The sequence below is a fragment of the Patella vulgata genome, chromosome 7 (genome assembly GCF_932274485.2).
Source record: "Patella vulgata chromosome 7, xgPatVulg1.2, whole genome shotgun sequence".
Classification (NCBI taxonomy): domain Eukaryota; kingdom Metazoa; phylum Mollusca; class Gastropoda; family Patellidae; genus Patella; species Patella vulgata.
In genome coordinates, this window is record NC_065885.2 from 27,805,285 (window position 1) to 28,093,642 (window position 288,358).

Here is a 288,358-nt window from a genome sequence, read left to right on the forward strand (position 1 = left end):
AGGAATGATAATTATAATACGCATGCCAAATCGGCTGTACTCTAAAATTACCAAAATTGTTTTTTGATACTAATTACCGAAAAACTCTAAATACCGAAAAATCACTAAACCCCTAAAAAACAGTCACACATGAAAATGGTGGACACTCTAGGTGGGTAATGAGTCACGGTAGGCCACTCTAGGTCGGTAATTGATCACGCTAGGTCACGCATACGAATTATTGGGCACTGTAGTGGGTCATGGGTCAAGCTAGGCCACTTATAAAAATGGTAGCGCACTCTGGGTGGGTCATGAGTTAAGTTTCTTTCGGACGGCCATTTTTCCCCTTTACACCATTCAGCGCGGCATTTTCTTTGTGAACTAGTAATAAATCATCCCATTGCATGCTTGTAGCATTCTTGGATGGCTTTTGATCTTTTAGTTTTTGGAGTTCAGCATTCAATCGATCGTCGATATGCCACGTAAGAAACTAAAGAAGAAAAGGATAGGAAAGTCGGAGAAGCCTAAAAGTTCATCAAATACGTTCTTATCTCCTGCTGGTAATCGGCCATGCCCTAAATGCAGAAAAAGACTTTACAAGGGGTCAGTCGAGGACCAAAAACACGTATTGCTCAAGTGACAGCCGAAGAAATAGTCCTAGGTATCCATGGAATATATCATCCAGACAAATGTGTGGTGAAAGGTTCAATATGCAGCTATTTTAAAACGAGCTACGCATTACCCACCTAGAATGACCACCATTTTTATGCATGCCCTAGAGTTACCCACACTTTTTATGCGTGGCCTAGACTGACCCATGACTCGTCTAATAATTTTTATGCGAGACAGAGTTACCCACAATTTTTATGCGTGGCTTAGCCTGACGCATGACCCAACTATAGTGTCCCACCAGTCTTATGCGGGATCTAGCGTGATCCATGACTAATCTAGAGTGTCTCACTATATTTATGCGTGGCCCAGCGTAACCCATTACCCACCTAGAGTTAATAACATTTTTTTTTATATGTGGCCTAGCCTGACCCATCTAGAGTTCCTACACTTTGTATGCGTGGTCTAGTCTGACCCATGAGCCACCCATAGTGCAACACAAATTTATGCATCACATCATTTTATTATACCGCCATAAGTGTCTGGAACGATTTACCGAATGATATTAATTCTTTAGATTCACTTTACAGCTTTAAAGCTGCAGCCAAGAAGTATTTATTGTTAATACAATGTTAATCTGTGATACTACAAGCTTGATAATCTACTATTAATAAAATTGGTTGATGTATAACATGTAGACATAAATATATTTTATTATTTGTGATACAATGCTGTGATGGCATGTTTATTAAATTTTGCCTCCCAATGATAACCTGACGCGACCTTGGCAACTTTGAACCCCATTGGAAATAGCAACGGATGTTATTATATACGTCAGGCTTTATGGGCTATCCTAAGTAAAGGTCTCTTCATGACACCATACCTATCATATTTCTCTATGCTTGTCTCATTTGGCATCCCACTTTACAATGTAGCACATAGTTATTATTTTCATATACATATCTGTATTTATTGTTGTCACTTTCCCAGTCGTGCAATGCGACACTAGTTCTTATTATTCTGTTGTCAAACGATTCGGACGACAAAATTTACCAGGCCCATGTTACTTAGTTTCGTCATCTGACCATCAAGAACTTGTCTAAAACTCTCAAATTCTGGATTGGGTAGTACATGTATATCCACATCAGTTTTATTTGCAATCCGTAAATGTGAAACTATCCCCATAACTAAATACGGAATTCGGTGGATAATATTCATCATTTTATTTCAATCTAGACATCCAAAAAATAAGACCTTATATACTCATATCTTTCAGCGCCCACGGTCGGGATTTTTCGCTCACTATCGTTTTTATTATTCTGCCACACTGACCAACGGTTCAAGTTCACACCTCACTGACTGTCACCCGAAATTGAAAAGCGTTTATTATATTTGTATCTGAAATATCCGAGTACATTAAATCCTTGTTAAATATTTTCTGCATAAATTCTGCACTTTACCTTTAAATAATTCTTGGTCAGAATCCACGTTGTCTTTTTCAACCATATTTTCTACAAACTGACTTGCGCGGATCAGTTCGTCGTCCGAATCGTTTGACAACATTGCACACAAAATGAATGCCAGTTTGTGAACACGTGGTTACTAAAATGTAATGCACGTGTAACTTAACAACTTGTTTTCTTAATTTTGTCATATCATTCGCAGGACCGATATGGGCTAAACCATTGTATTATAGGTGAAATCGATTAGGATAGATTTATCATTGGTGTCTGTGTGTAAGACAAATATTACTCTGATACCCTCGGTCGATATGTGAATTAACCCACGACCTCCGGCCTTGGATTATTTCACATTTCAACCCTCGGTTAGGGTAATATTTATCTCGTCCACAATCTGCGTACAAGGAGTGGATATTTTGTCAGGCAGTTTCGTTTCAACTTTCCCGAAATTCGAACTCAATCTTCATTATTGTGGAACGGTGATATATATACTGAGCGCCATGGAAAACGCATCACTTAGTTTTTCGTATAACAAAATGATCCTGTAAACATATCTTATTTATTTTGCTTCTTATTGTGAACAATATTCAAATGGGAACACATCAATAACAACACATTTGTACACTTATGGATGTTTAATCTGTAATCAACGGTACAAAGTCAGAGGGGTCAAAACCAAAAGTACGACACAGATGTCAGTAGCGCGTGTGTCCTCCACGGGCTCTTACGCACGCTGTGCAGCGACGTCGCATGGGATTTACCAATGTTTGAAAGAAGGCCTGGGGCAAATTGTTCCATTCTTGGACAAGAGCAGCTTCTAAAGCAGCAATGGTGTGCATCTGTGGTCTCCGATACAGACGGCGTCCAATCTCATCCCAGACATGTTCTATCGGTGCCATGTCCGGAGACATGGCTGGCTAGTCCAAGACATTGATGTTGTTAGCAGCCAGGTAGTCCATACTAAAACGGGCGGTATGCGGACGTGCATTATTCTGTTGGAAGTGCTGAAGTTGTGGGTGCGCTCGAAACATCGGAACAACACTGGTTGGAAGACATCATCACGGTAGGCTACAGCATTAACGCGACCCCTGCAAATGTGTAGGGCGGTTCGGTGATTAAATGTGAAGCCTCCCCACACCATTACACTTCCCCTACCCCATCGATTCGTTTCGAAGACGCAGCAGTCTGCATGACGTTCCCCAAGACGTCACCACACACGTTGACGGCCATCAGCGTGATACAGATGAAAGCGACTCTCATCACTGAAGAGCACACTTTGCCAGTCTACTTTTCTCCATGTCTGGTGTCCTTGAGCCCATATCAAACGCCGCTGACGGTGATGATCCCTGATATAGCTCCAACATAAGTGCGTCGTGCACGGAGTGCTACTTCTCTTAGACGAGGTCTTACGGTGTTGACACTTACTGGACCTTGTCTTCCGACGACTGCTGCACCTGTTTGAGTCGCTGGGCGGAATCTGTCACGCAGATGAGTGACCCGGATGTAGCGGTCTTGAGCCTGGGTTGTAACGCGTTGTGGACCAGGACGTTGACGGTCAAGTGTTGATCCAGTAACTCGAACACGTTCTACAAACCTTACAATAGTGGACTGATGGCAATTGAAGTGTCTGGCAATAGCACGTGTAGACATGCCAGCCCTAGACATTCCCATGGCTTCATTCCGTTGATTTTCATTAAGTCTCGGCATCTCTAGCTCGATTCCTTTACACGTCCAACCAAAAATTACGACAGATTGACGTTTCGCAGTTCATGTACTGCACATTAAGTTGAAAACATGCTTTTAAAGTGCTCACACACAATGCTGCACGTGAATATTGGGGTTTTCATGTGCATCTCGTGCATTTTTTTAATTTTGCACACGGACCGATATTTTTTGCGTTTGGGAGCATTGTGTGAAACAATAGTTCATAGTATTGCATATTATTATACATACAAAACCACCTAGTAATAAAATATTTGGGAAAAAAAGTGATGCATTTTCCATGGCGCTCAGATAAACGATTTTAAAATCTGATACAAAATGTGTCCTCTAGATGATCCACGAGCTAAAAATGTGATTTTTGTACAATCAGGGGCCATCATCAGTTATGGTCTGATATGTGCAAATATCCAAAGGAACTGAGATCTATGAGATATACACATATATTTTCAGTTTCATCAGAATCGTACAAAAATTGTGACTTCTAGCGGGTCCACAACCTTGGTATTATATACTTTTACACAATTTGCGTTCAAGGAGCGGCCGTTTTAACGGTCAGTTACGGTCCGATTTGTTTTACGAAATTCGAACTCAATCGTCATCAGGATGTAACGATGATATATGTAAACGATATTTAAAATCGGATAAATTTCTGCGCGAATATCGAAAGGGACCAAGATCGTTGGGTTATAAACGTATGTTTCATGTTCCATCAAAATCTGACATCTAGAGTGTCCACAAGTTAAACGGGTTCCCGCGGTCCTTGAAAATCCTTAAATTTAAAATTTCATTTTCAAGGTCTTGAATATCCTTGAATTTCGCGGAAATAGGAAAATATCCTTGAATTTCAGTTGAGATCCTTAATTTTGTTTCAAATGTCTTCAATTCCTTTTAAATATGAGATTATAACGATAGTTGGTAATTTAAATTGTAACTTTAGGCTAAAAAATGTCCTTGAAAATCCTTGAATTTGACGTATATTTATCCTTGAATATCCTTGAAAAAATGTTTGACGAAGCCGCGGGAACCCTGTTAAAAACGTGATTTTCGTACACTCAGTGGCCATAATCCATAAAGTTACAATCCAATACATACCAATATCGAAAGGAACCGAGATTTTTGGGAGATAAACCTTGATTTCAAGCTTCGTCAAAATCGGATAAAAATTGCAACCTGTAGAGTGTCCACAAAGAAATTGTAGACATGGTAATGCACGGACTTTTTCTATTTTTTTTTTTTTTCATTTTCTCTTATCTAGTGAAAGTCAATTATTTTTTTTAATTTTTTTTTTTTGGGTGGGGGGGGGGGAATTGTCAGATATCCTCCCAGTCTCATATAACAACTTTTGGTCGCCGAAGGAATTACAAGTGAGCAGAAATTCACCCGTGTATCTGGTATCACTCGTTACGTCAGTCAGTTATATGGAAGGATAACTCGTGTTTTTGTCGCTTCCGTTTCTTCAAATCTTCATTACGCATTATATTTGGAACGTGTTTAACCAGTTCTATCAAATATGTGATAATGACTGACACTAATATTGTCCTTTAACTAATGTATTATTAAGTGATAGCCAGTTACTCCCCCTCCCCACCATCGCTAGGGATGGAAGCTATTTTGCTTTACTGGACTTTGTGTGGAAAATATTTGGGGTATTGAGAGGAAGAATGCCTCGGTATGCAATCCCCCCCCCCCCACACACCCACCAACCTCCATCCGCTACACATATGTCTTTGTGAAAGCGAATGAGGCTGCAGTTCTTTTTAAGACAAAGCTCGAGTGGGCGTATTCCCAAGCTTTGCGTGGTTATCATTCGTTGTGTATTCAAAATATATCGCATTTAGTGTAAATAGGTACATAAAATAGTATTTTGTATTACTACGTCCGATCGGAACAATTCAGGTGTAAAGATCAAATTGACTTTGTGTTAAACTTAATAAACTTACTTTTTGCATTGAACGTCGTTCGTTGGTGACAATGGGTCTACGCTCGCTCAATCAATAAGTTGCTGGCTCATTAACCAGAACGCCCTGGATTCTTTCCTGGCTGTCTCATTTAAACACGAGTTACCGTATTTGATCCCGATATTGGCCGAGAAAGTTAGAGCACTGGCTCCCTTTGTCAGGATGGGGGGGGGGACTTGAAATGGAACGGCGTCTTATCGCACCGCTTTGCGTATGCCTGTCTTTGACAACAGAAAAGTAGGATATTAAAGCCTAATGCATTTCGATCTTGGTGTCGATATTTTCCAGTGTAATTTCACCTTGTCAGTGATACAGGAGGGGGACCTGTAAAGGAACACCGTCTATGTGTGTGGTTTTTATGTCTACAGTATGGAGTGCACGTAAAAGAACCCCTAACAGCTGTCATTCAATGAAGAGTAGGCGAAAAGCATTAGTCAGATTGCTCCTGAAAATCAGGATGTTAAATCACATTTCAGTTTGATGTGTTTTACAATCCAATCGACTCGTTGTCAGTTAAAGGACAACATTGGTGCCAGGCATTATCACATATGTGATAGAACTGCTTAAACACGTTCCAAATATAATTTTAACACAGAGATTATTGCTACGAAGACCAAAAGTTGTTATATGAGACTGTAAGGGAATATCTGACAATTCAATAAAGTAATTGAATGTCATAAGATAAGAGAATTGTCAGATATCCTCTCACAGTCTCACACAACAACTTTTGGTCTTCGAAGGAATTATTAGTGAGCAGAAATTCGCCCATGTATCTGTTATCACTCGTCAGTTATTTTGAAGGATAACCCGTGTTTTCCTTTTGCCTTCGTTACTTCCGATTGTTGAAACCTTTATTACGCATCTATCGTAGCAATGATCTATGTGTTAAAATTATATGTGATAATGACTGACACAAATATTGCCCTTTAACATCGCATGAGACATCACCCGCAAAGCTATACTGGACATGTGCTGAGATGACACAAATTGACCTTTTCGGTATAGAATAAAGTTAAAACAGACGTAGATAACAAATTATTATGGAATTACTGGTATGTGTCACCGCTTTTCTTTTTTCTTTTTTTTTTCATTGGCATTTTCTCGAATAGTATTAAATTGATTGAAATGATTACTTTCTTAGAGAGCTGAAGAACTGCTCATTTCAATGATGTACGCCGCTTTATATGACGTGAGAGAATTATGATTAACAGGAAGTTTAAAAAGAAAACAAACTAACACCCATAGCCTTAGTCGTCTGGTCCCTATTGAGATTAATATCTGGGCGATATTTTGAAATAACACGGAAGTATGAGAAATATCAAATCCGGATCATCCGCTCATTTAAATTAATAAATATCAACACTTTAAACCTTACCATGTAAACAAGTCTAAGTCTAGAATAAGATGTAATGTATGTTTGTTTGATCTGTGTTTTTTTTGTGCGTGTATAGACATTTTCCCTCCATCTGAGCAAATATTAGTCGCGTTTACATCCATATCGACGATCATGAGGCATTAATCAATAGTATACCAATAGTAAGCTCCGAATCTACCAAACAAATTTTAACCCATTAACGTGTTAAAGTTAATATACTCAATGTAAAACAAGCTACCGGTAGAAATAAACATCAGTAATTCCCACTCGAAGAAAAGACACCACATAGGCTTGGTTTGAGAGAGGCCATATTATAGTCCTTACTGGTTAAAACTAACATCAAATGTGTTTTTGCGTGATATATATCGTGATCGATAAACCCATATTTATACGCTACCACTGTAAAATTATTTGATATAAATGAACGTCGCACTTTTATATATTTAACAAAGATAAATAAAATTAGGACACACTTAGCCTATTTTGTTTGATTAAAAACAAAGTTATTATTAGGTGCCCTCTGACGCTCTTTATTATATAGTTTCAGAAATCCAATTTGTCTATCTAAACATCAACTCGTAATTTAAAAACTGTCCTGTAAACAATGTTAGGTTATTTTACTAAATACCGTGAATATCTAACGTTGTATAAAATCATAAAAATCATCAATGTGCACCAATATATTAAAACAAAATCGAGCGTTGCCTGTTATCATTAAAGATACATTATGGGAGATAAGATAAAGAGATGGCAGTTCTCGCTATAATAGTTAAAAACTAGATAGTGTAAAGGTAATTTGCTGAAAATTTCAGTCTAATTGATCCACTATGAGCCGAGAAAGAAGCGGGTGAAATTTTTGCATAGTCTCAGTCATCATTACTAAAATCATTAATATAAACAGCATAGTCTCGATTATCCACTTTTTCTGATTTAATTATCAACGGCAGTTAGCGGCATACAGGAATCTAATCCAGCCAACATCGAAGGCTAGCCTTGACATCGAGAGTTTATTATGGTCTGGATAAGTTAATTAATGTCTAATTGATAATTTAGATAACATTTCAGGCCTAAAGAAAGACTTGTAATAAGCAGATGTTGCTATTGCATAATGCATGTTTAACTGTACATTAAATTGCTAAAGGTCCATTAGTATTTATTTATGTAATCCATACTTCAGAGTGAATAGGTTTCAAAAATTGTACCTTAAATTTTAATTATAAGGTAAATGTTTAGCCCGCATTTTAGGGTATTGAATGTCTATAACTGTCGATTGCCATGTTCTGGTTTCTCTTAAATGCCTTTAAGCTGGAAATCCTTTGGTCAGAGTCTCATCGCCATTAAATGGACATCTCAGTTCCACTCGATTGGCATGCAAAAGAAGAAATATTTTTCTTATGTTGTATGGAAGGGTATCGCTGCCAATATATAATGCTCTGCGACAATGTCGTTTCCATTGATTATATGGAAAAAGTACAATGTACAAAGTCCTATAATGATAAAGTCAAAATACCTCTAATGCGCTGATTCTCAACCAGTATGCAGCGGTACACAGGTGTACCGCGAGATCTTCCTAAGTGTGCCGCGAAATTTTGAACGGCACACTAAGAAAAAGCGAAAAACCACGAGGTCCCAATTGAATATTCACTGGTGTCTACTGATAAGTTCATAGCTGTATGTTTAATTAGTTTGAGTTATTCTATGTGTCTATGACTAGTCTCTGTCTACGGTTGTATTCCGTCTGAATTCAAATATTTTTCATATACATTTAGCCAGGTGTGTGCCGCTATTTTTTCATGTGTTCCAAGGTGTACCGTTGGCAAAAAAAGGTTGAGAACCACTGATCTAATGCAAGAGTTAAATGTAAAACGTCAAAATGTTAAGTGTTAAATGACAAATTATGTTTTGTGTGAAAATGCTTTTTTTTATGTGTCTACATTTTACATTTGTCTCATTACATTTACATTTGCGCTCTGCCACATCCCATTTGTCCTTCACGCTTTCTATCATCACAGTATTTCATCACTGTTTGGTGTTTCTGTATTTACCCAACTTATATGTTATAATACTATAGTGGCTGTTTACACCTGAATTTTGAATTTATTGATCCATGGTATTATATTTTAATAACAATTATATTCTAGTGATGCAGACAATTTCAGGTAGCTTCATGGAACCTTGGCATGTCACATCTCTATTAATTATTATACATTAGATATATCTGCCTAATGTGTATTTAATTTGTAATATTTCTCATTACATTCTATATGCTGGTTATCATAAACAACCATACACTAAATCGATTGTTTATTAATGATAACTGAATATTTGGAATATTTATCACTCAGTTCAACATCAGATGCCAGTTTTGATTAGGCGTATTTTCTATGTTATGTTCAGCAAACCGATCATTATTTTAATAGATTTAATCTAGTATATGTGCATAATGTTTATATGCATAATGTTCATGTGACATTTATATAGGTAAACAATACCATTTGTATAAATAGACTGTGACTTCTTTATATATTACTAAGGATATTATAGCACACCTTTGCCACCAGATTGTGTAACAGATTGGTTGTGAAGGGAGTTCTTCTAAAATTTGGAACGTAGGACTCACACATGGCCTACTAGAACTAGAATTGGCCACACTACCATGCTGCCGTTCCACGGACAAGTTAGTGCTATGAGGCTATTAGAATCACACCGGCTATAATTCTGCATAACCTAAAATACCAAATTTCCAATAAAGAGCCCCCCCCCCAAAAAAAAAACCCCGATAACGCACTCGAAACTAACGTAAATTGCTTTGAAAAGCGCCAAAGAGCCATGGCTACCCGTGATCCATTGCTATTTTGGGTGGATATTAAAGCGCGAATTTCTAATTTTCTAAGAAAGTCAAAACACTATTATTTCTATGTCTTTTGCTCAATAGGTTATCAAATCACTATTATACGATCATGGGCATTATTTCCCACCCTTAAAAATCTATGACACAGGAAATAACAACACAATTACCTCCCCTGTTTTGCTATTGACAACATGGGGCAGCCATTTTCCAATGATATTTTTGCCAATTTCTCAGCTGGCAATAGCGAATTATAGGATTAACAGGAATATTCTTTAACAAGGTAGGACTGTTTATGGATACCATCTATTTTAAGGCTTTATTTTAATATATTTTAAAAATATAACTTGAAAATTTGCAATTGCAACTTTAAGTTTCATTTGGCGTTGTTGTATTGTAAAATTTGTTTTCAAGAAGCTAAAATCGAACACATCCAATAGACCAAGGTTTTCGTAGCTACTACATAGCAAGGAGGGCAACAAGATAAATTTCTCCACACCCCGTTTTAAATTATGATAAGACAGCGCTTCTTAATCAATATAAATAATATTTATATGGTTTCAGACGACTTATTTGTTCTTGAATTTGATTATCTCGCATATGTGAATATCAATGTAATAGACTCTGGGCATAATACTTAGCCTCAGCTGATTGTGATTTTTGAAAGCAATTTTCCATTGTACACGCTTATTCGAAATCGAACTTAATCCTAAGGAGGTCATTCTTTCATTGATGGCAATTCAATGCCTCATGAAATATGTACCTTAAAATGAACCCATCAATTACAAATCTCAGGAATTTTTCTGTATTCTTGGCTACGAAATATAAGGAGTTGCCCTTACGTCTGATGTATGCATCTAAGGAACCGATGTATCATCCTATTAGTGTTTTGTTGCGCTTGTGATGGATCTGTGGAACAAACCCATTTACTGCCGACTACGATAAAGTTATTGTTTTGTCTTTTTAGTGACAGTACCTCTTTCAGATTGTTTAAAGAAATATCCATTTACCCGAAGCAACCACTATCTTTCTGTCGTTTGGAAAAAGTTATTATATTTCTTATTAAAATTGTATGAATATTGTTTTACTGGAGACAAACTAAAGTTAGCTTAAACTTGTCATCGAATCCTCTTTTAGTACTGTAAAAATGTTTTTATATTATTTGAAAGAAATTGGGTTTGTTAAGTAAAACACCAAATACACACAGTGCTATTTACGTGCATGAAATAAACTTCTCATGAAATCTGACATCATATAGGCTTTATACATGTATATACCTAATGAGAATCAAACGGACAAGCTCATACTTGATGCGTTATCTGGAAAATATTTGCCTCGCAAATAGTATCTTCTCATGAGAAAATTGGCGGTAAAACACTTTATCCCAGCGACTTTTTCAAAAAATGCGAGCGAAAAGAAAACTTTTGTTCCTAAAGATACATTATGGGAGATTAGATAAAGAGCTGGCAGTTCTCACTATAATAGTTAAAAACTAGATAATGTTAAAGGAATTTTCTGAAAATTTCAGTTAAATTGATCCACTCTGAACCGAGATTTTAACGATTGAATTTTCGACCTAACCTCGATCATCATTACTAATGTCGGTACGATAAAAACATAGTCTCGATTATCCATTTCATGATTAAATCATGAATGGAAGGCGAACATAAAATCGGAACCTAATCCAATAAACATCGCAGGCTAGCGATGACATCGAGAGTTGATTATGGTCTAGATAAGTTAATTAATGTCTAATTAATAATTTAGATAACATTTGAGGCCTAAAGAAAGACCTGCAATAGGCAGATTTAGCTCTTGCATAATGTATGTTAATTAAGGGTGTTTTTGTTTTCACAATAGAGAGCCAAGCTTGCTCTTAAGCTAACATAACATAAACAGCGTCTCTAAATCGTTTATATTACATTTATTATTTATTTGACTCCAACCGAAAGCGTTTTTAAAATCTTTTGTTCATGTTCTTGCCTTGTATTTGTTCATGTTTAGCAAAGTGTTTCGGAAATATGTCTCTAAAATGTAGATTTAATCGAGTTTATCATGTACGCTTTTTATTTTGGTCTATTTATGTTCAATAGTATTCTGCAAGGCGTTAAAAGAGTATTTCATTTTTGGTCGCCAATGTATATCAACCCACCTTTTCATCATTGTCTCTTCATTGATGCTGCCTGGCATTTCCTTTGATTATCGATAACTATTGTACGTGTAGTGTTGTTAGACAACTGTATACGGTTGAAATTAGTTCTAGGGTAATCATTGGTCGATCGGTTGCCATACGGAAGAAGTAGTCAGTTGACTCTCGTGGTCTCCTGGCTTTCATCAGCAAGGATTTATAAGTTCCAATCGTTCAGATTTTGTATCACTGTGGAAACTCTTGGATCACTCGTGTCGTATACGCCAAAGGTAAGTCTTTATATTGTTCGCGATAAAATCTGTTTGTACCCCTTTGTATTCATGGACGTCTGTTTTTGCACTTAGCTAAAACTTTCATTGTTAATCTACAAAATAATTCTTTGACAATTATTATAAACTCGTTGTTGTCTATTGATGACGTTTGTTTAAAGTCTTGTTACTATATACATTTTGCTCATCATTCTTAAGTGTATTTGAGAGCTCAAAACAAAATTAGATGTGTTCTCTATATAGTTATATTCAGGCGAGTGATTTGCACAAAGAGATCACTAGAATATTATTCTGATCATTATTTTCGCTGTTAGCACAACTCAATACATTATCGTATCTTTATCTTAAACACTACATATTATAGGGGATTGTATATTGTAACTAACTAGAGACATCTTTACAAATAGCAGAGCAATAGGACGTTAAGCCCATTTCAATTCATTTGATTACAAATACTTCTAATACATTAGATGTTCTATTCTAACAAACTACTCGAACAATCTATACCATATAAAACATGTATATAATGTAACAAACTTACTTGCTTCCAGACGGCATTTATGAAAATAAACTTTTGTAATATTATCAGTCATTATGGTGGTTGTGAAGTAAACATACAATATTAATTTGTATTCAGCGATGTTGTCTTTATTCCTATAAAAGCAACCATTACGCGCAATGAACAGTCTTCGATCGCAGCGATCATATGAAACAAAGCAATAACATTTATCTGATGATTGTGCTAAAATTGCTCTATTATTATAAATATCTCTCGATACTAAAAGATGTATTGCACATGTGGCCATTATTGTCCATTTAACCATTTCCTACTTTCGAATTACTACGGACTAAAATCGAATTACCTCACATTAGGGAATTGTAAATTTTGTCTACGATTCATCCATAACCATGAGGTCCGGGGGTGAGGGAAAAAGCGTCTATTCGTTTACAATTGACAGCATATTAAAGTTCCTGGCAGTGGGAGATCGACACGCCATTGACCCGTCATCGTTAGCCCTCTTGGTACAGATAAATACGACGTCCAGCTCTATTTTTCAAATAAATGTCAAGACAATTAAAGCAAACTGTTTGCAGTATGCTATTATATTTCACAACCTGGTACTTTAAAATTTCAATGGAAACACCTACAGGACAGCAATTTGCAATTGGTAAATGTGTAGGAAAAGATACATGTATGTATATTCTCGTAACCACTGAGTTCCGTGCTTCTAATATGGTATGAAACATTTACTTATGGTTGAAAAAGGATGATTATATACCCCGGTCGTACATGATTTATATTCGTCATTATTTCTGTCCATTGCTTACAGTCAAAACAAGGTGTATGTAAAATACACCATGATGAAACATGTTTTGCGAAAAATTTTCTTTGTAATAACGATAGAGAAATAAAAGACGACAATCAACTGGACTGAAAAGTTCTTTCCGTATCGATAACGAATCATATCATGGCGATGGAATGTCTTTTCTGATTCGACAAGATATGACTGTGCCGAATATTTCCTTTGATAACAATACTGACTTGATAGAACGTAACGTTCAGGGTGTTGCGTTTTCAGATGAAAGTTTGTTCCCCATATGAAGAGGAAATTAAGGCATGCGCGGGGGGGGGGCGGTTTCTGGGTATTAATCTCTAATTGTTTTATCGTTTCCAACAAAGACAGTTCAACTACTAAGAAATCTCTTGCTAACCGGGACCTACCATAGAGATTATCGTTAATATGAAATTTATCCGAGCCATTCCTTATACAACACAAAAAGGGACAGTCTGATTTTGTTTTTAATAGTTCAAAATTTCGTTTAACTTGTCTTTACTACACTAGGATCTGGAAGAGTTGTTATATTACCGGCGTTTTGGTTGAAGTGAGGGATAAGCCAATGAAACAGTCTGTTACGGCGACTTCTTGGCGTGCCATGCATCGAACTGTGGGTAAACCACTAGAAACGCCAACGCTGATTGATTAATCAATGTCTCACGTCATAGGTCAAAAGACGCTCGTACGACCCCTGACACGACCATCGAGTACAACTTTTTTCAGATCTTTATGTAGTGTTGGCCATCGAAAGTATAAAAAAAACGAAACGAAGTATAGATCTGTATTTTAATCAGATTGAAATAAGGAGTGACAGCTAGCAAGGTGACAGCTAGCAAGAACGTATCTTGTATTTCTGGATATTCTGCTTCTGGTCGATTGGTTACTAGATTAGTAGCTTGTATTCTGGAATATTTGGAGATCAACTGAGGGACAGCATATTGCCAACAGAATCGTATGTTTATCTTCCATAATATTAATAACCCTGATTTCAGATCTTCAAAATGTGCAGTAAGAGATGATTTTAATAGCAAAACATTACACCAAGTGCATGACACGATTTAAATTACGATTAAACTGATAAATAATCACACGCAATGTTGATGTTTAACGGGTCAACGTTTTTGATTAAAAAATGGGGTGTCCATTGAAATTTCTCACATGGATATCCGCCAGTATAATTTTTGCATCGTGCATTGTAATGAATGACATGGTTTTTTTTATTAATGGGAATAATAGTGCATGAAGTATAATTTATCGCCCGATAAATATATATTACATGTCTACACTCTCCCATTTTATAAACAACAAGCCAGCAATGCGGCTGATGTCCCACGCCGAAATCCCCAAAATAAATAGATGACACATATTAATTAATTGCACATAGATCTTTTTCAAAAGTATCCAGTAATCAAACTGATCATCAACTATACACCAACTTTGGTTACTCTCTAGCAGGTAAATGTGAACATTCTAGTTCAATTAGAAGGAGCGTTAATGTGTTCCAAACTCTCCAGCAATCAAATTGTATACCGCTCTGCTTACCCTGAGCAGAAAATTTCATTATCGATCTTAGTCATGGTATGGATGTAATGAAACTATACACCCGGTTTCATCACTCTGACTTAATTAGAACTAAAGTTATCATGTCCCAAAGCATCAACCAATCAAATTGCTTATGTCTGCTTACCCTAAGCCAAAAATGCTCTTCTTCGAACTCCATCAAGGCATTTACCTATAAACACCTACACCAAGTTTGAACATTGTAGCTCAATTAGAAGGAGAGTTATTATGTCCAAAAAAGTGGGACGGGCGGACAGGCAGACAGACCCATTTTAATAGTCCCCTGCTTTCTTCGAAAGGCGGGGAACGAAAAAGTATATGTTTCATAGACACTCGATGGAAACAGATTTTTTCCTCTTAGTTGGCAATGCAAGATGATATGTATGTTTTGTGGGAGTTACGTATCTAACTAAGGATGTCATTGTATTGCTTCAGGATCGTGAAAAAAAAATCCACTGTTTATTTCTATTTGGATACTGACGGGACCTTTCATAAATCAAATATTATTAACAGTTAGTGAACTTACTTAATAGCAGGCGTTAATAAGGCTTAATAAATATCATTGAGTCAACTAGCGGGGTTTCTATTCCCCGGTTGTACGTGACAAGGAGTAGGGTCGCCTGTCCAACCTGGTGGGTTTTCTCCGGATCATGCGAATTATTGAAATACAATTGAACCATGTGTTATTCCCGAAATGACCTAGCTTGTGTCGAGTGGACGTTAAACCTCATCTCTCTCTCTCTCTCTCTCTCTCTCTCTCTCTCTCTCTTAATACATATTAGGCAGGCAATGAGAGGATTGTGGCAAGTTTAGTAGCACAGGTTATTGGAAAAACTCATGTTGGGGTTTAAATATTCACAGTACACCATTTTCTAGTTATAGAGGTTTTACAGTTAATATGGCACGGTATAAAATATCATTTATGATGGATATAAATTGGATTTGCGGAGATAGAAGATATCTAAATGATTGACACTTGTAAATTACTTCTATTTTTATTTGTTAAGTAATGGTTTATGTTGGTTATTGATTATATAATCGAAATGTCCCTTCCACAGTCCAATCACAATTATGTCTTTAAGGGCTGCTGTTTAATGTTATAGCTGTCCCTGTTAAAACATAATTTAAGTCACAATGTAGGCAGTATAATATAATACTTAACATATATTTAATAACACATACTACTGGCCATTCAATATTACTAGAGATAACACGTCTCCTGGGGCCATGGTGGCTAAGTGGGTAAGACGCTGACTCGCTAGCCTGGAGGTCGCGGGGGTCCCGTGTACACATTGAAGTGCACGTGAAGATCCCTTGGCAGTTGGAATTCGATATAAGAGTAGGCCGCAGCGCCGCTGCTCGGGCAAAATTCCCCTCACAGCACACTGTTTGGCGTATGCCCGTCTTCATTAGCCCAGTTAAAACCCCATTTCATTATCCCACGCCGAACGAAGTGAGGGAGAAATATTGAAATGGGGTCCGTCCTTCCGTCCAGATTTTGTTTCCGGAGCATATCTTATAAACCGTTCAATATATTTTTATGAAACTTTGTACAACTTCAACCTAGTACAGTTATTATAGTTGTGCCTGTTACTATTTAAGAATTTCTTGGATTGGCGTGCACGTAAAAGATCCCTTGGCATTTGGAATTCGATATAAGAGTAGGCCGTAGCGCCGCTGCCCGGGCAAAATTTCCCTCATAGCACACTGTATGGCGTATGCCCGTCTTCATTCGCCCAGGTTAGGAGCAGAACAGTAGGAAGTTAAACCCCATTTCATTTCATTTCATTTCAATGCCTTGACGAGCTACTGTGATCAGTGTATGAATCTTCTGACTAGTCCCATTGATATTCCATGTCTTGGAATATGAAATTAATCTGATATATTTTTATATTGATTACCAATAACAGGATGTTGATGACTAGTTATCTTGTTTCAGTTCAGTTATAGTCTCTTTTAAATATTTAGCTGTATTGTTGATCGGTGTCATGGCTGACATTTAGTGATTGTGACAAAATAATATTATCCGAAATCATATAAATTATACGATACGGGTTTTCTTTTTCTATTTCCCGATCACTCCGTTTCTACTACCAAATGAATGTCTTGCATACGATAAAAAATCCATAGAAACTTTACGAGTCCATCGTTATATTGCATGAGGAGCCTTTTTCAAAAAACGGAAACTACTCACGGTCTTCGATCTAGCACTGTTTATAAATAAAAAGTCAAATTATGAAAATAGGTCAACTCCAAACAGCTTATTTCGAAAGGATAAGATGTATTTATAAGTAAGTATTTGATCATTTATGTCTCATTATGAAAAGTCATCTGAAACCTGTTAAGTGCGGTATAAAGTTGGTAATATATATACATGCACCTCACTTCAAAGAAAACCTGAGCAGTGTCTCTCGAGGTGTTCACATTCATTGGCATGAATAGGTTATCCTACCGGACCACAGTATCAGCAGAGGCTATAACGAGTTTATAAATATATCAGTGGACGAACATGTTGCATTCGGGAGAGTTGTTTTGAATTGTTGTTACCATTGTGATAATTAAACAAGTAGTATCATGATTACTCTGAGGTAGAATAAGACAATAGCTCATTGAGTAGGAAGTCTCAGGGTTGACCCCGGCCCCAACACCAGCGATGACGAATGGAGGGACCGGAAAGTGAAAGCGTATTGTCATCTGGATGGAACGTAAAACCGAAGTTCCTTGTACAAATTGGCGTGCACGTAATCGCAACCTTGGCGAATGATATTCGGACAAACTTTATCACGACCAGTTGGTGCAGAAAGGCAAATTGTGAAACCCCTTTTGTGATAAAACGAATGTTAATATGTTAATTAAAGTCCGGTAAAATCTGAAATACGGAACACAAGACGAAATTTCTGGGACATGACTGCTTTCATTATAGTATCTGACAAGCAATTATAGTCGAATCGCATATATGTATATTCGTTTGGGGCCTATAATTGTGCCATCGTGACTCAAATAGATTTAAACACGAAAAGCAATGATAATTTGCATCCAAATGTTTCGACGACGCCAAGGTTGAAACAAACCAATAATTTGATTAACTTTCAGTGATCTATCCACGACAAAGACTAATAATACAGTAGATTGACAAAAGTTGACCAAGTTGATACATATAATTCAATTCCTTTCAAAGCCAGTATATGGTCTTCCATTTCTGTTTGGATATGTTTTAATTGGGGATCAATTAAAATCGTTCAATAAGCAGTTGGACTTAGAAATGTATTAATGTTTCGACACATATTTGTGTATCATTGACACACATTTGCGTGACATTTCTTATAAAAATTAATAATTAATATAAATATGTTATAGATTTTTCACTTGCAAACTATAAGTTAAATTTGAAACCCCTGTATTATCTGTTAAGATAATGAATTGTATTTATATATAGAGTGAAAGGGGGTTTAGCGTCGACACAAACTAGCCCATTTCGAGACTAACACACATGGTTCAATTTTATTTCAATAATTCGTTTGCGCGTAGGGGTCTTTAGTAGTGGGAGGAAACCGGAGGAGAAAACCCACGAGGTTGGACAGGCGACGCTACTCCTTGTCACGTACAACCGGGGAATCGAAACCACGCCAGTTGACTCAATGACAGACCTAATGATAGAACGAGCACGCGCCTATATATATATTCACAAAACAATAAGTATATACATTACATATTTCAATTTGTTCAAACATTAAATACATTTTATAATTAGTCCAGACTATAATAATAACATACATACATCCTGGCAAAAAATTACTTATATAGATACATCCAGGCAAAGAATATATTACAATAATAAAAGCAAGTATTTTTGGTTATTTATGTATTGTTTAATGGTCAAGAGCGAGACATTAAGTAATATATTGTAACAACATGAAGGCCGTACTATTAGCAAGTTGCATGTACGATTATTTGAAATAATGGTATGCCAACATCAAAGGGTGACGTCACATCTGTATTTTAAATTGTTATAGTGTACAATAGTAAAAAAGTAATAAAACATATTATGTACAATTAAAAACATTGCCCGGATTTATACACTAACTTTCATCCCCTAAATTGTATAAAGATTCTCATAATTGTTAGATTTATAGCCAAATTTCATAACAGTTACTGATCTACTGACAGTCATTTTATCTCTTTAATTCTATAAATGTATATTATATTCGTCAAGTTATTCCCAGAAGACCTAGGCTGTTTAATACTTAACAATCTTGTATAATCCATTGCCATGGTAATCTATCATGTAAACATTGTCATGTATACGTATGGCTTATGTATAATTTTGCATATGATGCGATCTGTATTAGCAAGAAGAAGTGATTATTTTGTATGTATTTATATACATCGTGAAACGCAAGCCAGTATTGCGTATTAATGTTTTGCCTCCGGCATATCGACCAAAGAAATTTAATATTTCCATTTAGTTTAAAACATGGGACCAAAGAAGAAAGGCCCAAAGAGTAAGTTGCCTGCTCGTTCAGACAGGGAACAGAGGATCACCTATATGGTGACAGTCATACATGCTAGACAATCTCCCCAAGTATATCGTGCAGGTTTTATGCAGAGATTGCACGCCACACACAATGATAGTAGAGACTTTTGGCTAGCGGATTTTTCCCATCCGTATCCCGTATCCGTATCGTATGCGTGATACGTTGCGTCAATGTAGTTTTAGAGTTTTGGCAGATTTTAGCAATTTTTGGTTTCACTAATGTATCATTTCAGAAAGTTTAGCCCGTAGATCAACCAGTATGCAGACAGGCGGGAAAAATATGAAAGTTCCGAGAAAAACCCATCAAAAACAATGATTAAATTCCAGTCGTTATCACTGTTAAAATCACATCAAATATACACCTTCGTGTTCTTGGATACACATAGATTCATAAAAACGCTATGATGCAACATTTTAGCGTATAAAAGTAGCAAAAAGACGGTAAAAAGACGACAGTGTTATACGGACCATTTCCGTATGAAAGCCGTTCCATACGTGCTGCCGTATCCGTGTGCCGTATCACGTATGAGAAATACACAGACATTGATGACGTCACACCCAAAATCCATACGGATACGCGATACGGACCAGGAAATTACGCTTGCCAAAAGTCTCTAGTAACTCAGGAGTACTTGTGTAGTAGGTCTAATGCACATCACCCGTACAAAGACCGTGCGTCCGACGCTGTCTTACTGTCGTCGCAAAGACCCTACTAGCCTTGCTCCTGACTGCGTATTTCTACGGTGCGGAACACACGCAATGGTTAGCGTGCGCGCGCTGTATCATAAAGTCTGTCATTGAGTCGACTGGCGTGGTTTCGAATCCCCGGTTGTACGTGGCAAGGAGTAGGGTCGCCTGTCCAACCTCGTGGGTTTTCTCCGGGTCCTCCGGTTTCCTCCCACTGCTAAAGACCCCTACGCGCAAGCGAATTATGTAAATAAAATTAAACCATATGTTAGTCCCGAAATGACCTAGTTTGTGTCGAGTGGACGTTAAACCCCATTTCTCTCTCTCTCATCTCCAGTGGACTATAAAATCATGCAGAGAATATCATTATGGCAAAATCCATGGTTTCGATGGATAAACGTTATAATTTGCTGAGAATCCGAGTTGAGGGGATTCATATCCCATGAATTCAATACCCACAAAATGTAAATTTAAAAAATTAGTGTGATAGATATATCAATTTTATAAGATTTCCAGTATCAGCTGAGAAAATATGTGCGTGTGTGTGTGTGAAATGTTTGCTTTGGTTATGTCTATTTACGACATTTGTGTAATGAACATTATTCATAGATCTTAGATAACAATTGAATATATTCTTATCAATTTAGCTTTCCAAGTCATAATATTATTGACTTTTCATAAATCTTTACAAACATAATGCGAAGTTTATGTGTTAATTTAGTCGAATCAAACAAGGTTTATTCAATTAAGTTAATATAGGAAATACCAGGATGTAAATGATTTTATAAAAAAAAGTAAAGAAAATATTGATAATCAATTGTCAAATACCCCAGTGCATAAAATTAATTAGTTCAAGATGGTTGCGTGCATGTAATAATACACGCAGTTTTTATTTTGAAATATCTCAAATATTTATTCAAACGTAACCACTTTTGGATAATATGATGGGTTTGATCCAATGTAAGCTGTAGTTCTTTCTTTGTGGTATTACGCTCTTTGTCAATTTTTGTATGAAATCATTTAAATGTTGGATATGGGGTGTAGAATATGCATAGTTATAACATATCTGTCCTTGTCGGTTACTTTTTCCAATATCTCGCGCGCTATTGCCAAAAACAAAACGCATTTGTCGGCGATTAGAAGAACCCCATTGTGGAACTAATATAAAAGTATTATTGTTAAAGTACAGCAGCATTTTCGTCTGTCCTTTATCGAATTCCAAATTTCTTGGCAACTAGTTACACCGTACAAGCAGCAGTAGGCTGAACTAGCCCGAGATTCATATATTGATGATATTAAGAAATAACTGTGTAGTGTCCACAAAATTTATGAAAAAAGTTACCAAAAAACATAGCAGACGAATACCCCAAAACATGAGATGTATGATGTTTAAGAAAATCTGACTATTCCATGCCTCATGCATTTAAAGTACCATCAATGAAGTATCACAAGGTTATTATATTATGGCAAAATATTTAAAAATAACACTTGTGTCAATAGTTAAGCAAACTGTAATCGTAGCATGGAAAACAACGCTTGTGAAATTCTGACGCAACCCTTTTTATTGATTTTTAGACTAAATACACCCTGCTAGTGTTGACCCCCCCCCCCACTAAATTTGAGTTGTTTAACAGTATATTATGTTACTATTATTGAATTTCGCCTCATCGTAAGGTAAAATGTTATAACAAACACTAAATATATTGAAAATTAGATTACAGATGCTGGACTTTGGTTGACCTTGTATCTTTAGAGAAGGGTATGTGAATATATACTATTGTAGCTAGTAAAACAGGATAAGTCATTGATTAAGCTACACTTAAAGACAGAAAAGCAAGATTTAATCTAAATTGATGAAATTACTGTCGGCCATGATGCGATGATTCTATGATATGAGTCACCCTTAACTCAGCAGTGTCAGACTCTGTTCCTAAAAACCTTCAAATCTCTTGGCTATTCATTCCCAATTTGTCTGGTTTGACGCTCGTTTTGCTAAATTTCTGTTATGTTTATGTTATCATATTGGTCCATATATCTATAACAACGTTTATATACCATTATATCTTGGCTGACCTACTATTATATTGCTTCTGTGTCAATTACGTCTCCTCTCAGCCTCCTAAAATACTCGAAGAGCCATCAAGACCCAAACAACACATTTGTGCTTGCTCTAATTAACATTATAGAAGATCATATGACCCCATGAGAGTATCTCCTCAATCTTGACGGCTTCGAAGATTGTTATTGTGGCTAAGCTATTTAATTAAAATACTGGCTTTTCATATTCCAAATTAGTAACCGGGGCATATTACGCTGTACTGAACCATAACCAGCACCGGGGTTCAGCTATGGCATAATTTTAAGAAACAATTAGTAGAATTTCTCAGACACTCTAAAACAGATATTGTTGGTCTCATCAGCTGTTCGTCCCTAGGCGTGGTTTTCTGTGAACATCCGGGCCTTTTCTTATCCGAATAGACACCGGATTTCTTAAAATTCACGATCGCATTATACTTCATACGACTCGCTATTTATCTTTCTGAATACCCTCCCTTCTGTAAAATTACTACTTGGACCCCGTTAACTCCCCGTAGAAAGGCTCTTTTCCCGTGTTGAGGGTTATTTCAGAAAAACAAAAATCACAATAATATCACGTTTATGGACCTGTGGTCAACTGTAAAAGTGTCTAACACTTGACTGATGAAATACAATTGCTGAGACAATCATTAATTTTTCGAATGCAATCACGGTAGCGAGAGAAAATATACATAAAAACACAAGTCTCACGGGGTGTCTTAAACGTTTGTCCATGACTGTAAAGCAATAACTTTCCATTAAATGGAATATGTTAAAGCTAAACGTCTTCCTGTTGGAGCCATCCTGTTATTATTCATGTTTGAAGTCAACTAAACATAAAGAATCTTTTTTGTAAACATAAAGAATCTTTTTGTAATCTTCCCATCTCTCGAATTGTAGGTATACACAGACAAAATAGAATCGCAACTTCCGAATGATTATGCGCGCAAGATAAATTTATTAGATAAATATATATATGAAAATGTTAAACATACATTATGTATGGGCTAAATTTGCCTATTGCAAGTATTTATTTAGGCTTCAGATGTTATAGAAAATTTTAATTAGACCTTTTTTTACACGATAAGCTCAAAATCAACTCTGAAGACACACGGATGCCTTGGATACAGTTTGGATTTAAACAGTCGTTCATTTAAAATTAAATCAATAAATGGCGGACCATTCTTACTCTGTGTCATAGACGATGCATACACAATTGATGCCTATTTCTAGTTCAAACTTCCAATAGTGACAATTCCGTTAAGAACAAAGTAATTTGACTGAAATTTTCAACAATTTCTTTTTTATCATCTATCTTGCGAATTATTATTGCAAGAATGGCCAACTCTTTATAAAACTCTGAACTACTGTATCTTTGATGTATTCCGTCCTCGATACATACTAGTCGAAGCTGCTAGAGGAGCACGTAACCCACATATGCTCCCAAGGAAAGCATGAATCCCTGGCGTCATGGGAAACAGTCATTACTTTGAGGAACGTTTAAAGTGACAATAACACTCTTGCTGGCTTGACAGCTCCAGAAAATAAAAAAATAGCCTTATTCTAAGTACTAGATGTGTTAGTGTCTTACCTGTTGTGTAAATTATCCATTAAATCCTATTTTACTTGTCCAGAGGGTTCAAATCATTTAGTTGAATTTATCCAATTTTTTAAATTAGGTGTGTTAAGATGAAATTTGTATCATCAATTAATTGGAATATTGTAAAATAGTACAATTTGTTGACCAAAATACAGATTGGGGTATATTATTCTGTTACAACAAGAGTGGTATTGAGCTTTTAAAATAGCTGCATTTCACAGTGTCATCTCCATATCTCAATTTATTGGCATGGGGAATGCTAGGATGTAAATGAAACATGTTGCATAACATATGAATATAGCACAAAAACATTAACACCCTAACGCCGTAAAGGACCGTCAATGTTTTGGCAGACCCCGCAGTATGTCTGCAAGACAAGATGCAGCACTATTGAGACTCGTGCGACGTCCCCCTATTGCGCCCACCACTTTCCTGAAACGGCCTAATTTAAAAGACCTTTATTGTCACGTGAACATTAAGTTGTGCGATTATCATTTTTCCGAGCACCTCACCACGTCTCAATGTGCCCCTTTCTCTTGTTCATGACGGATGATGGGCACGGGTATAGCGACATAGAAACATTGTATCCTAGACCAGGTTCGATTGGGCGGGGCTGGCTATATCATGATATGGGATTAGCTAATATGAGGTAATATCAGTGGCCAAGGGTACCAAGTGAGATTGTGGGCCATGTTGTAGTTCCCCACTTTGACAATCAACCGCTCCTTTAGGGTTGACAATGCTGGACCACACCGTGTGCGTACGGTTGTTGAATAATATTGAGTATCTGGGAATTTTTGGGTGTACAACCCGTAATGGGGGGATTACCAATATAGAATTTTGACGGTATGGATCATGCACTACATCAGAACTGGAACAGAGTAACGCAGACTCCATGTCTCATTCAGTCAATGATGAGGGGTGATCCAGGCTGGCGGAGGGTTTACCAAATATTGACGTTCTCCGCCGATTTGTCAGTTTTATGGACATCTTGAATATGAATTGAGTTGAACCGTTGAAGTTCCTATTGACCTGTGCCAGTCATATTTGTTTGTTTGGGCTTTGTTTTACCCATTGTTGTGGTTCTATTTTTATAGTTCGACATGATTTACATTAAATTCGCTAAACTGCAGTTTATGTCTTTCTGTGCTGGTTCGGTGTAAAACGTAAAAGAGCTAACATATCTGACCAAACACTAGAGCTACATTAACAGGGGTGTTTTCGCTATTTTTTTCTCGCTATGTTTTTAAACGTATCGAGACCAACACGTGTATTTGAAAATAAACTAATACGCTATATAGTTAACCGACATACAATGTATTCTTCAACCCACGTAGCTGTATTAAGTTGCTAGTGATTGTTATCCAGAAAGTTGTGTCTGTATTATTTCAATCCACGTGATAAAATGTATAATTAAAACAGAAATGAAATCCATTTTCTATTTCCTTAATATTACATTGAATTGTTTGAGTGAATATTTGTAATCTGCCTAAACTGTCAAACAAAAAAGTCTTAAAATAAACTAATACCCAACATGGCTAATTGTGTAATCTTTAATCAACCATACAAACTTTATTGAAACAGAAATGGAGATTTAGTGATAAGGATAACTAACCAGGAACTGTATTTTGTAGATTTGGTAGATTAATATGTACGTTTGTGATCATTGCAGTACTAATCCTGGTATTAATCGTTGTTGATGTCTGGGAAAAGAAGCTTATTTGTATCAAATATGTTAAGAAAGGTTTTATACTGATCTAATATATTTTAATATTTGCTTCAAGATAATCGATATTAAAGAAGAAAATATTCCCTTAACAATGATTTTTGTCCCCCGCCTTTCGAAGTTGACTAATAAAATGAGTCTGTCTGTCAAACTTTTTGGGACACAATATCTGCCCTAATTAAGTTAGAATGTTCAAACTTGGTGTACGTGTTTATTAGGCGAATGCCTTGATAGAGATGGGTTTCGATGATAGGCATTTTCTGCTCAGGGTAAACAGAGATAACTTTATTTCTAATTAAGTGCGAGTATAGTTTCATTACATCATTCCTTGATTAAGTTAAATAATGAGCGAGTTCTGCTCAGGTAACCGAGTAATTAGCAATTTGATAGGTCGAGACTTTGAAGCTGGACAACTTTGAGTGGTAGTGGTAAAACTTCGTGTATAGTTTCATTACATCAATACCTTAACAAAGTTCGATGCTGAGCATTTTCTGCTTGGGCAAAGTAGAGACTTCAATTCGATTGGTCGAGACTTTGGAACACACTAACTCGTTTCTAAATGGGGTTGGGGTAGGTGAATGCATTGACAGAGTTCGACCATGCGCATTTTCCACTAAGGATAAGCTGAGATAAGAAATTTGATTGAATGAGACTCGGGAACACGATAACTATGGTTCTAATTGGGTATATATTCATTATATCAGTACTTTGACTAAGTTCGATGATGGGGGTGGGGGAAGATGGCTGTATGGTTAGCGTGTGCGCGCTGCATCATAAGGTCATTAAGTTTAAAATTATCGTGCCGTAATCATGTCAAAGAGGAAATTACATATGACCACTGATTTATAAAAAATGCGTGATCGAACCATAAACAATCGGGACTAAATATATATTTAATCCCATTAAAGCCCCCAACCCCCATTTAGAGTGACATAAATACTCTATATTTTATAAGAAATGGTCATTAAAATAACAAATGTTTGTCAATTTCAACAAATCTCAGTAGAGATATATTTTTTTATGAAACTGTTGGGTTCTACAGATAATCAGTTTTACTGTACGAGCACTCTAGAGGTATTCCAATTTTCAAACCAATTGTTGCCGTGTCGTGGTATGGTAATAATATGAACCAACCTAATCAACCCATTAACCAGTTCTGATTAAATGAGGCACAGAGTACCCAATTCATTTGGAGTACAGGACTGTAATGACGATTTTCTTTTGGATATATTCGTGACAGTGTCTTACTCTTTGTCTGGCAGTAGCCCGTCTTTCGTTCTTGGTATCTCCCAAAGGAAAACATTATGCCATTTGGATTTGGAGCTCTTTATTATTACTTAGAGAATATGGTTTGCACTCAAGGTTCACGTTAGTTGCAGATTAACTATGAATTGATTCATTGATGGCAAGGATCACTGGGGAGTAAAGAGTATATCACCCCATTATTCAGTTGTCATTTTGTATTATTATATAGGAAATATCATTAAGAAAAGCAAGCATTCGGTTAATATTTATGAAGAAAGCCATGTCCTCTACCGGCGGATACAAATTTTACAATGCCTACATTTAAAGAGGCTGATACGGTGAGTACATTGATGTAAATCCGTTATTTACAGCCTTGCCCAAATCTACAATCAAATACCTCAAACTGCAACCTAAATAATTGTGCAAAACGGAATTTTCATTGATTCGATCAACTTTGCCCTTGGCTATCTAAATTTGATCGAAAAACTGTAAATAATAAATAAATAAATAAAACATAAGGTACTTTTAAAGAAAAAGTATGTACATTAACAACCAAATTAACGCAGCGTAGATTTATAAAACACACTTTGGCTATCGCGACTGATCTTTTTTTATCTGACAACGCATTTTTATATTACAATGTATGCAATAATTCAAACAGCAGATCTGCCCATTCATTTTTTAAGTTAAAATAGTTTAAGATACAATTTACGGGTCGTAAACTTCCACATTTTCAAAGCGTTCAGCAATAAACGTTGGTGCTTTGCTCCGTGTAGGCTAGTGCTGGTCTATTTTATAATTAAATGGGTCAATGAATACAAAAGTTTATAAATTTATAGGCCTGAACCATTAAATCAGCAACGAAAAGAACGGGCAAAGTTAAAAGTACGTTGAATTTTTCGGAATTAGGTTTAATTGTGTTATTAAGAGTATATTTTAATAAATGAAGGCAGATAAATAAATAGACGTCTTCTTTATTTTTAGCACATTTCATTTCTTCGTTTCGTTGTAAATTTTCCCCTAGTTCTAATTTTTACAGCGGTATAAAAAGCGAATCCCGGTCATCAAGTCGCATAGTATCCCCATTTTTTGGCGTCCGCAGTTGGTACTTTTTGGGGAATCAAAAACACCGTAAATGGGCCATTAGATGATAGGGTAGATTGGTGTAAATAGGTTGCACGCCTCTAACAAAATGTAGAGACGGGATAATCGAATCCATAATTCGAAAGTTTTTTGTTTTGTGGTAGGACACATCGAAAAATAGTCTCATCCTCACCCTTAGACCATTAAAATAATGTTTCACAGAAGACGTTAACACCAGAAATAACGGTGGTAGAGGTTGATTGGACCCTTCATAAAATTCTAGCTACATACTGCGCGGATAAAACTGGGTTAGAAGCTGAATTTTGGTTTCACATCTGGAATACTGTTTATTAGATACTGAGGGGATATTTAATGATCCGAATAATACAAACGGCCAGGGCCGTGGATGTACCTTAAGCAGTAGCAAAATTGGTTGCTCGAAAAAGCCTGAAGTCTATAGTAAATAATCGCTTCTTATGATTATTTATTTATGAAACACAATTTCCCAGACTGAACTCGTATCACATGAAGTGTTATTCCTGTAACAAGACCGGGAAACGACTAGCGGTTTAACCATTAATTTGTATCAAAAGTAAATATATCGTGAATAATATATCGTGGCAAGTTGAAATGGTCATTGCCAATGTCTTAATACTATCACTGGAGAAAATTACCCATCTGATAAATTGAAACTTTATTACTGAGTTCTGGACCACGGAACAGGATTTCTAGGTTAACGTCGTATTAATGGCAATAACTAGCATTATCTGAATAATCATACGAATCTCCAAAGCTTCTAATAGAGATAGATGTTGGGATATTTTGCTTTCGATTTCCACATTCTGGTATTATTTTTAATACGTGAAAATAGATTCATGCTGACTAGATTGATAATAGTACTGGACAATATGAGAGATTTCTTGTGGACATGGTGTTTTTTTAGCAGTGGGTGGGATAAAAGATAGGCGATATTAGTCCTTGGCGATATTAGTCCTTGTTTCACACAAGCCTGGTATCGAAATCACGACTCTTAATTAAATTGCAGATGTTATGATCTACGTTAATCGCGTAACACGATCAAATAGTTGAACATTCTGCAATATTTATGCAAGGGTATTGCCAGTTACATCATCAGTGCACGATCAATTTTTCCGTACAATATTGACGTGTAAGAGAAAGAAATTATTTCCGCTGTACTTGCAACTAAATTAACAGCTTCCGTACTGGAAATCTATCTACAGTGCGTGGTGTACATCATTTAAAATGTACTGATGAAACAACTATTTACATTTTAATATGTAACCATTTGTATTACAACAGAGACTTGTTTAGCATATCGCGCTGGGTGGATGCGAAGGTTGACGTCCATACTCATTCATATTAGGCGTTGTTTTTTGATTAAGTGAGAACTATGTCCAAACCGATATTCCAATAGGTGCGGTTTGATATATACACATCATAGCTGGCTGTAAATAATTGACCGCCATTGTCTTTTGGTTCCCTTCATACATTGGATGAAACTAAGGAAATTACCAATATCAGTAGCTATTCCGTTCAAGCATAAATATTTCAAGTATCCCCGCTGTTGGCAAAATGTTTTAGTTGCAGTGAAGCAGAAAATGATCTTTTATTATTTCCTGAACGAAAGTATTATACTTAATGAAAAGGGTAATAATATCGGTAATAAATACTATGGAGTTCTCTGAACATTAGTTTCACCATCAAAGGCACTTTTTGAACGATAGTTTCCGAATGGACCCACCAGTTAGATCTAAAGTTAGGCTTGGGTTATGCTGTCCCTCTGCAAATTTCCCCAATTCTTATATATTTAGTTATATATTTTCAAAAATCAAGCTGTTAGATATTAGAAATAAAGTTGTTTTAGGAAAGAAAACTAGGTTTTCCTACCGGACCACAGTATCAGCAGAGGCTATAACGAGTTTATAAATATATCAGTGGACGAACATGTTGCATTCGGGAGAGTTGTTTTGAATTGTTGTTACCATTGTGATAATTAAACAAGTAGTATCATGATTACTCTGAGGTAGAATAAGACAATAGCTCATTGAGTAGGAAGTCTCAGGGTTGACCCCGGCCCCAACACCAGCGATGACGAATGGAGGGACCGGAAAGTGAAAGCGTATTGTCATCTGGATGGAACGTAAAACCGAAGTTCCTTGTACAAATTGGCGTGCACGTAATCGCAACCTTGGCGAATGATATTCGGACAAACTTTATCACGACCAGTTGGTGCAGAAAGGCAAATTGTGAAACCCCTTTTGTGATAAAACGAATGTTAATATGTTAATTAAAGTCCGGTAAAATCTGAAATACGGAACACAAGACGAAATTTCTGGGACATGACTGCTTTCATTATAGTATCTGACAAGCAATTATAGTCGAATCGCATATATGTATATTCGTTTGGGGCCTATAATTGTGCCATCGTGACTCAAATAGATTTAAACACGAAAAGCAATGATAATTTGCATCCAAATGTTTCGACGACGCCAAGGTTGAAACAAACCAATAATTTGATTAACTTTCAGTGATCTATCCACGACAAAGACTAATAATACAGTAGATTGACAAAAGTTGACCAAGTTGATACATATAATTCAATTCCTTTCAAAGCCAGTATATGGTCTTCCATTTCTGTTTGGATATGTTTTAATTGGGGATCAATTAAAATCGTTCAATAAGCAGTTGGACTTAGAAATGTATTAATGTTTCGACACATATTTGTGTATCATTGACACACATTTGCGTGACATTTCTTATAAAAGAAGAGTGCTTTGGTTATTTAGCACAAGTAATGTGTACATTCAACTCTAATTTGTGTAAAACTTGCGAAATATTCCATGTGAATAAAATAATAATTTAAAAAGTTTAACTTATTTCTTAATTTGACATAATTAATATAAATATGTTATAGATTTTTCACTTGCAAACTATAAGTTAAATTTGAAACCCCTGTATTATCTGTTAAGATAATGAATTGTATTTATATATAGAGTGAAAGGGGGTTTAGCGTCGACACAAACTAGCCCATTTCGAGACTAACACACATGGTTCAATTTTATTTCAATAATTCGTTTGCGCGTAGGGGTCTTTAGTAGTGGGAGGAAACCGGAGGAGAAAACCCACGAGGTTGGACAGGCGACGCTACTCCTTGTCACGTACAACCGGGGAATCGAAACCACGCCAGTTGACTCAATGACAGACCTAATGATAGAACGAGCACGCGCCTATATATATATTCACAAAACAATAAGTATATACATTACATATTTCAATTTGTTCAAACATTAAATACATTTTATAATTAGTCCAGACTATAATAATAACATACATACATCCTGGCAAAAAATTACTTATATAGATACATCCAGGCAAAGAATATATTACAATAATAAAAGCAAGTATTTTTGGTTATTTATGTATTGTTTAATGGTCAAGAGCGAGACATTAAGTAATATATTGTAACAACATGAAGGCCGTACTATTAGCAAGTTGCATGTACGATTATTTGAAATAATGGTATGCCAACATCAAAGGGTGACGTCACATCTGTATTAAAAATGTGATATAGTGTACAATAGTAAAAAAGTAAAATAAAACATATTATGTACAATTAAAAACATTGCCCGGATTTATACACTAACTTTCATCCCCTAAATTGTATAAAGATTCTCATAATTGTTAGATTTATAGCCAAATTTCATAACAGTTACTGATCTACTGACAGTCATTTTATCTCTTTAATTCTATAAATGTATATTATATTCGTCAAGTTATTCCCAGAAGACCTAGGCTGTTTAATACTTAACAATCTTGTATAATCCATTGCCATGGTAATCTATCATGTAAACATTGTCATGTATACGTATGGCTTATGTATAATTTTGCATATGATGCGATCTGTATTAGCAAGAAGAAGTGATTATTTTGTATGTATTTATATACATCGTGAAACGCAAGCCAGTATTGCGTATTAATGTTTTGCCTCCGGCATATCGACCAAAGAAATTTAATATTTCCATTTAGTTTAAAACATGGGACCAAAGAAGAAAGGCCCAAAGAGTAAGTTGCCTGCTCGTTCAGACAGGGAACAGAGGATCACCTATATGGTGACAGTCATACATGCTAGACAATCTCCCCAAGTATATCGTGCAGGTTTTATGCAGAGATTGCACGCCACACACAATGATAGTAGAGACTTTTGGCTAGCGGATTTTTCCCATCCGTATCCCGTATCCGTATCGTATGCGTGATACGTTGCGTCAATGTAGTTTTAGAGTTTTGGCAGATTTTAGCAATTTTTGGTTTCACTAATGTATCATTTCAGAAAGTTTAGCCCGTAGATCAACCAGTATGCAGACAGGCGGGAAAAATATGAAAGTTCCGAGAAAAACCCATCAAAAACAATGATTAAATTCCAGTCGTTATCACTGTTAAAATCACATCAAATATACACCTTCGTGTTCTTGGATACACATAGATTCATAAAAACGCTATGATGCAACATTTTAGCGTATAAAAGTAGCAAAAAGACGGTAAAAAGACGACAGTGTTATACGGACCATTTCCGTATGAAAGCCGTTCCATACGTGCTGCCGTATCCGTGTGCCGTATCACGTATGAGAAATACACAGACATTGATGACGTCACACCCAAAATCCATACGGATACGCGATACGGACCAGGAAATTACGCTTGCCAAAAGTCTCTAGTAACTCAGGAGTACTTGTGTAGTAGGTCTAATGCACATCACCCGTACAAAGACCGTGCGTCCGACGCTGTCTTACTGTCGTCGCAAAGACCCTACTAGCCTTGCTCCTGACTGCGTATTTCTACGGTGCGGAACACACGCAATGGTTAGCGTGCGCGCGCTGTATCATAAAGTCTGTCATTGAGTCGACTGGCGTGGTTTCGAATCCCCGGTTGTACGTGGCAAGGAGTAGGGTCGCCTGTCCAACCTCGTGGGTTTTCTCCGGGTCCTCCGGTTTCCTCCCACTGCTAAAGACCCCTACGCGCAAGCGAATTATGTAAATAAAATTAAACCATATGTTAGTCCCGAAATGACCTAGTTTGTGTCGAGTGGACGTTAAACCCCATTTCTCTCTCTCTCATCTCCAGTGGACTATAAAATCATGCAGAGAATATCATTATGGCAAAATCCATGGTTTCGATGGATAAACGTTATAATTTGCTGAGAATCCGAGTTGAGGGGATTCATATCCCATGAATTCAATACCCACAAAATGTAAATTTAAAAAATTAGTGTGATAGATATATCAATTTTATAAGATTTCCAGTATCAGCTGAGAAAATATGTGCGTGTGTGTGTGTGAAATGTTTGCTTTGGTTATGTCTATTTACGACATTTGTGTAATGAACATTATTCATAGATCTTAGATAACAATTGAATATATTCTTATCAATTTAGCTTTCCAAGTCATAATATTATTGACTTTTCATAAATCTTTACAAACATAATGCGAAGTTTATGTGTTAATTTAGTCGAATCAAACAAGGTTTATTCAATTAAGTTAATATAGGAAATACCAGGATGTAAATGATTTTATAAAAAAAAGTAAAGAAAATATTGATAATCAATTGTCAAATACCCCAGTGCATAAAATTAATTAGTTCAAGATGGTTGCGTGCATGTAATAATACACGCAGTTTTTATTTTGAAATATCTCAAATATTTATTCAAACGTAACCACTTTTGGATAATATGATGGGTTTGATCCAATGTAAGCTGTAGTTCTTTCTTTGTGGTATTATGCTCTTTGTCAATTTTTGTATGAAATCATTTAAATGTTGGATATGGGGTGTAGAATATGCATAGTTATAACATATCTGTCCTTGTCGGTTACTTTTTCCAATATCTCGCGCGCTATTGCCAAAAACAAAACGCATTTGTCGGCGATTAGAAGAACCCCATTGTGGAACTAATATAAAAGTATTATTGTTAAAGTACAGCAGCATTTTCGTCTGTCCTTTATCGAATTCCAAATTTCTTGGCAACTAGTTACACCGTACAAGCAGCAGTAGGCTGAACTAGCCCGAGATTCATATATTGATGATATTAAGAAATAACTGTGTAGTGTCCACAAAATTTATGAAAAAAGTTACCAAAAAACATAGCAGACGAATACCCCAAAACATGAGATGTATGATGTTTAAGAAAATCTGACTATTCCATGCCTCATGCATTTAAAGTACCATCAATGAAGTATCACAAGGTTATTATATTATGGCAAAATATTTAAAAATAACACTTGTGTCAATAGTTAAGCAAACTGTAATCGTAGCATGGAAAACAACGCTTGTGAAATTCTGACGCAACCCTTTTTATTGATTTTTAGACTAAATACACCCTGCTAGTGTTGACCCCCCCCCCCCCACTAAATTTGAGTTGTTTAACAGTATATTATGTTACTATTATTGAATTTCGCCTCATCGTAAGGTAAAATGTTATAACAAACACTAAATATATTGAAAATTAGATTACAGATGCTGGACTTTGGTTGACCTTGTATCTTTAGAGAAGGGTATGTGAATATATACTATTGTAGCTAGTAAAACAGGATAAGTCATTGATTAAGCTACACTTAAAGACAGAAAAGCAAGATTTAATCTAAATTGATGAAATTACTGTCGGCCATGATGCGATGATTCTATGATATGAGTCACCCTTAACTCAGCAGTGTCAGACTCTGTTCCTAAAAACCTTCAAATCTCTTGGCTATTCATTCCCAATTTGTCTGGTTTGACGCTCGTTTTGCTAAATTTCTGTTATGTTTATGTTATCATATTGGTCCATATATCTATAACAACGTTTATATACCATTATATCTTGGCTGACCTACTATTATATTGCTTCTGTGTCAATTACGTCTCCTCTCAGCCTCCTAAAATACTCGAAGAGCCATCAAGACCCAAACAACACATTTGTGCTTGCTCTAATTAACATTATAGAAGATCATATGACCCCATGAGAGTATCTCCTCAATCTTGACGGCTTCGAAGATTGTTATTGTGGCTAAGCTATTTAATTAAAATACTGGCTTTTCATATTCCAAATTAGTAACCGGGGCTACATACCAGAAGTTATCTACCACTCATATTACGCTGTACTGAACCATAACCAGCACCGGGGTTCAGCTATGGCATAATTTTAAGAAACAATTAGTAGAATTTCTCAGACACTCTAAAACAGATATTGTTGGTCTCATCAGCTGTTCGTCCCTAGGCGTGGTTTTCTGTGAACATCCGGGCCTTTTCTTATCCGAATAGACACCGGATTTCTTAAAATTCACGATCGCATTATACTTCATACGACTCGCTATTTATCTTTCTGAATACCCTCCCTTCTGTAAAATTACTACTTGGACCCCGTTAACTCCCCGTAGAAAGGCTCTTTTCCCGTGTTGAGGGTTATTTCAGAAAAACAAAAATCACAATAATATCACGTTTATGGACCTGTGGTCAACTGTAAAAGTGTCTAACACTTGACTGATGAAATACAATTGCTGAGACAATCATTAATTTTTCGAATGCAATCACGGTAGCGAGAGAAAATATACATAAAAACACAAGTCTCACGGGGTGTCTTAAACGTTTGTCCATGACTGTAAAGCAATAACTTTCCATTAAATGGAATATGTTAAAGCTAAACGTCTTCCTGTTGGAGCCATCCTGTTATTATTCATGTTTGAAGTCAACTAAACATAAAGAATCTTTTTTGTAAACATAAAGAATCTTTTTTGTAAACATAAAGAATCTATTTGTAATCTTCCAATCTCTCGAATTGTACGTATACACAGAGAAAATAGAATCGCAACTTCCGAATGATTATGCGCGCAAGATAAATTTATTAGATAAATATATATATGAAAATGTTAAACATACATTATGTAAGGGCTAAATTTGCCTATTGCAAGTATTTATTTAGGCTTCAGATGTTATAGAAAATATTAATTAGACCTTTATTTACACGATAAGCTCAAAATCAACTCTGAAGACACACGGATGCCTTGGATACAGTTTGGATTTAAACAGTCGTTCATTTAAAATTAAATCAATAAATGGCGGACCAAGCTAACGTTTACCGTTAGTCGCTGATGTCACTACCGGAAACTGGTGATGAAAGGCCTGCCAAGCGAGGTTACCATAGCCATTGAGCATGTTACTTGATAATCGAGAATATGTGGGTGGAGTTATCGTCTGTCAATCAAACGATCGCCAATTCTTACTCTGTGTCATAGACGATGCATACACAATTGATGCCTATTTCTAGTTCAAACTTCCAACAGTGACAATTCCGTTAAGAACAAAGTAATTTGACTGAAATTTTCAACAATTTCTTTTTTATCATCTATCTTGCGAATTATTATTGCAAGAATGGCCAACTCTTTATAAAACTCTGAACTACTGTATCTTTGATGTATTCCGTCCTCGATACATACTAGTCGAAGCTGCTAAAGGGGCACGTAACCCACATACGCTCCCAAGGAAAGCATGAATCCCTGGCGTCATGGGAAACAGTCATTACATTGAGGAACGTTTAAAGTGACAATAACACTCTTGCTGGCTTGACAGCTCCAGAAAATAAAAAAAATAGCCTTATTCTAAGCACTAGATGTGTTAGTGTCTTACCTGTTGTGTAAATTATCCATTAAATCCTATTTTACTTGTCCAGAGGGTTCAAAAATATTTTTAAATCCAAGTCACATTTGAAAAGCTTACGTCAGGCTTTTCAAATCATTTAGTGGAATTTTTCCAATTTTTTAAATTAGGTGTGTTAAGATGAAATTTGTATCATCAATTAATTTGAATATTGTAAAATAGTACAAACAATTTGTTGACCAGAATACAGATTGGGGTAAATTATTCTGTTACAACAAGAGTGGTATTGAGCTTTTAAAATAGCTGCATTTCACAGTGTCATCTCCATATCTCAATAGCATGGGGAATGCTAGGATGTAAATGAGACATGTTGCATAACATATGAATATAGCACAAAAACATTAACAACCTAACGCCGTAAAGGATCGTCAATGTTTTGGCAGACCCCGCAGTATGTCTGCAAGACAAGATGCAGCACTATTGAGATTCGTGCGACGTCCCCCTATTGCGCCCACCACTTTCCTGAAACGGCCTAATTTAAAAGACCTTTATTGTCACGTGAACATTAAGTTGTGCGATTATCATTTTTCCGAGCACCTCACCACGTCTCAATGTGCCCCTTTCTCTTGTTCATGACGGATGATGGGCACGGGTATAGCGACATAGAAACATTGTATCCTAGACCAGGTTCGATTGGGCGGGGTTGGCGATATCATGATATGGGATTAGCTAATATGAGGTAATATCAGTGGCCAAGGGTACCAAGTGAGATTGTGGGCCATGTTGTAGTTCCCCACTTTGACAATCAACCGCTCCTTTAGGGTTGACAATGCTGGACCACACCGTGTGCGTACGGTTGTTGAATAATATTGAGTATCTGGGAATTCTTGGGTGTACAACCCGTAATGGGGGAATTACCAATATAGAATTTTGACGGTATGGATCATGCACTACATCAGAACTGGAACAGAGTAACGCAGACTCCATGTCTCATTCAGTCAATGATGAGGGGTGATCCAGGCTGGCGGAGGGTTTACCAAATATTGACGTTCTCCGCCGATTTGTCAGTTTTATGGACATCTTGAATATGAATTGAGTTGAACCGTTGAAGTTCCTATTGACCTGTGCCAGTCATATTTGTTTGTTTGGGCTTTGTTTTACCCATTGTTGTGGTTCTATTTTTATAGTTCGACATGATTTACATTAAATTCGCTAAACTGCAGTTTATGTCTTTCTGTGCTGGTTCGGTGTAAAACGTAAAAGAGCTAACATATCTGACCAAACACTAGAGCTACATTAACAGGGGTGTTTTCGCTATTTTTTTCTCGCTATGTTTCTAAACGTATCGAGACCAACACGTGTATTTGAAAATAAACTAATACGCTATATAGTTAACCGACATACAATGTATTCTTCAACCCACGTAGCTGTATTAAGTTGCTAGTGATTGTTATCCAGAAAGTTGTGTCTGTATTATTTCAATCCACGTGATAAAATGTATAATTAAAACAGAAATGAAATCCATTTTCTATTTCCTTAATATTACATTGAATTGTTTGAGTGAATGTTTGTAATCTGCCTAAACTGTCAAACAAAAAAGTCTTAAAATAAACTAATACCCAACATGGCTAATTGTGTAATCTTTAATCAACCATACAAACTTTATTGAAACAGAAATGGAGATTTAGTGATAAGGATAACTAACCAGGAACTGTATTTTGTAGATTTGGTAGATTAATATGTACGTTTGTGATCATTGCAGTACTAATCCTGGTATTAATCGTTGTTGATGTCTGGGAAAAGAAGCTTATTTGTATCAAATATGTTAAGAAAGGTTTTATACTGATCTAATATATTTTAATATTTGCTTCAAGATAATCGATATTAAAGAAGAAAATATTCCCTTAACAATGATTTTTGTCCCCCGCCTTTCGAAGTTGACTAATAAAATGAGTCTGTCTGTCAAACTTTTTGGGACACAATATCTGCCCTAATTAAGTTAGAATGTTCAAACTTGGTGTACGTGTTTATTAGGCGAATGCCTTGATAGAGATGGGGTTCGATGATAGGCATTTTTTCTGCTCAGGGTAAACAGAGATAACTTTATTTCTAATTAAGTGCGAGTATAGTTTCATTACATCATTCCTTGATTAAGTTAAATAATGAGCGAGTTCTGCTCAGGTAACCGAGTAATAAGCAATTTGATAGGTCGAGACTTTGAAGCTGGACAACTTTGAGTGGTAGTGGTAAAACTTCGTGTATAGTTTCATTACATCAATACCTTAACAAAGTTCGATGCTGAGCATTTTCTGCTTGGGCAAAGTAGAGACTTCAATTCGATTGGTCGAGACTTTGGAACACACTAACTCGTTTCTAAATGGGGTTGGGGTAGGTGAATGCATTGACAGAGTTCGACCATGCGCATTTTCCACTAAGGATAAGCTGAGATAAGAAATTTGATTGAATGAGACTCGGGAACACGATAACTATGGTTCTAATTGGGTATATATTCATAATATCAGTACTTTGACTAAGTTCGATGATGGGGGTGGGGGAAGATGGCTGTATGGTTAGCGTGTGCGCGCTGCATCATAAGGTCATTAAGTTTAAAATTATCGTGCCGTAATCATGTCAAAGAGGAAATTACATATGACCACTGATTTATAAAAAATGCGTGATCGAATCATAAACAATCGGGACTAAATATATATTTAATCCCATTGAAGCCCCAACCCCCATTTAGAGTGACATAAATACTCTATATTTTATAAGAAATGGTCATTAAAATAACAAATGTTTGTCAATTTCAACAAATCTCAGTAGAGATATATTTTTTTATGAAACTGTTGGGTTCTACAGATAATCAGTTTTACTGTACGAGCACTCTAGAGGTATTCCAATTTTCAAACCAATTGTTGCCGTGTCGTGGTATGGTAATAATATGAACCAACCTAATCAACCCATTAACCAGTTCTGATTAAATGAGGCACAGAGTACCCAATTCATTTGGAGTACAGGACTGTAATGACGATTTTCTTTTGGATATATTCGTGACAGTGTCTTACTCTTTGTCTGGCAGTAGCCCGTCTTTCGTTCTTGGTATCTCCCAAAGGAAAACATTATGCCATTTGGATTTGGAGCTCTTTATTATTACTTAGAGAATATGGTTTGCACTCAAGGTTCACGTTAGTTGCAGATTAACTATGAATTGATTCATTGATGGCAAGGATCACTGGGGAGTAAAGAGTATATCACCCCATTATTCAGTTGTCATTTTGTATTATTATATAGGAAATATCATTAAGAAAAGCAAGCATTCGGTTAATATTTATGAAGAAAGCCATGTCCTCTACCGGCGGATACAAATTTTACAATGCCTACATTTAAAGAGGCTGATACAGTGAGTACATTGATGTAAATCCGTTATTTACAGCCTTGCCCAAATCTACAATCAAATACCTCAAACTGCAACCTAAATAATTGTGCAAAACGGAATTTTCATTGATTCGATCAACTTTGCCCTTGGCTATCTAAATTTGATCGAAAAACTGTAAATAATAAATAAATAAATAAAACATAAGGTACTTTTAAAGAAAAAGTATGTACATTAACAACCAAATTAACGCAGCGTAGATTTATAAAACACACTTTGGCTATCGCGACTGATCTTTTTTTATCTGACAACGCATTTTTATATTACAATGTATGCAATAATTCAAACAGCAGATCTGCCCATTCATTTTTTAAGTTAAAATAGTTTAAGATACAATTTACGGGTCGTAAACTTCCACATTTTCAAAGCGTTCAGCAATAAACGTTGGTGCTTTGCTCCGTGTAGGCTAGTGCTGGTCTATTTTATAATTAAATGGGTCAATGAATACAAAAGTTTATATATTTATAGGCCTGAACCATTAAATCAGCAACGAAAAGAACGGGCAAAGTTCAAAGTACGTTGAATTTTTCGGAATTAGGTTTAATTGTGTTATTAAGAGTATATTTTAATAAATGAAGGCAGATAAATAAATAGACGTCTTCTTTATTTTTAGCACATTTCATTTCTTCGTTTCGTTGTAAATTTTCCCCTAGTTCTAATTTTTACAGCGGTATAAAAAGCGAATCCCGGTCATCAAGTCGCATAGTATCCCCATTTTTTGGCGTCCGCAGTTGGTACTTTTTGGGGAATCAAAAACACCGTAAATGGGCCATTAGATGATAGGGTAGATTGGTGTAAATAGGTTGCACGCCTCTAACAAAATGTAGAGACGGGATAATCGAATCCATAATTCGAAAGTTTTTTGTTTTGTGGTAGGACACATCGAAAAATAGTCTCATCCTCACCCTTAGACCATTAAAATAATGTTTCACAGAAGACGTTAACACCAGAAATAACGGTGGTAGAGGTTGATTGGACCCTTCATAAAATTCTAGCTACATACTGCGCGGATAAAACTGGGTTAGAAGCTGAATTTTGGTTTCACATCTGGAATACTGTTTATTAGATACCGAGGGGATATTTAATGATCCGAATATAAACAAACGGCCAGGGCCGTGGATGTACCTTAAGCAGTAGCAAAATTGGTTGCTCGAAAAAGCCTGAAGTCTATAGTAAATAATCGCTTCTTATGATTATTTATTTATGAAACACAATTTCCCAGACTGAACTCGTATCACATGAAGTGTTATTCCTGTAACAAGACCGGGAAACGACTAGCGGTTTAACCATTAATTTGTATCAAAAGTAAATATATCGTGAATAATATATCGTGGCAAGTTGAAATGGTCATTGCCAATGTCTTAATACTATCACTGGAGAAAATTACCCATCTGATAAATTGAAACTTTATTACTGAGTTCTGGACCACGGAACAGGATTTCTAGGTTAACGTCGTATTAATGGCAATAACTAGCATTATCTGAATAATCATACGAATCTCCAAAGCTTCTAATAGAGATAGATGTTGGGATATTTTGCTTTCGATTTCCACATTCTGGTATTATTTTTAATACGTGAAAATAGATTCATCTGACTAGATTGATAATAGTACTGGACAATATGAGAGATTTCTTGTGGACATGGTGTTTTTTTAGCAGTGGGTGGGATAAAAGATAGGCGATATTAGTCCTTGGCGATATTAGTCCTTGTTTCACACAAGCCTGGTATCGAAATCACGACTCTTAATTAAATTGCAGATGTTATGATCTACGTTAATCGCTTAACACGATCAAATAGTTGAACATTCTGCAATATTTATGCAAGGGTATTGCCAGTTACATCATCAGTGCACGATCAATTTTTCCGTACAATATTGACGTGTAAGAGAAAGAAATTATTTCCGCTGTACTTGCAACTAAATTAACAGCTTCCGTACTGGAAATCTATCTAAAGTGCGTGGTGTACATCATTTAAAATGTACTGATGAAACAACTATTTACATTTTAATATGTAACCATTTGTATTACAACAGAGACTTGTTTAGCATATCGCGCTGGGTGGATGCGAAGGTTGACGTCCATACTCATTCATATTAGGCGTTGTTTTTTGATTAAGTGAGAACTATGTCCAAACCGATATTCCAATAGGTGCGGTTTGATATATACACATCATAGCTGGCTGTAAATAATTGACCGCCATTGTCTTTTGGTTCCCTTCATACATTGGATGAAACTAAGGAAATTACCAATATCAGTAGCTATTCCGTTCAAGCATAAATATTTCAAGTATCCCCGCTGTTGGCAAATTGTTTTAGTTGCAGTGAAGCAGAAAATGATCTTTTATTATTTCCTGAACGAAAGTATTATACTTAATGAAAAGGGTAATAATATCGGTAATAAATACTATGGAGTTCTCTGAACATTAGTTTCACCATCAAAGGCACTTTTTGAACGATAGTTTCCGAATGGACCCACCAGTTAGATCTAAAGTTAGGCTTGGGTTATGCTGTCCCTCTACAAATTTCCCCAATTCTTATATATTTAGTTATATATTTTCAAAAATCAAGCTGTTAGATATTAGAAATAAAGTTGTTTTAGGAAAGAAAACTAGGTTTTTGCGAGTACTTTCCGCTTTATTAAGCTTCTTCAGACCTTGCTGTAATTTCAAACATGAAACTTTACATGACAATGGAAGACATTTGGTATGTTTCTCTGTTGGTATTTAGAAGCGATAGTATTATATTTTACTGAACAACCATCTTCTCTTGTACGAAATAGTTCCGCCGAATATTGGGCTATACTATATACCGGAAAACACCTCAAAACTACCCGAGAGCCCCAAATTTATTCTTTTTTTCTTCAGAAACAAAAATACTAGAATACCAGAAGCACCACCCAAAGAAGACCATCATCGCCACCAACACCAAAAACAGTTAAATTACCTTTGTATCTAAACCTAATGTATTGTTTGTATTTTAATAAAACTAGGAAATATCACGAACTAATTTTTCATCACCCTAGGTCAGTGCTTATGTGGAGACTTAACCTTTCCCCCAAATTCTTAAACCTAACCCTAACCCACCGCTGGTCCTCTGGAAAACACCGGAAAAACCTAACCCTAGCCCTAACAATAACCCTAACTCTCCGCAAATAGAAGACCAGACTCTTTGTTACCTAATTAGGGTGTTTTCCGGAATTTAGTGTATTTTCCGGTATTTAGTGTGTTTTCGGTGTTTTCCAGTATTCAGTATAACATGGTGTTTTCCGGTAGTTTTCCGGTATATAGTATTGCCGCCGAATATTCTTATGGTGAATATGGGATCATGTCCAGAATCCAAGATGAAACTTTGACATGACAACAGAAGACATTCGCTATGTTTCTCTGGTCCGATCAAGTTTTTCGTTTTGTATTTATTGTCCTAGAATTTGTTTGAGCTTTAGAAGCGATAGTACTATGTTTTATTGAACAACCATCTACTTTTGAAGCAAATAGTTTCGCCGTATCTTATGATGAAGAAGGCAAAGTGAATACGGGTATACGTTCAGAATCCAACGTTATTTCTCAGATTTGTTTTGATGCACAATTTCTAGTAGCTACTCGCGGTCTCATTCCCTGTGATGGGGTTATCTAACGCGTACGCTTTAGGTCTTAAGATATGTCACAGATGAAGGTGCTGTGGGTCTATTTCTCGCTTGCACCTGACAAGAGTGTGGTCACCTGTCATTCTTTGTCCTGCATGGTGCAAAGTTGACAGTCTTCACTTATGACTTTTACAAATGAACATTCTGTTATTTTATATGAATAATATTTACTAGTCCGGTAATGTCATTAGTAATTAAGACTTACTCAGTTAAGTGTTGTATTAAAAAGGGCTGAAGACCGTGATTGGGTTTTCAGTAGTGATATGTATTAGAAATAATCACATTTTTACCCAAGAAGTGACAAATTTTACAGCTACCTAACTCATATTCTAATAAATGACAACCCTATAATTCACTGACCATTTTCAGCACATTACTGAACACTAGTTTCAGTAATTTACCATGTATTAGTTTTTATTAGTGACGAGAGAGATAAAGGGGTGGCTCGACAGTCGACATCCCCATGACAGAAACTAGGTCTTTCGGGACTATTATTTCAATTGTTAAATCAAAGCAGGGGTTAACTCCATTAGGTTCCTGTCCATGGCAAATATATCAAGCCATCAGAATATACTATAAAAATAAAATAAAACCAAGTACAACTACAATCTGCGTCTAAACCTTAAAAGCTTTTATCTATAAATTTATAGATAGAGACTGGGAGGATTAAAGTAGCTAAGTTTCTAACTCAATATCATCAAAATTCTTCGACATTGAAAACACGAATTACTTGTCAATTTAAATCAAAATTAATGTTGTGATCTTACGGGGAAACGATGGGCTCCTGATATCCAATATTTAAGACAAAATAAACATTTTACAGATCACCAAATATTCCTACGCCGTCACCCACGAAACAAGGGCCAAAGCTATTTTTAGTCTTCCTCTCCCTTTTCCTTTATCCCCCTTTTGCATGGCGATTTTTGTTGACTTTTTGGTGTAGAATTGAGGAAAAGGGTTTGAAAATACATTTTCTGCCAGGTTTTGGTGAATATTCATAATTTTGATGCGGAAGGATACAAGAGTTGAGAGGTTGGTTACGTTGAAATGTAGGGCCTGAAATTGCATGTTTACTTGTCTCTACTTCCAGCTTGTGTATCTCAAGTTTTTCATGAAGAACCTCATACGTGCTTTTGGGCAAGTGGTTGCCACATGTTGCTCCATCTGTGGTAGAAAGCGTTCTACCCAACGAAAATTTGGGAAAAAGTTAGAGCCGGTCTAAGATACGAGAATTAACATTGGAGTCAATGGGGAAATCTTTAGTGATCTGTGTCCAAACGGTCACGTCATATCTTATCTAAAAAGCATGCGCAATTGACTGGAATAACCAGACGCTCGAAATTGTCAGTCGGTTGAAACTCATGCCGTATTTCGCTGGACGTAACTGATTTGAAATTAAAGAGTCAAAAGGGAAACAATTGAATGTAAATCAGTTTATATACAATCAGATTACATTATTATATGCGTTGCGACCAGTTTGGTTCAATTTCTAGGTCCCAAATATTAGCGATTTAGCTCCTTTAAACTTAACATATATCAGGGGATATAAGCTCATTCACTCATCTCGTTAGTTACATCAAGAACAATATGTCAATGATTTAATATTCTTGATACACAAACCGTATAGCACATGATAAATTACTCCATTCTACCCGCATTCTTATATACGATACGCTTTTTGTTAAAAAAGTGGATCAACTTAATCCATATGAGAAAATATCCATTACTGGTTAATGACCCAAGCCGATCATGGTGATACGATAAGTTATCATTATATGTACTTGGGGAATTACACTTTTTGTTTATAATCCTATAAACGTTCGGACGAAACCGAAAGAAATCTGTATAGCATCCAGTTAAATCTTAATATTAAATAAAAATCTATTGATATTTGCACTGGTGTCTTTATCAAGCCAGGGTGCGTCTACTGTTATCGTTAGATTTAATAATAGCTGCTTTCCTACGAATGTATTGATTTGACTTTAATCGCGTGTAATAAAAATAATATTAATAGCCCCAATGTTTTGTCTGTGATGCAAAGTTGAAAGTTTTTCTAAGGATTCTAAAATCAGACATTTTATGTGTTGGGCATCACAAACACGGAAAACGTAAGAACTAAACTGATTGCGCTGGCGATGTTTTCGATATTTCGTCCAAATTGTCTGATTCTTTCTCTTAGGCCAGTAGCTGACATCGAATATCTTGCCAACTTTGCTCCATCAAAAAACAGTTTAACATTTTAGTGAAAGAATGTTTATAGCAATCTCATTCCAATAATCACTGAGGGTGGTGGTGGCTGAATGGTTAAAAATGTGCGCGTTCGATTGAGTGGCGTAGTTTTGATTCCAAGCGTGTACGTGACAAGGAGTCCAACCTCATGAATTTTACGGTTTCCCCCCCCAGCTATGTTGTCCATTGCCAGTCCCTCTGTCTACACCACTGACAAGGGGGGGGGGGCATGTCGGAAAATACAGATGAACTTTCTAGACCAACACCGGGATCGAATAAAGGACCTCAAGGTTTGTGAGCCAAAAAAACCCGGTTATGAAATGAGGTTCAGCATCCTCCTTTTCTGCACCATCTGGGGTAATGAGGACAGGTATACGCAAGATTATATTATGCTATAAGGTACTTTTGCTGAACAGCAGCGCTATGGCCTAATCTTATTTTAAATTCTGTCAAAGGGTTCTTTTACGTGAAAGACAAAGTGAACACATGTTTTCAGGCCTGTCCGAATATAAGACACGGTTTCAGGCCAGGTCCCTCCATCTTGCGCCACTTAAAAGAGGAACAACGCTGGGAAATCCTGAGGTACTTTCTTGGCCAACATTTGGGTAGGATCCAACCGAGAACTCCCTGGTTAGTGGGCCAGCACCTTACTAATTGAACCACCATGGCTCCTGTACCAACCAGGCTGATGAAGAGAGACATACGTATGGAAGCCGATGGGTACTCTTTAGCTCCTTTTAGCAAGTGGCCAGTCTCGTTCAATTGTGGGTTCAGCGCAAAGGCAGAAAATAATCAGTTTCGTTCATATTTTACTCTTCAGACTGACTGAACGCACGTTGTATGGCTTTATTTATCTTAAAATGTTTCCATATATAGAAATAGAAAAAAAAGTGCATGTGTAGTAAATAATAAACCACGTTTTATCGTTTGTTTAGATGTCAACAATTGGCTAATTAAAGACACGTGACCAGTACCCGTGTCCAAATATGGTTTAAAGAGTAAGCTTCCAAAGTAAAATAATTCGCCAACTGTGAGCGCTAAATAAAAATAATGCGGGGTTAGAACTATCGATAATTTTATTCAGAATACATATTTTTATTCTCCAAAGCAAAGTTCTTTTACACTTCCTGATGCTGGAGCAAAATGTTTTCTTTTTCTGATAACATTATTAAATATGGTGTGAGCTACTGGCCTATGTAGCTCTTTTATGTCTAGGTTTAGAAAAATGTCAGAGAAATTCATGTACAGCAGTATGCTCCACATGTCCCCTATACATATACACCCAGCAAATAATGTAGCATTAAAAATAGAATGTTAAAAGAGTCTGAAAAATGGCGCTGCCTGCAATACATTATTGAATATTTAATGGTAATAAATGGGAATATTAAGGTAAAGCGTGTCATCCACATGAATATGGTGGCATACTTTTCATGTAGCAGTCTAAATACGCCATCGAATATATTATGGTCCAGTCGTCGAACTAATGTCGCACAACTCATTAACCATTGATAGCAATTTTAGTCGTGAAAATCTGCAATTAACGGGTCTACTTCGGTGATATTTTACAGATGGTTCTCTATCAGAGAGTTTTACACATTCACTCTACGTTATTTTACTTCTATTTTGGATCCACTATAGGTAAAATAAATTTTATAATGAAACTGTAAGAGCAATAGGGTTGTATATCTATATTTTCATGCGTTAACACTATAATGTTATATGGAACTAGCTAAGAGATAAACCAAATGATACGCGACACGTTTACTTCTCATCCAAAACTACATATGTTTTATGCACAATTGTATCGGCTTATTTACAGCATGCTGACCAATTTCGAATAATAAAAGACCGCCAAATCTTCACCACAGCATATCATAATCCTGATATTCTTTGCAGTGGGTAGCACTGACTTCAGTGTTTTCACGTTTCATAGTCTCAAGATGTATTTCAGTATCACACAAGATCTTTCTAGCATTAATTTCTCTTAAATTTCTTTCTTTCTCTTCAATTCGCTCAACTCTCAAACTCTCTCTTTCAATATTTTCTCTCTGTCTCTCATTCTCAACAAACGTTCGTAAAGCCTCCCCATCATAACCCATCTCCTTACCAGCCTTAAGTAATTTAGTTAAATCCATTTTGATATCTCAACTACAAATAAACCAACTGAACTAAAACTAGACAATGAACTATCCAAGTATCCAATAAAACTTAAATCAATCCAATTACCAAATCATAAGCTAGCAAAAGTGATAACAAACTTTTTAAATAATATAAACGTACGAGCTTATTCATAAAATACAAAATAATAATATTACGATCTATAAAACATTACAATAAAATGTTTAGGTACTAATATATTGATGGATGCATCCGAATATTTATTAATGTTAACCAATAAGTACAAAGTAGTCAAATCCTGGCAAGCTCGCCAGATGTCACAAAATTGGACCTTTGGTTCTTTTTGGGGCGGATTGACAGTCATGTACTTATAGTTCACATTAACAAAACACAGTATAATTTAAATATCTTTATATAACTACAATATATGTCAATACAATTATAATATGTATATATATATATATACTATTCAAAAAAAGTAGGGGATATTTGATTTTTAAGTGTTATTAAAGTCACCTAATGAAACTGACGAAGAAACAAATGACAAAATGAAATGAAGTTCACATTCATCGATTTATTCCAAATGATCGTTAGACTAAGTAAGGCACAGACTGACCATTATAAGGGTAAAATGATAACAGGGGTCAAACAGCAAAGTTACCACAGCATCACAACCAAGTCAGTAACGGGTAAATCCTCCTCTGTTTGCCAAACAAGCATTGATCCGACGTGGCATACTCCTAATGAGACGTCTAAGGTCATTTTGGTCCAGATTGTCCCATTCCTGTTGCAACGCAGCAGCAAGTTCTTGGACATTGGCAGGACGTTGTTGACGTTGACGTAACCTCTGTCCAAGCATGTCCCAGACATGCTCGATGGGGGAGAGGTCGGGACTCAGTGCTGGCCAAGGTAATGTGGTGATGTTCTGTTGTTGGAGGTAACCTGTAACGATCCTGGCCCTGTGACATCTTGCGTTGTCATCCTGGAAGATGAAACGGCGGCCATGACGTCGTGCGAACGGCACAACATGGACTGCCAAGATGTTGTCCCGGTAGTACTGGCCTGTAACACGCCCTGCAACAACATGTAAAGCCGTTCTTCCAGCAACAGTGATGCCTCCCCACACCATAACAGAACCACCCCCAAATCGATCATGTCTCATGACGTTAACGTCTTGGAAGCGCTCGTTTCGACGACGCCACACCCTCCTACGTCTGTCCAAAAAATCAACAGTGAACCTTGACTCATCTGAAAACATCACATTGCTCCAGCGTCGATTATCCCAGTGTTGACGATTCCTACACCAACGACGTCTTGCCTGAATGTGATGATCTCTCAAACAAGGGATCACGCGAGGACGTCGGGCGCGAAGGTGACCCCTATGCAGTCGATTCCGAATCGTCTGGCCACTCACTCTCACACCAGTGTCTGTTTGAAGACGAGCGCTGATCTGATTTGCTGTGATGACACGATTTCTCAAGGCCAAGGTACGGATAAATCGATCCTGGGCTTGAGTTGTCGCCCTTGGTCGACCTGAGCGTGGTCTGTCCTGTACAGATTGTGTATCACGGTATCTGGACCATAGCCTGCTTATGACAGACTGAGAAACATTCATCGTCCGCGCCACAACCGCCTGTGTTGTGCCGATCTGTAGCATGCCAAGGGCACGTAACCTTTCATTTTGGGTAAGCCGACGCATATCAAAATTTGTTTTCTGGTCACTAAAACAATTAAACTGATGTTTCCACCCTGGAATTCAATGCCACAATGACTGTAACATTCAAAGTCAGAGTCGTGCAAATCTTGGGTTGGACCCCCATGATGATCCCAAGCATCACCTGCATTCCACGCGGTAGCTATTGGTGCGTTTGGGCGTCACATGTAACTGGAAATGTTTCTTCTGTTAGGTTCTATAGTGACTTTTTTCGTAGTCATTTGCATATTTTAGTATTATGCCCCCAAAATCAAATATCCCTTACTTTTTTTGAATAGTATATATATTTATGTAATTATTCTCTAATAATATCACCGTCTCCACCGATTCAAAAGACCACTAATCACGTTTATATGTTGATGAGATGACGATTTGACGGTACACGCGCACACAGCAGTCACCAACTATTTGACTCTCCAAGTCACATTTAAAAAGATGATTAAGATGATTAAGATGATAAGGTTGATGAGTTATTCATTCGTGTATATCTTTTAATTACCATAAAATAACTAACTGGAACAATAACGACCAGACTAACAATATAGATAACACTATCCGTAGCACATTAACATTATCAGAATCAGAATCACAATCACAATCAGGTCACCTATAAAACATAACACAATGTTTAACAAATAATCAAATTATTTCTATTCATCCACGATTATCAACATTACAAAAATCAAACAATACTTACAAGTAAATGTACTAATTATTGCTCATAATCACACAGATTACCATTATAACGACACACAGTCAAAACCAACGAGACACACAGTCTAACACCCATTTAGTTGAAATATAATTACGAACGATTCATGAATGATATGATCAATGAATATGTGTGGTTCTCCCAAAACCCATTATTAGAGTGACAATATAAATTCATATCTCACACCACGTATACTACAGTTTCACTCACAACCAATCAAATCACGACAACAAAACAGGCAGTTCACATGCATTCAATGCAATCATATCTGCAACCAGACATGTGGATTACTCAACCTTGGCAAATAATAACTATCATACATCTTACAAATAACAATAAAATCAACTGTTTATAATCAAACTTTATTACCACAATCTGAAAACATGTTCACCAGTTGTCATAAACTGTAATAAACAACAATAACATATATACTATATTTATTAATGTACAAATACTTGTGACCTTGAAACATTCAGCAATACCAGCGTGAATATATATGTATTATTCAGTACATCCACGACAAACCACATTGTAAACTATCATTATCTAATAAAGATATTGTCATACGTGACATTGAAACATTCAGCAATACCAGCGTGAATATACATGTATTATTCAGTACATCCACGACAAACCACATTGTAAACTATCATTATCTAATAAAGATATTGTCATACGTGACAACCACTGCATGTTTCTAATCCCAAAATCCCTATAAATTAGAAATAATAGCACTAAGTGGAAGAGCACAAACTAACTAGACCTCTCTGTATCAAATATACAACGTCATCTAATAGATGTTTTACGTCGAATTTTCAGTGATGACGGCTATAGCCCAGACACGTTATTTGTTATTCGATTTTGAAAAAAAACCATGATGATCTCGAAATATTGTGAATCAAATAATTCCATACAATAAGATCATGTAACAAATGACAGCTAATCATTTCTGTTAATATATTTTCTTCTATACTGTGTATACAGAAAATGTTACCGTTTTCTAAAGTCAATTAAGATTCGTGCTGCAGTCGGAAATTTATGTAATGAAGCCCAAAATGTGTGGGCCATGGGATGTGAATTGTATCATTTAGGCGACAAATTGTAGGTGACATGTTAAAACTGAGTGGATTTCTATAGATATAGCTGGCAGTTAATAGGCTTGGTTGTGATAGATACGTATCGGTAATGAACAATTAAATGTAGATGTTAAGTCACGCAATGAGGATCCATTATGTGGAATAACACCCTAAAGAGTTTTAAAGTGATGATGATGCTTTCTAATCTACATAAAGTCAATTATAAAAGAGAGTAACACTAGATAATAAATTCATTACATACCAGTAAATGTGGAAGGTTTGAACTAATATCCGGGTATCAGCAAAAGAATTGGTAATTAAACAGGCATTATATAAGAGCTAAATCTGCCTATTGCAGATCTTTCTTTGGGCCTTGAATGTTGTATAAATTATTAATTAGACATTAACATGACAAGACTATAATCGGATCGCTCGATTTTAATTAATTAGAACGGTTCGGTTATTTAATGATTTAATTTAAAAGAACCAGTACGGTGGTTACGATCAATGCACACGTCTTATTAAAACTACGACCATTGATAACTTCGCTCAAAATAAAGTAATTTGAATGAAATTTGCAATATGTTCATTTTGCATTATCTGTGTTTGAAATAGTATAGCAAGAACGGCTAGCTCATTATCTAAATCTTATATGATGCTCTTTTAAGTAAAAATATAAACTTGTGTTGACTAATAAATTGAATATGATCAACTTGTAAGCACACAGTTAGATTGACAAACATGCTCTAATAGCTGCCAACAAATCCCTCATTTATTCACGTTAGAAGTCACAAACAGATTGTAACGGTCCTGCAAACATATCAGAGAAATGCACAGAGGAATCCATCAACTTAAATATCCATTAGATTTATCTAGACTTCCAAGGTAACTTGTTTCTTTTTGGATAGGTGTCGGCTCTGAAGGGTACTTCAAGCCAGTGACAGTCAGCCACAGGTACCGATCGTCGAGTTAAAAATACAGCTGACCAGATACCGTCCGTCGCCTGATCACTAGTTTATTCGGCCAGAGAAGAAAGTGTCAAACGAACGGACTTGCGTACCTCACGGAAGTAGCGAGTCTTTTCGGAGGGTACTGGATATCTCCAAGAACATTTTGAAAAATAGACTGCCGGAAATGCTCTGTGACAGTATTCTGCCGCCGATTGTCGAGATAAATAGAGCTGATCAGATACCGTCTGTCGCCTGATCCCTAGTTTATCCGACCCCAAAAGAGGAAAGTGTCAAACGAACGGACTTGCGAACCTGTTGTCGATGCAGGTTCATTCTTGTCTTTAGCACACTTACAGTTTTTCCAATTTACAGTCTATTACAGCCAGAACAATCACAGTTATGACATAACTGGTTTTACAGTTCATGGATTGCTTAATATGAAAAAGTTTGTTATCGGTGATCTGGATTGAGGAGCCCTTAATTATTTTACAGGTCTTATAATTTATTTCTCCACATTCACTTACCACCGGTGTATCTGGTATATTACACAGAATCTTCACTAAAAGCTAACGATATGATTCTACGAAAAAATCAAAACTTTATTGGTGCACATACAAACATGCTTCACACTGAAAAAGATGATTACTTGTGTAAATTTCAACCTTCCCCTATCTATTTTTATGGATTGCCAAGCATATTCCAGAAGCTGTTAAAATTACAAATAGCGAAGTTGTTAACATTCACAATCCGCGTGATTTATCCTTTAGGCCAGTTGTAGGAGGGACCAACTAGTAGTACTCAACGCTTAAGCAATTTCGAATTTTGTCTAATGGTTTGGATTGTTCGTACTTGATTTTATTTTATTAACATCATACTAAAACCATTTTTCACCAAAGTCAAAAGCTTCCTTCGCGATGAAATAGATTTTCTTCGTCATCTACCGGAAGAGGTTGAACCAGGAGGCACGCTAATAAGCTTCGACGTGGTTAGCCTCTACAACACAATAGATAAAAGTCTTGGATTGAAATGGGGTTTAATTGGGCTAATGGAGACGGGGGGATTGAAAGGGATTGGATACTGGATTGATACGTATCTTCAGTTACTATCGGAACGCTTTGCCAAATCATTTATCCTGCAAGCTTTGGACTTAGTTGAGTCTAATTTTTTTTATTTCGACAATAATTATTATTCACAAATTAAAGGTGTGGCCATGGGTACTAAAGTTGGCCCTACCTATTCAACTTTAACTTTAGGATATTTATAAGAGATTTGCTGTGAGAGGTTTGCTATTGAGTATGATAGGGAATTCATTGACATGATATAAAGATTGTGGTTTCGTTTCTCGGATGACTGCGTAACAATGCTTAAAGTATTGAATGAATTGGACATTAATATCAAATTCACTATAGAGCTTAGCCCAGCATCATTAAAGGAGCTAAATCGCTAATATTTTGGACCTAGAAATCGACACAAATGGGTCACAACGCATATAGCAGTGTAATATGATTGTAAAAACTGGTTTGCATTGAATCGTTTTTCTGTTTTTACTCCTAATTTCAACTCAGTTATGTTCGAAAAAATACGCCAGAAGTCTCAATCGAATGGCAATCTCTGGCGCCTGGTTATTCCAATCTAGTATTTATTGCACATGCTCTCCAGATAAGAATATGACGTCACCGTTTGACATGACTTGTGGAATATGTCTAGCCTCGTTCTTCGAGCCGTGTTAAAAATGGCGCTGAAACGCATTACGGTACACGATGCGTGTATCATGGTAAAATGTTGATTACAATTGACAAATAATTCTTGATTTCAATGTCGAAAACTCTGGATGATACGGAGTTAGAGACTTAGCTCCTTTAAACTTTTTGGACGTAACCATTAATCTGTGACCAAAGAGAGTGATTGAAACGGATCTGTATTACAAACTAAACGATGCTCCCCAATATCTAAACTTTCACTCAAGTCATCCTTCTCATACCAAACGGAACATTCCATATAATTTAGCAAGAAGAGTACCATTGTTTCGAACCCGGTTGTCAAAGTCAAACGACCAGAGGAATTAAAACATTTTTAGTAAAACAAGAATATCGTCTAAGTCTCATAGAAGATGCAACGATTCGAGCCTTAAGATCAGACAAAATTAAGATTAACACACACAGCATGCGAAAATCTAAATCTTGCTTTAGTCACAACATTTAACTCCTCACAAGAAGATGAGAAGTCTTTGATAAATAACAATTTACACATATTTAGAATATCGATGTTATGTCTAAATGTTTGTCTAAAACAAAGATGATTAACAGTCTTAAGCAGCTACGAAATCTATCCAAATTATTAACCTCTTCAAAATTTGATGGTAGTCAGGTCGCTCTGCAACTGCAAAGTTATTCTGACAAAACATGGAATATTTATGAGAGTTATTTCACAATTACTAAAGTATTTTATGATCATTGGTTAAATTTTTATTGATCTGATAGCGTTACATTGCGATGCAATTGTGAGCTTAAACTTGAATCAAGGGAAGAAGTGTTTTATGGCATGCCAGTACCGCCAATCAAGCTGTACTGCCACTCTATTCGTCTACCGGGGGATCACATGGCTAAGTGGGTAAGACGCTCGCTCGTTAGCCTGGAGGTCGGGTGTTCGATCCCAGCATTGGCCGAGAAAGTTCATCTAGATTGTCCGGCCTGATTTCCCCTTGTCAGTGATGCAGGACGAAGGGCCTGACAATGACAGCTGTCTAGTGGTTCGGATGGGACGAAAAACCGAGGTCCCGTGTATATTGGCGTGCACGTAAAAGATCCCTTGGCAGTTGGAATTCGATATAAGAGTAGGCCGTAGCCCGGGCAAAATTTCCCTCATAGCACACTGTATGGCGTATGCCCGTCTTCATTGGCCCAGTTTAGGAGCAGAACAGTAGGACGTTAAACCCCATTTCATTTCATTTCTATTGGTCTGTCCGGAGAATAACGTATCGTAACGTGATTTGAGTGGTTATATAAATTACATCCAATTCCGATATCAAACTTTGAAAAACTATGTTATTTCAGTCTAAAGAAGTCGTCGAAGTAACGGTTTATAAGAGCTTCTTTCGCTTACATGCATAAGCAAAAATTGGCCGTGGCACTGCAAGAGGAGTGGGTCAGATTGCCCCAAATCATGATTTGACGGTTGATTAGGAGCATGCCACGACGAATTGCTGAATGCCTGAGTATTGATGGAGCAATTACTCATTATTAAGACAAAAACCAAAAACGTCAATTTTCACTTTTGACGGTGTATCTCTTTGAGAGTGAAATGGGGCCGTCAGATAAGCCGCCCATATGAACTGTTTATGTTCATGTGTAGGCAATTGGCCTGTTATTAACATACATTGGTTACCTCTAATAAAAACAGCAGTGCATTTCCGCAGTTTTGTATTGTTTCTGAATATCTCCTACTTTTTTTGAAGAGTATAGTTTCGCCAGCCTCTTGGTAGATTTGTTAGATGTGCGAAGTATACATGGTTCTAACAAATATTTTAACACAAAGACAAAATGAAACTCATATGGGAACTGATCGTTTAATGGGTGAACACACTAAACTATATATCCGGAAAAAATGTTTTAATGTACATTCCTCCATAGGGCCATCAAATGGTAAGGATACCTAAGCAATATATTTTACCAAAAACATACCACTCTTAGATACTTTAATTGAGGCACCTTTAGATTAACTATTATTTGTAACCTAGCCACCATTATATTAATTATTGCAATTTATAAGAAGGCGCATAAAATAATATGGGCTAATTAGTTATTTTAAGTATAATTGGATTTTTCCAAACCATTACAAATATCCCTCTTTCAGATAAAACATAAGTTTAGAGGACCAAAAATAGATGACCCAGCCATGCTCGAGGTAACATAAATCTAATAAACTAAGTGGCTATACATATTATGTAAATAAAATGTGTAGGTTCACACTTTATAACAGATAGTCACATAATCTGGAAATATCACCACATATATTGCGATACTTATAAATTGACAAGATCAGATTATTCGCGTCAACATTTACAAACGCACACTACTGAAATTCAGAAACCGGCACAAAATTCGCGAAATACTTCTAAATAATTCACTTCGTTAAGGGTAATATGAAATGTCCAATGGTAAGGTCAGCTCTTAGAGACTATGTGGTGGGTCTTTATCATATAGAAATAAAAACACAAATTAATCGTCTCTTAATGTTGTAATGTAATCGTCATACTTCAAACGAAACGAAACTATTGTTAATGTATTAAGGAAAGGCGATCGAATATGATAAAACGTTTGGATTTTCTAATCTATATTTGATCTTCAGGCATTAAGTAACTGTGATGCCTAATGTAAACTGGGAAGTGAGGGGGTAACTTTATGATGACACATTACAAACACACGATACCGTTTTTTTAAATAGAATATGTTGTTGCAGACACGCCTGTTGATAGCATTATAAACCAAAGCAGACTTATAAATACTTCTATTTCAAACAGATTTATCTCGCATGAAATCTAATACACACAGGAAAACATATTGATTTTCCAATTTGCTGAACATCATTGGGCTAGACCTGTTTTCTTTGTTTAATTTGTTTTATACACCAACATTTTCATGTGGACGTATATTCTAGTCGCCATTGTCCGTCCGTTCACATTTTGTTTGTGGACACTCTGTAGGTCACAATTTTTTTTTCCAATTTTGACTAAAATTGAAATATAGCTTTATATCCCAAGGATCTTGGTTCCGGTTGATATTGGCAGATATGGGACCGTAACTTCATTAACCAAGACGCCTGGTTGTACGAAAAACCATGTTTTTAATTTGTAAACCCTCTAGAGGTCACAATTTTCATCAGATTCTGAAGACAATTGCCTTTACACGTATGTTTATAACCCAAAGATCTCGGTTCCTGTCCATATTGGCACATATCGGAGCGTGACTATCTGGATTATGGTCCCTGATTTAAAAATCGCGTTTGAGCCTGTATAACCCTCTAGAGGTCATAATTTGTATCCGATTGTAAAAACCGTTCATACATATCACCATTACACCCTACTGACGATTAATTGAAAATCAGACCGAAACTGGCCTACACAATATCCCCTTTCGTACGCAAAAAGTGTTAAAGTATGTGATACCAATGTTGTGGACCCCTAGAGGTCACCGTTTTTATCCGATTTTGATGAAATGTAAAATATGTTTATTTCCCAAAGCTATCGGTTCCTTGCGATATTCGCGTATATCGTGATTTTAGCATATGGACCCTCGGGTCACAAACGTTCAATAAGAAGAAAACATTTGACGTGTTCAATAAAAAGAACAGAAAATCAAATCGATGTGACCATAGTGTTATATCCCTTTGTAATGAAATTTTGTGAAATGAAACAGGGGCAACACGTTAGTACGGTTACTGTTAGTCACCTTTGGATGATGTGGCGTGTCAAACAGAACCAGTAATGGGCTCTAATAAAAGTTATCTATGGAGATATCATTTTACTTGAAATATTGTTAACATTGATTATTGCCGCTCTTAGCTAAAGTTAAGTTCAGCTGGTGATAAACTCTGTAGTGAAACACGTCTATTGTTCAGGCCTCTGTCACTGAATCATTTTACTTTGGAGATACTGTTTCTTTGAATATGATCATGAACATATCTTCATTTTGCTGATGGTTTTGTATGTTCGTTATCTGTCAACGTTACGTGGTCACATCTAACATATGGTCCTCATACATTCTGTAAGGTGGGCTGCTGGTGAGTTCATGTTTCCAATAATATATCCATGTTTGTATAAGTCAAGAACCGAAGATAAAGGACTTAGTAAAAATGAAAAATGTAACTGCATTGTCTTAAGTCTGAAATTACACAGACGCAAGAAATCCATCATATAATCGCTTTGTTCAGTTTGAAATATTATTTGTTTGCGATATACAGTTTGATAAACTTAAATAAACGATCTACACAAAAACAAAGGAAATAAAAGATTCTTTTCTCCGATCTGCAGACTGATAAACGTCTCATGTTAAAGACCTAGTCATTATTCAGTGTCCATAAATAATCACAAGAGTTGCATTTAGATGACGTTGAACCTATGTTTACCATTCATAATCATCTGTATTTTAGTTATAAGCCTTGACTGCTGTAACATTGCATGATTAAATGTGTATATGAATCTTGAATCTTGTCTGTGATTGTGCAAATGCTTTATAAATCAAATCGCGTAGGGAATAAATAATTATTATAGTAAGTACCCGGTATTGCCAAAACTCTGGTCAGTGAATCTTTTGCGATTTGAAATAACGGCATTAATGTGAATGCTGGAGTATGCCTAAGAATTTTTGAATGAGAGACAAAAATAGTTTTGAAAGATAATCAGAATAAATACGAATATTTTAATACCAGTTTCATATAACATATTTTAGATCTTAAATAATATAGTGTTTCTGGAATCCATTTTAGTATAATTTTATTATGTAATGTTACCAATAACAAGCTTTTCCCATGCAAGAGATGAACAGATAACTAAAAAGCAATTTTCGTAAACTAAGGGACAATAATCCAGGACGTTAAAAGTCCAACATGCGTCAATAGCAAAAGGAACCGAAATCTTTGGGGTATAAACATATACTTTAAGTTGGATCAAAATCGGATAAAAATTGTGACTTCTTCATATCAAGTTTCATAAAACCGGATAAAAATTGTGACCTCTATTGGGTCCACAACCTTGGTATCGCATGCTTTTACATTATTTGCCTAAAGGGGAGTGTCCATTTTGACCGGAGGTGTCGGTCCGATTTTCACGAAAATTGAACTCCCGATATTCCCTGTGTATTGCACGTATTTAAACGATAAGTTCAAGGTCTGTTCTTTACCTCTTCAGGGCATGTCAATATTTTTTTTTAAAATGCGACACGGCTTTTTTATTAGCCAAACCTGTGATCATATATCTTTTGGGTAAGCATGACAAATTGTCTTTAAACGTACAGTAGGGTCAGACATTGATGATTTCGGAACAATATTGATGTAACCTGAACGACACGAATTAGACAGGACCAACATGTAATGTTTTTCCAGTCCATCGATTCATTGTTGGACAATGACCCGAATACCACCTGAACTCTCATGATATAGACTCGTTCTTACAAATAAATATATTGTAGTTTGATGGGTTGGGGTTAAAATAAAATTTACCTCATATTTTGTTGCAAACGACGCTTGGAAGGAAAGTTTACGACCCTACACTTATTTTGAGGGTGTGTGGCGGACAGCGTGGCCTTCTTGCGCGTATGACATTTCGGACGTTCTTTTACCTGTATCAATATTGGGGAAATGACATCCTTTCAATCGTCTTGCCAACAATTTTGGCTGTTCAATTTGTTCTGTGTATATGCGACTTGAAACATTTATTTTGTATAAGCCAATCATTTGTAACCTTAGTATATATAATATGCAATAAGAGAAAAGACTTAACAATTAATTCAAGGCAAATACGACAATAGCCAAGCTGGTAATCCGACAGCCAAATCCAAATTCAAGCCTTGACATGGAAATATAGTCTACCTAAGACTTTTTGATTGATTATATATCTTCAATGAGTACATTCAGATTTCGGATGATGCCACCCTGGCACCCTTGGCGAAATTTAAATATTCAAGATGGCCGCTTGGGTATTCCTCCTAAGGTGACGGCTAATTCCGCTAGGGGGCCAAATTCCAAATGGTGATTTTTTTTGGCGGGAAACTTAAAGTTTTCTAAAAAAAAAAAGGTGCGTAAGATTTTGAAGTATAAGTTTTCGGTGTCAGTTACTTCAGATATAAATATAAAAACATGCTCCGACTAAAATTTATTCCAGGCTGAGCTCATATTCAATATGGCGTGGCGACCATATTTGGCGGGGCATTTCGATGTTAGTAATGTTATACTATAGATTTTCGGGGTCGTTGAATTCATATCTGAACAGCTGAATGTCCTGTGATCGAAATAAACGACAATATGGCTCTCAAAGCCGGCATTATAGCTAAGTTTAGGAGACCAAGGAAAAATATAGTAATTTAAAAACATTTGTATCAAGAACAATCAATCCGAGAATGTTGTTCCCGTTGTATTCTTATAAGAACCCAACTTAACATATTTGTCGCTGGAATGCTCGCAATCGGTATGAATCTTGACTTACAGTTATTAGATCACTCATACGCACTGGTAAAGCTGGAGTTTCGTATGACGCTGGCAAACATTTTCCATAGCTTATTCCCCTCCGTTTTCTAGTAGAGAAGGTGACGCGGACGGGTGTCATAGTGGATCATAATGTATGCTTGGCAATTCGCTCTTCGTAGCATTTGTTGGTATAGCCCTGTAATTTGTGGTAAACAGCAAAACCTCTTAGTTTTATGTAGAACTCCATTTAGAAGCTCAGAAAACTGCCAAGGTATCACTCTTCTGGTCATTGTACACATGTATATTGCATCATTGGATGTCCGTGGTCACATGGTACTATTCATACATTTTGAATTGAATGTTGAGTCTTAAATGATAACAAAAATAGCCAGAAACACTCACCCGACCCAGAATGAACGTGTAGCTGTACTATTATATCAGAAGTAAGCAGAAGTTAACTTTTAGAAACATTTGCTTTCAACTATGGTCCAATGGTGGATTTTGTTTGGCTGTGAAGCTTTTGTGTTCTTATAAGAATACAAAGAGTAAAGTGTCTTCGAGGTAGTTTAACGCGTGCTCTTACTATTTTCTACCGTGGTTTCCCAAACTTAGCTATTTTGTCGAATTTGGGCACCATATATTGGCGTTTCATTCAGTCATGCCACATTTCGCCAGTCAGATATGAAATCGACAAACACATTTAAACTATCACATTACTAACATCGTTGTCTCGCCAAATATTGATCTCAACCTGGAATATCTTTTGGTCGGAACATGTTTTATGTTTATATCCGAAGTAATTGACACCTATATTTCAATATATTAATTACACACCTTTTTAGGGAACTTTAATAGTTTCCCGCCAAAATGACCCCCCATTTTGAATTTGGCCTCCTAGTGGAATTAGTCGTCATTTTTAGGTGGAATACCCAAGCTTGTTGGATTCAGTGTGTCAACTTCCTATAGAAACCACCTTCAACCCGATGAGCGAGAGAATTTGTCACGAATTTTACGCCAATAATTAACCAGAAAATACCCCAGGACTGCTATCATGAATAATCAAACTTCCCAAAGGGTGCCAACATCCGGATTCTGAATCTACACATATCGAGGATATATAATCCACTGCAAACCTATATTTCAATATATTACACACCTTTTTAGGGAACTGTATGAGTTTCCCGCCAAAATGAGCCACCATTTTGAATTTGACCTCCTAGTGGAATTAGCCGTCACCTTTAGGAGGAATACCCAAGCTCGTTGGAATCCGCAGGTCGATTTCTTATACAACCCATCTTCAAACCGAGGTCCGAGAGAATCTGTGACGAATTTTATCCCACTATATAACCAGAAAGTGCCTCATGGCGGCCATCTTGAATAATTCAATCTCCCCAAGGGTGCCGGGGTAGCATCATCCGGATTCTGAATCTACACATATTTAATATATATATATAATCCACCTAAAACCTATATTTCAATATATAACACATCTTTTAAGGGAACTTTATTAGTTTCCAACCAAAATGAGTCACTTTTAGAAGGAATATACAAGCTCAATGGATTCAGCGGGTCGAATTCTTTTAGATAGAAACCACTTTCAAGCCGAAGTCGGAGAGAATCTGTCACAAATTTTACCCCACTAAATAATTAGAAAATACCCCATGGCGTCCATCTTGAATATTTAAATTTCCCCAAGGGTGCCATCATCCGGGTCCTTAACCTACATATAATGAACATATATAATCCATCAAAAAACATTAGGTGGGCTATATTTCCAGGTTCGTCGACCTGCTACCGGATTATGGTGTCTTCCGACTTAATTCAAAACTTAATTGATGACGCACATTATTTGTACAATTTTTTAAGCATCGAGCAATCAAATTACTTACAACCTTTCCTATTGAACAATGAAATCAAACTATACTTGTGCTTAGCCTAAATAGAAAATGCTGACTATCGAATTGAAATCAATACGCATGCAACACATGGTCGGAATTATTTTAATAAATAATATACACGACAAATCTACGTACAAGACAAAATAATATACAGACATCACAACCAACAAACGTACACATGAGATCAAGTGAATGGATCCGGGGGTTGGCTGTACATTCCCGGGTCTATAGCGATACAGACTTCACTCAAAGTGACAAACGAACTAACACTAAGGAAATAGTAAATTTGATTGTGATATTAAACTCTATATTTAGCCTTTATTCTGGCAAGGTGTGGTTTTAATATTCACTAAATTAATTCTCAACTTCTTCACCTCCATCGGTCCGCAGATGACTTTACTCCCTCATCCTATTTCTATTTCTTTCTCTATTGTTGATGTTTCACCTTTCTCTAATCATCTTCATTTGCACAACCGATATCTACTGTTTGACCCATCTCTACTGTTCCATCCATATAACCTGCCCCCCCCCCCCCGCTACTGCACCACATATCTTTACTGTTTCGTCTACCTATATTGTGCTAACCTTTTTTTTTATCTGATTTTGAATAATGCACGACCTTCCTGTATGTTCCACCCATTTCTACTGTAAACCCAGTATACTATTCCACCATCAATCACTTGTTGCTTTATCTCACTCCACCCGAACACTTTGCCTTAATTTAGCCTCTATTTAGAAGTTTGGTTTGGTATACCCCTATTAAAGAGCACTTTTCGCATAACTGCTTCCCACAAAGCACGGTTAACAGTAAAATTAGTAATTTCCGCTTGAGTGTCACAACAGCAGGACACACCGTTATTTGAAGAGTTGGTTTAACTGACAGTTTCGTAATTGTATAATGGTCACTGTTTTACAAGAAAATAATTAACTAGTACGAAAATGATATAAAAGAATGCCATAGAAAAGAGAATAAAATCGTGTGAGCAAATATAACTCTCCCTGATTTATATATTATTGGTTATGTTTATGGTCTTATTTATATTTCTTAGTATTCTTGAGTGTTGCGTAATTTTCACCCTCCATTTCCGAGAATAGCGTAAATTAAGTGAGATAAAGATAACCCAACCTTTGTCTGACTTTGTTTTCAATTGGGGTCGAGCTTTCTTAATTTTAAAATTTATGTTTTTGAATAGACCATCGAGAACTGTAGGGATATTTGGCTGTGGTACTGCTTCAAACAATCTAGATCTGACTTAGGCTGTTTTGGCATGGCACCACTAATTATTTAAATACTGTACAGAATGTGTTAATCTTTAGCTACAAAATATATATTTTCAGGAATAGTATACGTTAAAGGTATATTTAAGGGTCATATTCTTTATTGGTTCACAGTCAGACGCTCGCCGCAAGGAAAGTGATTAATTAGAATAATTGACATATTCTCATCGGAATTATTAAATTGTTTTCAAGAATAGGGCACCTCGTTATCCCGTCTGTCTTTCGTCTCACAACGCACATGATATTAAAGTAGCTAAGTCTCTAACTCAATACCATCAAAAATATTCGACATTGAAAACACGAATTATTTGTCAATTCAAATCAACATTGGTCCCGTTATCTTAAAGGGAAAAGATGGGCTTCTGATATCCAATATCCAATATGCAAGACAAAATAAACATTTTACCATTGGTACACGAATCGTGTACCATAATGCCTTTCAACGCAATTTGGAACAAGGGACTCGAAGAACGCGATTATACATATTCCACAAGTCATGTAAAATGGTGACGCTATATTCTTATCTGGAAAGCATGCGAAAAAAATATCATCGGTGTAGACTGGAATAACCAGACGCTAATGATTGTCATTCAGTTGAGACTTCTGGCGTATTTCGCCGAACATAACTGATTAGAAATTACAGTAAAAACAGAAACGATTGAATGTAAATCAGTTTATATACATTCATTTACATTATTATATGCTTTGCGACCCATTTGTGTCAATTTTTAGGTCCCAAATATTGGCGATTTAGCTCCTTTAAACTTTAATATGTATAGTCTGATTGGGTTTGTTACACAATTCCCATCCGTCGGCTTTTCGAGTAGAAATCGGGGAATAAGCTTTATTTTTAAGGTTTTGATGTTTAATGACAAAAAACCTATGTTGACATTTAGGTCTTCATAGTACGGGAGGTCATTATTTAAGGGTAGCCATTTTGGGATAATATTCCAACTCATTTTTTTTATTTTTACCTTATTTATAATGTTATTGACATATCAACTGTGATTTGGCAATGTATTAATATTGACAGAGGTCGTGACAATATTTCAGATTTGTTCGATCACTTCATTAAGCTATTTCTAAGATGGCGGCCATTTTTGGCGGGAAAATCGGACGATGTGCTTATTTCGATAAAGTAGTAGTGTTTGGTGCCAATAAATATGTTTTCAGGGGCACAGATTCAATTTCTGCCAGTTACATCTGTGTAAAATGATCAAATGTAGGCCTATTTTGCATATTTCCAAGATGGCGGCCATTTTTTGGCGGGAAAATGGGACGATGTGTTGATATCGATTAAGTGGTCGTTTTTGATGTCAATATATATCTTTTCAGGGGCACAGATTCCATTTCTCCCAGTTACAACTATGTATATGATCACATGTTCATCTATCTTGCATATTTCCAAGATGGCGGCCATTTTTGGCGGGAAAATTGGACGATGTGTTGATATTGATTAAGCGGTCGTCTTTGGTGTCAATATATATCTTGTCAGGGGCACAGATTCCATTTCTCCCAGTTACAACTATGTAAAATGATCACATGTTCATTTATTTTATATATTTTCAAGATGGTGGCCATTATTGACAGGAAAATGGGACGGTGTTCTGATATTGATTAACTAGTCGTCTTTTGTGTAAATATATCTGTTTTCGGGTCGCAGATTCCATTTCTGCCGTTTACAACTGAGTAATATGATAATATGTTCACATATTTAGCATATTTCTAATATGGCTACCATTTGTGGCTGGATGTGTTGATTTTGAAACGGTTTCTGAATCCAATTCTGCTATGTATAAGCTATAGCATGTTCGTGGAAGCCATTGCCGTGTTTTACCCATTAGGTATGTTATCCAACGATCAAAAGTTCTCGTCCGAGTTGACCACTGAGCTAATACCGATTTTCCAGGAAAAAAGTGCATTTCGATCAGTCTGATTGTATGACTTGGTGGCGCCATCGAGACTTTCAGTTTATGTTGTCTGTCAGTTATAGACACAAAATTAACAATGGTTAAAAATGTGAGACTTACAACTTTTAAAAAGGTAATTAATAAATTAAAAAGTAGAACAGAAATGTATTATATTAAATATAAAGCGGTGTACAAAGAAATAAAAACAAGAACTGCGAATGAAATAGTAACACTTGCTATATAAAAAAAAACTTCGTGGCATAGATTATATATCAACTGACCAAAAGCTTTGGTGTGGTCGTGGCACGAGCATGATGAGCGCGTGTCAATGTGGCGCAAGCCCCACGCTGCCGTTACGCTCTCTTAATGCCACTATACCTAGTGAATAGCCCTTTCTTTCCTAGGAAAAGCGATATCAGCTCAGTGGTCATCTCGGATCAGTAATTTTCATCGTTAGAAGGATATACCAAATGTTTCCGACAGTAATGGGCTACAAGCTAACAGCCTACGTAGCAGAATTGGACGCAGAAACGTAAATAACAAAATGAAATGAAATGGGGTTTAACGTCCTACTGTTCTGCTCCAATACTGGGCTAATGAAGACGGGCATACGCCATACAGTGTGCTATGAGGGAAATTTTGCACGGACAGCGGCACTATCGCCTACTCTTATATCGAATTCCAACTGCCAACCGATCTTTTACGTGCATTCCAATATTTACACGGGACCTCGATTTTTCGTCTCATCCGAAGGACTAAACAGCTGTCCTTGTCAGGCCCTCCGTCCTGCATCACTGACAAGAGGAAACCACGTCGGAAAATCGGGATGAATTTTCTCGGCCAATGCAGGGATCGAACAACCGACCCCCAGGCTAGCGAGCCAGCGCCTTAACAACCTAGACACCGTGGCTCCCTTTAACAAGTAAATATATGATAATAATACGTTTAGAAAACTTTCTGTCGACTTGATGCTAAATTGATCATTGATCATTTTACGCACTTGTATATATGGCAGAAATCGAATCTGCGCCACCGAAAACATATGTATTGACACTAAAGACAACTACTTAAACAAAATCAGCAAATCGTCTGATTTTTCCGACACAAGTGGCAGCAATATTGGCAATATACTAAATATATGAACATGTGATCATTTTACAAAGTTGTAAATGTCAGAAATGACTTCTGCACCCCCGTAAACATATATATTGACACCAAACACTACTACTTAATCAAAATCTGGACATGTCCCAATTCCCGCCAAAAATGACTGCCATCTTGAAAATATGCTAAGTATGTGACCATGTGATCAATTTACAAGGTTGTAAATGTCAGAATTGGATCTACGACCCCGAAAACATATATATTGACACTAAACAATACTACTTAAGTTGGAATATTATCGAAAATGGCTACCCTCAGATAATGGCCTCCCATACCATAAAAAACTACCCAGAAAAAATGTCAACATTGTTTATTTGTCATTAAACATCGAAACCTTGAACCTTCATTTACCCAAAATTGTTATTTGATTAAACTGCATTTGTGTATTATTGTCTACCCATATCAGTTAATGTACTTTAATGGTTATTTCTGTAATTATATGGTATTAAATGTAATCTGACTTTTGTTGTTGGTCAGATCAACAAAACCTGTGGTACCCTCAATGTTAAAGGGTGATCAATAGCAAACATAAAAGACAAATACCTATAATTGTAGTTTCAGGTGTTTCAAAAGGCGTAAGCCCAATTACTTGCACATAATACCCGCCACCACTATAATACTAGACACGCTAACAGTGAGGCTGATGTCCCCCGCCGAAATCCTCAAATAAATAGATGACACATATTAATTAATCGCACATCTATTTTTTTCAAAAGTATCAAGCAATCAAACTGATTATCAACTATATACTAAGTTTCATCACTCTCTATCAGATAGAATCAAAGTTATCTTGTCCCAAAGCATCGACCAAGGAAATTGCTTATCTCTGCTTAGCTTTAGCTCGATATGTTAATCATTGAACTCAGTCAAGACGAACATCTACATCAAGTTTAAACATACTACCTCAATTAGAAGCAGAGTTGTTATGTTCCAAAGTTTTAACCAATCAAAATGCTTATTGCTCCTTAGCCTAAGCAGAAAATTCTCATCGTCGAACTTAGTCAAGGTGTCGATGTAATGAAACTATACACCAAGTTTCATCACTCTCACTTAATTAGAACTAAAGTTATTGTGTCCCAAAGCATCAACCAATCAAATTGCTTATCTCTGCTTACCCTAAGCATAAAATGCTAATCTTCGCACTCCATCAAGGCATTGACCTCATAAACACCTACACCAAGTTTGTACATCCTAGCTCAATTAGATGGAGAGTTATCGTGTTCCAAAGTCTCAGCCAATCACATCTATTTTTTTCAAAAGTATCAAGCAATCAAACTGATTATCAACTATATACTAAGTTTCATCACTCTCTATCAGATAGAATCAAAGTTATCTTGTCCCAAAGCATCGACCAAGGAAATTGCTTATCTCTGCTTAGCTTTAGCTCGATATGTTAATCATTGAACTCAGTCAAGACGAACATCTACATCAAGTTTAAACATACTACCTCAATTAGAAGCAGAGTTGTTATGTTCCAAAGGTTTAACCAATCAAAATGCTTATTCCTCCTTAGCCTAAGCAGAAAATTCTCATCATCGAACTTAGTCAAGGTGTCGATGTAATGAAACTATACACCAAGTTTCATCACTCTCACTTAATTAGAACTAAAGTTATTGTGTCCCAAAGTAGCAACCAATCAAATTGCTTATCTCTGCTTACCCTAAGCATAAAATGCTAATCTTCGCACTCCATCAAGGCATTGACCTCATAAACACCTACACCAAGTTTGTACATCCTAGCTCAATTAGATGGAGAGTTATCGTGTTCCAAAGTCTCAGCCAATCAAATTGCTTATCGCTCTGCTTACCCTGAGCAGAAAATGCTCATCATCATACTTAGTCAAGGTATTGATGTAACGAAACTATACACCAAGTTTGATCACTGTCACTTAATTGGAACTAAAGTTATCGTGTCTCAAAGTATCAACCAATCAAATTGTTTATCTCTACTTACTCTAAGCAGAAAATGCTCATCTTCACACTCCATCAAGGCATTGAGTTATGTAATTGTAAACTTATTCACCATATGCCTTCATTAAATTTTCTTCGCTTTAATCTTGTAAGACAAGTTTTATAAGGTATTTAAAGGACTGGAACTGGATAATCTTCTTACTCCAGAAAATCAACGTCTATTGTGAGTTGGCATATGCCTTCTTAATCTACTTCCGGTATTCATCAGGTGAACAATGTTATATTCGTCCTGGTTCATTTGTGCAACAACACTATACGCGGTTTTATATTCAATAAATAACTATGTGGACACAATCATCGCAGTTTCGCTTGATTCGATATAAGCAAATGTATTGCGTAATGAACACTCAGACACCATAGTGCTTTTATTTCCAGTTTGTATTACATTCCATAACAACAACAGCCTCTAATATTTAAAAAAAAACGGAAACGGGCTAATTTTGTTTTGTGCCGAGACGGCTTGATTCCGTCAGATTTCCTATGTTTTAATGACATTGAGAGCTAATGCCGACAGGAACCATAAATCATGTAATTACTAATTAGCACGGTGTCATGTTTTCACAAAATCACGGAATAGAGGTACAGCGGAAATGAAACTGGTTATTTCGTTGATATTGATTTCTTTTTTTATACCGGACCTTATATTTTTCCTAATTTTGAACAATGGACAAGCGATCCACCCTCCACTGAATCATGAACCGGTTCTATATAATTCCAATAATTATATGGGGACACCACTGGCACTATGTCGCTATACTATGGAGAAAACTGGCAGCGCGGAATGGTAGATCTGGCACGGCCAGTGAAGCTGTAGGTTCTTTGAATACACCTTGAGTGACCTCAAATTAAATGAATTCAATATCAATTTTATGTGTCGTATTTCTTGAGATGTTAATTGAGTGGTTTCTTTCTGTTTTCAGGGTACATAGTTATTACTGAAGAAGGCTATTGAAGGTAAGCGGATATTAAAATTGCTATTTCTGCCTGAAACGGAATTTAATTATTATTGTTTTAAACAATATTTTATTCATGGATATGCAAAAGAAATAAGTGAGTACACAAAAAAACAATACAATGAATACTTATAGACCGGAGGCTCAGTGCATGTCCTTCAGACCCAATTGGGGGGTATGAGGTCATTTGCATTCAAAGTGAATTAGCAGCCATTTTTGTATCACGAAAACATGCTGAAAATGATCGAAATTAAACAACCTTTCAATAAAAATGTAAACATTGCGTGTACCAGAAGTTAAGAAGCAATGTAAAAGAAATGAGGTCATTTGCACTGAAAGTAAATGAGCTGCCATTCTTGTATCATAAAAACATGCTGAAATGATCGAAAATAATCAACCTTTCATTAAAAATGTAAACAATTCGTGCACCAGAGGGTAAGGAGCAATGTAAAAGAAAATGATCGGTATCTTGAAAAGAATGACCGCAATCACCTCGGAGCTGTCCGAAATATGCCTTGAAATTTTATGCCCATTTGATTGTAATATTTGATTTTTACGTTTGCCAATTTATAATGAGGACGTATATTGCCATCGCCCTTGTCTCTGTGTGTGTGTATATGGGTAAGTGTGTGTGTGGTTCGTCAACAGGCCGCAATTCTTAACTGATCATCTTGAAACTTTACATACTTATTCCCTATACCTAAAGGATGATTCCAATTGTCTTTGGTGCACGCCCAATTCTTGTGTTTATCGTATACGGGCCGCAATTCTGAATGGATCAGCTTGAAACTTTACTTATGTATTCCTTATAGCCTAAGGGTGGCCACTATTGATTTTAATGCACGTCCCGACCCCCAGGGACAGAACCACGCCCAATTTATGTGTTTAGCGCCCTATCCTGGAACTTGGTATACTTATTTCTTGCACCCTAAGGACGGCAACTATTGATTTTGGTGCATGTCCCCCCCCCACCCTTGGGGTATGTCACACCCACATTTTGTTAATATTTTGTCTGTAAACGATATATAGGCTGCAATTATTGACAGATTTGGATCCAGTTCGGAATGATCCATCATAGGGTTGTATCTATTTATATTGATTCATGTCCAACCCCCAGGGATAGAGTCACACCCAATATTTGTGGGGGGGGGGGGTTGTCTTCAGATTGAATCATCTTGGAACTTGGCATATTTATTCCTGTAAGAATAGCAACTATTTATTTTAGTACATGTCCCGAGCCCCAGGGGTTTGGTACCATACCCACTTTTTTCTGTAAATACTCAACAGGTTGCTATAATTAACAGATATTGTTCAAATTGAGCATCAGTCATTTCAAAACAGGGTAGTACCTATTTATATTGTTCCAAATCCAACCCCCAGGGGCAGAGCCAGGCCCAATTTTTGCATTTATCATTTACAGGCTGCAATTCTGAATTGATCATCTTGGAACTTTGCATATTTATTCCTTATACCGTAAAGACGGCAACTATTTATTTGGGTGCATGCCCCGAACCAATGGGGCGGTGTCACACCCTCTTTTTTGTTAATACTTAGTCTCTAAATTTGGCAAAACATACCCAACGTCTAGCCTTCTTAGCCCCTTTGTCATATTCCAGCTATTTCATATTTCATGGAATGAGGTTTCGCCTTACACCGAGACAACCTGACCTGCTGCATGCAATGTATATTCATAACTCTTTAATATGGGCCTATCTTGTCTTTGCTAGGCCCTCCGCCATGCATCACTTACAAGGGAATGCCACGATGTAAAATATCGGGGAACTTTTTTTTGCGTTAGCAATTTTAAAAGGAGTTATTTACAATACATACCCAAGTGAAAGATTACAAACAAATTTGGTATTATTTTACTTGGATGGTGATTATTAGATTTGTTCAAATAAAATGTTGCTTGGTATGGAGCGGAATTTACCCCATAATTCTAACTTCTAACCTTGTAATGCGTATGCTAATAAGCTTACTATGCATGTAACTGTTAGGAATATTGCACTCTTAGCGAATGTGACTATGTTATTTGTGTTACAGTGGCTGGACGTCCACTTCCGTTATTTAGACGTTGAGATCCAAATCCAAATTTTGGGCGTATTGCTTTGTCGGTTGTGTGCTGTCTGCTCACTTCGTTTCTGTGTACTGCTTGCGCCACCATCATTGTTGTTTGACAACTGAACTTTAAGTTTAATCACATTTTGTTGATTTATGCTGTAACCTCTTTTGTTTTCTTCCGATTAAAGTTTTATTCACGAAACACTAAGACTTTTTCAACAGGTTATGGGCCTAGCAAGCAAAATAAACTGAGGTGAAATTAACAAAATTGGACTGATTGAATAAACTTAGAAAATGGCTGCTGAATTAAAATCTGTCGGGATAGTTCCACTGAATGGCAAAAATTATCCAACGTGGAAAATACAATAACGTATGGCACTGATGAGAGATCGAAACTGGAACCTTGTGAATGGTGATGAAGTTGAACCAAGTCAATCTGATCAACAAAAATACACCAATTTTATCGCCAAAAGAGATAAGGCCTTGGCAACGATTGTATTATCTGTGGATCCATGCCTGTTATATCTACTCGGGGAACCAGAAGATCCAGTTATTGTCTGGCAGAAGCTTGCTGATCAGTTTCAAAAGAAAACTTGGGCCAATGAATTGGCTTTGTACTCCTTACGATTGAAAGGCGGAGATTCAGTACAGGAACATGTTAAGGCGATGATTGAAATTTTTGATGGCCTGGCAGCGGCTGGTGATCCTGTAAAAGAGGAAGATCGAGTTGTACATCTCCTCGCTAGTCTACCAGACTCATATGATATGCTTGTAACAGCTCTAGAGGCTAATGCTGATGTACCAAAAATGGACATTGTGACAGAGCGTTTATTACACGAAGGAAGCAAGCTGAAGGATCGTGCTGAAAATGGGAAAGAAGCTGATACAAAGGCTTTGGCAGGCAAACATCGAAGTAAAGGTCGGGGTCCGAGATGTCATCATTGCGGTCGTTTTGGTCATATAAGACGAAACTGTAAAGACCTGATAAGCAAGAATGACACACCTTCCTACCATAAAGAAAGTGCACAAAAGCACAAAGCGAATAAAGCTCGAGTGAAACAAAGAGACAAAAATAGTTCTGATAGTAGTAGTGGGAGTGCTGCAGGAATAGTAGTCAGTCACGCGTTATCTGCAATCTCAGTAGATGACAAGGATAGCTGGATCGTGGATTCTGGTGCAACCTGCCACATGAGTAATGACAGGAACCTATTTGTCAAATTTTGTACCTTGAAACAGCCGATAGAAATCGCTTGGGAGATGGATACACGGTAGAATCAACTGGACAAGGAACGGTCAAATTAATGGTCACAACTGAAAATGACAAGCAGCAGAAAGTCAAGCTTCGTGATGTACTTTATGTACCAAAGTTGGCGTATAATTTACTGAGTGTATCTAAAGCAACAAAATCAGGAAATGCATTTGAATTTAACGACGCCGGATGTCAAATTAGAGATGTAAACCGGAAGTTAATTGCTACTGCAAGAAGAATAGAAAGTTTATACTATTTGAATTGTTGCGAGAATCGTCAGAAGATGAATGGTGCGACCGAGAAACCAACACAAGAGACCAAAGAAGACATTTGGCATAGACGTTACGGTCATCTTGGTACACAAAACCTGAAAAAGTTGGCTATAGATAACATGGTACATGGTTTTGATTTTAATCCATCAGAAGACACAAGATTTTGTACGTCTTGTGTTGAAGGTAAACTGCATCGTTGTAAATTTCCAGACGATGGAGGGAAACGATCTGATGAGCCACTTGGTTTGATACATAGTGACGTCTGTGGTAAAATGGGAACGAAGTCCCTGGGTGGAGGTGAATATTTCCTCACTTTGATTGATGATAAAACGAGATATGTATGGGTGTATATTCTCAAACATAAAGATGAAGTGTTCCAGAAGTTTGTAGAATGGAAGGCTTTGGTAGAAAAATCTACTGGTAGAGAATTGAAATGCCTACGCTCAGAAAATGGAGGAGAATACATATCTACTGAATTTCAACAATACATGAAGAATGAAGGTATACGACAAGAGTTTACTATACCAAAGACGCCACAACAAAATGGTGTAGCTGAGAGAATGAATAGAACTCTAGTAGAAATAACGAGGTCAATGTTAGTTGACGCAAGGCTACCACATAAATTTTGGGCGGAAGCACTGTCAACATCTGTTTATCTTAGAAACAGAAGTCCAACAAAAGCTGTAAAGGATATGACACCTTATGAAGCCTGGTTTGATGAGAAACCTGATGTCCATCATTTACGTATATTTGGAAGTACAGCATATTCACATGTGCCCAAAGATGAAAGGAAGAAATTGGACTCAAAAGCTCGAAAATGTATATTCCTTGGTTATGGAGCAGCAACCAAAGGTTACAGGCTGTATAACCCTGAGCGTCAAAGAGTTTTTCACAGCCGTGATGTAAAATTTAATTAAACGAATATACATGGTTTGATAGAAACTGAAGAAACCAGTATAAAACATGAGGCTACAGGAAATAGTCAAAGCCTCATTGAGTTTGATTATACAATTAATTTAGATCAAACTGAAGACGTACCGGTATTAAATCAACAACCAAGAAGATCAACCAGAGAGACCAAACAACCCCAGTTATATGGTGAATGGGTAACTCTGGCTAAATCTGAGTTGATAGAGCCTAAAACATTAACTGAAGCATTATCACTTCCACATAAGCCAAATGGGAAGAAGCAATGGAAAAGGAGTTAAAATCGCTGCATGAAAATGTCTGGGATCTGGTTCAACTACCAAAAGACAGAAAAGCTATAGGTAGTAAATGGGTTTATAAAATTAAAACCGACGCGGATGGTTCAATAGAACGTTACAAGGCTCGATTAGTAGCGCAAGGCTATTCTCAGAATTTTGGTCTGGACTACGATGAAACAGTCTGTCCTGTTGTAAGATTTGAATCTATTAGAACTGTAATGGCGTTGACTGTCCAATATGTTACAACTGCTTTCTTAAATGGTGAACTGCAGGAGGAGGTTTATATGAAACAGCCTGTAGGTTTTGCTATTGAAGGGAAAGAACATTAGTTTGTAAATTAAATAGAAGTATTTATGGCTTAAAACAATCTTCAAGATGCTGGAATACAGTATTAGATGACAAGTTAAAGAAAATGGGATTTACTCAAACTACTGGAGATCCTTGTATTTATACAGCCACAATTGGTGAAATGTTTATAATAACAGTATATGTCGATGATATACTTTTAGCTTGTAGAAATTTCACCAGAATTCAAGAAATCAAGAAGCTATTTGGTCGTGAATTCGAAGTGAATAATATGGGAGAATTACATCATTTCCTTGGTGTAAAAATTATTCAGAATCCAGAAAAATGTCAAATCTGGATTGGTCAACCAACATATATAGCCAATATTATAGAGAAATTCGGAATGGAGAATTCGAAACCGATGAGAACACCAGTTGATGTTAGTATAAAATTGCGAAAAGCTGAAGAAGAAGATGAGATGACAGATCCTTCTCAATATCAGTCTGCAGTAGGTAGTTTACTTTACTTATCTACCAGAACAAGACCCGATATTGCTTATATCGTAAGCACTGTAGCTAAATTTTGTTCTGAACCTACCACACAACATTGGACTGCAGTAAAACGTATATTAAGATATCTAAATGGTACAAGAGAATTAGGTCTGTTGTATAGCAAGACTGAAACAAACCAAATGGAAGGATATTCTGATGCTGATTGGGCTGGAGATTTAGATGACAGAAAATCTACATCTGGCTACACATTTCAAATGAGTGGAGCAACAATTAATTGGAGAAGTAAGAAGCAAACTTGTGTTGCGTTATCAACAGCAGAAGCTGAATATATGGCTTTATCGAGCACAGCACAAGAAGCCATTTGGATAAGACAACTATTCACAGAGTTGAGACACAAGCCTGTAAAAGCAACTCTGATACACGAAGATAATCAATCAACCATTTGTATGTCCAAGAACCCCCAATTTCATGGAAGATCGAAACACATCGACATAAAGTAACATTTTGTTCGTGAGCAAGTATCCAATGGAATTATTGAATTGAAATACTGTAAAACTGAAGACATGATTGCAGATATGTTTACTAAAGGACTGAACTTTATTCAATTTTGTAAACTTCGAAATATGGCCGGAATTTTGCCTGTGAATTGACAATTCGCTTGCGATTGGGGAGGAGTGTTAGAAATATTGCACTCTTAGCGAATGTGACTAGGTTATTTGTGTTACAGTTATTTAGACGTTGAGATCCAAGTCCAAGTTTTGGGCGTATTGCTTTGTCGGTTGTGTGCTGTCTGTTCACTTCGTTTCTGTGTACTGCTTGCGCCACCATCATTGTTGTTTGACAACTGAACTTTAAGTTTAATCACATTTTGTTCATTTATGCTGTAACCTCTTTTGTTTTCTTCCGATTAAAGTTTTATTCACGAAACACTAAGACTTTTTGAACAGTAACTCGCTATTTACACCTGTAAAAATGCTAACTTGTATGACTTGTTTCTTAAATATTGCAGTTAGAATATGTGTTTTGTTCTATTTCCATTATTACTTTTAATTTATTGAAGTCAATTCTGGTACGTGCACGTTTTGACATTTCACAAATCAACCACCAAATAATAGTAAACAGCGCCATCTGACACCATAATGAGTGTTAGAATTATTCTTATTCGTATTATGGTAACAGATGGCGCTGTTTTAAACGGTATTTTACAATGACTCGTCCCTAAATTCCGTCTTCATTAGCCCAGTTCGGAGCAAAACAGTAGGAACGGAAATGCGACTCATTTACGGTAAATAGGTGATGGTCAGGGTCGAATTTATTTACAAAATGTCTTCCGAAGATGACATCGTGTTGCAGATGAAGAATCTTGTGTAAGAAATATTATTAAGTTTGGCCACACGAATAGAATCTGGGAATGCTACCACTTTTTCATTTAGGTTGGAAATGGGGTCACGCTTTACCTAATTTTGTAGTTGTCGACGTAAATGACTGTTTAAATTCTTTTGAAGTAGCATTTGAGGCACTTTCAATCGGGGAAATCGAAGATGACGACAGGACCGGTAGGCCTACTTGACCTGAAACATCTAGAGGAAGATATGGACGACCGTCATATGTTATACCACAAGAAATGCGTAAATTATTTTTTTTAAATAATTTTAAAATAAAGCACATGGCCTCATTTCTAAATGTCAGTGTAAACACAGTCAGCTGAAGACTGAGGGAATTTGATTTAAATATCGCGAGTACATACAGTCCTATTACTGACGAGGAACTACTTGAAACTGGCAAATGACTTACCTTGTGTTGGCTATCTATGTATGCCAAGTTTGTTGATGAATGAACGTCACCTTGTTCAAGAACGACGAGTACGAACTGCTTCACAGAGAGCCGATCCTCAAGGTGTATTATCTCGACGCCTTTTCATCTCTACTCGTCGAATTCGCCGGAGAACTTACCATGTAAGTGAGCCTCAAGCATTGTGGCACATTGACGGAAATCATAAACTCATCAGGTACGTTACCTTTACCAGTAGCCTTCATGTATACTCACCTATACATTTCCAAATAAATGAATTTACCGTACTTAAAAGTTTAAAGATGCATTATAAGCTTTTACACCCACTTTTAAATGTGGTTAAATACTGCCATCACCACCGTCCATCGGAGCCATAATTTATTGTGAACAGTCTACAGACTACACTTACTTTATCATCTGATTCGATATATGTTGTTTAGATTAGTGAGATGAAGAAGCCTATTAAATTTCAATAATTTCCGTTAATTTCTTCTAGATAAAATGTATTTGAATTACTGAAAGGAATAAGCCTATCAATGGATATTTCTTCTCCGCAATTAATGCACTCCTCCTTTAAACCATCAACAATTATCTAGAATAACAACCAAATATCATTTCTTCATTTTTGAATCAGAATTTGAATCCTCTCAAATCGGGAAAATCAATTCCTGGATCTGCATTAGCAATAAAATGCAATATCAATTCTTTATAATGTTTTAAACCTCTTGTACATTTTTCACCAAATGTGGATAGAAAAGAATGACCAATCAGATGTCGACAGAGGATTATTTAACAACATAAGATGGTTGCATGATTGTACTGGCATTTTAGATGGTCAATATCCATTTCGATATCAGGATAATATTTGGACCCATATACTTTGTAATGAAACTAAAGTATACTTTTTATAACACATGACATAATTATATGGAATACAAGTTTCTTGAAGGGTTTATTTCAGCGATGTTTCTACGAGGGTTCTCTCATCTTTATCGAAACGTCGCTGATAAAAACCCTTCAAGTAACTTGTATTCCATGTAATTGTGTCATGTTAGGGTGACCCTGCAGTGAAAACATTCCCTACAGAAAGTTGGACCCAACACGGCGAATGTGCACGCTTCAGTGGCTTGTCTCGAAGTGATTACTGGCTAACCACGCAGTATGTGATACTCAGCGCTAGAGTCTATGAGACTATAAATAGCCATCACACGTGCAATTCTTTACGCATCTATCAACCATTACCCTTCAAGTAACTTGTATTCCATATAATTGTGTCATGTTAGGGTGACCCGTGCAGTGAAAATTTTCCCTACAGAAACGGCGATTGTGCACGAGTAATTACCAATGAAGTAATTATCAGAAAACATTAGAATTTGTTTCGATTGTTTGTCTCATGAACTTAAACAATTATTAACTTTAGCATCTAGAGCGGCCACGAGATTTTCAGTGATCAAGGACCTTATTCTGGCAGTAATTATCGGAAATCGGTGAAAATCAATAGGATTCTTTATCTCATGACCATAAACACTGTGTATAAGTTTAAAGTCGATCAAATTGTGGATGAGGATTGACGGGTAGACAACAATATATGACGACATTTCAATGTGGGGGTATAAATGTCTCTCTTACTTAAGAACAGCCATGTAGGAGACAAAATCTATGCGACCAATACTGTAATGGCTCCTTTCTGCTGTTGTTGCGATGAAAAGTTGAAGATTTGGTCACCCGATAGGGAGCAAATATTCTCTTTATATTTTCTCTAATGGATGTTTTTGCCGTAGGGGTTTATCTTCAGCAGCTTGGCGGGGTGCCTCTGCTGCTTTTTTCCTGTGAGTCACTCATCTGAAATCATACACAAGACATTAAAATAAAGTTAGGCCTCCATGTAAGCATGAAGCAAAAATACAATATCAATGTCATTATTCAGTGGCAGTTTCTGGCATTAGTTTTGATTCCTCGCCGAGAGGAAATATCAAATGTTTTTGAGTGACAATATTTATTTCCAGAACAGCCAGAGGTTAGGAACAAGTCGCGGGACTCGGGTTCCCATCTCTGACAATCGCAAACAAAATATATTACTCACCAACAACGTCTACAAGCAATCTGACAGCACAATATTATCCGGTAAGAAATAAATTCGACCCTGACCTTCATCTATTTACCGTAAATGAGTCGCATTTCCGTTCCTAATTTAGGGAATTATCGAAAATCGGTGAAAATCAATAGGATTCTTTATCTCATGACCATAAACACTGTGTATAAGTTTAAAGTCGATCAAATTGTGGATGAGGATTGACGGGTAGACAACAATATATTTAGGGAAGAGTCATTGTAAAATACCGTTCAAAACAGCGCCATCTGTTACCATAATACGAGTAAGAATAAATTCTAACGCTCATGGTACCAGATGGCGCTGTTTACTATTATTTGGTGGTTGATTTGTGAAATGTCAAAATGTTCACGTACCAGAACTAACTACAATAAATTAAAAGTAATAATGGAAATAGAACAAAACAAACATTCTAACTGCAATATTTAAGAAATAAGTCATACAATTTAGCATTTTTACATGTGTAAATAGCGAATTTAACATGTAAGTAAGAAGGTACATGCATAGAAGTAAGCATATTAGCATACGCATTATAGGGTTAGATTTTAGAATTATGGGAAAAATTCCGCTCCTGTAAGAGTCGTTTCGGGACATGTTAAACGGCCAAATTGGCGGCCTAGACCTATCAAGTATACAATATCCACAGCATTTTGTAGTGATTTTAGCTTTAAGGTACTTGTGTTAATGTGTATAACTAACCAACAGTGAGGCTGATGTCCCCCGCCGAACTCCCAAATATTAATTAATTGCATATTTATCTTTCTCAAAAGTATCGAGCAATCAAACTGACTATCAACTATGCAAAAAGTTTCAGCACTCTCTATCAGATAAAATCAAAGTTATCTTGTCCCAAAGCATCGAACAGTGAAATTGCTTAGATCCGCTTAGCTTTAGAGGGAATGTTAATTATGGAACTCGGTCAAGATATTCAACTAAGTTTAAACATTTTACCTCAATTAAAAGCAGAGTTTTTATGTTCCAAAGTCTTGACCAATCAAATTGCTTATCGCTACTTAACCTATGCAGAAAATTCTCATCATCGAACTTAGTCAAGTTTAATGATATAATGAATCTATACTCGGAGTTTCGTCGCTGTCACTTAATAATAACCAACGTTATCGTACCCCAAAGCCGCCAATCAAATTGCTTATCTCTGCTAACCGTAAGCAGACAATATTCATTATCGAACTCCATCAAGAAATCCACCTAATGAACGCCTACACCAAGTTTGAACATACTACATCAATTAGAAGGAGAGTTATTGTGTTCAAAAGTCTCGACCAATCAAATTGCTTATCGCTCAGCAGAAAATGTTCATTATCGACCTTAGTCAAGGTATTGATGTGATGAAACTATACACCAAGTTTCATCACTCGCACTTAATTAGAACTAAAGTTATCGTGTCCCAAAGCATCAACCAGCCCCCGGATCCATTCACTTTATTTTAATTGTGCGTTTGTTTGTGAGTTCTGAGTAATATGTCGTGTCCGTATAATTGTTTTTGTGTAAATTATGTGTGATGCAGCCCCCCCCCCCCCCTGCACTTACTATTATCCCTGCTTACCCTAAGCAGAAAATGCCCATCTTCGAACTACATCCAGGCATTCACCTAATAAACACCAAGTGTGAACATTCTAGCTCAATTAGAAGGATAGTTATTGTGTTCCAAAGTCTCGACCAATCAAATTGCTTATCGCTCTTATTACCCCGAGCAGAACATGCTCATTATTGAACTTAGTCAAGGTATTGATGTAATGAAACTATACACCCAGTTTCATCACCTAATTAGAATTTCTAAAGTTATCGTGTCCCATAGTATCAGCCAATAAAATGGCTTATCCCTTCTTACCTTAAGCAGAAAATACTCATCTCCGAAATTCATCAAGGTAATAACTTAATGAACACCTACACATTGTTTGAACATTATAGCTCAATTTGGAGAGTTTCTGTGTCCCAAAAAGTGTGACGGGCAGCCCCATTTTAATATTCCCCTGCTTTCTTTGAAAGGTGAGGGATAAGTAGAGTTGTTAAATCCGAATAACGGGCAAATGTAGACATTTTGATTACCTAATTTACCCCCCAATGGACCAGTAAGCATACCTACGCATAATTGTTAGCTTTTATGGTCAGGTTTGTAAATCTCAGACCTGAGATTGTTCATTATTGTATGATATAAGATAATTCGTGTAGGATTCTGATTCCAGAGGTCTGGTAAAAATTTAATGTGTTCACGATATTAGACCCATCGTCTCAGTATGGTTCCTTTTTGCAGAGCCACCAACGGACAAACGCCTATAATATTAGAAGGATCGCAAAGGAACATGTTTATTAAAAAAAAATGATATCATACGAGATGACCCTAATAGTACATAGTTATCCATAGTGCTAGTATATTCCAAGATGTATTTTTAATATTCTCGTGGATTACTTCAATTGTTCATTGTGCTGGAAGGAAGCATATTTCAATTAAATACACCTGGCGGCACTGCACGGATCCTTAAGGGAGCGAATTATAATACTACTAACTCACTAACCCTAACAAGGAAATGTCACCAGTGACAATAAATTCTCTTAAATAACTTTTTGTTAACTATGTTTTAGCTTGACAAAAAAGGCTGTTTTAACAAAGGTTATCAAAGCAACATTATAGTTTTGATGTGTCCTTTAATAACCTGTTAAACATTACATAATATTCTTAAAGCTTCAATAGGCCTACTGATGTTTTGTGTTTCATGATCGGTTCTCAAACAATTTCTATTCATTAACTTCAGAAATAAAATAAAACCTGGCCGGCAGCTTTGCGATTTGCGTTACACAAAGTTATCATGATTCATAACCTCTATTTGTACCTTTATTTATCCGTATTAGAATTCAGGTTACTTCCGGTATGATTTGGAAGAACGGTGGAAACTGGCACTGGGAATACGTCAGATAATCTGCCTTATGGCCGGCACGCTAGTTATTATCCGGAGCGTACCGGGTAACTAACTACTGAGCGCCAGATAAAAAGTTTTAAATCTGGGACCGAAGGTCGCGGAATGCTGAAAATCAAACTCACCTGTGATTGTTGTGTAATAACAATATGTGAACGTTAATCAAAATCGAGTAATCACTGTGACTTCTAGAGGATGTAACGTGATGTAGGTGATTCTCGTACAATGAGGGGAAATAATCCATAAGGTTATACGACCCTATATAAGTGAGATCTTTGGGATATAAACATATTATTTTAAATTTCATTAATGCCCCCGTCAGAGGTTAAATCGCAGGGCCTTGGCGTTTTGGTTTTTCTGTGAGTGACGACAGACGTTCTGAATTTCCCTATAGAAGACTATTGCAACTGAGCACTGCATCCCGTTATTTTGACTAACTGCAGGCCCGGGTCCAGGATTTTGTCGAGGGGGGGGGGGCATACATTGGAGCAAAGGGTAATCATCAGAGTGCCGCATGCATTAGTGGTTTGGTGTAGTCCCCAGAGTCTTCGTCGCGGCCTCATTAAACAGAAACTAAAATCTGGGAATCCCATTGCTAGCTGCAGGTGCTGGTCTGAACAGTGACGACCAGTCACACTGGGGCTGAGGGTGGGGGGGGGGACGGCCCTGTGTGACCCTCGTTTTTCAATTGTTGCACAAAGAATGTAATCTAAGAATACCGTATTACCCTATGGCTAGGGTAAACTTACTGGAATTAATAGTTTTTTTCTCTGATACATTTTCGCCGATGAAGCGTGAACATCAATTAAAGATACTTTATGGGAGATTAGATAAAGAGCTAGCATTTCTCGCTAAAATAGTTAAAAACTAGATAATGTAAAGAGATTGAATTTTGGAACAAGCCCCGAACATCGTTAAAAAAGTCGGCACGATAAAAAAAACACAGTCTCCAATACCCTTTTTTTAATTTAATCATCAATGAGCGTTGAGCAGCAGATCGGGTTCTAATCCAGTAAATATCGCAGGCTAGCGATGACATCGAGAGTTGATTATAGTCTGGATAAGTTAATTAATGTCTAATTAATAATTTAGATAACATTTCAGGCCTAAAGAAAACCTGCAATTGGCATAATTTATGTTGAAATGAAGCGAAAAGTGCCTATTTGTCATTGATCGTCGCTAGAAATGGTAGAATGTTCTGAACCATCATCGTCACCGCTGTTGCTCGCATTTCTAATTGGCTCGTACAGGGAAGAATTACATCGGAGCGAAATTAATGTCTGACAAGCTGTCACTTTCTGCTGATCGACGCCACGCGAGTGTCTCGCCTCTTACGTCATGTCACGTGATTTAGCTTCAGCTCATTAATTGTCGGGTGTTTCCGTAATTGCGGAAATCCGAAAGTGTTCTTTTAACGTTATTTGTTACTAAAACGTTTTATAAAAAATTAAAAAAAATAATTGTGAAATGCGTTACACAATGAACTAAGTAAATGATAAAATTAAACTTTTACTATAGCATTCTCCTTTAATGATATGATAATGATATATATTTTCTAACCCGTGTGAATGGTTAGCACGTGCTCGCTGTATCATAAGGCCCGTCAGCACGTGACTAGGAGTGGGGTCGCCTGTCCAACCTCGTGGGTTTTCTCCGGGTCCTCCGGTTTCCTCCCACTGCTAAAGACCTCTACGCGCAAGCGAATTATTGAAATAAAATTAAACCGTATGTTAGTCCCGAATTAACCTAGGTGGACGTTACTATATTCGACATGAAACTGCATTATACAGGTCATTTTGCCAACATTGAAAGTGTTTAGTTATGTATATCTGTCGGCAGGAACAAAGCTGAGAGCTAAACGTTTAGTCAATAAAGTCGTGTTATTGCTAAACGTAGTGAAATGTTGTCTATAAGAGATTGATGCGCATGTATATATAAATATATATATATCGAACGGCAAAAGAAACCTTGTATATTCTTATTCACAAAATTAATCTATTTATGCTGCCTTTGGTTCCAATGAGGTATTTTCACGATGCTAAGACTTCCAGGACAATAACGGGATCAACCATTTGCCTATTAGAACGATTTAGCAGTCACTAATGAATATAATGTCATTTTAATTTTTTTAAGCAACTCTGCTGCATGGCGTCAGGATATAATTTGAAGTCCCCAAAGAATGAATGGGAATCATGTTTAGACGTCCACTGTGCCTTAACTTCCGTCATCGAAAAAACTTTTCTAACAACACCAAAAACTGGCATTGGTCCCTGTGCTGCCAATTGTATTATATAGTATATATCCCAATCTAATCATATTTCTTTTCGTTTTTTATAGTTCAAAATTTCGTTCTATTTGTCTGTACTACACTAGGATCTGGAACAGTTGTTATATAACCTGCTTTCTGGATGTTGAGTGGGGTTAGCCAATGAAACCATCTACTACGGCGACTTCTTGGCGTGCGATGCACGGAACTGTGGCTAAACCACTAGAAAGTGAAAGCTGATTGATTAATCAATGTCTGACGTCATAGGGTCAAAAGCCGTTCGTACGACCTCTGACGCGACCTTTTACTATAACCGGTCAGATCTTTATGTAGTGTAGACCATCGAAAGTATAAAAAACGAAACGAAATATAGATCTGTATTTTAATCAGATTGTATTATATCCAAACTTTATTAACAAATAAAGCGGCGTTTCTTTTGCACTCCTGTAAATATTGAATTTCCGCCATATCTACAAAGCCACCAGTTATCATGACCGCAACTATTAGCATTTCTTTGTACCAGGTGGGAAGATCTACAAACGCAACTATATGGATTACACCTAATTACAGAATCTTGTTTCTCGGAAATACCGAAGGAAAAAGTGTTGACAGATTACTGATGAGGAAATTGTTATCTAAGAGTCTCAGGCTGTATTAATGCCGATATTGTTTACCCGTTTATTCCCGGCATACATCAATAATATAATATTACATGTGTTTACATTGTCCAGTTAATTGCATTAGGGTGTTATTCAGTTATACCAGTTTCGTATTTACTTGATTATGTCTCAGTTTCGTAGCGGAATATTGTACTTCCTAAGTTTAGGTGTCAGGTTAGTGAATGTAGACATCGAACAAAATATGAAAAATGAATAATTAAAATTAGGTTTAATGTCGGGTCTTTTCTGACGAAGAGAGGTATACGTCATACAGTGTGCTATGTTACGAGCATTTGATTCAACACTGATGTTGTATAGTTTTGTGTTGGGGGGATACTACCACTGGTTTGCTTTATTTTATGCTGGGGGGGGGGGGCATGTTTAATAATATCACTGGTTTGCTTTATTTTATGTTAAGTCCCAACAGGTCAAGTTAATGATTTTTAAATTCTTGTTTTATATTTCTGTGCATCGAAAAGGGGACTAAGGTCTGTTTCTACTATCATGACGGCGACTTCAACCGGTCAATTGAGACTAAGATCTTATTTATCTTTTGAAACCAATACATAATCAATAGTAGCAAATCTGGTTTAACATAATCATTTATAGCAAAGATGGACGACTAACCGCTTATATAAATACCATTTGTATTCATTCTGATGTATAGCTTTTAAGTCACCTTTACTAAATCCAATAAAAGCATATTGACAAGAAAAAACCGTCCATCCTCTGTGTTCTGCTTTCTCAAGAAACAAGCAATGTTTTATCAGTAGGTTGGTTATACAAGATGTAATGTATTTATTCAAGAACCCGCGTCTTTTAAAAGAAAAGCTATTTACAGCGACTCAAAACTAGTTGGGGTCTTGAACCATATCCATTTAATCTAATATTAAAACACGGATTACTTGATAATTGGGCTATGTTTTAATTTGCAACAAGAATGCATGAAAGGGTATTCGAAAATAAAAATACAGGGTTTCTAATGAAATAAAATAGTATCTTTGGGATAAGTTATATAATATTGTAAGTATAAATCCCCCCTTTAGGAACTCCTTTGTATCATACTAACCATCGCCATTGTACTGACCGAGCAAATATATTCATTGTTTTTGCAAAGATTCTATAACAGGATCGGGTTTCTTTGAAAACGTGACGCGTCTGACCGCAGAAACACATCCGCTGCTAATAATTCCTATCATATTTTTTTACCAGACACAGGATTATCTTCACAATCGCGGAAATATAATGTGTATTCATGGGCTGATCTAGAAGACTCAAGTCAGTACCGCTTGTTTAAAAATACGGACGTACTGTCTAATTTTTGTTCTCAGTTTGGGTTAATTGATAGGGTTTTGGTTTGACCTACATGTAGTAATAAAAAGTGCAGCCATATCGACAGACTAGATCTGCCGATGTTAATTAGATCAAAACAGCTTCTTATTGGATGTTATAATTTAAAATATAAAAACTCGTTAACGCATCCAAAAAGATGTTAGCGGAACTGGTGTAACCACAGATTATACCATTCCCGGACAATTTGATGGCGTAAAGATAAATATTACCAGATGAAACCACCGACTGATTAACGTTCAAGCGTCACAAAAGCCGCATAATAAAATTATCCGTTTAAGTATATAGAAATAAATGTTTCTGGCAATTCGGTCATTACCCATATACTAGATATGACGTTAAATTGGCATGTTTTTGTCCCGGAGGGCAAATATTACCAGATGAAACCGCCGACTGATTTACGTTCAAGCGCCACCAAGGCGGCATAATAAGATTATCCGTTTAAGGATCTATAAATGAATGTTTCAGGCAATTCGAGCATTCATATACTATATATGGCGTTAAAATGGCATGCTTTTGTCCTGGAGGACAGTCTCGTTGCTTTAAACGAATCATCTGCTTCCTGGGATAGCATCCGCGAAAGGCTAACTACTTAACACGGTACGACCTCTTTAACGAGTTCACTCAAGCAATCCCCAATAAACTTATTTTCTTACAATGACGTAACAGCTCAAGTAAGGTTTAATTAAATTTTACAGGTTTTTTTTTCTTTAAAGATCACACTGTACATAGGTTGAGTTTAATTAAAAGCAAAATCGGTATACTGTTAGTATAATAAATCACCCTCAGTATCTGCGTCTTTCCGTCAACATTCATCCATAATGGAAGTTGGGAATATGTTTGGATTACCCAAACATCCAGTTTTCCAAATATGGGCAACCAACAGCTCTGACACTATAGCAGGGCGACTATCTGTCAATGAACAACTATCACAGGCTAATACAGATTAATCAGCGCTGTACAGTTCATAAGGGAATTGGAGAGACAACACATACACATTCTTCTCGCAGTGGCTGTAGGATTGTCGGATTCTAACACAGGTACATGAATCTTCGAATCCTCCTGGGGGATATCGAATCTTTGGATGGCAGAAATTCACAAGGAAATAACATAAAATTTCAGTTATGCGTTAAATAGGCATTATGCAAGAGCTAAATCTGCCCTGTACAGGTCTTTCTTTAGGTCTCAAATGTTATATAAATGTTATATAATCAAGTCTCGATGTCATTGGATAGGTCCGATGTTAAGTAGATTAGAACGGTTCAGCCATTTAATGATTAAATCTAAAATTGGCGAAGCGAGGCTAAGCTTCGAACAACCAGTATGGTGGTTACAATCAACGCACACATCTTCGCTCTGAATGAAATTTTCAATATATCCATTTTGCATTATCTATTTTTGAACTATTATAGCAAGAACGGCCAGCTTTGTATTTAAAGCTTACATAATGTATCTTTAAATCAAGTGTGGAATATTAAACTGTTGATTACAGATAGAGAATTTGTATTTTATGCAAATGCTCTTGCCCTGATAGGCATGCATATAGTATTGATTATATATGTTCTTATAACTTGTATGGTGTGCCGTTTGAGAGTATAGCTCACATTTATCAGCAGGGTATCATAAAAGAGCTTCTTATTATTGCACAGAACTAGGATGACAATTTTAAACAGTCTTACACACAGAATTAACCCATTCTATATTTGAGTATAGAGCATGGGGAAGTTGGCTTGCAATTGTGTGTTGATATTTTATTAGTTATTTTTAATACCCAAACCATGGGACAACAGGTTAAAGTTGTCTATGACCTTGAAAGCTGATGTATTGTAAGTAAGAAAATCGGAGAACATTTAGAAAGCTGTGTCATGTTCCTTTACAGTAGTCCATTTAACAACAAATAAATCTGAAGTAATAGCGATCCAAGAAATTACCAGGATTGGCTGAAAAGTTCTAAGCCTAAAAGAATAGATCAATTGGGTTAAAACAAGCATTTGCCACCAACATGTACAATGATTGATTGAATGAATCATACACATGCGTACTGCAATTGTAGTGTTATTATTGTCTTCGTACCTGATCATCTTATGAACCTACCCATTGGAATCAGAAGAAATAGACAAAAATAGCTATAGTGCAGTCATGAAGTACCTGCAACTTAAAGGACCGGCCCCAACACAGATACATGTAGCATTGAGGCACAGTGTGTGTGTGTGTGTGGGGGGGGGGACATCAAATGGGTACAAAACCAGACCCAACTTTTCTACAGTATTTTTCTGCGTAGAATACGATGCCGAGTGGTTAGCAGTCCGCCGTTGGGGCGTTTTCGAAATATTCGGTGTCAAAGGTCAAATGAGGTCATTTACACTGAAAGTGACATACGCAACCATTCTTGTATCATGGAAACATGCTGAAATTGATCGAAACTAATCACTCTTTGTGCCCCCCGGAGGTCAAAAGGTCAAGTTTTCCGTTTTTTACCCTATGAAGATTTAACGCAATACACATCAGCATAAAATATAAAAACTAAAAGTTGTTCTAATTAATAATATGAACATTTAAATTTATCTTTAGGGGGTTTTAGCACCGTACGTTTACTTTGGAATGTGGAAAAAGATCTTGCACAACAGGGCCAAAAGACTCCCGAAACCCGTTTCAAAACTACGTAAAACCTTTCAAACCGAAATCTCTCCGATTGCTATCCATAATAAAACTAGTTGTCCGAAAACACAATTGAATGCTTCCTATTATTAAATAGAACAGGTTCGCTTTAGTTTTACGCTGACATTTATTACAAAGAACAAAGGTGAATTTAGCAAGTTTACATTTTTATTGAAAGAGTGATTAGCTTCGGTCATTTTCAGCATGTTTTCATGATAAAAGAATGGCTGCGCATTCACTTTCAGTGTAAATGACCTCATTTGAACTTTGACCCCGAATATCTCTAAATCGGCGGACTGATTACCACTCAGCAATGTATTCTACGCAACATTTTACCATAGAAAAGTTGGGTCTGGCTTTGTGCCCATTTGATAGAGCCCCGTACTGAACCTTCGGTCTAATGTCGACATGTTCTTCAATTTAGGTGACGATGTCTCCCCCCCCCCCCTCTCCAGTTCCACAGTAAAGTGGGCTGCGGAATGTTGCAGTGAGATCCTTTAGGATGACCGGCGTCCATTCAAGACAAAATTGCCCGGGTGCATGTTATGGTGATGTCTGATCGACGACTGACCACTCGACATATTACCAGTGTTGTAGGCACAGTATCGTCAATTGAGTTAGGAATGACAAAATTTTCTGCAAGACGGGTGGCAAAGCTCTTGACTGCGGATCAGAAACGTATCAGATTCCTAAAGTCTCATGAAAATCTGCGCCATGGATGAGACCTGCCCCCAAAAAAGGGAACTAGCCGGTCGGCATTTTCCATGTTAGCTGTAAACGACTTTTTTTTAGGGTGGCTGAAGAAAATGTCTTCTTGACTGGCATCCAAGCTTTGCAACAACGTTGTCAATATCGTGTACACCTCGAAGGGGACAATGTAAAAAAGCAAATGGAAACCATCGAATTTGTACATGTCTTTCACAGATATACTTAAAACTTTTCAGCCAGCCCTCGTAAATTGCATTCTTTGAATGTCAGAGCAGACGGCTATTTCTCATTCTCGTTACAGATCGGCCGAAACAATACCCTTCTAAACACGTTTTGTACGATAGATTGATATCGACAAGAGAATGGACGTGCACAGATAGCTGAAACTGAAATGGATTCGTGCGCAATGTAACTTATAACTCAAAGATTTTAAAATAATTAAGTGATTTGCTCTTAAGATAATAAGATCTAAATTCATCGAAACATTTTCAGGTCATGAACAAGTCAATACCTTTTTGTTTCCGGTAAAGAGAACATTAATTATAACAAGCTAAGACGTCGGCGAAACGTAGCTCTATTGAATAATCGAAAACATTGTTGTATCCAGGATGGAATAATTTTGATATTATTTTAGGATTTATTTAGGTTCGTGATTGAGACCAATTCAGTGATTTAAAATATACATTTTAATTGGTCAACTTTAGTCAATATGAAAGGAAAAATATATAAGATCAAATAGACAATGTGACCACGTTATTTCTGATCTTATTAAATTATAAAGATTGGGTCCAAGTTACTTCTATGTGATTTATTAAACATAGATAATTCAACAAATATTTACAAGAAAGAGAGAGAGAGAGAGAGAGAGAGAGAGAGATCCGGGCCGTTCTAAATCATAACTCACTCTGAATTTGATACTTCTACAAAATATATAATAGACAATTATGACACACCGACAATTAAACTACAGAATATTGCTTCTAAGTTAAATTCTAAAACAATAGTTCGTTTGTAGTTAGTTTGGTCAGTGACCAGGTGTTAATCCCTCCATTGCTGGACTTCAATGGATAGACTAAATTATATCTGACGTAATAGCTATTAGCTGGATTAATAAGTCGCTCCTTTAAGTTTGGGCAAAACGGGTCTGTAGTCTAGGGGATGTTGACATTGTATTATACGTTATATTTATAGGCCGAGGTGTTAACCCTGTTAACGAATGAAGCATACTATAAATGAGTATTGTAACATGGATTGGAATTCTCCCTTTGTTCTTTTCGTTGAATAAGCAGATTCTTTTCCCTCTAGTAGATTGGGTGGAGCTTAACCGTGCAATAACTAGACATGTTCAATGTTATTGCACACTTTTGCTGGTTAACACTAGTTTTAGTAGAAATCATATAGAGAAGTGGGTAGATTTTCTGTGCAATAAAAATAAGCATGTTGTGCAGTTGTCAATGTTACAAGTCATTTATAACACGCTTCATTCGTTAACAGGTTTGAAGTCTCGGCCTTCGGCCTCTGGTTAAACCTGTTAACTCACGAAAGCAGAGTGAAAGCCGTGCTATAAATATAACGTAGCATTGACACCTGCTCAACATGCTCGTTGTTATTGCACAGAAAACCCACCCTACTTCTCTGTATGATTTTTACTAAAACTAGCGAAAACTAGTAAAAGTGTGCAATAACATTAAAAATGTCTAGTTATTGCACGGTTAAGCTTCAGCTAGTCTGGTAGAGGGAAAACAATCTGCTTATTCAACGTAAAAAATAATGGTAAATTTACCGTTCATGTTAACAAAAAGTTTTACTCTACATGGTTTTTTTTAAAGACAATATGTCACGCATGCCCGTGTCTGTTTAATTCAACACGTATCTTATCATAGAAATAATTAGGTAAATAAACCAAGATTTAAAATACATTAATATTGTCAAAGATACGTTTACCAAAATGGGAAATGTAACATAGATTGTTAATACATGGAACTCACATGACTTATGTCGGGCATAACAACAAATCGGGAATATTAATCTAAACCTAGCAAAAAATGCATAATCAGTCACGTTTCGTGGATTTTACGCCAGAAAATTGCGTTAGCCGTGACCCTGATTCCAATATTTTATGACTGGCTCTCATATGAATCATATTATATATTTTAGTGAATGAAACATACACCTAATAACCTTTAACTAGGCTAATTAAATATGCACAGGTGGCATTTGTAACTGGATTCTGACTAGAATATATATTAATATTGCAATAGGAAAATGAAATAGGATACTTGTAACAAAGATGTTTTTCAAGTAGATTTCGATCATTCACATTGCAATAGCCAAATTAAACAATCCAACAGTGAAGTGAGGCTGATGCCCCCCCCCCCCCCGCCGCAATCCCAAAATAAATAGATCACAAACATTAATTAACTGCACATGTATCTCTTTGAAAAGTGTCGAGCAATTAAAGTGATTATCGATACTTAATCTAAGCAGAAAATGGTCACGATCGAACTCATTCAAGTTTATTAAGTATCTGGTAGTGAAGCTGTACACTAGGTTTCATCACTCTACAGAAGTTAGAATAAATATTATCCTGATCCTTTAGCTTTAGCGGAAAATGCTAATCATTGAATTCAGCCAAGACTTCACCCAATGAACATCTGCACCAAGTTTAAACATTCTACCTCAATTAAACGCAGAAAACGTAAAAAGAGCTCATCACCAAGCTATATTGTGTGGCGTTCACTGGAAGATCGGAATCCACCGGAACTTGATCTGGAACAGTATTGATGGGAAAAGGATACCAAATTGCTCTGGAGTCTGCCATGTGGCTCATCAGATGTGGATGCAAGAGTGACAGCTCATGTGGTACTTAAGCGTGTAGCAGCATTAGGGATGACTTAGAATATATACAGTTTTGTTTCGCTTGTGCTGTCACAGGTTGCACCCAGAAACACGACTACAGGATTAAACTGGATATTACCTAGTTTTGTGGAAGTTATGTTCCTGTTTTGCGGGTAGAATTTGTTTTAAATTTTCAACAATCAGCTTGTGTTTCCCTTTTTAGGACCTACCCATGTGGCCCTGGAGCCTCTGATAACATCCTATATTCAGATGATAACATCCTATATTCAGAAATATATAATTTGTCTCCAGATATAGTTTGTTTTGGTGAAATAATGGCCCTCGACGGCCGCTAACGAATTAAAAGGTCATATTGTCTTGCATTTTAGATATTACATGTACCATCATCTAATCACCCCACAACATAATGAACGATTTTAGTGTTAGACACCAAAATTATCATCCTAGAATAAATACTATGGGAGCTATAGGGTATTATTTGATGTGGGGGCCGTCTTGGACGCCATCTTGAATTTTTCAAAACGCTCAAGGGTGACCGAGGTTCACCTGGCAGATTCCGAAAGAGGACACCCTAGGCTACTAAAATCAATCATAAAAAAAACTTTGTATACAATTTCCAGGTTCACTTAAAAATATTGTGTTTGACGAACGGACTACTAAGTTTCACCACCCTCACGCAATTAGAATCAAAGACATCAAAATCAGAGGTCTCGACCAATCTAATTGCTTATCACCCTGATTACCGTGAGCAAAAAATGCTCATTATCGAACTTATGTAATGAAACTATACACTCTCACTTGATTACAACCAAAGTTATCGTGTCCCAAAGCATCAACCAATCAAATTGCTTATCTCTGCGTAGCCTACACAAATAATGCTCATCTTCGAACTCCATCAAGGCATTCACCTAATAAACACCTATACCAAGTATGAACATTGTAGCTCAGTTAGAAGGAGAGTTTTCGTGTCACAAAAAAGTGTTATGGACTTAATGAATCAATTTTCCACGCCAAGCAGTTATCTAAAGCCATTTGTATTCTCTGGCATAATAAGTAAAAATGAATAAAATTTAAAAGTCAAATATAACTAACCCCCGGGACCATCCATGGGAGAGACACGTGTTCAAATTAAGTGCCCTTGATGATTGTGATTTTTTTTATCGACCAATCAAAAAAAAACCCGTTAAATACAATAAAGTTTGCGAAGGTAAGTAACTCTCATCTGGTTGTAACAAACAAGCCGTCATATTGTTGTGAACCTAAAGCCATTTGGCTAAAACTAGTTTGTAAACTGTTTTGATTGGTTCGTTAAATCAAGCTACGATCAAGGGCAAATAATTTGAATACGTGAATACCCCATGGATAAATCCAGGGTACAGTGGTGTAGAACGAAATGAGACCACTGGGGTACAGAGGACGCCATCTTGATTTCACAAGTTTACGCCGACTGACCTTTGACAAATCCAACATGGCGACGTTTAGTGGCAATTCATTTATTACATAATTCGACAAAACACTCAAAGTAAAGGGAATGTATTGACGTCTGTGCGCAAATAGAGTACAGTAAGCGCTTCTCTTTTGTATATAAACAAGGGCATCTTTTAAATACTAGTTTACTAAAAATGCCGACCTTGTCAATGAATGTCCATTTTCTAGACTGTCTTCTCATTAAAAGCAGACAGAACAACATTTACTTGTCTTCTACAGTTCAGTCTTGGTGGATTTACATTGTCAACGAGATCTTCGACTGTTTGCGACCGATGGCTAGACATCTAGAAACATATTCGACAATTCAACTTTTCTGTTTTTTGATTGGCAAATGTGTCTTTCTTCAGTATCACAATTTTATGACAGTAGCACTCATAACTTATATAACTTAAAATGGGAGTTTTTGCTCTGAGCCAAGAGAAAAAGTAACATTGTATTAAAAGACTCGATACTAAAATAATAATTCCACTTTGACAACTTCAGAATAAAGTGTCAAAATTGGTATTAATTGTTACTTTAATATCTGGAAAATAAAACCATGCCATGTTAAACACTAAATGAAATTAAATATCAAAGGTTTTTGTTTATTTTAATGTGGTGGGAGAGAGCGTGTCTTGCCAATTCATCGTAATTTACGGATTAGCGTCTGTTTATGTCAAAGATTGTAACGTGATCAACTTTAAACCACAGTATATCTTAAAATAGTCGCATTTGGATAACGTCTTACGGCCCTATTGGACTTTTAGCTTCTCAGAAATTCTCACTAAGCCGGAAAGTCGTGTCGTGAACTCGTTTCTTTAACCATTGTGTGATTAAATTTCAAACTCCATACACGTTCTCCCTGGGCTTGTTTTGCCTTTTTTTTTACAAATACTTTAGAATATAATAGTGTCTCCCCAATTTATGGCGATTCACGGAAGTGCAGCTTAGCATGAATGGTGCCCGCGGGAAGCTCTGCAGAAAGCAAGGGCGGCATGATTAATCGTTTGTATCATTACACGTGGGGGGAGGAGGTGGATACTGAGTAGCGACCTGATATTGTGGTAATATTTTCTTAAGGATAAAGATACAAAACCACCCAGTAATACATAAATTAAGAGAATCCACGTATTATGGTAGTGTAGCCATCCAAACTCCATCATATTAGGGCCTCGTCACGCCCCTTTTGATCCTTCTATACCGAAGTGATTGCATTATCTTACAAATTGTATGTTTAATAAGCTGCAGAATATTTCATTTCTCGAAGTACAGCTAATTACATGATTAATCATTAAATAAATTCATCTAAATATCCCAACACAAACGCTTCAAACTAAAGTAAATTGGCAGCTGCGACTTGTTGGTAAAGTGGATCCGGACAGGATTTGTAGTCTGGCTGTAAAACCCTACTTTATCTGTGTTAAAGGAAACCACTAGTTCTCTTCTTTATTGAATCCACCTACCTACCCCGATGTATTTCCTGTACAGCGACATTACTGTACGTGATTTACTAGGCGTGTTGATACGACTGTAATGTCTAGTTAATGAGCAATTTGAAGACATCAATGGATATGCAGTGAGATTTTCTGTCTCGATTATCTTATTGCTACTGCCATACTGATTTTTATACGTCCACATCCATGATGTGGGGGCATATTGCCTTCCCCTACAAAGCACAATTCTTAATGGATTGTCTTGAAACTTTGCATACCTATTTCTTATACCCTAAGAGTGATCCCTATTGTTTTTGGTGCATGCCCGACCCCTAGGCACAGAGCCACCCGCATTTCTTAACGTATCATCTTGAAACTTTGCATACTTATTCTTTATGTCATGAGGAACACCCCCTTGCTTGCATTTGTTTGTTTGTCGTCTACAGGCCGTATTTCTTAACGCATCATCTTTAAACTTTGCATACTTATTCTTTAAGCCATAAGGAACACCCCTATGGTTTGTGGTGTATGCCCAACCCCCAGGGTCAGAGCCACGCCCAATTTCTTTCTGTGTCCATGTGTTGCCTACAGACCGCAATTCTTAATCGATTGTCTTGAAAACTTTTCATACTTATTCCTTATACCCTAAGGATGATCCCTATTGTTTTGGTGAATGCCTGACCCCCAGGGGCAGAGCCACACCCATGTTTTCTTTGCGTAAATATTCCTTATAGCCTAAAGACGGCAACTATTTATTTTGGTGCATGTCCCGACCCCCAGGGTCAGAGCTACGCCCAATTTGTATGTTTATCGTATACAGGCCGCAATTCTGAATGGATCTGCTTGAATTTTGGTGCATGTCCCAACCCCCCAGGAACAGAGCCACGCCCAGTTTATGTGCTTAGCACCCGAAAGCCACAATTCTGAATAGATTATCTTGGATCTTTGTATACTTATTCCTTATACCCTAATGACGGACACTATTCCCCCCCTCCACCAAAAAAACCCCAAACTTTGGGCGGTGCCACACCCACTTTTTGTTAATAATTTGTCTGTAAGTGATATATAGGCTGGAATTATTAACAGATTTGAATCCAATTCGGAATGATTCACCATAGGGTTGTACCTATTTCTATTGGTCCATGTCTAACCCCCTGGGGCAGAGCCGCGCCAAATTTTTGTGTTTTTTGGTCTACAGGAATTCAAAATCAAGTATCTTGGAACTTGGCATATTTATTCCTGTAAGGATAGCAACTATTTATTTTTGTACATGTCCTGCCCCCAAGGGGTGTGGTACCACACCCACTTGTTGTCTGTAAATACTCTACAGGTTGTTATAATGAGCAGATTTTGTTCAAATTTAGCACATTAATCATTTCAATACCAGGGTGGTACCTGTTTATATTGTTCCAAATCCAACCCCCAGGGACAGGGCCACATCCAGTTTTTTGTATTTATCATCTACATGCTTCAATTCTGATGGATCATCTTAGAATTTTGCATATTTATTCCTTATACCGTAAAGACAGCAACTATTTATTTTGGTGCATGTCCCGATACCCTGGGACGGTTTCACACCCACTTTTTTTGTTAATGTATAGTCTGTAAATATTGCAAAAGAAACCCAACGCCTAGCCTTCTTTGCCGCTTGTCATATTTCAGTCATTCCATATTCCATTCTCTTCATTTTAAAAAGTACCATATCAATCAAACCAGGAATGTGGACGTATATTGCACCGTTAACGATGCTCTTGTTATAACTTCGTAGGGTGGTGCCACAATCCGGACAAAAAATCCCGCATAGCACAATGTATGTTACTTGTTCGTCTCCATTAGCCCGGTCGATTCAGAACTGTAGGGCGTTAAAAAAAACTCCTTTTCATTTCAGTTCAATTTAGACAATGTATAATCTGGACAGGCTCTTCAGACACGGGCTATTTTCACAAAAACGTACAAATAACGGGAAAAAACGGTTTACCCAATATATGATATAAAAGTTTCGCAACCATCAACAAAACTTATATATTGTACATCAGCATGGAAGTCCCTCCTTTGGGAACATATTTTAACAAGGTCAAAATGTCCGTTTCGTTAGGTGGTAAAACTTCTCATTTTCAACTTTAAACTTGAAAATCTGCTTTTAAACTTGAAAGGTCAGTAAAAAGTACAGTGCTTTTCAATAAGCCACCCAATAGAGCTGAATAAAATGTTCCGTTAGATATTTAAAGAAGAAATAGAAATCAGCTATATCATATATATTGTTTATCAAAATTTTGAGAACAATTTGTCTTTTCCGATAATGCTTTGTTAGCGAGTTAACCATATGCCCCATTATCAAGTATGTCACTAGGTGTTACTATTAAATCAAAGACAGGGTTATGGCCCAGCAGGAAAATCCCACATAATAGAAAGAAACAGTTTATAGAAAGGAAAATCCAAACAATTATGTTGGCTGCACATGGTTGTCGCACAAATTGTATGTCTCTTCTGTTGGTCTGTTCCAAGACAGAAAATCAGGCAATAAGGTTGTCAAAGCATTATGTTAATATCATGCATGTTTATGCAATGTGAATGAGTTCAGACAGTCAATTAATGTCTTTTCTGTTATAAAGACTTCTTGCATTGAGATCCGTTATCGCTTTTTATACGCCCACATTTTCATGTGGACGTACATGTATACTATTCAAAAAAAGTAGGGGATATTTGATTTTGGGGGCATAATACTAAAATATGCAAATGACTACGAAAAAAGTCACTATAGAACCTAACAGAAGAAACATTTCCAGTTACATGTAACGCCCAAACGCACCAATAGCTACCGCATGGAATGCAGGTGATGCTTGGGATCATCATGGGGGTCCAACCCAAGATTTGCACGCTTCTGACTTTGAATGTTACAGTCATTGTGGCATTGAATTCCAGGGTGGAAACATCAGTTTAATTGTTTTAGTGACCAGAAAACAAATTTTGATATGCGTCGGCTTACCCAAAATGAAAGGTTACATGCCCTTGGCATGCTACAGATCGGCACAACACAGGCGGTTGTGGCGCGGACGATGAATGTTTCTCAGTCTGTCATAAGCAGGCTATGGTCAAGATACCGTGATACAAAATCTGTACAGGACAGACCACGCTCAGGTCGACCAAGGGCAACAACTCAAGCCCAGGATCGATTTATCCGTACCTTGGCCTTGAGAAATCGTGTCATCACAGCAAATCAGATCAGCGCTCGTCTTCAAACAGACACTGGTGTGAGAGTGAGTGGCCAGACGATTCGGAATCGACTGCATAGGGGTCACCTTCGCGCCCGACGTCCTCGCGTGATCCCTTGTTTGAGAGATCATCACATTCAGGCAAGACGTCGTTGGTGTAGGGATCGTCAACACTGGGATAATCGACGCTGGAGCAATGTGATGTTTTCAGATGAGTCAAGGTTCACTGTTGATTTTTTGGACAGATGTAGGAGGGTGTGGCGTCGTCGAAACGAGCGCTTCCAAGACGTTAACGTCATGAGACATGATCGATTTGGGGGTGGTTCTGTTATGGTGTGGGGAGGCATCACTGTTGCTGGAAGAACGGCTTTACATGTTGTTGCAGGGCGTGTTACAGGCCAGTACTACCGGGACAACATCTTGGCAGTCCATGTTGTGCCGTTCGCACGACGTCATGGCCGCCGTTTCATCTTCCAGGATGACAACGCAAGGTGTCACAGGGCCAGGATCGTTACAGGTTACCTCCAACAACAGAACATCACCTTGGCCAGCACTGAGTCCCGACCTCTCCCCCATCGAGCATGTCTGGGACATGCTTGGACAGAGGTTACGTCAACGTCAACAACGTCCTGCCAATGTCCAAGAACTTGCTGCTGCGTTGCAACAGGAATGGGACAATCTGGACCAAAATGACCTTAGACGTCTCATTAGGAGTATGCCACGTCGGATCAATGCTTGTTTGGCAAACAGAGGAGGATTTACCCGTTACTGACTTGGTTGTGATGCTGTGGTAACTTTGCTGTTTGACCCCGGGTATCATTTTACCCTTATAATGGTCAGTCTGTTCCTTACTTAGTCTAACGATCATTTGGAATAAATCGATGAATGTGAACTTCATTTCATTTTGTCATTTGTTTCTTCGTCAGTTTCATTAGGTGACTTTAATAACACTTAAAAATCAAATATCCCCTACTTTTTTTGAATAGTATATATTGTCGTCGCCCCTGTCCGTTTACAATTGTTTGTGAACAGTCTACAGGTCACAATTTTATCCGATTTCAATGAAACTTGAAATATAGGTTTATCACCCTAAGATCTCGGTTCCTTTCGAGTTTGGCATGTATCGAACTGTAACTTCATGGATTATGGCCCCTAATTGTACGAAAAATCACGTTTTTAGCTTGTGAACACTGTAGAGGTCACAATTTTTATCCGATTTAGTTTAAACTTGAAATGTATGATTATTACCCAAAGATCTCGGTTCCATTCGATATTCGCGCATATCGGAACCTAACTTCCTGAATTATGGCCCCTAATTGTACGAAAAACCGAGGTCTTTGGGTTATAAACTTACATTTCAAGTTTCAACAAAATCGGATAAAAATTGTGACTTCTATAGGGTCCACAACCTTGATATACCATATTTTTACGCTATTTGAGAACGAAGGGCGGCCATTTTGTCTGTCAGTTTTGGGCCGATTTTCACGAAATTCAAACTCAGTCGTCCTTAGGGTGTAACGGTGATATAATAATATGTATTTTTTAAATCGGATAAATATTATGACCTCTATAGGGCCCACAAGCTAAAAACGCGATATTTCGTACAATCAGGAGTCATAATTCAGGAAGTTACATTCCGATATGCGCGAATATCGACAGGAACCGGGATCCTTGGGTTATAAACTTACATTTCAAGTTTCAACAAAATCGTATAAAAATTGTGACCTCTATAGGGTCCACAACCTTGATATACCATATTTTTACGCTATTTGAGAACGAGGTGCGGCCATTTTGTCTGTCAGTTTTGGGTCGATTTTCACGAAATTCAAACTCAGTCGTCCTTAGGGTGTAACGGTGATATAATAAAACGTTTTTGTTTTTAAATCGGATAAAAATTATGACCTCTATAGGGTACACAAGCTGAAAACGCGATTTTTCGTACAATCAGGGGCCATAATTCAGGCAGTTACGGTCCGATATGCGCGAATATCGAAAGAACCAAGATCTTTGGGTTATAAACGTACATTTCAAGTTTCAACAAAATCGGATAAAAATTATGACCTCTATAGGGTCCACAGCCTTGATATACCATATTTTTACGCTATTTGAGAACGAAGGGCGGCCATTTTGTCTGTCAGTTTTGGGCCCATTTTCACGAAATTCGGACTCAGCTGTCCTTAAGGTGTAACGGTGATATAATAATACGAGGTCATACTTTTTATCCGATTTAAAAAACCGTATTATTATATCACCGTTAAACCCTAAGGACGGCTGAGTTCGAATTTCGTGATAACCGGCCCAAAACTGACAGACAAAATGGCCGCACCTCGTTCTCAAATAGCGTAAAAATATGGTATATCAAGGTTGTGGACTCTATAGAGGTCACAATTTTTATCCGATTTTGTTGAAACTTGAAATATAAGTTTATAACCCACAGATCGTGGTTCCTTTTGATATTCGCGCATATCGGACCGTAACTTCCTGAATTATGGCCCCTAATTGTACGAAAAATCTCATTTTTAGCTTGTGGGCCCTATAGAGGTCATAATTTTTATCCGATTTAAAAAACCGTATTTTTAAATCACCGTTACACTGTAAGGATGGTTGAGTTCGAATTTCGTGAAAATCGGCCGAAAACTGACAGACAAAATGGCCGCCCTTCGTTCTCAAATAGCGTAAAAATATGGTATATCAAGGCTGTGGACCCTATAGAGGTCATAATTTTTATCCGATTATGGCCCCCGATTGTACGAAAAATCGCGTTTTCAGCTTGTGGACCCTATAGAGGTCATAATTTTTATCCGATTTAAAAACAAAAACGTTTTATTATATCACCGTTACACCCTAAGGACGACTGAGTTTGAATTTCGTGAAAATCGACCCAAAACTGACAGACAAAATGGCCGCACCTCGTTCTCAAATAGCGTAAAAATATGGTATATCAAGGTTGTGGACTGTCTGTCAGTTTTGGGCCGGTTATCACGAAATTCGAACTCAGCCGTCCTTACGGTTTAACGGTGATATAATAATACGGTTTTTTAAATCGGATAAAAAGTATGACCTCGTATTATTATATCACCGTTACACCGTAAGGACAGCTGAGTCCGAATTTCGTGAAAATGGGCCCAAAACTGACAGACAAAATGGCCGCACCTCGTTCTCAAATAGCGTAAAAATATGGTATATCAAGGCTGTGGACCCTATAGAGGTCATAATTTTTATCCGATTTTGTTGAAACTTGAAATGTACGTTTATGACCCAAAGATCTCGGTTCCTTTCGATATTCGCACATATCGGACCGTAACTTCCTGAATTATGGCCCCTGATTGTACGAAAAATCACTTTCTTTTTAACTTGTTCTCTATCCATCTCTCGAAAATGTGGGCGTATCTTGCCTGGCAGGCGCTGGTTTATTCTTTCTAATGGTAGGCAAACATTTAATTAGAGAACTGGAGTCAAATTAATAACTTTGAATTTTTGTCTTTTCCATTATGTATTTTACTGTTTAAATAGTAATAACTGAAAAGACATTCTTTCAAGTTTCATTTTGTTACATTTTCGTTATTTTAAAGAGTCCTGCATACCTACTGCATATATTTTCTCCAGAGGTATATACCTAAAGAATACAGCGAAAATTTTCCTAAAAATTCATAATCACTTTTCAAAATTTGCCTTTACCGTCATGTGTACGTTTTTGTGAAATAGCCCACACACGTTAGCGGGGGGGATACAATAAATGTTAAAAATACATTCGCACGAAAGTATTTATGGGCTAGTTATTTCCAATAAAGGTATGACAAATAATTTGCTATAAATGGAAAGAAAGTAGTAACGCCCAATCTTCCTAAAAAAAAATACCAGGTTCCCGGCCCATGATGCAAGCACTGGGCAAATATGTCGGTATCACTAACTGGCAACCCGACGGCTTTTTGTCTGTCAACTTGACTTATGGGGCGCTGCTTGTGATCTTGATGGAATGATTAGGTGGTTTTGGAAAATTGAGGGGCTTAAATGTACAAAAGACTGCAAGTAAACGACTAAAAAAAAAGATAATCCAAGAATTTACTTAGGCTTCAATATGTATGACAATTGGACAGTAACTAATGACACATACATTCTAAAAATGGGTCCTCCTTCAATCAAGTTACATGGCAAACATCGCTAAGGTGAAGGCATCTTTAAGTCTCAAAATAAGCGTACAGATGTATCGACGGCATGTTAAATCATATTCGCGTTTAATATTTTGCAAACCTAAAGCAGTGTTTTTTATTTATAACATCTAATGTTTAGAGCAAACTATACCTTATAACAGTAAATGATATTTTAAATTGCCCATGATTTTGTTTTTTTTTCTTATGCGTGAATGGAGTTAACTGATATTGCCAATATTCCACTATAAATCATAATGGATATTGAATCCTTTGTGCAATGCCGTTGTTTTAAATTCTCATTACCATCGGTTCGATGAAACAGATGTCGATAGCAACAATATCAACATAATTTGGTCAGCTTATGTACTTTGTTATTCATATGTATCTGAATTAAACATAGTATCGAATAATATTTACTAATGAAACGCCAATATTGACTACCTTTATACAAGCCTACTAAAGAGGGTTAATCAATATTAAGCTACTTGACTCAAATAGAAATTACACTCATCTCTTAAGCACCAAGGCAATTTTCTTCTAAAGATCATTTTGATGAGTGCTAAGAAAAGTTCTTAAGGTCCACACTATATGAGATTATGGATTTCTCTTCTGTTGTAACAGGATGATTTTCTTTTAATAAAAACAGAAAATAGAAGTTAATGTCAGTGTTATTGTTAAAGCGTTTTTTGTGCTTGTGGTAATAAGAATCAGAAATGGAAGCCAAGTCAGTATGGTATGATCGGGGACATTGAATAGTAATTATGGTTGTGCTCGCATTTTCATTTATAGGTCCCCTAGCTTTATCATTCATCTACAGTTGTGTAAGCTATCACATTACTAAGAGCTAAAACCAGCAATAGAAAAAGTTGTCTCATTTATCGGGGAAGCTGTACAACATAGAGATATTCAAACACATATATCTAATCGCAGCAGCACATGTTATGATACACAAAGCGATCTAACGGAATATGTAACTAATCGCCATTTATGCTTAACTTGAAGTAAGATTGATTTTAGCCCCCCCCCCCCCAAAAAAAAACCTCGTTTGCATCGGGACCATGAAGTGTGATAGATCAGCAAATTTAATGTGTCTGTTCAGCTGCAATATTTACTAAAGTACCTGCTAGTTCTTGACCGTCTCTGTTCGAAATAAACACTCTCGTCAAAATAAACAGTTATGTTTGAACTGTTGATCAATGAAAATATTTATGTACGTATTATTTCTTTTAAAAAATGAATGGCTGCTAATTGATTCAATAAAGACAGTCGTGGTGTCCCATGAGCTACATCAGTTATCTCCATATTGACATAACTGTTCAAATACGGGTTTATTGTCTAATAGTGTGCCTATTTAACGTGTTTGTATTTTAATCCCAGGAATAGCCAAACTGTAAATAGAACAAATCATTACCCAAAGAGCTGTTTTAAAATTGAAATGTAAAACGTATATCATATGAGAGATAGAAACCCATATATTTTTACCGCTTTCTAATCACTTTTTGAAGTTAGTATAGCTTGTTTAGCCGATTGAAAGGAATAGCTCAGTTATGAAATATATGCCACACAGGGTCAAGATTGGTAATATCTCCATTCTGACAGACTTCAATGTTAAAACCATTTCAAGGTACCCGAGAAGACAACAAAGGTCTAGTCGTTCGACTGGGACGGCAAACAAAGATGCGCACGTGTACACATTGATGTCGATGTAAAATAAAAAGGATTGCTTACGTTAATCATATTAAGGGTCCTTTCGATTGTCTATTTTTTAGGCATTATTCATTCCTTAAAGGAGCTAAATCTCTATTCTTTGGCACCTAGAAAGTGACACAAATGGGTCGCAGCGCATATATATTAATGTAATATGAATGTATATAAACTGTTTTACATTCAATGGTTTCTGTTTGTAATGTAATTTCTAATCAATTATGTTTGGCGAAATACGCGACGAATCCAAATTGAATAGCAGTCTTTGGCGTCTGGTTATTCCAGTCTACATCGGTAGTATGCTCTTCAGTGGGATATGTTAAGCCTCGTTCACCAAGTCGCTTCATTACAAATGACACTCGGGAGTAATTTCGTACGCTATCCATGTGCCAATTTTTAAATTTTCACTTTGTCTTAAATATTGGATATCAGAAGCCCATCTTTTCACGGTAAGATAACAATCAATGTTGATTTAAATTTACCAACAAGTCGTGTTCGCAATGTCGAAGACATACTGTGGGTGATAGTGAGTTGCAGACTTGCCTCCTTAAAGCAATTTTCAAATATGTTTAAATTATGAAGAAGAGTAAGGTGTGCACCTTTCGTACTAAATCTTATTAGTAAAACCTTTCGGTGGGCGTACGACATCTAGCTGAAAAGTTCTAAGCCTATCTGAAAGACCTGTACAAAGTCGATGGTTTCCGTTTATTTTTCTACATTGCCCCCATTTGAGGTGTACACAGTTATGTCAACGATCATGCAAGACTTGGATGCCGGTCAGAAAGAAATTTTCTTTAGCCACACACAACAAAGTGGTTCACAGTTGGCATGACGACCGGCTAGTTTCTTTTTCATTTATGGAAATGAGTCTCATTAGTGGTTACACATCTGGCCAAATATTATCAGGATCTGCTTCAAAAGAGCACCGGTTCTCACGGGACGTCATAAATTTGACACGTTTCTTATCAGCAGTCAAGAGCTTTGGTACCCACCTTGCAAAACCATTTGTCATTCCTAACACGTTGGCGATAATATACCCAACACATCTAAGAGAGATACCCACACCACTGACAATATGCCGAGTGATCAATCGTCGGCCAGCCATTACCAAGACATGTTTTATGTATTGGTTGCTGACAATGGCCTTTACTGTGGAAAAGGAAAGGACACCATCCCCTAAAGTGGAGACCATGTCTGCATGTATCGGTGTTGGTCCTTTCAGTTGCAGGTACCTGATGATTGCACTATAGCCAGTTTACCGCCAGGCCATCTGGAATCATTACTGTTAGATTTCCACCTGCTGCTTCCGTATTTACTGCTGAGTTACAGGCTATTTTTCAGGCATTGGAGTTCATTCAATCTTCTTCATTGTCAAAACATGTTATATTTACTGATTCTTTGTCCTCTTTACGGGCAATAAACAACAAACAGCATGTACATCCATTAGTATCAGACATTTATCGTCTGCTAATATCACACGAGTTCATCAGCAAGGACATTGTCCTTTGCTGGCTCCCCAGTCATGTTGATATTAAAGGGAATGATCAAGCAGACTTAGCTGCTGTCAAGTCTGCTTTAGATCTTCCCATATCAGAATTTTTATTACCATTTTCCGATTTTAAATCTTCAATCAATCTTTTTATTTATGGCCGCTGGCAACAGTCTTGAAATCATGAAGACACAAACAAACTTCATCACATGCCCAACTCCTATAGAACTAACAGGAGAGATGAAGTTGTTTTGTGTCGCTCTCGCATTGGTCATACTTTTTTAACTCATAGTTTCATTTTAAAGCGATTGCCTTAACCAGAATGTGAACACTGTCATGTTCCTTTGACAGTTATGCACATTTTGATTGAGTGCAAGCATTTCAAGGATATTAGATCGAATTTTTACCGTTGTCAGTCATTACATCACATGTTTTCCCAACCGGGTTTATATGGTAAAGCGTTAGACTTTTTAAAAGAGAAAGGATTTTACCATAAATTTTAATTGTATATCATTCCATTTTTGTATTTAATGTTTATATGCATTAAAGTTGTATTTTATTTTTAATTTTATTAACTGTGATATTGTTTTTATTTATGCATATGTTTTTCTGTGATATAATTTAGCCTGTCTCGTAATATTCACCATATGTTTGGCGCCATAAAACCACATTTCATTTCATTTCCAGTTTTGTCCATTTCTGGTGATTTCAATGAGTAGGTTCACAAAATGGTCTGGTACAAAGACAACAATAACACTACAATTACAGTACGTATGTCTCTGGTCCATTCAAAGATTGCACTTATTGGACAGTTTGTTTCAACCCAAGTGATGTATTCTTTTCATGCTTAGAACCAACCCTTGTATATCTTTTACCTGGCAAACATTTTAGTCTGAGAGAGATTCGGATTATTTTCAGAATAATTGGCACAAGATACATAATTGATATCTTACTCTAGAGGTAATTGGAAATTTAATTTGAGAAACCAGAGAAGCAAAGTCAGCAAATAAAATGTTGAAATGTGAACGTAGAACGAAATGAACGTACCGGGCCTCGCACAACAAATAGAAAAAAAACAAGACACACTCCCAGTTGTATTTAAGATAAACAAGGGATTGCCATGCCAGATACGCCCACATTTTCCAAAAGATGGAAAGAGAACTAGCTAAAAGGGACCATAATGGTATAGTCCGACATGCGACAATATCAAAGGGAACCGAGGTCTTTGGGATATACACATATATCTTAAGTTTCATCAACATCGGATAAACATTAGGACCTCTAGAGGGTACACATGCTAAACACTTGAATTTTGGTGCTATCAGGGGCCATAATCCATGTAGTTACTGACCGACATGTAAAGAAATGTAGGAGTATAAAAATTGTTCTGGATTTATGAACAGCAATATTATAATATCCATTCTACTTTTACCTATCGCAAAACACTATTAACAAGCCAACAGTGGGGTTGATGCCCCCCGCCTAATCCTAAAATATATAGATGATACATACTGATTCATTGAACACTTATCTTTTTCAAGGGTATTGAGTGATCAAACTGATTATCTATACTTAGTCTAAGCATAAAATGTTTACGATCAAAGTTAGTCAAGGTTTTGAAGTACGTGGTAGTGAAATTATACACTAACTTTCATCACTCTCCATCAGTTAGAATCAAAGTTATCTTGTCCCAAATCACCGACCAATGAAACTGCTGCTTAGCTCTGCTAAGTTTTAGTGGGGAATGTTAATCATTGAACCCAGTCACCAAATGAACATCTACATCACGTTTAGACATTCTGTCTCAATTAAAAGCATACTTGTTATGTTCCAAACTCTTAACCAATCAAATTGCTTATCGCTACTTAAACTAAAGAGAAATTAATCATTATCCAAGGTATCGATGTAATGAAACTAAACTCCAAGTTTCGTGACTCTCAAATAATTAGAACGAAAGGTGTCTTGTCCCAAAGCATAAACCAGTTATTGTGTTTAACAATCTCCATCAATCATATTGCTTATCGCTCTGCGTACCCTAAGCAGGAAATGTTCATTATCGAACTTACTCGGGGTATTGATGGAATGGAACCATACACCAAGTTTCATCACACTGACTTAATTAAAACTAAAATTATTGTGTCCAAAAAACATCAACCAATCAAATGGCTTATCTCTGCTTACCCTAAGCAAAAATGCTGATCTTCAAACTCCATAATACACGCCTACACCAAGTTTGTGTGTCCCAAAACGAGTAACAAGGCAGACGGACAGACGCATTTTAACAGTCCCCTGATTTCTTCGAAATAAGTTACAGAAAACTAATTAGTATATTGGGTTATTGGAGTTAAATGTAATAACGATTATACTTACATTGATGCGGGCGAATATTTGCAAATAAATAACATATTGATAAAATAGGGATAAAACTACTTGACTTTCATTGAAACTTTCACATCAGCTGAAGCAAAACAATAACTTGAGGGCGGTGGAGAACGTTTTTAGGTGCAACTCCTTCAGATGTCGTTTTAAGTTGATGGAGTTTTCCACATAACGTTCTAATGTTTACTAGAAGGTAAGCCACAACAAAGGCGTTTAATTGCTTTTAAGTACCCCTTCACACAAAACTGTACGGATGATAAAACATCTCACCACTTTAACTTACCCGTACAACCGTGGTGGGTCAAGTGATTTTTTCTTCAGAAATTTGATCATCAATGAAATCAAATTTTTGTGACGAACGATACAAAGACAATCCTAAAGTAATACCTTTTAATTATGCACTATTAATCCTAACAATGCGTAAACATACATTATGCAAGAGATAAATCTGCCTTTTGCAGGTCTTTCTTTAGGCCTGAAGTGTTATCTACATTATTAATCCAGATCATAATAAACTCTCGATGGCTTGCGATATTTACTGGATTGGAATCTAATCTGCTGCTCAACGGTCATTCATGATCAAATAATAAAAAATGGATAATGTTTTTATCATATCGACTTTAGAAATGATGATCGAGGCTGTGAGGCTAGGCCTAAAATTCAATCGCTAAATTTTCGGTTTAGAGTGGTACAATTTGACTGAAATTTTCAGCCAATTCCCTTTACATTATCTAGTTTTTAACTATTATAGTAAGAAATGCCAGCTCTTTATCTAATCTCCCATAATGTATCTTTAAATTTCAAATGATCAGCATAAAGCAACCGTCATGTCGGGAGTATTGGGAAGATAAACAGATTCATACAATATAAATATGTGGGTAGGTGTTGGGTATCCATTTAAATTTTTCGTCTAGAACTTGACCTACAACGGAAACTTGGTGGGCGAAAGTCAGTAACGTTTAAATTATAAGCAGTCGATCATTGATGAAATGTCTCTTTGATTGACTGAAAATGGATCAGTCGATCCCTATAATCCATGTCTAGTCGAATATTCTTAGCTCAGAATAATCTTATTCAGATAGTGCCTGTCTTTACATCATCGCAATAATACAGTATCTCGGTACACGTCGGAAAATTTTGTCATAACTAATCAGCATTTCACCTTCTATGGTAAAACCTGTACCACTGCTTACTAATAATATTTCTTTTCATTCATGCACCCTTTAAATTTCGTATGGTATAGAGTTAAATAACCATTTCAACCAGTAATATAACCACGTACACATAAAATAATACCTTTCTCAGGGAACAATTAAAAGAACCCCTTTGTTTATTTTTATTGGGAACAGTTTAGCATAAGACGTAATTATTTATTAAATTAAACTCAGAAATTTATCAAGCGGCATAGTGCATTAATAGTAAGATAATTACTAATTAAGACTAAAGATTATACACTGATCCCTTCATCTCCAGGCGTAGCAGTGAGTTAAGGGATGTATTCACGGGGTGTTCTCATCCAGCTCAAAATATTGAGGGGTTTTAGGGCTGGGGGATTATGGTCTGTAGCTGAAATGTGTTCACCTAATTAGATATGGATTAACCGTTTAATAAGTGTCATGTGAACTGTGTTTAATGAGTAATTTTTTACAAAGTAATGAATCAATTTGGTTCAATTAAAACCCATTTAAGGGAGTGTCATCTTCAGTTGATATGTCAAAATGGCAAATGTAAATGTTCAGGTGCGGTTCTTACCAACATCTAATGGTGGTCGTATATTAATGCATGCTGGTTTCGAATACACCAAAAAGAACGGCTACAAAGATACCATCTACTGGCGATGTAAGCAACACACACAAGGTTGTCCAGCAACTTTAAATACCAAGAATGACCTCCCGTTCAAGTTTGGAAGACTACACAATCATCAATCTAACCACCATGCACCAGACATTATGTCTTTTCTTCAAAGAGTTAGGAAACGATGCAGAGAGGAAGTGACACCAATCCCGTCTTTGTACAATGAAGAACTCGCAGGTAAGATACTTTCGCATATCTGCTTATTTAAAATGTACAATCCAGTACAGAAAATAGATTAATAATAATAATAATTTCTTATATAGCGCATTACAAGTCAACATATAAAATGGCACAATATCTCAATAATTGACATCTCAAAAATTATTACAATAGATTTGCTATTCTTATTTGACATTTACAATAGTTTATTTTTATTTTTATAGGTTTGCGCAACGATGAGTGGACAGATGACTCTCGTGAGCTGATCCAGAAGATCCCCCCTCTGTATTCCACGCAGGCATCTCTCTACCGTGAACGACAGAAGCTCCTGTTTGCACTTCCTGTCAGACGTGAAGATATCAACCTGGAAGGACCTTGGCGTCAGACTACTTCGGGGGAGAACTTTGTTCTCAAGGAAGTTGGCCAAAACGACAAGATCATCATATTTGTCACAAGCGACAACATGCGACATCTGAGTGCTGCTGAAACTTGGTACTGCAATGGTACCTTTCACGCAGCACCGTCCCTATTCTATCAACTCTACTCTGTCCATGCGATGGTCGATGGTGTTATGTTCCCGTTAGTATACGCTCTGCTTCCTGATAAAAAAGAGTCAACTTACAACAAACTTTTCACTGTTTTACGCGAGGAACTCTTGCCCTATAGTGTGCCATCGTTTGTGTTTATGGACTTTGAAACTGCAGCAATAAACAGTGTGGAATCTTTTTTCCCAACAACAGTAGTTAAGGGCTGCTACTTTCACTACAGCCAGTGTCTGTGGCGTAAAGTCCAATCTATTGGCCTTCAAAATCAGTACCAGTCTGATCCAGATGTGCATCGCTTTGTAAGAAAAGCAGCATCCCTACCACTTGTTCCAGTTGAATCAGTGGATGATGTCTGGTTTGGGTCATTAGAATTTGGACCAAGCCACTTGGACTCTGTGCGAAGATTTGCCGATTATGTGACCGAGCAGTGGGTAGAAGGTTTACCACGCCAATGCTGGAACCACTACAACAACGACGGCCCCAGAACAACAAACCACGTAGAGGGTTGGCACAGCAAATTAAATAAGCTTGTTGGCCATCCCCAGCTGGGTGAGAATGAACCGTATTCACTGGGCGGCGCAGTTACAGACCATGACCAAGTTAATCCTCCGGATGAGGGCACATAACCCCTTTGAACTTCTTGTTATATTATAACAAATTATTACCCCATTGTTTTATTTTAACCCATTAAAACGGATTTCGCCTGAAGGTGCAGATATCAAGACACCTTTATCAGGAGTTCATTTGCTTTTATGCGTTCCGGTTATTTATTAGAAATATTGTATGTTAGTGTGTTTTTTAATCAGGTAGCACGGCATTTCACGGATTAGCATGATCAGTCAGTTGTAACAAGATTTAGTAAGACAATTTTAGAATTTCGAACAGATATGAAATATAGTAGCCTCTACTTTGCTAACAAGAAAATTTTAATATTAATTAATAGACATGAATAGGCTTCTTCCGTTCAATGAATTAAACAATACTTACTTACAGATTTAAAAAATCAGATCATAATATTAAAGCCTCTGAGATGCTAATAACATTTTTAAGAGAGTGGAATACCCGTGAAAAATATGATTTAAATTCGTTAAAAACTAATAGAATACACAACCAATATATGAGTTTCAAAAAATCTTATTTAAGGAACTTTAACACCTTGTGTTTTTAGTTTCTTATATGTGGACATTATATCATTATTTTCACCGTCGTAAAAGGGTCTTGTCGAACGTTGCAGTCATACCAGCACTGTATCCTTAAATTAAATGTTGTTTTATATAAATAACACTGACCACTGTCACAACCATAATAGTTACTCTGTTTATTACTATTTTTTGTATGACATTTATATCCTTCGATAATATTAGTAGTCAGTCATTATAGCATTTGTTAGTTAATAAATGTAATTTACTTACGATTGTAATATAACAACAATTAGTACCTTATTTAATGTCTAATTCGAGTCTTAATAGCCAATTTACAACCGGTCCTTGCCTCATGGGAAATTAAATTTAATTCCTATATAAATGCATTACCTATTAAGGCAAAATTCCGACGGGATCTGCATATTTATCTAAGATTTATCATAATAAAAAGTTATTTTCCTCGTGCTTGTCACACACATAATACATGATTATGAGACAGAAGGATTAGGTCGGCAAGGTTGATTAAATTGCGCAGAGATAGCGGTTAAATATTTGACATTTTATGCACAGTTCCTGGTAGATCCAGACTTATTCTGTCGTAAATTAAATTCTGCAAAGGAAGAAATAAAAAAAGATAATATTTAAACAAGTTTCACCGAGAGAAGTTCTTTGTTCAAGCAATCGAACGTTTTGTCAACTGCGTGGCACTTAACTTCTATGTTCTGTTTTCATTAAAATCTAATTCAAGCTGGCTTTAGTATCTTAATTATAAAGACAATATGGTAGAAAATAATAATCAAAACTAAAATAGTATTATATGTCTATATAGAAATACTGGGACCAGACATTACAACAGGGCACAGACACCACGCTGCGTTTGGATGACTATATAAATGTCTAGCGCTACAAAATCTGAATCAACATTTTCGTATTTAGATCAGTCAACAGCCGTTAAAGAATGACTTGGTTCTTATTCAACAATATAATTAATATTTCCAACCTAAATTGCTAAAAATTTGGATCATATTAACCTTTTGAAAATAAACAAATTGAGCCACTCTTCTGTCTCGTGTATATTATTTACTAATCCAAAACCTTTTATTTCTGCTGCCAGACTAAATGGTTCAGGGAAGCGGAAAGTGTGAATTTTTTGTAGGGATATTTCAAAGTAACTATCGCGATAATAGTCATTTTAGCAGAAAATTCCACGAAGCGGAATTATCAAGATATGAGGAAAATTGTATAAGCAAAAACGCTTCCTAGCAATCTTGTCATTTGACACCAAATCTCAGGTGACATGGTGGTGAAATCAGTAATTACTGAATAGCAAACTTCCTTTTATGAAAGATCAACCCGACTCATAAACGCTATTTTTTTTAATGTCAAGTGGAATTTTAATGATAGTCCATGTACAGCAAACGTGACTCGGCCTTTAATATATTCGCGGTTATCAATTACGTACTGCCCCAATGGATCTGGTTTGGCAGTTTCCTTAGTATTACTGGCTTAAAGCAATAGTACATGTTATTGTTTTAGTGTATACTAGCGTGGAGTGTCTTCTAATAAGAGAACTAACATGGCAATTGGTGGTATGTGTCAAAACACAAACAGTACGTGAATTCATTCCGTACAATCTAGTTCCCACATTAGATAAAATATATATTGTGGGTCACAGTCGGTACACCGTTTAACCGACCCTTAGTAATGGAAAAATAGATCCGACTTTGTTTTGCTGAATTTGGCTTGATAATGGCAAAAGAATCACTTGAAACGTAGCATGTGATTTATTTTAAACAGTACAGGTATTCAGCGATTCTGTTGTTGTCGCCACACTTACATATTTGCATTGAACTTCAGTTTATCAATAACCCGCACTCCATATCAGGGAACATCAACGAATATTGTTGCCCCTGTTCAATTAAGCCTGAAGTGATCGACAATTGTTATCTTTTTGTTCAGCTAAACCGAAACATCTATTTGAATGAATATCAAATATTGTTTCATGAAGTCTTGTGTGTGTATATGTTGTGTTGTTATTTGAAGAACCTGAGTTGATGAACATTGAGGAGAAGATTACACCCTTGTACCTAATTAACTCGATTATATAATAACAGCTGATCCGAATAAGATAAACATTCACAGAATATAAAAAACTATGTTAAGTCGTTCTTGATTCATGATTATGAATCCTGAATGATGTAGATTGGGATATTTGTCACATAAGAAGGTTATTAGAGTCTGGAACATGGGAATCATCCTGTAACATATTAATTATGTGCCTTTGTCTGCGTTCTTAATGACATTCTGATCCTTCTTAATCCAGACTCTTTTAGCCTTACACGGACTTCAGCGCTTCGGTCGCATACTTATACACTCAATAAGGTAGCTAATACCAGATGTCTGAGCTTCATAAATGAATTCCAAGTATCTACAATCTCGAAAAAAAATCGGATTTTATTAGACATTGTTAACCCACTTGATTCGTTCAATGTACGCTTTACATAATAACAAGATGTGGATAATTAAAAGAGTCGGGAATAAAGCAGAAATGAAAAATAGAATTACAAACGATGAAGCATCGCATACTACTCGAATGTCAAAGCGGTACCACCATAAAACTTCCCAGTATATTAATTAATGGAGTCGTCATAGCAAAACATTTTTCAAGGGATTTAAAGTCGAGTGCCCTGAATCCGCCTGTTAGGGGGTTTATGGGAAGGGTGTGGGGGCTCTACCTGCGGTGTACTAGAGATGTCTGAAAAAACCCAATGTCATTTGGTGCATTCTCGCAACAAAATTACACGCTTAAGGCTAGTGCTCAGCCCCCTCCCCCCCTCCCTATAACCAGAGATCGTAAAAGATAATAGAGGACCAAGGCTGTAACGTTATTATTCAAGCGTATGAATAATCCAGAGAATCTTGATCTAACACTTGTAATACACTAAACTTATTGAATAAATATAAACTTCCAGTTTCCATATGGGTAAAATTGCGTTAAGTTAATAATGGTGTGTAAAATACAGACTTTTCACGTCATCGTCATGTAGTATTTGTTGTAAGGTCCATTTAAATCGGAGACATGCCACTAAATGTTATGTAAAATAGACACCTTCTCATAATATCACCACAGATTTTCTTTACAGCGTTACTAAATCCATTTTATTTCGTTGTTAAATTTACAAAATAAGCGGGAATGAAGAACTCCCGATCATCAAGTAATATTTTCCTTATTTTTCGGCACTCCGCTTCTGACTTTTCGCGTGAATCAAAGACACCTTGAAGAACCCTGTGGAAATTCATTAGCGTTGCTGCTTGTCACCGCAATTTTGTATTTAAAAGCCTGTCAAACACATTGCAGCTGTTTCTCATTTCGTTTTTCGAAATGCTCGTGTTCAGCCAAATCGAAATTGCGTGTCACTAATAGCAGTATGTTTGCCATTCATTGAAGGTTTGTAAACGTATTACATCAGAACGAATTGGGGATTCTCTTTGCAACTTTCTTGGTTTGGTGAAATTCTGTAAAAGCTTCAAACTGTTCTTGATAAAGTTCAAACTACTACTACAAATTAGTATTTTTGGTGACAGGTACGCATTTAATATCATAACTAGCCGTTTCGATTGGACCATTCATTCCCACTATTCTCTTATCTGGAGTGAATTTGAAGCAACAAACTAGAAGCAGTTCAGTATTCGCTTTTGTTGAAGAGTTTGTCATTCCGATAGAAGATACTATATTTAATTAAAGACCTTACAATATTTTACGACAAATTCCAAGTAACTAAAATATTCAAACGTAATTCATTTAGGCTATTCCTTTTCTAAACTTCATGTGTAAGGTAATAAGAAATATTCCTGTACAATAGACGGCATGGAACCAGCAAATCAAAGGCTGTCAGAAATGGTTAAATATCAAAATATCTTAAATCAGAGCACAAAATACTACCACTTAAGAAAAAGAAATAAACTTGATTAAGTATTTGAATAGCTATGTTAATTAAAATATTTTCATGTAATAGAATCATGTAATTCGAGATTTACGAATAATGACAAAATAAAGGTCTTCAAAATTCACGAATAATAAAGATATTGGTGTGAAAGTTAGGGTTACTGTCACTTTGATATTCCTGAGTTATATTCATAGCGCATTGTGTCAAACCAGTAATCCATACTGAGATAAAAAAAAAAGTAATATATTTTTATTCCCTTGAGTTGCTTAGAAGTTCTAGGAAATATTTGTTGGGATTGTAAATACATCCCAATGATGTGATTTCCAATGTATTTTAATTAATGCGAAGTTCACTTATTCTCTTGGACCTACTATAGTCATAAATCTATTTTAAAATTTACTTGATATTTATGTTGATGTAATTGGCTTTCAGGTAATAACAATGAGCCCTCTCGTGTATATATTTTGAACTGTTTCCGATGGTTTTTAGAATACGCTGACTGTCTCTGGTGTAAGTACCCGACGTAGCATCTCAGTAAATGCAACAATATTAATGTTAATTTACTACAGCGTTGCAGTCCAAGTTAAAGGTCCCCAAGAAATATCTTTCCTTCTAATCCAGTTAGTAAAATTAAAGTTCTAACGGATAATGTCTAGAAGTAGCACCAGGGTATAACAGTTCAAGATAATTCGATTAGCAACACCACTGAAATAAATTTAAGGCATTTCCTCCGACTAAATGCGAACTGAAACGAGGTATTCTCTTCGTCTCGACACAATAATGTGCCATGTGACACCTGCTCAACCAAAGATACAAGTGACATAATGTAGGTAATATAGCAAGGCAACGCGAGAATCCCCCATATCCTGTCTGACAACCACAGAAAATTAATTGTTTACTAATTCAAATACCAAAATAATAGAATATTATTAGATGCATTATTGGCATGAAGTTGCGATTCAGTCAGTGAGAATATATTTTAGGACTGTATTGTGGCATTGTTGTCTATGGGTCAGTCAATATAACTTTGGAATAGATAACCTCTTTGCACGGTTTAATTGTATAAATGAACACAGGACACAATTAACTCCTATATTTGGTTAACCCTGCAATAGTCCTTCCCTCCCCCCTTTTGCATGACGATTTTTGTTGAACTGTTTTGGTAGAATCGAAGGAAAGGGTATAGATTCACATTAACTGCAATGTGTTGGTGAATGTTCGTCATTTTGTGGCGGGCAGAAAACAGAGCAGACATATGCACGGTTACAAGTATGGTACTACTAGCGTATCTCAAGAGTTCCATGGTGACCCGTGTACATGCTTTTGATCTAGACATTGCCGCATGTTGCATTGCTGGTAAAAAGCGTTCAACTACTTCAAACAAACGAAAAGAGACGAGAATTATCATTCGACTCAATCGGGAAATTATTGGTGTACTTTGGCCAAATGTTATGACACCGTGTTATTGTTGATCTGCATTTACCAAGTAGAAGTCTAAGACCATCTAATGATTACCTTTCGTTAAATCTCTTTAAAGTGAAACGTGTATCATACGGCCACATATCTTTTCGTACACAAGCTCCAAAACTATGCAATAAAAGCTTTCTTTTTCTATTCACCCAATATAGTCAAAGTACAGCTATTTCAAGGAAACCCAGGTTATTTTACATGCCTCCACCTGATATTCGTTTAATTCTTATTATGCTGTTTTTTATGTGTCCATCTTCCTTATTTTTATTAATTTTAGATATTGTGTTACCATTTATTTGTACGTGGCTAGACCCCAAGCGCTTTGTGGATAAAAGCGCAATAATAAAAGTGACGGGTATCTTTAATGTTTAACGATATCATGTTCGGAACTGAAATGTGTTTTAACGTTTTAAATTTCTGCACTAATCGCCCGAAGTATAGACGGACATGCGCCGTGCATTGTGCTATCAGGATAATGTTTCCCTGCCAGTGGTGCCACGAACTAGTCTTATTTATGTTTCCAAACGACGGGGTATCTTTAAAATGCTGGCAATGGTATGCACGGGTTGTCCCATATGAAGATCTAGACACTTTTCCACATCATATCCTCCGTCCAACACCGGTGGCAAGACAAAACCAGACAGGAAAATCATGGAAAATACCGTGCTGATCCATAAAAGTACTTGACATCTTTTTTTTTCATCGGTTAATAACTACTTATATGACTTTTTTCATGTCAGAATAACATATTACTGACGTGCATTATTGCTTGGACCAGATCGATTTACACTTATTCTTTTTCTCATTAAGCGTATGTTTATATATAAAATAGTATTACAGAATTGTTGTGTATAGCCTGTAATATGTGTTCATACAAATAGTAAAGGTACTTATTAATTTAATAGGAGAATGACAGTTTCCTACAGTAATTGGTAATTTCCAAGACCTTGAATTTGATTGATGAAAGCAGAAGGCGTGTTCGATGATCTGGTCATTGACTGCTAATAGTACTATAAGCATGCAAATCCGTTAACTTTACACATACACAGCCATCGATTTCTTCAGATCAGCTTCACGCCTTTTTGTAAGAGCATTTTACACTTAGTTGGCTTTGTATTATTACAAAAGCTGGTATGTGGGTAGCTCTTGGTTTGCTACCGTTTGATAATTTAACAAACTGCTACTGAATACTTCAGCCTAAAGAAAAGGACTCGTGAGAATTCTGTTTTGCGGGTGATATGATTGCACTAGCAAGCGCAGCATCTTTCTTCTGATTTCCAGTATCTAACAGTTTGGAAAGCATTCATGTGTAGGTGTCTTGAAGGACATGAGCGTTTGACAATTATATGACAAAGTTCCCGTGGACATCTACTTATAAGGTGCAATTTATGACCGAAGTTGCTCGGCATCACTGGATCATAAACTTTGTGATAGACATAATTGTATTGTCTGTAAACCTTGTATTATCTGGCGTATATTATTTATTCGGGTATTACTCAGGTATTGCCTTATGTATGTTATTGTTTATTCCACAAGTGTGTCTTTGGATAAAATTCACAAATTGATTCAATATCGTTTTTTTTACTGGAATTCTAAATTTTGATACCTAATCGAATAAATGTACATTAAATTAAAACTGACAATTCAGTTCACTTTCATTGATTATTTTTATGTCTTCTGTTATTTCAACAAAGTAGAAGAACGCTGCCAATCTTTTAAATATACAAATTTGTTAGATTGGGTTGCGAAAGTATGAGTATGCGACATATACTTTTCGAATAAATTAATGTCATACTTTTAGTTTTAATATTAAAGTTTGTTTCTGAGACTTGAAATAAAATATACAAATTTGTTAGATTGGGTTACGAAAGTATAAGTATGCGACACATACTTTTCGAATAAATTAATGTCATACTTTTAGTTTTAATATTAAAGTTTGTTTCTGAGACTTTTGAAATAAAACGCGTATTTAAGTACACGTTCGTTTCTCTGTTCATAGAGCGGCTTCACTAAATGTGCAGTATTCCTCGCTCATATGGACTAGATTAATCATGTATTTTTTTGCTTTGTGATGGCTTGGTCTAAAGAATGGCGTGGTGTTAATACTAATGTCAATCACTGTATGGCATGTATAATTTTAGGATTTCCACTTAGTTGAGTTTAATCACTGAGAATTTGAGAAAAACTTGTTATACTAAATGTGATAATGACTATAACTTTAGATATTCTTCTTTTAATAGGTGTCGATAATGTATAACGTATTCTCAGATTTCACCGATTTCCATTTCCTTCTCTAAACTTTCAACAACAATCGATTCGAACAACATTTATGCAAGTGGAGGGAAATTGTTCATGCATATTAAAAGCTCATTTTACTTACAAAATCAAATTATTATTTATCTAAGCATTCATAATATTGATAGTTGTTAACAAAGAAAGCGTATATGTCGTCTTGGGTTTTAGATCTTGACAGGGCATTGGGTAAATTAGATGGTCGATTTTACTTTCACCAGGTATGTTAACAGAAATATATATCTTAATATTATACTAATACAGAATGTACGAATCATTTCAGATTGTATTGCGGGGTATTGCCAAGAGATTCAACTAGTTTCGAGATTTCTGGATTCAAATGCTGTTTGTAAAGGTAAGGAGCCGATATTAAAAGCTCATTTTACTTACAAAATCAAATTATTATTTATCTAAGCATTCATAATATTGATAGTTGTTAACAAAGAAAGCGTATATGTCGTCTTGGGTTTTAGATCTTGACAGGGCATTGGGTAAATTAGATGGTCGATTTTACTTTCACCAGGTATGTTAACAGAAATATATATCTTAATATTATACTAATACAGAATGTACGAATCATTTCAGATTGTATTGCGGGGTATTGCCAAGAGATTCAACTAGTTTCGAGATTTCTGGATTCAAATGCTGTTTGTAAAGGTAAGGAGCCGATATGATTTTATTTTTGATAACACGCCTGTTTATTTATTGCCTGTCTGTCCGGTACACAAATAGAGTGCCCTACACAGCTAGAGGTTGAAATTACTTCGGTGAATGTTCAACCTCACCGCACGTAACTTTATCTATGCATCTATCAAATAATGTTGTTCAGTAGAATTTATAACTCTGAAGATCGCGCTGTAGGAAAAAATAGAATACGAGTAATAATTTTCTTCGTTGAAGTAAGTCTCGCTACCAATCCGCTGTACGTGCTTCTACAAGCAGTCTACAGGGAGTATTTTAGTAAACCCATGCGTGAGATTTACGCGACACTTGGCGTCCTTTCATCACCGTAGAAGATCGCATACTGGCCGTTGAGACTTTTGGTCCTGCACATCAAAATTTTTCACCCGGTTTCTTGCACCTGCAGCGGGCTATACCAAATCCTACGAACCGTGCGTGTCAAAACACGTACGGCGGGTTGTGAGCTAAGCTTTACAGCACTCCTGATATTTTTGGTTGGCATTTGGTTCTCTAGCAGTCTGTAATGCTTCGTATGTAAGTATCGATAACCCAGGTCTGTCAATGAGCCGGTGAATGGTGAGCGGACTGGTACGCAGCTTAAGCCTAGGGGTAATCGACGGGGAAGTTTTAGTAAATGCGTGTGCTCGGCACCGTAGAAGATCACAGACTGGCCGTAGAGACTTTTGCTCCTGCGCAAGCACATTCTACGGGTCTTCCGAAAAATCACGAACGCAAGCAGTACGTACGCGGTCCTTACTCCTGTTGTACGCCTGCATCAGGTCAGGAGCAGTAAGACAACGTCAGACAAACGGTCTTTGTACGGGTGACGTGCATTAGATCTACTACAAACGTAGTCATGACTTATTATCATTGCGGCCCGCAATTCAGAAGTACATCTGACTTACTACCACTGTGTGTGGCGTACAATCAGTGCACAAAACCTATACGATGTACTTGGAAGATTGTCGAGCATGTATGACTTCAGAAGAACAAATACAGCTGTCACCATACCGACACGACCAGGGCCCATTTAAAAGTTTTATTGGCCGTGAAAACTTCCAGAATTTGACTTTGGATAACACGATATCACGCTTACACTTGTATAACCAAAATAGAACAGAATTAACGTATTTATATTTATAATCGTGTCAGTATCATTAACAGTCCAAATAAACATTCAAAGTCGATCTAAAGACAAACGAACCTTCACTGTCACCCGCAACCGTTCTGCTATGTAATTTTCGTGCTTTAGGTGGTGGTGGTGGGAATACGTCAACAATGCAAATCAAAAGTGGTCAATGATCATAATGGTAGTTAAATTTCCCCAGATTTCAAAGCACGGATTTCAGATTTTCAAAGCGCGGATTTTTTATCCAGAGGCACGTTCGTGCCTGTAGGCAAGTTAAAACGGGCCTGGCCGGACACGACTAAGGTTGTCGAACTGTTACAGGCATCTAATAGAAGCGGAGGAAAGGCACGAGGTCATAATGCCCCTGCTAATACAGCATGTTGACGTCATTTCTGTCAGTATCACAATCTATTCTAAGAGCAAGAGAGGGAGTCGAGAGGAGATTCTGTGGCGTACATGCGGATAACTCCTGATATTTTGCAGAGTTCTTGCTGCGTGTGACACCCCGCATTTTCAAGGGTCCTAGAAGCCGTCGTCCACTTCAGCCCTGACTGTTTTTACCGGAGGTGTGTCGTGCTATATACGGGAAATACAGAGATGAACTATCAAACATTCATTAGACATAATTATGACTCGAAGTAGCAGCTAAGTTATTCCACACGCTGAAACTATTTCTTATAGAGACTTTTGGCAAGCGGAAGTTTTCCCATCCGTATCACGTATCGTATCCGTGTTACGTTGCGTCAATATAGTTTTAGAGTTTTGGCAGATTTTCGCGTCGCGTCCGTATGCGCCGATGAGCTGAGCTTAATTGTATTACAGCATGATGGCAGATATCTACCAAGATCACCATCAGTACTAGTCAAGTGTCTAGTCTACAATTTCCCGGAGGGAGTGAAGTCGCTGGACAGTCACTGAGCGCTGAGAAAAAAAATAATCTTCGACTTAGACTCGACAGCAATTTTTGGTTTCACTAATGTATCATTTCAGAAAGTTTATATCCCTTTACCATAATAGAATAAAATCATTTACAGATTTGCAAGGTCCCGCCTCCCTAAATTTAGCACATAGATCAATCAGCATGCAGACAGACAGGAAAAGTATGAAAATTCCGCGAAAAACCCATAAAAATTAATGATCAAATTCCAGTCTTTAACATGGTTAAAATCACATCAAATATACACCTTCGTGTTCTAGTAAACACCTAGATTCATAAAAAAAAAGTAGTACGTAACATTTCAGTGTCTAAAAGTAGCAAAAAAGACGACAATGTTGTAATACGGAACTTTTCCGTATGAACGCTGTTCGATACGTGCTGCCGTATCCATGTGCCGTATCACGTATGGGAAATACACACACGTTGATGATGTCACACGCAAAATCCATACGGATATGCGATAACGACCAGTAATTTACCCTTGCCAAAAGTCTCTAATTTAAGTAAACCTGTGCCTGAGACTTACGCTTCACTTGCGAGTGTTCGGCACCGTTGAAGATCGCAGACCGGCCGTAGAGACTTTTTGTCCTGCACATACAAAATTTTCACCCGGTTTCTTGCAGCTTGTATACGACCTACAACGCCCTCTCACCCGTGCATTTCAAAACACCTACGACGGGTTGTGAGCTAGGGTAAATATCGATGTATTTGGTTTTAGGTCTATTATCCCACCCCCACCCCCACGTGGGACTATTAAAATGGGTTCGTCTGTCTGTCTATCCATCACATTTTTTGGGACTCAATAACTCTTCTTCTAATTGAGCTAGAATGTTCAAACTTGGTGTAGTTGTTTATTAGGTCGATGCCTTGATGGGGTTCGAAGATGAGCAGTTTCTGCTGAGGGTAAGCAGAGCGATGAGCAATTTGATTGGTCGAGACACAATAGCTCTCCTTCTAATTGAGGTAGAATGGTCGAACTTGGTGTAGGCGTTCATTAGGTGAATGCCTTGATGGAGTTAGATGATGAACATTGACTGCTTACGGTAAGCATAGATAAGTAATTTGATTGGTTGATGCTTTTGGATGCGATAACTTTGTTATATTTATCTAAGAGCTATGAAACTCCGAGTGTAGATTAATTATATCATTAAAATGACTAAGTTCGTTGATGACAATTATCTGCTTAGCCCAGTGGTTCTCAACCTATTTTTGCCAACGGCACACCTTGGAACACTTGAAAAAATAGCGGCACAGCTGGCTAAATAATAGTCAGACGTCATACAACGGTAGACAGAGACTAGTCACAGACATATATAATAACTCAAACTAAATGCAGAAAAACACAGCTATGAACTTATCAGTAGACACCAATGAATACTCAATTGTTTTTTCACATTTTCTTAGTGTGCCGTTCAAAATTTCGCGGCACACTAAGGAAGATCTCGTCTCACACCTGTGTGCCGAGGCACACTTGTTGAAAATCACTGGCATGGGCTAAGGAGCGATAAGCAATTTAATTGGTGAAGACTTTGTAACATAACAACTTTGCTTTTAATTGAGGTAAAATGTTTATTTAAACTTGATGTAGATGTTCATTGGGTGAATGCCTTGACCGAGTTCAATGATTAACATTTCCCGCTAAAGCTAAGCAGAGCTAAGCAATTTCTTTGACTTCCGTTAAAGCTAAGCAGAGCTATTGATTCTATCTGATAGAGAGTGATGAAACTTAGTGTATAGTTTTGAAAAAGATAAACATGCAATTAATTAATATGTCATCTATTTATTTCGGGACTTAGGCGGGGGGGGGGGGGCATCAGCCTCACTGGCTGCTTGTTAATAATTGTTGGGCCCTCTTGACACATGACGTAACAAATCAACACAATACACCCGTTCGGTAATTAGATGTTGATCCCCTTTTTTGTCTGTTCTACAAAATGTCTTCTGACTTATTTCGCAACAATGCCATACGAGAAATGTTAAGGGACCACAGTATTAAACCTAAATGTTGTTTTTTTAAAACTGTCAATGATTGCATACGTCACCTGGATAACAACCATTACATTTACGCACCTCAGAGGTATTTAAAGTTTCGTGCATTAACCAGTCATATTGCTAATTAATAAGAAAGGGATTCATTTGGGAACACAGTCATGTAATACGACACGTATTTCTGGTATCTCGGTAATAGTAATTTAAAAGGGGGGAAAGGGTCGTGCGGTGGAGTGGTCTAATTGAAAATTGATACCCTGAAACACCCAATAACAAAATTTAAAGGCATCATAGTAATATAACAAGCGCAGAATCTCTGAATCCGAATGGGTCGCTCTCAAGTCGTGACTGTGGCAAACACTGCTTCTGCTACAGCTAAAACCTGGGACTTAAGGTAACCCTCTGAAATTTATTTGGCAATTATATCGAAACAATAAAACGACTTCATATTGATCAGTAATTCCGGGTTCTAGGAATGTAGAAATGTGGGTCTTTACATTTGATTATCTTTAAAGTATTTAACACTTCGATGCTATAATGTGATAACATTAAATCACATAGAATTATGTATGTATGCCAGGTAGCAGTGCGTATCAATTATGGTTGGAAGTTTTGTGTCTGGTATAAAGATTATTATAAGAAGATTATGTTCTTCACTTTATGACCTTTGAAATGTACAGATCTTTTCTAGATTTATATCCGTTGTTATCCTGCGAGCCAAAAGAATTTTACTGTTTTCCCGAGTTATAGCCTTTGACTTTATATCATCTTTATGGGTGTCCAATAATTATAATTACAAATTTCCATCTTTTAAAATATAAATTCGTTGTTGTCAATGGTGATAAGTTATTCATCAAATTTCAAGCGTTTGTCAATAATACCTCCTGCGTTATTGCCCTTGATTACAGTAGAAGCTGGAGGTTTTAGACTTTCGCATGCACTGTTTAGAGAAGTTTGATAAGAAGAAAAAAACTTACCCTCCACCAAAATGTTTTTGTAAATACTATTGATTATTTTACGGTTTGTGAAAATTATTTGTAGAGCGATGACTGCTAGGTGATAGCATTAGTCTCCCAGCTAGCATGTAAAGTAGTCGTTTTATGGTCCATTCACGTCACAATATCGTCCAAAGTGATGATTCCCATGTCCCACCGTATTTACGCCTAGATCACTAATTGTGGACTATTAAAATATTCCAGGAATTATTTCACTCGTCGGAACTGGTATTAATCCACTGGGCCATCGCTTTGTTTTATCGAAAACATTATAGTTTCACCAGATACTTTGACCCATATACCACATAAAAGCTGTTGATTGGCCCGTGTTTTTATTTCCTGTCAACCTATCGCTGTTCCGAATTCATGAACGTCGAAACCAAAATAAGGTTTATTACTTGATTACAAATTTCTACACAGAACGCATGACTTACTAACGTCATTGGCATGAGTTTTATTTTAAGGTTTACGTGACTGGACATGTGATTTAGTTAATATTTCTGATACTGGGTTGCAGTCTGATCAAAACTGTCGTTTGCACTTGCAAGACAGGAAAACAGATAACTGGTGGCATAGGAAAACATAATGATAAGGATGTTTAACGGAGGATGAAACTATAACTATTTTACTCCTATGAAATGAATTGCGAATGACAATTGTTGTGGTTAACATGATTATATGTATTCCATTTTTATACGTCCGTCTACAAATTGTTTGTGGACTACACGTCAACTTCAAGTATAGGTTTATCTCCCAAAGGTCTCGGCTCCTTTAGAAATTGGCATGGATCGGACCGTAACTTCATGGATTATGACCCCTTATTGTACGAAAAATGACGTTTTTAGCTTGTGGGTACTCTAGAGATCACAATTTTTATCCGATTTTGATGAAACTTGAAATAACTCAAAGATCTCTGTTCCTTTCAACATTCACACATTTCTTGGATTATGGCCCCTGATTTTACTAAAAAACGGGTTTTAGCTTTTGGACCCTCTGAGGTCACCATTTTTATCTGATTGTATTAACGTTCGAAAATATCACCGTGACGCTGTGCACTGTTTAGAGAAGTTTGATAAGAAAAAAAAACTTACCCCCCACCCCAACAATATTGATTATTTTACGGTTTGTGAAAATTATATGCAGAGCGATGACTGCCTGGGATTACAGCTATCTTGTAAAGTAGTCATTTTATGGTCCATCCACGTCATGCTGCTATCACAATATATACTATTCAAAAAAAGTAGGGGATATTTGATTTTTAAGTGTTATTAAAGTCACCTAATGAAACTGACGAAGAAACAAATGACAAAATGAAATGAAGTTCACATTCATCGATTTAGTCCAAATGATCGTTAGACTAAGTAAGGCACAGACTGACCATTATAAGGGTAAAATGATACCCGGGGTCAAACAGCAAAGTTACCACAGCATCACAACCAAGTCAGTAACGGGTAAATCCTCCTCTGTTTGCCAAACAAGCATTGATCCGACGTGGCATACTCCTAATGAGACGTCTAAGGTCATTTTAGTCCAGATTGTCCCATTCCTGTTGCAACGCAGCAGCAAGTTCTTGGACATTGGCAGGAAGTTGTTGACGTTGACGTAACCTCTGTCCAAGCATGTCCCAGACATGCTCGATGGGGGAGAGGTCGGGACTCAGTGCTGGCCAAGGTAATGTGGTGATGTTCTGTTGTTGGAGGTAACCTGTAACGATCCTGGCCCTGTGACATCTTGCGTTGTCATCTTGGAGGATGAAACGGCGGCCATGACGTCGTGCGAACGGCACAACATGGACTGCCAAGATGTTGTCCCGGTAGTACTGGCCTGTAACACGCCCTGCAACAACATGTAAAGCCGTTCTTCCAGCAACAGTGATGCCTCCCCACACCATAACAGAACCACCCCCAAATCGATCATGTCTGATGACGTTAACGTCTTGGAAGCGCTCGTTTCGACGACGCCACACCCTCCTACGTCTGTCCAAAAAATCAACAGTGAACCTTGACTCATCTGAAAACATCACATTGCTCCAGCGTCGATTATCCCAGTGTTGACGATCCCTACACCAACGACGTCTTGCCTGAATGTGATGATCTCTCAAACAAGGGATCACGCGAGGACGTCGGGCGCGAAGGTGACCCCTATGCAGTCGATTCCGAATCGTCTGGCCACTCACTCTCACACCAGTGTCTGTTTGAAGACGAGCGCTGATCTGATTTGCTGTGATGACACGATTTCTCAAGGCCAAGGTACGGATAAATCGATCCTGGGCTTGAGTTGTCGCCCTTGGTCGACCTGAGCGTGGTCTGTCCTGTGTTGTGCCGATCTGTAGCATGCCAAGGGCACGTAACCTTTCATTTTGGGTAAGCCGACGCATATCAAAATTTGTTTTCTGGTCACTAAAACAATTAAACTGATGTTTCCACCCTGGAATTCAATGCCACAATGACTGTAACATACAAAGTCAGAGTAGTGCAAATCTTGGGTTGGACCCCCATGATGATCCCAAGCATCACCTGCATTCCATGCGGTAGCTATTGGTGCGTTTGGGCGTCACATGTAACTGGAAATGTTTCTTCTGTTAGGTTCTATAGTGACTTTTTTCGTAGTCATTTGCATATTTTAGTATTATGCCCCCAAAATCATATATCCCCTACTTTTTTTGAATAGTATATCAAAGTGATGATTCCCATATCCTACCGTATTGTCCCTTAGATCACTAATTGTTGACTATTAAAATATTATTTCACTCCTTGGAACTGGTATTGGTCCACATGGCCTTCGCTTTGTTTTATCGAAAAAAAAATGTTCACCAGACACGTTGACACATAATATACCACATTAAAGCTGTTGATTGGCCTGTGTTTTATTGCCTGTCAATCTATCGCTGTTCCGAATTCATGAACTTCGAAACCAAAATAAGGTTTATCACTTGATTACAAATTACACTGAACGCATGGCTTACTATTGCATTTTTATACGCCCACTATAGTGACGCTAGAGTTCAAATTTCCTGAAAATCGGACAGAAACATCCCGACAAAATGGGCCGCTCCAGGTACGCAAATAGTGTAAAAGTATGTAATACCAAAGTTGTGGACCCTCTAGAGGTTACAATGTTTTTTCTTATCAAACTTGAAATATATGCTTATAACTCAAAGATCTTGGTTCCTGTCGATGTTCGCTCATATCTTCATGGATTATGGCAATTGATTGTTCCAAAAAATCGCATTTTAAGCTTGTGGAACCTCTAGAGGTCACAATTTTTTTATCCGATCTACAAAACCGTTCAAATATACCACATATACCCGACAAAGTGACAACTCCTAGTACGCAAATAGTGTACAAGTATGTAATACCAAGGTTGTTGGCCCTTTAGCGGTAACAATTTTTATCCAATTTTGATGAAACTTAAAATATATGTTTATATCCCAAAGGTCTCAGTTCCTGTCGATATTCACGCGTGTCAGACCGAAACTTCCTTGATTATGGCACCTGATTGTACGAAAAATCTCTTTTCGGTTTAGCTTCTTCTCTGTCCATCTCTTGCCAAATATGGGCGTATCTTGCATGGCAACCGCTGCATGTATTCAGTATCGTGATACCTCGTTAAATGATGATAACTTTCTTGTTTTCCTTATGTCGGGACGGTGGGTGCGACGTATTTAAATTAAATATACCTCCCTCCCTTCCCCAGTTTGGATAAATGAGACATATCCATCAATATACCAGCGATATTTTCCAGTTTGTCACTTTTGAAAGGTTTCTTATTGCATCTAGACTTTAACGCTAACCTAATCCCCTTTTGTAAATGTAATAGGATAATTTATTGCTTATTAATCATTATCCAGCGAGTATATTTGCTAATCCGGAAAGTATTTATTTATTTCATACTTCGTATTTTTATCAAATACAAATATTGGGTAAAGCAATGCAGGATTTACTTAATCTGAATTAAGTGGGTTTGTGGTGTTTTTGTTTTCGAAAATTTCATCTTAGATTCCCTTATCTTCCTATGTGGTACTGCATTCCATGAGATTTTTGATAGAGTGGGTTTTGTTTTCAAAAATTCTTCTTAGCTCTCCGGGTGGTACTACATTCCAAAATCTTATGAAATGTGGTACCATTCAGGGAGATAAGGACGTCTTATAAGCCATTTTGGAAAAAGGTTTTAAAAAATTATAAGACAGATATCGTGTGGAACTCTTGAGGTGAAAAACACCGCAGATATAAAATCTTATAGAATATACCTTCCTCGCATCTTACAAGATGATAGGATAAACCATTCCAGCAAAAAAAGAGAACTTTTCCAAACCTTACCATGTCTTAGCATTGGTAAGCAAATAATCGCAGGTTTAGTATTAATGATCAAATACCTGTAAGGTAAATATTAATCAGAAAATACTCGTAAGATAATTAAAATAATTATATCATTATCTATTGACGATTTTAGTTATGTACTGATGTAGTCTGGAAACCTTGATTCACCCACACTCGCCAAAATCATGAATTAAATGAATGTCAAACATGTATTTTGTTTTTATATTTAAAAAATAAATCGACTAAATTCTCGTGTTTTATTCAAAATTATTTAGGTGAATGTCGGTGTTCTCGTAGCATACAAGAAATAATCGGTGATTTAAGTGCTTGGAATGATATTAAATACGGTTTATTGTAAGTCATTACATTAAGTAGGTCAATTTCATTCACTGTTTTAACTTGAGGATAATTTAATGGATCAATAAACAACGTAGGTTTTACGATAACAAATCTCATCTCTAAAATGGGGCTGTTGTTAACTTTGTTGACTTTCCGTAAGGATACATTCTGCCTTAGATTGATTTTTTACACATGAATTTGTGTTTTAAGGAATAGACATTCATTGCTATAGGGTATGTAGCAATATGTTTCCATGGGGTTTCTTTTATCCAGAGGCAAGTGCTGCAACAATCAACAAAGGTTTAAATCGCATAGTTAAACCACCATTATTATGAACCATTTACAAATCCAAGAACATAACAACATAGTATTAATCTTTCAACATCATTGTAAATGGAATAAACACACATATATATGTATATATATCATAGTAAAGTATCAAAACTAGTAAATTGCCTTCGCACTCTTTAACATATCGATTGAATACACAATATACTATTCTTTTATTTTTCCACATTTTGATATGCTGATATCATCTGGGATGGGTGCAGCGATTACTTAGCAAACAAACTAGAATCCCTACAATTAGATGCACTACGCCTTACTCTATGGGTGCAGCGATTACTTAGCAAACAAACTAGAATCCCTACAATTAGATGCACTACGCCTTACTCTATGGAGAGACTGGGTTTGTTTTACTCTCGGAATGTCCACGACGTCATAAATTAAAATTGATGTATAAAATAATTAACAATCTCGCACCATTATATCTCCCTGGCCTGTTAAAACCTTCCACTACTCCTAGTAATTATACCCTTAGAAACAAAGATAGAAGTAAATCATGTGCAGAACCAAAATTTTCTCCAAGTCTGTCATCCCTTCGGCTACCCAATAGATTTATCAAAAATATTTAAATCTCCATAAAATAATTCTTAAGTCATTTTCAGCCCTGCACACCGTACAATCATCGTATATCCTCGCCTCCCCCAGAGGGGTTTTGAGATTTGGAGGCATTACATGACTGTACAACCACTAAGAATAAATTTCTACATCTATATATATATATATTTGTCTGTCTGTCCGGGGTTGGCGGCTACACTAGGTCTGCCCCGAGTCTGAAATTTGGGGTATTGGCGTAGCTCGGACCGGGGAGTAACATAGGCCAGGTGGCGTTAGTCTACCACTTCCGGTTTCGGAGTTATGACCCCCGAGCGAAGCCGGTCTGTTCGGGGTTGGCGGCTACACTAGGTCTGCCCCGAGTCTGAAATTTGGGGTATAGGGTAGCTCGGACCGGGGAGTAACATAGGCCAGGTGGCGTTAGTCTACCACTTCCGGTTTCGGAGTTATGACCCCGAGCGAAGCCGGGTATCCTGCTAGTATTAAAATATTTATAAAAATGTCTCTGTATTATCCATTACATTTATATGTAACCACTATGTTCTGTATTTATGTAATTATATATTTATACTGTGTACATGTATTTAAATCAGAGGGAGGGGTTACACATAGGCATAGTCTGTTCCCTAATCCGAATTCAGATATCTACTGAATAAAAATATTTATATAACATACTCCTTCTTGGTGGTATTAACAAAACTTTGATATGAAACTGTAATCAACCGTATGGCCATTTTCATAACAATGTTCAATTAGTTGTCTCTGAATGATCACGGGTGGTTAAGGCTTGTCTAGTTATCTTTCTCCCTCTTTTCTCTCAGATTATTTGTCTGCGTTTATTTACCTTTATATCAATGAAAATTTTTGATTTTCTTTTTGTTGCAAAACTTTGAAACGAGTTGATTGAATGTTAGTATATTATCCGGGTTACATATTAAGTTCGTGTGATTCCGTTATTTTCTTTGTTTACCCGAATTGGTGCTCTTCATTTCCGGAATTATTTAGCTTAAACGTTAAACTATTGATTGGAAGTTGACACACCGATGTATATAGCAGAATAACAAATCTAGTTTTGACCGTGGCCCTAACAATTATGTTACCCGCGGAATGTTTTAGGATTATAATTTGAGAAATGGCATTTGATAGAATTTATTCATCCTATACATATTTGGATTATATAAAGAACATAATGTATTCACAGTATCAACCTCCTAATGTCTTGTCCGCAAATTTGTCTTATCGGTTTGGTTTTGTGTGTAGTGTGGTTCTCCTGCACTTACTAGAAGCATGCATTGCAAAATTTGTTGGGGACAAATATTGCTCCGGCAGCAATACTATCAGAAAGCTTATTAGCATCGTACTGGGTGAAGGTACATTTTGGTTACTGTTATGGCGGAGATTTTACATGTCCCGAAACTGTGCATGTTGCATATAAAGATACATTCCCACAAAATTATTTATCGGCTGGTTATTTCCAATAAAAGGAGAGGGGTTCACTTCTCCGCGGGTGCACTAGTCCGCTGCTATGAAAAATACTATAAATATGGGTATGAAAAACAGCAGTTACGGTGGCGGATTGGTATCATGTCGTGATGTCGCCCTTCATAAGGCGACAACCCGACATCTTAACCCGACACCACGACAATACGACATTTTTACCCGGCACCACGACATTAAAAATGTAATCTCGCGTAAAAATGTCGTATTGTCTTGTTAAAATGTCGGGTTGTCGGCCATCCTCCTCTCAATATGCAGTTTGATTATGTACACTGATCCTGGTGTTGGTCGAGTAAGTTCCCAGGGATTTTGCAGCAAGGTTTCTCCCTTTCAGTAGTGCAGGACGAAGGGCCTGGCGAAGAACAGTGTCTAGTTGTTTAGATGGGACAAAACCACAAGTCCTTGTGTACACATTTGCGTGCACATAAAAGAACCATTCATAGTTGGAATTTGATGGAGAAATGCCACTGTCCCTAGAAAATTTCCTTCATAGCACTATCTTCAATAGTCCGATTGGCGCAGAAAAGTAGGAAAATGAAATGAAATGAAATGGAGTTTAACGTCCTAATGTGCTACCCCGGGTGTGCTAATGAAGACGGGCATGCGCTATACAGTGTACTATGAAGGAAACTTTTCCCATATAGCAGCGCTACCAGCCTACTCTTATATTGAGTGCAATCAATTCTTGGGGAAATGGTTACACACCACTGTCAGTGTGGGTGCTATGCGTATATACATACCATTGTCAGGGTTGGTGCATTACATTGCATTGTCGGTCCGGGTTGGGTGATTTATTGTTAGTGTAGGTGCGTTCGTATTATTGTCACCTTCGTTACGGGTGTGCGTTTACATGTGATCATCAATCGTAAAAGTGGCGGACTAGTGTATCCGTGGACTAGTGAGCATTCTCTAATAAAAGTATGGCATTTTTGGTATGTATGGAAAGTAGAGAGACCAATATTAGCAAAAGAATACTAGATTGCCTGAAAAACACCCATGGAGCGCGCACAGGACAAAAATGAGGTGGTGTCACTAATTGTCAGCTCGGCGACGAGGTCTGTCTGCTCGAGTGACGTCAAAGATTGCACGCGTAGATTGTCTGGCCTCTTCTTGTTAGGGAGCGCTTAATGGATGTTGATAAACTTGATAGTGAGCGGACGTGGAAACGATGAGAGACTTACACATACAGATTCTGTGACTAAACTCCACGGTTATACTGGAAAAAGTGAAACCGAGGGAAGAAATTCGATGTAAAAAAAAGATCGGGATTTGTATTCCATGGAGAATTTTGTCCCGAGAGTTATCTCACATTATGAAACGTCACTTTAAAGGCGTTCGGGTTATAATAACCTCAGACCGGGTCATTATGTAGAATATAGACGCTGTATGCTGTTATAACCTATGAAGATCTCAGGAATTTGTCGATATAGGTTTATAGGGGTGAAGATTTGCATCTATCCGTGCAATTATTCTAAATGTAATGAAACTTAGGCAAGCATGGACTGGGATTTGGGTTATGAAGACCCACGTCCAAGTATCAACGGAAAATAGTTCATGAAATAAGTTAAAAACCATAATATACATTTTAGATCTCCGTCTTTGACAATCAATAGTGGATATAAGTGGTATATTTCTGATAGCGAAATGGGTGGCCGAATGGTTATCGCGTGCGCATTTGATCGTAAGGTCTGCCATTTAGTCAAGTGGCGTGGTTTGGATTCTCCGCTGGGATGTGACAAGAAGTAGGGTCGCCTGTCCAACCTCGTGGCGCTAGCGACTTATTGAAATAAAATTGAACCATGTGTTATTCCCGAAACAACGGTTGCTAAGTGGGTAAGACGCGGGCTCGCTAGCCTGAAGGTCGGGTCTTCGATCCTCCTTACATTAGCCGAGAAAGTTCATTTTCCGGCCTGGTTCCCCCTTGTCAGTGATGCAGGGCGGTGGGCCTGACAAGGACAGCTGTCTAGTTGTTCGGATGGGACGAAAAACCGAGATCCAGTGTACACATTGGCGTACACGTAAAAGATCCCTTGATAGTTGGAATTCGATATGAGTAAGCCGTAGTGCCGCTGTCCGGGCAAAATTTCAATCGTATAACACTGTATCGCTTATGCACGTCATCATTCAACCTGTGCAGGACTCAATTGGTTAATTAAATGTCAGGTAGTACATTGCCAAGAAATGTCCGTAGATTGTGATCCTTATATATTTCTTCTTGGTTTAGTCTAGCGTTGATATTGTAGCGGCGTATAACGCGTTCTTCGAGAATTTGCGGAAGTAAAAATATCTTTAAACGCAAAATTCTCAATAGATCATCACATTATGCATGGAAATAGGTTAATCTGTAGTGAAGAGTGGACCACTCAAATAGTTACGGAATAATTTGTCTACATTTTCCAAGTGACGTTTAATCACGTGTGTGTTCTAATTATTGCTTGGTGGCCATTTTCGTAGCCGTTAGATTTGACCAAATCATGAGTTTATGATGTAAGGTTTGACCTTTATTGCAATAAGAATTAGTTTAATGTTTGTTAAGCTATGTGCATTAGAATCTGCGGTTAGTTTAACTGACCAGAAACGTTTTTGTTATTAAATGATTAGAAAATTTGCGCAGAGGAAGTGAAGTGAATGAATATTTTCGCCACGATATTTTGAGAAATAGACTGTCGGAAATGGTCGTCGAGATAAATAGATCTGACCAGATACTGCCTGGCGTCAGATCACTAGGGATGTGTCAAACGAACGGAGTGGGTAAATCAAATGAATATTCTTGCCGCGTTGAACCCACACTCAAACACTTTAAGGATCGTAAGAGCACTTCTCAAGTTTACGTGTTGTTGTTTATAGTAGGTTCAGAGTAGTATGAGTTCGGTAAGAAATCACTCGGACAAAAAAACCTTGAGGATCGTAAGAAGCACTTCTCAAGTTTACGTGTTTTTGTTTATAGTAGATTTACAGCAGCGTGGGTGCGGTAAGATATCACTTGGACATGCAAGTTTATGACTGAGTGGGAATGTGGATTGAATCACCGTAGAAGGTATTGGTTACCGAAACATATAAATATTTTTATTTTTTTTATTTTTGTAAATTTATTGTGGCATTTAATTCTTGAGACTAAGCTAAAATTGTGAGATTGGTTGTCTAACAATTGTTCCTTCAATATTTTTTTTCTTTATTTATTAAAAAAAATCCAATTATTTTCTGTGCTTGTTACCAGAAATTATTTATAAACTATTGCAATAATGAATTCTTTTGACCCGGAAAAAGGAAATACGACCCGAATTGCTAAAGGTAAAAGACGAGTGGTGCCCCGAACAGTTAATTACTTTGCTCTGCTATAGTTCTAAAAATAGAGAACAAAATACACTTTCCGGCATGTTCAATCTATAAATCAATTTCCGTTTTTATTTTCTGATTTTATGTTGTGCAGCTTGATCAGTTTACATCTGTAGTTAAAGCTGACCTTTTCTACTAATGTTAATTTTTATTTTTCGATTAAAACGACCTGCTCGCGTCTGTCTCTTCTTAGAATGGAGGAAACTTTATTTTCATCGCATTTGTTATTGTATGATAAAATGGTCAAAATGGTATATTTCATTGGATTTGTTTTTAGGGATGATAACCTGTCTTTGAAAATTTTACGTCCATAGATCAAGCCAGTGCTGGGATTTGACCGACCGAATTTGTGTTTGACTGTCGTCACAGAAAAGTGAAACTGAAATAAGTAAACAAGCCGACTTCCATTGGAACTTGCTCCATCACAAATCAAACTGACAAATTTGATAACCCATACCAAAACTTATGTTGACCTAAAGCAATGAGATGTAGCACACGAAGTTTTTTTGTTAATAATTTGGTGCTGCTAAAGTTCCCGGTGGTACTGTTCATATTGATCGTAAATCGTTTCTGATATTGTTCATCCTTAAGATTAAATAATTAAACTATGTAAGTGTCTATAAATACCGCCAATAACTTTTGGTGCTCGAACACAATTACGAGGTACAGGTTCCGAAAAAATCCACATATAACAATTTCTCTAAAATATATTTACAGTTATTGAGGCAAAAAAGAAGTGTTTGAATATTCCATAATTGAAAGTGTCGCCGATTATTCATGTAAGAGTAAACATCAGAAATTAATAGGGCCTAAATGATCCCAAAGGTCACATTAACTTATTCAGCAGAGTTCCCACGAGTACCTGCAAAATATTGACGTGACTGTCATTTGGGTTTACAAACATTTTTTCCCAAAAAAATCCCGCTGTATGTTGAATGACGGGGCGGTATGTCGTTGCATGTTGATGAGCAACGCAAAAACAAATCGTTAGAACAGCAACAACACAAAGAGCTTTCAGTTTTGTTCAATTTTATTTTTATCAAGTGATTTAACCTAATCGAATGGAACATGTAAAGACCTCGAATAAATGTACGGATATAAAAGGCTTAATGACACTCTGGAGTGAAAGTTCCTCTCCCTGCCCTAAATCCATTACCAAAACCCTGGTTATAGTTGTTATCTTTGCCAGATAATTGGATTTACATTATATTATATAACACAACTGCATCATTATTTCTAGAAGCTTACAGCAAAATTGAACACGAAATGATTTTCGCTATCAGATTAGATGAAACTTGATTTAATTCTTCCTGAATTGTCAAACTAACCATCAAGAGAGCAAGTGGGCTTAATCACCCATCAATGTTTGAGTACTATCGATACATTAATTATTTATTGGGATATCTCATTTGATTGAGGATACACAACCATAGCTACATAACTGATTAATGTCTACATTTTACCCTTTAACGTGCCCCACTCTCCACTCATGGAACTAAATAAGCTTCACGCAATCAACCATCAAGGGTTGGGACACATCTGTTTTAAGTTGTTCATTTACAGAGCCTGGAAGCCCATACAACTTCCATGTGAACATCTCGAGTTTAAAAGAAAAATTGGCGGCCGACAAGTATGGCATAAACTCAGCGGACTGAAGAGAAAAAAAACGATAAGACCATAAACTGACAATGTAAAAAAAAAACATGAACATTTGCCCAAGTGGGTAGGGTTGTTATATGATTACGCAGTAACATTTAGATTTACAAGCCTACTGTTGAATAATAAATGCGATTTCTAAATATGTGAATTGTTTAGCACTTTAAATGTTAATTTAAATAAAAGGGTATAATACAAAATGTCAGTTTTGTCGTTTGTCATAACAATATACAGTTGTTTTTTGATATTGCCTTAGTGTTGACACCTTGAAAATATTAGATATTGCACTTGGAATACTGGCTTTAACACTTTTTAGACAAATTCTTAAAAGGTTTTGTTGTTGAAATAATGCTTTTGTTTTGTTAAAAGCTATTGTCCTTTTTTGTGGGGTGGGGTTAGTGGTGGTCTGTATTGTTTTGTGTCCATCTGGTTTTCTGAAACGTTAAACGATACATGGTCTCTTCTGGTGGCGTTCCTTTTTTATAACGATGTTCGGTTTAATAACCTTATTTTTGGCATAGTGATCTTGAGGTTCATGCCTAATATGGGGTTATTATCCTGAGGACTGTTCATCTACAACAGGAATAGCATCTGGTAAGATCTTGTTTCTAAGTTAAGATGTTAGATAATGTGCATAAATAGCCCCAATTTGTGTAATAATTCCGTCACATTTCCTTCGATTATTGAGGATTTTTGAATGTGCGGAACGGAAAAGTGACTAACACCTAAAAGCCTTTTGAATATATACATCGATCACTTTGATTTATTTTTTAAAATGAAATTGCTAGTATTACATCTTTGGTCTATGGGATATAAAGGCCAACACAATAGCGGCCACACTTCTCAGACTACCCCCATGTCTCATAAGCGCTAACTCTGTATATTACAGCTATATATTTAGGCCTCAAATGTTATATAACTTATTAATTAGACATTTATTCACATGGCATGACCATAATCAACTTTCAAGACCATCGGATGATCGCGATTTTCAATGGATTGCAACACGATCGCCATTAATAATTTAATTTAAAAATGCATAATTGAGACTTTGTTTATTATCATAACAATGGTGCTTGGGTATTGAGAGTTCGGGAGTGTATTGTGCAAAGCTTGATAACTTCGCTCAGAAGCGGGTAATTTGATTGAAATCTTACATATATTTATTTACATTTCTTTATTTTTGAACTACTATAGCAAGAACATCCATCACACCAAACAAATTCAAATAAGTTCGAAAAAGCGCCCTACCCCGTCCTAGAAAACCGTAAAACTGGTCGTAATCGGGGTAGAATGTGTAAAAAAAATATATATTACGATCTTAGTTCGTTCATAAACAATCCTCGATACGTTCATCTCGTCTGTACCTCGTCTTTAGTTCATATCAATTTTAGATCGGGTAAATTTGTCATTTCCAAGTTCGTCCGTAGTAAGAGTAAACTCGTTTGTAACTAGTTCTAGCTCGTTCCAAATACGTCCTCAGCCGGCCGTTCAGGGGGCAGTTCAGCACGTCCTCATCTCGTTCTTAGTGCATTCGAATGCGCTCCTATTGTGTGTGCAATCCCTGCCTGACTCAAGGGCTATAAAAAAAACAGCGCGTTCTAGCCATTCTTCTCCATCCCGTTCAACGCTTCAAGCTGTACAGATCAAGACATTCAAATATAGTTTCATCATGCCTCCAAAGAGAAGTGCCAGAAGCCCTGACCGTGGTAAAACAGCCACCAGTACTGTCCGAAGATCCACAAGCCCCAGCTCCTCTGAATGCCAACCAGATCAGGCCCAATATGCCAAGCGTCCCGCTGGACACTGGATCTTCACACTCTGCAATGACAACCTTTTCCAGAAAGTAGTGAGAACTAGTTTGGTGTGATGGGGGCTTTATCGTAATCTTACATAATGCATCTTTAACATGATAGGGATCTACTAGTCTTGTATTCGATAATGATGTTATTTCTGGGCCTTATTCAATTGTTTATGTAAATCTATGCACAATATGTTTTCATGCAGATATAACTTGATATTATTCATATCATGAGATACATTCAGTTTTGTTTAAAATGATTAAAACATATACCAAGAAGTTCTTGCTGCTGCGTAGCGCTGACCCTAGACGTATATTTAGTGATTCAACAACTTTAATTGTGTATGGAAAAGTCTAATTTGGTTAACCTACTCCTCTACAACTATCTAAATTTCCATGGCACTTAAATACATTCTCTAAAGTTCACGCTATTCCATGCCAACTATAAAATGATTGAATTGACTGATAGTGTGCGTGTATCTCTGATACTTGGAGATGTTCATAAGAAAAGATTCCTTTCACTTCACAGAAAACTGACATTTCTACGGTACCTATTTTTGCCGAGAACGCTTGGGGCCATAAATATTCGCTTTGATCCGGTTCTAAATATTGTGCAGGCGTCCATCGCTAGTTACTTGAAAGTAAACCATTATTCAGTTGAGCTATGAGCTTCCTTGATGAAATCGTCAACTTACTGTTGTGAGTAGCGTTAATCTTTTATGTGAGGGGTGTTTTTTTAGTGGTTTAATTATATCCTTGTTCTGCAAGGAACTCCTTTGAAAATTACTAAAATGGAATTTCTGCCTTAAAGTATATTAACAATGGCATAAAGAAAAGTGGGATTTGTGCAGTTTCCAATGAGTGCCAGGTATAACCAGGTGGATATTATGGGTTGCAGAGTTCTGTAAGAGAATGGAATCAAATATGTTGGATATGGCATTCTATGCGGGAGGTGGGTTGGGGTAAGTTAACGTGTTATGTGTATTAATTCACATGCCGTCATACTTCCCAAATGCACGCGGAACTGGATTTGAAGTCCATCTGAACAACTAAATGTTGTTCCTTGCCATACCCTCATCCCTGCACCACTTGCAACGGAAAGCCACACATACAAATTATCGGCCAACACCTGGATCGAACCCGGAGTATTCCATTTACAGCCTGGCTCCAAGAAGCTAAACCGTTTTGATGTATGTGACATTGCTCTTAAAGATTCATTATGCCGGATTTAGATAAAGAGCTGGCCGCCCTTGCTCAAATAGTTTAAAAATAGATAATGAAGAATGAATATATTGAATATATTATTCAAATTATTTTATTCTGAGCGATGTTGGGTGAAGTTTGGACAAGACAGTCTCGATTGCCAATTGCCATTACAACGATAATAAACAAAGTCTCGATTGCCCATTAATTATTTAATGACGTTAGGGCTATAATCTATTAAATATCTCGGTCATCCAGTGTTTTAGAGAATTTATTTTACCGGCTGACTATGCGAATAAATGTCCAATTAATAATTTGAAGCCAAAAAGCAAAGGCCTGAAATGGGCAGATTTAGCTTTTACTAAACACATCTATTAATTTCGATTGGTGACAGGACAAGATTATTTACCGATTTTTGTACGCCAACATTTTCATGTGGACATATTATGCCATCGCCCCTGTCCGTCCGCCCACCCACAATTTGTTTGTGGGCACTCTACAGGTACTAAAAATCACTTTTTTAGCTTGTGGATACTCTAGAGGTCACAATTTTCATCTGACGTCACGTAGTAACCAAGACGGCCGCTTTTAAATTTTCCCTTTAAAATTATGATTGTTTACCTGCATTATACCAGATATTTCTTCGTTTTATGGATTAATCGATGACGTATGTGATCCTGATGTGAAACTCCTTTTTCAATATTGTTTACCTGATGTGACAGTAGCTATCTGACTTTTGAATACTTAAGGACTTTATATATATAGTCCTTGTTCCTGACAAAATGGTGGACTAAAGTCTAACATTGAAAATGCGTCTGAACTTAACAGTTGAAAGTCACTTTTCGTGACGATATCACAATCTCCAAAACAGGCGGTGGAACCAGGTTACATTTTGCGTCTGGACATTACCTTGAGATTAGACGTACCGGTAGTCTTGAATTTTTCTAAATATCATCGAAGCACTTAACTAAGAAAGTTGATGTTAAATCTCAATTTGAATCTTCTATAATCCGAGTGAACTCCTCTAAGGAAAACGTCGATTGTAGATACACTATAAATATTTTTCACACAACAGCCAACGCTCTTGTGAACGGCGTAAATGAAAACATATTTCTGTCTGATCATTTACCTGATGTGCTGAAGAACATGAACTTAGACGCAGCTGCTTCTCTCTACGACAATTTTGAAGATACACTTCAAAATAAAGTTACGATTGATCGACCTCGCAACGACTAGTCACCTGCAATTAAATATACCTATCAAGTATCTAGTCTCACACAGGTAGCACCTGAAAACGTTTCTTCTTCGCTTGTAACAGAACATACACCAGGTACATCACGATATACAACACCTATCAGTACTGCAAAAGCAACATTGACTACAAAGTTATGTTTATCTTCATCTTCAGGCTTGTGTAACAAATCAGTAACAAAATCAGCTGTCAGCAAGTCTGTTACTGGAAGCTCCAAATAACACAGCACTTGTAGTAACCCCCCAGTCATTAAACCAAAAACTCCCCAATCTAGTACAAAGGTTGATGAACTTCAGGATATCATCTCACGTCTAAAACTCAAACTTGAATCAGCCTTATGTGAATTGACTAAATCTATGGCAGAAAAAGAACAACTTAAGACCGAGATTACGACATTAAACTGAGGAAAATAATGATAAATTTTCGGCCACAATTCACAGACTTGCTGTTGCACTTAAATCTAAAATTAGTTTACTGTATGATAATAACACAGTGTCTCAACATAACATGGAATTAAAGTCAAAATGGAATGAAATTGCGGATAATAAGCCACCCATTATCTTATAAGCACGTTATGGAAGAAATAAATTATTTGAAACAAAACGAAATATACTCATAGGATCATCTTTAACTCAAAAATTGCAACGCAACCAAATAGATTAGACATACTTGTATTAGAACCATGCGTGTGGCAAGATTATCGATACTATTAATTTACTCAAAAGATGCCCCGCTTCTGTACTTGTAGAAAATATAGCTTTTCCTATCGACTCTAATCATATATCAAGATATTATTGTGATAATGATTGTATTGAGCAGTATACTGAACTCATAGAATTGTCCGAAATATGTTTCCTAATGACTTTATTTCTTTCCTGGAATTGCTACTAAACAATAATTTAGGCAAGGTGATGATATCGTCCATCTTAACAACATTGGGTCAGCTAAGTTAGCTTCTGTTGTCAAATCTGTATTGCAAATTAATTTTTTTTTTACATACTATACCACCTTACAATTACAACTAAGGGATGATACAAGGAATAATTTATCGTTCTCATACCGGCGTTTTCAACTTCCACCACAGAATTATCAGCATATGAGATTTTCACCGAAAGATTAGATCAACTTACGACTTAAACAAAATATGATTCAAAGAGTAAAGTATGATCGTTCTCATACCCACGTTTACACTTTCTCCACCAAATCACCAAGATATGCGATTTCCACCCCCAATTGCTGTTTTTTAAGCTACCATCGGATTATTCATTTCAGTTCCAACATAAACCGTCAAACTATTCGAGGAAACCAATTTAAAAACATCGTTCCTGGACTCTTTGTATATGACAAGATTGATCAGTGCTTTTACAGTTCAACTTGTAAGAACGATATTACTAACTTATTGTATCGTACGATTTCACGCACTGCATATATACAGTGCTATATTCTGATTCTTTGTATTTCATTTGGTTGTGCAGGTAGCAATTATTTTATTATTTTTAAGTGAGAGTTTTCGCAGCTTACACACTCACTATATATATATATATACATTATATATATTTGAAATAAATGTAATGAAATGAAATGGGGTTTAACGTCCTACTGTTCTGCTCCTATACTGGGCTAATGAAGACGGGCATACGCCATACAGTGTGCTATGCAGCACTATCGCCTACTCTTATATCGAATTCCAACTGCCAACGGATCTTTTACGTGCATTCCAGTGTATACACGGGACCTCGGTTTTTCGTCTCATCCGAAGGACTAGTCAGCTTTCCTTGTCAGGCCCTCCGTTCTGCACCACTGACAAGGGGAAACCACGTCGGAAAATAGATATATTTGACCATTGTTTAACTGATTGTCATTTTGTAACATAACAGTGGAACTCAAATTACTTCTTGAAAACTTTGATATTTTTGGTTTCACTGAAACACATTGATCAGACTCTGTAAATGATGGTTCTGTTTATAGTTTTCATGGTTTCCATTCAAGATATAATACTTTGACTATTAAAGTTCGTAATGAACCATTTGAAGTCGTCTCTTCGGTAAAATAAAATATTGGGTGGGTATTTATCCCAATCATAATCTAACTTGGAAAGATCATATCGAATGTATTCTAAAATATTAAGCCAGAAACTATTTCAACTCCATCAAATTAAAGAATATCTTCCAGCTCCATTCCTAATCTTTTTCTATAATGCCCACTTCCGACTACATATAGATTATTGTTCCTCAATATGGGACCACTGTGACGCTAAATCTCTTTGCTGTCTTTCTCGACAGCAAATAATGGCCTTAAGATTAATTTTAGATGTAAAACATACTGCCGACGTTTACCCTCGACTAGACAAATTGAAAATTCTTACAATAGTAAATCGACATCTCTAATCAATGTATGTATTTGGCTTGAGAATAATAAGTTTATTGTCAAACTCCTTATGGTGATCTTAACAATAAACTTATTATTCTCAAGCCAAATATTAATATAGTTTAAAGCAGTATACGGTTTAAAGGACCCAAACTATGGAATTCGTTGCCGCCCTCTTTAAAACCTTTAAATAACTTGAATCTTTTCAGGAAAAAACTTCTTCTTTACCTTAAATCTACTCCATATTAAGCATGTACATATTGTATATTTGTTAATACATGTTATATCTATGTATTCAAAGTTTATGTTTTATGAACTCGCATATATACTGTATTTAATCTTTTTAAATGAGTTTGTATATTTCCCCCTCTATTGTAAATTATTGTGGTGTGTTATTTAATGTATCAGTCTTTATCTTTAGTATTATAGCCTAATCTTCAATTCTTCTTAAATAAAGCCATTATTATTAGTAGTATTAAACCTGAAATGCATGATTATAACCTATAGATCTTGGCTCCTTTAATATTTGCGCATATCGGATTGTAACTTGTCCTGAATTATGGCCCTTGATTGTACGAAAAATCGCGTTTTTAGATTGTGGTCCCTCTATAATATATCACCCGATATAACAAAACGTTCGAATATACCATCATTACACCGCAATGTTCGGATGGAATAAAAACGAGGTCCCATTTCACATAGGCGTGCACGTAAAAGAACCAATGACAGTTGGAATTCGAAATATTAGTAGGCCGTAGCACCGCTACCTGGGAAAATTATCCCTCGTGGAACACTGCATAGTGTATGCTGCCCGTCTTCATTATCCCGGTCGGTACAGAACAGTAAGAGGTTAATATTTATTGATTTGTGATGAACACAGTTGGAATGACTAAGGCAGCCGCGTAGTGTGTGTGTGTGTGTGTGTGTGTGTGTGATGATATATATATATATATATATATAAATAGAGAGAGAGAGAGAGGGAGAGAGAGATGTCCACTCAACACAAACTATGCCTTTTTGGGACTAACAATTTATTACGCCCCCCCCCCCCCCCGACTCACTTTAGTTATATGAATTCGGTAAGGCGAAGTAAATAAATTAAAAATACTGTTGGTTGAAACATGTAGCATATTTAATCAGTAACTTCAAACTCAGCAGTAGTTACAGGAAACTTTTAATCCACCATTAACTTCATCACAAATTCTTCATCACAAAACGTTTCGTGTAATTATCGTCTTCGTCGGCAATATCCATGGTAATATCAGGATACGGCTCTATAGATTGATTACTGTTTCTTGAGCAAGGGATGTATAAAACTGGTGATGTACAGGTTGAATGTATTTCAGAAGCTTTTGTATATCTTGGTATTTTTACTTCATTCGTCCTATGGGCCTAGGATAAGCTTGGGGTGGACTAAACCCTATTAAAGTCGATAACGCGTTTGTATTTCGACGATTTTGAAGTAAATCAACTTCTTCAAATGGTGAATCTGACAAATCATACTTATAATGCATGATAGCATCTCCTTTTAAGAATCTCATCCATTTTATTTTAAGCCATGATACCTTATTACTAGCTTCATTTTTCTTTCGGTTTACCAACATTTTATTTCCAAGCACCTTGAACTTCTCTTTTCTCCTCTAAATCTTGAAATGGTTTCTTTTTGTTTGTTACTCTTACTGAATCCATCCATTCTTTGGGTGTATAAATGTATGTTCTCTTTTTAGCTTTTCGTGATATTGAGCCGAAATATGTGCCATTGGGCAAGAATGGATGACCAGATTCCATAAATTTCATGTCAATCTCTTTAATATTTGGCAAACTATGACTGCGTATAGCATGTCAGAGGCAAAGAGAAAATTTCTGTTTTGTCCCCCACATGTGTCACTGTAAGTACTGACTTTATTAATTTCCAGCGGAAAAGACGAAATGTGATCGATTATACATAATGCTATCTCAGTATACCCTCTCTTTCCCTCACTCACACCCATGCCACATGTTCATTAATCCAACATCAGTAGGGTAGTGATGTATACCCACATCTGCCGAAGATAGAAGATAAAATACTTCGTTTGTGGGCAGATGTGGATTTGGGAGTTTTCTCTGCAGGGCAAAAGTAAATACATGAAGGTTCTTTTCTGGGATTGGGCGTTTGGTGTCTATATCAAGCCGACCGCGCCTTGTTTGGCTCTTTCTTTGTGATTGTGGAGAAGTAATTCAGTCTCCCTAAGCTCATTAGCATCAGCGAGATTTTCTGTCCTTACTTTACATGTTTTGCATGTGTCCTTTTGTGGATGATAAAAATGGAGATTGGATTGGTTTTTAAATATTCTGTAATATATTGCTAGTGACACGGCTTTCTTACCATTCCCTACACATGACCTTTCATACAAATCATACATAGTGGAACATTCGGCTCTGGATGCAGACAATATCGATTCGAATCCTTCTGGCCATAGTGTGAGCAATATTTGGGAAAGGAGTTAATATTTGTCTTTGGGTCATCACCTGATTTGTAGAAGTTTTGTTACTTGGGGTTTTCTTCCCTCGTTGATCTGGTGTTACTGTCTATACATTATTGGCAACCTTAGTTCTTAATGCATAATCCAGTCAATTGTTGGATATACCAAATACTGACAAAAATACGTTCTTACAAACATGCACCCTTCTGTCACCTAAATCCATATAAAATAATCTAGTGTTCTGCCTGTGGGAAGAAGCCGGATCCAAGCATTTCCTAGTCTTAACAGGGGTGACATTGATTGGTGATATTATTTTCTGTGTTTGGAGATTCCAGTCATCTGTTTCATAGACTGCTCTGTGTGTCTTACGCCTTTCGTCTTCTGTAACTTGATCATTACATTTCATAAACTGAGGTTTGCAGATCACATGTTTATAATCTTTTCTTTTAACAAGAATACCCTTTCTCTTTTTATATTCTAATCCACAGAGTTTCTTTTTACTTTTTGTTGGCTTCGTATCCAATTAGACTCACTACACTTTCTTTTTCTTGGATTATTTTGCACAAGGCTGGTAGATGATCCAACATCAGACTTTGATTTGTTAGGACAGAAATCATCAGAATATTCGTCAGCATCTGGAATTTCAAATGGAAGATTAAAACTTACATTATTTTCAAAATTTATTTACACGTGGGTAAGTAATCCAAATAACTTCATAATCGTATGACCTTCAGGAAAATGATCTTTACAAAATGCATTGGGACCACTTAAATTGTAAAATAAACAATGCTATAATATTTATTTCACCTTCTCTGGATTATATTCACTGCCACTGGAGCAAACATCTTCGGAACTATCTGTCTAATAATATTTCTTTAAGCACAATCTCTGTGGATAATTCTGCCTCAAGGCCATATTGTAAAGGGGAGGCTACTCTAAAGACACGAAGCCTTGTACTTGGAAAACTGATCCAAGTCACTTTAGATCAATTTTGCAATTTCAAACACAGATATTGTGAATGGCCTAAGTATACATGGATTAATCGTCCAGAAAATCATAATAGGATTTCGCTTCTGAAAATGTTTCGATCAGAAAATGTCAGTTTAAATATTAACACAGGACGTAGATCTTTTGACAAGATAAAATCTATATCGGGGAAAACGCGCCTGGGGGACTAACTCAATGGGGACTTCGATCACTTGCCTTTCCAACCCTCCAATTTGTATTCAGTTTAAAAAAAATCGTTTAAATATATCACCTCAATGTACGTGTATGTTGAGTTTGAATTTCGTAAAAAAACTGACCCAAACTGCTGGACAAAATGGCCGCTCCTTGTACGCAAATAGTGTAAAGTATGTAATACCATAGTAAAGTAGACACTCTATAAGTCACAGTTTTCATCCGATTTTGATGAAACCATCTATGACAAGGTTTGGGGGCATTTGTGTGGAACTTTTCACCACAAAAGTTCCACAAGATATTGGGTTTCTGAAAATGAATACATTCCACAAGACTTTCGACTTAAAATAATATGCATAGATTGTTTTGGGTATGTTGTGTTTTTCACCACAAGAGTTCCACAAGATATTGGACTTAGAAAAAAAATCCTTTTTTTTCAAAAAATTCTTCTCGGGCCTCCCTATGTGCCTGTGTGGTACCAAATTCCTCAAGATTTTCTACCCAATACTTATAGACCCATTTCTGTTTTACCCACAATATCAAAATTCGAAGAACACATTGGTTCTCAAATTACAGAATATTTTGAAAAATACAATTATTTTATGAATTTCAGTCTAGTTTTAGAAAAAAGCATTCACGCTCAACAGCCTTATTGAGATATGAGAATTACAGACATATCTGCTTGAAAGAAATAGATTCATTAATATGACCGGAGGTGATCTTATAGACCATAGGTTAATCCTCCAAAAAAGTAAAATTATACAAAATTGGTACTATCTGGGATTTAGAAAGCAACGAGTAGTCTTAGGGGCATGTCATTCAGCTGTTACTGATCCGCCTTCATGTTTATCTTCAATCACCGTTGTCCTCTGGATGTATGTTTATTTGCCATTTTTTCCCTTGTTTATTTGAATTCCTCCTTTATAAACTTATATAATAGAAATATATATGCACTTTGTAAATATGTGTAAATTTTGTTACTCTGTAGTTGCTAGTAGGAGGGACATGTTGTAAATTAGAACTCATGCACTAAATATGTTACATCAAAAAATAAAAACATTTTTTTTCCTAAGTCCAATATCTTGTGGAACTCTTGTGGTGGAAAACACCACAGGCCCAAAACACTCTATCAAAATTATTCTATGTCGAAAATGTGGTACCACACAGGCATATAGGGAGGTCTTAGAAGAATTTTTGGAAAAAGTTGATTTTTTTTTCTAAGTCCAATATCTTGTGGGACTCTTGTGGTAAAAAACACCACAAACCCAAAACACTGTATCAAAATTATTCTAAGGCGAAAATATTGTGGAATGTGGTACCACACAGGCATATAGGGAGGTCTGAGAAGCATCTTTTTTTCTAAGTCCAATATCTTGTGGAACTCCTGTGGTGAAAAACACCACAGACCACAAACACTGTATCAAAATTATTCTAAGTCGAAAATCTTGTGGAATGTGGTACCACACAGGCACATAGGGGGGAACTCTTGTGGTGGAAAACACGACAGAATAATATTTTGTAGAATATATTTCCCCCACATTTTACAAGATGATAGGATAAACTATTATTGTTTCAGCGAAATAAAAAGAAAATGTTTCATGAATTTTTCATTGTCCACTTTTCCAAACGCCCCCAAACCTTACCATGTCTAGATGAAATATGATTATAATCCAAATATCTTGGCCCCTGTCGATATTTGCGTATATCGGACAGTAACTTGCTGGATTATGGCACCTGATTGTACGAAAAATCACGTTTTTAGCATTTGGACCCTCTTGAGGTCACAATTCTTATCCAACGTTATAAAAAAAAACGTTTAAATGTTACACACTAATGACAGTTGAGTTTGAATTTCGTGAAAATCGGACCGAAACTGACTGATGAAATGGACTAGACGCTCCCTGTACTCAAATAGTGTAAAATTATTGTAATACCAGGGTTGTGGACCATCTAGATCCGATTTTGATGAAACTTAAAATATATCTTTATATCCCAAATATTGCGAATTTCAGACCATAACTTCCTGGATTATGGCCTCTGATTGTACGAAAAATCGCTTTTTCAGCTTGTTCTCTATCCATCTCTATCCATATCTTGCTGCCAACCGCTGGTAGTTAAGTAAATTCATTTTGGCGAGTCAATAAGTTATTCCAATTCGGGACCAACTGTTCATTTTGTCATTCTGGCTAGTAGCCTGATTTCGGTATATATGGAACTAATCTGACCTCGATGAGATAAAATCAGTGTTTCAAACAAGGTAATGCATTAAATGTGTTGGGCTTATCACTTTGAAGGTTTACTGTGAAATTTCCTGGAATTTCCATGTTATACCTATAATTATACATACTACTATATTAGCTGTAGTTGTACAGATTAACAAGCACTATAATCTTATGTTGGAATTGATGGAATATACCTAAACCTTAGTCACACAGGCATATGTATAATTAGTTTGTGATATCCATGATAGAAACGCCATCTAATGACTACCATAAACAACGTTCTTAAATTGGTTGTTTTTCTTGATCGAATCATAGACAGTGGAGATTCTTGATTGTTATAGATCATTCTAAATATAACAGACTTGCCATAACTAAGTGAGTAACACGCTGGCTCGCTTTCCAGAGGGTCTCGGATTCGCTTCCGGCGTGGGTTTCCTTTCTCGGTGGCGCAGGACGGAGAGTCTGGCAACGAACAGTGTCTAGTCATTCGGACGGCACGCTGTCTCGACAAAATTACCCTAATAGCACACTGCATTGCGCATGCCCTTCGTTATTTGGCCAGACGGTGCAGAAAAGTAGAACGTTAAACCGCATTTCATTACTATATTATATACCAATTGTCTTTCTGGGTTATTCCACAGAAACTCAATTAACTGCGAAAAAAACCTGCCAGAACAATTCGTGCATGTATTTTTCTGTTATAGTTATGACACAATCTACATCAGTGGGAGGGACGGGGATGTCATTACAGCATTTATCTTGCGCATGTTGAGATGCGACGTTTAATTGATGTTCATGTATGTCAGTCAAAAATGACGAATTTCTCCCTGTGAAAATAATTACCGTATACGAAGGTTAAATCATACAAATCCCCATCACTTGCCGGTCCCTTTCATGACTATTCCATCTTTTGTTCGGAGAGTTCACCACCCACGTGAAACGGTGCAGGATAACTATTAGGTGGGTTTGTATATAATGCGCTTTACTCTAAGGTTGACGTTAGACATTGGACATAATATCAAATCGAAATCAAGAGAAAAAAAACACGTTATGTACAAAATGACATTAAGGTAATGCCATTAAAATTAGATTAAATTCTCGTTTCCTTTAATGTTTTTAAAATATTTACACGATATTGTAATCTAAATCAACCATCTATCATAAAGACGTTCTTTCTGGTACAGTTCTTCATTTATTTTCACAATACATAGTTCGGTACATCCAATTTAGACAATTTATAGCCAAAATGGTACCCGGGCATTAAATGTCAGATCTTAATGTAGTATACGATATGAAACAAAACGTAATTAATTAACATCGAGCTTTAATTTGACTGGCATTAAGGGGATATACAGATAACACCTGTGTAAATTTCGTAATTCACCGACCAGGTGCATTTAGAGCTGAATATGTAATCTAGATTAAGAAGTAATGACTTGTGTAAATTGTCAATACACCCGGATCTCACATTTGACATAGTATTTTATCCTTATGACACAAGGAAGTGACTTCTGTTATTAATACAGATTCAAATTAAAGTCCCTGGACGTCCTGTGGGGGATTGTGTTTATAGACTGTGTGGAAGTTTAAATCTCTTAAAGAAGTATCGGTACAAAAGGGTTCAATTTCGTCCATTATTTACAACGATATGAGGAATTCAACAGTTGTCGATATTTGCCATCCACTGCAAAGAGTTTTTGTGGCAAAATATTGCTTACAGTGCCTGGCAATGTGTGCATATAAAACAGGATCAATAAACTGCACCCTGACCTCCCACCCCACCTCAAATTTCCTAACACGACCAAGTAGCTAACAAAACATAGATCCCCTCATAATTAGAACCAGAGCAATAACAAATATCTTGGCCGATATTACAATTTTTATCAAATAATCCAAATTCAATTTTATAACTATGAAGGTTTAGGTGTAAATTATATTACAATCTGATTGGTGTTCTATCTCAATTAACAGCGGAACTGAATAATTTATAATAAATAAACGTCGTTACACTGTTAACCTATTTTTCTTGATGTAGTTTTTGACGACTGTAATTGAGAGTAAGTTGATTGTGTGATATAAGCTAGTTATTTTAAACTAAAGCGATAATCCACATTACATACTGTGTTGATTTGTTTTGTTGATTTTATTTGTGTTTGCTTTGTTTTGTTTCTGGGGGATTGGATGGCCCAATGGTTAGCTGGGTGTATTCCCACGAAGGCGCAGTTACAGAGCGTGACCAAAATTAATCCTTCCCACGAAATCGCAGATATCGACTTGTCGGCTTTCGTTTGAAGAGAGGCATGTTGCTATTAGGACCCAATTAACAGTGTTAAAGATTTTATGAATTTATGTTCACTCTGAACCAACAACACTCTGGAAGGATGACATGCAAGAATCAAGAAGCTAGTTGGAAAAGCCCATCCGAATGTTTTTGAAATGATCACATAAATTTTACAAGTACAAAATATTAATGAGATTAGAATCGTTCAGTCGTTCACCAAGGAAGATATATAAATATGCTCAAATCCAAAGCCAGCTCCAGAAATTAAAAGGAAGACATGATGAAGAGGAATTGACTCTAGTCGAGTATTTAGACAGGGTGTCTTATTTGGCGAAATTACATTAATTTTTGTTATAGTGTAGTTATGTTTTTATTTCTTATGCCAAAAATGATGCTAAAATGATGGTTAATTAGTTACATTGGGGATTGTAAAAGTGTAAATTCTTATCATAACAATCTATAACACCATTGTTACGATTTTAATCCATTTTAATCCCAAGGAGCTGGATTTCCACGAAGTCGTTTAATCCGTTACGGTCAATAACTGCGCCTTCGTGGGGAAAAACCGTTAGCTGGTGCGCGTTGTATCATAACGTCTGTCATTGAGTCATCTGGCGTGGTTTCGATTCCCCGGTGAACGTGATAAAAGTAGAGTCGCTTTTCCAACCGCATGGGTTTTCTCCGGGTCCTCCAGTTTCCTCCCACTGGTAAAGACCCCTACGCGCAAGCGAATTATTGAAATAAAATTAAACCATATGTTAGTTCAGAAATGAACTAGTTTGTGTCGAGTAGACGTTAAACCCCATCTCTCTATCCCTCTTATATGATGACTGGCCTTTAAGGTCACGCCCAGTATAGTTCTGCGTGTGACCAACTTTTTTATGTACCCATTTAAAGATACATTATGGGAGATTCGATAACGAGTTGGCAGTTCTCAATATAATAGTTAAAAACTAGATAATGTAAAGGCAATTTGCAGAATATTTTATTCAAATTGATCCACTATGAACCGAGAACTAAGCGATTGAAATTTCCGCCTAGCCTCAATCATCATTACTGACGTCAGTGCGATAAACAGCATAGTCTCGATTATCCATTTAATCGTGAAATCGTGAAGGAAAGTTATGCAGTAAATCGACTCATAATCCACTAAAGATCGCAGGGTAGCGATGCCATCTAGAGTTGATTATGGTCTGGATAGGTTAATTAATGTCTAATTAATAATTTAGATAACATTTCAGGCCTAAAGAAAGACCTACAATAGACAGATTTAGCTCTTGCATAATATATGTTTAACTAGAAAATAATTTTGTATCCAGATATTTTTTAAACACCGTTATTTTCCCAAAATTGTTTTAATATTTAATTTGCAGAAGAAACATTAATATTGTAAAAGTACTCTTGTTGGTTATTATCTTGAAATATAAGAGAAATCCAATATTGTCGTTTCTTAGTAATTCATAAAGTGAACATGGTTGTTGTTGTTGTTTATTAAAGATTTAACGTCCAATACAATAAATATGATATTATGGCCAGGTTAATTTCATTAAATTAGTTACATCTAAAGGGTTGAAAAATTGATAAAAACACAAAAATATAAAAGTTCTTGTAAATCAAAAAGACATCATTAAAAAAAAACAATAAAAAAAAAATCACTTATAAAATCGCTGTCGTGAAAAGAGATGGCGGGTCATCTTCTCTCTTTGTCATAATAAAAACAAATCAAAACAGGCGGGAAAAAGAATCCGCTTACTTGATTTAGAAAAGCGAGATGCTCGCAGTAAAAAACATATAGGCTACACCCCATCATAAGCGCAAAGTTATCGTTTCCGGTAAAACTGTTGATCTGAATCAAGCGTGTCACACTCAAATCTTGACTGCGAAAACCCGATTCGGAATAATTGTTCCGAGTTGAATTCGGAAAAATATACGGATTCGTTAATTCAGATTCTGTTCGGTTTTTATCGAATTGAGTGTGCTGCCAAAGTCCGGAATAAGGCTTCATTCTGAATTCAATTCAGATTAAACCACTAGTGTGAACACAGCTTGAGAGTTATAGACATTAAATTCGGATTTTTCTTGCGTATGACTCTACCCAAATAAAAGTAACCTGAAAGGAAAAAGAAGAGCCAGCAACAACACAGAACAACTCAATTAAAACAAATCAAATGGTGAATTAGCGAAATTATTTATATCTTCCAAAAGTCCCGGCAACTATGAACATGTCACGTGTTTGATTGAACCCATTCTTTTATTATTGGAAGACCATTTACGAAAGACTCTCATTTCTTAATACGAATTCTAATTGACCAGATTTAGACTCGCTTGGTTTAATATGTCAAGTAACGACAACCTGAGTAAGGCTCTCGTTTAATCCTAGTGTATTGTTTTAAAAGTTTAAACCGTCACCATTAATCTTACTTAATTGCGTCTAGATAAACAATCAATAAAGGACTCTCTATTAATGCTCTTCAGTATATCTATACAATTACATAACATGGCTTAAAATCTATTGACACCGATCATAGTTAAGGTTGATTTATGCTTTTTACTGCATTATACCCTCGCCGTCTTTAATAAGCATATATACATTTAAAATAAACTATATAATCTATAAAATATACATTCTTTAAAATACGTAATAATTAAATATCTAAATTAAAATATGTGTGCAAATTCTATTCAATATGCACACTGTTACAATACTGAGAGCTAATTAACTTGCCTCGATGTCATCCCTATCAGTGATATTTGCGACCGAGCGAATATTTACTGCTGATCAATTTGTTATTGGGTAGGAAGTCGCTTTTGAATAAAAGAGGTAATCATGGGAAGTTGGCCATTAATTGGTATTTTTAAAAGATACGGAAAACGGAAATAAAATGTGTTCAGAATGTTTTCCTTTAGATAATACTAAAACCAATGCCATCATTACTGGAAGCAGAACAAAAAGCAGCCGGGAAGAATTGCGTAGTGTGTTGTCTTATTTGATACAATCAAACACGATAAAAAATGTACAGACATTATATGTTTCCTTTGACTGACAAAGTCTATTTTGCTTCATAGTATAAAATGCCGCATATTCAGCTAATCTTAAACTGTAAGTACTAAACTCAAATCAATATTTATTTGAGAAATGTTCAGGAATGTGAACTAAGGTATTGTCTTAACCTATTACCTTAATTGTGGACACGAGTTTTCCTATGTCGTTTGTTATCCTATGTCCGGTTTCCTGCATCGGAACTTTGCTTGTCGCGCATCTTTATAGTCACGTGAAAATCGGGCTGGCGTCTGGGTCTCTTCGAGCCATGTCTAGCCATATCCAGTTCTGTGGGATAAAGGGTGTGCGAGGACAGTGAGGTAACAATTCCATTTTCAACATATTGCTTGGCCCAAAAGGATGATGACCCCACACGAGTCTAAGAAAGCTGCATCCTTTCTTGCATACGTACTGCAATATCTACCGGAAGTTTGAAGGTTCTTTACTTTACGCCATTAGTCTGTCAATTTGTCGCAATAATTGACTAATGGATGATGGATGGTGACCCAATTAATGTCATACAATCTGATATTCGGGCGTTTCTCATGTCAATACCACGACACATATGTTCATATATTGGTTGAGTCCAGGTCCCCACTATGAGATACAGTGAGCACAGCGATTTTGAAACTGTCCATAATGCAATGGTTTTTGGGTTTTTTTTTTCAAAACCATAATTTGCTGAAAAAAAAGAGTCTGGTCGGCTAACCTTGTGTGACAAAACGCTCCACGATGAACCCCAAATGTTATTGACCATATACAATAGAGGATATAACTGACCACTATATATATACACGCATTTGTTGTGTTTTAATTACAGGCTCGATACATCCTACATGTTACTGGCAATGCCGTTTCTTACATGGAATTTATACCGGTCAGTTAATTCCGTATGATAACGTGATATAAAAGAACTCCATATATAATGATGATCTAGTGTGTTGAGATCCAGTTCCTTATAATATGTTATGAGTCCACTTTCCAGCTGGTTGGAAGGTATATACCAACGGGTTTTCTGACAGTTAAAGGGACTTGAGCTGAGACGAGCTTACGGGCTAACCGGTGTTCAATCGGTGTTTTCGCAGAGAGATGGAATGTTGGTTTTAAAGTAGTGTACCGTGTTTATATTCCTGTTCATGTTCCTGTTGTATTTATCTTCCTGATTCCTATTCTGTTCCCGATGTAATATAGGCTCAATACCACTCTTGTTGTAACTGAGTAATATGTCCCAATCTTTTTTATGGTCAACAAATTGCACTATTTTACAATATTCCAATTAATTGATGGTACAAATTTCATCTTAACACACCTAATTTAAAAAATTGGAAAAATTCAACTAAATGATTTGAAAAGCCTAATGTAAACCTTTTCAAATGTGACTTGGATTTAAAAATATTTTTGAACCCTCTGGACAAGTAAAATAGGATTTAATGGATAATTTACACAACAGGTAGGACACTAACACATCTAGTACTTAGAATAAGGCTATTTTTTTTCTGGAGCTGTCAAGCCAGCAAGAGTGTTATTGTCCCTTTAAATTATATCTTTAGTAACTGATATTTTGTTGAAAGTACTTAATAAGTCTTTTTCGCTGTTTTCGCGTGAGCTCAATGAGAATGGCGTAAAGTCATCAGGCGATCTAAACATATCCAATGCTCATTGATGTCAATTCTTATCTTATTCTTATTAATGATTGATTAACGGTGTAGACTAAGTCAGTCTATTTGCTTTTCTGGAGTGTATACATTAGCTGCCCGACTTCTAATGCTTCCAACAATGAAAGGCGGCGTAAGATTGGACTTAACAATGACATGGTTATTTGTTTATGTTCCTTGTTAAATACTCATAGATTCCATTATTTCCTCAATCAAGTGTATGCATACTTATATCTTACCGTCCGTCTTCATTAGCCCAGTCGGAGCAGAACAGTAGGACATTAAACTTCATTTCATTTTATTCATATCTTACCAATTGTCTGCGAGAGTACAAATTCCTTCCCGCTGACAACTTTACGTTGGCTGCAAATTTTCATGTCTGGATAAATGTACATAGACCATGGCGACTGAAATTAAAATTAGTCCAGTTGGGTAGTGAAGCGTTACAGAAGTAGATCAGTCCTTATTCAACAGCCTGGAGGCCGGGTGTTCGATCCCTGCATTAACCGAAAAAGTTCATCCAGATTTTCCGCTGTGGTTCCCGCTTGTCTGTAATGCAGGACGGAGGGTCTGACAAGGACATCTGTCTAGTCGTTCGGATGGGACGAAAAACCAAGGTCCCGTGTACACATTGGCGTGCATGTAAAAGATCCCCTGACAGTTGGGATTCGATATAAGAGAAGGCCGTAGTGGCGCTGTCCGGGCAAAATTTGCCTCATAGCACACTGTATGGCGTATGCCCAGTTAAACATACCCCGTGAATAAAATATTGCTTAAACAAATATTCAACATATACTCTTTCATAAGGTGCTAAAACTTTCGATTTCACTTTCAGAATTTCAAAATGTTATATCCGCCCCTTTCCCAAAAAAATCTGTAATTACTGCTGTCTTTGTTTTAGTCGACCAGTAATGCGACAGACTATATTATGCCATATTTTTCTTCGGTTGTGTTATGGAAGGACTGGTACGCTTTTGAATTGGAATGTCGACATGTCTCATAATTTACTATAAAAAAACGTTAACCGCTAAATGTTTTGTGAATACAGATAATTATTTAAAATGAGCAATGAAAAACTGTAATATAAGCAGGGACTTTTGGGGACCCTAAAATGCTTGCCAGCATCAAGTACATGCTTAATTCAGCGTAGGTTAACATTTTGAAATTCGATTGAACAATCTCCCTCAATTTTTTTGAATAAAATACATAGGATGATAAATTAACAATTAGCGATTTAAAAAAAAAACACACTTTCATGCCGATGTTCCTACTATTCGTATAAAGGAACAATACCATGCAAAATCTATTAAAGTATTAAAGCTATACAGCTTGAAAATGTTGGATGACGATCTCATCAAGCTTTACAGACTTTGTACTTGTGGTAGGGTGACCCACCATAAATAAATATCTCCATATATCTCGACAATTTCGCCACAATATTTATATATATGCCAAGCCTCAAATCAGTTTCACACAATTATAGTCACTAAATAAACGATCATGTTGTACTTAATAAGCTATGACCATTAATCATCTATAAATAATAGACTGAAAACTGGTTCCATGTGTCGTCCATAACATCCAGACACTCTTGAGTAAAAAATAGGTTACGTGCCCTTGTTTTGAAATTAGTCTCTCTTAACCAGTCTATCGACCATTCAAGGGCTGATTGACAGGTCGGGATAATCAAGACTACTTTTTTACGAAACATAACAGAAAGCTAGAACAAGAAATTGAATTTAGAAATGAGCACGTTAGCTAGCTCAACAATTGTTTTAAGATGCTTGTAAAAGTAAAATGAAACTACTGCTAGTATCATGTTCCTGTCTAACCCGAGTGCTTCAGAGATATTATTTGTACTAAACCAAAAGATGCTGCTCTGAACGGTACAGTTAATGATAAAGCGATTTAAAAAATGAAACGAACGTAATTTCTAAATCTGCTGTAATAACCAAGAAGCTTAATTTTACTGCTATTCAAAATCGTCAACAATAATTTTTTTACGGCTGTAATAGTTGATAGATTTGTAGAGAATTGCACGTGCCATGGCTATTTATAGTATCATACTGTCAGAAAGTTGGCCTCGACACGGCGAATGTGCACGCTTCAGTGGTAGTCTCGAACTATCAGCGGTTGACTGTATTTCTGTAGGTGCATGGGCCACCCTACTTGTGGGTTTTTAGCAGTGTAAGTTACACTGCTAAAAACCCACAAACTGTAAGAAAACTTGACGACCCGGAGAAAACCCACCAGGTTAGGAATGCGACCCAACTCCTTGTCACATACAAGTTTGGGATCGAAACCACACCACTTGACTCAATGACAGATGCTGTGATCTCAACCTCACGAGTTCAGTCAATTCGGACACCAAACCCCTCAAGAGACGTTATGAAAGAAACACAATTTGTGTTTTCTTCTTAGCCAGACATTACGTTCTACCATTAGTCATTGTATACTACTACTTCCACCCCTAACGACTGAAAGCTACAAGTGGAAATTAAACAGGCTGCTTCTCATTACGTTTATCCTTCAGACTAACCAAAGCACCATGAAATACGGGAGTAATAATTTACTCACTTCATCTTATAAATCTGACGAAGAAAGAATGAAATCTTTTTCTGGCGACATTTTTAGTATCCTGTAAAGTAAACAGCGTCTGTATTAAGGGAAATTTTACGACGCTGACCTTTGCGTTCTTTTGGATATAAAGGGATTTAATTTAAGGTCGTATTGTTATGACCAGCCCATTCAGCCATTCTTATTTCAGTTTATCTGGAGACGACGATAAGAAATAGTCTGGGTTCTTTTCGCACATTGGGGATCAATTCACTGTAATTGGTACTATACAATATACATATGCCGCTACACCGATACCATATTCACCCACCGGCTAATATGAAAAGTACAAAACGTAGACTATGCCAATTTTGTAAAGTTCACGTACCATTTGTAGGCCACGGAATTTACAGAAATATCATCATAATCATAATAAATTGTTAAAGGTGAAAATAGCAACATAGAAACATAGACAGGTTGTGACATTAAAATCGTTGCTTAGGTTGCTATAAAAGAGCCCATACACCGCGGGCTTCAAGATGATGAAAGCCAAATATCTCAAATTAAACCGTATTCACTCGGAACATTTGCAGCGAACTGATTATAGAGTGGTTGACGTTCAGAAAATAACATGTTGTTTACAGAATCCGAATTCACCGAAAATTAATATGTCTCTTTTGAAACTCGTTAGAAACAAATAAAATAACGAACACAACAGTAATATACGGACCTAAACAGAGCATGGCGTCATCGACGATATCTTGGAATTATGATGCAATATCAAAAAAAAAACCGAACAAGGATGCCAAGTTTCAGGTTGATAGTACTTGAATGTGCAGTGCAAAGCCGTGGGCTTTTATTCGAAGAGCATCGCAACTAACACGAACAACAAGATGACTAGTGCTTGGAGAACGGTTCCTGCTGGTTAAAAAATTTAAGTTCTGCATTTAATTTTTTAGGGATTTCAGCAATCTATCAGAATCCGTTTATCTTGTTCAAGAGCCAGAGCTGATTGTATTGCTATATGCTATTGAAAAATGTTTCTTAATTCGGTTTTAACAAAACAACATATCGAGAGGATTCAAAATATTAAAAGCAACGGAATTATTAACAACATACTTTCATCCATAAATAATGTCTAGCTCACTCAGAATTTTGTTCTTTTTATCATCATTCGCCATCAGTATGGCCTACATTGTATTTCCTTTTCCTGTTCGACAACATTGAAAGAGTGGACAAAAATGCCTTTCATGGCATTAGGGAACACTAGAAATTGTTGATCAGATAATAAAAGTTATTTCACGGTCTGGCATGGAGATATACTATAGAACATAAACTTACAGTGACAAAGAAGATGTTGCATTTATGTTCCTGGAGGTTATAACATGTTGAAGGGCACCCTCGAGTATACAATCTTGGCAGATTTATTGCAGAAATAGAGAATAGTGTGGGCGAATCACTGCCTTTTAACTTTGAAAGTTACAACTTATTAGGTCTTCTAAATGTTTTGGAAACGAAATTCTTCAGTAATAAGACTTGAAACTATTCAATATGGAAACCCGCTCGATTTTAGAATGACTGACCTGTCAATATGGATAAATATATATTATTAATATCAAACTGAATTAGTTCTATTGAAGACAGTTAATGAATGTTAATCGGGGCTACGTTTCTACAGGGCTTCTCTTCTCGACTTCCAGAGCGAGGGAGAAATGGGGTTTAACGTCCACTCAACACAATCTAAGTCATTTCTGGACTAACATTTGGTTCAATTTTATTTCAATTATTCGCTTGCGCGTAGGTGTCTTTAGCAGTGAGAGAAAATCGGAGGACCCAGAGAAAATCCACGAGTTTAAGCAGTCGAACCTACTCGTTGTCAAGTGTGGGATCGAATTGACTCAATGACAGACCTTGTGGTATACAGACCACCCGTTAGACAATTCGGCCATCCAACGCTTCGCGATATTAGGCATAATTCTTATAAAGTAATACAGAAAGAAATATATATAGTCATAATATTAGTGAAACAATTTAACCACAAAATCATGGAACGTAAATGCCAACAAAATTAGAGATTACGACTCGGATAAAACTACATACAATAAACTCCATTAAAGAGTAATGTTTGTCTTTTTGTTATCGGGGGTCGCGTGGCCGAATGGTATAAAGCATGTGCTGTACATCACAATTAAGGTCTGTCATTGGGTCAAGTGGCGTACATGGGTTTGATTCCTCACTCGTACGTGACACGGAGGCATGATATTGGTGACACAATTTAACCACAAAACCATGGAACGTAAATGTTAACAGAATAAGAGATTACGACTCGGATAAAACTACATACATGTACAATAAACTCCATTAATGAATAATGTTAGTCTTTTTGTTATCGAGGGGTCGCGTGGCCGATATCATAATTAAGGACTGTCATTGGGTCAAGTGACGTACATGGGTTTAATTCCTCACTCGTACGTGACAAGGAGTAGGATCGCCTGTCCAACCTCGTGCGTTTTCGCTGGGGGTGCCTACGCGCAAACGATTGATTGAAATAAAATTGAACCAAATGTCCTAGTTTGTGCCGAGTGGACTTTAAACCCCATCTCTCCCTCCCTCCCGCGCCCGCTCTCTGTTATCAATTGTCCATCGTAACCGGTTCCTAAATGCCCGAGTGGACTAATATAAAGCTACTAGCGATAGACTAAAGTCCATTCATCGTCAAAATATTGTCGAACGGTTAAGATTTCTTTTCATTGAAACCCAATTTTATTCAACTTAGCTAGTGTGAATCGTGTCTGCGTAGGTTTCAATGGTGAGACTTCCCAAAAACCAGTCGTGTTCAACTAGTGCACGTAATATGAGACTAATGTACGCCAGGGCAAGTCTACCGATTCTATCATACATAATACTACTTCTAATTTGGCACACGTTTGCATTATTTTACAATTAATCCAATAAATGCACTTACAAGATGCATTATGTAAAAGCTAAATCTGCATATTGCAGGTCTTTCTTTTGGACTCAAATGCTATATAAATGCACATCACAGGCCCATAATCAACTCTCAAGCCATCAGATGTTTGTGATTTTGAACGGAGTGACATCAGTGTGTGTACGATCATTCCCCAAAGTTTCAGTTATCTTGGTTGCTTTGTATAAATGTTATGTTCTTTCCAAAATATACTCCACGGCCTTGGAGGCAAACTTGCATAAGTTACGCAAAATTGTCAATTACTCGAACACATTTCTCTCTTGGGATTTCTCTGAATTTTGCTGTGATTGCTGCCTTCAATTCACCAATCGTTTGAGAGTTGTTCTGGTACACATTATGCTTGAGATAATCAGGGAAATCCCAAAAGAGGAATGTGTTTGAGAAATTGACAATATTGCGCGACGTATGCAAGTTTACCTCCAACGCCGCGGATGCCATTTTGGAAAAAAACATGACTTTTATGCAAAGCCACCAAGATAACCGAAACTTTGGTGAATAAAAATTTTATAGGTTCTGGTTTGTTTTTGTTTTTTTTTTTGTTTTTTTTTTTTGGGGGGGGGGGGGTGTCACCCTGTACATGAATATATGTACATTCTGTGAATTTCATACGCTTTGGGTAATAAAACAAGAACAGACGAGAGGCGTGGTTCCGTTCACTTCAAAACCCAATGTAGAACTCTTTTATAGTTTGCAGTAATCGTGATCATATGTAATTAATTTAATGACACATAACAGAAATTTAATTCACCAAGATAAAACAAAATATCTATTTAGAGTTAGCTATTTTATATAATAAACATTATCAATTTAAAAAATATCTTCTACGTGACATCACTAAAGGTCTTCAATGCTTACATGTGAGTTTTATTTTTTTCTAATTATCTGACAATTTAGAATTTGAGTTGTACAACTTTTCTTCGTCATCGTCTTTAATTTTGCAGAAACTGCCAACACAGTCTCTTTTAAATTCAATTTATTTCTTACTTTGATAGTTTATCCTGGTTAGAATCGTAAATGTGATATTTCAATTTCGTGTGTGTTCGATTAAGTATTAAACAGTATATCATCAGACCGTAGGCGGCCGCTTTTAAGTTGTCCATTTCCTTCCATTCGTCAATTACATAAAGTTTATATATTCTTCAGTACATAATTATAAGGTTAAGATTCTGAGAACTAGAAATACATTCCAGTCTATAGATTTAATGTGCGATACTTGCACAACTTTGATTGGGTCTGTTTGCAACACAAATCACTTCAATTACTGCTTTGTAATTTTGGCAAAACAAATCATGTTGATTAATTGATTCGGATGAGTATAATTTCCTATCATGACTCTCCAAAAAATGTTGAAGGTGTCTCTGATCGGAGGGTTAAAGTTAAATTCAAGTTGTGTCTTTTCCTTTAACATTTTATAATGAGCCACGGTAGCTCTCTAATCTGGAGGTCCTGTGTTCGATCCCTGTGATGACCGAGAAAGTTCATCAGGATTTCTGGCGTGCCCGCCCCTTGTTAGAGGTACAGGACGGAGGGCATGGCAAGGGACAACGTATAGTCGTCCGGATGGGTCGAAAAACCGAGGTCTCGTGTACATAGCGCCACTGTCAGGGCAAAATTTCCGACATAGCACACTGTATGGCATATGCCCATCTACATTAGCCCACTCGGAGCAGAACAGTAGGACGATAGGCCCCATTTCATTTCATTTTGCTCGGAGTCTAAAATTTTACTTACAAATATACCGATACGTAATCAATATATCTGATAAACGACAAGTTTTAATAAATGCACCCATAGTATTGTAGTACATTAATTTAACAAAGTCTTACCTGTGTATTCTTATTCTGTCGTAATAAAATCGTGATAAGGATTCAACGCATGAAGAAGAAGAAACGATTTGCAAGTAAATAAAAACTTGCTCTACATATGTAGGCTCGTATCATACTCATTCATATATATAAAGAAGTTATCTATACATATATAACATCATATTCTTTAAACGTTATGTACCAGTTAAATCCAATAGAAATCGATTCTGTTGGTATTATAACTATTGTAAACATGGGATATTTTCTCAACAACAAGTCTGTATTAAAAATACATTAAATGTGATTTGATGAATAGCTGGCAGTTCTCACTATAATAGTTAAAAGCTAAATAATGTAAAGGCAATTATCATGAATAGAAGTCGAACAGCAAATCGGAACCTAATCCAATAAACATCGCAGGCTAGCGATGACATCCAGAGTTGATTATGATCTGGATAAGTTAATTAATGTCTAATTAATAATTTAGATAACATTTCAGATCTAAGGAAAGATCTGCAATGGGCAGATTTAGCTCTAGCATAATGTATGTTTAATATCTATTACATAAAGAAAACGATCTAATACCGTCCATAATTCATAACTATGTATAAGACAATAAAAACCTCGAGGGATAATTCCGTTCTCAAATTAACTCGATCTATGGATTTCACCTGATAATTTATGTATTATTAATACACAAAAGATACCCGTTATTATCATCATCATCATTAATATTATTATCGATTAAACATTATTTCTAAGTTCTTTAAAACACATAATACCCCCGTAATGTTGCTGGTTTTGTTAAAACAGAAATGACTTTAAGCTAGATTAGAAAGAAATAGTGTGAAGTAGGTTGTTCAGTAGATTGGTCCAGATTGGTACCTTGGCGCGGCATCTGCTGAAGCGCCCGAATGCCCCTTCGTGTCGAAAGGGGCATTGGTTAAAATAGACATTTATTAGATATTTTTCATTTTATGATCGTAAACCTATTCAAGTTTTAACAGGTAATCAATGTAACTCCTTTAATTTCTGCGAAATGTGGTTGTCTCTTGCTGGAATTCTTGTTACCCAACAAGCTCCATTAATTGGTCAACTTGAAGTTGGTGTAATCAATATTCAGCAGCACAAATTGGCATAATCTAGTTGAAGAATAACAATGACTAATAGTTGCGCATGACTCGAATGGTATGCATATAAAATTTGCTAACTATGCTACATGGAATGGTCCATTATGTATCCTAGGTTTTTGGCTCTGCTTTTTGTTTTTAATATTGTTGTTTTCAATGAAAGTGACTGCGTGTAAGAACTCCCTTTTAATTGTGATGATGATGTTATGAAATGAACTACAATTGAGTCTATCATCCTACTGATTTGCTCCTACTGGACTAATGAAGACGGACGTACACTTTACAGTGTGTAACGAGGAAATTTTGCACGGACAGCGGCGCTTCGGCCTACTCTTAGTTCGAATTCCAACTGTCAATGGTTTTTTTTTACATGCACGCCAATGTGTACACAATATCTCGGGTTTCCTCCAATAGGAACAACTATACCTGCATCACTGACAAGGGGGGCAACGTTGGAAAAATCCGATGAACGTTTTACTCACTGAGCCACCGCGACACCAATGATGATGTTATTACTGGACATTTATTTTATCGTCATTTAATTTTAATTTTTTGTGGACATCAAGATCCTAACTTCTGTTGAACATAATATTTTAAGTTTATTAAGCGAATTGGATATTTTTTAAAATTTAATTGTCCGATAAAATTTTATTCCTTGTGGCGATGCTGTAGTGATCCCAAATCTACTTTCTAGTCTATCGCATAGAATGATATGGCCAATGGTATAAAATGGTGTTCAAAAGTCAATTAGTAGCACATGGGCGCCAATACTCATTGAATTGTCATCCTAACGTAATTCCATTGGTAACACTTGTGTTATTTCGGGAATGAAATTATTTGGGGCCCACAAGCAAAGGAGTTCGATTTGGGATTGGACTACGGATGTTATTCACAATATAGGTTTTCTAGGTATTAGACATTAAACATTTGGAATCAAGTTTTAGTGTTATCAAGATTTCGCTTACAGAGGTATATCTATTTGTGCGTATTTGAATCTAGATTCTTTCCAAATCCAAGTCCATTCTAAATCATTCGTTTTAAAATCAGAATCCAAAAACATACGGATCTATCGGATTCATAATCGCAGTCATTCATAAATCAACAGCAAAGCACCACATTCATCCGTGAAGTGAAAACAGGATTCGAATTGGTTCGTCATTGTTATCAGTTAGGCAATCTGATAACATTTTCATGTGATTCTAAAATATAATCTTCAATCATTTGTAACTGACAATTGCCTAGATCATCATAACTTAAAGTTATCATATTATATCATCTATTTTTACAGAGGAAATAACCAACAGAATGGGGCCCCGTCTGAGCAGTTTTATGTCTCTATTCCCCCGGCACCCAATTATATAAAACTAATTGGGATCGTTAAAAGCACCTGAAATCGTGGAGTAAGCCTATTCTGGAATAAACGATCGATGATCCCGGAGTAATTGCTTGCCCCTACATCCCTTTCTGCGATTTTCCTCCCACAAAAACCAAATATTCGGTGAAGACAGGAAATTATGTTGATTAAAAATATAACAATTTATGAAATTGAAAGGTGGATATATGTATGTCCATAATTTAACATAGGCATTCAAATGTCTAGACATCCTGGCCTCACATTATAAACGATAAAAAGATAAAAGAATATATAGCGGAAATACTATAATACAGAAAGATTATTCCTATAGATCAGTAATCACCCCGACTGAGTAATTTCATATCTTTCAAACATATTAAATATTTGATTATATGGTTAGCGATAAATCGTCCCAAACAGAGATTTTATTTGTACCAGAGTAGCCGTGTTCAAGATTCAATAATAGGTTGTCCAAATTCTTTAGGTTTGTGCACACTTTATAGTTTGATTAATTGCCACGTCACGGCACAGTTTACCTACAGTAAGGTCACAAAGGCAAATATCACCACTTAATTAAAAGTACAATATTCCAGACAAATACAGATTTTCAGATCATATAAAATCACCACCAGTCTTTCTAAAAAGCAAACGTTCAAACATTATTAAAACCTATAATCGTAACGTAAAATAATACCAGTGTAAAGTTCTTTAGACTTCCCGACGCTATCTTTATTGTAACTGAATGCTTAAATAATTATCCATTTCTGTTCATGAAACGGCGAGCTCACCGTGGTATCATGCCTTGTATTTGGGTGGTTTTAATCGACTAATTAACTATCAATAAACACGTTGCGGCCTTTGCTTGGGTTTTTTTTCGGGTTTATATTGAAATTTAGAGCTTCATTAACCCTTAGTTGCTTGAACACCTAGTTATATCGATATGCAGTACCACAATGAGTAAAACCAGGGCTATAGAAAGAACTTTTGGTCAACTGCGGACATGGCGCTATTTTGTCACCTGCCCTATCTGTAAGTTTAATAGATCAACATTAGAACAAAATATGAAATAACGATTGTCGGTTAACACGAAAGTTCTGTATAATATATAGTGAGCCAGAGATGGGAGCTGTGTAAAAATCTGTAATTGAATAACACCAAGACTATGTTTTGCAGTCATAATGTTATAAATTTTGATAGTAGAGCCTGGTGAACACATGAAGGTTTTGTTAATGGGGTTCTGATATGTTCTTTGCTTTGTATATTGTCTCATTTAAGGTCCGCTGATATATATTGATATTTTTCACTAGAATGACAGAATTAGAATATTGCCTTGAAACGAAAACAATAACAATTAACATTTACTTCATAAGGTAGATAGAGATCAAATGTCTTCATGAAGTAGGTGATTGCCATTTGTCTTTTTCGGAATATATTAAATTTTCCACAAAATATCATCGGTAGACAATACCGGATTCGATTCAATTGGATTGTTAAAAAAAATAAGCGCCGATCTAAAGATGCCAATTTATTATGTCGTTGAAAACAGTGAACAACATAAGACAATGTTTTTGAACGATATTCATTTTAAAGATATAACAATAGTGTAGTTTTCAGGGGTTTCAAGTGACAAGAGAGACGATTAACATTTGTGGCTAATTTCAATATTAATTTTAATGCAATTATTTTAACGTTTTTAAATATATAGACCGTTTGCAGGTCTTTGTCACTGGACCTCATAATGGCGTCATTGGTGCTCTAACCGTACAAACGACATATTATCTGTACTAACAATACTGGAAGAAAAAGCTTGGTTGCAACAAATCTATCATAATTTAAAACTTAGCCTATTGTGGCAAATGTTTTATCGGCATGGCGATAGACAGCCACTAAGCTGCTATCGACATGTAAGTCTTCGGCTCATTTGTTGTGTATGGCGGTTACGAAAGTAAATATGTGTCAAATATGTGTATTTTTGTAGGCTAAGGCCAACCAGGGCAATGACAGCAGGGAAGACTATTCACAGATAACGCCCGCAAGACTCCAACTCATGTCATATCAACAATAGCTGTCAATGGCGTACGTAACACTATACTGGTGGGCCTATCTTTATTGATCTTCTAAACTGTTTATCGTAACCCCGTGGTGCTAGCAGTCATAACTCATATAGTAAAGCAAGCCATGATCTTCTGAATTGTTTATTTTTACCCCGTGCGACTAGCACCATAGGCCCTACAAGGTTTAGACGCCACTTGTGTTCTCTTCTTTTCTTGTTGGGTTCAGTACGTGTGTGACCACAGACAGCCGTCCATAACTGCAATCACGGGGTTGTTCTAAACGGAGATGAACTTGTTACCACAAATTATGTGCCGTTATATGGTCCCGAGCGAGTCATCAAGTAATATATTGCTTCTGCACGAGGACGTTAGTCCGGGTGCTGGTTCAATTTATATTACGCAAAGTCTTGCTCGAGGCCCTTGTCAATGAAATCGTCAAGCAAGTCCAACATTTCATCAAGTATAAAATAATGTACCATTGGCACGTTGCCCTAACATTATTTGAAATAATGGTACGCAGTCGACTCTCATTCCAACATTTGTTGTAGACACAGTTGGATGCGCACACTGGGGTTGCTAAGCCGAATCGCTAATAAGCAAACAGAACCCCACTGAAAAAAAAACATCAGACATATCTATAATACACGGTATACGGTATCAGTTTGCCGTGAATATGCGTGAGATCTGGGGTGTCCATAGCCATTTATTCAATAACGGCTGTTTGTCTCCATACTTTTAAATTTACAGAGTTTCGGAAACTGAAACAAAGTAATTTAATAGCATAAATTTTTTAAGAATTCTTTAACAATGGCATCACGTAAATCACACAAAGAACTCATTTTTCATTCTTTCACATTCGATTGTTGCATGGCATAAAAATTCGCATATCGTGACTTGGTGACATCAATTTTCCTTTGAACACTGTAGAAATGTAAAAAGGTAACCTTTACGTGATCTGATTTAAATTTCTTTTCGAAAAGTAGCAATTTTTTAGCGTCTTTAGGTCACTGTGTCTAAAATTAAAAACAAACCATGAACGGAATCAAAGTAATCCGCTTAATTTTCTTACTTTATTCAATAAGCTATACATTTTGTTTTTGGGTTGCTTAATAATAATAATTATTATCCTTTGAACACTGTAGAAATGTAATAAGGTAACCTTTACGTGATCTGATTTAAATTTCTTTTCGAAAAGTAGCAATTTTTTAGCGTCTTAAGGTCACTGTGTCTAAAATTAAAAACAAACCATGAACGGAATCAAAGTAATCCGCTTAATTTTCTTACTTTATTCAATAAGCTATATATAAAAGTCTTACTGTGCATGCACATAATATAAATATTGTCCTGATCTTACAAAGGAATGTAAATGTTTTCAAAAAATTATTTTTATATATGCTTACAATTTCTTACATATCTTTCCAAATTTATTTTTGGGTCATAAACGTCGAAATCTATTTATTACCATTTCAAGTAACATAGAGTGGTACTAAAACTCAACAAAGGGGACTATGTAACATTGGGTACTAAAAGGGAATAAGTAATTCAGATAGCTAAAGTTTTTACTAAAGTGACTATATAACTAACGCTGGTTACTAAAACTCTTAACAAAGCACACAGGCAGCTACTGAAAGTCTGAAAAACTGTAGTAAGTAATACAGCTGGTAGCTACTATAAGTCTGACAAAAGGTAGTATCACGGCTGGTAACTACTCAAAATCTGACAAAAGAACTAACACTGGGTACTAAAACTCTGACAACAAGTAAGACAGGTAGTTTCGAAAACTCTGACAATGGGTAGTCAATAACACGGATGGGTCCTAAAATTCAGAAAATAGTAGTTAGTAATACAGGCAGATACTAAAACTCAGACACGGCAGTAAGTAACTCCAATATCATGTACTTAAACGGTCGTCAGATTTTAATAATTTGTCGCTTTCAAGTAGTTTTATTTTTAAAGTAAACTTCCAGATTATTGATATATTTGCTTTTGAACATAGTTTTTTTTTACATAAAATTATTCACCCTTTATTGTCATTTACTTCCTGATGACAGTGAAAAAGTAAATTGTAACAACATTCAATTTTCGTGACAAAATTAAGAACAAAATAATAAAAATTGAAAAAAAAAACTGCAATTTTTCCATAAATCGAAGAATAAGCAATACATTGCATTTTCCATTGTTTATTTTTTTTCCCCAAACAGTTGCGTTTGTCACTCGCTTCCTTAGATAGACCATGGCTGTTTAGACGATCAGTTTATAGTCTATGATTAAAATGTCCAAAAGGCCGGTCGTACTACAACACATAGTTACTTCGGATAAACTTAAAAATATATTATAGGAGATTAGATAAAGAGCTGGCAGTTCTCATTATAATAGTTAAAAACTAGATGATGTAATTTCAGTCAAATTACTTCACTATAAGCCGAGATAATCGGACAGATAAGATGGCCTTGAGAGTTGATATGGTATTTTCATGTTAATAAAATGTTTAAAGAAAGTCACGCAAAAGGCAGATTTACCTCTTGTATAATGCATGTTTAACTAATCCGGGGTATTTCAACTAGCTGCTAATCACGCTGATAAATAGCAGTCGACGTGACGTGACCACATATAAACTGAACCACTTTTGTATATTTGTCACAGTAGTACATAAATACAATGGAAGTACCCTTTTAGTATATAAAACTAATAACTGCAGCTGAACTGACAGCAAATGGCAATGGAAATACAACTTAATCGTCTTCGGGAGATTAACGATATAGACATGCCTCTATTTTAAAACGCTGCCTCCTTCGGTTGCTTGAATCTAAACTCAATTGTACAGTGATGATGTACAATCCAATCATTTTACCGAAATCTAATTGTACGGCATGAACAGGCAAATGAGGACCACAAACTGATAGCAAATCCCACGCAAAAACCATGTACCACCTCTTTATTCAGTTGTCTTGCATAGATGCTTCAATGGTTGGGCTTTTAGGGCTTTTTTCTTTTGCTTGCACATGAACTGACTGCTGCAAATCGTTTCCTGCCTTCATATAACCCCGTTTTTAAATTGATGTAATTATCACTGCGACTCTATTCAAATTTAAACATCTAAGAGAAGTTATTCGGCACCAAAGGGTTTATTTTAAGTTGCTAATCGGCGCGATGACATTTCTTTTTCTGACTTGCACTTTTTTTTCTTGTTCAAAGTAACAGTCGTGGTTCTTGTTTAGACCTGCAGCAATGGCTCACAAAAAGGGTATATGTCCTAATTATCTCAAATCACACTCCCATTGAGCTTCGACGTCGGAATTTGTTCAAATCAATCTCATTTATTCCCTTATACATTGTTCCGATTTGAACAATCAATTCTGGCTATTATCCATAGGGCATTCTAATTTTCAGCGGTGTAACAACATATGTTGGATCAAAGGAAAAACTGGAGATATGCTAAGGGTTTGTTTTACTCTATAACCTAATTAAATTTGCCCCTAAGAAAAGGAGACAATGGATTTTTTAAAAAGTACATAAGGGAAATCAGTTTAGATTATTTTCTATTTTTAAATATCCACATTAAAGACATATTCATTCCACAGCCGTAAACCTAAATACATAAACATCGATTGGAAAATATGTTGCCAAAATCAGTATTGGTCTTTTACAAGCTATATAACATATCCCTAATTATTTAGTACTTTTGTAAAGCAATAAATGAATGGGCGGTGTCATAACCGTACAATATGTGATTTCAGCTTGCTGATTATCGATTACAGAAACACTAGTTGACAAGATGTATTTAATAAATTATTTAATCCATTTTACCATTGTTAACAGTTTTCTAAAGCATGGACCACCATGGATGACACAAACTCGCGGTACGCCACTGAATGTGTTTAAATACTCATAACGAAAGGGGTGTGGGCATTTAGAAAGTTAGCCTAATTTGAAGTTTGAAACAGTATCGGAGAATTCGGTTTCTCTCGGTGGAGTAGAATATCTTGTTAACTTACAAGTTTCATTTTGTTAAGTGTAGCGATGTGCATCTTATTTAAAAATAATGACAAAATTCACCATGTGTTGGAGACAATACAAAATCTGACACCTGCTTACATTCACCAGACCGTTTACTATAATTTGTTCAACGTTCTACTGCGTATAATCTAGGGATATTTTCATGATATGCAAGGCAGTAACACAGAGGAGACAAACGCATTGAAAAAAAAAAATCAATTCCTTCTCTACATTTCAGTCAATTGTGAAAGGTCAACATTATTAACTGTGTCTGTATTCGCTAAATATGCTTTATAGAGTAAATGAAGATATAGTTTTAAATATTGATCATGCCGTTTGGACTAGTCAAATAAAGTCATTTCCTTTAACAGACAATAACACTCGACACTAAATCACTCACTTTTCTAATACTTATGGTCAATAAATGCATTCACATTACGAAAGCGATAATTGGGTTTTGAATAAAAAAAGAAGAGAAACTGGATTACTCTAAGATAGCAGATATATAATTTTTTACTGACATTTCTTTGAGACTGTTTCCTAATTAGCGATGTAGAAGATGTTTTAAAGTGGTTTTGTTTAGAATGAATCGCGCACCCTGGTCCCAATATAGTTTTTAAAAGATCTTGTCTCAAGATAACTATACCAACATCATGATAATCAGGTTTATATGATTCGAAAAGTGTGGGATCATTAAACGGAATGGTTAATTTGTATTTCTTTACACATTTGCGTATATGATAGAGAATTGACATACAAACATCTTTGTCATTGAAGATTCATTATGTAAGATTTTGAAAAGAGCTGGCCGTTCTTGCTATAATAGTGTAAAAATAAATAATAAAATATGAATATTTTGAACACTTCAGTCAAATAACTTTATTCTAAGCAAAAATATTAATATTTTTATGTTCTTCGTTCTGATGAGATATATGTCAAGAACCATCGCCACGATAACAATTAACGAAGATAGTCATACATTGTATAATCCATTCAATACCTCAACAACCCGATGTCCCGGAGAGTTGATATAATTAATATATAATAATATAAATAACATTTGAAGCCAGAAAAAAGACTCACAATAGGCATATTTAGCTCTTGCATAAAGATTCTCTGAAATTATTTTGTTAAAGGAGCTAAATCGCTAATATTTTGGGCCTAGAAATTGGCACAAATGAGTCGCAACACATATAATAATGTAATATGAATTTATATAAACTGTTTTACATTCAATTGTGTCCGTTTTACTGTGAATTGTCATCAGTTATGTTCGGCAAAATACGCCAGAAGTCTCAACCGCAAGTCAGTTTCTAGCGTATGGTTATTCCAGTCAACACCGATATTATTTATTGCTCATGCTCTCCAAACAAGAATATGATATCACCGTTTGACATGACTTATGGAATATGTCTAGCCTCATTCGTTGATCAACTCGTTACACAGGGCGCTGAAACGCATCATGGTACACGATTCGTGTACCAATGGTAAAATGTTTATTTTGTCTTAAATATTGGATATCAGAAGCCCATCTTTTCCAGGTAAGTTCACAACACCAATGCTGATTTAAATTGCAAAAAAAAAATCGTGTTTTCAATGTCGAAGATTTTGGATGATATTGAGTTACGGACTTAGCTACTTTAATATTAGTAGTTGTATTGCATGCGTGTAAAAAGGCATGTTTTGTCGATTTCAGAAATTCTCAAATTTCTTCCACCATTAACAGCATCTATTTTGTAAATTTCACTTGAATTACTTGGATTGGCATATTTGATTTCATTTGGTAATTTTTACTACCGCTTGGATGATCATCATCTAGACAATAGATTAAATTAGAATAGCTTAGGTGCGGGGTAATCATGTTACGTAATGGTAGTGTGTAAATTTGTTTCTATCGATTTTATTGTCGAAAACGGATATAAACTTAAGTAGCATTCACTTCTCCGGTTACTTATTGTTAACGTATTAGTTCCATCCCCTCTTCTTCCCCCCATCCACGCTCTCTACTTCTATTCTCAGTCGCCAAAATGAAGAACGCGAGAAAACGTTAGAAGATGAGGCTCAACTCTTCAAAGGTAACTATAATAAAAAAAAAGTGAATGAAATGCAAAAATGTTCGAAAAACAGCATTTATTTTTTAAAATGAGACAAAATAAGGAAATGGCTGAGGTATATCTTCATTAACCTAGTATTGGAGACCCCTTTTATCCCTCGTAAAATTAAGGAAAACCCAAGACTGAACGAATCCGAGAACCAAACAAAACGCAGAAACGAAGTTAACATACTAAGAATGCAATTTATAGACTCCCTGTTTGAAGTTTCTGCTAAACAACAGAAATCTTTAATAAAGCAGAGACTGAACTACTGGCACAAACCGAAGGACACAAAGATCAAGAAATAGTGGACCATCTGAAAAATATGTGGAACAAAGAAATGTGTGCTGAGGAAAATAAATCACACGCAATATGGAAAAAGAAGAAGGAATTCTTGACGAATTTACCTACGGGTGCTGAAGAAATGGAGGACACCCACGCCGAGGCGAATGTTTGTCACAACACAGAGACACCTAATTCATCCAACACAGCTCTACCCAGAGACACCTGGCATACGGTCAAGAATAGCATGCGAAAACTAGGAACTAAACCCAAAGAACACCCAAGGCGCAACATAATAGATATAAAAGAGCGAATGTGCGGAACAAAGATGCGAGAAACGTGACAAATGTGTCTAGAACTAAAAAACGGCGGTCTGGACACACTAATCTAACGCAAGGTCGGTTTTTATCGGAAAGGCCAATCCCAACAACAACGACCAACGTGACAAAACCAATCCCACCGACCTCCACTACACTACAACAAGAAAACTCAGCGTCGCTCCCACAACGAGACCACAATATTCAATCGCGAGAAACAGTACACCCGAAGATAATAAATATACCATCCGCAGTATAATATGATCACAAGATAAACCTCCAAAGAAAGGCCCAAAATTCACACCGACGCCTAGAGCCAATATACAGGAATTAGAGTGTGAATAAACGCTTTCTGTAGGAAGCTACGACTAAAGGAATGTTTCGGTGAAACGGATGAAACTGCACCAGTGGATATTGTGAGGAACAAAAGTCACTTCAAGCCCAGGCGGGTCAAAGACGTGACGCTGGACAATTTCATCGACTATTTAACCAAGTTGTCACTTCCTACAAACCGCAACGCAAAATCAAATGTGTCAACGGAGGAACAATGTGCTATAAATTCTTTGAAGTCTAACGACACAGTCATTATTAAAGAAAGTGATAAAGGAGGTGCCATCGTTATTATGGATGCGAAATATAATGAGAGAAATGTCCTTAAAATACTTGACGACAAACGGGTGTATACAACCATAGATTCGAACCATGGTAAAAAAAAACAATGGGATTAATAAACGGCTTAATCTAAGATCACGGAAACGAACTGACGGACAACGAACAAGATTATCTACGGAAATTCGAGTATAAATCAAGACAATGTTATGGTCTTCCAAAAATCCATAAATCCAAGATGATCAAGGAGTACATTAAACATCAAAATGCCGAATTATCTGTGTTCTTCAGCCAGACGATCTCACATTTAGACCAATAATTGTCGGTCCATGCTGCCCTACTAATAGACTATAAAATCTTATATTGTTAACTTAAGCCGTGCGTGCCAAATGTAAAATCTATTATTCGGGATGACATAGATTCTGTAAATACATTACCCCAAAATCTAAATGATGGCGACTTTTTCGTAACCATGGATGTTTGTAACATGTATGGTTATATTTACCATGACCTATGCTTTCAGGCCGTAGAATATTGTCTGGATAAACATCCTGAATGCAGTAATAAGAGAATTTCAAAAAACGTTATCCTCAAAGCCAAACGTATCATCGCTATAACGATGGGTAGCAAGGCGGCACAACAATTAAGTAATTTAACAATGGGATTTTTTGAGGAAAAATTATACTCAATTAATTGTATAAATTAAACATGGCGTGGATTACAGATTATATTTGTCCAACCTCGTGGGTTTTCTCCGGGTCCTCCGGTTTCCTCCCACTGCTAAAGACCCCTACGCGCAAGCGAATTATTGAAATAAAATTGAACAATGTGTTAGATCCGAAATGACCTAGTTTGTGTCGAGTGGACGTTGAGAATTTGATATTTAGATCTAAATCATTCATTATTTGTTGCAAATCCGCAATGTTGCCAATTCGTTCATCCGCAATGTTGCCAATGCTGTTTGTCACAAATATGCCTTAAGCAGGGGGAATTTGTGTCTGCTGTTGTTATCTCAAATTGCAGTTCATGGTTTGCTCCGGCAAGATACAGTTAGACAAGCAATAGTTTATAGGGTGGGGAATAATTTGAAATTATTTTCCCTAATCACATCCATATGATCATTCTCAAACACAAATGGAACATAATGATGAAATCGGCGGAATACATCTACAAAAATAGCTATCTTACCGCTGGCATTCCATTGCATCTTAAGCCTAGCTCACAACCCGCCGTATGTGTTTTGACACGCACGGGTCCTAGAGTGTGGCAGCTCTCAGACCAGCCACAAGAAACTGGATGTAATTTTGTATGTGCAGGACCAAACGTCTTTACGGTCGGTCTGCGATCGTCTACGGTGCAGAACATACGCAAGTCACGCACGGGTTTACTAATTTTTCCTCCGTAGACTGCCCATAGTAACAAGTACTGCGGGGATGTGACCTAGGCTTCAAGTAACCACTAGTGAACCGGTCTTGAACAAATGAAATGAAATGGGGTTTAACGTCCTACTATTCTGCTCCTATGCTGGGCTAATGAAGACGGGCATACGCCATACAGTGTGCTATGAGGGAAATTTTGCCCGGACACCGGCACTATCGCCTACTCTTATATCGAATTCCATCTGCCAAGGGATCTTTTACGTGCATTCCAATGTATACACGGGACGTCGGTTTTTCGTTTCATCCGAAGGACTAGACAGCTGTCCTTGTCAGGCCCTCCGTCCTGCATCACTGACAAGGGGGAACCACGCCGGAAAATCTGGATGAACTTTCTCGGCCAATGCAGGGATCGAACACCCGACCTCCAGGCTAGCGAGCCAGCGTCTTACCCACTTAGCCACGTGATCCCCCGGTCTTGAAAGTACAAAGCCTGTTTCTACTAGGGGGGTTGGATGGCTGAATGGTTAGCGTGCGCGCGCTGTATCATAAAGTCTGTCATTGAGTCGACTGGCGTGGTATCGAATCCCCGGTTGTACGTGGCAAGGAGTAGGGTCGCCTGTCCAACCTCGTGGGTTTTCTCCGGGTCCTCCGGTTTCCTCCCACTGCTAAAGACCCCTACGCGCAAGCGAATTATGTAAATAAAATTAAACCAAATGTTAGTCCCGAAATGACCTAGTTTGTGTCGAGTGGACGTTAAACCCCATTTCTCTCTCTCTCTCTCTCTCTGTTTCTACTATAAATCGGTGTGCCAGGCAATGTGGTAATACCCCCGGAACACAGAATGTTTGTTCGCTTTCAGATTTTAATAAACTGTGATATGTTCAAGCTAGCTATAGGTAGGGGTCGTGGACGAGACAGTGTGTGCTTAATTTCTAGAACAGTTGATACCATTTCTCAGCTACTGTCTGTTCCAAGTGATACCACGACACGAAAATTGCTTGCCATTTAAACTGCTAAAACATAATGACATATCTGGAATAGTCAGAGAGGGCCGGGGGCGTTGGTTTGGCTTTGAGTCGTTTCGGTCTACTTGGATATTAAGGAAGTTGTTTCGGCCCTTTAGGATATATCTTTAATTTTTACGGGATCCAAGACCACAGTTGTTTGTCCAACTGATTTGAATATTTAATAGTCCCTGAGGGCTGCAGCGTTTTGATATTGATCGCGGGTTACAGTTATTCGTTTGCTTTAGACTCTGCCTTTGGTACATTCCTTGGCATCTCGCGTAATTTTCATCTCGAAATAATAAATTGTAGATAACAATAATCATGTATTCAAGGGATTATATTGTCTAGGATTCGCAGTTTTGTCTTTTCTGACTTAATATCTGAAACAAATCTTGTGTGCCTAAATCACAAAAATGATATTCATTACCGTTATGCGAGACTGTTGTCCAATAAATATTCTGTGGGGAACAATTTGGTAGCAATGTAATACTATGAAAATCTATGATCCAATGAACTGTGAGTAATATTAAAACACCGGCATTTATTTTGCAAAAAAGGGTTTAGAAACAGCTCAGAAAATTATAGAAAACTATAACTGCGATGTTGTCATGGCGGGTTTCGCCAGAGCCGTTATACTTAAACTGACATCAATTAACATATTTCCATACGAGCATGATACACGTGTTAACAATTTACGAGAAATGGTCATTATAAAAGCATGTTGACGTGCGGAACCCTTACAAAGTGACCGATGCGAAATAGGCCATTTCTTGGCAATGGTTAAAGTAAGAAATTTATTATGTGCTTGAAGGAAATATTACTTAACGGAAATTAGTAAACAGTATTAAAGGGTATCAATAACACCTCTTTAGAAAAAAAAATGTTTTCTTTAAAGGCTGAAAATATACTGTTTTGGGGGTTTTGTTTTCAAAATCACTTTAAATGTGTTGGTCAAAACAACATAAAAAAGTATTTTTGGACAATTGCATCAAGTTATAAACTATCTTTTGATATCTATATGTTCGCATTGATATGTGCTTTTCGATGGGTGGAATTAAAGATTTAAAATTTAAATATAAAGGAACGGGTGCATTTGAAATAAAAGTTTGTTTAATAAAGGTTAAAAGTACAAGTTCGTGCAAATGAAGTCATTTCTAATGACAAGAAGGTTACAATAATGAACAGTCGCAGTAGGCATCAAATGGTGCAAATGTTATCAAATTAGAACAATTTTATTCTTTTGAAATGTGACTCCCACAAAATTGCCTATTTCTCGGAAATGGCAAATATTCAAAATGATTCATGGATTATTGGTTGATCTTATATATCAACCCTACGTGTATATAAATGTTTAGAATTACACATGTATATTAAATAGTAACATTTGCGAGAAAAAGGAGTACGAAAATCGGTTCCCGTCTCATTTACGAGGACTATCCAGATACATATAAGCTAAATTGAGATAAAATAATATTGTGTATCAATAATTATTATAGCTAGTTTCATTGTGTATACTATGTCGTTGATTCTGTGTCAATGAGATAATTATTATTTAGTATATACGCTGCAAACTGTATCACCAAATGAAGCAAATTTAGATAAAATATATTTCTAATATACTCTGTAAAACTAATAAAGTGTTCATAAAAATGTCACATTTCCAGACCTTGCTCTCAAAACCCGAGTGGAAACAGCTTCACAGTGTGAAACCCTAATAAGTATTACTGCCGCAAAACAAACTCCCGAATTTTCCCTCACTAAATATTTCTAACCGAATGTACCCGATTTGGAGATACCTGTCTACCCTTTACGCGAAATGCAAGTCTCCCATATTACGCAGATGCACTCGTAACATTTATGCTCTGAGAATGAAACAATGTCGAAATATGTGAAATTTACAAGAGAATAGTGGATTTTATCAAACCTCTAGGCGCCAAGGCTCGACGAAGAGAGCAACGGGATGACACTTTCAGGTATGTCATCAAGTTTTGGCCGTTTAAATTAAAAACTGAAGACATGGCGAGGAATTTTAGAGTCGGGGTATCTCCTGGAACAGACATTAATGTGTTTTATTGTACTTTTGTATATATTATTCCTGATAAGAAGACATGTATCCATGATTAACTTTAACGTTCATGGTACAGAATAATACAAATACTTTAAACAACCTACGAGTAGACAAAAAATATTCGCCGAGTCTATTTATAATAAGAATATTGATCAAAGCTATCGACCTAATCACGAGTCTTTTTATAATAACCCGAGTTCTTTTTTTCTTTTTAAATTAACACAGCGTTTTCTTTATTACAACTCGTGAGACTTTCATGTAGCATGCATATCCTTTTCCTCATAAGCAAACACTTTTTTGTCTAGAGAAAGATATTGTATGAAGGACATATCACACAAATCTCCAATATTTTCACCCCTTCCTTCATATTCTGTCATTTTATTGTGAACTTGTTGGCCTCCCACAGGCTTGTCAATCAACAGGAAACCACAGATTTCAATCAGCTTTTGTAAAATTTGGTATCAAGTATTTAAGTGCCAGTTCTGTAAAAATCTAGAACTGTACATGCTAACTGCTCAAACAAACAAAAAATTGTGGGAAAACAATCACGACATTTTATAGGAAATGTGACATCTGTTTTCGTAGATGTATTTTTGCCATTATATTAAAAGATAATTCCCAGATTTCTTTCATTGAAGAAAGCTCGTTATATTTTAATAGAAGCCTTTATTCTAGTACGCAGCAACTACATGTGTATGAGGTTCCGCGCCATGTTTTCGATAACATGCCCACGTCTAGTTCCGAGATCGGGTTAGAGACGTGCTTCGTGGCGAGCTATCACCTTGTGCCTGGATAAGTTTGGTTGGTGTGACACTTGTTCAAATGGTGTGGTTCTATCAAAATTTCGTTTACTTCTTAACAACTTCGACCGTTTGGCTTTAATTTAGTGTGTTTGCTGTTTACCAATTATCTATTAGGTCCGGTGTGTATAGTGCGTCCCCGTGAACTATAGAAACAAAGAGTAAATAGATGTCATTCACATTTCACATTACGTGGAACTTTCGTGTGTTCGTCTTCTTAACTTAATGCGGTTATCAGAAGGTACTTAAACCAGATGAAGCTATATATCAATGACCTAGATTAGTTTTTAATGATCACTACGCAGTTGGAAATGTGACGAAAATCTTATTTATTCGGAAAGGTAAAACGCTATATTTTGTCCAAATGACAGCTGACATTTTCATTTGACATTCGTTGAGTATCGTTCAATGTTGTCTCATTTCCGGCGTTCAACTACAATTTCAGGAAACTTTATGTTTTTGCCGTTTTCCCAGCATCAGAATTTACTTCCGCCGCGGACCCTCCAGTGTAAGAGAACAATGTATACAAAGATGCCAATTCGAAAGTGAGGATTATTTACTTTTAAAGGAGGACTTACAGTTTATCATGACAGTTAACGTATTGATCTAGTTCATGACACTACCCCGTTTAAAAATAAAGACAATATAGAAACATTATTTACGGTACAGGATGCGTTTGGGTAGGTCTATAAATATATTTGTCAAATACCGGGTTTCATATATACATACTGAATTCATTGTAGTCATTACAATATCTAGTAATATAGTATTTGGTATGGATGCAATCACTGTGTCTATTACATTACAACCTTTCTACAATATTTAAATATATGTGTACAATCAATGTACATGTAATTAATTAATGAGTTGTGCAGTCAGGTGACTAATTATATCTAATTAGTGTAAGGGTATAAATAAGTAGGCTGGCTGCTGTTGTTGGATTATTCCTATGATTATGAATATTTTCAAACGATAGAATTAAAGTTGCATTATGTAAAGAAGTGACAGTTCCGCTATAATAGTTTACACATATATAATGAATGGGGGATATATTGATATTTTTAGTGAAATGACTATATTCATTTTTAAATTAAATTTCAATCCCTTAAAATTATTGACCATCCGATGATCTACAGGGTTGATTATGGGTTTGCCATGTGATTAAATGTCTAATTGATAAAATATATAACATTTTATACTAAAAGAAAACAAAATCAAATACCAACACTAGATAATCGCCCGGCTTGGATTCAATTTGGATTTAAACTAGGCCCATCAGGTTTCTCCGCTACCAGGCAAGGGTTGGGGGGTGAATGGATAGCGCGTGTGCGCTGTATCATAAGGTATGTCATTGAGTCAACTGGTGTGGTTTCGATTCCCCTGTTGTACATGACAAGGTGTAGGGTCGCATGTCCAACCTCGTCGGTTTTCTCCGGGTCCCCTGTTTCCTCCCCCTGCTAAAGACTCATACGCGCAAGCGAATCATTGAACCATGTAAGTCTGTCATTCAAAATAATTTTTGATCCAATTGTGTGATCCGTAATGCAGTAAGAGATAGTCTTACACAGATGCATGTAAGAAATATGCCCTAGATAAATCTACAACTCAAAATTATCAAGGTCAGTGCGTTTTGTGGTGAGCACGTGGTAATACGTGTGAGATGTGAGCTACTGGCATGATTTCTCTACGGCCAATTCATCTCTTTATTTATCTTCAACCAAGTAAGGAATGTCGATAAAATAAGCTATTTAAATGGTGAAAAGGGAATCTTTCATTAATACATAATTATTATAAGCCCTACTAATATTTCATTTCTAAGTACAGTATGTAATTTTTTGTGTGCACCTTGCTGACAAAGTGGAATAGACACGTGAAATCGCGATATCCTACCATAAATTGAAGCCTGATAATTTGCAAAGTTTTCGTGCCTTATCAAAAATGACCGACAGTGGCACCCATCTGGCCGTGTTCCAATTTCAAAGAATCATACATTGGCATTGCATGCAGGTACATTTACAATCGATGACGTTTTCATAACCTAATTCTCAAACGAAATCGCAAAAGGAGACGACAACCATATATAAGATTTCAGCAATGTGGTTGTGTAAAAATAATACTTGATTCGTTTTTAATTGCCTTTCTTATTGTAAGTCTATAAATAATAATTTTAAAAAATCATTCATATTATGACATGTATTGGTGAGTTAAATGCTTTTTCCAGGCGACTCTTAAACAAAATGTATACGTAATGTCAGCAGAATTTAAACGTAAAATTTAACTGAACCTTGATAATTACCATAAATGAAATGAATTGGAATGGAGTTTAACGTCCTACTGTTTTGCTCCTAAACTGGGCTAATGAAGACGGGCACACGCCATACAGCGTGCTATGAGGGAAATTTTGCCCGGGCAGCGGCACTATCGCCTACTCTTGTATCGAATTCCAACTGCCAGGGGATCTTTTACGTGCATTCCAATATATACATGGGACCTCGGTTTTTCGTCTCATACGAAGGACTAGACATCTGTCCTTGTCAGGCCCTCCGTCCTGCATCACTGACAAGGGGAAACCACGCCGAAAATCTGGATGAACTTTCTCGGCCAATGCAGGGATCGAACACCCGACCTCCAGGCTAGCGAGCCAGCGTCTTACCCACTTAGCCACGTGATCCCCCGGTCTTGAAAGTACTTAGCCACGTGATCCCCTTAATTACCATAAGCATATCTAGTGTATATTTTTAAAATATCTTAATTCGCCCAAAGGGGGCCCAGTTCCTTCAGTAAAAAAAAATTGTTTTTTGATTTTATTTGCTTATTTTATATATATATTATTGCATTAATTTCTCTTTAGATTTCTATTATTTCATTTGGTCATTGCCAAGGGAAGAAAGGGGTTCGTTGAGATTTAAATATGTCTCTGAAATATATTTTTCTCAAAATTTTAATGACACTTATAAAATAATTAGCTCCGTGCAATGGTGTAATTACCAGCCTTTCATTGATGTTATTTGCGGTTTCTTGCACATGTAAGGGTTTCATTTCAACTAAAAATGATAACCTGGGGCTATTACCAAAGCTTCTTGGCTAACAGTAACACTGTTTCTCGTGAATATTTATTTCATTTAGGTTGACATTCCATGGTATAATTCGAGTTCGAGAATTTTGTAGTGTAGTATTTTCAGGTCATACACAATATAAAAAGTAGTCTTACCAGAAAGCATATTAGTCCAAAGGTATCAAACTCAACATGAGGTAAATAATGATAATCTAAAGTTCATTTCACATACTATTGGTTTCACAATACTATTGCTATCCATGAACACCGAGTCCATGGTGGTATATCATCAATGTTATTTGCTTTAAACGAGGAATTACTTTATAAAGATCTCCTTTCGGTCCTTAGTTTGTTAAATTTAGGGATGTATAACGTTGAAATAGTGTGATTTGCTGTGTATTGGAATAAGGTCCATGGCGTTTAATTTCTTTTTCGAATGTTAAATTGAAAGTCGATTTGTTTACTAATTTTAGTTTAATTTTTGTCTGTGTCGACGGTGGAACACGTCAATTTTCAATCCAATGAAATCAATAATTTTATTTTTGAACCATTTAAGTAAGTAAATGTTTTATTGGCTTTCTGCATTGGGGACATAATGATGAAAATCGATTTCTAATGTCAAAGTATTATATATAATATCTATAAGATTAACATTGTTGAAAATATAGATAAAACAAATCCAAAAGGCAATTCAATTCAATTATTTTCAGATCGCCAAAAGTTAGGTCTACGACATGCAGCCACAATCAACAAGGTGTGATCGTAACCGACAAAATATGCGACAATCTGTATACAGCTAAAGCCAAAATTTACTGTTTTGCTATTCAGGGATCTGGGTGTCTTCATTGATGTGGACACAGGATGAATTTAGAATCATAAATGATATCCACCTGTCTTTCTGATGGATTATATATTTCGCACATGCATTAATTTGTTGCGCCACCTGTTGGTCTTAAATAAAAGAAATGGGACGACAATAAAAAGAAGGCTTTCACAAAAAACTAGAATTTTTAGTACCTTAATTCATTATTGGCCCAGATATCCCAAGAGATTAATATTGAAGACATGAAAATAATTAGTAACCCGAGTCAATATTACCAGAAGTAGAGAATCCTGAAATTGTTTTTTTTCCCAAAAGCTTCATTTTTATTGTTATTCTGGCAGCCAACTAGTGTTCGTGGTGTAAATCATGGATATCTGTGTCAGTACATTTAGTAAAGAACTCACCCTGATCTTCTATACCATTAATCATTTAGTATTGCTTGAAATAACATGGTTATCGTTATTTATAGTTGGGAATTCTCATTTGTTGTCATATCGCCTGGGCTTATAGATAAAAGCATATCATATTTCCAATCTGGCCGGCTTTAATACAATTGACAGGGGGTTTTAAATCTCCAAGGAAATGTACTTTGGCGACAAGTAGTTTAATCAGTAAGGACTCGAGTGACCGAGTGGATAAGTAGCTTTAGCATCAAGCTGCAAGCGATGGGTTCGGTGTGTTGTAAAATACAGCTTTTATCCGATGCGCTGAAATGGAGATGCTAATCAATCAGTCGATCTCGTGCCTACTTATTTCAATTTGAATTACGAGCCCTAACTTACTTTTTGCTATAATAATTATGGCAAATTTCCATATATCCCAGGTCATATTAAGTGACATTCACAAGAAAAAACAAATAACAGAGTCTCGACCAATTTCATTACATTTGTTTAAAACTGATTATAGAATTTGTCATACTGCGGACTTGCATAGATGAAATAATGGTTCACTAGTTTGATGTTAGATTGATTTTTAACATGTTCAAATTATGGTATAACGGGTTATTTTATTTTGATCTGGTCGGTATTAGATTACGCGATTTCAAATTATATTTTTCTTTGAACCTAAACGAATATGGTTGTTAGAAATAAGTCTATTAATAACGAAATTCAGTAGCTTTCTTTCTCCATAACGACAAAATTATTCTGTTTGGAGTTCGATCCGAATGACTACATTTCATGAAATTGGCTGTTTTGCTTTACTATGATTCCGGCAATACGATTCTCAGTTATCCTGTCTTGTATTTTTCAGATATGTAAAAGAATATAATGGCGACTGTTAACGACACTGTGATCGACGATAATGGTGGAATTTCAGTAGAGGAGTTGCAGGCTGTTATTGGCATTCTATCCGTGTTTGCGTTATTTGGAACAATTGGAAACGCGCTGGCATTTTATGTTTTTTACAACCTCAAACAGAAATTAACATCAACCATCTTTATTCTGGCATTAGCTGCCACGGATTTTATCACGTGCCTCGTTACCATCCCCTACACAATCGCCGTAGAGTCACTAAAGTATTTTATAGATGATGCCGTTTGTAAAATTTACCATTTTCTGATAACGACAACGATTCCATTTTCGGCATTTGTTATGGTTGCTATAGCGATTGATCGATATTTGTGCATTTGTCATCCTTTCTTACATGTAATGACAATAAGAAGAGCTAAGATTATTGTGGTTTGCTTGGGGGTATTATCTTTCTTGTTAGGGATTACCGCCTGTGTTCACCACACGACCTGGGTTGTTCACGAGACGACCGTAGAAGACAACCTTACGTCAACCGTTAAGCCCTTTGTTGATAATGCGCTCACGCTCAGTGGTGGTGGTGGCACAAGCGTTGTGCAATATTCATCATATCCCACAGGCTTTACAAATCGACAAAATTTAACGTCAATCGGCAGTACACTGACCATATCGGTTAACGGTACGGCCACGCCCACACCTCTAAAAACTGTTAAAGCTTTTATTGACAAAGGGCAATGTCAAACACACAAGGATTTTATCGATCCGACATTTTTCTTGGTGTTTCAAAAGATTTACTCTGCACTGTTCTTGATCTGTTGTCTCATAGTGCTGGTTCTGTATAGTCTCATTTATCGCTTTGTAATCTCGAAACGAAAGAAGCGACTCCAGATTAAGTCAACCCGCTGTTGTTTTACAGCAGAAAACACACACATTGAAAATGAACAGACTGAAGCCACCGTGGCCCTCGAATTAAGTCAAACCGCCAATGGCTATAAAGTGAAAAACAAAAGTAACGACACCCAAGCTGAGAATCACACAGCAAATGGAACTAATTCGAGTGTGTCGAAAGTACGTGTGGAGAGAATGAGAATGGCCAGCATTAAAACTGCCTTTATGCTTTTTATAGTCACGCTTGTTTTCATTTTTGCCTTTTTACCAGCCTGGTTAATGGCACATCAACTTGTTTCGCTTAATTTGGTTGTTTTCTATATGTATTTTATCTATAATGTGGCGAATCCCTTCATATATGCTTTCCTTAATAACAATTTCAGAGCTGAACTCAAAAATATGTTCCGCTCTGGCTAGTTCATGTAATGTGAAACAATAATTGAAATCAAATTTGTCGAAAAGTATTGACTGCCTTTTTATTGTTTATGTGATCAATATGAAAATGTCTGTTGTTATTTACAAAGACATTTTCAGATAAAGACAATAACAAATATTGGAACAACAAGAATACATCTTTTTGGAAATTTGTTACACTATTAATTACGCTTTAAGTTTTATTTTGTTTTGATCAGATTAATTGTAAAACCCCGCCACCGTCCTCCAGACACCAAATCCGGAACATCCCCGCTGGATTATAACTTCCCAGTCTATCACTTCTACCTGAAAGCAAGGATAATGAATAAGATTTCCATTTACTTTGTCTAACAAACGTACTCAATGACTGTCAGATTTAATAAGACAATTTTAATTATTGGCTTAGAGGAATACGCTTATGGCTGTCAGATGCTTCTAGACACGAGAAATATAAACATATCCAAACATACTGACCAAAGCCATATGAGCACGAAGTCTAAGAGTTGCGGTACAGCTACAATCCCTCGGTGTATTCTACTATATGGTATTTGAATACCCGGGGAAGATCATCACGAATCTAGGTATAATATCACATGGCCTTCACAGCAATAAATCACCCCTGGTGGTCAAGGAGCCAGGCATAATGTATCCGTTTAGAAGACCGAGTCATGGTGTATTTCAAAATTGCAATCAGGTGACATATTCTAATCCCTACTAGCAATGAATTAAGGTCAGTATTCGAGTGCATTTGAGTTTTTAAATGATGATAATTTGAACCTAAGATGAAAACATCTACCCGACACAGTTTATGGTTACAAAACACGGGTTATTTTGAACAAGAATTAACAAGGACACCTAGAATTATCAAACGGATCGGAAGTTTCTTAATTTCCCATTACAATTCCTTTGCCACCTGTAACTTAGACTACAATTTCTAGGGTTTTAAGGGGAATATTCTGTTGAATTGTAACCGACAGGAACCCAATGATTTGAAATACAACATCATTTATTTAGTAATTTATGTTTGGTTTTATTATTATTGGTGCAAGATTATTTGTGTAGGTAATATAATATATGTAAATATTTTGTTCACACGTAATAAATACGAGATGATTTTCCGCTATAATTTCAAGTCTGTTTTATAGTCTCTATTTTGCATGTACTCAATTACATATTTATTAAGAATGGCCAAATGTTATGTGTAAATAAAATTGTAAATACATTATTCTTGTCTGTGTGTGTGGGGGGGGGGGGGGTGGGTATAGACATTTGGGCTATGTTAGCAGCATTGTGTGTACTCAGCCAAGGGGATTTACAAGATCTACATGATGCAACTTTTGAGGGTCTCTACCAAAATGGATTGGAAGGAATCCAAAAAACAACAAAATATATGAGGGATGGCTGAAAGACATGTACAAAGTCGAGGGTTTCCATTTATTTTTCTTCATAATCCCCTTCGAGGTGTGCCCACTTTTGCCAACGATCCTTCAGCCACCCTAAAAAAAACGTCGTTAACAGCTGACATGACGTCATCATTACTAGGAGAATTACTTTGTTACTGTGGAAAAGGAAGGGACATCATCCCCTAAACTGGAGACCGTGTCGGCATGTGTCAGTGTTGGGGCAAGTCCTTTCAGTTGCAGGTGCGTGATGACTGTTCTATAGCCAATTTTGTCCATTTCTCGTGATTTCAATGGGTAGTTTCACAAAATGGTCTGGTACGAAGACAATAATAACCATACAGTTGCAGTTCTTATGTCTATGATTCATCCACTGATTGTACTTGTTAGTGGCAAAAAGTTGTTTCAACCCAATTGATCTACCTTTTTCAGGCTATGAATTTTCAGCCAGCCCTCGTATATGTCAAGCTCAAATAAAATAAGTGGAATGTTTTATCGTATATTGACCTGCGTGACCAATGCTAGGGTTGGCATTTTTGTTCGGTACTCCCTGCCCCTTTACAAGTGTTCCACATCTGGAACGTCCTATTGCTGTACCATCCGAATGACTAGCCGCAGTTTCCTTGCCAACCAAAGTAGACTAATGTGGTCTGCCAGCGTCCTCACCCCAACTCTTATGCTAAGCGTGTATCTTTTCAATTAACATATTTAGCGATGAACAAATAAAGTATTTGATGAAGTATGTGTGATAACGTTGGAACCATTAAATGTTTGGCAATAACAATACATATAGATCTATTCTCTTTTGCAAGATTAGGTCTGTTTGGGACCTCTTTTATTCAATTATCAGAATGCCATTTAAGTATTTTGGATTAATCAATGTCGATTCTTTCGCAAACTGTACCAAATGATCGGATTATATTTATTACGCCTCGTACTTATTTTATATATACATATATTAATATTTATATTTTAATCGGACTTCAGACGTTCTATAGTTGCATTGATTCCACCACGTTTGTCATTGAAATTCCCTTAAGGCGCCCACTGTACCAAATGAGTCTGATCGGATGTGATCAGAATTCATGACAATGGCTTAATATCTGTCATTTATGTTGGGTATTAAACATGGGAATGACTTTATAATGCCTAGATTATGTTGGTATAATAAATCAATCTTACCCAATTTAACGGCGGTTATCTTAAACAAGGTTAGCACTAAAGATTAAAGGTCTGAAGAAATTCTTGTCTGTGACACGATACAATTCCGCTTTGTTAACCGAACACTAAATACTGTGTCGCGCATGTGGTAGGATATTTTACTCTTTCTAGAACACCGAATGTCACTCTTTATTTGAGAAGGTATCTTGGTAGGGATCAATGCATATTTAGAGAGAACTATCCCCATCGACGTTTGGCCCATTGACTTTCCACGTCGACAATTACACCAATTAATTACCATTCTGAAAACAGAAACAAAATATTATGCATGTACTATACACGTAAAAAGATCCACTAATAATATGAATGGAAATGACAAGATTCTACAGCAGGGCATATCTTTAATACAATGCATATATGGGCTGGGTGATATGGATGGGTGTTATTTGGGTATATTTATTTTAGGGGTGGAATTTTGAACTAGAAACTTGGGTCAAACCGCTACTCATCTTGCTGTTCTTGGGGGGGGGGGGGCGACGATTCACGAAAACGAAACCCCTCTAAGGCGTCGATGTTACCCTGATCTTAAAACATTCCGCTGCTGTCAAAAAACATGTAGACCTTTTCAAAGATGGCTAACGAAATATGATTACTGCTTACACCGTATAACAGATTATTTGTATTGATAAAATTCGGTGGTAAAATATTTATAAATATTTTGCGTGCATCAGAATGTAAGGAGCAATGAAAAAGAAAATGATCGGTATCTTCGAAGGAATGACCGCAATCACACTCGGGGCTGTCCGAAAAATGCCTTAAACGTTTATGCCCATTTAAGTCACTGCAAGAGATATTTCATTTCTACGTTTGCCAAAGTTGAAATAAGGGGGTATATTTTTATCTTTATCAATTATTTTAGTTTTAAATTTACTTATAGAGGTGGAATTTTTAATAACTTATATCAAGGTTATTCCATTCTTTCGACAAAAGTAATCAGTTAAATTATTGCTAATGCAAAGATTATAAGGAGTTTTGGAAAACTGAATTAAATTGTGGAATTATGGGGGGGGGGGGGGTAGCTTATTAATAATTTTGTACATTAAGATGAGTTTGTGACGCCTTCGCCTCTCTTGCAGAGTTTCTTCATAGAATAACCTATGGTTGGTACCCTTTACAGTCCCGCATATAGTCCTGAGTGCATATAGTTGTATTTGTTCTATTTTTTTTTAGTTCGTCTGTGCACCCATCCCATATTACGTCACAATAGTCAAAATGTGGAAGAATAAAAGAGGTATATATAGTTTTCAAGGTATTTCTATTAAGGTGGTGTTTTAAAGACCTAAGACAATTAATCATTTTACTCGTTTTAGTCAAAATAATGTTCACGTGTTTGTCCCATTTACAGTTTTTCTGAAAAGTCAATCTCAAATGTTTGTGTTGATAATCTTCTTTAATAGGAATTCCGTCCAAATTTAGTGTAGCTGTGGGTCTCGTTTGTCAGTGCATGTGATTCAGTTTTCAGCGGGTTAAAGGAAACCATTTGCGTATTTGTTTAACATTACAAGATCACTATTTTAAGACAGTCGGGCATGCGGTTGGGTCATTAATTTTTAGATAGATACTATACTGTCATCGGCAAAAAGTCGAATATTCGATTTTATGTTCTTAAAGATATCGTCCAATATATATAAGAAAGGCAAGGGGGCCGAGGACAGAGCCCTGTAATAAACCAGCAGGGACGGTCTTGGGATCAGAGGAGACTCCACTTACAATTACGCTTTGCTTTCTGTTATACAAATAATTTTTGAACCATTGAAGCAAGTCTCCTCTGTTTCCAGCCGCCCCAAGCTTCTGACACAGTGTAGCATGCCATACCCTGTGGAATGCCTTGCTGATGTCACAGAACACCGTCCTCGTGTACTGACCCTCGTCTATGGCTTAACAAAAGAAGTGCGTAAGGTCAGTTAGTTGATAGGTAATTGCGTCACCGTACATAAAACCGCTTTGTAAGTTAGTTATGATTGCATTATTCCTCATGAAGTTAAAGACATGCTTGTAAATACATTTTTCGAAAATTTAAACAATGGTGCTCAAAAGGGAATCTGGTCTGTAATTACCGCATTCAGAAGGGTCAAGTTGTGGCTGGTTGATAAAGAAGTCATTTAAGCAATTTGCCCCATCCAAGGGTGTGGAAAAAAGGATTCCATTGTTGATAAGGAGAGGTAATTCATCCTTTTTAATACGTTGCCCTTATTTTAACATAAGAATTGACAAGACACCCCCAGTCTTTACTACCAAATGGTGTATTATTATTCATGTTTGCATTTTCTTATAAGATTAATATATTCATTTCTAATTGACCCAAAGTTTTGCCAATCAGGACGTATCAATCGAACTGTTATCAACAATGGAATCCCATTTAAAATTTAGAACGTCATGTCTAAGTCCGTCATAATTAGTTTTATTGAAATCCCAAATGACGCGTTTGAAAGAAAGAAACTTTGGACGCTTGAAAGTTAACCGACAGAACACAGGGCAATGATCACTGCAGAAGTTATCTAAACAACCAGATTCAGAAATATATCCTGGACAATTTGTCAGAATAATATCGATTAAACTTATATTTCCGTTGTTGTCATATCGCATGGGATCATTTATTATTTGCTTAAGGTTAAAAAGAGCAATCGACGTATGAATAAAAGTATTAAATTTTGTTAGCATATCTATATTGAAATCTCCAAAAAATAAAAATCTTTTCAATTTCATCAGAAACGGCAAGTGAAATTGATTGAAAAATAGAGTCATTCGTATCGTTCGTGGAATTAGGGGCTCTATAGAAAGTACCTATAAGAAATGTACATGTCGATTTCCAAGTCAAGCCTTTTTTTCAAGAAAATATTGTTACGAATGTAACGTGCAACTCCCCCCTCCTGTCCGTCTGTACACTGTCTTTCCTTACAATGGGGTGAAATTCGGGAATAGAAAGTGAATCAGAAGATATACTTTTGTCAAGCCAAGATTTTGTAATGAGAATAAAATCATAATTATCAAAATGTTCGGCTCTAATTATATCAACTTTATGGAGTAAGAGATATGGGGTTTTAAGTCCACTCGACACAAACTAGGTTGGACAGGCGGCCCTACTCCTTGTCACGTACAACCGGGGATTCGAAACCACGCCAGTTGACTCAATGACAGGCCTTATGATACAGCGCGCACGTACTAACCATTCGGCCATCCACCCCCCCCCCCCCACCACCACCACTCAACTTTATGGCCAAGACTCCTTACATTCAGATGTACAAGTGAAACATTATGATTTGGACCTGGGTTGGCTTCGATATTACAGAAAGACGTAAAATCAGTTGAATAACCATAAACGAAACTGAAAATAGAAAACAAATACATATAGGAAAGTTTAAAAAAAGGATAACAGACAACCTTATAATGAACTAAAATTAAATTGTAGCGATATCTGATTACAGATAAATGTAACTAGCAGGACATATATTCCGTTCTCTGCAAACGCACCATTCGTTGGAGCAAGACTGCGTGGTATAGGCGGGGATGATGATAACACATTTCCAGTTTTGGATGCCTATACCTTCCAGCGTGTTTCATGGGTCGATTTGCAAGAGCTCTGTCCTTAACAAGCCGACAAGAATCGCGTTACAATGGCCTCACCAATCAAGGAAATAACAACCGTTGCAAGAGTGACACCCTATCTAGTACGTTTGCTTGTAGCTACATAAGGGATGGCTTAGAATGTACAGTATTTTGCGCCTGTGCTGTCGCAGGTTGCAGCCAGAAACACGACTAACTGATTAAACTGCATATTGCTTCGTTTTGTGGGGTAGGAGTATTTTCGTGATAGGCATGTATGTGGTGTTATAGTATCACTCATATGCTCCTATATCCAGAAATATATAGTTTGTCTCTAGATATAGTTTGGTTTGGTGAAAATAATGGCCCTCAACCGCCGCTAACTAGTTAAATGGCCATATTGTTTTACTATAATCTAATCACCCTTACAACATCTGTTCCCTGACCCCAGAAACATACGATTAGACACTAAAATGAGCATTTTCGACTAAATACTATGAGGGTTATAGGAGGTTATTTGAAATGGCGGCCGTCTTGGACGCCATCGTGAATTTCTCAAAACGCTCATGGGTGACCTAGGTTCATCCGGCAGATTCTGAAAGAGGACACCCCTAGGCTATTAAAATCAATCAGTAAAAAACTTGTATACAATTTGCAGGTCCACTCGAAATATTGGGTTTGGCGACCGGGCTAGTAGGTAGTAGAGGCATTTTACTTGCGAATTTCGGCAACAGGTAGGTGTGGATGCAACGAAGAGGGATATTGAAGCCAGGTTACGAAAAGAATACTGCCAACAGGTAGGTCTAGGCGCTTAATGGGGTGAGTTACTCGAGTCGTAGTCTACGAGTAGGTCTAGGGGTACACTTCAGGGGTATTGGCCACAGGTAGGTCTAGATGTTCAGTGGGGTAAGTTACTCGATGGGGTATTGCTTACGGGTAGGTATAGATGCTCAGTGGGGTAAGTTACTTGAAAAATATTGCCAACATGGAGGTCTATATGTTCAATATGATAAGTTACCGAAGAGATATTACCTACAGGTGGGTCTAGATTTTCAGTAGAGTAAGTGACTTGTTATGGGATTTGGCCTATGTAATAGAGATATGTATTCTGAATAAAAATATCGATAGTTCTAACCCCGGAGTATTTTTATCTAGCCCTCACAGTTGGTGGATTATTTTACTGCGGAAGCTTACTTTTTTAAAAAACATAGATACTGTTCACTTGTCTTTAATTAGCCAATCGTTGACATGTAAACAAACGATAACGCCAGGTTTATTATTTACTACACATGCAGACACAATGACACTTTTTTTCTATATTGAAACATTTTAAGATAATAGAACCACGTAACGGGTGTTTAATCTGTCCGAAGAGTAAAATGTGAACGAAACTAGTCACAATTCATCTCTTTTAAATGTATAGAGCTATGATAAAATATGTATGCTGTTGGTTTGGCTTATGAAAATTGTGACCCAATTTTGTAAACTTATGAGATCTGTCGTAGGCCTAAATGTTATTGTCCCCCGCCTTTTGAAGAAAGCAGGGGACTATTAAAATGGGTTCGTCCGTCTGTCTGTCTGTCTGCCTGTCCGTCCGTCCGTCTGTCTGTCCGTCACACTTTTTGGGACACAATAACTCTCCTTCTAATTGACCTAGAATGTTCAAACTTGGTGTAGATGTTTATTAGGTCAATGCCTTGACGGGGTGTGAAGATGAGCATTTTCTGCTTAGGGTAAGTAGAGATAAGCAATTTGATTAGTTGAAGCTTTGAGACACGATAACGTTAGTTCCAATTAAGTGAGAGTGATGAAACTTGGTGTATAGTTTCATTACATCAATACCTTGACTAAGTTTGATATTGAGCATTTTCTGCTCAGGGTAAGCAGAGCGATAAGCAATTTGATTGGCCGAGACTTTGGAACACAATAACTCTCCTTCTAATTGAGCTAGAATGTTCAAACTTGGTGTAGGTGTTTATGGGGTCAATGCCTTGATAGAGTGCGAAGATGAACATTTTCTGCTTATGGTAAGTAGAGATAAGCAATTTGATTGGTTGATGCTTTGGGACAAGATAACTTTAGTTCTAATTAAGTGAGAGTGGTGAAACTTGGTGTATAGTTTCATTACATCAATACCTTGACTAAGTTCGATGATGAGAAGTGTTTGCTTAGGCTAAGGAGCAATAAGCATTTTGATTTGTTTAAAATTGATGTAGATGTTCGTCTTGACTGAGTTCAATGATTAACATATCGAGCTAAAGCTAAGCAGAGAAAAGCAATATCCTTGATCGATGCATTGGGACAAGATAACTTTGATTCTATCAAATAGAGAGTGATGAAACATAGTGTATAGTTGATAATCAGTTTGATTTCTCGATACTTTTGAAAAAAATAGAGGTGCGATTAATTAATATGTGTGATCTATTTATTTGGGGATTTCGGCGGGGGACATCAGCCTCACTGTTGGCTTGTTTCTGCTTGTGACCAGTGGCGGATCAATATGTGGGGTCCCTAGCCCCATTCACTCACCAATAACAGTATAAAATTCACAAATTGTTCTGGTTCAACGAAACATGTAAATTTTAATTTCTTGTTGCTCGCGGTGATGTGAGAAGCCCCACGCCTAACAAAATATTCTGCATCCTGCCACTCCGGCAGTAAGGTGCTGCCTCACTAATCAGGAGATCCTGTTGGTATTTAAAATAATGAAAGTAGGTCGTAGTACCGCTGTACAGGCAATATTTCCTCATAGCACATTACACAGCGTGTGTAGGGATAAGTATCCCATCGCTCATTCTTACCTTCAAGTTGACTAAGTGTAAAGTCAGGAAATCGTGACAAATGGTCCTAATCTCGCAGATTCGCGATGAGGTTCAGCGCAAAGGCAAAATTAATCAGTCACTTCTACGCTTCGCCTTATTTATTTCTTGCGACTTGCTTTGATATGAGTTAACAGCGCAAAGGGCAGAAATGAACAAGGCGAAATTAAGAAGCTTCTTGGCTTCGTACTGATTATTTCCTGCCGAGATACGAGCATTTAGAAAAGAACAAAATCAAGCCAATCGTTATGCGAGGTTTGGTCACACGCTAATAACATGAAAACTATTTATCGCAGAACTCTGGGTTTTTGATATGATATGATTATGTGATTAAATTGAGTTATGCAAAAAAAGTGATTTCGAAAAAATGCCCACTTACGAGGTTTTGTTTTATGGAATTGCAATCCGATAGATTTTGTTCCAAGCTAAAGATGCATTCCCACAAACATATTCATAGGATAGTTATTTCCAATAAAAGTATGACATGTTCGGTATATGGAAAGTAGAGATACTCAATCTTATTAGAAGTAGAAGAATACTAGGGTAGTTTTCTTAGGATTAAAATGTTTTATAGGGGTTTGAAGCAAACTTATGATAGATAAATTAGTTTGAATATGTTTTTAGTCTTAGTCCAAATGTATCATCAAATCACAGTATGTGCGTGGGAAGGCATCTTTAAATTTTACTGTACTTTTAGCCAGAAAAGGGCACATCTGGGGCGGTGAGTGGGCGTTTGCAGTTGAATGCTTCATGTCTTAAATCACAAGACAGAACATCAAAACCAATAATCACTGTGACAGATAAGAGATAAGCAAATACAGGTTAATATTAAAATAAGATTTATCTGCAATACGATCTAGAAAAAAAAAGGTTTTCAGTTTTACTTGAAATGCCAATATGCGACATGTTTTATGTTTTGATCGTGACGAAATTAATCATCCACTGAAATATATACTATTCAAAAAAAGTAGGGGATATTTGATTTTTAAGTGTTATTAAAGTCACCTAATGAAACTGACGAAGAAACAAATGACAAAATGAAATGAAGTTCACATTCATCGATTTATTCCAAATGATCGTTAGACTAAGTAAGGCACAGACTGACCATTATAAGGGTAAAATGATACCCGGGGTCAAACAGCAAAGTTACCACAGCATCACAACCAAGTCAGTAACGGGTAAATCCTCCTCTGTTTGCCAAACAAGCATTGATCCGACGTGGCATACTCCTAATGAGACGTCTAAGGTCATTTTGGTCCAGATTGTCCCATTCCTGTTGCAACGCAGCAGCAAGTTCTTGGACATTGGCAGGACGTTGTTGACGTTGACGTAACCTCTGTCCAAGCATGTCCCAGACATGCTCGATGGGGGAGAGGTCGGGACTCAGTGCTGGCCAAGGTAATGTGGTGATGTTCTGTTGTTGGAGGTAACCTGTAACGATCCTGGCCCTGTGACATCTTGCGTTGTCATCCTGGAAGATGAAACGGCGGCCATGACGTCGTGCGAACGGCACAACATGGACTGCCAAGATGTTGTCCCGGTAGTACTGGCCTGTAACACGCCCTGCAACAACATGTAAAGCCGTTCTTCCAGCAACAGTGATGCCTCCCCACACCATAACAGAACCACCCCCAAATCGATCATGTCTGATGACGTTAACGTCTTGGAAGCGCTCGTTTCGACGACGCCACACCCTCCTACGTCTGTCCAAAAAATCAACAGTGAACCTTGACTCATCTGAAAACATCACATTGCTCCAGCGTCGATTATCCCAGTGTTGACGATCCCTACACCAACGACGTCTTGCCTGAATGTGATGATCTCTCAAACAAGGGATCACGCGAGGACGTCGGGCGCGAAGGTGACCCCTATGCAGTCGATTCCGAATCGTCTGGCCACTCACTCTCACACCAGTGTCTGTTTGAAGACGAGCGCTGATCTGATTTGCTGTGATGACACGATTTCTCAAGGCCAAGGTACGGATAAATCGATCCTGGGCTTGAGTTGTCGCCCTTGGTCGACCTGAGCGTGGTCTGTCCTGTACAGATTGTGTATCACGGTATCTGGACCATAGCCTGCTTATGACAGACTGAGAAACATTCATCATCCGCGCCACAACCGCCTGTGTTGTGCCGATCTGTAGCATGCCAAGGGCACGTAACCTTTCATTTTGGGTAAGCCGACGCATATCAAAATTTGTTTTCTGGTCACTAAAACAATTAAACTGATGTTTCCACCCTGGAATTCAATGCCACAATGACTGTAACATTCAAAGTCAGAGTCGTGCAAATCTTGGGTTGGACCCCCATGATGATCCCAAGCATCACCTGCATTCTATGCGGTAGCTATTGGTGCGTTTGGGCGTCACATGTAACTGGAAATGTTTCTTCTGTTAGGTTCTATAATGACTTTTTTCGTAGTCATTTGCATATTTTAGTATTATGCCCCCAAAATCAAATATCCCCTACTTTTTTTGAATAGTATATTTGCCCGTGTTTTGTTGACATGAATCCAAACCAGAGCAACAATCGCCTGTTGTGTTTAAAAGTACATGGATCACAGTCTTTGTCTATCAAGCGCATGCTTTCCGTTGTATAAAAGCTACACACTTCGCTTAACTCTATTTGCATCGGACAATGATTGGCCGCCTTAATGTTTTATTAACTCAAAGGTCCATGAATTTCATTCCACTCACTCTATGGTGATGTTTGAAAGTAATCTGATCTTAGTCTTTCATGACAACGGTTTCCATAGTTTTAAAGCTACCGGATTCGCTTAAGCCTATCTGCTCCAGGTTCTGAAACTAGGAAATAGCCCCTTATCTGTAAATAGTTGTAGCCTTTCACTCTCGCTGGTTTGTCTGCTATTTCAAACATACTCTCGCTGGAAAAAGTTCGAACGATGAAACACCCCCATACGTTTATGACTTTTTATGCACAACATAATCACCCCTGACAGTCCATAGACACGGTCATACTTCTACAGGTTAGAAGTAGACTTATAGAATTTCAGAGTTGCACAACGATTCGCTGAATTAGTGCCCGGACTACCAATTAACTTTGTAACTGTTCTTCTTGGATGCGACGGTATTCGAAAGTGGCCTAAGGCCCGCCACGATCGACATGACATTTCACATGTTGGTTCCTCGGACAATTATTATTGATTGGCGAACTTCGATTTTTAATATGACGTTACATTTCCAAGTTGGTTGCGATGTCGCCACACTCGCTTCCTGGTCCTTGCTCGTATTGGGCTATACTATATACCGGAAAACACCGGAAAACTACCGGAAAAACACTAAATACCGGAAACACACTAAATACCGGAAAACACACTTAATACCGGAAAACACCCTAAATAGTTAACCCAGAGAAGGGCTATACTATAAACCGGAAACTAACCCTAACCCAGACACACAGAGGACCAGGCTCCGGGTTACCTATTTAGGGTGCCAGTCTCCGGGTTACCTATTTAGGGTATTTTCCGGTATTTAGTGTGTTTTCCGGTAATTAGTGGTTTTCCGGTGTTTTCCGGTATTCAGTATAACATGGTGTTTTCCGGTTGTTTTTCGGTGTTTTCCGGTATATAGAATTGTCGATCGTACTCGTTCTGATTATTTTTGTAGGTGCAGATAATAACACATACACCCAGTAGTTACAGCGGGTAAAAACACAACCATTCTCGTATTGTTGATTAGATATTCAGCCTTGTATTATTGATAATCACAAATAAACATTACTTTGGTCCGTTCTTATTTTCCATTCAAGGTCGTGGAAGTCGGGCAGTAAGAACAAGAGAATCTCTACTAGCAGTAGCGAAGCGCAGATTTGAATTACAGTAGGCTACGGGGAGAGGGAGTCATGGGCACAACAAGGAAAGCCGCGCTCGTATGACCCTCTGGAAATTTTGGCAACGACCCCCCTCCCCAGCCCTTAATACCCCATTGTCATCTTGAAAGCCTCGGGTTCTCTTGGAGGGAACACCTTTCGGGCTTTTCTTTGCAAGCCCCTATTCTGCCAGATCATACTATGGTTCAACTCGACGAAAACTGATCAAGTTCGAATGGCTTTGGATTTATAAGACAAAGAGACGGCAGTTCTCCACATTCCTGAGGCAATGGCCCAAAAAATCCTTCAAGGTTTAGGACTATTCAAAGCCGTCTATGTAAAGCTCTGCGCAACACGAAGAGTATAAGGTTCCTCGTTCAATGTAAACGTAAGTATTCGTTTTTATCTAAAAACATCAATACCATATTGTCTGGCTAATGAAGACGGACATACGCCAAGCAGTGTGCTATGAGGCAAGGGGGAGGGGGATTTTACAGGGACAGCGGCGCTACGGCCTACTCTTGTATCGAATTCCAACTGTCGCGGGTTCTTTTACGTGCAGGCCAATGTGTATTAGTTAATAAACAAAATGCACTGTTACTTTTAAGTAGAAGAAAACCGGTGACGTTTCTTCAAGTGGGTACCTAGTGGCATGGGTAGAATTAGAATCGGAATCTGTCAGTGTAAATATGATTATTATTACATTAGTAAAACTAAAACGTAGTACAAGTATTTTGGTATGTCTTACGATGTGTAAAATCTCAGTATCTGTGTTTTAACAAAGTGACTTCCAGTTACCCCAGATACACGCCACAATGAGGCTAGAGACCACATATCTTTGAAAACGTTTCGATCCCGGGGGTTTAGACCCCATCCCCGCGCTGTGTAAAATGTCATATGCTGTGTAAAATCTCACACTAGGGACCGGGTATCATTCAGATTTGATGAAAAAAGGAAAGAAACTGAGCTTACCATCTATAATCTAATACACATATTCAGTTAATAGATTGCCATGCAGAAAGTGTTAAATACCATCAAGATTCATCAAAAACCGCCCAGTTTGTGCTACCGTTGCGGGGCTAAACGCGTGCGCTGCCACTGGGTTATTCTTCTTGTGGTTTAAAGTTTTACTAGAAACGGAAAATTGGCTAATAAAGGGAGGCTACTCTATTCCTTATACGTATATGGCCACAGATCACTAATGATTTCCCCAATGACTTTAATGTTAATTCTCGTCTCTTGGCTCTAACTTTTTCCCAAATTTTCGTTGGGTAGAACGCTGTTTGCCACAGATGGAGCAACATGTGGCAAACTCTTGCCCAAAAGCACGTTTGAGGTTCACCATGAAAAACTTGAGGTACACAAGCTTGAAGTAGAGACATGTAACATCCAATTTTCGGACCTACATTTCAACCTAACCAATATCTCAACTCTTGTATCCTTCCGCCGCAAAATCATGAATAGTCACCAAAACCTGGCAGAAAATGTATTTCCAGGCCCTTTTCTTCGATTCTACACTAAAAAGTCAACAACAGTCGCCATGCAAAGGGGAGGGGGGGGGGGAGTGAAAGGGAGAGAAAGACTAAAAATAACTTTCGCCCTAATTTGGTGAGTTGTGTCCATATTGCTTCTCTTGAACAACAGTTCAGTAGAACACTATAGCGTTTGAACTTTTTAAATAATGTGAAGCAGCTGTTTTAAAAATAGTAATCTTACCCCCACCTCATGTAGAACAAACCATAAAATTTACAAAACTCCAGTTCATGACCTAAGGACCTTTGAAAGTTCGAGTCAATAAAATACAGTAGAGTATTCATCCATGACCTTTGTATCACAACTCTGTATGACCATTATTATACCTATGTTTATGCATATGATAAACCACAAAAGTTATAATCTGTCAGCATTGTATTAAATAAATAGTGCACATAATACGCCGTTAAATCATTACTTGGTTTATCTCATATCTGAACTAATCATTTGTGTTGTTCACCTAAACCTGGTCCTATAATTCTTCGTATACGTGATCAATATCTACAATTATTAGGGTTGCAGCCGTAGAAATCTATCTAACTTTAAATATTATAATCTATTTAAAAATGAATTTTGTTTTGAAAGTTATTTAAATTATTATGTACCAAAGTATCGCATACTGGCGTGATTTCGAATCATCGGTTAAACGTGACAAGGAGTAAGGTTGCCTGTCCAACCTCGTGGGTTTTCTCCGAGTCTTCCGGTTTCCTCCCACTGCTAAAGATCCCTACGCGCAAGCGAATTATTGAAATGAAATTAAACCATTTGTTAGTCCCGAAATGACCTAGTTTGTGTCGAGTGGACGTTAAACCCCATCTCTCTCTCTCTCTCTCTCTCTCTCTCTCACTTTAGATTATGCTGAAAATCTTTAAAATCCTTAAGAACAAAATGATATGTCCCTATATAAATTGAATCGACTTAACCCAACTGTTTATGGATTTAAAATGTCTACAAAAAATGAAAATCTTCAAATTAAATTAATTACATAGGTTTCATTTCTGTGCGTTTTTGTGTTATCATTGTTGACTGTTGCACTATATGGCTTACAGCTCTGTGAATAAATTACTTGTAAACTTCGGAGATAATACATTATTTTAAAGATACCTTCCCGCGTACAAACTGGGTGATTTGATGATATATTTGGACTAAAAACATATTCAAACTAATTAATCTATTAAAAATGTGCTCCAAATCCCTCTCTAAACATTGTATTCGCGAGGAAATACCCCAATCTGAAAAAATACTATTAAAAGAAGTCATGTTTGTGTTACGTGACTTGGCTGTCGCGTTAACTAGCAAAGGGTGCGAAGTCGGAGGAGAATTCATTGCATAAATATCGAAGCCTAAGTCAATTCTCGGATTATCCCCTGCCCACGTCCTTTTTCCGTGGTTATTATCTCGGAAACTGTTGTATGTTTAAGTTTCTCATTTTTTCCATGTCCGCTCGCTCACGATCAAGTTTATCAACATATAAGCGATCCCTAACGCCAAGAGCTCAGACAGTCTACGCGTGCAACCTTTGACATCACTCAAACCGACAGTCCTTAATCGTCAGGTTGCCAATATTAGTGACACTCTCTCAATTTTGTCCTCTGCGCACACCATGGGTGTTTTTCATGGAATTCGGCATTTTTCTAGTAAGATTGTGTGTCTCTACTTTCCATATACCAAAACTGCCATACTTTTATTGGAAATAACCACCCGATAAATACCTTTCTGGGGGAAGTATCTTTAACGAATGTTTAATTATAATTTTGTCATTTGCATTTTTCGGAAAAAGCAAAATTCTCACCTTGAAAATATCAGCGGTAGATAATATCCCAGCTTGGATTTCAAAGAGATGAAAAACAGGCGCATCAAAAGAATTTAGCGATATTATAGGTGTTGCTGGCTTTAGGCCTTTCCCATTTATATCGTCTGCAGCGGATACAGAATGTCATAATAAGTAAGGGGGTGTAGAATCAGAAACACAATTCAATATCATTATTGATGATGAAAGATGTTATTTTAAGTCCTGCAAAGTTGCCAGTGGAGACACATCTTTAATAGCGGGTAAACCGGCCATTTGCCCAGATGACAGCTTCCACGCCCTCCGTCCCATCCCTCTAGTGAGTCGTCCGATGAGCAACTACTGCCATTGTCGATGTAGAGCTAGCTCGAGGGCTTCTACAGATGGGTTCAGTGCCTGTAGTCGACACCCCAAAGATGCTCTAACGTTGAGGTCAGGGCCCACTGCAGACCAAGGGAAGGTCGTCACAGCATCATTTTGAAGAAAAGCTGTCCCTCGGACACTCTTTATGTTTTCTTATATGATAGATGCTTGCAAACCAGGTTATATTATCAGGGTTTTAACATCAACCCGTGTAAGACACGTAAGTCACTGTGAAAAATACAGGGGGTGCTTAACATTTTTTCTTTGTGTATATATTCCTTTTGGATATTCAGCTTTCACAATCTTCAGTTTGGAAGGGATTCATAAATCCCACAATTTCTTATTGCGCGTAATTCTTTGTTTCCTAAATTACATAGCCCCCAATAATAACAAATGGTCCGCACCAATATTGGTTTTTAAAATCTGTTGTTTAATCTAAATTAAATCCAAGATAACAATTTATAACTATAATGACCCGGATAACCTAAATGGTTTCAAATTCAATGACATTAAACGTTGGGCCATGGTATTTAATCGATATAAAATATATGACTTTTATGTTTATATAAGGGGTTGTCGAATGCATAAAGTTGACAATAAATCAAGTGCTTGAGATAATTAATATTTTACCTGGCCCTGTTATCTCGCACATAAACTTGTTCCGGTGCAGCACTTTCCAATGACCATGTACTGTTCTTTCCTCGTTTTTGTTTATCTACATCCAATTCATACTTATAAACCGTTCAGGAAATTGATAGTTGAAATGTCTTTGCGGGAAAGTTTGCCCGGGAAGCAGGGCAACGGCCTACGTCTTACACCGAATTTCAACTGCCAATGGATCTTTTACGTAGATGCCAATAAGTACACGAGACCTCGTTTTTTGTCCCATCCGAACGACTATAATCTAACCCTTGTCAGGTCCTCGGTCCCGCATCACTGACAAGAAGGAACCACGGTGCAAAATCCAGATGAACTTTGTCGGACAAACGCAGAGACACGGGACCGCCAACTTATCGAGTTAAACGTCTTACCCATTGAGCCACTGCGGCTCCCCTATCGTAGACGAGGTACATGTAGAAGTAGTAGCTGATGGTATGAAACGAAATGAAATGAAACGGGGTTTAACGTCCTACTGTGCTGCTAATGAAGACGGGCATACGTCATACAGTGTGCTAATATGAGGGAAATTTTGCCCGGACAGCGGCGCTGCGGCCTACTCTTACATCGAATTCCAACTGCCAAGGGATATTTTACGTGCATGCCAATATGTACACGGGACCTCGGGTTTTCGTCCCATTCCAAAGACTATACGTTTTCCCTTGCCAGTCCCGAACACGGGACTTCAAAGGTTAGCAAGCAAACGTCTTACTCACTTAGCCACCGTGACTCCCAGCAGCTGGTATAACTGTTGCTACATCAAGGCGATATCGCAGACAAAAATCGGTAAGAAATTAGCAAATAAGGGTTACTTTCCCCTTCCATCTAGGATATCTGTAAAATGTAGTATTTAACGCTCGGTTCCACCTGGATTGATATCGCAAGTCAGTAGAGTGGATATTATTTATGTTTCAGAATAATAAAGAGTATATTATATAATATCCGGTGTTGATTTGATTTGGTGTTGGTTTGGTTCATGTCATTTGTTCTGTCTCATTATGTTAGAGGATGGCCAAGATTTCAAGATTTGTTGTTAAGTTTGCTGTGCTGTAATTATGTTCACTGAGTTCACTTACGCCTTAAAACTGAACTTCTTTCTTGTCTTTACAAAACAGGACCTTTTGTGAAGGACAGTTTCTACTGAGATTATATTCTAAATCCATGCAGGTATTTTATATTTCTTATTTTTAAAGAGCTCCATAGACAAATAAGAGTGAATGACTATTGTGACTTGAATGCATATTTTGAGCTTATGTTTGCTGAGTGCAGCGAATGCACGTGCTCGTAACTGAATTGTGCTCATTTGAGTTAGGTTTATTTGTCGTTAGAGATGCATCAAGCAGACAAGTAGGTTTAGTTTTTTAGCACACATATTCAAAGCTGCCTTTGGACCACTCTCTCTCTCTATATATATATAGTAAAATCGTATGAGAGAGAGGGTGGGGGGGTAACGTCCACTCAACACAAACTAGGTCATTTCGGGACTAATATATGGTTCAGTTTTATTTCAATATAATTCGCTTGAGCGTAGGGGTCTTTAGCAGTGGGATGAAACTGGAATACCGGGAGAAAACTCACGAGGTTGGACAGGCGACCCTATAATCCTTGTCACGTACAACCGGAGAATCGAAACCACGCCAGTTGACTCAATGACAGACCTCATACACCGCGCAAGCACTAACCATTCTGCCATCCAACCCCTTAAACTTATATTAAATTAACCTGCATAACTTAATTCTAATAGGCATTTAATTCTTTTAATTATGTAATAATAATAATAACCTTGATCGTTAATTAATGTGGTTGTTTTCTTGTATTTTATAGAAGTATTGTTATGATTTAGACTTATTCAGTCTAGGTATTAAATACACCTCTGCCAGGCTATGAATAGTTTCTCTCTTTATTTCTTTGTTGTGTATTTAGTTCACGCCAATAATTATAATTAGGTCTATATGTTCCTTATATTTATATTTTTCTTCTATTTTGATTACATGTTCTGTCTGTCTTGTTCGCAAGCCTGTAATACTAATATATATGTATTTATATTTTCAGTGTTTTGCTTAAGTTTTATTGACCCGAAGACCCTGGAATAAGCCTAGCTATAGGTTCTGAGCGGAGTCTCTGTCTGCCCAAGTAAAAAGACGTGCCCGTTTATTATCCACGGTAGACCGATTGTAATAGACGAGGTTAACCGATTGAGCTATCACATTGGTTATCACGTGATGTTGTATATCATATTGGAGTGGATCACAGTGATTGTTTGGGGTTTATATAAGTTGGTTATACAACTGATAGAATTTAACATCCAGTTTTTGACACCGGGTTCTTCTGTACAAGTTGATGACAAGATGAACATCGGTAAAATAGCTAAAAATGCTGTTAAGAGTCTCACGTCAGGAGAGGTATGTAGAGACATTTTTGATAATTAAAAATTATTATTCGTATCGCCAGGATGTCAGACTTTTAATAACTTAATTTTAAACGCAAAGTCCATGGTCCAGCCTAGTAGGTGACCTGTTTATCATTGTGTGTTTAAAGGAGCTAAATCGCAAATATTTGGGACCTAGAAATTGACGCGAAATCGCAAATGGGTCGCAATGCATATAATAATGTAATATGAATGTACATAATTAAATTGATTTTACATTCAATCCTTTTCCGTTTTTACTCTTAATTTTTAATCATTTATCAATTTATGTTCGGCGAAATATGCCAGAAGTCTCGATTGAATGACAATCTCTAGCATCTAATTATTCCAGCCTACACCGATAGTATTTATTGTGCATGTTTAACAGGGACCGCGGAACAGGGTGTGGCTGTGGGGACTTCAGCCCACCCCCACTTTTTTTTGCAAAAAAAAAAAAAAAAAATTTGTTAGTTCGTCCCATTCTACATTTATAATAATTATAACTGGCATTGTTCTCATCATGGATAACATGAGTGGTGAGTCATGGTCAGCTTTTCTTTCGTGTTAGCAGGAGGGTTTTGGTTTACTTAAAAATGCAAAAAATCACGTCAAAGTTTCAAATTTTTCGTGGAGCCCTTAAGCGGACCCCAAACCCCACGCCGGTTATGCCCTCGGCACCTCCAGCAATACACTTGTCATGTCGCTACGCAACGCTTCGTTTTCGGGACTTCGTCCCTCAATTATTGTTGTCAGACCCCCCACTTCGGAAATCGCTCCCAACCTCTGTGTTAAATCTCCAGATAAGAATATGACGTCACCGTTTGACATGACTTGTAGCGTAAATGTGGGGAGGGGTACCAGAAAAAAAAATAGTCGTTCGCAAAATCAGTGCAGTCGGTCGCAAAATAAGAGCAGTCGGTATAAAAATAAGTGCTCACTCCATACGTCACCCTACTCACGCAAAACTTTAGTATAAAATAACCTTGTCAATTTATCATGTTTGAAAAAATGTTGTGTTTCACTCTTATTCTGTTGTAAGTATGTTGGTCTAAGAACAAAATTTCCCTCAGGGAGAAAAATAGTCGGTCTCAAAATAAGTGCAGTTACTGCGATCCGTCTCAAAATTATGCATACGTCACACAAAACTATCATGTTTGAAAAAATGATTTGCACTCTTATTCTGTTGTGAGTATGTTGTTCTAAGAAATGTTTTCCCCATGGTAAAAAAATAGTCGGTCTCAAAAAATGTGCTCACCGCAGTCGGTCTCAGACTAAATGAATTAATGAGGTAAACAAACAATGGCAAAATAGAAGGGATTAATTTTGTGTGAATCCGTGCACCTAAATTGCAACAGGATAGTGTAAGATAACCTAGTCAGATTGTCATGTTTGAAAAAAAAAATCCCTGTTATGGATATGTTGGTCTAAGAAATTGAGAGAGCTTGTTACAAAGATTTTTATATTTCAGATTATATTCTCGAATGTCATACGAATAATATTATTCGAACAGTTGGTAAGAAGTTATCGGAAGTATAGCTTGTTTCAGAAATACATAAAATATCTTTAAATTATGAAATTTTAAGGCCATCTATTGCACTTAAGAATTTTTACTTGTTGCATATTCAATCCCAATAGAAATTGAAACATATTTTACTCATGTTGTAGTAAGTGTTTTCTGACCCTCAGAATTCCCCAAAGTCCAGGGCATTTCAGAGACCAAGTAAGCGCCCCATTGAGATAAAGTGCCCTCAGAAATTAAAAGCTCAGTTACATATCAGCGCTCAATTCCATTATGTCATCATTCTTCAACTCCTCTTTCTTATACTACATGTATCTCATCACTATCATATTCACAGTTACAGTAAATCACCATGTTCTAGTAGTACCACTAGTGAGTGGGTTGTGGGTCAACAGACTGTAGAATTGTTATTTCTACTCTCACAAAACAGGCGAAATTGACAGATATGCCTCAAGATTCTGTCCCATTTCTTATTCTCTTGTTAACGAGAATTTGGTTCCATTTGCTATGACATTGACTAAAATTTTCAGGCCCAGTCCAAAAAAATTAATAAACGGCGCTCGTTTCCATTATAACATTATTCTTCCACTCCTCTGCTGTCTTATACTGTCTCGGCACTATCATATTAACAGTTATAGTGAACTGTCCAGTTATATTAGTAGTACCACTGGTCGTGGGGAGTCAGACTGTACAAATGTTAGGTCAATTCTTGCAAAACAGGCGGAATTGACAGGGGCAGATCTCAAGATTTTGTCCCATTGACTCACATTTCTGGTCCTCTTGTCCACAAGAATTTCTCCCAGCAATGACCTCAAATGCAAGGATATTGACTCAATTTTTCAAAATTTTCTCAGGTTGCTTGAGCAGTGTTATTGGCACAATCATCATATATGACATAAACATAAATAAAACTGCTTTCCGGCGAGACAACGATCGGCGAACAACTATATAATTATATACATGTACTATCTATGTTCTACCAGTATTTTGTTGACATTCATTGTGGGGTGGGATTGTGGATGGCGCCCTAGATTTGGAACAGCCCCCACTCCACTACCTATTCCCAGCTTCTAAATCCGCTACTGCACATGCCCCCTAGAAAACTTGTACTAGGGGTATGTGCATCAGTCGGTTGCATTTTGGCTAAACACCCCCCCCCCCCATCCGAACAAAATCGTTATGTACGTCCCTGAGTTTTGTTCTTCGAGTCCCTTGTTACAAATGGCGCTGAAACGCATTACGGCACACGATTCGTGTACCAATGGTTAAATGTTTATTTTGTGTTAATAACTTAAATATTGGATATCAGAAGGCCATCTTTTCCCGGTAAGATCACTACATCAGTGTTGATTTAAATTGATAAATAATTTGTGTTTTCAATGTCGAAGACTTTGGATGATATTGAGTTAGAGACTTAGCTACTTTAAATTAGCTCATCATGATTGACTTGCAAATATTGTGACAGTGTTTATTAAAATCTTTTGAGGGGCCTCTAGTCTTAAATAAAGAAGCTAAATCTCTATTCTTTGATATAGCCTAATACTAATGGTCACAAATGGGTCGCAACAGATATAATCAATATCATGTAATATGAATGTATATAAACTGATTTATATTCAATCATTTCTGTTTTACTGAAATTTCTAATCAGGTAGGCCTATATATATTTTGGCTTTATACACAAAGAGTCCAAATTGAAAGGCATTTTAGACAGTCTTTGGCGTCTGGTTATTCCAGTCTATATACATGTACACGGTAGTATTCTCTTGTGTTTAACCTCATTCATTGAGTGGCTTCCTTCCTTAAGCCAAAAAATTAGTATCATTCATCAATGTCAAGTGGATCATTGGTTGTCAGATGACACCGACATAGAATTATATAAATAGGCCTATATATACGATTACTAATATATAGACTTTAGTTATAAAACTGTAACATTAAATTGACAGAGATCTGTAAGCCTTTTGAGTAATGTTCAAACTAATTTTGGTAATGAGCCTCTTCTGCTCAGGTTAAGCAGCTGAGATAAGCAATTTACATGGCCAAGACTTTGGAATACGATACTGGGTAACATTCTAATTGCGCGAGAGAGGCAGTACAGTATTATACATGTATATCAATAATCAATCAGATTGGTCAGTGTTTTAGAACACTGCTTTTACTTTTAATTGAATAAGATTGGTGAAACATAGCTTAATTACATTAATAACGTGATAATGATTGATAAGTAATTTGATTGCTAGATACTTTATAAAAATATAAAAATTGTGCAATGTGGGTTTATATCAGGGCTTGTTTTGATAGACATATTAACATTTTGATTTCAGATGGTTGCCTTGGAAAGTTTTTGGTCTTCACAGAGAGTGGTAGTCACATTTTTAAGATGATTTGGATGAGGGTTCTGTAGCCTCAGAGCGAAGCAACTCATTGCCCTGCAAGCTCAACTGGATGCTAACAATGTTCGTTTTGGCTTGTTTTAATAGGAATCTTAACATTTTGATTTCAGATGGTTGCCATGGAAAGTTTTTGGTCTTCACAGAGAGTGGTAGTCACATTTTTAAGACGGTTTGGATGAGGGTTCTGTCGCCTCGGAGCGAGGCAACTCAGTGCCCTGAAACCTCAGCTGGATGCTAACAATGTTCGTTTGGTGGCAATTGGCTTGGAGGAAATAGGGGTCGAGGAATTTGTAGCGGGCAAATTTTTCAGTGGTGGTAAGTTTATAAATCAAATGTTGATTTAATCTATAACCCATTGATTTTTACTGTAAACAGATCAAATTTTCTCTACTTGGTTCGATGAGTTATTGTCCATGGTTTTGTCATAGAACTCTACCTGAAGCATCAAAATGCAACAACCATTAAGGACTGATTGTATGACTTCTAGTTGCTTTAATTGTATGATCATTACCTGGCAACCTATATTTTATTTTCAGAATTGTATATTGATTTAAAGAAACAGTGTTACAAAGATTTAGGATTTAAAAGGTAATACATCAGTCAAAACTTTTCTTCTCTTTAAAGTCTATAATCGCCATTTAAGATATTTTAAAAGGAATATCAGTTCAAGAAAGGTTCAATTCAGTACAGTCCTTACAAAGAGATGATATATTAAAAATTTCGCAATTGAATATCAATGGGATATGACTGAAACAACTATAGACCAGAACAGCTCAAATTGACTGGTTAAAATGGCAAAAGATTGACTGGTTAAAATGGCAAAAGATTGACTGGTTAAAATGGCAAAAGATTGACTGGTTAAAATGGCAAAAGATTTTGTCAGATTTATGTAAATGTATATCATTACTCATAAAAATAGGTCATAATGAATAAACATTTAATTAGCTATCTTGGTGTGAATCGCTGTTATGACCGATCTATGGCTGTTTTTATTAACTAAAAGTTATAACAAATAACACACTATTTATGGATAACAATTACTATGGTTTATTTCGGACGTTTCAACAAGATTTCACAAGTCGTTATCAAGCATATAACGACTTGTGAAATCTTGTTGAAAAGACGCCGTGAAATAAACCATAGTAATTGTTATCCATAAATAGTGTGTTATTTGATTATGTTCCAATTACTAAATGCCATTGAAAGAATAAAAGTTATATCAGTTCTGACAACCTTTTTTCTGTTTTGGGGTTATTTTGGTTTGAAAACCATTTTGTCTATAACCCATATAAACAAGCCAGTGTCACCTATAAGAGTAGCTCATTTCTTCTGGTTTTGTCCAATGTGAGATACTTGGAGTACATTTTAGTGTGGATTGAGGTGTGAAAAATTAGATATTTTTCTATAAAATGATATTGACGATCAGCGGCATGAATCACATTGTAAAAAGTATAATCAAGTGGTTATGTTCGAGTGGGTTATATTTCTAATTAAATCTATATATATTTTTTTATTTTTCAGATTTAACTTTTTTAATATTTTCCCAGCTTTATTTAGTAAAAAATCAAGAGATGCTGTTTCGGAGGTAAATGTTTTAAGTTTTAAATTTTTGAGGCTTAAAGTTACATGCTAACATGTAGAGTAGAGTTTTAGATCACTTAGGCCTGCAGCCAAAATTTCTAGCTTGCTTAGAAACACAATCCCGCTACAAGGTCCTCCCTTCTTAACAAACTATACATTTTTATACGCCCACATTGAAATGTGGTTGTATATTGTCGTCATGAGACAAAGAAGCCTATTGATTTTCAGCGATTTCCGATAATTACTGCCAGAGTTCTGGCTCTTGATCACTTCAAAAAAATCTTGTGGACTCTCTAGAGGCCAAAGTTAATATCCTATTGACTTTAAATTTATACACAGTGCTTAAGGTCATGAGACGAAAAATCCTATTGATTTTCAGCAATTTACGATAATTACTGCCAGAGTTATGGCCCTTGATCACTTTGAAAAATCTTGTGGACGCTCTTAGAGTCTAAAGTTAATATCCGATTGACTTTAAATTTATACACAGTGTTTAAGGTCATGAGACAAAGAAGTCTATTCATTTTCGGTGATTTTCGATAATTACTGCCAGAGTTATGGCCCTTGATCACTTCAAAAAACCTTGTGGATGCTCTAAAGGCTAAAGTTAATATCTGATTGACTTTAAATTTATACACAGTGTTTGAGGTCACAAGGCGAAGAATCCTATTGATTTTCAAAGATTTCTGATAATTACTGCCAAAGTTATGGCCCTTGATCACTTTGAAAAATCTTGTGGACGCTCTAGAGGCCAAAGTTAATATCCGATTGACTTCGGATTGATACACAGAGTTTAAGATCTTGAGACGAACAAGTATATTGATTTTCAATGAATTTTTATGACTTGGAACAGCTAAATCCATGATACAGTATTAAAAGTTTTGTATACAAAACGTTGGCATGGTTGTTGCTCTTAATCAGATTTTAGTGTATTATAAATGTTTAATTACCGAAAAAAGTAAAAATATGCGACAACTCTTGTTGACTGCCCGGACGATTTAGCTGCTGTGGGCCTATGTTTCGTTGCCTGGCAACCTATCTTTGGAAAGCTTATAACACCAGGAACACAAATCCGGAGAGTTCCAAGCAAAATGTTTGCATTAGAGAGGATCCGCAACCAGTACGAACTACAAACACGGCTTCGTACTTTGTTTTTGACAGGTGTCCGTTTCCGCCAAAATGCGAATTCCGAAGTATGATGTTGTCCTCAACATCAGACACGTTTGGTTGTTCACCTGAAACAAGGAATAACACTGTTTAGTTTGGTTAAATAAAAATATCAAGTCAAATCAAATTTTAGTCCTCAAGAAGCTCATTGCAATGTGTTTTTATCAAATTCGATATGATTCGATCTCATGTACAAGACAACCCCAGTGCGGTTTTCCGTCTGTACTCAGTGGTACAGGATGGGAGGGAATACAATATTTGATTCAACAAACTGAATCGGTTGAACAACAGGTAAGGGGCTGCATGGGCGTAGGGGGCCAATCTCAGTTGGGAGAGGGGGGTGGGAGACTGAGCCTATTTGGTCGATTTTTTTCTTTGTCACCCGAATTTTCTGAATGACTAAAACGAATCTTCCACAAAGCTGTGATGGTTGTTTATTTTTGATTAATTACTCAATTATACAATTATATTTCAATGATATAAGGTCACATTATCCATTCTCTGATGTTTCTTTAAATAAAATAAATAAAATACTGTTATCAATAATTATTGATATTTCCTTAAAGGGAGATAACTCCCATTACCGTAATTGGATTTCCAAAATTCTGTATGCTCCCTTGTCCATTATGTTTTCTGCATTTGCTTTAAATCAAAATTTAATCAATAGTATTTTCTTTCATAGGATGAAGGCATCAGGTGTTTTCGCAAATATTTAATTTTATGTCAACTTCACAATTGTTACGATAAATATAGCATTTACTTGGCAATTATCATAATTTTCATCTGAATCAGTTATTGCAAACACTTCATGATTTTTAGTATAAATATAGCATTTACTTGACAATTATCACAATTTTCATCTGGCCCTAAATCGAGTTATTGCAGACAGTTTGCTTGGAACTCTCTGGATTTGTGTTCCTGGTGTTATAAGCTTTCCAAAAATGTATAGTTTGTTTATTAGGGAGGACCTTGTAGCGGAACTTCACGCTAGAAGTTTTGGCTGCAGTCCTGACTTCAAGAAAACATTTATCATTATTTGGAATTTGTAAAATGGTAATAAAATTTAAATATGACTGAGCGAATACCCCATTTCTTTCCATATAGCATTGTGAACATGCACTTTATTGTCAACAAAATTTCAAAATCCTGCATTTTGGCTCAAAACTTTTTTTTAATATTTGTTCCATCTTACATACAAAAGATTGAAAACTAGTGGTAACTTGGACTAATTTTTGTTAAATAATCCAACATTTTTAAGGATTATCTCACCCCTACCTACACAACCAATCTCAGGAATCAAAATGTAAATGGTTGATAAAATTGAACAATATTTATTGTATTGGTACTTCCAACAAGATCTGTGTTTAAACTTTAAATATTTAATAACATGCTGTACAACGAAAATGATTCAACAAAAACAACATACATATATTAGATTGGTGCCCAATGCTTTAAGACGAATCTATTATTAAGGGTCAGTTTAAAGGAAGAACTAAATGGAATTGATGAAAATGTTTTTTTTAAGATTAAGCTAACAAATGTTTATATATTTACAGTCTAAGGAACAAAAAGTGGGAGGTAATTTACTAGAGGGAGATGGTATGCAGACAGGTGGAACATATGTTATAGACCAAGGTCAGTACACTGGTGATGCCTTGATTTTTCATTCACCATGTCTTCCTTTCCAAGTGTGAGCTGCAGTGGCTCAGTGAGTAAGATGCTGGCTCGCTAACCAGGAGATCCTGGGTTCGCTACAAGTGTTGGCAGAGAACGTTCCTAAGGATTTTCTGGTGCAGTTTTCCCCCTTGTCAGTGTGGAGGATGGAGGGCCTGGGAAGGAGAGTGTCTATTCGTCAGGATGGGACAAAAAACTAAGGTGCTGTGTGCAGTTGGAATTTGAAATAAAGAGTAAGCTGTAGGGTGAAGAAAAGTATTTCCTTTCCAAGTGGGTGTAGGCTTATGTTTCATTGTATGGCCACCTATCTTAAAATTAAGTGATTTAGTTTTATTACATCAGTAAGTAATTTGATTGTTCGATACTTTATACAAAGATAAATGTTTAAGTAATTAATAAGTGTCCTTTATTTATTTTGGGATTATACCATTGTTTATTTGTATATTAAATAGGTGGTAAAGTGTTACTAGAATTTAAACAAGATAATCCGGCCGATCATGTTGATCCGAATGAGGTCTTAAAAGCCTTAGGTATAGATGGTAAAGTTGAAGTTCCAACAGGTGATGATGGTGCCAAGGCAGCACCTGTTTGTGATGGAGATGTTTGTGAGATGCCTAAAAAGTCTTAAAATATATATTATGAGTTAATCCAACAAAAGATATTAAAAGGTTTGTATCACTGCTGAACTCTCAAATGCCTGATAAGAAAACTACTGGGTTAAAGCCTTAATGTATCATTTTAGCGCTACAAGAATCACTTGCTAACTATAATGTTGTGAAAGATGAATCTCTAATAGGAATATCAGTCCAAAAATGGTTGAAATTTGATCGATCTTTTGAATGCAGACTGGGTCATTATCTAGCATTGGTATTTTGATTTTGTTTTCTTAATTAAATGTTAAATAATCTAAGTACATATTAGTGTGGATTAGTGTAGTATATATCTACTGTTTACATTGGGTACATAGTAACACAAACTGATCCAGGCAGACTTGGTACATTTTACTGAAGAAACTGTCTATTCTTTTAAAAACACCTGATGCTGTTTCTTGTTTTAATTAAGGGCAAGTTCATGTAGTATACAGTTTCTGTTGTGCTATTGTACATAAAACTAACCAGGGTGTGCACTCCACACCTAATAGGTGTTAGAAATGTGAAACCAAGAAAAGGAAATATTTAGAACTGAGACATTTCATTTCTATACTTACAGGTTCCTGAAACGGTCTTTATTTTGAAGATAAAGTTGACTAGAGATAGGATTTATGATGCCGACCATATAAAACAGAGCTGTCAAATATGGTTAGCGGAGAGCACTGCCTATCCATGGTGACCTTATCTTGATAATGATTTCTGGTTTTAGTGAAATTCTTAATAACTTTATGAGCTGATAATCAATTCATATTTCATATATATACATTATTGTTGCATTCAGTTGAAGTTTTTAATTCATTTGTTAATTTTATATACACGGACGAATTTCTGCTCACAGATAATTGTTATATGAGACTGTGACAGGATATCTGATAATTCATAAAGAGAATTGACTGTCAATAGATAAGAGAAAACGAGCAAAATAGAAAAGACCCTTACATTACCTTGTTTTTATATCCATGCTATATGTAATAAAATCATTGTAATGCACAGGCTTTTTCTATTTTTTAAATGCCCACAAATTCATGTGGACGTATATTGTTGTCGCCCCTGTCCGTCCGGACGTCCATTCGTCTGTCTGTCCACAATTTGGTTGTGGTCACTCTACAGGTCACAGTTTTTATACGATTTTGACGAAACTTAAAATATAGGTCTATCTCGCAAAGACCTCGGTACTTATAATCACGTTATTAGCTTGTGGTCACTTTAGAGGTAACAATTTTTATCCGATTTAAAATAAAAAAAACCGTTTGAATATATCACCGTTACTCTCTAATGATGGTTGGGTTCGATTTTCGTGAAAATCGGGCCGGACAAAATGACCGCCCTCGCACGCAAATGGTGTAAATATATGGTATATCAAGGTTGTGGGCCCTCTAGAGGCCACAATTTTTATCCGATTTTGATGAAACTTGAAATGCGTATTTATAACCCAAATATTTTGGTTCCTTTCGATATTCGCGCATATCGGATCGTAAATTACTGAATTATGGCCCTTGATTGTACGAAAAATCGCGTTTTTAGCTTGTGGTTACAATTTTATCCGTTTGAATATATCACAGTTACAACCTAATGACAACCGAGTGCGAATTTCGTGAAAATCGAACCTAAACTGCCGGATAAAATGACTGCTCCTCGTACACAAATATGGTATATCAAGGTTGTAAACCGTCTAGGAGTCACAATTTTGATCCGATTTTGATGAAACTTGAAAATATTTTTATAACCCAAAGATCTTGGTTCCTGTCAATATTCGCTTTATGGATCTAGTAATTGAACTTTTTAGTAATAATAATGTTATGTATGATTTTCGTACAATTAAAACCCAATTTAAAAAAAACCGCTGATGTGTGTAGTAGTAGATATTCAATAACGAATTCCCTTTGGTGAGAGGGGGTGGATGGCCGAATGGTTCGCATGTGCGCGCTGTATCAGGAGGCGTTGTATCATGTGCGCGCTGTATCATTGAGTCAACTGGCGTGGTTTCGATTCCCCAGTTGTATCTGACAAGGAGTAGGTTCGCTTGTCCAGCCTTGTGGGGTTTCTCCGTGTTCTCCGGTTTCCTCCCACTGCTAAATACCCCTACGCGCAAGTTAGTGTGGTGGGGAGAGGTAAATATGAGACAAGATAAGCACCCCGTGAACCAAAGTCCCCTCGGGCTAGGCGCGGATTACATATCTGAAATTTTATCACGCCTATGTCGCTCAATTCAATTATGTCATCCTCTCCTTTGTCTTGTACTATCTCATCACTGTCATATTCACTGTTACAGTGAACCGCCCAGTAGTACCACTAGTAAGTGGGACCTCAGACTGTAGATATATTATTTCAACTCCCAAAAACAGGCGGAAATGACAGGTGGGCCCCAAGATGCTGTCCCATTTCTTATCCTCTCGTTCACAAGAATTTGACCCCATTTGCCATGACATTGACTAAAATTTTCAGACGGAGTCCCAAACAATTAAGAGCTCAGTTACATAATATTGTACGTTGCTATCTGAAATTGTTTCGCGACTACGGCGCTCGATTACATTATGGTATGATTGTTCCACTCCTATGTGGTCTTATACTGAGAGAGAGAGAGATATGGGGTTTAACGTCCACTCGACACAAACTAGGTCATTTCGGGACTAACATGGTTTAATATTATTTCAACAATTCGCTTGCGCGTATGGGTCTTTAGCAGTGGGAGGAACCCGGAGAAAACCCACGAGGTTGGACAGGCGACCCTACTTCTTGTCACGTACACCCGGGGATTCGAAACCACGTCAGTTGACTCAATGACAGGCTTTATGATACAGCGCGCACGTGCTAACCATTCGGTCATCCAACAGCCCAGGTCTTATACTGTCTCAGCAGTATCATATTCACGGTTACGGTGAAATGCCAAGTTAGTATTTACCACTGTACAAATGCCCAGGCGGAATAGACGGGCAGATCTTATAGTGTTTACCGTTATAATTTAGTATGTCATTTTAAATTAGGCCTGCGGTTATAGTTGTCCGTTGGGAACACCAATAAATGAAAGATCAAAGGGAAAGAGATTAAACAAATCCCGACAACACATTCTACAGTAGATATCGCTTGTGTGATAAATTTCATTATCTTAGGAGATATCGCTTTACACGAATTTGATCGGCCAATTAAAAACGAACTACTTTTTTTTACTTTTAAAGAACATTTCATTTTTTATTAAAAAGGAAATATTTTTTATTTGATTGACATTGATGGAAACACTAGATCAATATAAAGGACTTTGCAATGGTTGAATTGCTGTCAAAAATTGATGCATCACAGAGAGAGTGGAATGGGGTTTAACTCGACACAAACTAGGTCATTTCGGGACTAACACATTGTTCAATTTTATTTCAATAATTCGCTTGTGCGTTGGAATCTTTAGCAGTGAGAGGTAACCGAAGGACCCGGAGAAAACCAACGAGGTTGGACAGGCGACCCTACTCCATATCACTCACAACCATGGAATCAAAACCACGACAGTTGACTCAATGACATACCTTATAATACAGGCGTACACGAGCTAACCATTCGACCATAGAAAAGAATTATACATTTCAAAAAAAAGTAGGGGATATTCAGAAACAATACAAAACTGCGGAAATGCACTGCTCTTTGCCTCTTTTTATTAGAGGTAACCAGTGTATGTTAATAACAGGCCAATTGCCTACACATGAACATAAACAGTTCATATGGGCGGCTTATCTGACGGCCCCATTTCACTCGCAAAGAGATACTGTCAAAAGTGAAAATGGACGTTTTTGATTTTTGTCTTAATAATAGTACACATGTTTGAGGCCGTGGACCACCCTACTCATTCTATATGTAGAAAAGGACCCATCATTACAGTGACCTAAAATGAATATTTTTTCTGGGAATAAAACAATATTGTGATAGTGATATCTCATAATCAAGAGATCCATCTACAGCAAAATAGTATTAGAAAAATGACAATTAGTTTCATATGTATTTGATTAATATTTATTATGGTATGGGTTTGTACCAATAATAGGTAATAATGGCTGCACTATCTCATCAATGATTTCATATGCCTAAAAATAGAAAAGCAAAATAATTTATGGTTGGATACATATATATTCATATATTCTATAGAATCTTGACAATTTAACACAAACGATAAAGGGGGGGGGGGTACTAGTAGAACCAACTTAATAGTAGAATCACCATTGACAAAAACATTCAATGTTATTAACTCATATAATTAATTAATTGAGATCTCTTACGATCGACCAATACCTAATCTTGTGATAACTTTCAGGACGTGCGAAAGAGTTCCCCATTATCTCTTAGCCACGGTCATGTTTGATAGAATAATATAGGGGCGTCCGAGTGAGTTCAAATTTTATATCTTGTAAGTTGACAAATAACAATTTTAATGTAAATAAAAGACATGCGGATGTAAATCACCCGAAGAAGAATAAAAGATGCTAGATTTGATCCGAACCTGTAAACTACGCCTGGAGTCATGGGCTTACATCATGTAGTGTGTTGCAAATAACAAAAGGGAGGGGGGGGGGCGTATTTCTCAGAAAATATAATGTATTAGGTTACCTTGGATATTGATGTTAAAAAACGAAGGTAACAACCATGTGTAGTTTTCTTTTCTATTGTATACTCTAAATTACTAATACTACACAGTAGGCTTTTATCTTCACGTTCACCTGCAGAAATCACACATATATGTATCTAAATGTTACATTACGCCAAATAACTAATATAATTTTCATAAATTTACTTTTAGTTTCAACGACAATATGAATTGCGACACAAAAAATCTCATATGTCTTCACTTGCAATAGGTGTAAAAATTTCTACATCGGGGAGACGGGCACACGTACTCTAGATACATGTAGTAAAATGGTAGTATTACTTGACAAGACTACAGAAGATTATCCTAGTGCGGGATCTAATAGTACGACATTTGTCCAATTCGGGATGACCGCTCCGGCTGATAAGCTTTCAGGAGGAACAGTGTTGACTATGACGTGCGTCTTCTCAAGACAATCGTTAACGTTGTCACAATTCACCACTTTCATTTAGTACTTGTTTCAAAACGCCAAAATTTCTTGCTGGAGGTTATTGTCGTCGGTCGACTACATTTATTACAGTGTTTATGGTCATAAGACGAAGACGCCTATCCAGATTTTCCCGCCAGTCGTAGAGGGGGAGAAATGGGGTTTAACGTCCACTCGACACAAAATAGGTCATTTCGGGACTAACATATGGTTCAGTATTATTTCAATAATTAGCTTGCGCGTAGGGGTATTTAGCAGTGGGAGGAAACCGGAGGACCCGGAGAAACCCCACGAGGATGTACAGGCGACCCTACTCTTTGTCACGTACAACCGGGGAATCGAAACCACGCCAGTTCACTCAATGACAGATCTTTCAAACTTGGTTGAATTGTTCGGCGATTCGTAAAGAGGAATTCTGATTCTTCCATCAATTGGCAACTTGAACTCCCGTATTGACTCTGCTTTAGTAGATTCATGTACAATGAACTATCGAATCATTCGTTAAACTATCGAATGGGGTGCACTAACACATTTCTGATGCGAGGTTTATAATTCCTTCTAGCTTATTTGAAAATGTAATATTAACAAGAATTGAAAAGAGAGAGAGAGAAATGGGGTTTAACGTCCACTCGACACAAACTAGGTCATTTCGGGACTAACATACGGTTTAATTTTATTTACATAATTCGCTTGCGCGTAGGGGTCTTTAGCAGTGGGAGGAAACCGGAGGACCCGGAGAAAACCCACGAGGTTGGACAGGCGACCCTACTCCTTGCCACGTACAACCGGGATTCGAAACCACGCCAGTCGACTCAATGACAGACTGTATGATACAGCGCGCGCACGCTAACCATTCAGCCATCCAACCCCCCGAATTGAAAAGAAAACACGCGTATATTTATATAGCATAAAATGCTAACCTATCTTTTTCTGTGCACTATACTTTTTACACAGAATTTCAACCAAATTTTTTACATTATTACCAATCACAATACAAGTTCCTAAAATCTGAAAAAACACAAATAAATTTAGCTATAATGATGAATAATCAAAACAATTTAAAGCTTCATGAAACGAGCTCCTGGGACTGAGGAAAGAAATGAAATGAGATTTAACATGTTCGGATTACTTTCGGCACCAACCGGTATAGACGCCTTACAATTTGCTATCGGTGGATATAAAAATTGCGCCCGGACTTTAAAGCTACATGAACCTAAGTTGCTCGAACAACCCGAGCGACTAGACGCATTTCCTTGCCAGGAACTCCTTGTGCTTCTGGCAAGGGAAAATCCGAGGATTTTCTGGGATCTCCTGGTTGGAGAGCAAGTGCCATACTCACCGAGCCAACGTGGCTCTCCGAGGGAAAAATAGTCTGAAGGATTCGCACCAATATACTTCCAGCTGTCGTGATCAAAGAGGTCAGTGCTAAGCAGTTTGTTTTTGCAACACATTTACTGCTAACCTTCTTGTTCAAGATTTGTATTAAAGCTGAACTCCGGTTACAAAAATACCGAAATAATTAAATAAAAAAAAGTTAACGCCCCCAAGCCGCCATACTTGTTGCTTATGACCTGGAAAGGTTAGCCGATCTCACTTCCAGTTTGTTTTTTGTCAGCCACCTGTACACATCCAGCCTTATTCTCTACACACGCTTCACTGATTGCTCTATTGTTTCCCAACAGTATACCAAATTATTGAAGATTGAAAAATGTCTGATAAATATATGAACTGCGTCTACTACTATAAAGCCCAAGCTTTACTCACCTGCACAAATCACCTGCACAAACTATTGTCTTCTTCATGGTTGAAAATTTCAGGTTGGGGTAAGCCACCTTTTTGCATCTTTTGTTTTAGAGTAAAGCTTTTAGGCTATACAGTAGTAGACGCAGTTCATATAATTATTTACAGGCTTACCTGATCAGACATTTTGCAATCTTCAATAATTTGGTATACTGTTGGGGAAACAATAGAGCAATCAGTGAAGCGTGTGTAGAGAATAAGGCCGGATGTGTACAGGTGGCTGACAAGAAACAAACTGGAAGTGAGATCGGCTAACCTTTCCAGGTCATAAGCCTCCATGTCCGCCATATTTATTTCACAAATTAGAAACAAGTATGGCGGCTTGGGGGCGTTAACTTTTTTTTATTTAATTATTTCGGTATTTTTGTAACCGGAGTTAAGCTTTAACGTAATCGATAAAATATAAATATATAAAAAAACAGATGTCTAAGTATCTTTCTATTTTATTCTCTGAGATAGCATACCTCGTACTCAGACATAGAAGCATGTACAGATAGCCATGGTGTACTTTCTAAATGGTTGACTTCATTCAAAACTGGTTGGTCATCTATGTACACTAATAGGCTGTTTTTAAAGCTGAAGAGAAATAATTAATTCATTACTTTTATCTTGGCAGTAGTGTCATGCATATTTTCTGCATGAGTATTCTCATGAAATGGGGTTTAACGTCCTACTCCGAACTGGGCTAATGAAGACGGACATACGCCATACAGTGTGCTATGAGGGAAATTTTGCCCAGACAGCGGCACTACGGTCTACTCTTGTATCGAATTCCAACTGTCAAGGGATCTTTTACGTGCACGCCAATGTGTACACGGGACCTCGGTTTTTGTTCCATCCGAACGACTAGAGAGCTGTCACTGCATCACTGACAAGGGGGAACCACGCTGGAAAATCTGGATAACTTTCTAGGCCAATGCAGGGATCAAACACCCGACCTCGAGGCTAGCGAGCCAGCGTCCTACCCACTTAGCCACCGTGACTCCCTTTTGACTAATGCGTCATAATTATGAATCTGTATCTGTTATTCCGTTATATAAAGTACGTGCGTGGGGATTCACGCCATAGCCCCCCATTAGGGCAGATTTCTATTTGTTCATTACACCTGACATTTAATTACTTCGCATATCCCAGTGGCGGCAATGGTCAACAATTTATGTAATTCTTTAATAAGAACCAAACCGTTAAAGACTGGCAGAACTTAGGTGATCAGCGAGAAGTGACGTCGGATGTTCTTAAAAAGTGTGAGTAAATTACCTTGTAAACTGCCATGATTCTCCTCTTGCTATTCTACCAGCAGATAATAAATCTAATAGTACAATACTTCCTTCTGATGTCATATGTATTTCCTAAAATATACACAGCTTCATAATTAAAGGAGCCAAGTCTTTAAATCAATATCACCCACATTCTTCGACATTGCAAACACGACTGTGAAAAGTTTGGCTTCTGATATCCAATATTTATGACAAAATGAAAAGTTTAAGACTGGCACACGAATCGCGTGCCAGAATGCTTTCGAGTGCCATTTGTATGAAGCGACTCCATAAACGAGGCTAAATATATCCCATGTAAGAGAATACTACCAGTATAGACAAGAATAACATACCTGATTAGAAAATATAGTAAAAAACAGAAAAGATTGAATATAAATCAGTTTATATAAATTCATATTCATTATTATATGCATTGCGATCCATTTGTGTCCATTTCTAGGTGCCAAAGAATAGCGATTTAGTTCCTTTAATATCATATCCATGGTATTTTCCGAGTATAGCTATTCATAAGTCTGGCGCGAAAAAACCCTTAAACTCGGGTTCTCAATAATTGAAATAACCTTCATTAGAAACTGTCCTGGTCTGGGTAACAATGAGACGACAATCTGTTTTTACCTGCGACTGTGTGTAGGAGGCACCCTTGAAACAAACGACTGGATCTCCAAGTAAACACAACAGAGCGTGGTCATCTACTTGATATTGCAGCATTTGTTTCGTGATAATATTCTTTTCACAACTGTACACCTATAATTAAACAATAAGAAAAAAATCCCAAATGGTCTCAAATGCCCACTTGCCATGGAAAGATCGGGTTCCTAAAAATAACGAACTTTTCAAAATTTCCAAATTATCTTGATTACCACTTGTGTCTCGTGTACAGAATGGTAATGCGCACATGAAATCTCTTTGCAGTCGGGATTCGAAGAATAAAAGGCTAACTTCTAGAAAGCCTAGCCATATGAGCGTACATTTGTCCCCCATTTACCTTAGTTGATTCCTGTGAAGTAATAACCGCACAACAGTTCTGTTTAATATGAACAGCTATATCTATATGGTCACCTTCTACCAATCCACCGCCATAAGTTATAGGATAAACCCAACAACAGTTAGTTTCACTGGCGTATTGTGGAATAAGAAACTTCAACTAAAAAGAAATTGCATGCAATTTAACAGAATATACTGTATACTATAGACACAACATTTGTAAGTCACACTATTTCACCGGAGGCAGCGCAATTTGAAATAATATTATTTCAAATATTTTATAAAGATACCAAAGGTCCCTGATGCGGGTAATTAATTCATCCGGTTCTGTAAATAATTGTAGGAAAAGGGCGACGGGGGCGTTTGTTTTCAGATCAGAAAATCGGAGAGTCGGACTGAAAAAGTGACCTATAATTATTATTTGAACAAAATAATGAACGAATTTAATTGTATTGCGTGAACATTGGCCTGCATAATAATATGAAATGACTTACTGGGTAGGAATGCTTTATACACGATGCCTGACATTTTTGATATATGCTATCTGCCACCTCAGGTTGGCAAGTTCGAACTGCGTCTATAACAACGGTTCCTTCACCCCTTCTCTTCATCTTCTCTCCGGTCAGCAAGCCTTAATAAAGTCAAATACAAATATTCAATCAAAAGTACTCTTACAAAAGTTTAAAGTCACTATAACCAGCTGTTGCCAGGCAAGATACGCCCACATTTTCCAAGAGATGGATAGAGAACAAGCTAAAAACAAAAGCAATTTTATTTTTCGTACCATCATGGGCCATAATCCAGAAAGTAATGGTCTGAAATGCGCAAATATCGAAAGGAACCGACATTTCTAGCCGGTCCACAAGCAAAACATGCGATTTTTTTTAACAATCATGGACCATAATCCAGGAAGTTTTATGTTCGAATATGAGCGATTATCGACAGAAAGATCTTTGTGATGTAAACATTAATTTAAAGCGACAATTTCATATTTTCTAAGAAAGTCAAAACATAATTATTTCTATGACTTTGGCTCAATAGGTTATCAACTCACTATTATATGACCATGGGCAATATTTCCCACCCTTAAAAAATCATTGACACAGGAAATAATAGCATAATTACCTCCCTTGTTTTCCTATTGCCTCCATGCATTAGCTACCTTCAAACGTTGGAATTTAAAGTTCAAAATGATATTTTTGCCAATTTCTCAGCTGGCAATAGAGAATTATAGGATTATTCTTTAACAAGGTAGGGCGGTTTATGGATACCATCTATTTTAAGGCTTTATTTTAATAAATTTTAAAAATATAACTTAAAAATATGAAATTGTAGCTTTAAAGTTTTATCAAAATCGGATAAAAAATGTGGCCCGTAAAGGGTCCACATTCACAACCTTGATGCATGTATACCATATTTTTACACTATTTGCGTACGAGGGGCGGTCATATTGTCCGGCAGTTTTGGTCCAATTTTCACGAAAATCGAACTCAGCCATCATTATGGTTTGTTAAATCGAACAAAAGTTGTGACCTCTAGAGAAACCACAAGCTAAAACGCGATTTTTCATAAAACGAAGGGCCATAATTCAAGAAGTTACTTTCTCATATGCGCGAATATCGATGGGAACCAAGATCTTTGGGTTATAAACATGTATTTCACATTTCATCATAATTGGATCACAATTGTGACCTCTAGAGGGTCCACAACCTTGGTATACCATAATGTTTACACTATTTGTGTACGATGGGCGGCCATTGTGTCCGTAGGTTTTGGTCCGATTTTTATTGAAATTCGAACTCAACCCTCCTAATTGTGTAAATTGGATACAAATTTTGACATTTAGAGGGACCACAAGCTAATAACGCGATTTTTCGGACAATCATTGGCCATAATCCATGAAGTTACGGTCCGATATCGAAAGGAACCGAGATCTTCGTGAGATACAACTATATTTCAAGTTTCGTTGAAGTTGGTTAATTTGAACGGACGGACACACAGGCGGACAGGGGCGACGACAATATACGTCCACATGAAAATGTGCGCGTATAAAAAATAATTGTTATATACAGGCTACTATTAGGAACGTTTATAATACATGTACATGTACACATTTGCTCCCTTTGTCATTTCGTTCATTGCAACAGACAATACGGGGAACTGCAGAGATAATTATAGATAAAATATACAGTATACAAGAGTGGAAATATCAACATGGAAATAACAAAATGAATCGATAGCTAATATTATGACAATAAAATAAAACATTCTGTAATATGAGTCTGAAATTCAACAGCTGTTACTATTAATTGAATGCCTTTATGTATTAAGAACTGGAATTGACGGAGCTTTCAGTTATTCATCATCAAATTTCTTCTAATGTTAGTGTTATATCAAAATATTATTTTCAGTGGATTTTTTATGCAATGTGTGCAAGAATCTCGTCATTGACAATAGTAGTGTACTTCACGGTAAACGACCGGCATCAATGAACAATAAAATCAAGTAAGACCTAATGAGCAGCAGTTGTCTCCCTTTCAACACGATCCCAAATAAAAGCACATCTGCAAATTAGAATTCACCATTCATAGTTTATCATCAGAGTCCTACCTTTTGAAACTTCATATTCCTATAACTATAACTATTCTTGTGGTTAATTAGTCGGGTTCACTAACCGAGTGCAAACGGAATTCTGGAAGCTGACAATGTACAACTCGCTTTGCTGTATTCGTGTCCTCTACTGTGTCAATTGAGTTACACGCTTGACGCTTCAGCTGATTTATGTATTGCAGTGAAATTTGAGAGAGAAGTAGAGAGACGGGATAGCGGGTTTTTTTACGTTCACTCGACACAAACTAGATCATTTTGGGATTAACAGTGGGAGGAAACCGGAGGACCCGGAGAAAACCCACGAGGTTGGACAGGCGACCCTACTCCTTGTCTACAAGAGGGGGATCGAAACTACGCCATGACAGACCTTGCGATCCAACGTGTACCATTCCGCCACCCAACCCCTCGTGAAATTTAAATAGGCTAGTGTCTATACTCTCAAAGCTGTCTTTCGGGTTGTTCAAACATGACCGGGGGGTTGGATGACTGACTGGTTATAAAGTCTGTCATTGAATCAACTGGCGTGGTTTCGAATCCCCGGTTGTACGTGACAAGGAGTAGGGTCGCCTGTCCAACCTCGTGGGTTTTCTCCGGGTCCTCCGGTTTCCTCCCACTGCTAAAGACCCCTACGCGCAAGCGAATTATGGAAAAATTGAACTATATGTTAGTCCCGAAATGACCCAGTTTGTGTCGAGTGGACGTTAAACCCCATCTCTCTCTCTCTCTCTCTCTCTCTCTCTCTCAAACATGACCAGGGGGCATGATTTGTGTGCTGCTGTAGCCTACGTAGGGTTTTTTCAAACTTTACGAATTCAAAATTTAGTATGATTTAACTTCAAAATAACCACCGATCGAACTCATTGGGCATTATAAGATTTATGATTGAAGCTAATATTGGTCATTAGTATACTTACAAGACCATTCCAAATGTATCAAATTCAATAGCCGGTGACTGATAAATAATAGAATAGATTAATATGTTGTTAATAGTTTTTGATTTTTGCAGTGGGGAATTTTTTTGTGTGTTTGTAAATTGTTCAACGCTTGACAATTAATTATTTATTCTACAATAATAAAATGCATAGTATCCGAATTTATATGTATTGTTATAGCTCCGATAATCGATATCGTTGTTAAAAACATTGAAATATAGTTGATGTGTTTGTTTATAGCTTGTAATACCATGGGCCTTTTGTCAGAAGTGGAGAGCGGTATATCCCAAACCGGTCGCTACATGCTACGTATGACCCATGCATCGTTTCTTACTACATCTTAGTAGCCCTGTGATCTTCTAGTATTTTTACTTGTCGTCTTTACTTCCCCTTCACGTTATGTATTTACTTCTTCTTTTCTATCTCAGTTAGTTAAGATTTTTTGTCTTACCAGGAATAACAATGCAACAGTTCGTTTTTACATTTTATATATCATAGCCGGATACATAAATACAAGCATAGTATAGATTACAATACTAAAGTCATTCTCCAACACTAGCCAGCCACACTCACTGGGAGAGTCTACTGATAGAAATTGTTACATCCTTTTCCTTCCAGAATCTGCCTGCTGTCTGACGTAGCTTTGGGTTTTGGACCTTCAATTATCTAATTGGTCAAATATGATGTAAATAATTAGAGAGATTGGTTAATTGAGCCAAATGACGTCGAAACCCACCCTTATTTAGATAGTGGAAATTTACTGAAAAAACTTCCCATGAGATATCTGTTATCAACCTAGAATTGAATGTTTACCACATAATGACTCTTTTTTATGTAACCATCTGTCACTCATTCGCTAACTTGATTCTTAAAAGTACAAATATGTGAATCTACTAACTTGCCAGAGATATTATTTAATACAATATAATGCTATCCTGAATTTAAAGAGCAAAATTCTACAAAAGTCTTACAAGCTATGATTGGATGGCATTGGTTTCACTTGGCAAACTTATTTTCTTTATCTTAAAAATGAGTTAATTTTATGCTATTACTAATTAAACATACCCGACCCAATGTAATGAAACAACTTTCGTTTAACTGGAAATATCGTCAGTAAAGTTAATCATGGGGTGTTTTTAACAAAATCGGATAGGCCATCCATAACTACGGTGCATTAGTGATGCACGACCCCCTATTTCTATATGTCATGTCCCGTATCTTTATCGGCTGTTGTGCACAACATAGCACCGCCTTCATGGTATTATGACGTCAAATTTATTCCATTTTAAAATGTCGGGCAAAACTAGCTTTTAACGCTTCGATTTAAAAGCGATAATTTCTACCCGTGTCGGATAGGATTATATGCTTAATTTGTAGTTGGATGGGGCAGAAATGTAATAAATAACAATAATCAGTAGATGTTTTGAAGGAAAAAAAATAACCAGTAAGCTCATTGAAGTACTATACAGCACCAGATGTTAATATTAATAATAATCTTTATTTTATGTTTGAAAGACCAAAGGTCCACAGTACAATTTGTCATCACAATTTGAGAATAAACAAGGTGAATTCAAATTAGCTTAAGAAATTACTCTAACAATTACAAAAATTTGACTGTTAAAAGGAATATTTAATATGATTGTAATTATACAAAAACAACGATTTGGTATATACTAGTTATATCACACATTGACAGATAGATATAATATTCCGAGTTTGAATTTAATATTAAATGTAAATTGGTGTAGATAATTAGGTATTTCATATAAATATTTCAAGATGATCACTACCACTACATATATATATTTTGATAAATATAAATCTATTTTTACATTGATCATTGATAACTATATTCTTTATTAAGAGAATATTAATTTTTCACGTTTCATTTTATAAGACATCTTTGTTTTAATTGTTTTCTTTTTCTTTGAATTTTCTTTATCTTTCTTCTCCCTTTGCTCTTTTCCATTTTTGTTGATTATTTCAGGCGAAATTAATAGGCGATGTGAAGTTAGTCGACATTTATTTGGAAAAGATGGTTTTGTCTTTACTTGTGTTCACTAAAACAAGCTTTTTAATTCTTCGTTCCAGGCAGAAGACCCAAGAAAATTCAAATATTGAACTATACGAATTATTCACAATATGAGAAGAATTAGCAGCGTGAGACGAATTCACAGTATTAAACGAATTATTCACAGTATCAAACGAATTATGCAGCGGCAGTGAGATTTCAGCGAGGACGGTGTTTTCGTTCAAAGTTGACATATTAATTACTTGAACTCTCAGAAAGAAAGCTTGGTCGAAAAAGTGGATTTATGTCTGTCTGCATGGAATGGTCTTCAAAGTTTGCAGTGCATGTATCTATAGCAGATTCATTGTTACTCGATGCTGGAACGGCGCCTGTTTCTAAATAAGAATTGATGGTAGGCCTACATGCAGATGATGGCACACAGGACGGCGATGGAGGCACACAAGAAGCTGGTGGTGGCACATAAGACGCGGATGGTGGCACAAAAGTCGCCGATGATGTTACATAAGACGTGGATGATGGTACTGATAAATTAATGGGATGGGTTTTATCAACTAGCCACTGCAACGGGTGTTCATTATGAAAGTCAATCTGGTTCTTATTGAAAGTACTGGATGGCATGAATGCATCCCTAGAAATTGATAGGGGATTCCACACATAAATGCCAGTCGATTCAAATCCTGACATAATGACATAATGTTTGACCGGCAAAAGACTTTGTCATGCAGCTTTTGTTAATTTAGGAACTGATTCCTTGTTAATGGTATTTGACGGAGATGCCGACATATGTTCAGTACAAACTCTCATAAGAGGACCAAAAACACAGCCGTCCAAAGGGCACAAAAAGTGGGTGGTGTGAGGTGGCATAGCCATAATGTGGATGTCATTCCTTGAAGAGTCTCGTTGGAATTATGTGAGTCCATTATTAGAAGTTGTGGCCAAGAAGAACCACAATTTGTAAGAAATACATCTCGAAACCATTGAACAACAAGCCTATCGTCCATCCAGGCTTTCTGATGATAATGCCATTTGGCGCCTGTTGGGTCTTCATGTATGTTGTAAGGGCGTAAAGACCATGGCTCTTGCCTTTAACGATCATAAATGGCGGGAGTTTACCACCAGCGGCGTTTATACACGGCACTAGGGTTATGCTTTTCCTATATAGTATTCCCCACCCTACCCGGAACGGACTTAAACCCTTGATGTGCAATCACTCAACTGGGCTGATGCTCCAAATTAATGCGTGGTTTGATAACATAATCTCTTATCAGGAAAGTGAAAAATGCGAAGACGTCAACGTATAGTTATGTCAGTCCGAATTCGTTTTTGGCGGATAAACATATGCCGCACGCGCATGGCACATTAGCCAGTTAAATTGCAGTTTATAATGAAAACAATAGAACAGTTAAAAATTATGTAAGGGATCATTTTATTGTTTTTTGTATATAAAAGATTGTCGTATTAAAGATACATTTCCGCGTACAAACTTGGTGATTTAATGGTATATATGGACTAAAAACATATTCAAACTACTTAATTTGTCATAATTTTGCTTTAAATCCTTCTCAAACATTGTAAATGCGAAGGAATGCCCTGCTATAAAAATTCGATCAAACCAGGCCATGTTTACGTCACGTGACTTACCTCTCTTGGAAGTCAGAGTAGAATTCATTGCATACATAAGACGATGTTGTCTTTAATCGCTTACTATTTATTACAAATATCGAATCCTCATTAAATCCCCGGATTATCCACTACCCGCGTCTTTTTTCCGTCATTTTTATCACAGAAAGTGTTGTACGTCTAACTCTTCATAAAGTTTAACAACTTATACATTAAGCGCTCAATGTTCGCGTGTGACCTTTGACATCACGCGTGCAGAAATTCCCTAATCGTCGGGCTGTCGATTAGGGGAACCCTTACACTTTTGTCCTGTATACGCTCCATGAGTTTTTTTCGGGGAATCCAGTATTTTTCTAGTAAGATTGGATATCTCTACTTTCCATATATACCAAAATTGCCATACTTTTATTGGAAATAACCACACGATAAATTAATACTTTTCTGGGAACCTATCTTTAACCAACAGATGTTTAATAAAGCATCCGAACATCCTCGTACGTCCGAACATCCCCGGTTTTACCCTATAATATACAAAATGGATGTGAGTAAATTATTAAGTTAGAATGCTTAGTTAATGATTAATTTAATACGTTTAAATATACAATAAATACAAATGTACAACTATACACATTACCACACCTAATATACTTAATAATTTAATAATTGAAGCTTATTACGGTGATATTGGTTGATACATACTACTTTTCTTTCATAAAGTTATTCCCGTGACAAAAGAAATGGTAAACAAATTTTGATAGACTGATAATTGTTTCGGGAATTTTAGAGGACATAAGATACTGTTTGGTAGGCTTATTCTTGCCTTCTTTAATACACACACACACCCACACACGGTGTGCCGCAAGATCTTCCTTAGTGTGCAGCGATATTTTGAACGGCACACTAAGAAAATGTGAAAAAACAAATGAGTATTCATTGGTGTCTACTGATAAGTTCATAGCTGTGTTTTTCTTCATTTAGTTTGAGTCATTATGTCCATGACTAGTCTTTGTCTACCGTTGTATGACGTCTGACTTACCATGTTTATATTTTGCAAAATTATTAAGCCAGGTGTGTCGCTATTGTTTCAAGTGTTCCAAGGCGTGCTGATGGCAAAAAAGGTTGAGAACCACTGCACTAGATCAATAGTAATATATAGTAAAAACTATATTAGTGGGGGTTTAAAAAACAATACTCTCGTAAAATATCAATAAGCGGTTCAGTTTCGCCATGGATGAATACTAAGAAAACAATAGACTGACAATCAATGAATTGAGAGTATAGCTCAAGTACCAAGGCACCCATGACTTCGCATCCCCAGTTTCAAACGTAATCTTTACGTACTTATATCCCTCAAAATGCACTCATATTTATTCAGACTGGTAAATAGTTGATGACATAATTCAGAAGGCCAATCAAATTGTTGAAAGAAATTGGCGGGTATTGTTCTTTAAATGGACTTCGATTAATTCCATATTTTTCTGCATTTAATTTACAAAAAGTATACATATAATTGCATCTATATCAATACATAGATAAAGATACATTTACTGAGTTAATGAGTTATTTTTCTGCCCATGGATACAAATTTAACTCGAATTATTATAAAAGTCATTGGGGTAATTTACGCAAAAAGAATAATAAAAATACAAACAGTCTTTTAAAATTCACAAATACTGTTGCTTTCATTTTTTACTTTGTAGTTAATTAAAATAATTTTATAAATTCTAATACCAGCACGTATTCTATATACCATTAACTTTCTCTAGCAATCCTTGCCAAGTTTTGTCTAATAATAGAGTATGTATTGTAGGTGTTGTGGTACTCTTGTGGGTATACATGTACTTATCTATTATATCAGTTATGTCTATGCCGCCATAAGCGTATATTATTATTACATATGGGTAAAATTTATATATCAATGTTGCATTATAAAGATGCATTATGTAAGATTTAGATAAAGAGCCATAATAGTCCAAAAGATAGATAATGAAAAAAGAATATATTGAAAATTTCATTCAAATTACATCAATCTCGGCGAAGTTATGACTGTTTGAAGACGTAGCCTAGATCGTTTAATATCGTAGCAACAGCACTTGACAACCGAGACCTAGTCTGGATTATCCATTTTATCGTTAAGTTTTTAAATCTCGTAGGTGTTCAAATCCATTTAAATCTTGGCAATCCGATCGTCTAGATCCTCGGTTTTCAACCTGGCGGGCGCCTTCTATTGGTGGGACATTTTGCGATTAAGCGTGGAACTCGAGCATGGCCTAAATTCGAAGGAGATCTTCCAAATGAAACATCACAAGATACATTTCATGCATCCAGGAGCACCTGATATCACTAAAGTCGGAGCCTGGGAGGTATTTACCAGACCTCATGGATACACCTCAGTTTCAATTCACCAAAAATAAAATAAAACCAAGTACGAACAATCCAAACCATTAGACAAAATTCGAAGTCCTTAAAAAACGGTATAGGCAAAATGGTGTAATCAGCAAATGGACTGTTCACCGTGTATAAAATACACGGCAAACAGTGGTAACAGGTGTCCGGAAGAGTAAGCATACCCTGCCTGGCGCCACATCCGCCATAGCTGCATCCAAACCATAAGACGAAATCTCGGTAAAATAGCGTGATTCGAGCTCACTGTAAGCGTTTTGGACGAAAACGATTGAACTCAAGCGGAACAAGTTGGGATACGAGTGGATACTACGTCAAAATTAGATTTTGAAGCCCAAATCATATCAATGTTTTGGATGCGTATCAAGGATGAGTAATTGAGTATCCCGTGCTAACTGACCTTTATGATTTGAAGCCAGAAAAAAGACATACAATTTTATGCAGAATTAGCTCTTACATAATAGGTATCAAGTTTGTATTTTTTTCCAGTACAGCTCTAAAATCTGTAGTGAGATGTGGATACTTTTCTTCGTGTTCTGTACGTAGTAATTCTGTGGTTACATAAGCAAACCTGATAGAGACCATTAAGCCAATTGGATTGTATTTGCTTGATCTCTGATGGACATTTGATTCATTACAATTAAAGATACCCTACCGCGTACAAACTGTGTGATTTGATGATATATTTGAACTAAACATATATTCACACTAATTATTCTATTATGACTTTGTATACCCGGGGCTATAAAATCTTTATCTAGAAGCCATGTTTGTCACCTAATTTGATTGAGGGAGGGCCCATTTTTCAGAATGTATTTGTCATTACTTACTGTCCATTTATCATACATATTGAGGCCTAAGTAAATTCTTGAATTATTTTTCTGCCCACTTCTTTTTCAATCGTTTAATTGCAGAGTCTGTTTACACCCCTCAATGTTCCCAAAACCGCCTAACCATTCTATCAAGAAATAACCTCCGCTCCCAAAGTCAAGCTGCCAGTTAGTGATACCCTAACATTTTTGGCCAGTGCTTGACCCATGGGTGTTTTTCGGGTAATCCAGTGTTTTTTTAGTAAGTTTGAGCGTCTACACTTTCCATATACACGTATACCAAATTTGCTACATTTTTATTGGAAATAAGTACCCGATAAATACTTTTGTGAGAATGTATCTTTAATCAATAGCAATAATAATAATAAGATTCTTATAAAGCGCTTGACTCCAAACAGTATTGATTGCTCAAAACGCTGACAAAATGTACAAGAAACAGTTTTAAATAATATGAACACTGAAAAGTTAGTTTTGAGTTTTTGTTTAAAGACGCTTAGGGATGGGATGGGGCTGTCCGTAGATGCAGTGGTAGAGAGTTTCATTAATGTGCTGCGTTATAGGCAAATGATCTATAGCCAAAGGTCGCCAAGTTATACTTTGGAACTGTTAATAAACGCTGAACTTCAGATCGCAGTGATCTAGCTGAAGAGTATTTATGGATTATATAAGTACCCTGGTGCTGTGCCCTATACGCACTGATAAGTTAGGGTTAGAAATTTAAAGTCTATTTTTTGTCGAACAGGGAGATGGTGATGGTTTGTGTAGCTGTATCCTGAAACTATTGGAGACGATGAATGTTTTCAGCAGAGATATCAGCCAAAAGGCTGTTGCAGTAGTCTAATCTAAAGATTACTAGTGGTCAAGTTATGGTCGCGGTAGCGGACTTATGTCAACAAGTGACGGATATTAACAATAACACTTTCTGACTATCTCCGAGACCTGTTGGCCATGTTTAGGGAGGCATCAAAATAAACTCCAAGTTTTTGAACGCATGGTGAAAATGATATATTTATTTGATCAAAGTTTAGACCATAACGCTCTACTTTCTGTCGACGTCTTAAGGGACCCATGATCATAGATTCTGTTTTATTGTCATTCAGTTTCAACATGTTGGTCATCCATGCCTTCACAGAAACAAGGCATCGCTCCACCTTGTTAAGAATATCATACTGATTCTTGAGAATCGGGCAACTGGGTGTCATCAGCATACAAATTACATAGAATGTCTGATGCACTGATGTTACAGCCTAGTTGTTGTGAGTAGAGGGTGAACAGAATCAATCTATTATATTTCATAAAAAGTGCATCCAGAATTCTGTATTTTTGTATAAACCAGTGCAGTAGTTTAGAATACGTCATGTAATAATTCATCACACATCACTCGGCGTTATCCCAGTTTGTCAAAAACAAATTCTCCAGCTCTGGCTCTGGCAGAATCGATCTTAATGAAAAATTAGCACCCTGTATGTCAGGAGTAAGTAAAGTATTATAATATTACACACCCACGCCTACCCCTGGCTTGTGAAGATGAAAATAGTAAATTAAACTTTGGACGCATGGCAAATCAAACTTTATTCGGGCTGTAGAGAAGCGTAGGTATGTAAAAGATTTAAAGCTAATTACTATAGAACAGAAACCCCAATTAACATTATATAGCTGGGAGATTGGCATATTCCTTGCAGTGTTTCGTTTGATTAGACCTGATCTCTCGGGCCATTGCTTCAGAAAGATATGGGTTTGTTGACCTATCGAATTTAATAACGAGAAATAATAGTCAACTCCTGTAGCATGTTGGATAATATCCTGCACAGTGTGCACCAAATTCAATTAAGAAAACATTAACTATCTCTCCATCTCTCTCTTTATTTCCACTTTGTAAATTTGTAAATGAATCAAAATCCCTCAAATGACGAACATAGTCCTTAACAATCAGTTAAAAAGTCATCTATCCGTGTATAAAATGGCCATCGAGCTATATAACAAGGTACCATTAATTATTATTATCTATTTGTGAAACGTAGGGGGTAATTAACTTTATTCGCAATAAATCAATAAATCATGCAATGAATTTTGTCTTCCAAATTACTCAGAATTAGTTTCGCTTACTGCACGATTTTAGTAAAATAAATCGATTATTATTGAATGTTCACAGGTGATCATTTTTATACAAAATTTACAAAACGTGTGTGTGGAAGTACCTAAATGAAAATATTATTGTGTTGAACAATGCTGAATAATTAACAAAGTTGTTGTACCTGAATAGTAAACAAAATGACCTGTCAAAAGTAGAGTGTCCTTGTCCCAATGCCGACCCATCCCTACCGATCGATCCATCCTCAATACGGCACTGAATGTGTCTAGAAGTGGAGTACGCCAGAAGTATAGAACAGATGTCATATTTTTCAGATAATATTATGCTATCTATCATTATTAATTATCCTACCATAACTACAATTGAACCCGTACAAGATCGATGCCACAGTTTAGTGGCTGCAAAAATTCTGTAACCTATGGCGATGTTTGCGAAGAATGATGAACAATGCTTGGCAATTCGTGCTGTCCTTTTGGACTGCCCTTAATGCTCTCATTATGTCGATAGAATCAAACGCGAGACCGTAAATAGAATAAAACAAACACACAAGGATGTGTCTTGTCCAAGTCTACGGGCGGAATGGCTACGTGAACGATATTAAATGGCAATATGTCTTACGGCTCCTACTTTAGGGTTTACTGTAAGGTTAAAGCCATCTGATACTAGTAAAAGCAATAATCAGGCGCTTTTCTAAGTCCGCTGAACCGTAAAAAACTCATTTATTTCACAATAAAGACTACCCGACGTTCAGAAAACAAGAAAGAAAAGGCTTTAATTAAGGGTTTCAGATTTGAATAATGAAATGATTAAGCAAATATCTCGTGTTAACCGTGTCATCATTAGGAAGAATTTAAGAGTTTTGGGGGTTAATAATATCAATGCTCGTATGTGGTTAATAATATCAATGCTCGTATTTCATTTAATTGTTGACGGGATTTATTAAATGACAGAAGATATTTTCACACATAAAAACAGCGGGTTAATACGATTTTTATCCATTAAGATTCCTAATAAAGACGATTTTATTATTCTCCCATTTTTACGAGTGACTTAATTTGCTATTAAGATGCGAGATCATTTTCGAAATGAATTATATTAGTTCTAACTTCTTAATATGGAATATTACCAATAGGGAAATAGTAATACTGACGCGTTTTTGGTGATTTTCTTTCGCGGGATGTAAATCGAATTTTACCATCAACAATATCCTTATTCGACTAAATAACAGCTTACCAACCCAACCAGTGAATGCGTGGATAGAAGCAAATACACTTAAACGTAGTGATAATAGGACAGAGGCTAAACTTATTGGCAGGGGCGTGCATATAAATTTTGTTGTGTTTGTGTGTTTGTGTGTGTGTGTGTGGGGGGGGGTAGTCAAAATGAGACCGACTGATGCACAGGCCCCTAATAGAAGTGACACAGCCACGAGCCGAGCACCGCAGGTACGAGTTTTCTAGGGGTTCCGGGCGAATGCTCCCCCGGAGAAATGCTTGTATCTACAGTCCCTGAAATGCCATTTCCTGGACTTTGGGGGAAAATTTTGCAGAATTTTGATGACCAGAAAACACTTACTATAACATTAGTAAAATTTAGTACTACGCATCGGAATGCTTGTTATTTATTAAGAGTTTTGCAAGAACGTACAATTTACATGGACCTATATCTTCAGATATATTGTTGTGGTGAATATAAATAAATTAGCAAAGATATGACCATGTCCTCATATTTTCCGTGATAAGTCAAGTTTGACCACCGGTCGGCGATTATAAATATACATTATCATCGAAAGTACAAACTTGGGAAGTTTTTGCATACTGCTAGAAAAGGCCAATATTTTATTAGCTCAGTGACAACTTCCTAAAGGGAAAGCAGGCAATACAAAACAATATACCAGCCATTAAAACTATCATCATTTTAGATATATTAAACTTTAAAATATATGTGTAGGCTACTGACCCTTCTGATTTTTGCTAACCATCTGAAAGGTAAAATCCAATAGGTTTACAGCTTTGATTGTCCCAAGGTAATAGTAATAATTAACTTTCTATTAGTATAAAGAGAAACGGAATCGTGTTCATCGAAGTATACATGTACATCCCCGGGATGATCAAATTTGAATTCTTTATAATATTGTTATTGACATCCTGGTTGAGTTCAAATCAGACTCTGGGATCATTTAACTTACCGTTTTGTTTTTTCCAAGAGATGTGACTGATTAGGACAGTAAACCTCAATGAGAGTAGACAGTATCAATTTCAATAATAAATTAGTACAAAGTAATAATTTATTTTTCTTTTAAACATACAAAACGTGTGGGAGATACTGTTCTTGTTTGGTGAATTATAACAGATAAAGACTGTATAAAAAAAAAAATCTTTATAGTAAGTACCGGAGGACAGCACGACACATAAACAGACATCCATAATGCAGACCCGCAGACAAAAAATACAGTACACAGATATTGCAAGACAGTAATAAATTTGATTTTGTTCAACTTTTAAAATGTTTAGTATGCTCTTTTAAACTACTGTGAAACTAAAACGTAGCTAATAAACTGCAGGGAAAATGAACACCATTAATTACGATTACATTATTATTTTGGTATGTTTTGGGGTTCTTGGGCATTTTTCATTGATTTAAAAGACAGGCAAGCAAGCGTGGAAATACACCCACCACATAGCAGCTATGTCTAAAAAGGTATACAGCAGCTTAATTAGGAGAATAGGTGAATGAAACCCTTGCAATGATATATTTTCTATAGTCGTGTTTACCTCAAGCCATGTTTCTGATAATGTGATGTCAACATCGTGATATTCACCATGGAGATTGTCAACCTTATATTCGAGATTACTAATATCCAGGTCAATAAATCAAATGTTTCTTGATCCTATTTCTGATGGACGTCGTCGGTATGAGGTTCACACAGCCTGAAAGAACAAATCACCCCTGAAATTGATGTAATGGATTCGCTCACCACGACAAGGCTCTTGTTCGACGAAAGAAGAAATAAAAACAGTTTCAACACGATTTTATCCATTATCATTGCATTGGTACTGTACATGTCGATTATGAGAGTAAGAATTGTTGAAATCAAGTACATATAAGCAATATATATTATTTTTTTTCAGCAATGCCTTGCATTTAAATTTTATGTTCCTAGAACAGGTTCACTAGGAACACAGAAAATAAATGCGAGGCGTTCTTTAAATGGCATTTAGTAATTGGAACATAATCAAATAACACACTATTTATGGATAACAATTACTGTGGTTTATTTCACAGTAATTGTTATCCATAAATAGTGTGTTATTTGAAAATGCGAGGCGTTGCTGAAAAAACATGGTAACTCATAATATACATGGACACTTTGGCTATGTTCAATAACAAAATGACGTAAATCGAAATAAACGTGACGATAAGCGTTATATTATCACATGTTTGCAGTTATCAGTACAAAACAAATCAATAAATCTAATATATGTAAGTTAATAAGTATTTATTGGCCAAAGTGATCAACTTTGCAGTTATCAGTAGCAATCAAAACTAACAAATTATGTAACTTTTTCAAAGTTTAAGTGATTCTTTTTGAACATTAAAATAGATGAAGACATATTTATGGAGAGTCATAAAATTTAATTAAAGGTAAGGTACATAATGGCACACACGGTGAGAAAGAGACGTGATGTAGTAACAAACGAAATAATAATAAGGCCGGTTGTGGTTACATCTCGTTTAATATAACACAGCGCGGGAACTACATCATAATTCTATAATAATCTAATAACAGAGAAGCAGTTATATCAATATAAACCCTGTGTTGAATAGTTAATCGTACTTCTATATGTCATTAACCAGCGGCTGCCAGGCGGGATATGCCATAATTTTCGAGAGATGGATAGAGAACAAGCTAAAAAGAAAGTGATTTTTCCTACAATCAAGGGCCATAATTCAGGAAATTACAATTCCAAATATTGAAAGGAACCGAGATCTTTGGGTTATAAACTTATATTTCAAGTTTCAACAAAATCGGATAAAAATTGTGACCTCTGTAGGGTCCACAACCTTGATATACCATATTTTTACGCTATTTGAGAACGAGGGGCGGCCATTTTGTCTGTCAGTCTTGGGCCGATTTTCACGAAATTCTAACTCATCCGTCCTTAGGGTGTAACGGTGATATAATAATACGGTTTTTTAAATCGGATAAAAATTATGACCGCTATAGGGCCCACAAGCTAAAAACGAGATTTTTCGTACCAGGGGGGGGGGGGGCATAATTCATCGAGTTAAGGTCAGATTTGCGCGAATATCGAAAGGAACCGAGATCTTTGGGTTATAAACTTACATTTCGAGTTTCAACAAACTCTATAGGGTCACAACCTTGATATACCATATTTTTACGCTATTTGATAACGAACGGCTGCCATTGTTTCTGTCAGTTTGGGGTCGATTTTCACGAAATTCGAACTCAGCTGGCCTTAGGGTGTAACGGTGATATAATAATACTGTTTTTGAGATCGGATAAAGATTATGACCTCTATATTGGCCACAAGCTAAAAACGTGACTTTTCGTACAATCAGGGGCCATAATTCACGAAGTTAAGTTTCGATATGCGCGAATATCGAAAGGAACCGCGATCTTTGGGTTGTAAGCATACATTTCAAGTTTAAACCAAATCGGATAAAAATTGTGACCTCTACAGTGTTCACAAGCTAAAGACGTGATTTTTCGTACAATCAGGGGCCATAATCCATGAAGTTACGGTCCGATACATGCCAATATCGAAAGGAACCGAGATCGTAGGGTGATAAACCTATATTTCAAGTTTCATTGAATTCGGATAAAAATTGTGACCTGTAGACTGTTCACAAAGAATTGTAGACGGACGGACGGACGGACGGACAGGGGCGACGACAATATACGTCCACATGAAAATCTAATAACTATCAGGCTACAACATACAGGAACACCATATCTACATGTATTCTACATATCAGACTGGTGACACCCGTCTCTCACATGCCCTCGTTCTGCCCTGTCCAGCGTTCTTTGTTATGCTTCTACCTGAAATCATTTATAACAGTCGAGGTGTTATCAACAACCTTATTAGTATTTAACAACCTTTCACAAGTTACAATACATTGGGCCAGGTAAAGTGACAAAAATTGTCACAACACCCAAAATGGATTTGTGGGGGGGGGGGCCTAAAAAAACAACATTCACAACACCTTTAGTGCCTTTATTTTGGTGTCTAAATGTGCTTGAAATGATACTAAATAATAACGAGCGGTTGCCAGGCAAGAGATGGAAAGAGAACAAGCAAAAAGCAAAAGCGATTTTTCGTACAATCATGGTCCATAATCCAGTAGACGTGGTACAAGGGTTAATCAGCGAACTGGATGTATGAGATGTGTTGTTGACGTTTGGGAAAGAAGGACGATGGGAAATGTGTAGGGAGTGAAGTGCTGTAAAGGGATAGTTAGATGTATTATGAATGGTTAGAGTGGCTGTGGTGTTACGGTGAAATACTATGCCGCCACCGTAACACCACAGCTTTATGATTTGTTAGACAGGAGTGATGTAATGGGTGTCAACAACTGGGTATGCTGGTACCGTCGCAACGTAGCTATTGTGGGGGGGGGGGAGGGCGGAAACGGAAAAATATACAATGTTGACAGTATGTGCCAGGCATGAGGCTGCGCAGACCGAGCGGCAGCTCGATAGGGAGTGTGTGGGAGGGTCACCCTCATAAAAAAATTTTTTTTTAAATTTCAGTTTTCTGTAAGCAGTGAAAACACTATTTTGGCATCGTTTGCGGGGTTAAACCTAAAAATCACATTAATACACCTATTGCACGATATTGTGAAACTAGCTGACGAAGACAGCTCGGGCGGCGATTGTTCGACTCGGGGCTGCTCTGTCAGTATCTAACAAACGCATTTAGTTGGCGTACAACTTTTAAAAACCGAATGTCAGTATGGTATTTCTCACATAATTGGTTATCGCAAAAACAGAATAAACTGAAAGCGAGTAATCTCGACTCAAACCTATAGTCTATAGCCTACTTACTACACTGTCACTAGGCTTCCTATATTATTGTTTGTGGACGGTTTACTACTCAGTGATAAGCCTGCGCCGCAAAAAGAGGTCTCGCCTTTTATTATTAGTATAATGACTTCCTCATGTGCGGCAGGTTAGTTTGCTTCTAAAAACACTGTTTTCCGTTCCAAAAAATACAAAAGTAATTTTCTACCAGATGACCATGGTTCTTTTCACCGAGACTAGATAATTTCTCTCGGTGTAAGGATATAGCTATGGATAAGTTCATACAAGGTCAATAAATCCGCGGTCACTTCGGGTCACACTGTTGAGAAAATAAACCGATGGGTTTGTTTAGTAGCAAATCGAGCGTGAATCAACTGAGTTTGTACTGAAAAATTTTTGAGTGATATGTATGAACTGTCTTCACACATTCGGTTTATAATTAGCGATACACAGGTACAGTGGCAAGTGTTGTACTTCACAGACTGTTTACCTCCGAACTACCTCCGCACGAAATCCCCGATTTGGGTACTTGTTAAAAGAAAAAGAAATAGTACCTGTGCGCATGCCAGTAAAAAAAACCCTAAGAGGTCGCGCATAAAAATGCCCGAACGTACCAGGCGCCAGGTCATCCAGAAAGTTGTGGTCTGAAATGCGCAAATATCGAAAGGGGGGGGAGAGAGAGAGAGAGAGAGAGAGAGAGAGAGAGAGAGAGAGAGGGAGGGAGGGAGGGGGGTTAACGTCCACTCGACACAAAAAAAGTCACTTCGGGACTAACATATAGTTCAATTTTATTTCCATAATTCGCTTGCGCTTAGGGGTCTTTAGCAGTGGGAGGACCCGGAGAAAACCCACGAGGTTGGACGGGCGACCCTACTCCTTGTCACGTACAACCGGGGAATCGAAACCACCCCAGTTGCCTCAATGACAGACTTTATGATACAGCGCGCACGTGAATATCGAAGGGACTAAGATCTTTTGGATATAAAGATATATTTTAATTTCATCAAAATCGGATAAAAATTGTGACCTCCAGAGGGTCCAAAGCTACGCTTACAGAAATTCGAACTCAACCTTCATTATGGTGGAATGGTGATATATTTAAACGATTTTTAAAATCGGAAAAAAAATTGTGACCTCTAGAGAATCCACAAACTAAAAAACCCCACGAACTTTCGTACTATCAGGGGCCATAAATAAGCCAGGAAGTTATATATGCGCAAATAACGACGGGAACCCAGATCTTTGGGACGTAAACATCTATTTTAAGTTTCAACAAAATCTGATAACAATTATGTCCACAACCTTGATATGACATATTTTTACACTACTTGCATACAATGAGCCATCATTTCAACCGTCATTCGGGTGTAAACGTTTTTGTAAAACTGGATAACAATTGTGACCTCTAGAGGCTCCACAAGCTAAAAAAGTGATTTTTCTTACAATCAAGGGCCATAATCCAGGAAGTTCCAGTCCGATATGCGGAAATATCAAAAGGAACCACGATCTGTGGATTATAAATATGCATTTCAAGTTTCATCAAAATTGGATAAAAATTGTGATTTCTAGAGTGTCCACGGCCTTGGTATTACATACTTTTACACTATTTACGTACAAGGTAGTTTCGGTCAGATTTTTACAACATTCGAACTCAACCTTCATTGATGTGTATCGGTGACATATTTAAACGGTTTTGAAAATTGAATACAAATTGTGATTTCTAGTGGGTCCACAAGCAAAAAAAGCGATTTTTCGAACATTCAGGGGCCATATTCCAGGAAGTTACGTTTGGATATGCGCGATTATCGAAGGGAACCAAGATCTTTGTGATATAAACATAAATTTAAGGTTTCATCAAAATCGGATAAAATTGTTGCCTCTAGAGTGTCTACAACCTTGATATACCATATTTATACACTATTTGCGTAAGTGGGGCAGCGATTTTGTCCAGAAGTTTTGGTCGTATTTTTTACGAATTCAAACTCAATCATCAACCACGGTGATATATTTGAACGGTATTTTTTTTAAATTGGGTAATAAATGTAATTGTAACCTCTAGTAGAGGGACCACAGGCTAAAAACGCGATTTTTCGTACAATCAAGGGCCATAATTCAGGAAGTTGCGATCCGATATCCGCGATGTATCGAAAGGAAACAAGATCTTTGGGTTATGAACATGTATTGCAAGTTTCATCAAAATCGGACCAAATTTATGACCTCTAGATGGTCCACAACCTTGATATACCTTATGTTTACACTATTTGCGTACGAGGGGCGGCCATTTTGTCCGGCAGTTTTGGTCCGAATTTCACGCAATTCGAACTCAATATAATTTGCAGGGTTTTTGAATCGGATAATAATTGTGACCTCTTAGAGGGACCACAATCTAAAAACGCGATTTTTCGTACAATCAGGGGCCATAATTCAGGAAGTTGTGATCCGATATGCGCGAATATCGAACACAGTCAAGATCTGTGGGTTATAAACGTGCATTTCAAGTTTCATCAAAATCGGATAAAAACTGTGACCCGTAGAGTGTTCACAAACAAATTGTGGACGGGTGGAAAGGTGCCACGCATAATACTTCCACTTGAAAATGTGGGCGTATATAAAATGGATACAAATAAAATTTTAATGACTTTGGACTTTGGAAAATAATCCTTGAGTGGCATTTAGTGATTGAGCACATTAAAAACACAACACAATTTATATAGAATAAAATCACTGGTTTATACACATGTAGCACGACGTTTCGACAAGTATCGATACTTGTGATAGTATACGTCAAACAGTATTTACTGCATCTTTAGTTACTTTTCTGTGACGGTTTTTTAATATTATCAAATCCCGTAATGGACACCTCATTTGTATTTTGATATGAATTAATCTTATTCAGCATTTGCTTAAATTAAAAATTTGTATTTAAAATTAACACTTTGCTCATTGATCAAAGACATACTAGATATTCGGAGACGAAAGCTACTTGCGAAACAATGTTTACATTTATACAACGGTGAAGTATTTTATTACTAATCGGAATACGACATAATTTTATGTATGTTCCGCTAAGCGTTGTCAGTTCAACGATTATTCGCATCACTCGTCTAAAGGTATAAAGGATCAATATAGAAAAATATAATGGCGGACCCCAACCGCGTGGTAGCTAGGACGTGGAAATCTCACACTACATGGAACAGGAAAACAACTCGAAAATCTAAGACTGGACTACTGTGCTACATAGATCAGAGTATCAATAGAGCGATAATAGCTGTCCCCAACTTTTATCGTTTTGTCTGTAGGTGTAACCGCGATTGGGCAAGAAAGTGATAAAATTGAAATTTTCGTTTACATGATAACACACGGGCAGTGTCAGGGCATTGACCAAGGCCCACACAAGGGGGTCTGAGGGGTGGGGGTTCTCCCCCATGGAAAATTTTGAAAATTGACAACCGCAAACCCATTTTCCATGCATTTCAGACCAAAGAAGAAGAAGGCAAATTTTTGATTTCCTGAACTAAGTAGAGGTTAAAAGATGAATTACACAGTTCTATAATGAGGTCAAAGTCATGAAGTTCTTTCCTTGTAGTACACTTTTTTGTGTTGTTTATCAGTCATTTGTTTCCTTTCTTTTCTTTCTCCTGTCCTGTGTCCTGTCCTTCTTTCTTTTCTCCCCCCCCCCTCTCCTTTCTTTCTCTTTTCTTTTTTCTTTTTTCATTCTCTTTTTTCTTTATAGGCTTAGGCCCACCTTTTTTAATGAGCTTAGGCCCTCCTATCACGGACAGGTGGACAGGTGGGCCCAGTCCGGCACTGCACACGGGTGTACGTTTTAAAGGGGTATTGGCAGTGAACTAGTGTATTGTGGGTAATAATATAGTTTTGGACTTTTGCATCCGAGGGCCACTATTTTGTATTGGAAAATTATATGATCAGCCCTTTTGGTGTCGAGACTAGTTTGCAACATGATGGTGTCACTTTACCTTGCTCTTAATTACTGTATTCCAGGTTACACTACGACTCAAAAATTGCTTGCTATTTCTTCAATTTGTAATTAAAATGGTTAAAACTTAACGACCTACATGAAAATGTCATCCCTTGGTTATCTACCGCGTGGTAACTAATGTCAGACCACGTTATATAACCTTTATCCCTTGAAAAATCGTGGTTTGTTTACTTCTGCGGTAATGAAGAGAGCCATGTTTGGTCTAGTTATTTGGAACAGTCCAAAAAGAACAGGCGTGTTCAGATGTTGGGGTTTTTAATTGATAATATCTTTGTTGAATTTTGAGGGGAAATTTATCAGCAAGTGGTAGGTATCCCCATGGGCACCAACTGTGCACCTTTGCTTGCTGATTTGTTTCTCTATTCCTACGAAGCCGATTACATACAGGCACTCGTAAACGATTAGTCAGACATTTTAATTTCACTTATCGATATATCGATGATGTTCTATCACTGAATAATCCAAAATTTAATGATTATGTAGAATTCATATATCCTGATGAGCTCGAAATTAAAAACACTACTGACAGTGAAAATTACGCTTCCTACTTGGATCTGCGTCTCGATTTTGACAATTTCCATAAACTTAGTGTTAAATTGTACGATAAACGTGATGACTTTGACTTTCCGATTGTTAACTTTCCATTCATTAGTAGTAACATTCCAATATCACTAGCTTATGGAGTGTTTGTGTCTCGACTAATTTGTTACGCGAGAGCTTGTTCATTTTATTCTGATTTTTTAAGTAGATCGAGGCATTTGTCATCTAAGCTTCAACTACAGGGATACTTGCGAACTAAACTTATTAAAACCTTTAAAAAGTTTTATGGCCGTCATATTGACTTGATTGGTAAATATAACATGCCTCTCTCGGCTATTATTCTAGATGTATTTAATTGACGCGTATAATTTAATTGACGCGTATACTATCTTCCTCATAATGTTTGTCTAGTACATCGTTAACAATATTCATCACGTGCATTTTGCATACCGATAGTCCATTGGCCAATCACGCTATTTTACCGAAATTTCGCCTAATAGTTTGGATGCAGCTATGGCGGGTGTGGAGCCAGGCATGGTAAGCTTAATCTTCCGGACACCTGTTACCACTGTTTGTCGTGTATTTTGTACACGATGAACAGTCCATATGCTGATTACACTATTTTGCCTTATTACAGTATTTTGCCTATACCGTTTTTTAGGACTTCGAATTTCGTCTAATGGTTTTGATTGTTCGTACTTGGTTTTATTTTAATTCGGCTTGGAGTCATTTCGTCTTGTTTGCATGTTTAGATAGTTGTTTCGATCTAGTAGAAAGAATATAACTTGTTTTTAAGAGCTATTTACGGGAGGTAATATTAGTTTGCCATTAATAATAATATTAAATTGATCTCAATCCGATGTCTGTAACTTTTGAATATTGATATAAACATTAATTTCTTGCACTAAGTAAGCTTATAAGATGTCCCTATGGGTGCTTTTTTCGCATTGCGGGAAGGGGTCCAAAACATGTGGTCCGAAATTTTCGGGAAAGTTGTTTTGAAGGTGGTTTCTATATGACAAAAACCTGCTGAAGCGATTAAGCTTGTGTACCTCTCTCTAAAATGTTGGCGGAATCCACTAGAGGGCCAAATTCAAAATGGCTGCCAGATTTGGCGCGAAAATATAAAAATATTTAATATAGGCTTCTGAGGTGTCTAATTGAATGTTCTAAGAGTGTCTGAATCGAAATATTGTAATAAAAAATGCATCCGGCCACTAATTTTGCCAATATATGACCCTACAATCCAAGATGACCACCATTTTTTACCTGGAAAATAGTTTTGTCAACTATACTCCAAGTTGTATGTTTTCGGTGTCGAGGTATTTAATTATATATGATGAATCTGTGTCGATATATGCAACCAGCAATAGGAGTGCAAGAAATGAAGGTACTCACCGATATTTACAACCTGATATACTCTGTAATCAGTTGATTTTAATTTAACCAACGCTTGATAATGGATCCATGTAATATTTAATCATGCACGATAATCGACATCATCAACTTATCCACTTAAAGTTAAGTGTTACTCATCAGAATCACAGTCACCCGATTCAAAAGATAGATCCAGTTCTAATTGTTCAGATTCAGATTGTTCCTCCAAAGTTGAAGTTTCGTCAGAATCTTCATCACTTGCGCTATCGCTGCCATGAACAAGTAAATCACTGACACGCACTGTCCAGATTGGAGCAGTTTCCAACCATTACCAATGGGAGAGTGTGTGATCTTAGACTTTGAGTAATTAAGGATTAAATATGCCCGAAAAGTAGCTCTGGTGAGTTTAAGTTGGTACTCCTCAGAAGGTGGTAGCCGGTGAAAGTTTTTCTGTTTTATGTTTCACCATTTCTTGGCTCTCGCTTCTGTCAGTGACATGTTTTGAAGGTGGTTTCTGTATTAATAAAAACTGAAGCGATTAAGCTTGAGTGCCTCTGTCTAAAATGCTTGCGGAATCCGCTAGAGTGCCATATTTAAAATAGATGCCAAATTTGGAGCTAAAAATATAAAATATTTAATATAGGCTTCTGAGGTGGCTATTCCTATGTTTTAATTGTCTCTGAATCGAAATATATCAAAAATTTAATATGGCCGAAAAATCCAAGATGGCCGCCATTTCTTGCTGGGATTTTCTTTTCAACTATGCTTAAGTTTGGTGTCAAATTGTATGTTTTCAGTGTCGAGGAATTCAATGGTCAAGCATAAAACGAAAAAACCTTTCGCCGGCTACCACCTGATGAGGAGTCTTGCAAACTTAAACTCACCAGAGCTACTTTTCGGGCATATTTAATGCTTAATTACTCAAAGTCTAAGATCACACACTCTCCCATTGGTAATGGTTGGAAACTGCTCCAATCTGGACAGCGCGTGTCAATTAGATATGAGAATAAAGCAGCATTACCAGGATGTTTAAGCGACTTATTTGTTCATGGCAGTGATAATGCAAGTGATGACGATTCCGACGTAACTTCAACTTCGGAGGAACAATCTGAATCTGTATAATCGGGTGACTGTGATTCTGATGAGTAACACTTTGACTTTAAGTGGATAATTTGACGTCGTTTATCGTGCGTGATTAAATATTACATGAATCCATTATCAAGCGTTGATTAAATTAAAATCAGATGGCTACAGAGTATATCAGGTTGTTCATGGAAGTGATAATGCAAGTGATGACGATTCCGACGTAACTTCAACTTCGGAGGAACAATCTGAATCTGAATAATCGGGTGACTGTGATTCTGATGAGTAACACTTTGACTTTAAGTGGATAATTTGACGTCGATTATCGTGCGTGATTAAATATTACATGAATCCATTATCAAGCGTTGATTAAATTAAAATCAGATGACTACAGAGTATATCAGGTTGTTCATGGCAGTGATAATGCAAGTGATGACGATTCCGACGTAACTTCAACTTCGGAGGAACAATCTGAATCTGAATAATCGGGTGACTGTGATTCTGATGAGTAACACTTTGACTTTAAGTGGATAATTTGACGTCGATTATCGTGTGTGATTAAATATTACATGAATCCATTATCAAGCGTTGATTAAATTAAAATCAGATGACTACAGAGTATATCAGGTTGTAAATGTCGGTGAGTACCATCATTTCTTGCACTCTTTTTGCTGGGTGTCATATATCGACACAAATTCATCAAAATTGAATACCTCGACCCCGAAAACATACCACTTGGGTATACAAATGTTGTTGACAAAACTATTTTCCAGATCAAAAATGGCGGCCATCTTGCATTGTTCGGCCATATTGGCAAAACTAGTGGCCTGATGGATTTTTGACTATGATATTCCGTTTCAGAGACCCTTAAAACATACAAATAGACACCTCAGAAGCCTATAATAAATAATTTTATATTTTTCCGCGAAATCTGGCCGCCATTTTGAATTTGGCCCTCTAGCAGATTCCACCAGCGTGTTAGAGAGAGGCACCCAAGCTTAATCGCTTCAACAGGTTTTTGTCATATAGAAACCACCATCAAAACAACTTCCCCGAAAATTGGTCACGGATTTTAGGTCTCGTACCCAACTAATAGTCTAACGACCACATTTACATGTGGACCTGTGGGCTTATTGTCGTCGCCCCTGTCCGTCCGTCTACAATTTGTTTGCGGACACTCAAAAGGTCACAATTTGTATCCAATTTTGACGAAACTTGAAATATAGGTTTACCTCCTTAAGATCTCGGTTTCTGTCTTTATGTATCTGACCGCAATTTCATGGATTATGGCCACTTACGAAAAGTCCCGTGTTTAGCTTGTGGGCCCTCTAGAGGTCACCATTTTATCCGATTTTCATGAAACGTGAAATATATGTTTATATCCCAAGGAACTCGGTTCCTTTCGATATAAGCGCATATCGGATTGTAACTACTGGATTGTGGCCCCCGATTGTACGAAAACATGCGTTTTTAGCTTGTCTACCCCCTAGAGGTCACAATCGTTATCCAATTTAGTCAAACGAATCTATGTTTATATCCCAGAGATCTTGGTTCCCTTGGATATTTGCGCATACCGGACGGTAACTTTTTGGATTATGGCTTGTTCTCTGTCCACCTATTGCAAAATGTGGGCATATCTTATTTTACAAAATGTACACTTTATCCGAAAGGTTGCCATACCATGTAATGCTGAAAATAAGTGTAGCATATTGTGAGGAACATTTTGGGAGACATTCAAGAAATACTAAAGTACTGGTAACCAAATAAAACATACACACACACACACACACACAAACACACAAAACATATACATTATTTATATTGTAACAATAAAGGTATTTATTTTGCAAAAAACGTTTAGAAACTTCTCTGAAATTAATTGAAAATAAGTATTACAAACGCGCGAATTCTCCGGATTTTCCGGTGTGGTTCCCCCCTTGTCAGTGATGCAGGACGGAGGGCCTGACAAGGACAGTTGTCTCGTCGTTCGGATGGGACGGAAATCCCAGGTCCCGTGTACACATTGGCGTGCATGTAAAAAATCCCTTCACAGTTGGAATTCGATATAAGAGTAAGCCGTAGTGCCGCTGTTCGGACAAACTTTCCATCATAGAACACTGTATGGCGTATGCCCGTCTCTATTAGCCCAGTTCGGAGCAGTACAGTAGAACGTTAAACCCCATTTCATTTCATTTCTCCTTATACCCCTTCATGATATGCAAGCGTTCCATTTTACGCAGGTGCAGGGGTAATGTTTGTGTTCTGAGAAATTGACAGTGTCGAAATATGTGAAATATATACGAGAGTAATGTATTATATCGAACTTATAGGCGTTTAGGCTCGACGTAGAAAGTAACGAGATGACAATTCCAGGAAGGTCGTTATGTTTTGATCAATTTTCGAGTCGTAGTGTCGCCTGGAGCAGACAGTAGTATCCCTCATTTAACGGGCAATCATATAATATTATCTAAAAAAAATATGAAGCTAATTAACTAACGTAACTAACGTAATTAATGCATGTGTTACGCCTGGAGCAGACAGTAGTATCCCTCATTTAACGGGCAATCATATAATATTATCTAAAAAAATATATGAGGCTAATTAACTAACGTAATTAATGCATGTGTTACGCATATAAATAATTATACTGTCAGACACACATGTTCATATCATTGTTTTACGGAGAGAAAAAGACACAAAGAGATACAGGGGATGTTAGAGAGTGCAAAAATAAACTTAACTAGACTTAGCTAAGTGTCAAATTTGAAAGCTTTTATACTAGATTATCACAGTAATATACATTAATTACAAATAAATAGTCAAGTAATGTATGTTGCTGTCCTTGACTTTATAAAATTGAAAAAAAAGAATTAAATGGCCAAGAACGGGAGCGAACACAATTCCCCCTGTTAGCGAGCGAAATACGTACCAATTGAGCTACCTAAACTAACAGGTCTAAGTCAGACGGGCATGCAGTGTGCTATGCGGTAAATTTTACCCGGACAGCGGCGCTCGGGCCTGATTTATTCCGAGAACCGTCAATGATTCTTTTACGCGAATGGCAATGTGTATTTACGCGGAACCTCTGGACGTATTCCGAATTCCAACTGCCAAGGGTTCCTTTGGTTGTAAGGTAATGTGTACACGGGGTCGCAAAGTTTGTCCCATCTGAACGACTGATCATTGTTCTTACCAGGCACCCCATCCTACACCAGCAACAAGAAACCACGAGGAACCCTCTCGGTCAATACTAGTAGCGAACCCTACTTTTTATAAAAGAAAAGTAAAAGTGGGATTAGGTTTACGAAATGGCCCAAACGTTCTCAACGACATCTGCATATCTTCAAATTAAGTGTCAGTCGCTTACTTTATTTAAAACAGCGCCCGGGGAGTGCTTTAGTTTTAATGGTATTCAATGAAGAAGTCATGTAGACAAAAGACGTGTTATATAAATTCGATGGCACACAATACTCAAATGACTTATTTTCACTGCAGAAGCCAAAAACACATATTTTGGTAAACATTTAAATAAAACATAACCAATATTAAAGGTGGTGTGCCATAACCTATCACATTAATTTTTTTTTAAAGTTGCACAGAACCTTTGTTTATAAACTATATCGTTTGTCATTGACATTTTGCCTGATTTCAAAGATTAGACTTTGTTTTAAAAAAAAAAAAATCAATTTTATGACGTCACTTTAAAAAAAAAATCTAGTTCAAATATCAAAATTCGAATCGCCTCGATTGATTGCGAATTGTGAATGATTTTCAAAAATATGACGATATTGAAAATTTGTTAAAGTACACATCAAGTTCACACCAAGCTGATTGAAATTAATTCAGCTATTAACGTTTAAGTAACCGACACCCCAAGACACTTTTCAATTTTTCAATTACATTCTTAATCCGGTTGATTGGCTGGTGACGTCACGGGGTCTACACATAGTATAATATACATTATCTATATATCACTGTCTATACACACCACCAGTTGTTGACAAGTGTATTGACGGGTCTAATCATAATCACCGAATTATCGTATTGCATTGTTATAGATTAGACATTTGTGATTGGAATATTTCACAGTGAATTTAAAATGCCGTATCATGCCGTAGATCTATATTTTATGAGTGTGTGTGTGAAATAGATTTATTTAACGTCCGCTTCCATCGCGGTGATATCGCAGACAAAAGATCCATTTAAGCTGCCTTTGTTTAAATAGGCCACGTGGTAAATGAAGACGATCCAAGAAATTAACGCATTTACCGGTAATTTGTTAAACCCCATAATACTTGATATCCCAAACTGTTCTCTATAGGTACAGAAATACAAATGGTGCCAGTCATTTGTCAATATATTCATTATTAGCTATATATAATAATATTAACCATTTCTATACACAAAGAACAACTTTTATCGCAACTTCATTTGAAATTCACATTTCTCAGCCAATCAACGCTGGGACTTTTATTACCATGTACGGTTCCATGCATACTACAGACGTTGTAACTGAGGTTAAATTTTGGAAAGAAAATTGCATGGGATTCATGGACATGAATATCAAATACACGTGATCATATGTGGAGTTCCTGATGCCGTTTGGTGGGTGATTAAACTGTCAATGTAATTGTAAATACCTTTTTATACGTCCATATTTTCATGTAGACGTATATTGGCGTTGCCCATGTCCGTCCGCGGGTCCGTCCACTACTGTTTGTGAACGCTCTGCAGGTCACATTTTTATCCGATTTCAATGAAACTTGAAATATAGGTTTATCACCCTAAGATCGCGGTATTGACATGTATCGGACTGTAACTTCATGGATTATGGCCCCTGATTGTACGAAAAATCACGTGAACACTGTAGAGGTCACGATTTTTTCCTCCGATTTGGTTTAAACTTGAAATGTATGTTTATAACCCATAGATCTCGGTTCCTTTCGATATTCGCGCATATCGGACCATAACTTCCTGAATTATGGCACCTGATTGTACGAAAAATCGTGTTTTTAGCTTGTGGACCCTATAGAGGTCACATTTTTTATCCGATTTAAAAAAAAAAACGTTTTAGTATATCACCGTTACACCCTAAGGATGGCTGAATTCGAATTTCGTAAAAATCGGACCGAAACTGACGGACAAAATGGCCGCCCCTCGTTCGCACAAAATATTGTGTATCAGGGTTGTGGACCCTCCGGAGGTCAAAATTTTAATCTGATTTTGATGAAAATTGAAATGCATGTTTATAACCTAAATATATTGGTTCCTTTCCATTTCCGTACATATCGAATCGTAACTTCCTAAATTATGGCCCCTGATTGTACGAAAAATCGCATTTACAATTATTATCCGATTTAAATCACCGTTCGAATATATCACCGTTACACCGTAAATTTGTCTGAATTTGAATTTCATTAAAATCGGACCAAAACTACCGAGCACAATGGCTGCCCCTCGAACGCAAATAGTGTAAACATCAGGTATATCAAAGTTGTGGACCGTCTATAGAGACGACAATTTTGATCCGATTTTGATGAAACTTGAAATGCAAGTTTATAACCCACGTTTATATTCGCGCATATCGGATCGTAACTTCCTGGATTATGCCCCATGATTGTTCGAAAAATCGCATATTTAGCTTGCGGATTCTCTAGAGGTCACAAGTTTTTTCCGATTTTAAAAACCGTTTAAATACATCACCATTCCACCATAATAAAGGTTGAATTCGAACACAAATTGTGTAGAAGTGTGTAATACGAAGGTTGTGGACCCTCTAGAGGTCACAATTTTTATCCGATTGTGATGAAACTTAAAACATATCTTTATATCCCAAAGATCTCTGTCCCTTTTGATATTTGCACATTTCAGGCAATAACTTTCTGGATTATTGCCCCTGAATGTACAAAAATCGCGTTTGTTTTTTTAGCTTGTTCTCTATCCGTCTCTTGCAAAATGTGGGCGTATCCTGCCTGGCAGCCTCTGGTTTATAAAGAAGTTAAACGATGTTAGACATCTTAACATAATCTTAGTGGTTTAGAGTGCCGCGCTTTGACCTCTAGCTGGCCGGTCACCTCTGACTTGCGGTTGTGGTTTCGATCCCTGGTGTGAGCGTATGTGGCTTGGAGATAGGGGCGCCTTCTCAACCTCATGGGTTTACTCCGGGTACTCCGGTTTCCTCCCACAGGAAATACCCCTGCGCGTGCGCTGAGATAATGAAAATAAAAAATAAGACATGTCTGCGATATCACCTTCAGTGGAAGAGGACGTTAAACACTAAGAACAATACAACATAGTTATGTAGGACATTAATGCAGTTCAGCCTACTGTATGATTTAATATAAGAGTATAATCGAATAATAATGACAAAAGGAATAGGGATCTATACAACCCTTTATTAACAATGGCAGTGCATATTAATCTATATAACTTGTATTTTAGTGTAATATAAATGTTTAAATTGTTCTCTTCTTTGTTTCTGTTGGCCCTTCTTTCCCTGTTCAGGTAACTGTTATTTGGGAAGAGTCATACACAAAGAACAATTTTAATGGACTGCAGAAAATACATGATTTTAAATACCCAACTTTTATTATATGGAAAGAACCATACGAATTTTTTTATTTGTAAATACTCCACGGATCCAGCTATGTGGTTTTTACTGCGAGAACTTCGCTTTTACACATTAAACAGCGGATTCTTTTTCCCACAGTGTTTTTTTTTTAAACCGCTGCGATGGCATCAAACAGTCGGACCTCCTGTTTTAACTCGTTTTCATAATGACAAACTGAGAAGATGACCCGCCCTCTCTTGTCACGACAGCGATGATATATAAGAACATTTTATTTTTTTAGTGTTTTTACCTATCTTTTATATATTGTTCATTCATATGTAAATAACTTAATTAAATCAACCTGTCCATAATATCATGCCTTATGTATTGGACGTTTAATTTGTAGTAAACAACAACAATAAACATTCTGAATATGCATTCGGTCACTGTGACGTCACTGGCATCTGAAGGGATTAAGAGTGTTTTCGATAATTGGCAAATTCGTTTGTACGGGAGGTCGCTTTTTGCGACTTTGTGTGAAGATAGCTGAATTATTTTAATCAGATTGGTGTGAACTTGTCGTAAAGTGGATATATTAACCATTGGCTATACATTTTCAAAATGGTGGCACTTCCGTCGAATTTTAACTTTATGAGATTAAGTTGATAGACAACTCGTATTGACAAATATTTTCAAATAAGGCAAAATTAAAGAAGTTGAAAATCTGACTTCATCTTCAAAGGGGAGATAATTGGAAATGTTTTGTTGAAATATTTGGCTTAAGGGCTTAATCCAGCTATTTGTAATGTATTCTGAAAAAAAATCAAGTCAAAATCTTCCAAAATAAACATGTTATGCTCAAAACTTTCACTGTTTTAACCTTTGAGCTTAAAATTAGACCACACGCATGCGTATTAGAGGCTACAATTTCGAAAAATAAAGTTGAGAAATACAAACAGATATAAATTGGTGAAAACCGCATTCAAATTGGTTGAAAAAGAAAAACGTTTCCTTTGATGTCTCATATTTGTCAATGATGCAACTTCCCGATACACTTTTTAAAGTTTTATTTATTCATTATACATTCTAAGTGAACACTTTTCAGACAGTATAGAGCATAATTCATTAGAAAATGTACTTTTTCCTATAAGGAGTTAAGAGTCATTCCACGAGAAAACCATGCAGAAGGTGGGGGGTCGGCCGATCAAGTTCATCTCGTGGGGATTTTATGGACTCCTCAAGACTACTTCACAGCCAGGAGGGTGGATCTCAAAATTTTACCGTTATTGAGAAACAACCTCTAGGTGATTTTTGGCCAATTTTGCCATTTTTCAGGTAATTTTTGGTCAATTTTCAGCCACCTATTGTTGCGAATCTAGAGTTTGGATGGAAATGGTGGTGATTGAAGATATTAGTGGGGGTCGTCGATTCTAGATGGAAAGGTGGTGTGTGCTGCCCATCGCTACCGGCTGGGTCCCAAATGGAATATTCCAAAAGGATGTAAATAATATGCTGTCCATAATGAGGAAATGGGCTGTCAAAAGAGCCAAGTTCCTACACCACCTCAGGTTAGTTCTTCAAATAAATAATATGATGTAGGGTCAAAAATTAAACTTCATCATAGGATCATTTTCAGAGCCCAAAATAAATCTTGCCATGCCCTTTAAAACTAAATTTGTATATGAAGGACATATTTCTATCAGGGGCCATTGAAAATTTTCTTGCATCGAGTCTCCGAATGATGGACTGGCTGGTAACAGGGACCGCTGCAAATATTTAGAAAATAATTTTAGTAAATTATTTTATGTGGTTTAGTTGTTTCAGGTTACTGTTGAAACTGATGACATGTCTGGATCCCTCTGCTACATCATCTGCAGCTACTGGTAATGCTGCTTACATCCATCATCAATCTACTGCTACTACATCATCTGCAGCTATGCGTATTGGAACTGCCACACTACCTCTTCCTTCTGTAACATCAGATGGTGTAGTAGCAGTATATTGATGATGGATGTAAGCAACACTACCAGTAGCTGCAGATGATGTTGCAGTGGGAGAGATGTCACCAGTTCCAACAGTAACCTGAAAGAACCAAATCATATAAAATAATCTACCAAACTTATTTTCTAATGTACTATTTGCAGGGGGCAACATTTGTAAAAATTTCTGAAACTGGTCCCAGCCAATCCATCATCTGGAGACTCGATACAAGAGCTTTTGCAATTGCCCATATACGTTGGGGTTGATATTAAGAATATTTTCAATCTGATATAAACACAGATCCTATTTTGTTTCGTTTTTATAGTTCAAAATTTCGTTTTACTTGTCTTTACTAGTACTACACTAGGATCTGAAAGAGTTGTTATCATTGACGTGTTCTGAATAGTGTGATATATTAGCCAATGAAACGGTCTGTTACGGCGGGCTTTAGGCTTTTTTTGCACGGAACTGTGGGTAAGCCCCTAGAAACACTAATGCTGATTGGTTAATTAAATGTCTGACGTCATAGGCTCACTTGCCGCTCGTATGACCTCTGACGTGACCTATCGCAACAACCAGTCAGATCTTCATGTAGTGTAGGTCATCGGAAGTATAAAAAATGAAACGAAATATAAATCTGTATTTTAATCAGATTGGAATATTTTGAGAGGTGGCCCTTGATAGAAATGTCCTTCATGTACAAATTCAGTTTTAAAAGGCCCAGCAAGATTCATTTTGGGCTCCGAAAATGATCATATGATGAAGTTGAATTTTTGACCATATGCCATATAATTTATTTGAGGAACTACCCTGAGGCGGTGTAGGAACTTGCTCTCTTGGCAGCCTATTTCCTCATTATGGGCAGAATAATATTTCCGGCATATACATAGAGTAGAAGAAAAAAAATCTAAAATTAACAAGAATTTTTTTATGCTGCCAAAGTTAAAAAAAAGCAGCAGAGAGCTGGCCTTTAGTAAAGGTATTACAGCTATGCAACTGGTTTGAGGACTTCTGAAGCCCATCGCTTAACTGAGTCAACTGGAGTATCACCCCACAACTGTTTTCTGCTAATTTGATTGTTGTCGAGCACACAAAGGTTTCCATCGATATTTCAAAAACACAATCCCCCCCCCCCTTTTTTAATAGTATTGTATTTTACTTGGCCGTTCCAATAGAAATAAGTTGATTCCAAGTGACACAACGCGGTCTTTGTATGGCTTCTCCTTAAATGTGGCAGCATGCATCCTTTTGGAATATTCCATTTAATACAGCTTCGTCAAGAAATCAGCTCCCATTCGGTTCTCACATCACTTATTGCTATTTTGTGCGCTTTCGGGCACGGCCATCTTGGATTGGATACCAAGCCTCATTAAAGAGACTAGTTCTGCTCTAGGGAGTTTCAAGCTGCTACCGGCGAGAGCTGGCTTACCCTGAATGAAATTAGTTGGCCATTTCATAGAGAATGAGAGATTCACAATAGGGAAAATTCACCAACTTTGACTTATGATTTCGCATTGATTGAAGAGAGGTGACAGAGATTTTATTTCTTATATCGATAGATTGAGTCGAGCTGTGCAAAAAACAATTTCGATATTTTGACCTACTCCCGCATCATAGAAAATAGAGCTAATCTTCGCAGGTGTATATTTTCTGTTTTATTCACCATATCTTACAATTTTACTGATCATTGCTCCCAGAGAATAGATGCAACTTCATGGTCTTCACACTGGGGCAAAGGAAGACCCCCACTAACATCACCAATCACCACCATTTTCATCCAAACCCTAGACTTCATCCAAAAATGACTTGAAAAATGGTAAAATTGACCAAAAATCATCCAGAGGCTGTTTCTCAACAACGGTGAAATTTTGAAATCGGCCATTCTGGCTGTGAAGTAGTCAGGGGGAGTCCATAAAATCCCCCGGAGATGAACTCGATCTGCCGACCCCCACCCCCATCTTCCCGATTTTGCATGGTTTTCTCATGGAATTTAAAAATACTAATAATAAAAACTAATAAATTTAATAAAATAGATTAAACACCTGTTTCTAGATTTTGATATATTTTTCCAGTAGTCGTGCGTTAGTCATAGTAGTCGAACCGACGCCAAAAATCTTTTAAATACAATTTAATAATGTGTAGCCCACATAAAAGAGAACAGGGCTTTGGTGACATTTTCGATTTCATTTTAGTTATCACCGACTGTATGGCGAGAAAAGACAAGTAAAAAAAAAACAAGTAAATTTTATAGTGTTTATTGGCAGAACTTTGGACACGGTGAAATTTGTCTAACATATATACAAAACATATATATGTGTAAATTTAACCGCCGACCTGACAATAGGCCTAATGGCATGTCAATAACAACAAAAATCAATAAATCAAACAATCAATTCAATATTAAAACAAACAACCAATCAATTCAATTAAGTTTTCAATCAACGTCAATAGAACGTCACAATTACTGAACCCCGTGTAAATTATCAGATGTTCAGCAGATCTATAATGTTCCTGAGCTCCGTGCCCACATTTCGATTTCGGATGCTAAGAATAATCACTTTATTAACTGTTTAATATAATAATATTCTAAATAGTAGCCACGTGATGGTGCTCTTACTAGCTTGTCGCAGTAAAAGCGCAATCACCGCTACTTAAACTGTGGCTCAAGTAGATGCTTATAACCAATATAATATACGGAATATTTACAAGGAAGAAATCATTCCATAGCCTTTCAACATAATTGTGTCCCAAACATTGATAAAAATACACCCTTTCATAAACTTAGGGATATACCGATTTAGCTGACGTGATAAACTTTTCTATTGCCCTCTGTATTGCATTTATGAATAAGTCATTCTCTAATGTAGATAAGCGTGTTACGTCTTTTTCAAATAAATTTACATATCATAATGTTTCATTAGCTGCCGACGAATTTACCCTTTGCCTAGCTTTGTTCAACTGATCTGATGCCTCCCGGGTTAAATCCGCCCGCCACTTTCGATCAATAGTAGAGTGTCCCTGATTTGCTTACGCATTTTCCAAGCAGAGATGAAACCAATATCATTGCCACCACAATGTAAGATAAAAAAAGGTAGGTGGGTCTTCATAATTTAGGAGTAGTTTTAGGCGATATTTCATTTCAAACCATCTCATTCCCGACTTCGTTTGCCACCACAACGCACAGTTTATTAAGTCTTAAGATACTGCCCCCACCGGTCTATTTCTTGCGGTTAGAAAAGCACTTGCTGCTATGAGTGAACTAACAATCCAAACCGACGTCAACGGACCTGCATAAATTGAACAATTTATTTTGATGGTTTACAATGTTTTAGTTGGGATGCTAATATAGTTTTTAAATACTCCTGACTTCCACCGATCTAATGTTTTGATTTCATCTTCTGTCATACCACACATGCTACCTGCAGTGGCCGCGCCTAATCGAAAGGAATGGGACTTATAACGAGTTTGGTCTAAGCCTAGTTTTTTGATTGACTGTAACAATATATACTCTTCAAAAAAAATAGGGGATACTGAAATGCAAATACCTATGCAGGTTGTGATATAAGCTGATAGTCAGGAATTCTTATTAACATTTCTTCAGTGTCAATTTCTAAGACCCAATAAACCGAGATCTCCCGGATTAATATGGAGTAAACGAAAAGCCGATTTAATATCCATCTTCGCTAGTAACGCCCCCTTCCCCACTTTACTAATCATATCCATTACGAAAACTTGTATATTGTACTGAGCTTATCTGCGGGCCTATAAAATAGTGAGATAAATGAATAATAAATCTCCATGAACCGCCCGTCTTTGGTATAAGGCTTAATTACGGTTGATACTCTTAAGTTACAAATGGGTTTCTCCCTGAAAGACACTGCGATACGACCAAGTTTTATTTATTTTTGTATCTTTTCCCAGACTTCAGCAGGGTTTACCCTTGCCGATACTAATTTTTTTACAATCGGTACTTAATCTTGGACCTTTAAAACCAAACACAAAACCCTGTAATAATTCGAATGCTACATCATTCTATGGATAACACGAAGAAAGAGAATGCTGGGAATCACCTTTACCCATAGCTTATGAAGTTTGAGTTGTTGCCCCTTGTCGAATTGGTTCGTTATGCATATACAATAACCAAAGCTCACTATCAATTGGTCGCCAAGATAAATCTTTGATTTCTAGCCTTCTTTAAAAGAAACTGTTCCTCATAATGCTTCCAACCTATGTCAGAAATTCTATTCGCCCCAAGGCGTAGAAGACTTAAATATTTCAAAATAGCTTGCGCAGTTAAATAAACTGCAGCGTAGACCAAAAAGGCATCCACCATTTTGCTCCTAGATGTTTTCGGCAAGGCAATCAATTCCCCGTTAATTAATATTATTTTTTTCTCTGAATGGTCTGGGTTTTGAGGATTTTCAAGAAATATATACAAGTGAACATATTACCTCATTTTGCCAACGGAGCAAAATCGATCCACACGCCTTTTCAATGACGTTTGGTATCTGACAACATCCTCGTGGTAAAGCAATTATCAGCTCTGTCATACCGATATATGGCGAAAACAAGACCCCGTAATTATATCAAAAGTAAATTTGAAGTTACGATACTGTTACTGTCTTAAATAATATCTTCTTAAATAAGGTTGACAGTGCCCCGCTTTATCGAGGATTTTTTTTTTAAAGCGCAGCAACTCCTTTTACTAACGGGAGTGTGAGCAGACAGATCACGTAAGTGTGGTAACAATCCACGCCAAAATACATTTCTTAATGTCTCATCGGATTCTTTAGAAATTGGAGAACGATCTCGAGTTACTCTTGCGAATATATCTTCAAATCGGCATGCCCAGTCTGTAACCGTTTCAGATGGAGATTGTTTAGCACTGTAAAAGAGTCTGATTACAGATTCTGCTTCCTCACATGTACCGTATACACTATTCAATTTGGCTAAAACAGTTTTAACATCAACATGCGGACGTTACCGCATCATAACCTTACCTGCATCTCTTTTAAGTGATCGGCGAATAGTATGGTTATCATAAACACCTTCCGAAATTGAATAATCTACTTCCCCCTCCGACACATTTAAAAACCAATCAACTGTCAAACTCGACGAAAGATAAAGTAAAGACAATACAGGTTATAATGTATTACTGGGATAACTGTTATATATTTTGGTATAATACAACGTCTATTGAATGATGTTCTAAGGTCTAATAGTAGTTACGTAATTTTATGCCCTAACTTATTTAAAATTTACCTATTTATTTATTAATACCGTCAACATCCATATACCGAATAATATTAAAAGAGAAATGAAACAATTAACACTATAAATTAATCAATAGTTCAGAAAAATATTAATGTTCAACCTTCACTGCTCCACAGTTCCTATCATCTTCATTTCTGTTCCAGTGGTGAAACACAATCACAAAGTCACAACGAGAAATCAAGCTTGATATGATAGATGTACACATAAATATCAATGTCAGTAATTAAACGCCAACGGATTCAGTTTAAGGTCTAACGATAAATTAATTGAACAATTCAAATTGTTACAATCAAGAAAAATCTATTCCTCGCTGTGGGCTCCATTATTACAGACCTTCCCTTTCCACCACCTGCAATGACGTTGTAAAGGTGGTTGGTAAAACCTGCGTAGTTCGGGGCAATAAATTTCTTGATTGAGAACAAGAGAAGGGGTTTTAAATAAGTTCATATCCTCCACAAATAACACATGACACAGTTTTTATATTATATTGAACGATGTGATAAAACGCGTAATAAGATGCTGGTTAATCTATACCATAATACCATGTATAACCATTAAACACTTATGTTGGCATTACACATAACTGTAAACACAAAACATATTTTATGCTTGACCCCATTTGTGGAAAAGAGCCGATGTGTGACCTGTGCTGATAATATGTAATATGTGGTCAAGATGTGTGCATGTAATTTAGTTTTGTCCCAGCTAACCTTACGAATAACCAATCAAGACAAAGAATATCGTAGATCACCTAATAAACAACCTTTTCGGAAAAAGACCACCTTCAGAACTAAAAGATTCCAGCGAGTTATCCTTTCAACTATACCAGAAATATTAAAATCTAAACCCATATAAAAAAAAAACTAAAACATTTCAGCCACTAAAATAAAACACCATAGTCCTAACAATACAATTCCCGACCCATACAATAGGAAATCCACCACTCAAAAAATGTATACTAATTTATATTAGCTCAAAACCAAAAATATAAACTCACAAATTCAAAACTTCAGATATTAAAGACACTGGTCAGGACCTGCATCACCAACCTCAATTGGGTGGCTGGATGACCGAATGGTTAGTGTGTGCGCTCTATGTCATAAGGTTTGTCATTGAGTCAACTGGTGTGCTTTCGATTCCCCGGTTGCATGTGATAGTAAGTACTTACGCCTGTCCAGCAACATCCATTGACGGAGTCACAAAACACAATGGACATCCGGTTTGATTTTATGAACCATAGTCGTATTATCAAAATGCCCATATAAATCGACTATAATCGAAATTATATCAAGTGAAACTGGGCCCTTATTCACGAAAACTTAAACTAAGTTACAACCGAAATTTTAAGAAATACTGCAACTTCATTGGATATATGCAAATTGATTTTTCTGGTCAGCCAATCGAATTGCAGTATTTCTTAAAATTTCGATTGTATCTTAGTTTAAGTTTTCGTGAATAAGGGCCCAGGTATATACACTTTATTTTCAGAATTGAAGTAATAGTTTTCAATTTTGAACTTTTTGTTTAACCAATATGGCGGATGTTCAGTTGTTGATAAAGGACTCAGAAATATCGTGCGCGTGACATTATTATTTTAGTTGAAGAAAAACTTGGCGTTGATTCGGTTCTCACATGTGTTCCGTGCAGTGATTCATATGATATCACTATAGTAAATTGTAAAAGTGCGAAACAGTTAGCTGACGGTGGTTTGGTGTGTGGCGATGATAGTCTACCATGTAAATTTGTTGGTGCAAGAGTCAAGGTAGTATCCTTTATGCATCTGCCTGTTTATATCTCAAATGATGACATTTATTATTAAAAACATTGGAAAATTGTGGTGTTACACCTGTTGGGCCTCTTCACAGGAAAACGATCGATATTGATGGGAAAAGGAAATATTGATGGTATCCGTTTTTTCAAAGTTGATTTTTTCCCGAGTATTTTAAGTTTGCCATATTCTACTAGTTTTGATAGTGTGCCTGACAGTATTCGCCGTAAGGATCAAGAAAGGCTTTGTTGTGTTTACAATCCGACCACGCAGTTGCCCAGTGTCCAGAATTTAAGTGCTTTAGATGTAAACAAGGAGATCATGGCAAGAAAAGGTGTATGCCGGTGTTGTGTCCGAGGTGCGATGAATTCAATTTGAAATGTGTGTCGTGGATGCTGGTGACTATGATATATTTACACCAACCTCTGGTGCACGTGCGGAAATACCTGACGGTAATGATAACGGTATTGCGAATAACACAGAAGTGTCTGATGGTGAAGCAATGAAAGCTACTGTCCTCAATCCCAACTTTGCTGATATCACAGTCACTGACTGATTCATTTGGATTTTCATGTAATATTAATATATCTGATAAAGTAAATTCCGATGTTCATCAAGTTGCTAATGTTTTTTGCAACTTAGATAATAGACCAATAAGTGAAACTGAAGTTCATAAAATGGTTGACGACAATAGTGAATTTGAAATAGCAGATTCTAATTATAGTCAGGGGTCTAAAGGGGATTCAACAGAACGCAAGTCAGCATATCCTCGGCGCAATAGGAAATTTGTTGCTTATATTCCATTAAAAAGTAAAACTGGTAAAATTAAGAAAGTGATCGTAAATCCACATGCCCGGAAAAGGAGAAAACAAGAGCAGGATTATTTCTGGCAGATTCAGACTGCGTTAAATTTTCATTATACTAAAGCCAATACAGTTGAAGATTACGACTATTCCCAAATTTATGAACTAAACTTGAACAATATGAAAAACAGATATGTGACGGCCGACGGACTATACTTGGATCAGAAACCCTTGATGCTCTTGACACATACAAATGCTCACGTCATATTCTTAATTTAGAAAAATTTAAACAGGAGAGTAATATCGTTAAAACTTTGAAAAAATCTGACGGTTCTATCGTCAATTCAACACAAGAAATTCTTGAAGAATGTGTTAAATTTTATACAACATTATATACAAATGAACCAATTAATGAGGCCAATCAAAATAAGTTATTTGATTTAATTACTAATCCGTTAGATGAAACTAAATCTAAATATTGTGAGTCTGATATTTCCATTCATGAATTATACAATTCTTTAAAGGGCATGAAGAAAGGGAAATCTCCCGGCCCGGATGGATTTACTGTCAAATTTTATCTGCAATTTTCGGACATTTTAGGCAAATATTATTTTCACGTTATTTCTAATATACAGGAGTTAGGAGAGCTCAGTAATACCATGAAGAGAGGGACAATTTTGGTTATTTTCCAAAAAGCGTGGTGAAAAAGCAGAATTACGTAATTGGAGACCCATGGGTCTCTTAAATGTTGATTACAAGATCTTCTCCAGTAGTAGCTGATCTTGCATCGCCTGATCAGTCTTGTGTTCCCGGCAGGGATATTGCTACCAACATTCTTACTGAAGATCGCCCCCTGTATCTTTTGAAATTAGATGCCGAGAAAGTATTTGACAGGTTTTCCCATGACTATATGGTCAATTTATATCATAAATTTGGATTTGGTGAGAAATTTATATTTTCTATTAAAATCTTGTATAAAGACATTACAAATTCGGTAAAGGTAAACGGGCATGTCTCTTTATCATTCCCTATCCTTCGCTCTGTTCGCTCGTGTTATGGTGTGGGGAGGAATCACCATGACTGTCAGAACGTGCATATTGTTCAAGGAAGGGTCACTGGTGTGTACTACCGTGACCACATCCTGGCACCGATAGTTTTGCCCTTTGCTTAACGTGCAGGTCGATGTTTCATCTTTCAAGATGATAATGCCCGTGCCCACTGCGCTCATGTCTTGAATGACTACCTCCAGCGTCACCATATTGTCCATATGCCTTGGCCAGCCATGAGTCCTGACCTTTCCCCTATAGAGCATGTCTGGGACATGATCGGGTGACGTGTTCGTCGACGTCAACCGACAACACTGCAAGAATTGACCGTGGCACTGCAAGAGGAGTGGGTCAGATTGCCCCAAATCGTGATTGGACGCATGATTAGGAGCTTGCCACGACGAATTGCTGAATGCCTGAGGATTGTTGGAGCACTTACTCATTATTAAGGCAAAAATCAAAAACGTCCATTTTCACTTGGGACAGTGTATCTCTTTGCGAGTGAAATGGGGCCGTCAGATAAGCCGCCCATATGAACTGTTTATGTTATTATATAGGCAATTGGCCTTTTATTAACATACACTGGTTACCTCTAATAAAATACACAAATTAAATCTAACGAGAACATCAAGGGTTTTACCGTTCCTGGATGTGGTTATAATTCAACCGTGTTCCAACACGCTGATGACACAACTTTGTTTTTATACGCCCACATTTTGATGTGGACGTATAGTGTCGTCGCCCCTGTCCGTCCGGTCGTCTGCCCGTCCACAATTTGTTTGTGGACACTCTAGAGGTCACAATTTTTAGTCGATTTTGACGAAACTTGAAATATAGATCTGTCCCCCAAAGATCTCGGTTCATTTCGATATTCGCATGTATCGGACCATAACTTTACGGATTATGGCCCCTGATTGTACGAAAAATCAAGTTTTTAGTTTGTCGCCACTCTAAAGGTCACAATGTTGATCCGATTTTGATGAAACGTGATATGCATGTTTATAACCCAAAGATCTTGGTTCCTGTCGATATTCGCGCATATTAGATCGTAACTCCTGAATTATGACCCTTGATTGTACGAAAAATCGCGTTTTGAGCTGGTGGTTCCTATAGAGGTCACAATTTTTATCCTATTTAAAAAAAGGGTGTGAATATATCACAGTTATACACTAAAGATGGTTGAGTTCGAATTTCGTGAAAATCGGACAAAAATTGTACGCAAATAGTGTAAAAATATGGTATATCAAGGTTGTGGACCCTCTATAGGCCACAGTTTTTATCCGATTTGGAAGAAACTTTAAATATATGTTTTTATCATAAGAATCTTGGTTCCTGTTGATCAGCACACACATCCGAACGTAACTTCCTGGATTATGGCCCCTGATTGGTCGAAAAATCGCATTTTTAGCTTGTGGATTCTCTAGAGGTCCCATTTTTTTCTGATTTTAAAAATCGTTTAGATATATCACCATAATGAAGGTTGAATTGGAATTTCGGGAAAATCGAAATGAAACCGCCCGACAAAATGGCCGCTCTTTGTACGCAAATTGTGTATAAGTTTGTAATACAAAGGTTATGGACCCTCTAGAGGTCACAATTTTTATCCAATTTTGATGACACTTAAAACATTACTTTATATTCCAAAAATCCCAGTCCCTTTTGATATTTGCGCATTTGAGACCATAACTTTCTGGATTATGGCCCCTGGTTGTACAAAAAAATCCTTTTTGTTTTTAGCTTGTTCTCTATCCATCTCTTGCAAAATGTAGGTGTATCCTGCCTGGCAGCCGCTGGTTATCTAATTTAGATTCCGTAAATGAAGCCCTGTCCACAGTTGGAATTTATTGTTGGGCTTCGGGAACCAAAATTAACGACGAGAAATCTGAACTCTTATTAGGCTGCCCCACCATAAATAAATATCTCCAAATATCTCGATAATTACACCACAATAGTTATATATATACCAAACCACAAATCAGTTTCGCACATTTATAAACCTTAAATCAGTTTCGCACATTTATAAACCTTAAATCAGTCACTAAATAAACGGTCATGTTGTACTTAATATGACCATTAACCATCAATAAATAACAGACTGAAAAATGGTTATGAGTGCTGGCCATAACTTCCGGGCACTATTGAGTAAAAAATAGGTTACGTGCCCTTGTTTTGAAATTAGTCTCGCTTAACCAGTCTACCGAACATTCTCCGGGATAATCAAGACTACTTCTTTACGAAATATAACAGATAGCTAGAACAAGAAATTGAATTTAGAAACACGCACGTTAGGCAATTCAACAATTGTTTTAAGAACCTTGTGAAGGTAAAATGAAACTACTGCTAGTATCATGTTTTTGCCTAACCCGAGAGTTTCAGAGCTATTAATATACTAAACCAAAAGATGCCACTCCTAACGGTATACTTAATGATAAAGCAATTTATAAAATAAAACGAACGTAAATTTTAAAGTGGCTGTAATAACCAAAACGCTAACTATTACTGCTTTTCAGAATCGCCAACAATAGATTGTTTACGGCTGTAATAGTTGATAGATGTGTAGAGAATTTCACGTGCGATGTTTATTTATAGACTCAGACTCTTGTGCTGAGTGTTATCGCACCGCGTGACTAGCCAGACATCACTTCGAGACAAGCCACTGAAGCGTGCACATTCGCCGAGTCGAGTTCAGCTTTCAGTAGTGAAAAGTTTGACTACAAAGGGCCTACTGTTGTTAGCGAGCAGTGCCTCTCTTTACCAGTTAAAGTTTTACATGGAGTGGTAAAATTCCTTGGGGTGTATTTGGGTCCGGATAACATAACGTGTCAACGATCAAATTGAGATTCCAAGGTTAATAAAATTGGCAGAATACTTAATCTCTGGAGGCAGAGAGGTCTTCAGTTACGTAGTAAAATTTTAATTGTCAACACCATGACTGTGTCTATCAACTTTATGGTATCTATTATTATTAAGAGTTGTAGAAATTCCTCAATGGGCTCAGGATCGTACAGAAAAGTATTTTAGATCCTGTATTTGGGATAGTAAACATACCCTTATAAAGGGGAGTTCTATTTTAGTTAGTACTGACGTTGGGGGGCCTTAATCTAAATTCTGTTTTGTTTTATTTTTTAAAACAGAAAGCCTTTAGGTTATACTGGCTATCTAAATATTTATCCTGTCCAGTTCAACATGCAGGTCTTTCTTTAGGCCTGAAATGTTTTCTAAAGTATTAATTAGACATTAATTAACTGATCCAGGCCTTAATCAACTTTCGATGTCATCTGATTTCTCCGATATTAAATAGATTAGAATGGTTCAGCGATACTTTGATTTAATCAAATATGGAGGACCGAGACTTAGCTTCGATTAACCAGTACGGTGGTTGAAATTATTGTACACGTCTGTCAAATCTTCAAAGGCTAATATCTTCGCTTGCAATAGAGTAATTTGAATGAAATTTTCAAATTATTCATTTTACATCACCTACTTTCGAACTAGTATAGCAAGAATGGCTAGTTCTTTATCTAAATCTTAAATGTATCTTTAATTTTATCTGGAAATATTTTATGACCTATTTCTTTTAAAAAACTTTATAAGAATTATTTGTGTTCATTTGACGTATTATTTATTAACCATTCTAAACCTGCTTTATAGGTATTGCCATCTTTCTATAGATCTATGTTGATTTCGTGGGATGATTTTTATAATGGCTAGGGTGACAAAACATAAATAAATATCTCCAAATATCTCGACAATTACACCACAATATCTATATATACACCAAGCCTTAAATAAGTTTCAAACATTTTTAGTCACTAAATAAACGGTCATGCTGTACTTAATAAGCTATGACCATTTAATCATGCATAAATAATACACTGAAAGATGGTTCCGAGTGTCGCCCATAACATCCGAATACGTGTGAGTAAAAAATAGGTTACGTGCCCTTGTTTTGAAAGTATTCTCGCTTAACCAGTCTACCGATCATTTTACGTTTGATTAATAGGCCGGGATAATCAAGACTACTCTTTTACGAAACATGACAGAAAGCTGGAACAATAAATTGAATTTAGAAACACGCACGTTAGGCAACTCAACAATTGTTTTAAGAACCTAGTATCATATTCTTGACTAACCCGAGTATTTCAGAGATATTATTTGTACTAAAACAAAAGATGCAGCTCCTAATGGTACAATTAATGATAAACCAATTTAAAAAATAAACGAACGTAATTTCTAAAGCTGCTGTAATTACCAATACGCTAAATATTACTGCCGTTATTTTTTTTTATAACCAAAAGAAACTACAAACGAACTTCTGTTTATGACAGTAGATTTGTGTGTTTAAAAATCCCTATATATAATTTTATTACTTGACTCGTGCTCGTACTGTGGCCTGATATTAAGAGGTGTTTTCTAAAAAAAAAGGTCAGGATTGGTCAACAATGACATAAGTGAGATTTAATCCAATCGTAGCAGCAAAACTGATGAAAACAATTTAAGGTAAATTAATATAATGCAATATGTTTGAAAGTCTTAATTGTTGTAATGACCAGTTTATTTTTATAACTATTTTAATGTTTAGTTACAATTTATCAGTAACAAAATTTAGAAATTGTCGAAAATCGCGGAAAAAACAAGTGTAAAATTATTAATTTCGATATTTTGTGGTAAGTAGTCACAAATAAGCAGTAATATGAGTAAAACAAGAATGATTAATCTTACAACAAATTGTAGGCCTATATAATTTTTTTTTAAACATAAAAAAAAAATCGCAGAGAGAATCCCGGTACCGTAACTAAAATAACGATATATAAAATAATTAACATCTAGGCTAATTACAATGATACCGATAGGAGTTGTCTTTCTTGCTTTTATCTTCCGTTTATCTACCGACACACAGGTCCGTATTTAGATTTAAAAAAAGAGTAATGTTTGGCCCATTGGGGAATATTAACATTATAAAAAAATAAAAACACAAAATACAAAAAAATGTCTTGTTTTAAACAAAAAGAATCCGCTTGCGTTATGTGGAAAAGCAAAGTGCTCGCAGTAAAAACACATAGCTAGACCCGTGGATTATTTACATATTCAAAACTTTTCGTCCAACAAGTTCTATATGGTTAAAAGTTAGTTAAAAGTCCTTTAATACTTTCAGCGATTAAAAGTTAAAGGCATTCCATTAGGGTTTTTCTTGCGTCCGACCCTTCCCAGATAAAAGTTACCTGAAAAGAAAAAGAACAGCAACACAGAACAAAGCAATTAAAACAAATTAAAACATTTATGTAGTAGTTATTAGCACACTTTCCGAGGTGTATCGGTGAATATCAGGACAGTTTTGGTCGAGGGGCCCAGCCGAGGCGGCTCCCGACCAAAACTGTCCTGATATTCACCGATACACCGAGGAAAGGTGCTAATAAGTTACTTACATCACATTTCTATCGAGTCTTGTGAAGCAAAATGTGAAAAATAGTATTTATTATCGAGTCGTTTCAACCGAAAAGTGACAAATACTTTCTGCTCTTTCATTATTTATCCCTTTCTGAGCCTCACGTTACATTTCATGGTAGAATGATTTCGCAGTGGAGAGACGACCTGAGTAGTATTTACACGTGCGTCTTGCTATGATACTCTGAGCGTAAAACAATCACGTGTTTGTTTAGACCACATCGTCAAAACAATTTGTCTATGGCGTAGAGGTCTGCGATATTAATAAAGGAAATGCGAAACGTGGGTCATTCCTGGTGAAAGTATGCATCGGCGGATGGTTCTTCCGTTGAAATTTATTTGTAATAAAGTTTATGACTTTCTAGGCGTTTTTTTCATCCTGCTTATTTTCAAGTGTCCAGCAAGAGAACTGCGCCTTCTATCATCACAATTAATTAAAATAATTATTCAATATTCTAATTTATTTATTTTGCATATTAATATAAATCAAACCAAATTATGAAATAGATGCCAATTGATATGTATAATAATTGATTTTTGTAATATGTTGTTATGTTAATTTAATGCCATTGTATATGTTTTTGAACTGCCATGTAGTTCCCCCCATTTTGTTTTGTTACTATGATTTTGACTAGTTGTTTCATGTACATAGTTTAGAGCCAACGTTATCAATTGCGATCTGGGTCGGACTAAACGTCCGCTACTTATTGCTTGATAGGTATCTTAAACCAACGTTATCAATTGCGATCTGGGTCGGACTAAACGTCCGCTGCCTATTGCTTGATAGGTATCTTAAACGGTATAAAAGTGTCCGTGTATCAGAAATTAACAGCACTCTCTCTGTACAATTCTGATACACGGATACTTTTATGCATTTATTTAATCAAATCAAAGGTTGCCAGTGGCAACGAGTAGAGGTGGGATGTAAAGAAATGATACATGGCATTAAATATTTAGACATAAATTAAATTAAACTGATTGATATGCACTGTCATTGTTAATGATGGTTGTGCAGGTCTCTATTCATTTCGTCATTATTTTGCCTAATTTCTGCCCTAGTTCCTACCTTTGGTACTGTATGTAATTCCCTATCTTAAAGTCAAATTATTCTGATATTATTAAAGCATGCAGCTCGCTTAGCTGCCAACCTGGTCTACACAACCAGTTACCTTTCCATGACTAGTGCTCTTTTTTACAATTAACATAACAGTTAATTCCCGATTCTGCTATGATTTCAAATGCCTGAAAATGAAAAAGATTGCCCAAATGTGCAAATTGCATTAATTTTGTTTGGTGTGATAATTAAATCATAGCTGGGATTGCTTGTATGTCGTCTGATATAAAAGCTCTAGTTAACTTACCCGAAAATAAGTTTTTGATGCTCCGGGCGATAATGCAGGTTTTAAATTGTATCTTTTTCTCACTATAACTCAGACCTCCATCTTTGAGAAGAATCATCCCACCTAAAAATATAAATTTGTTTTCAGATGGTTGAGCTTGTGACCCGGATGGATGAATGATGGAAAGATAAATAATAAGTGATGTATATTTAGGATAAATCAGTCATTGAAGCTGAAGTTTTACGACGACAATATTATACTTCCACAGTTTGTTTGTCGACAGTCCACAGGTCACAATTTGTATTCGATTTTTGACGAAACTCTTAATATGGGCTTATCTCCCAAAGCTTTTGGTTCCTTTCAAAATTGGTATGTATCGGACCTTAACTTCATAATTATGACTCCTGATTTCATCAGTCAATCACGTGATTGAGTGATCACGTGAGATAGCAGATTAGCCATGCGCCAAGTCAGTGCAGTGGCTTCTCTCGAAGAGTGAAGACATATAATTACGCTCTCTCACTCTTATTTGACAATTATTTGTCAAGATTCGCCAAGCAATAGAAGAACGTAATCGTTCATTCAATTTCACCCTGATATGGCAGACGCCATACTTAAAATGGCATCTCCAAATCAGGTCACTCCTAAAACTAGACAAGCAACCATGAATACTACGACGAGTGGTGGTAGTTCTAATTTCCTACCGATTGACACACCTACCCTGGACTTGAATGAAAACTACAAGAAAAAGGGGAAAAGTAAGAACGCTAAGCTTTGCTCAGATAATTCTGGCGATAAGGCGAAACAAAAACAGCCAAGTTCAACAGTCGTCCATGAAGTAAACACAAAGGCAACGGGAGATAATTCTTCCACAGACGTATCAATGCTTCTATTACAAGAGATACGTAATCTCTGTGCATCTGTTAAGGACATGAATACCACGTTGTCTGACAAAGTTGACGGGTTGTCATACTATCAAGATAATGGCTACGACGGAGATTCGGATTACATCGAAGTCGAAGCCAGTCAGATACCCAGAACTCAAGCCGACGACAGTAGTACACACTCTAATAGTAACAAGGTCAAGGTCGCCGCCACCGATCCAGCTACTCGGCTTGTTGACACCCTATTGTCAGACGACGATCACGATGAAATTAATAAGCCAACCGAGAATTCGGAGGCCTTTGATGTTTTAGACAGCCTCAGAGAGAATTTAAACGTCAGTGATGACATCGGCAGTGAAGTCGATAATAAATTAGCAGAAATTGTTACCGGAGCTTTCACCTTCAAAAACAAGCCAGAAAACGAAATCACAGCAGACAAACTGAAAAAATACAAAAGGCCAAACAATTGTCCGTCTCTCAGAACTCAAGAGATAAACAAACTAATGTGGGACTCAGTTCCTAGTGATTGCCGGTCGACCGACTGTAAAATGCAAAAAATCCAAACTGCAGTTATCAAGAGCAGTATTGCTATCACGGTATGTCTGGACACTTTTATTAAGGCTAAGAAGGATATTGGCATACCCAAGGAAGTTTCAGCCAAAATCACTGAGAAATTAGGGGATGCAATCGTGCTAAATTCACATGCAGTCAGAGAACTGATTTTGAGAAGAAAGGCCCTCATACAACCACACCTCAAGGAGGAATATAAACCTCTCTGTGCCCCAGGGGCACCTGTATCATACACAGAGCTCATGGGTGACGACCTTGCTAAATCCATGAAGGATGTCTCCGCAGCAAGCATATTGGCACACAAGGCTAGCAGAGGTAGACGCACATTTACACGCACTTATCCTAGATTCCACCCATATCCTGGTAGTGACAACTACTCTAGTGCAAGGGGAGGAAGACCGTACAGAACAAGAGGCCAGCATTTTTGTACAGAGGCCGCGGAATGACAAGCAGCCCCCAGAGAAAAGAGGAGGGGGGAGAGCGGGCCAACTATGAATGTGCCTATTGAACACACACCACCTGGTCAGGTAGGTGAGTATAAGTCTGTTTCTTATCCTATCATTCACACTTCTGGCGAGGCAGGCCTACTTAAACAGCATATTAACCAATGGCAAAACATAACAAAGGACCCTTATATTCTCAAAGTTATTAAAGGTTTAGACATAGAATTCTCCACAGAACCTTATCAATCAATTGAACCATGGCCTATAAGTTTCAATGCACAAGAAAAAGCAATAATCGATAACGAAGTTACAAATCTTCTAGAGAGAGGGGTAATTGAACCCACAATTCAAGAACCAGATGGTTTTATTTCAACCATTTTCTTGAGACTTAAGAAAAACAACACTTACCGTTTGATACTTAATTTGAAGAACATGAACAAAACTGTAGAATACCACCATTTCAAAATGGAAAGTCTGGAATCAGTGTGCACTTTGATAAAGCCAAATGTCTACATGGCTTCAATTGACCTTCAGCATGCATTCCATGCAGTCAATTTATCAGATTCCTCGAGGAAAAAGCTGAAATTTCGATGGAACAATAAACTGTTTAGGTACACCTGCATGCCATTTGGGCTATCTTCAGCACCAAGAATTTTCACTAAAATTTTGAAGCCCATTATGGCATACTTTAGGGAAACTGGCATACTTTGCGTTGACTACATCGACGATATTTACGTGCAGGCGAAATCAATCGACGAGTTGAAATCCCATCTATCCCTAATGTTGACAACTTTGCAAAATCTCGGCTTTGCCATTAACTGGGATAAGTCCAACCTCGAACCCTCAAGGGAGATTACTTTCCTCGGATTTATTCTAAACTCACAAGGCATGAGAATCAAATTGCCAAATGAAAAAGCCCATAATATAATCCAATTCTCTGAACATATTCTAAGGTCTAATTCACCTTCAATCAGAGAAGTAGCTAGGCTCATAGGTTTCTTTAATGCCTGTATGCCTGCTGTGCCCTATGGCCAGTTGTACTACAGGAACCTGGAAGTAAACAAATTAGTATTCCTTCGGATCAATTCCTGGAACTTTGATAAGAAAATGACTTTGTCTCGCAGTGCCAGGCAAGATATAGAATGGTGGAAAGCACATCTGATGAACTCAGAAAAACCAATTATACAGAGTAAACCTGACTATTTTATTCAAACAGATTCAAGCTGCTTTCGATGGGGAGCCATCTGTCGCGAACTGAGCATCGGAGGAAACTGGTCACTAGATGAACAAAAATTGCATATTAATATTCTCGAAACAAAAGCTATCTTAATGGCTCTACAAACCCTATCAAACATTCATCATTTAAAAAATGTTCATATACATATTCAGTCCGACAACACAACTGCCGTTAGCTATGTCAGAAGTATGGGAGGTACAAAAAGCCCAGTCTGTAACTCTATCGCAGCGGAAATTTGGCAATGGTGCGAAAAGCATCAGAATTGGCTTTCAATTTCACACATTGCAGGAACACTCAATAAAGGTGCAGATATGGCATCCAGAGAGGTATCATCAATTCGAACTGAGTGGTCCTTAAGGGCCCACACCTTTAATGACATAATGAGTTATTTTGATTTTATGCCATCAATAGACCTGTTTGCCTCCAGGCTCAATTTCAAACTTAGCCGCTACGCATCATGGAAACCAGACCCAAATGCAACTTTCTCCATTGATTGGGGAAATGAACTCATTTACTGTTTCCCACCATTTTGTTTGTTGTCAAAATGTATACAGAAAATCATATCTGACCATTCGCATGGTATTATTATTGCCGCTCTGTGGCCTACTCAGAGTTGGTTCTCTAATCTGTTGTCTATTGTATGTTTCAGGCCAGTGATATTGCCACAATCAAAAACCCTAGTGTCCGTAGAGGGTCAGAGCCACCCCCTGTGGAATCGCTTAAAGTTGACAGCCTTTTTAGTGTCCGGCAGGCGTTCCGAGACAGAGGAATATCAGAGCAGGCTAGCAACATCCTCATATCCTCATGGAAGGAATCCACCAGGAAACAGTATGGATATTACTTGCAGAAATGGTCCACATTTTGTGGTCAACAACAAGTTGATTTCGCTAACCCATCTTTACCACAAGTGTTAGATTTTTTGTTAACCTTATATAACCAAGGATTAGGTTATAGTGCTATACACACAGGTAGATGTGCATTATCCACTATAATCGTCATTGATGGACGCACCGTTGGATCACACCCTTTAGTTAGTAAATTCATGAAAGGCATATTTTTAAGTAGACCCAATCTTCCAAGATACGATGATGTTTGGGACGTCAACAATGTGTTCCGCTACTTGAAAACTTTATCGCCTGTTCGGTCTTTATCCCTTAAGGATCTAACAATAAAACTAGTTTTACTGATGCTCCTAATATCAGCACAAAGAGGACAAACCATCCATTGTTTTGATCTGGACAATATGGACATCAACAACTCTAATTGTAAGTTCCACATTACAGAGCACCTGAAACAAGCTAAACCGGGCAGAAAGCCGCTGATAATCCGTTTCAAAGCTTACGCCCCTGACAGGAGAATGTGTGTGATAACCGCTCTAAAGGAATACATTCTGAGAACTCAGTCATTGAGGAATGGTGAATCAAGACTATTCATTGCATATATTAAACCTCACCATAAAATATCACGAGATACTATCTCCCGCTGGACTAGAATAGGACTACTCAAAGCAGGAGTTGATATCAAGAAATTTAAACCACACAGCACTAGAACTGCATCAACTTCTGCAGCAAAGGCAGCCTTCATCCCAATAAATGAAATAATGGCAAGAGCGGACTGGAAAAGCGAACAAACCTTCGCTAAATATTATAACAAATCCATATTAAAAGATTGTTCATTTAATTATATAATAAATGTATGAATCAGAGTAAAAGAAGGTTTATTTCAATTTAATGGATCGTCGCATTCGTCGTCAGACAAGCTTCGAAATCTCACGTGATCACTCAATCACGTGATTGACTGATGAAATACAAAGATTGATCGAGGCTTACCGTTGTAAGCTGAGGTTCGATCAGAATTTCATCAGTCAATCAATAGTGATGAGGGATTAAGTGCCCTCCACTATCGCAAAATCTGACTTACCCACCACAGATATAGTTATGGAATAGTTGAATTTTTTGTCTGACAACTCATTCCTCAACTTCAAACACTGACTTGGCGCATGGTTAATCTGCTATCTCACTTAATCCCTCATCACTATTGATTGACTGATGAAATTCTGATCGAACCTCGGCTTACAACGGTAAGCCTCGATCAATCTTTGTATTATACGAAAAATCTGTCCACAACTGTTTGTGAACAGTCTACGGGTCACAATTTTTATCCGATTTCAATTAAACTTAAAATATAGCTTTATCACCCTAAGATCTCGGTTCCTTTCGATATTGGCATGTATCGGACTGTAACTTCATGGATTATGGCCCCTGATTGTACGAAAAATCACGTTTTTACCTTGTGAACACTGTAGAGGTCACAATTTTTAACCGATTTGGTTTAAACTTGAAATGAATGCTTATAACCAAAATATCTCTGTTCCTGTCGATATTCGTGCATTTCGGAACGTAACTTCCTGAATTATGGCCCCTGATTGTACGAAAAATCGCGTTTTTAGCTTGTGAACCCTATAATAGAGGTTGTGGACAATTTTTATCCGATTTTGTTGAAATATAAGATATTTGCGCATATCGAATTTTAATTTCCTGAATTATGGCCCTTGATTGTAGGAAAAATCACTTTCGTTTTAGCTTGTTCTCTATCCATCTCTCGAAAATGTGGGCGTATCCTAAATGGCAGCCGCTGTTTTTTTTTCACAAAGATCTCGGGTCCTTTCAATATTCACGCATAATGGACCGTAACATGCATATTGGACCGTAATATGTAGATTATGACCCATGATAGTACGTAAAATCGCGTTTTTAGCTTGTGGACCCTCTAAAGGTCACAATTTTTATCCGATTTTGATGAACCGTATTTTTTATTTCCCAAAGATCTTGGTTCATTACAATATTCGAGCATATCAGACCTGTAACTTATGGATTATGGCCTCCGATTGTACGAACAATCTTGTTTTAGCTTGTGGACCCTCTGGAGGTCACAATTTTTATCCAATTTTGATGAAACCTAAATTGCCTTTTTTAGCTTGTTCTCTGTCTATCTCTTACAAAATATGGGCGTATCTTGCATGGCAACCACTAGTTTTCACTGTTTGCATAGGAATCTAGTATTTTCTAGTAAGATTGGGTGTCTCTGCTTTCCATATCCAAATTTGCCATAGTTTTATTAGAAATAACCACCCCTATAATTACTTTTGTCGGAATGCATCTTGAACTGAATACTTTTTGTTTCAGTTTCAGGTTAATCAAACCAGAATACCAGCACCTATGAGTGTGGTCGAATTAGGTGCGGAGTTGAGTGATAGCAACATTGAATATCCGCTTGTATTATTCACCAGTGGGTTGTATATGGGGTGTTAAAAGATACAAGAAACTCATGGAATGTGTAAATGTAAGAGATTGTAGTCTGGCGCTATCCAAATTACAAAACACCTGCCCTATGAATATTTATGTCGCTACCCGTCCATCCATATGGATATCTCTATATGTCAAAATTTTATCCGATTTTAATGAAATTTAAAATATATTTTTATATCCAAAACATCTGGGATCGGATTGATTTTGAACATATTGAACTATAACCTCATAGATTGTTGACCCTGATTGTGCGAAAAATCGTGTTTTTAGGCTGTGGTCCATCCATAGGACCCATTTTGGATTAAATTTTGGCATATACTGGACCGTAACTTCCTTGAATATTACACCTAATGGTACGAAACATTGTAAAAAAATATATTGGGGGGAGGGGGGTGTGTGTTAAAAACCCGAATAACTTTAGGAGTGTGTTAAAAACTAAAATAACATTGGGAGTGTGATAAAAACTAGAATAACGTTGACAATGTTTTAAAAAAACAGAATAACATTGTTAATATTGTGTGGCTATTGAAGCCATGTGGATGTTAAATCTGATATGTTAAAAACAACATTGTAAATTTGTGAGGCTGGGTGAAGACAAGAACCATGAGAATGCGCAATAAAACGCTATACCTTGATTTTAATCTACAATCCAAATTATTTGAATATTTATTTTTATGTAATTGTAATACGTAAATTATATATCCGTCTATTGTTTTATGTACAGCAGAAATTTGCAGATTAGATGCTCATGTACAGAGTAGAAATGAAATGTTGTTTGATGTCCCACGTAGGTAGACGTGTGCAAGAAACACTATATTTGAAGTGTACAAGTTGTGTAAACACATAAGCAAGCATTCGTTAAAAACATCCCATACATACACACCAGGTTGAGGTGAGCAAAACACCCGAAACGCACTGGGTTGATGTGAGCAAAACACTCGATAGGCACTGGATTGAAGTGAGCTAAACACTCGATTAGCACTGGGTTGAAGTGAGAAACACCCGATAAGCACTTGGTTGAAGTGAGAAAAACACACTTGCAAGAAGCGCGATTATTGAGGTGGTAATGAAGTGTACACTTCATGGAAGCCTAATTTGCATATTTGGCATGGCTTCTGTTATGGAAGTGTGGTAGAAATGAACACTTTAGAGTCCGTCTCGGTTTAGTATCATCCACACTTCATATGTATGGCGCCATCACGTCATTTGTGTGAGGGTGCGATATGTTCTGTCTGCTCTCCTAGGAGAGTCTAATTTATCATTCCTAACGTCAAACAAATACCTTTATTAACAGATAAATCAAGATTAAAGTCATGATTATTCTCAAGTCTTTCTGACCTACAGCAGAAGAGCTTAGAGCAGATTTTCATTTACACAATTTATACCTTTACTCGGGAAGCAATGATTAAGTTCATTTTAGTTAAAAACCCGTGACCTTCCTTTTTCTTCCAAGGGCGACACTCCGCCAATCTTAAACTTCACATGCGATTTGGGGCCTTTGGCAGATTACGATTCATATAGTACGCTCTTAGTTTTTTTTAAACTTGTTATGCTAGATTATTTGACTATAATTTAAGATCTTGGAAGAACGAATTTGCTGCTGACACCCACCATCTATGTTTTTGAATTTCAAGGATTAATTAGATTTCAAGTAAAGTTAGCAGACATATTTATTCACCAAATTTAAAGCAATCAATGGGGGCTGCTCGTTCACTTTAATAGTTCTACACGAAAGTTGTTATTAAGAGTTCATTAAAATTGTGTAAAATGGTATAGTATAATAATAATTATGTTGTTTAAAAATATACTGATATGTGAGTTTTGTCAAGAGAAAATGATTCGGTGCGCCAGAAAGCAATTCAAATGTGTAAAATTAAAAACTTCTGTATTTCATCAATTTTGCGGTTTTATTTTAGGTTAAACCAATAATACGGCAGAGGTTTTTGTTCCCATTATTTCAATTACATTACATTAATTCTTGATTAAGATTGCCTGCATCATATTTTTAATTTAGTAGCTGAGGTAGGCTACTAACTGTATTTACACAGATCATATAGGATCTTGTCTTATTGCAATCTTGCATTATGACTTAACGGAACACAACAACCAATTTTGTAACCTTTTCATGCATATAGAAGAACCGAGGACCCGTGTAAACATTGGCGTGCACGTAAAGATCCCTTGACAGTTGGAATTCGATATAAGAGTAGGCCGTAGTGTCGCTGTCCGGGCAAAATTTCCCTCATAGTACACTGTATGGCGTATGCCCGCCTTCATTAGCCCAGTTCGGAGCAAAACAGTAGGATGTCAAACCCCATTTCATTTCATTTCATTTTCATTTTTTGCAAGTGCAACTGAGAGGATCTAATGAGTCCAATTAGTGGATCTAATGGGTCCAGTATTAATTATCACCAGAAAGATTTTAACACAAAACATGGTATTTAAAGTGTTTGTATAATTTTAATCAAGTAATTTGTATAATAAAGTAATTCAAAATAGAATAAACTCTGAGAAACGGGAGCTAAATATCTAAACCTGGAATACAGGAATGACAACTAAATTAATTCTAATGTTTTGTGTGCGCAATTGTCACTTAACAAGGTTTCGGTCGGCAAACCCCAACTTGTTCACCTCCACACCAAGGCGGCAACACACAAATTACGCAACTGCTGCCATCAACAACCGCCGAAGCAAGAACATATTTCTCCAGTACAAAACCTGGGAAATAATGTTAAACAAAAAATTATAAACATTGCAAATTTTATTTTAATTATACAAGTCTGGTTAATCAAAGTTACGAAAAATAGATGTCGTTCAGTTAATTTCAGGTACCAAAAGTTTTGTCAGGTATTTAGAGCTAGCAGGAACGTAACCTCTAAACTCTATAAGGCTGTAACTAACCGCAAGGTTTTATGAATAAATAAAGGTAAATTTCAGTCTTGCAGTGTCAGTAAGTTTCCACAGCGTGAGTTTAAATAATAGAAGGACGAAGATACATGAGGCCACTCTGAACCGAGACAGGTTACTACAACCAGCTAAATTAAAGAAAAAATCATCGAGGTTAGATCAAGTTCGTAACTAGGTATTTTTAAAAGTTGAACGCGTAAATAAGAAATCATTTTCATGGCGGGGGGTTGAGTGGCCGAATGGCTAGCACGTGCGTGCTGTATCATACAGCCTGGCATTGAGTCAACTGGCGTGGTTTCGAATCCCCGGTTGTACGTGACAAGGAGTAGGGTCGCCTGTCCAACCTCGTAGGTTTTTTCCGGATCCTCCGGTTTCCTCCCACTGCTAAAGACCCCTACGCGCAAGCGAATTATTGAAATAAAATTAAACCATATGTTAGTCCCGAAATGACCTAGTTTGTGTCGAGTGGACGTTAAACCCCATTTCTCTCGCTCTCGCTCTCTCTCTCATGGCTTCATTAATAAATAAGTGAATGAATATTGTCACGTGAATGTCTATTTTGGGCGAATGTTTACTGACTGCAGTGCACGAGCAATTATGTGACTGAATAGTTGTCATTCGAGTATTTGTCATTAGAGATGCACCATGCTGACAAGTAGATTCATTTTCTATTAGCACACATATTTTAGGCCGTGGATCAACCTACTTCATTCTGTTATAATGATTTTACGTCAATTGCCACAGTGGGTGTAGGTTGTTGACATTATGCTGATTGTTCCCACTTAGATGTTGTACAACTTCATTGATGGAGAACCAATTTGAATTAACCTTGTTCTTTAATCAATTTTAACTCTCGCTATCCCTTATACGCCCCCATTTAATAAGGATAATGTTGTCTTCACCATTGTCCGCCCATCCGTATTAGAAAACAATACTTTTTTCTACGCTCATTTGTATGTCGTCACCCTGTCCATCGACCCGTCGGCTAATTCTTTTCGAATTTGGTGTGAAGCATTGTGGTCATTAGGGGACAAACCCTATCGATTTTCAGGATACCATGCTTATGCCCCCTTTTCCGAAAACCTTGTGAACGCGATAGACGCTATATTGTTCGACGGATTCTTTTCTAATTTTGTGTAAAGCATAGTGGTCATGTGAATTTCCTTTCAGGAGTTATGCCTACATTTTCCGAAAAGCTTGTGAACGCTATATAAGCTACAATATTCCACAGATTGTTTTCAAATTGGACGTGAAGCATTGTGCTCTTGAGAGGACCAACCCCATCGACGAACACGATAGGTTGTGACAGATTTTTAAAAAATTGGTTTGAACCTATGGGTTATAAGTGGTTGAATCATAAAGATTAGATTTCTTCAAGGATCCTAGGTCTTTATCAAATTTGCTCAACTTCCAAGTTTTCCTTTCAGATAAACCGCAGTCATATAAATACCGTGAAAAATCGAAGCAACAAGTTATCAATTCTTTTTTGTTACAAAATAGGTACTTCCAAATTCAAAACTTTCGGATCACAATTTTCCAATGCAAATATCATTGTTATTTTTCCATGTTATTTTAATTTTTAGAGTGAACGTAATACTTGGACACCGAATAAAGTTATCTGTGACATGTTTTAATATTTGGTGGTTTGACAGGAAGAACATAATCGGAATTTTTAATTGTTTGGCTGTGAACCGTTGTTTTCTCCATGATGAAGTTTTGACTCTTAAAGCATATTGTAATGGTTGGATTTAAAAAGAATATTTGCCCAGCGGTATTTATTGAAATTAATTTTAAGAGCCAGCACGGATGTATAGTCGGTGTATATTTTCCACTTTATACACGGCCAAATAAAGTATAAAGCCAGTGCCAAACAAACAGGAAATTATTTTTATGTAAGTGTACGGTTATTATTATATTATAACAATAACGCACGGTAAAAGTACAGTTGTTTTAAATTGTATTTTGTTATATTGAAATCATGCTGAGTATTATGCCTGGACTTTGTAAATAGAATACATTTGCTTTCGTTTTCCATTATTGTATCTAACACGATTTCTTAAGAGATACTGAAATGAAATGAAACGAAATGGGGTTTAACGTTCTACTGTTTTGCTTCGAACTGGGCTAATGAAGACGGGCATACGCCATACAGTTTTCTATGAGGGAAATTTTGCGCGGACAATGTGTATACAGGACCTCGGGTTTTCGTCCTGCATAACTGATAAGGGGGAATCACGCCGGAAAATCTGGATTAACTTTCTCGGCCAAGGCAGGGTTCGAACACCCAACCTCCAGGCTAGCGAGCCAGCGTCCTACCCACTTAGCCACCGTGACCATTTTAAGACATACTATGAATCCTTAAAGCTATCATGGACCAAGGAAGCTGTGACATACAATCTATGATTAAAAATTCTATGTCTTGTTCGTGTGGTTTATGTGTGTCTTAATGGTTGTCATGAGTAAAACGACACTATACATGAGCAGACTGGCCGTTATCACCCTAGTGATTATTAGCATATAGAACTTTATTGATAGAATCAAATATTCACAGCCACTGCCAAGGAAGCTGTGACATACAATCTATGATTAAAAATTCTATGTCTTGTTCGTGTGGTTTATGTGTGTCTTAATGGTTGTCATGAGTAAAACGACACTATACATGAGCAGACTGGCCGTTATCACCCTAGTGATTATTAGCATATAGAACTTTATTGATAGAATCAAATATTCACAGCCACTGCCAAGGAAGCTGTGACATACAATCTATGATTAAAAATTCGATGTCTTGTTCGTGTGGTTTATGTGTGTCTTAATGGTTGTCATGAGTAAAACGACACTATACATGAGCAGACTGGCCGTTATCACCCTAGTGATTATTAGCATATAGAACTTTATTGATAGAATCAAACATTCACAGCCACTGCCACTATACGTTACACATAATTAGATCTTTTGTGACAAACACTTTTTATGTAAGACCGGCATAGCTGTGACAACAAACCAGTTACATAAAAAGGATTGAAAATGCATTGACAAATGGTCTGTCTTGGCACTTTCTGGGGAAAGTTAATCCATGGGGTAAAAAGGGCAACATCCTCATTTTGCCAACCCGTTGATCTATTTGCATGTTTTGTTTACACACAATTCAATGAAGTAATAAGGTAATCACTCCAATAATATCCCGAACAATTCACAATATTTTAATTTCCATAACAAATAACACAGTTTTAA

The 288,358-nt window shown here is 36.8% G+C and overlaps 3 protein-coding genes and 1 long non-coding RNA gene across 6 annotated transcripts; 3 read left to right on the forward strand and 1 right to left on the reverse strand.

The window, feature by feature from the left end:
* The first annotated feature begins 12,257 nt into the window (after window positions 1-12,257).
* On the forward strand, window positions 12,258-189,571 carry LOC126828262 (lysophosphatidic acid receptor 4). 3 transcript variants are annotated; one of them, XM_050557940.2, is made up of 5 exons: window positions 12,258-12,369; window positions 70,049-70,082; window positions 120,527-120,598; window positions 120,829-120,900; window positions 187,049-189,571. In XM_050557940.2, the coding sequence occupies exon 5, from the start codon at window positions 187,066-187,068 to the stop codon at window positions 188,347-188,349; it is 1,284 nt and encodes a 427-aa protein (XP_050413897.1). In that variant the 5' UTR covers window positions 12,258-12,369; window positions 70,049-70,082; window positions 120,527-120,598; window positions 120,829-120,900; window positions 187,049-187,065; the 3' UTR covers window positions 188,350-189,571. The 3 variants fall into 3 exon arrangements, with proteins under 3 accessions (XP_050413897.1, XP_050413901.1, XP_050413903.1); XM_050557944.2 differs by lacking the exon at window positions 120,527-120,598; XM_050557946.2 differs by lacking the exons at window positions 12,258-12,369; window positions 70,049-70,082; window positions 120,527-120,598; window positions 120,829-120,900 and adding an exon at window positions 181,983-182,599.
* A 17,076-nt stretch (window positions 189,572-206,647) lies between these two features.
* LOC126828266 (uncharacterized) lies at window positions 206,648-211,873 on the forward strand. The gene is made up of 3 exons (XR_008788731.1): window positions 206,648-206,665; window positions 207,551-207,900; window positions 211,752-211,873. It is a non-coding gene; the product is annotated as an uncharacterized LOC126828266 (long non-coding RNA).
* A 66-nt stretch (window positions 211,874-211,939) lies between these two features.
* Window positions 211,940-217,882, forward strand: LOC130013564 (prostamide/prostaglandin F synthase-like). Its single transcript, XM_056102270.1, is given in 6 exon segments — window positions 211,940-212,135; window positions 212,357-212,408; window positions 213,342-213,405; window positions 216,125-216,203; window positions 216,695-216,910; window positions 217,452-217,882. Coding segments are annotated over 5 exon segments (567 nt in total). The 3' UTR covers window positions 216,871-216,910; window positions 217,452-217,882.
* A 2,213-nt stretch (window positions 217,883-220,095) lies between these two features.
* On the reverse strand, window positions 220,096-228,759 carry LOC126828265 (uncharacterized). Its single transcript, XM_050557951.2, has 9 exons — window positions 228,615-228,759; window positions 226,499-226,635; window positions 226,006-226,164; window positions 225,636-225,764; window positions 225,001-225,092; window positions 224,208-224,319; window positions 222,864-222,951; window positions 221,480-221,589; window positions 220,096-220,959 (listed from the first exon to the last, which is right to left on the reverse strand). Exons 2-9 carry the CDS (start codon window positions 226,613-226,615, stop codon window positions 220,882-220,884), a joined length of 885 nt encoding a protein of 294 aa, XP_050413908.1. The 5' UTR covers window positions 226,616-226,635; window positions 228,615-228,759; the 3' UTR covers window positions 220,096-220,881.
* Window positions 228,760-288,358: the final 59,599 nt, after the last annotated feature.

Bases quoted from the DNA above. Each gene is read 5' to 3' on its own strand.
- LOC126828262 (XM_050557940.2), top strand. From the start codon at position 187,066: ATGGCGACTGTTAACGACACTGTGATCGACGATAATGGTGGAATTTCA.
- LOC126828265 (XM_050557951.2), bottom strand. From the start codon at position 226,615: ATGAAGAGAAGGGGTGAAGGAACCGTTGTTATAGACGCAGTTCGAACT. The intron at 225,093-225,635 runs GTAAAAACAGAT...TGTATATTTTAG, and splicing joins CCTCCTACACACAGTCGCAG to GAAATACATATGACATCAGA. The intron at 221,590-222,863 runs GTTAGCATTTTA...TGATTTCTGCAG, and splicing joins TAGTGCACAGAAAAAGATAG to GTGAACGTGAAGATAAAAGC.